This window comes from Acomys minous (genome assembly GCF_964271855.1).
Source record: "Acomys minous genome assembly, chromosome: 11".
Classification (NCBI taxonomy): Eukaryota; Metazoa; Chordata; class Mammalia; order Rodentia; family Muridae; genus Acomys; species Acomys minous.
The window spans coordinates 63,750,812-64,039,169 of NC_140492.1; the positions used below are offsets into that span (position 1 = coordinate 63,750,812).

Here is a 288,358-nt window from a genome sequence, read left to right on the forward strand (position 1 = left end):
TTCAAGTTACCTTCAGAGAGTGTTGAGGTTAGCAAGACAGTGGGGTGGGCTATAAATTGCTTCTTAGATACATAGACGTATTTTATTTTCTAACACGAAATTGTCTAATAAGTGAGTCTCTTGAGCACAAGTTGCCTTCCGTTAAATGCTATTTAATCTTTGTGTTTCATACTTTATTTTGAATAATATACCACATTTTACTTTTATAGTCATAGTCACCCCTGGAGGAGCTGCCCTTTCTTTCACATGGATACCTTTACACACATTTTGGCCATGAGAAGTAGTGCCTTCTATATATTCCTTTTGCCTCCTTTCACATGTAAAGTTATGGGAAAGGGAGAAGAAATTGACTGTCTCTTTTTGCTACATTCCTAGGAACTAAAAAGTGTGCACAATGGCCACTGATTTTAATACACAGTTTCCTTGGATACTTAAGCTAGGCACATATATTTTTAAAGCTTCATTGTTACTAAATGTGCCCATTCACAGACTATCTCTGCACAGTTCCAACAATTTTACCTGGAGTAATAAACAAAAATGAAATATTAATTAGATTTTCTCTAATTTAACATCCCTGGCTTACACATTTTTCTGTGATTAGTACTTCCTTCCAGCCTTTGCTTACAGAAGACATAATTTAAAGACTTGAAGTTGCAGTACAGAAGTAATTTTACACACTGCATAATAGGAAGCATTTTTCAGTGTGCCTCAAAGTCATTATAGTGTAAAATGGCTGCTTGCTCATCGGGCTCTTGTGCTCAAACTCAAGCCAAATGGCCTTGCCTGCTATACTGTCTACATTGGCTACAATTTGAGGCTTTAGAAACTCTGTGTGTGTGTGGTTTCATGTCTGCAAATGTAAACCCTTATCTGTGTATCTGCAAGTGTAAACCCATAGCTATATGTAAACCCGTATTAGTAACCTCAAACATCACAAACTCTTAAGTATAGTCCTGCGTTTAAGACTCCAGGGGCTGTCTTCCTAAGGTCCTTTTGCTGCTCTTTTTCATACACTCTTCCTCTTTCTTTAACTTTCCATTGAGCTTCTGCTTACCACATACTTCAGCTTTCTCCTGTACATTCAGTGTGCACAGTATGCATTCCCTCTGCTTCATTACAAGAGAAATGGAGGAAACCCTTCAAGACTAGGGCCAACGAGATGACTCAGCCAGTAACAGTGATAGTGCGCAGGCCTTAAGAACTAAGTTTCACCCCCCAGATCCTCAAGATAAGGAAGGAACAAATGCCCATAACTTCTATTCATATTCTCATGAATGTACACGTGTTCACCCACTCTGTCTCACACAAAACACAATAAAATTTGAAAAGGTCATAGCTGATTCTTCTTTGTGTCCATATTACAGAAAAAATACAGGTCAATATAATAAATGAAGTGAGTGTTGTATATATTATTTATATGCTTTATCAAGGTATTTCAAAATTCAGTGGCTTAAAATAGCACAAATGTGTCATTTTACAGATCTGTAGATTACAAGATTGATCAGATCTCACTGGGGTAAAGTCAAGATGTCAATGAAGACAAGCTCCCTTCTCAAAGTTCTGAGGGAGAAACCATCTTCTTATCTGTGTTCCTTCATTCTCCGTCTTGTTCTCACTCAGACTTGCCTGGGAAGGTGATTGAATTTGAAAGTCCTACCTAGATAATATAAAGAAAAGATACTTGCTCATCTCAAAGCCTTCAGTCATAGCATAAGGTTGCTTTTGTTGAGTAATATGCATATTAAGAAACTCTGAATACCTGGTGTATTCTACTTATGTCAAGGATTCATACAGTCTTGAAAAGTAGTCTAACAATGATTGGGAGAATCTTTTGCTGATGTCCATAAGGAAATGCTACTAAGGAAAGATAGACATCTGGAGCTACCATAATAGCTGTTTTTGAGGACACTTTTTTTTATAAAAGATTTATTTATTTATCATTATGTATACAGTGCTCTGACTGTATGTACACCTGTACACCAGGAGATGGCATCAGATCACATTATAGATGGTTGTGAGCCACCATGTAGTTGCTGAGAACTGAACTCAGGACCTTTGGAAGAGCAGTCAATGTTCTTAACCTCTGAGCTACCTCTCCAGCCACCAAGAACACTTTTTTTTTATTGTAAAGAATTGTGGTTCAGTTCATAGCACACATATGGTGGCTGACAACCTTCCATAAACTCCAATTGGGGATTAACACCCTTTTTTCACATCCAAGGATGCCAGGTGTATACATTATTTACAAGCACACATATAAGCAAACTATTCATTTGCATAAAATAACATACATATGTATATATGTATATATTGCATGTTTGTGTTTGAGACAGAGTCTCATTATATAGTCCTGGATGTTCTAGAACTCAGCATATAGACAAGAAAACTTGAATTCACAAAGATCCTTCTGCCTCTGTCTCCTGAGTGATGGAATTAAAGGCTTGAGCTACCACATCTGGCCCTAAAATAAATATATGTTAAAGGACAGAAGTCTGCCTAGAGCCTTAAATATAATAATGCAGGAGCTTCAGTCTTGTTTCACTGTACAGGACATTTTTTTTTATTTAATTGAAACCATTTCCCTTTTTGCAGAAGAAAAGAATTTACTTAGGACAAAAAAAAAATGCTTAGGAGAAATCTACTCAGAATTAATCAGATGGGACAAACATTTAAGCTGTAAGCTTCCAGCAGCTTTTGGCCAGCAGGCTGAGGATTGGTCACTCTATGTAATCCTTATTTTCTAAATGAAACTCCGTGTTCTGTGACCAACATGTCCAGTTCTCTCCTCCCAGTCTTGTCACCACCATTCTACTGTACAGTCACAGCTATTCAAATCTTTTTTTCTACAGTCCAAAGCAGTGAAGTGAGGAAATTAAAGAGTGAAATTTAAATGTGCTTATCACACGCAAACATTAGATGAGGGGATTAGTCTGTTGAATGTTTTTTCTTCTCAAATCATACCCTGAGAAAGAGATCATGAATACCTTCCATATAATAATCACCACTTCTTTCCTCTAAACAAATCTCATCTTTCAATAATATATGCATGTCTCAAAATATCACATGATACCCTTTACACGTATGATTATTTGTCAGTTAAAATATTATTAAATAAACGGTCACAATGGTTTGTGGCTATAACATGAGCACATGGAAAAGAGGGGTAAAAGGATGGAGAGTCTGAGGCCACCCTTTGTTATATAATGCATTCAAGGGCAAGCCACCTTAAATATAGAACCTTTATCTCTCTCTCTCTCTCTCACACACACACACACACACACATGCACATACACACACCAAAATGGCATAAATATTAAATTACAAAACATTAAAAGATAAATAAATAAATTTTGGACAGAAAATGAAAGAACCAAATTTTAAATCCCTATTTTCAAAAAATTCTATTCCCTCTGGTATTCTTTTTTCACCCTAATGGCGACCTGCCCCACAGAAGCCCTGTAAACAAACATTGAAGAAAATCGAGGTATTGACCCTCTACACATATGTAGCAGATGTGCAACTTGGTCATCATGTGGGTCCCCTATCAATAGAAGTATGGGCTGTCCCTGCCTCTGTTGCTTTCCTTTGGATCCCTGTCCTTTAGCTGGGTTGCCTTGTCTGTCCTCAGTGGGAAAAGATGTGCTTAGTTCTGCTGCTAGTAAGGATGGCAGGGTGGGTTGGTGTGTCTTGGAGGCCACTCCTTCTCTGAGAAGAAAGAGAGGGGGTAAGGGGAGGGCATGAGGGCGGGGCTGGAAGGAGAGGGCGGGACTGGAAGGGCTGGGACAGGCTGTATAATGATTAAATGAATGAAAAAATTAATGTTGCAGACTAATGTAAAATAAACAGGGAAAAAAAAAGAAGCTTTGCCTGAGCCAAGTGTTTGAGGGAAATATCCAGAGGAGAGCAATTCTCAAATTAAACGTCCCTGCTAAGGAACTCTAATAGATCTGTAGCCCTGTAGTTTGTATAGTTTCATATCTCTCTGGCACAGCCTTACCTCTTGTGAAGAGGCATTATCAAATAACACAATGGGAATACAAGACTCATGTCATGTAGAGAAACGTGTTCAAGATCTCAAACTTAATTCCTTTGACGGTATTACTCTTCTTTTTCTAATAACTGCTTGTTGGTTGAATTTCCCTGCAGACATAAACAAACACCTACTCAGCCTAAGTAGGGCACTGATGACAGACCAAAGAAATGAAGTTACCCAAGTCTAGTGTACGTAGCCTGTAAATTCCTTGGGGTCATTCAGGAATGTTGTGGAGGGATTATATACAGAAGCATGGATGACCCAAAGGCAGCTGGGATGCCCACCTCAGAATTGATAAGAACTCACAAAAGCTGCCATCCCTGGAGCTTTCTGCGTGACTTGGCTGGTCTGTGAGTCTTCTCTCCCCAGAAGTCATTACTCTTCATATAACCTTGGAAATGTTCACTTTGAATTTTGTATTTTTCAGGAACTCCCTGAGACTTGTGAATTTTCTACTTCCTGTGCGTCATTACTTCATTTTCTTCCTGAATCTTAATGAGTCTTTTTATAGAAAGAAGGAAAATTGTCACACAATGTTGCTATACAGAAACGTCTTCAAGTAACAACAAATGTAAGGTATTCACAAATTTATCTAGAGACTATAAGAAAGACAAAGAATGAGTACAACTGGCTTTTATTTTTTAGACAGTATATATACAGCCTAGACTGCCATTAAATTGCTATGTAGGCAAGGCTGATCTTGAACTGAACTTCTAGCCTCCATGCAAAAAATGCTATCCCTGGTGTAACTTTTGGCTAGTCCATCTGCCCACCTATACTACCCTAATTATTTACTAACACAATTCTCATGACCACCATCCATATAATATCTACAACTCTTTCCTCTAGCCAGTGTTCTCCTTTACAAACTCATATTTGTTAGACACAATCACTCCCAAGAAATTTTTCATGATATACCTTGCTCCTAGCAAGGGCTATAGCTCTTTCTAGGTACTTCCGCTTTGCTAAGTTCACATAAGCATCTCATTTGGAAGTAATGGAGGATTCTGTGTTTTAAACTTAGAACTTTGCTTATGCTTGGCATAGCTCTATCACAGGGTTGCACAGGTTCAAAACATTAGCTTCTCTTTGATACTTTCATGTTTGCTACATGTACCAGCTCTTTCACTAGATTCTGCCATTCTCTCATTACTCTCAGTTGCTATTATGTCAACCAACTCACAATGTCTGCCAGTCTCATTGAGTATTTTTCTTATGGCCCTGGAGATTTCACTGCTACACAGTGCTCTATAATTATTCCTTTAGACCTTTCTGCACTTTACTGAATAGAACAGGAAATTATCAAAGCAACTATGGCTTGTACTTTAACTGTTCTATAGAAATTTTAATAAAAATTTTATCTTGCACTTTGCTCATTCATTTTTTCTAAGAACCAGGCACACATTTATGGAAGACCTCTTTGCTCTAACAATTAAAACCGTTCTTGGTCAAACAGCTCCAACTTATAACACCACACACACACACACACACACACACACACACACACACACACACACACATCTCCCTTCTCTTTTCTTCTTTTCTCTTCAGAATTTTCTTTCAGACTTTTCAATCTCCCAGGGTTCCTGAAAAGCTTCCCTGCTCATGCTGCAGACATGAAATGACCTGAAATATAGCATGACATTGAACAATCAATGGATGAAAGAAAGAATTTGTTTAGTCCCAACTGGCAGAAGATTTTCTTTGAATCAAATTTAATGCTTTAGGATTAATTTCATTTTCTCTACAGACACAATTACATTTCTGGGACCTGCAATGAATATTCATACAACCCCAGCAGTGTTAATACCATGGGCTTTCTTCTGTTCAATTTTGTAAACAGCACATGAAGTCTTAAGTCTATGAACTGTGGAAATGTTGGAAATTATTATAACATTCATATGAAGAAAAAGATGGAAGAAAATAGAGGAAACAGAAAATTCCTCGTGGTCATACGATATAACTTCTATTTTTTGACATTATTTACAACAGCTGTGACTCCATTTTACATTACTTTTACAGAATATCTGAAAATATATCCCTTATAAAGAAGGGGCTCTTGGGTGGGCAAGATGGTTCAGTGGGTAAAAGTTTTTGAGTTTTATACTTGCCACCCACAATAGAAAGACAGAACTGGTTCCTAAGAGTTGTCCTCTGACCTCCGTATGTGTGCCATTGTATGGATGCACATGCACCACACACATATCATAGGCAACACGCACGCACACACACACACACACACACTCATAATAATGTAAATAAAAAGAGTAGTAACAGCTTGAGTCCACTGAGAGCTAAGATCACATGGTCAGGTTTACACAGTACAAACAGTCCTTCTCACATAAGCTAACAAAGGATTCCCAGAACAGTCTTAATTCTTTCCAAGAGCAGCACCCACAATGGTCTAATTAGAAGTAGCCTCAGCATTTAGAAGGTCCTACAAGAAATTAGCATCATGACATGAAGACCAAAATTCTAAAACATGAATCCTTGGAAGACAGAGTATATTTGATGAATCAAGAATATGAATTATGTGTTTACTTCTTAAACTTAGGTTGATTTCAAGAATCTCCCTCCTAAAGAATGAAGAAAAAAGAAAAAGAAGATAAAGAAATTGTAATTTGGATGGAAAGCCTTACTTTTGATTTTATGTTCTGCCTGCCATTTTTAATAAAGTTATTTTTGAAGTTCATATGGAATTTGTCTATCCTAAATGATATCCACACCCCCAGATTGAGAAACACGAGCCCATGATAACGTAGAGTAGTCATCTCCATATATTTCCCCATCCAGTTTTTGGACAGACAAGAAAGACCAGGTTTTTGCTTCGTTTTTTGTTTGTTTGTTTTCTTTTTTTTTTTGGCTTTTTTTGCTACCACGAGGCAGCTGTTGACGAAGAAGTACATCTTTATCAGGTCCTGACTTCCCCACCGTCACCATTGTCTGCTTCCTGGAGCCATACTGTCTGCCAAGATCCAAAACACCAGGTCCAAGATAGTCCTGTTATAATTCTAAGTATGGACATTTCTCAGCTGGTCATGAGTATGCTTATGTAAATACAAGGCCACATCCCATGCTCTTCATTTTAAAAAGATGATCCCCCAAAACAGATTCACAATACAAGTCTGATCGAAATACCATGTAAATGAAAGGTGTTGCTTTCTGACAGTCTCATGACTGGTTCTCAGATATGCCGTGTGATAACTGCCTCCGTTCTGCCTCCTTAGTGGGTTTCACTCTGAGTGGGTGGTGTGTACTAAGCCAGCAATCAATCGTGTGCAGGTTAATAAATAGTATTAAAGAAAAAACTACAACTCTTCCTAAATAAGGAGGTTAACCAAACGGAGGCTGCACAATATATGTATCCCAATGTCTAGAAGGAACAAAAGAATAATTTGCTGAAAACAAAAACTATAAATATAGCCTTAAATGGTAAACTGAATCACCATAGAGATAAAGGGTTCTGGTTTTTTTTTCCTCTCCTTCATATCACACAAAATTAGAGTAGGTTCACAGAGCAATGAAATTGATCATCTGTTAGGCTCTTCCAATCCTCTTTAGAAGGTAGAAATATAAATCTAAAATTGCAATCCATATGCCATACTTCTAAGGAGAAAGGACATTCTGTCCTGTAGCATTTAGTCATAAACCTTTTTCTAAGCCTGTAGTTGAGTCTCCTCTGTTGGAAGAAATTTTCTCAATTATCTAGACCACCTAAAGCTTATAGAGCATCAAACTGTTCTTGCCTCTTGTTTCTTTTATTCTACAAAAGAATTTTCCCCAGCAGCTAGGAAGCATTTGGGTTCACTGCAGATTTTTATCCTGCAATGATTTTTTTTTATATATATAACTATAAACATTGAATCTCAGATGGCTTGGATTGAGCATGATACTGATTTTAAGATTGTGAGGGATTAAGTGAATTTCCAAACTGCAAGTCACAGAAGGAAGAGGCTGGAAGATTATATCGAGCCTTAAGTGCTTTAACTGTGGACTCGTTCAAGAAAAAAAAAATGGCTGCCATAGCACCAAGCTGTAAAGAATCCCTGACAATCTTAGACTTAAAAAAAATGGAAACAGAAAATTGCTTGGCTTTATTTTAAATGTCACTCCTCCATAGGTGAAGTTTTTCTTTCTTTCTTTCTTTTTTTTTCATTTAAGCAATTGGAAGATGAAACAATCTGCGTCAAGGTAAGCTAGCTATGGGAAGTTTAATCAAATTGACGGCATTCTTGTGAGATATTGGTGGAGTATCAGCTACTTCACGTGGAGGCAATGATCAGAAGAAAGGCTCTTCATCATCAAAAGCAGTGGGATATGTGGGGAAGTGTTCTGGTCTGAGAGTCAAAATACGTCATTTGAGTGCAAGCTTCATCGACTAGCTCTGAAATACTCTGCCAGGGAGCGATAGCCATAGGGCTCCGTTTCCTTATCGGTAGTGGCGACCTCAGCACCTCACTTCAAGAGTCCTTGGTTTCTCAAGAAGGTACTAAATACTTCAATCCCAGTGTCCTTTGCTGTATCATTGGGCTAAGTTTTCATGCTCAAATAATTTCAGAAGGCAAGAAAACAAATGCAACAGAGAATGTAAATGAGGAAGAAATTGAAAACCATGAAAAGCTGGTCAAAATTAAGATATTTGTTTTAGCATTGTATATTTTTCAAAAAATCATATATTAAAAAGATTTTGTCTATTTCCTTCGTTCCTTTCTCTTATCCTTTCTTTCTTTCCTTCCTTCCTAGTTCTAACCAAGACATAAAGTTAGGACTTGCCTATTTTGTTGTTTGAGTAGTTTTCTGTTTCCTATTTCTTCACTCATGTGGAAATCTTATCTCTTAGAAACAGATGTGGAATTTTCTGTTCAGGATTTGGGTCAATCATCTTAAGTCCCTCAAAAGGATGCAGTGTGACCAGTGATAAAAATGAGAAGCCAGCAGTGTGCACTTGTGGTTGGCAGTCAGCACAATTTCTTTCTTCTTTGTAGCAGTGTCACCATAATGTCATCTTAGAATATAGTTGTATTTACTTTCTGAGGAAAAGAAAACTCTGAGCAATTCATTAGTAGCTTCACACACTCCTGTTGCTTTTCTTTATCAGAGTACTTCAGTGTTGTACTTACCTGAGGGAGATTCTTTACAGCTGAAAATTCAGTACCTTTTGAAAGAATTTCTGTCATTAATACTGTTTGGGAAGACACCTCCCCGACACGTCTTTAGCTATACAAAGTTCTTCCCTACAATCCCTCCAACTCTCCTAATGAAACTGATTTTCTCCCTATTCACTGCATCACACTTTACTTTCAAAATTCTGGTCATGCTGGTCCTACAGCTGGGCATCCTTCTCCTGACAGACACACAGTAAAATGTTTGTCACATTGTGCCATCTGTTCAAAGCAGTCAACACTTGATGAAGGCTTCTGTGATGTTTGGGAAAGCTTAAATGTCTGTAGCCTCTCAGATTTTTATCAACCAATAATTCCTGTATCTTTCAGAGTACTACTCGCCTTTAATCTTCTGTATCTTCTGTTGTTGTCCTTTCGTATAAAGGCACCTACAAGCCAAGATGTGATCATCTTGATATCATAATTCCAAAAGGTTAAAAGGTAGTAAGTGATGTTAATAAAAATGAATAGGCAACATTATTATATTTAGGTAATAATCAGTTATCTCAGTTTTTATCAAACTACTGGTAAAACCAGGACCCTATTGTATTAGTAACTGAACCTCGTCATCTTATTTTGATTAAAATACAGTATATACATGTAGGAAATTGATGATTTATGTATAATTGGTATATCCTAAACATTAGAAAGCACATTGTTATTAAATTAGGTTTATTGTTGAGATATTAGGATGCCTACTTACACTATAATATACTCATTCAAAGTATAATGTTTTAAAATAGGTAAGAATAATATGATTTGATATGACCAGTTAAATTTTTGGACAAGCAAAAATGCATTGATTTAAAAGAAGACTAAAAGATGAACTCATGGATACTTACACACATTCACAATACATTCATGATTTTAAAGGATACATATTTTAGGAAAACCCACAATGCTTTAATGTGGCACCCAAGGTGTTCTTTGTAAGTTGTAAGCAAAGTACTCGTTCCCCGTGGAGTTATTCTTCTCTAATATACTTCAACCAACTCAAGGAAGGAAAGTAAGAAGTATAAACGCAGGAAATGAGGACTTAGATGATATTTTCAAATGATACGATTATATTTCTTGAAAGCACAAGCGATTGCCTGAGAACCTGTCAGAATCACAGGTTCAATGGTGTAGCGGGGAATCAAATTCTAAATCAGAAATCAAAGGACCTAAGTGTACAAAAAAAAAAAAGAGTACAGGATAAAGTGGGGAAATACAGCTCTAACAACATTCAAGGAAAGGCACAATTATTAAGAAAAACTGTTAAGTTTATCTGTAGCAAAGTAAGCTTCTTATATAGTGAAAAATTTAAAGCAGTACTTGTCTCAAAAACAAGACAAGAGAACAAGCTAAAACGTCTGTTAATCTTGCATTAAAAACAAACAACATGAGAATCTTTTCAACTTTCACTCACTTTACTTATAATGTAACTTGATGTTTGTGGTGGTGTGACTAAAGATAATCCCTATAGGCGCATAGCGAGTGGCACTATTGGGAGTTATGGCCTTATTGGTGGAAGTATGCCATTGAGGGTGTGCTCTGAGGGCTCAAAAGCCCAATCGAGGCCTAGAGTGACGTTCTCTTCCCTCCTGTCTATGGGTCCAGATGTAGAACTCTCAGCTCTTCTCCAGGGCCATGCCTGCCTGCGTGTCACCATGCTTCCTGCCGTGATGATAATGGACTAAACCTCTGAACTGTTAGCCAGCCCCAATTAAATGTTTTTCTTCATAAAAAGTTGCTGTGGTCGTGGTGTTTCTTCACAGCAATGAAACCCTAACTAAGACAATATAAAGCAGATATTAGTTATATAGTACAGGATAACCATCCTATAATTCACAGGTCCAAAGAAGTTAAGTAACAGAGAGGGTCCCAGGGAGGAGGAAATACAATAGATAGAGGAAGTGGGAAGAGGAAATACATTAGACAGAGGAAGTAGGAAGAGGAAATACATTAGACAGAGGAAGTGTTTGAAGAGAAGGAATGGGATAGGAAAGGGAGTGCTGAAGGAAATGAGGATGAGGATGGAGAGCTGATGGGGGCAGGAAGGCGGGAGGGTGTGACTTGGGGGAGAGGAAGGAAGGGGATACGATTGGGATGTAAGATGTACAAATTAATTTTAAAAAGAAAAATAACTAATAACGCTCTGTTGTTTATGGGTATACGATAATGGTATTCTGTTTTTGATGTTTTGTGGACTTTATTGTGTATTGGAAATAGAAAGTTAATTATAAAATTCATAAATAAAGCTAAGCAAGAATACTCTCAAAATGAAAAACAATGAAGCAAATTATATCCTCTGAAAGATAACCTGTTTAAGACACCTCACAGTTTTTAGTGTCTTATCGGCTTCGATATTGGACAGACTGATGAACCAATGAACCACACAGAGGGAATGCCAAACAATTAAGTAAATGATCTAATTTTTAAAATATGTTTTGTATTGAAAGTAGATTTTTTTCTCTCATATAATATATCTGCACTCCTCCTAGTTCCTCCAAACTTCCTTTCTCATGCAGATCCCCACCCATCCTCCAATTCCTCTTCAAAAAAGAGCAGGTCTCAGAGAGACTACAGCCAAACAGGACAAAACAAAACACAGTAAGACAGGATGAAAGGCTTCTTCTTGAAGCTGGCAAGGCAACCCAGTAGGAGAAAAGGAGTCTCAAGAGCAATACTTTAAGTCTGCTGAGAAACGATGATATAGTAATAAAGAGGGCTGGTGCTATTGACTGAGTGCCAAAAAGCATAGTACATACATATTTCATAATTTCGCCAGAGAAAATTCTAAATAGATTAAAGATTTAGAGGCATCCATTTTAATATAACCATGAGTGAATCAGAAATAATCACAGGAAAAGCATTTTCTTGCTTCACAACAGGAAAACTTTTCTATTACTTCAATCCATAAGACACAAAAATTGTGACCTATTAAATACAACTACATATGATGGCAGGCATCTACCTGAAATTTAAAATCATTGGTGCAGTGAAAAGGTAAAAGCATCAACAAACACACACATCGAAAGACAATTTGGCAACTATTCTTCCCATAGAGCCTCCAAGGTAGAACAGAAGCTACCAGAACTAATTAGAAGATGCTAATACAAACAAACAAAAATGGGCATTAAGGAGAGAGAGAGAGAGAGAGAGAGAGAGAGAGAGAGAGAGAGAGAGGGAGGGAGGGAGGGAGGGAGGGAGAGAGAGAGAGAGAGAGAGAGAGAGAGAGAGAGAGAGAGAGAGAGAGAGAGAGTCCTATACTCATACGCTCCATGACCCAAAGGAATCACTATCTGACAAACTGTTCATACAATCTTTTGCAAGTCCCATCAGTAGCATTGACCCTCTTCCACATGACGGCATCTGAGGACATTAACCAGATTGCCACTGCAGGGGAGCTTTGCCTTTCCCTGCCACTGGGACTGCAACACTGTCAAATGAAACCTGTGCTGAGCATCTTTGTGCCTCACTGGTAAGTCTCAGTTCCATCTCCCTCTGGTACATGAACCTGAACTTCATAAAACCTGCATCAAAAGCCTGATAGCTCCACCAATGGCTTGTTTGCGTGATAGAAGATAACGTCTTGCCCTTGCCAAGCTAGGAGCATTTCTGATACTCCGTTCATAATCATCACTGATTGACTCCAAGACTGAACCTCATGTAGTACTCAGTGGATCCAAACCCAGACATGTTAGAGTATCAGCAACTACCATCTATGCATCAAAGATGAGTATGGTGGTTTGAATAGGCATGGCCCCCGTAGACTCATGTGTTTGAATGCTTGGACCACAGGGAGTGGCACTATAAGGAGGTGTGGCCTGTTGGAGTAGGTTTGACCTTGTTGGAGGAAGTATGTCACTGTGGAGACGGGGTTTGAGGTTGCATATGCTCAAGATATTTCCCTTTTGATGCCTGTGTATCAAGATGTAGAATTCTCAGCTCCTTCTCCATCACCATATCTACCTGTATACTGCCATATTTCTTATCATTACCATAATAGATTAAACCTCTGAAATATGAGACAGCCTACTAAATGTTTTTCTTTATAAGAGTTATCATTGTCACGGTGTCTTTTCACATCAATACAAACTCTAAACAGAAAGACATACCCAGACCAAAAGGCACAACCAGCAACCTATTCAAATGTCCACATCCCATCACAAAAACAAGTAAAGTGAAAATTCAAGATGATATGTTTCTTCCAATAATTGATATTGTACTCCTACAGTAATGTACCCCCCAAAAGCAAAATGACATGCATGATAATGAACCCAAAATGATAATTAAAAATACATTTAAGGAACTCAAACAAGATGTGAATAAAGGCAGTAATGAGGACTGAGAAAACACAAACAGTTGAATGAAATAAGGAAAACAACTCAGGATATGAGAATAAAATTCAATAAAGAGATAGACATTTTTCAGAGAACCCAAACCAAAATAAAATGTGAAACTAAATATTGAGCAAATATAATAAAAAAACTCAGTGCGTAGTCTCACCAGCAGAATGCATGAGGAGGAAAGAGAATATCATAACTTGAAGGAACGGAAAAGAAATTAGATCATATGGTGAAAGAAAATCATAAATATAAACACTCATAAGCAGAACATGCATGAATACTATAAAAAGACCAAACATCTGAATTATACACATAGAAGGAGAAGAAATGCAGGACAAAGTAAAAAAAAAATCTCAAAATTCCATAGAAAAAATTTGCCAAGTAGAAGGAAAGAGATGCCTATCCAGCTCCAAGAGGCATCAGGACACCAAATTGCTGAGACCAGAAAATGAAGTCTCCTCATCGTGTAACGAGCAAAGCATTAAATGTGTGAAAGGATATTGAAAAGCTGCAGTAAAGAAATACCAAGTCACATGTTGGGTGTGGTGGCATATGCCTTTAATCTCAGCACTTGGAAGGGAGAGGCAGGTGGATTGCTATGAGGTTGAGGCCAACCTGGACTTCAAATAGAGTCCAGGACAGCCAAGGCTACACAGAGAAACCCTGTCTTGAAAAAGAAAGAAAAAAAAAAGTAAAGAAAGAAAGAAATACTAAGTCACATATGGAGCCATGCTTGTCAGAATCACCACTGGATTTTTAGGAGAGATTTTAAAGATTATATAGGCTTGGTTGATACACTACAGTCCTGAAAGGCCAAACAAGGCAGCCCAGGCTATTCTACACAACATAGCTCTCTAACATAATTGTAGAAGCAAAAAAATTCCATGATAAAATCAGGAATGCATAATTTATGTCAACTAAGTCAGTTACCAATTACCATGAAGAATATATACGACTGAAAAACAAAGAGTAAGCATATAAAAGAGTTACAATGAAAGAAATAGCAATATCACATCAGTAGTTAAACAAAGGAGATGTTAGAAAATATCATAAAAGTAATCAATACACATATTTCACCAAGAACTTTGAATACCAATCAGTTCAAGTACCCTATCAACAAAAATTAAGATTAGCAGACTGGGGATCTTCCATTTTTCAGCCTCTAAGAAACATAGCTCTATACAAAAGAGAACATCACTGTCTTCCAGGAAAAGGATGGGCAAAGTTGCTCGAAGAAATTCTAATATTGAACAAAAGAATATTTAAGCACTTCATACAGGTCAATGTGTTTATGTTACAATCCTAAACAGGTATGCTCCAAACTTGGATGCACCTGACTTCATAAAGCAAAAGCTAATATAATAAAAAAAAACAACCACTTTCGTGGGACATGCCCCTTGGGCTAGCAGATATAAGTGAGTATATACCATTTGAGTCTTTCTACTTCTGGGTTAACTCACTCATTATGATCATTTCTAGCTCAATCCATTAATCCACAAATTTCGGGAATTCCTTGTTTTTAATAGCTGAATAGTATTCCATAGTGTATATGTACCACAGTTTCTTTATCCATTCTTCTACTGATGGACACTTAGGCTGTTTCCATGTTCTAGCTATTATGAATAAGGCTGCTATGAACATAGGAAACTGAGACAGAGGGGAGGACATTCTAGTGGGACTCTAGATGAGAGAAGCATGGGAGAATGGCAAAATAGAAGGATCCAGAGGGTCCTAGAAGCCTACAAGTAGAACATTATGATAGGCAGATTTGGGCCCAGGGGTCCCGCTCAAACTAAGGCACCAGCAAAGGACAATACAGGCGGTAAACCTTAAACCCCTACCCAGATCTAGCCAATGGGCAGAACACTCTCAACAGTAGAGTGGAGAGTGGGATATTACTTTCTCAGATACTCTGGTGCCTCAACTTTGACCATGTCCCCTGGAGGGGGAGACCTGGTGGCACTCAGAGGAAGGACAGCAGGTTACCAAGAAGAGACTTGATACCCTATGAACATATACAGGGGGAGGTAATCCCCCTCAGGAACAGTCATAGGGGAGAGGAACAAGGGGAAAATGGGAGGGAGGGAAGAATGGGAGGATACAAGGGATGGGATAACCATTGAGATGTAACAAGAATAAATTAATAAAGTAAAAAAAATAAATAAATAAAAAATAAAAAAATAAAAAAACAACCACAATAACAACAACAAAAACAAAGTGGCCCCAACATATTAAAGAAGGTGACTTCAGTTCCCCATTTTAACCAAAGTCAGACTATCCAGACCAAAATCAAAGAGAGAAATAATAGAGTTAAAACGTTTCCTAATAAAATAGACTTAGGAGATACCTACACAAATTATGATCCAAATGCTAGAAATTGCACATCTTTCTCAGTGGCCCATGGAACTTTTACAAAAATAGGCTACATATTGGGACTCAGAGCATGTTTCAACAATATAAGGACATTAAAATACTCACTGCATTTTATCTAAAACCAAATGGAATAAAGCTAGGTATCAACAACAAGAGAAAACGCATACAGGTATAGAGGTTGCACAGTACACTTTTGAATAATGAATGGCTTATTAAGGAAATAAAAGAGAAAAAATAAAATATGCCCAGAATTGAGTCAGAGTTAAAATATATAAAATACTAAAAATCTATGCGATACAATGAAATTTGTCTTTAAGAGACAAGTTTGTAACTCTAAGTGTCCACTGACAATAATCAGAAAGAACTAAAATAAACAATTTAAGTATATGTTTTAAGGCCTTGGAAAACAAGAGCAAACAATACCCAAAACAGAAGAAAGAAATAATCAAAATCAGAGCAGAAATGAATGAAATAAAAATGAGATAAACAGTACAAAGAATTGAACAGTTGGTTCTCTGAGAAGATTAACAAGATAGTCAAATGTTTAGCCAAATAATCAGAAGAGACGGGAGGCCCAAATTAACAAAATGATATAAGAAGAGAGAAGCAGCAGACATTATAATAAACACCAATGAAGTCCAGATTGCAAGAATATACTTCAATAAGACAAAATTTGAAAGACTAGAAGAAAAATATGACAAGAAACAAATGTATATGATCCACCAAGGTTATGTCAAATGTGATTTTAACAATTAAACAGATGAGACCAATTGTAAGCAATGAGATTGAATCAGGCAATTAAAATACCCCTACCCCCTAAAATGAGAAAGGTATGACTGCATAATTTTTCCAGACTTTTAAAGAAAAATTAGAACATGCCTCTCAAATGAGTCATGAAATAGAAGAACAGGAAAGAACAATTCCAAATGATTTTATAAGCCAGCAATACAATAATACAACGATATGTATTCCAGATAAACAGACAATGAAATAATTAAATTATAGACCAGTCTCCTTGATGCACATGTATTCAAAAATTCTCAATAAAATACTTATAAACTGACTTCAATAACACATCAAAAGATCCACCAAGATTAAAATAGATCCATCCTAGACATGTAGATATGTTTCAAAATATGGAAATCAATAAATCTAATTTGACACACAAATAAAATTAAGGACAGAAAATGCACATGATCATCTCAGTAGGTACAGAAAAGGGCTTTGGCAAAATCAAACATCGGTTTATGATAAAATTCCTAGAGAAAGTAGAGGTGCAGGGAGCCTATCTTAGCATATTAAAGACAATATACAACAAACCTACAACCAGCATCATGCTAACTAGAGAAAAGGTCAAAGCATGTCCACTAAAATCAGAAACTGTCCACTGCTATTCAACACAGTATTTGAAGTCTTCCCTACAATAATAAAACAAAAAGAGATAAAGTGTATAGGAATAAGAAATAAAGATATGCAAATATCCTTATATAGAGAGAGTATGATTCTATACGTAAAAGGACTCCACCAAAAACCTTCTGCCAATTATATATGCTTTCAACAAAGTGGCCAGCTACAGAATTTACACACAAAGAACTTAGCCTTTCTGTATGACAATGAGGTAAGCATACTTAAAAATAAATGAAGGAAGGAGCCGCACTCTCAACAGCATCAAAACCAAATCTTGGAATAAACCCTACTAAGGTAGTGAAAGATCTCTGCAGTGAAAACCTCGCTCTGGATTAAGAAACTGAACAAGGCACTAGAAGAAGGAAAGACTTCACACTCGTGGCTTGCTAAGATTGATAATGTGAATATGGTCATCCCACCAAAAGCAATATACAGATTCACTGCAGTCATGATGAAATCCTAACAAGATTCCTTAAAACAACTGAAAAGATGATCAGAGAAGTCACACAGAATATCAAATATGCCAGATAGCAAAAAAACAACCCTGAACAAAATAACAGTGGAAGGCGTTAACATTTCTGATTTCAACTTACACTAGAGAGCCATTATAGGTAAAAAGAGTTAAGTTGATCAAGGAAGAAGAATTGAGGATTCTTACATAAGCCCAGATGCATACAATAACCTGATAAAGACCAAAAAAATGATGCTCTGGAGAAAAGACAGCATCTTCAATGGTACTGGATGAACAGGAAACAAGAAAAAGAAAATAGGGAGGCAGAGGCAGGCGGATCGCTGTGAGTTCGAGGCCAGCCTGGTCTACAAAGCGAGTCTAGGACAGCCAAGGCTACACAGAGAAACCTTGTCTCAAAAAAACCAAAAAAAAAAAAAAAAAAAGAAAAAGAAAATAGATACTTGTCATACACCTTGCACAAAATTCAGCTTCAGATGGATGGAAGACCACACCAACATAAGACTTGATACTGTGAGTCAGTTAAAGGAAAAAATAAAGAGAGTTCTTCAACCAGAACACAAGTAAGGACTTTGTAATATGATTCTGGTAGCATAGCATTTAAAGTGAAAAATCAACATGAAGCTTCTGTACAACAAAGAGCACCACTGATTAAAGTGAAAAGGCAGGACACAAAGCATAAAAGGAAAAGATTGTTTTTTTTTTCAGCTGTACACCTGACAGAAAAGTGTCCACCAAATACACAGAACTAAAAATATTGAAAAAATGGACAGAAAACAATCTCAACCCCCCCCAAACCCCAATCAACCCAATTAAAATTTATAGGGTACCAAACACAGACTTCCCAAGAAGCAATACAAATGCCTAGAAGATATTTTTAAATTCTTCAATAGCCTCAACTATCAGAGAAATGCAAATTAAAACTACTTTGGGATTTCATCTTACCTTAGTCAGAGGGGCAAAGTTCAGCAAAACAATAACAAAAGCAGGTATGGATGTGGAAAAGTACAACCTATGTAATGGTTGGGGCATTTCAAACTGCTGCAACTGTGAAAAGTACTGTGGACTTTCCTTAAAATCTACAAATGGAGCCACCATTTGTTCTAGCCCTACCACTCCTGGGAAGACACACAAATGATTCTACATCCTACTACAATGAAACTTGTTCATCTATGGTCATTGCTTTCCTATCTCAATAGGTACATAATGGCAACAACTTAGATGTTTATCAACTATCTATGATGAATAGATAATGGAAATATAATGCATATGGACAAGGATATTTTATTCGTCTCTAGAGAAAAAATGAAATTTTCAGTTAAATGGATGGGCCTAGAGTCATTCTGAGTGGGGTGACCCAGACCCAGAAAAACAAGTGACATATGTTTTCTCTAGTATGTGAATACTACCTGTGAATCCTTAGATATTTATGTTTAAGCTGGATAACCCATGAAAGTAAAAAACAAAAAAACAAAAAAACTCAGGACCATGGAGAATTTAAAAGGATAGGTGATAGAAAGCATGGAGTGTGAAAGAAGAAAGGGGAACATTGGATTAGGAAAGGATCCATTGGGATGTAGGATGGAAAAGCAAGAGATGTGAGAAGGGACTTGGAGCACTGAAGACTTTTATGAACACCTACTGTGGAGGCTGGGAGGTGGGGCAGTGTAGGTAACAATGCATCACTCAGATGTTACAGATGTTACAGGCTATATATTTTTTTTAAATCCCAGTTCAAAACATGGGTTATTGCTCTTCAAGATTTTTGTAAGTGGATCCTACAGATCCCCCAGGCCACTGATCTCTTGGTTATCCTCCAGAACTTGGTAGTAAAAGACTGTTTATACAGTCTCCACAAAGTCTATGACATGGAAAATTCAAGTAAGTATTAACCCAGAAGCTTTACCCCTCCGGGCTTCGTTTCATATTGCCAGAAGGTCCTATGCATTCTCCTGGGGCATAAAAGTACCCTTCACCCTTCCCCGACGATGAACCATGTGAAATACAACAACCTATGGCCTGGCAATATACCCTCACTGATGAACTAGTGGCACCAGTATTATAAGAGTAACCAGCTTCCTTATTGGAGAAGAACCTACTGCTATCACTGTACTTAATGGACCTAGCATAATGTTAAACTGCCAACTAGATACTCATATATATATATATGAATATATATGAATATATATACACCCATAGACTGGTACAACTCTCAACCCTCATTAGAGATGCTCCTTTTTACAGTAGGTGATAATTAATACAAAGACTCCCAACTGGCCAGAGTGCAGAGGGTGAACTACTTATCTTCACCCTAGGAGCACTCCTACTAGCTCAGTGGTTGCCAAGATGTGGATCACGACCCCTTAGGTAATGGAATTACCCTTTAACAGGGATCACCTAAGACCATGGGAGAACACAGACTTTTGCATTACATTTCATAACAGTGACAAAATTAAAGTTCTGAAGTAGTAACAAACAGAATTTTATGCTTGGTGGTCACCACAACATGAGGAACTATGTTAAATGGTTGCAGCATTGAGAAGGTTGAGAACACCTTTCTTAGGTGCTTGAATTTATAAATTTCTCTCGCTACGCAGCAGGGTAGATAACATCTTGATAGAATCTACATGTCTTCTCCAAGTTGCCTTTCCCCACAGCCTCCAGTGATCATGAAAAGATCTTTAAGCATGAGCTTCCTATAATCTGTATAAATGAATCAGCTTCTGTGGTAATAGATCAGAAATGGGTTTACAGCCACCTTCTCCTGAGTGTAACTCAATGTCTGGGCTGTGGAATTGTGAAGGGCATCATAGAAAGAAAGCGTCTCATACTGAGGCTCGCACAGGAACAGCTCAACTCTGGCTGGGTTCAAACAAGATGTGACCAGCCTTCATGATCACTTTGGCTCTCTCCTAACGAAAATCTTCTCATCAATTAAGTCAGGATGAGAGAGATTGCAGCTTCAGTGTGCCCAGAACATTTGTACCCATGATAAAGCCTCGATATCCTGAGTGAGCGCTATGCAGAAGATATGAATCACCCACTGCTGGGCAACCCCAAGACTTAACCCCAGATCAGTAACAGGGGAAGGATGAGAGACTTTGAAATCTTGCATTTCTAGAAGCAAAGCCTCTGACAATGAGCTGGGGAACAGGGGCCAGTTTGCAGATGTGGTCTATGTGAATTCTCACTGAGTTGAGCAGACAGAGGTAGAGAGTGATCCTGGTTCAAATATCACATAGGCTAGCCTTTCTCCTGAATTTACTAAGACTTTCTTGTAAAGTTTTTTTTTTTTTTTTTTTACAAAATGTTCTCTGCCTCTAGGATTTGTTTCCAGAGCTTTAGGTGATTGCTTTTTATGATTTTCAACAGCCTCACTAGGAAGCAGATCAACAAAATCTCTGAAAATGTTACCATTGCCAGAAAGCTAATCATCTGGGCATTTGTTCTTAATAAGAAAATAAGAATGACAAACTGAGCCGAAATAGCAGTTTTAATGTAGTAAATCCTCAGGATCTAATTGCGTTTACATATACTGTTGATGAGCCTGGGAAGAATCAGGCCATTCCGCATGCTTCGGGTTGAAGATAAATTTATATGACACTTAGAGAAGGCGTAACTGAAAATATAAATTATGAAGGCATTTACCCTTTTACCTGCACTTCTACTTCTTGCCTTTAGCTATATCTGTGTATATATATATATATATATATATATATATATTTCATTATCTCCAAGAACAAATATTGGAAATAATGGAATACAAGAAGCTAAGTAGAGCATGAAGTGCGGTAGCCGGTGATATGAAAAGCGCTAAGAAACATACTCAGTTTAAAAGGCATATATGAACTCTTATTTTAAAAAGAGGATATGAAGAGGTGTTCTTTCATGCCTTTCTGAATATAAAGACGAAACTCTATGAAGATACAGAAGAAATAAACATAATTGATCAACCTGGGGAAAGAGGCTTACTCTAGGACACATGAGATGTTCTTGTTTTGTGTGTATGTCGTCCTAGAGATTGAAGAAATCCTGGAGTTTTCTTTCTTTTTTTTTTTTTTAATTTAATTTTTTTTATCCTGGAGTTTTCTAGCCAAATACTCTACCCTATGAGTCCATGTGACATAACTAAGACAGCATTGTGATGAAGACTCTGTGTCCCAAAACAAGGCTGAAACTGTCCTCTTGCCACTTATACACAGCTCCTTTTAACATTGGGAAATCCCATAGCGCCTCACATTATGTTTTATGCTTTTTTAAATAATGTCATGAGGAAAACAGGGGCACTCAGTCCCTTTCCCCCACGGAGACTCAGTTACTTAGAACACTTGGCCTTCTTGGCAGTCACCTCCACGCTGGAGGACGGCTTGGACCCACCACGTGCCAGTGGCCCTTCACAAGAATTTTAAAGAAACAGACTCCACAAAGACACAGTCTCCACTATTTTCCTAGTACCCACTTTACTGTTTTTCTCCTTTTAGCCATCCAGGAACTTCTCTGTTCATCTCTCTACCTTGACAGTAGTACAGTCACCATAGCCTCATTTACAGCATCAGCAACTGAAAAATACCAGGCTGCTCTCAACACGATAAAAGCAATGTCCATGTTATTGATTGTGAAATATAAAAGCCACAGTGGACATGAGCTTATGATGGTAAATTTAATAAGCTTTGTACAAATACTTTAGAGACTTTGGTTGGGCTTCCTTTTCAAAGTATCTGAAATGGATATATTTTTTCTCAACTTCTGATTCTTGAATATTCCTTCCCATCCATCACCAACTCTTGAGCTTCAAAATTACGTGCAACTTCACCAGTGGGCTTGGGGATATGATCCAAGTGTGGGCTATCAGAGCACCCCGCTTCTATAACCACAATGGTAGGATTCACAAAAGGCATGTGACTCAATCTAGGCCAGTGGGAAGGACATACGTGACATTGCTGGCACTATATGTAAGGAAAACCTTATTTTCTGTGGCTTATTAACCTGAATAAAGGTGAATCAAGTGTTTCCAGTAGGTAACTTTGTTCCCACCCCCAAACGTGTCTAAAGGAGAAACTAACAGTAAACTCGGTATAAGGAAAATTCTTTCACAGTGTGTAAGGACTGCATTCAGATATATTGAATATTTCATCCCATGATTTTCAAAATTCTATGAAGAAAAACATACCATTCCCCTTATTGATCATAATTTAAGCTATATTTAGAATTCTGGCAGAGAAAGGTTTTCTAATTATGAAATAGTGGAATTGTTCTTAGCTCTAATGTCATTTTATGTATGTGATGCTGTTTACTGTATCAGGCTAATCTCTATTAAAATGCATAGAGGCAGCTAGTCAACATGCAACACCATGGAACATTTAGTGATTTTTGTTTTTGTTTTTGTTTTTTCCTAGACTGGGTTTCTCTGTGTAGCGTTGGCTATCCTGGACTTGCTTTGTAGATCAGGCTGGCCTTAAACTCACATAGTTCTGTCTGCTTCTGCCTCCCAGATGCTTGGATTACAGGCGTGTGCCACCATGCCCAGCTCACTAGGGATTTTTAGCCAAACAGACCACTAAGAAAAAGAATGCAGATTAAAGGTAGCAATCTTTACAACCCTTACAAGTCACAATGGCATCGGCTACATGATGGGTACAATTTTTCAGGTGCACAGTATATGCAATCCCAATTTTTAAATAAAAAATCAAAATTTGAAAAGTCATGATTTATCCAAACATACAAATAAACAGGAGAGCTGGAATAAACACAGGCATCCCAATTTACACTTGTGATTCTTTATGACAAGTGGCTTTGATCAAGACAAATAAGATCTAACAGGTAAGTTGAAACAATAAATTGTTACTTCCCATTTTTCTGATTTCAGATATCATGTGATCTCCTTTCTTATATCTATGGCCTTTTAATTCTTTCTGGTATCCTTTTCTTCTATCATCTCTGTCCAAAAAAACTTGATAGCCATCTTGTCAATATAAAGATTGAATTATCTCATCAACTTAGAAAATACTTTCCAAAAAGCCATGTTTACAAAATTTAAAGAGACAAATCACTTTTATTCACGAGAGAAAAAAATGAATAACACTTATAAGCCTGTGGGATCCTATAACAAAACGTATTCTGCTCAACACAGAAAGACTGTGAGCTCAATGGTGGATGAAGATGAAATAAATGTTCAAGAGATATAAGGCTCATTCCCATATCAACAGAAGAGATAGCTAAGGGGGCTACGGGGAGAGCATTTATTTATCAAGATTTAGAATGCCAAATCACAACAAACCGTACAGTACAGAAGGTGAGAGCTCTGCTTTGAACATCGGTGGCTCAAAATATATTAGAGGAGGGTGTAGAATAAAAACAACAATGAGATCAAGGACTGTCCTTGCAGGCCTCACTGTCACCTCCTGAGACATGCTTATCACACTTACATGGAATGTGGGATTTGAGAACATTGGACATTGCTCTTTCCAAGTCTAGAAGCCCTGTCCACTAGGATTGCCTGAAAATGGTTGCTATGGCACGATTATTTTCAAGTGTTGCTCTCTTAGGAGCAAGTGTTGGTAACAAGCTGCTCTGTCCTAAGTTTAGGCCATATTATCTGAAAACAATGTTTCATCTTACAGCACTCTGATAACGGGGGATGACTCTACACCTACGTGAACACATGAAAGACACCAGCACCCTTCCTGGAAGCAGGAAAGTTCAATTGTGTTAATTTATCAGAGTAGACAATACATGCAGTAAACTTCAAACCCCTACCCAGATCTACCCAATGGACAGGACATTCTTCACAGTTGAGTGGAGAGTGGGGACTGACTTTCACAGGAACTCTGGTGCCCCATATTTGACCACGTCCCCTGGATGGGGAGGCCTGGTGGTACTCAGAGGAGGGATAGCAGGCTACCAAGAAGAGACTTGATACCCTATGAGCATATACAGGGGGAGGAGGTGCCCCTCAGTCACAGTCATAGGGGAGGGAAGTAGGGGGAAAGTGGGAGGGAGGGAGGAATGGAAGGATACAAGGGATGGGATAACAATTGAGATGTAATATGAATAAATTAATAAACTATATTAAAATACAAAAAAATATTTTATCAGAGTAAATGTAGAGATGCACGAATATGTTAAAACTGTGTCAGAAAACCCAGGCCCAGACACTATTGAAACACAATAGACAGAGAAAAGGGTGCAACTCCCTCGCCTGGACACCTAACAGTGCAGTGACAACTGTTCTACCAACCCATCATCTGATCTCCTGGTTGTAAGTTGAAGGACCAACAGTCTGAGCTCTCCTGTTTGTCCTCACTATCTATGCAACCTACTTGAATCACCATCTGCCCATCCTCCTGTTTTCCCGTCTGGATCTGATGTCTCTCTGCCTGTCTGTTTGTCTGGAAGTGGTCCTGCCCTTGAATTCCACAGCTGCACTCAATTTCACAGTTCAGTTTCACTTTGTAGCCCACAACAGCTGCTGCTGTGCCTCTCCAGAGACCACCATCTAGTTTGTCACAGCCCCCAGACACTTTTGCATTTTTGTCCTTTCAACTCCCCCAGCCCTCACCCCTGAGCTCTAGGAAACGCATTCCCTCTTTAACCTCTGGGAACTCAACTACATGATATGCAGTGTGTAATCTGAGAGTTCATGTTGGGAATAAATATTGAAATAGAAGACCCCCTGTTTTCCTCAGGGCTATAAAGAAAAGCAGAAATATGTGGCAAATGGCTGACAATGCCTTATGAATGTATTTTCAGTCAATAAAGTCTGATATTTTGAAAAGGGAAAAAAAAGTGACCATGTTTCTGACCTAGCCCACTTATGATATATAGTTGTCTAAGGCTGTTATAGTCTAGGACTGTCTATGTTACATGAATCTATCTCAGCTGTAAGGAACTGAAAGATAAACGTGGATTCTACACTTATGGTTAAGGACACACAACCACCTTGAGATAAATCTATCAGATAAAGAAAGGAAGGATGTTAAAGGTTCCTGGCACCTTCTGAGTCTACACATGTCTACAATGAACACTAGAAAAATATGAAGATTGTAATGTGAATATTATTAGGAAAGATTCTTCTGATGGGAGACGGGACAGAGAAGTGTAAAATGAGTTATTGTATTAATCATAGACCAGACTGCAAAGTCAGGCTTCTTGTTTCCCACTGTCTTAATCTCTTACAAAAGGCTCAAGTATCCCTTAGCTCTCTATACCATGCATAGCAGTAGAAAGTGAGCAGTGGGCTTATTGCACTAGCTTTTCATGGTGCGACATAAGCAAATACGTATTTGTCCCACGTAGGACGCACATGAAAGAGCCATATAACTATCCAGCTAAAGTGTACATTGGTAAACCAGTTAATTTATTGTTGTTACTCACAGAGAATGGATAAGGAGTTACTCACAGGAACATGGGTAGCACCAAAAGCTAGCTGCATTGTCGCAAAATCACACTCCATCATAGATGGGAGCTGTACAGAAGATGCGGCATGGAACTTCACTTTCATTTAACCTTCCACTTCCTAAACATTCTAGCCTTTATTGCAGCTGGACTGGTGACAGAAAGGAGTAGTGGCTGGCATTTTAGGTGAGGGCACTGGGATTCTTTATTCCCTCTTCCTACTGAAGAATATTAGCACCTCCACTACCACTAGCACAAAGTCATCACTGTATTGTTCTGCACTATCAGTTACCATAGCTACAGATACAAAGTCATCTCTACTTCCCAATGATGATGAGATGATATTATACCTGGAGGGGAAAAGTCACAGGGCATCAATCCTCTTCTTCTCTCTAACTCAGAAATTCTTTCTACCCCTTTGTCTATTGCAATGTTGCCTAAGGCTTGGAAGGGAACATGTGCAAGATTAGTTTCTGAGTCCTGGAGATGTCAAGCTGAGGCAAATTCATGTAAGGAGTAGTTTAGCCACCTGGGACTCCACTTGGCTGGAGCTATACTCACATCTCTCTTCTAACAATGCAGTTGGCAGCCTAGAACCATTACTTGCTTATAATAGGCACATATACCCCTCTCTGAACTACGGACCCAGCATCCTGCGAGCACTTAAGATTCCCACCCGCATCAAGCTACACAAACACCTCTGTCAGAACAAAGAAATATTTCTTCTCCCCTTAACAGCCGTCAGACTTAAATGCACATGATATCCCATTGCATACCACTTCAGTCAGGGAACAAAAGCAATGATCTGGCATAAATTGATTTAGGGTGCATATTTAAGAGGAAAACTCTGTCCTCAAAGTAAACTCTTAGGGGAAAACAACTATTTACCATCTTGTGCTTATGCATAATTGGGTACAAACTACTAAAACAAGATGTATGAATAGGGACATATGTAGCACACAGAGAGTTGCTAAACTCCACCGATCAGGATATAGAGCCACCCACGCAATGCGCTTTGTACTCACTCACCTTCTTTTCTTGAACCCCATAAACAGAAGCTCCAAACAATAACTCACTCTCATGTGTGGGGCCCTTCTGTTAAGGTGGAAGTCTGGCATTTCCAGATAGCCTGTGAGCTACAAGATGATGTGCTCCCTTTCTCAGCTGGGTTTCCTCTCCACCTGATCTGGGGAACCCCAGCTGCTCTAAGGAGAGTCAAATAGCCCTCAAGGAAATCATAGGCCCAGCACTTTCCTGATAAGAAACCCATTCAATGTGTACCTGGGGATTCCTGAAAACACCCACCCTATGCTCAAGAGATGTCTTAGTGGCTTACCTTTCAACCAATGACCTTTAACCATAGCTGGAGTTCTTCCATAGGATAATTGAGCAATGCTTTCCCCCTCTTATGATATGGCTGTGTTGTTACATATAAATGAAGTATCTCTGGCCCCCCTAGCCACATCAGACCTAAAATAACCACCCTCATAATGCCTCCACTGCCCAAGGTTTATAAGTCCCTGTTTCACACAAAATAAACGGACCAGCATTTTCTTTTTCATTAGAGATCATCTGATGCCTGTCATTTATTCTGGAGAAGGAAAGGTTCCCCTTCTCCCAGAAGAATTCATGGCTGGACCGCTGGGGCTTGGCTACTGGTCAGTAAGTCACATGCTGTTGGCTGCCATGAGCTTCTGCCATTCACTGGCATGTCGACACAAATTGCTACCACCATCTTTCTATGGATGCTCCACCCACTGCAGTGCCCATCTTCAGGGGTACACATTGCCTGACATTTTTCTGGTGTAGCATGCAGGGTTCACACTTGATGATAATTCTCCACCAGCAAACTGTAAGGCACACCTTCTGGTACCATTAAAGTCTACCACCAAGGATGAAACTTCCAATTCAGTTGCAGCATAAATTCTCGGTGTGCTTTTTAAACCAATGAGGGCAGCGTTTTTAGCAATAGAGTCATAGCCTTGAAATTCTGACAGCAGAGTTAAATGCAGGGGCACTAAGCATTGAGGGGTCTAGCTAACCAACAGCTCATAGAGAGACAGTCACTTTCAGCACTGGGACATTCATTCAACAATCTTGTCTTTCCTTACCCATTTAAGACACTTTATTTTAAATCCCTTAGCTTCTGTTTTTCTAACGCAAGACACTTGGAACTTAGTGCTTGCCTTGGTTTGCTTTCTGTTGCTATGATATAATATTGACCAAAACCAATTGAAGAGAAAGGGGTTTATTGGGCTAACATACCATTGTCAGTCCTCAAAGGAAGCCAAAGTTAGAGCCTAAGACACAAACCTGGAGGCAGTAACTGAAGTAGAAGCCATGAAAGAGTGTCTCTCATTAGTTTAATTCCTGATTCTGCTCACCAAGTTTCCTTAAACAACCCAGGACTACTGCCCAGAAGTGATGCTTGTCCAGGAAGAGGAAAGCAACCCTGCATCAATTAGCAATCAAGAAAATGGCCCTAAAACATGCTCATAAGCCAATCTTATTAAATCAATCAGACAATTGAGATTTCCTCTTCCCAGGTGACAACCAATAGCCATCACCATGCTATATAACCCATGTGGTAAAACATTCCTCGTATGAGGTGGAAAGGAACCAGGAAGATTCACTGCTGTCCATTCCAAATAAGTAGAAACAGGACTCCAGAGACACTAGTTAGAAGTTAAAAGGGAAAAAAATCTTAGTGATGTTTAATATAGCATGAAAATGTCCTCCCACTTGTATTATTTCCTCAAAAGATGATTTTGAATAGAGCAGTAGACATGAGAGGCATTTCATTTTATTTTTAACTTAGATATATATTATCTATAATCATCTCCCATGATGCATTTTCCTCCTTACCCTAGGACACTGCTATGCTCCTCCCCCAAACCTTCCACCCCTAATAGGGGCAGTAAGGCTGTTTCATGGCCTCACTTGTTCTGCTGTAGCTTGCACCCAGGCCAGCTATTTGTATCATGTAGGTTCTAAACCAGCAAGGAAATTGTAGCCACTACCCTGCCTCTTCTTTTTTTTTAAAGATTTATTTATTTATTATGTATATAAATCTCATTATAGATGGTTGTGAGCCAATATGAGGTTGCTGGGAATTGAACTCATGACCTTTAGAAGAGCAGTCAGTGCTCTTAACCTCTGAGCCATCTCTCCAGCCCCCCTGCCTCTTCTTAAACATTGACATTTGAAGGCATCTCTGACTGAGAAGATATTCTCTACTTGCAGTGTACATTTTTAGGAGAGAGTTTATCCCTACAGTTTCCTCTAGAGTAGTAACTACACTCATAGTGTTCTAGAATTAATATTAATATGCCTTCTTCATAAGAAATAACTCTGTTCTTTAATATAGCTCACTTTCAGCTCTGGCTAATTCTTAATTCTTGGAGAAAAGCCAGCCACGAATATAAGATTTTGATAATGTATGGACACTTTAGGCTTATGCATTCCTTAAACACTGTCATCCTTGAATATTTCTCAGGTCCCATCCCCAGGTTACACTTTGAACAATTTAAACAAAGGCAAGAGACTGTAAGAGTCTTGGACAGATGGGAGATGTGTACAGCCATGACATCACCAGATAACTTCTTAAGCACACCAGTTTTGTTCTTTTCTGACAGTTCTCACCCAGGTCCAGCTTGCCCACCTGACAGAATTATAGCTTTCCTAAGAAGAGCATAAGGGACTTAATGGAAGATTAGGATTTAATAGTATTTGTGACCATGTTGCCCCTTTAAGATGTCCGTTAGATTCTTGTTCTTTGATATGAGGAGGAGCCTCATGGCCAGTTTTAAGTCAGAATCTTTTTTCGTTTGTTGTTGAGAGTGCAGTTTAATTGGAGGTCAATCTTGGTGAGCAAACATTAGTGTCCTAGAATCCTAAGTTCCAACATCTATAACAGAGCTCATTAACAAACTAGTTATCTTTGGTCTCTTCTGGATTCAGTGCTCCCTTAGCTAAATTCTACATTGTGTGACTTAATATCTTCTAAGCAAACCGTTTAGCAAGTCCTTTATAACAATTATATCACAGATAGATGATCGCATTCCTGTCTTTCCATAATGTCTGAAGGCTCTTAATACAAATAAATTTACAAAGAACAGCTACTGTATTGACAGCAATTTTCCAAGTGTCTTAATAACTAGCTAAGTCAAACAGGAAACATGGGTTCATTTAGTCAAATCTCAAGTATAATGTTAGATCTCAGATCACCCACAGTCCACAATCACACAAAAGTATGCACACAGACACACAGACACAAACACGCACACACACACATACACAGAGAGAGACAGACAGACAGACAGACAGATAGACAGACAGAGGAGAGAGAAAGAATTAAAGAGGCACAAGCAGAGTTCAAGGAGTTCCAAAAATGCCTGAGAGGCAGAAACAGGATGCTTATAGCAATGTAAGAAAGCCTTGTGAGGATCACATAATGAACTCTGTGAAGGTAAGCTAAAGGGTGTGATGTAGAGTTAAGTCACAAAGTCTAGAGTTTTTAGATGAAACTTGGTGATGAGTCAAGGTAAAGAAACAGTGTGCTAGCTCATGGAAGCCTTAGAGATGAATGGTCTCACTGGGTCTAGATAGATGAATGAGCAGACACATGGACAGCAGGTCCCAACAAATGATGCTGGTGTAAGGATATGTAGTGAGCAAGCTATACTAATGGTGAGGATTGGACTGAGATGAAGCCCTGAATACAGTTGAGAATTCTCTCCCTGGTGCTCTTTAGACATATATAACAGCTGATCAAATGACAACTTGGTGGTGACTAAAGCCATCACTTTGATAGATGTCCTTTATTTAAGTTAAAGTGTTGCACCCTTTTCTCCATCCAGTGTCTTAGAGATTTTCTTGGGTCTTGTTTTCTTGGTATTATTTTAATACTTCCCTGGTATTATACAGTCCCAATTTACTTTGATAAGTTTATAAAATGGTATCTTGTCTAATTTAACAAATAGCTCATTTATTGGTTTGTGCCTCAAGGAGGGATTTCAGAGATATGTTTGCATTGCCCCCCTCAATACAAAATCATTCTATCTCTAGTAATCTTGATTTGAGTTGCGCTCAAAATGAATTTAAATTCTGCTTTCAAAATGGAGTCTTTCAGGGCAAGGCTTAGTTTAAAAAAAAATCATTGTTTTAAATAATGTGGAGGAACTTCAAGAAGAACACTGCAAGATCTCAGCAATTCCCTAAGATCATGTGCAACTGTGGGGCCAGGAGAATGAAGCAAGAGGAAGTCTTGTCTGGAATGCAATGTGAAGTTCCTGTAATACTGCCTTCCTCCATCTCCTAGGGAGTGTCAATAGCTCCATTACCATTATGTAGAAGTAGCTATTACTGTATTGTTCTGTTCAATTAGTTGCCATGGTTTCGAGGCCAGGGTAATTTCTACTCCAAAATAGTGATGATCATTTTATACCTGGAGGGAAAAATCTGTGCTTCTACAGGACTAATAATGATCTTAAAAACTCTCAAGTAGTTTTATAAAGATGATAGTAATAATCTAAGTTGCCACATCATGGTCTCATACGTCACACAAATATGAGTATTGTCTTGAGCACACTATGCTAAAAACAATACGCTTGCCAAATATGCCCGTGTCTTTTTACAACGGTGTAATTCATTATTGAATTAGGTTAAATTCACAGGTATAGCATTTTTAAAGGTAGAGAATTGCCTGGTAATCCTGCTTCTCCTGGTAAGGACCAAGGTGAACAGTTTTTTCTGTTCTAATCATAATTTTTAATGTTAATGCTCATGTCACCTGTCAAACATCGCACAGTAAATAGATCTATCTATAAGTAGGTGTGTGTGTGTGTGTGTGTGTGTGTGTGTGTGTGTGTGTGTGTGTGTGTGTGTGTGTTATAGAATGGATACAAAAGGTTAAAGTTTCAAGAAGTTTCAGGAGTAGGCTGGTAGAAATACAAGCAGAGGCTGTATGGATAAGTGTCATGAGAGCAATGTGTCAGAAACAGGTGCATACTTTTGTAGCTTTCCACAATATCAGATTTTATAACAATAAATTCACAAGTTATAGACGATTTCACTTGGGACAACTTCCCAAGTGATGTTACCATCTACCTAGGCAATATGGCTGATAGGAATTTAAGGTCTTTTATTACAATCTGAGTTACTAGGATTACTTCCTATTTTACATTTTGCACATCACACAGTAAAATTTTCTAATATGAACGTGTAATGTGTGGTTCTCTGAGCCATGATAGCGGGAGTTGATAGTGACATCTCGTTTAGGGCAGAGAGTTCCAAGGTCTCTTACTTTATGCATAATATATGGCTGTGTGTCTCTATTTTTCTTCTCATTTGCTCTAGGAAAAAGCTTCTCTGATGATGGCTGAGCAAGGCACTAAAACATGAGTATAGCAGAATGTCATTGGGTGTTATTTTATTGCTATGTTTTTTTGTTTATTGTCTGTTTTGTTTTGTTTTGTTTTGTTTTAGATCAGAAATATTTGGTTTTTCAATTTTACTCTCGATCCTTGGGTTGCCTGGAACAGGTTCTTAGTCACCCAAGCAGATTCAAGTATGAGTTCCATCTCTTGGAGTTGGCCTCAGGTCAAATCAGGTATTTGAGTACTCTATGTTGGTTTGATTACTCTTGATTTGGTTGGTTACTCTAACAAGCTTTGAACCACAATTGTACTAGCATTTCTTACAGGAAGGACACCATTGTAAATCAAAGAGATTGCGGCCAGGTTGGTATTTATGTTTCTCCTTTGATAGCATTTGCAGTACTTTCCTGTACCAAAACCAGCAGAATGTAGGGGTGAGGGCTCTCAGGATCTATGTGGACATCAACTCAATTTTTCCATGTTCGATGAGAGGTGTTGGTGCTGTCTTCATCAATGGGGCTTCGCAGTCAATTTGTAGAGAGCAACCTACAGTCTCGGTAATAGTCTGGGTTGCTTGGAGATTCCCATGAGACCTCTTTGGCCGACAGCTGAATTGGATATAACCCAATCCCTGTCCTGGAAGCTTCATGTAGTTTAAGAGCCAGAGGAAATGGATGATATCATTTTAAAAAGATTCTCTAACTCAACATAATTGAAGCACAGAAGACAGTTCAGGGACCAAGGCAGCATGCACAAAGCCTGCATGGGTTTGCACCAGATGGGATCCTAGATCTGAAAGGAGAAGTAGACACATGGTGTTACCCCTAACCCAGAGGTTGCATATGAAAATTTAGTTTTCTTTAGGGGAGACTCACTGGAGAAAAAGACTGCTTTTAAGGGTAGGCAGCATGCCCAAGAATAGATGGCCAACAGACAATGAACTCATTTGAATCTTTGGAGGTTCCTTGTCTCATAATGTTGTGTCAGGGCTTTTCCTTCTTGCTTTAAAATATATTTTTTCTCTCTCTTTTTACCTTACAGGTCCTTTGGGTATATAACATGGCTTCCAGTTTAGTGTTTTAATGAGATTCCTGAATGTGCAAATGAATTGGTCTTTGTTTCTTTTGATTCTTGGACTTTTTTTGCTTCTATTTGTTTGCTCGGTTCTCGGGTGTTAATTTGTGCTTTATCTTATTACATTTTTAAAATTATTATCCCTTAGAGTCCTGACTGTTTTCTTATAAGAGAAAAAAAAAGGGGAGGGTGAATCTGGATATGAGGGAGGTGGGGAGGAACTAGGAGGAGTAAGGAGAGGGAAAACTGTAATCAGTATTTATATGGGAGGGAAAAACTCTTTCCAATACAAGGAACAAAATAAATGTGTAATATAAATTAATACTGAATATAAATTAAAGAGGCAAAAAAAAAACCCCACCAAATTAAAGAGGCTACAGAAGTGTTGAAGACCTTTCAGAAGTAGGCTAGAAGAATTGTACTGATTAAGATAATGAACCCAAGCCAGTTACAGGGAAGAAGCGGTGCTGTAGAGATCAGGGTTGGAAATGACGATATAGTCAGCTGCAAAGAGAAATGGGAAGAAGGAAGGGTTTCCTCTTTGCCCATTTGGCCTAAGGCTCCCTGGCAAGTCCATCCCTTCAAACGTATTAGTGCCTGTTTCTTTGGCATTCTGACGCATACTGAAGACCAGCTGAGATATCAAAACTCGGGTATTAAATGACTATTGGATCCCTGGACTTTCTGTCAAGAGACAGCCACTGATGGGCTAGCCAAAACATCCCATGCAGACCACTAAGAGAAACCATATATGATATATATATATATATATATATATATATATATATATATATATATATATATATTATTTACCTCATAATCACATACACATAATATATATTATCATATATATTTATATAATCAATTACGTTTCTCTAAAAACCTGTAGCTTATCCATATGCCCAGGAATGGTATAGCTAGGTCATGTGGTAGTTCTATTTTTAGTTTTTGAAAAAATACCCAACTGACTTTCAGAGTAGGTTCACCAGTCTACACTGCCATCAGTTGTGGTTAAGAGTACCTCTTTCCTCACATCTTTGCCCACGTTTGTCGTCAACTGATCTCTCTCTCTCTTTTTTTTTTTTTTTAAATTTTTTGGGGTTTTCTTATTTTAATATATTTTAGTAACTTATTCATGTTACATCTCAATTGTGATCCCATCCCTTCTATCCTCCCATTCCTCCCTCCCTCCTGCTTTCCCCCTACTCCCCTCTCCTATGCCTGTGACTGAGGAGGACCTCTTCCCCCTCTATATGCTCATAGGGTATCAAGTCTCTTTTTGGCAGCCTGCTAGCCTTCCTCTGAGTGCCACCGGGCCTCCCCACCCAGGGGACATGATCAAATATGGGGCACCAGAGTTCGTGTGAAAGTCAGACCCCACTCTCCACTCAACTGTGGAGAATGTGTCCATTGATTTCTTGATGACAATCGTTCTTACTAGGGTAAGTTGGAATGCCAAATTTGTAGGCTTCATTTACATTCTCTCTGAAAGCTACTGTCTCAGTTACTTTTCCGTTGCTGTAACAAGACACCTTATAAACTAAAATGTTTGTTGAGACTTACATTTCCAGAAAGTGAGAGTCCATTATCATCATAATGAGGAATTTAGCAGTAAGTGGGCACCTCATAGGAGCAGTAGCTGAAAGCCTATATTCTCATCCACAGGCAGCGGAGGGGGGGTGGGAGGGGGCAGGGGAGGCTTGGCATCAGCTTTTGAAACCTCAAAGCCTGGCCCCAGGTACCAACCTCCTCTAACAAGGCTACCCTTCAGAATCCTTCCCAAACAGTTCCACCAACTGGGTGCCAAGTATTCAAATATATGAGCTTATGGGCCATTATCATTCAAAAAACACCAGCTGGTAACAATGGATTCTTTAAAAAATGTTTATTAGCTATTCATATATTTTCTTTTGAGCATTCTTTATTCAGAGATGTGTGGCCCATTTTTTTTTGACAGAAGGAATATTTTATTCTAGCATTTGTAAATAACTTACAAGGGAATAAGCACTCACAGGCTCCATTTAAGTATGCATGCATTCAGATCTGGCAACTATTCTCTGAGGCAATCAAGAGGGATCAGTTTTGTTCTGCAATTCTTAAAACCTAAACCATAACTATATATTTTCTCTACTCCCTGCCCTGTCCCTGACTCCACCTTTATCCCCTTTTCCTCCTTCTCAAATTCACTGCCTCTTTTAATTGAATTAACATTGCTTTAAACACAAATGAAAAGATATAAAAATACAACTTGATGAGACTATTTAGTGTTGTCTGTGTGTATATGATTTCCAGAATGACCACTTAGCGTTGTATAATTAATTATGGGCTCACGCTGAAGAAGACTACTTCTCCTCTCTCCACAGTCACTACTTGGGAGCCCACAAAGTTTCCTCTTTGTGCGTTAGCATATCTATTGGTTTTATCATTGGTCAGGTCCTAATTTAGTAGCCGTATTGTTGAGGTATCAAGGTGAAGCTTCAATGTCATTTCTGGGAGACACAATCTGGAAGGGGACTGTCTGGTCCTTTGGAGACTACAGTCTTTCTGACCATCTTCTGTGATGTTCCCTTAGCCATAGCACTGTATTATAAATGTTAGCATCAACTGGGGCTGGGAACCATGTGGTCAGTTTTCTCTGCATTTTTACTTGTTGTGGACTTCTGTAATGTTCCTTATCTGTTGTAAAGGGATGCTTTTTTTTTAATGAGGTATGAGAGCTACACTAATCTGTGATATTTAGCATAAAGTTAGAAATTATTCTGATTTAGGAAAGTAGTAGCAGTAGGCTCTCCTCTAAAATCCATGATCTCACCAGGTAGTTGTTTAGGTTTGCAATACCAGAGATAAGTGAACCTTAAATTCAGTTTGACAGCTATTGGTTACGGCTGAGATATGAGTCCCATTATTGTACCTTTAGGGGATATCCTGCCATGCTGGTAATCATTTGAATTATTTGTTAGTGGGTTTTTTGATGTTCTTGTTATTGATTTTTATTTTTGTAGTCTATATATAAATCCTCTGCCAGATATAGAGCTTGTAAAGAAATTTACCCCATTCTCTATGGTGCCTCTTCACTTGACTTGCTGTTTCTGTTACTATATAGAAAATATTTAGTTTGATAATGCCCCATTTGTCAAATGAAGAAAAAGTCAAAGCAATCTCATTAAAATCAAGATGACAGGATGCCAACTATCTCTACTTATGCATAATATAGGCTTCTATGTCTTAGAAACAGCAGTGACACAAAAAGGAAATAAAAGGGTTAAATACAGAGGAAATTAAGCTGCCCCTAGAGGCATTAGAGATGTGGCTGCTGTGTCACATGTGCATCAGTAGGTGGCAGAGAGGAGCTAGGCTAAGTCTGCGCTCAATGTTCTGACCTATGAACATCTGAATATTAGTAGCCAAACATTCTCTGACAAAAGCAAGCCTGAGGCGACCACTAGTCTGGTGCCATTCAGGCCTAGACAGGCTCCCAGAATGGGGAGCAAGCCGGAGTCTGGAAGATTCCTGAGACTACAGGTCCCAGGCCAGAGTGAGCCCAAGACAAATGATCCCTGCAAAGGGCCACTTGGGAGGGCTGGATGAGAAGCAAGCCTGAGATGACCAGCAAAATGACCCAGTGAAACCCAGCCAGGGAGCTAGCCTGAGATGACCAACAGTTCAGAGCCACGCATGCTTGAAGGGACAGACCATGCCCAAGATGACCCTTGCTTAGTATCATAATGCACAAGTGAGGCATAGCATTCATTGGATCAATCCTGAGATGATTGCAGACACTCAGAAAGCCCAAACACCACTAAGAGGAACAAGTAAGTGATGGAGAAATGGAAGAGAAAGAGAAACAGAAGGATGTGAGCACAAAGAAGAGAGGCAGAACTGAAGACTCAAGGGTAGTAAGGAAAAGCCTTGTGTGAGTAGCCAGTGATACCAACCTGGGACCATGGTGGGTATTCTGGCCTGTGCTGCTACACAGGACCACATCTGGATTCATGGCCCTGCAGCAGCAGGGGTCTCTTACCACCAAAGGCCAAGCAGACATCACTGGTCTGGTCGGCTACCTGAGGACTAGTTTATATCTGAGGGCTGTGCAGAACTGGCCTTACCCCGCACTTGGATATCCTGGCCCTGGAGGCATAAGAATAGAAGAGCTTACCTGTCGCATGTGGCCGTATTAGGAGGTGTGGCCATACCGGAGGAGGTACAGCCTTGTTAGAGGAAGTGTGTCACTGTGGAGATGGGGCTTTAAGGTTGCATATATATGCTCAAGTCTGGCCATATATATGCCTGGTGGCCTTCAGATCAAGATGTAGAACTCTCAGTTCCTTCTCCAGCATCATGTCTGCCTACATGCTGCCATGCTTCCCACTAAGACAATGATGAATTAAACCTCTGAAACTGTAAGCCAGCCCCAGTTAAATGTTTTGGTTATAAGAGTGTCTCTTCACAACAATGGAAACCCATAACTAAGACAAATTGGATCAAAGACATCAATATAGAATATGAAAGTCTGAAACTGCTAGAAGAGAAAGTAAGCAGTGCACTATAAGACACAGGCATGGGTAAGGTGTTTCAAGAAGATATCTTCTTATTTTATCTATTAATTTATTTGGGTTTTTTAATTTTTTATTTTTAATTTATTCACTTTATATCCCAATTGTAGCCCCCTCCCTTGTCTTCTTCCAGTCCTACTCTTCCCCCTGATGCCTCCTTCCTTCCTCCCCCCGGTCCTCAGAAAGGGGGAGCCCTCCTCCCCTATCAACTGACCACATCCTATCAAGTCTCTTCTGGACTGCCTGCATCCTCTTCCTCTGGGCCCTAGAAAGGCCACCAGCTAGGGGAAGTGATCAACAAGTGGGCACCAGAGTCTATATCAGAGGCATCCCCTACTCCCCATACTATGGGACCCATAAGGAGACCGTGCTGCCTATCGACTACATCTGAACAGGGTGTCTAGGGACTCACTATGTGTGGTCCTTGGTTGGTGCATCAGTCTCTGCAGCATTCCCTCACTGCCAGCCCAGATTTGTTGTTGGCTCCATTGGTCTCCTTGTGGAGCTCCTGTCCCCTCCAGGCCCTTCTATCCCCCAACTCTTCCATAAGACTCCCTGAGCTCACCCCCCAAGTTTGGCTGCGAGTCTCAGCATCTGTTTAGATCCCCCACTGGGTGGTGTCTTTCAGAGCACCTCTATGGTAGGCTCCTGCCCTGTTCCATCTCTATAACCACTTCCAGGCATAAGAAAGAACCCCGTGGACCGGGAGGAGGTGCGCTGAAGTTCCGCATGGAAAGAAGCGGCCCAGTTGAACAGCATAAGCAAGTGTTTTAGGATTAAAGATGGTAAAGAGCCCAGATAGAAATGATTAAAGCAGTTAGCGTGGGCTGGGGCTAGGAGGTGATGCAAGCAGCTTAGGGGGTTACATTTGCCCTGACCCAGGTAAAATAATGCTTATTCTAAAATACAATAGGTATCTGTGTCTTTTGTTGGTTATGATAGTGGGTTAAAAACATACCACCACAATATCATAGGCTATTAAATAGCAAACATTATTAACTATTTTTTTATTTATTACAACAGGGGAGCATGTTAGGAGGGGAACGAGCGCTGGGAGAGCTGGGTAAGAGATGGTGAGAGGTCTGGGAGAGAGAAGGAAACCAACGTCTGGGAGGCATCTCTGGAACAAGTTGGAGACCTGTGACAGGATAGGCTCCCGGGAGCATATTGGGGTGACTCTAGCTGAGTGACGTGCAGACTGAAGTGGGCATCTCATAACTTGGTCTTGGATTCTGATGGTTAATATCAAAGTCTGACATTTCTGTTTCTCAGCGAGGTTCTCCCTTATCCTGATCTGGGGATCTAGATTCCCCCTAAGGAATGTCACATAGCCCTCAGGGAAAATTACAGGCCCAACCCTTTCCTGATAGAACCTGTTCAGCAAGAACCTGGGGATTCCTGGAAATGCCTTACCCTATGCTAAGGAGATCCTAGCCTTCAACAAATGACCTTTAATTATACCTTAAAGTTCTTCCTCCACCCATAGGATAATTAAGTACTGGGTTCTCTTTCTTATGATAGCACCTCATACTACTGCATGTGAATACAGTACCGTGTGTAAATCAAGTATTCTGCCATACCTAGCCCCAGTGAATCAGACACATTCACCCTCAAACCCCTCTCCACTGGCCAAGCTTTATAAATCCCTGATTCATGAAAATAAAGGTTGGTTGGCTTGCCCTGCCACACCATTCCTCCACCAGAGCTGTCCGAGACTCCATTTCTTCTGGGGAAGAATCACTGCTGGACACCAGGTGCTTCATCACCACTGCTAGCTCAGTGCTGATTTCCGGCAAAGCACCCACAGGGGTTGCCTTTTGGCTGGTTTGGCGTGTCTGCCCACATCCTCTGTCATGCTTACCATGGCAGCTTAATAAAGAGCTATAGCACTTTCGGGATCATCATGGGCTTGTGGAGCTCCCGAGTCTTCACTGCCATCTGATACCCTGGAAAACTCTTTCCATACCCTGGCTTAGTGCATGAGCCATGCCCTAGGCCTTCCTGAGAGAAACGGGACCTTTGATCTTCAGGTCAATTTGTTCCTATCCAGAGACAAGGAGCATCTGGACCTATTGCCAATGGTGGAGCCTAGGCCACCCACCAGATGCTGAACAACAGCAATGCAGAGCTTCCAGTGAATGGAGGGAGACTCCAACCTACCCACAAAACATTTGACCCAAAATTTACCCCAACTACAAGATGTGCAAGGATAAAGATGGAGCAGAAATTGAGGGAATAAATATTATTTTTTTAGATAAAAATAAAATTGTTAAAGTATTCTTTCCTCAGATGCTATAAACCATAAGCTAACTGGGTAAGAGGTGATGTCTAAACTGTGGATAATCAAAGTACCTTTGCCATATTATCATGTAGATTTGCTTATATTATAAATAGACTGAAAATGGATTAGTCTTTCTTTCTACTCAACTATCATGTTATTAAATAGATGAACAAACTCTCTGAATAAGTCCTTTTTTTTTTTATCTGTTCCTGTTATGCACTGAAATGGAAAAAGATCAATTTTTTGAATCCAAGATAGAAAATTTCTAGATTATTCTTCTCTGATACACTGGGGCACTAAGTTCTGCAAGCCAATTTTAAAAAGATTATTTATGGGACTCAGTTTCTGAATAAAGAAATGTTCAAATATCTGTCACAGTAATATAAAATAAGTAGAAAAATCTCATTCCACCCAACATTTTATTGAAAAAATATTTTTTGTTATGCACGCCATTGAAATTTAATGCATAATCGGATATCAGTGTGCTAATAAAACATTAGAAATTTTCAGAAATATCAGCATTGCATCAGGCTGTTTCTTTCAAAAGGGAATATCTTTGGGTCATTATTTGGTTGCCTTATTTTTTTCCCCCACCACTGTCTGTCAATAAACAACTGCATCTCCTCTGGCTCTTATCATCTCTCTCCAGTCTCCTATAAGGGCTTATCTGCTATCAGGTATGAGCATAATCCTTCAAACTGTGCCCTAAATCCTACTCTCCTCAGCAACTTTACAGCATCCTTTCTGTCAGTGTCTGCAATGGCCTCTACTACTTTAATTTTGTTCACATATAAATAGGTTGAAATCTTCTCTCTCTCTCTCTCTCTCTCTCTCTCTCTCTCTCTCTCTCTCTCTCTCTCTCCTCTATTATCTTTCAAAACTCGAACTTTCAGAATCTTCCAGTCATTTTCTCTGCGATTAAATTCTTATGAGAGCCCTTCCTATTTCCCTTCACACTCTGCCATCACCTAAGAGCCATGAGCTTTTTATACTTCTCTCTCCAGGGCAATTTTTCTCACTATCTAGTAACTCCACTATTTCTGATATCAGTCTTGTGGTTTCTTTCTGGGATAGGTAGAAATCTAGGAAAACTTCTATAGAAAATATCTCCTGAACGGTGTTCAAAATACAACTTGGCATATTTCTCTGCCTGTTTTTGGACGCTTCTCAACCTCACACTGTGATTTCGTTCATCTAGCCTTAGAAAATGGTGTGCTTTCAGGGTTCTGCCCTTCTGGCTCTGTTCTGCTTATTGGATTAGATCTGCAGATGACACTATCTAGTCAGATTATTTCAGTTAAAGTGATGCCAATAAGGCACAGATTTACTTTGCACTTTATATGGCTCTACTGATACTTTCTTTGCAGAAGGAATTTGGAAAATGACACTTCAGGGCTGTGTATGCCCTGTATAGTCCTTAGTGCTTTTCCATCGGTAAAAACCAAAGGCGTATCTCCATCCTCTTCTGTCAGTGTAATTATTCCACTGTCCACAGTCTAATGCAGAACACAGAATTTGATGTAGGTCTTTCTTTCCTCCTTACTCTTCACAGTTTCACCAAGTGCTGAGGCTTCTGTCCACTGAAATCTCTCAGTTCTGTTGGACAGGCTCTCACCTGTACAGTCCTAACACTTTGTGACTTCCCATTTGCTTCTTTTTCCTTTATTTTTTATTTTTTTTATTTTTTCCTTTATTAATTTATTCTTGTTACATCTCAATGGTTATCCCATCCTTTGTATCCTCCCATTCTTCCCTCCCTCCCATTTTCCCCTTATTCCCCTCCCCTACGACTGTTCCTGAGGGGGATTACATCCCCCTGTGTATGCTCATAGGGTATCAAGTCTCTTCTTGGTAACCTGCTGTCCTTCCTCTGAGTGGAGAGTGGGATATTACTTTCCCATTTGCTTTTTTAAAAAATATATTTTATTAATTTATTCTTATTACATCTCAATGGTTATCCCATCCCTTGTATCCTCCCATTCCCCCCTCCTTCCCATTTTCCCCTTACTACCCTCCCCTATGACTGTGACTGAGGGGGACCTCCTCTGCCTGTATATGCTACCAAGAAGAGACTTGATTCCTGTTTGCTTTGAGTACTCAACTCCGTTCCCTGCCCCCGGCTTTCTCACAATTAATACATCCCCCGAAACACCATCAGAGCGAACTTTCTAAAATGCACTTCTATCTCCCCTGCTTCAAAATAGCTAATTGGTTTCTTACAGTCTCCAAAATCAAATAGCTCGCCTTGAGCATGGCCTTCCCCGCCAGTGCAGCACTGCGAGTCTCAGCAGCCTCCTGTCTCACCACAGTAGGCCTGCAGACTATGCTTCCTTCAGACTGAACGCACTCAACATACGCTGACATTTCAGCCATACTGAGAACCCACACTCTTCTAAACATTTGCACCTCTGCACACCGCTCTCACTTGACTCATCCTGGAGCATGCCCATGTACAGACTGAGCCCATTCTCCCGCTGTGCAAAGCTCACTGAGCCAACCTTAGCGGCTGGATCCTGGTATGTAGCTATGGTTGTCGCTTTGTTTGCCTGTGTTTTCTCTAGGCAGATACATTCATTGTTCCCTATGGTTACGGAAAGTGTCGTCCTCACCTCCCCATTGCCTACCGAGAACGTTGGCACATACCACCTACTTCATTGGCCCTGGATGAAATAATCCAAGCTCTGCTTACTAATACTCCTTTGTGTTGATCCTGTGATCAAAAATGCAAATGTTCCTACTTAAATTCGTAAGTGTTTAATTTTACACAAGTCTACTAGTTAATTTCCTCATGGCATGACAAAAATACCAGACAACATCTGCTAAAGCAGCAGAGAAGATGGCTTAATGGGTATAAGGCTCGCTGTGCAAGCATGAGGAGCTAGTTTAAACCCCCAGGTCTTACATAAAGCGTAGAGCATAGAGCCAGTCACTGGGATGAATGCAGACAGGATGGCTACAGCTAGCTGCTGGCAGCCTAGTTCCAGGTTCAGCAAGAGATCCTGCCTCAAGGGAATAAAATGGATTGTGAGAGAGCAAGATAGCAGGTGACCTCTTTGGAAATTCATGTTTAGAAATGGATACATGTACTCGCACACACAAATTAGCGGGCGCATGCACACACACACACATGCATGTGTGCAGCACATTATTCACGGAAGGGACACTTACAGTTTGAGGGGACACAGTCCATCAGGTCATGGTAGCAGGTAGCAGTTAGTCACATTTCATTTGAAAGCACAAAGCACATATCAATGTTGGTGTTCAGTTCGCTTTCTCCTTTACATGAAGTCCTAGGCTCCCACATGGAGAATGATGCCGTCTATATTTAGGGTGGGTCTTCCAAGCCTAATTAGCTCAGTCTAGAAAGTCACCCACAGATGTGCCCCAGAGGTCACTTAGGTGACTGTATATCCTATCAAGTTGGCAATCCAAATTAATCATTTCAGTAACAGTATAAGACAAAGATAAATCAGGATTTCCCCCTTGTTGTAAATACTAACATTTTCTTTTATGGTTTTATAGGCTTGCTTCATAATTTTGCATATTCAAGTTCATATACACAAAAGTTTCAGGTTGTATAAAAATATAAAATGTTGTTTTATCAATTGTGAATTATTAAAATGCTTTCGTGAGTATGAAAGATTGTTATAATTAGGCACATATATCTGTAACATTATATATGAAAGGATGTTTCTGTTTATATTTGAGGAATTACAGTTTTTTGGTAAATACTGTTCTTTGGGGACCAGGTTTATAGATTACAAGTAGAATGCATGGTTAGGCTGTACCAGGCACTTAGTTCAATCCTCACTACCAAAATGAATAACAAAAAAGAGAGATAATTACATAGACACATGCGTAGATGATAAATGAAGTTATTTTAAACAGAAACATCATATATAAATACCATTAAAACATTATTTTTGATAATCAAATGCATCTAAGAGGATAAAGTGTATTTAAAATGCACAGTTCAATCTTTTCATATTATGAAAGAAGAAACTTATCTTTGAAAAATAATGTGAGTTAAATTATATGTCATAAATGGAAACATCAAAAGATTTGGAACTTTAAAAGTTAAGTATATGTCATCCTTTTATTGTAAATGATAGGTTTAATTTTCAACTTTGTGGCCTCCGGGGCCTTTTCATGGGATTTTTAAACCCCATTTAGATTTTGAAGGTAACAGTCAAGACTAATGATTTCCTGTGGCACCCTCACTCATGGTTAGGCTCTCACGGGAAAGTGCCATGGGTACCTTGGGGGCAGTCCTGGAGACCCCCCTCCTCCCCCAGCCCTCCCCTGCCCCCCCCCACTCTCACATTAACCTCCTGACACATGCGATACCTGGAATATAACCTAGGTAGAGAAGCAGCCTACAGTGAGTTGAGGCCAGTCGAACCTTAGGTATTCTCAGGTGTCCTAAAGCAATGGCTCACAGGAAAAAAAAAAGGTGCTCAGAGAAACAGTTTTTTGTTTTTTGTTTTGTTTTGTTTTTTGACTTACCACTATTGAACTCTTTATGCCCAGGACCATAACCTACTGAATCTAGGTCAAAAGCTGTAAAGCAGCTGACCAAGCTGTGTCTATCGCTATCATAAGATTACTTCCACTTTTTCTGCGCTCCTGTTCTACAGACTGTATTAATTCAGCTTCTCTGGGAAGATTAATTTTACATTTTGCTTTTTATTTTTTTTATTTTTTATTTTTTGTTTTTATTTTGTTTTGTTTGAGACAGGGTTTGTGTGTGTGTGTGTGTGTGTGTGTGTGTGTGTGTGTGTGTGTGTGTGTGTGTGTGTATGTGTAGCAAGAGCCTTGACTGTCCTCGACTCACTTTGTAGACCTGGCTGGCCTTGAACTCACAAAGATCTGCCTGCCTCTGCCTCCTGAGTGCTGGGATTAAAGGTGTGCACCACCATGCCCAGCTGTTTTTGAAAAATTTTTCATGAGATAATAAACAATGGGCAAAAAATAAGACATTTTGTATACATTTTCCTGGCCCAGGCCTTCAAATACTTCTCTTCTTTGCCTCTCTGAAATATTAGGTATCCTAGGACATTTTGAGATTCATATTTTGAAGTGATCTTGTGTTATAAGAATTCTTATTCATTGAGAAACTATCAATAACTTCTACAACTTAGTTAATGTTAAATTCACAAAATGTGTCCATATAGATGCTGTATGATACCGACGATCAAACAAATGCACGTACTTTTTGTAGTGGTAGGTTACAGGATGTTAATTTTCATATTCACACATCTATCAGTTGCAAATCCTTAAATTAACCCTGTGTCTTTGAGCACCAAGTTACTTTCCACTCCTTAGTTCTGCAATGATGATAAGCATGTGAGAAGATGAAGAATATGACTCAGTTTTGCTTCAAATAAGTTACTCGCAGTACGTCCGCTTATATCAACTTACATTCTCAGCTGTCTTCATTTATCAGGATATGCACTTATTTCAAGAAAAGAATATCCATATTTGAGTGTTTAAAAGAAAGAAACCATGGTCGTGGGAAGAGCGGGGAACTGTCTCTGATGTGAACTTTGGTGCCTCCTGATGTGATCACCTCCCCTTGGTGGGAAGGCCTGGTGGCACACAGAGGAAAGGGATGCAGGCTATCCAGGATGTGACCTGGTAGGCTGTGGTCATATGGTGGGGGAGGAGGTCTAGGGGAGGGGAGTAGGGAGGAAGAGGGAGGGAGGATGGGAAAGGGAAGATACAAGCAAGGGGATAACATTCAGGATGTAATCTGAATAAGTTATAATAAATTAAATGTTTTAAGCTAAAAAAGGAAAAGAAAAGGAAAAGGAGGGTTGGAAAGGAGATGATGGTAGAAAAGACAGGGGAAAAAAATCTTAAAAGGTACACTTTTGAAAAATTTACCAAGTTCTAAAGTAAAATTCTCTGAACGTAGTATGCACGGTTTTCAGAGACTCGTGTAAGGCTGTCACCCACAGCAGTATCTTCGAAGGAACTTACCCCCCAGAAGTGAAAGATTATTGATGTAGAAAACATAATCAAGGAAAAAAGACATAGAAAAATGAAAAGGGAAGATTTTCGAGGAGTAACAGAATCCGGGAAGAGGTTGCGAACCTTCAGAAAATCTGAGTCTTGAAAGAGATGTTGGATTTCTTTAGGAGGAGGAAAAGAAGCAAAGGTGTTTCATGCCCAGAGGAAATGCAGGGCAATGACCCAGGGAGGAGGGGAAGAGCAGATCTGTCCCCACCAGCTAAGGGCTGGGAGAGCAGGAACGGGAAATGAGGGCCACTGAGCAGACACCATAAGGCAAAACCCCTAAAGTACAGAGCAATCTCTGGGACCTGTAGTTTTAAACAGGAGAAACTTGAGCTCCACTGCTAACTTCCTCTCTCTGTCTCTCTGTCTCTCCCCTCTCTCTCTCTCTCTCTCTCTCTCTCTCTCTCTCTCTCTCTCTCTCCTCTCTCTGTCTCTCTCCCTCTCTGTGTGTCTGTGTCTGTCTCTCTCTTTCTCTTTCTCTCTCTCTCTCTCTCTCTCTCTCTCTCTCTCTCTCTCTCTCTCTCTCTCTCTCTTCTCGCCCTTAGCTCTTACCTACCAAGGACAGATTACAGTCACACTTTGCTACATAAGGTTACACTAAATGAATCTGTGTATATTTCTGCCTTTACTGTCATAAACTATCTGATAATTCCTCTGTTGAAGAATTAAAAACATTTTCTTCCAGGTACATAGAAAGAGGATACCTCAAAGATTATTATGCAGACATGCAGGCAAAAATAATGTTTGTTTTTAAAAATCTAGTGCATGTTATAATTATAGTATTTAAACAATTTTTTGAGATCTTATTCATTTTTATTTTATGTGAATGGTGTCCTGTCTGTAAATATGTCTATGTACCACATGCATGCAGTGTCTGGAGTCGGAAGAAGACAGTAGGAGTTACCGATGGTGAGCTACCACAAGGATGATGGTCATCAAACTCAAGTCTTCCGAAAGTGTAGAAAGTGCTCTTAACTGCTGAGCCATCCTGCCAGCCCGCAATTACAATTAGGGCGGTGTGCCACTTCAGCCCACTGTTTTCCTTTTGGGTACTTTCTCCTCATCCTTACGCTTCAAACATTCTGCATTCACGCACGTCAGGAAAACCGGGTTCGTAGTCATGTGGGCAGCGATCAAGTGCAGTTATACCTTCTACGGAGAAGCAGTTATAAATAAGCACAAGAAAAATTTAAAATTTGTACTTCAAATTGTAAACCTTAACTTAAAATATTTTCTAACCAAGCAGAGAGACAGAAACTAATGAATTTACAGAACACAAATGCAGTCTCCATTAAAAAGGATGATGATGATGATGATGATGATGATGATAGGAATAAAAAAATTGACAAATTATATAGCATAATTATTTATATAGAAAGTCCAGCAGTGATGACACCATATAAGTGCAAAATACAGTGAAAATTACTCTTTGTATTTGAACTACTATGACTATGCGAGTTATTACTTTATCTTTCTTCGACATTTTGTTCACTCTGAGATGATGGGATTGATAACAGGCTACTTTCCAGATTCCTGTGTCACATGACTAAGTGAAATTTTTTAATAGGCAGAATTAGAAGGAACTGTAGGAAAACAGTAAGAGAATGAAAATGATGTTTGTCTTGCCTTGCCTTCTTCCTTCGAGCTACTTTGTTGGTGACCCTTCCTTCCTTCCTTCTGCATTTCTCAAGGCAGCCACGGAAGGTCCCTTGTCAGCTTTCACCCTTTCTTCCAGGCTAGCCTGTTACTATTATTCTAATCCACTGGTGTTCCATTTCTGCTCTTTCATCTCACCAGCCTCTGTATAACAATATACCAAAGCAATCCACTGTATTTTAAATAAGTATGGTTTCCCTTTTCCCAACTGGGTTCTGGCTGACACTGCATGATTTTCAAACGAATGGCATTCATCCAGTCTTTGCCATCTCCTCTGATGACTGTAAATTGGCCATGATGGGAAGACTCGGGAAAAGCTAATGACAGTGCCCGGCTCTCTGGAGCCAAAAAATGGTACAGACACAAATATGTGCTGAACCCAGCGTGCTAAGGATGTATTCCCTGAAGTCACTCAAGGCAAAGACGACTTCACATCAGTCACTCAGAGGAGAGGAGACCAATATGATAAAATAGCTTTCAGCTCAAAACTAGGACAAAAGCAGGGTGTCAGAGAGGTAAGGAGTGATTTTTATTTTCTTCACTTTGAAAACTTCAACATTATTTTATGCTTTTCAACTTTGAAAATTGCCTTGTTCACAAAAGTTTTATGGGTAGTTTAGGGATTTTATTTTTAAAAAGAAAATACAGGATACACCAGGAGTTTCTGAGCTCAGCCGTCTTATACAACAACAACCAATCTATGATTACTTAAAAAGTCACTTCAGAAATGTTAGTTCCTTTAGTTGCTCTTTTTAGTGAAGAAGCACAGGAAAATAGCACCATCAGACCAACAAAGCTTTGGGAATAAAGACAATGCTCTTTCAAGTGTTCAATACTATAGTTTCAGGGGAAAAAAAAAGAATGACTCCTTAAATTAATTTTAGAATGAATAAATAAATAGACCTAATCGGTCACCCATTAAAGTCCATCTGAGACAGAGTTTTATACCTTCATGCATCTTGAGCAATACTTCAAGGATTCCAAGTTCTGTTCCCTGAAAACCAAGAACATGTGACCTGTCGGCAAACCAAGACCCAGTGACCTCTTGAAAACAGATACACACAAAGTCCACAAATGCAAGGGATAACCAGAGCATTCCTACATATTTTCAAATATTTACACAGATGTAAGAAGAGTTGACTCTATAACTATATCTAAAGACAGACTACCCGTTACACTCATGTTCTCCCTACTAATACTGTTTTAACTTTTTGAATATACAAGTTTCATGGTTTTGGGAACTTATATGAATATGAATTTCATCTCATCTGGGATGATCAACATAACACTCTGATTTAACCAATGAGAAAGCTGACACCCACGGGAAGTGAGACCTTAGGCATGATCACACATTACAGCAGTATTGTAAAAAGGATGGATCCAGATATACTCAACAAAAATCTCTGAAAGGTGGTCCCCCATGCTCCCAAGAAAAAAAAAGGATAGTCAGGGACACCCCCATGACATATTTTCCTTTAAAATAGTTTTAAAGGAAGGGGAATTTCTTACTAAGAATTTATTCCAGAGATGTCAGAGGAAAAATTGTTTCCGGTAGATCCAAGCAAAGTTTTATCCTACATTCACAGGGAAATGAAGCCAAATTATTGAGTGTATACCTCCCTAAGGACCTAAAGTTTTCCTTTCAAAGAAAGAAGCTCAGGAATAAAATCTCTCACATAAATTATAACTATGCCTGGGTTATTCAAATATTATATAGTATATTGTTATATACAATATGTACTGTGTTGAAGAGATTTCCTAAATTAAAAGGCAATATAAACTCTTTGATCATCACTACAGAACCGTAGCATTTTCAAAACCCCAGGAGAGTCTGGGGAGAATTAAGAGTACCTCTCTGCATCAATAACACCAGCGTCTCAGTTCATCAGAGCATGTTCTGTGCTGTTCATAAGTATCAGGGGCTTGTCCTCACACTTTGGAAGCTGAGAAGTCTAAAGTCAAGGTGGCTCCTGGCGAACTGAATATTCAGTGAGCACTTCCTGCCTTGTCCGTAGATGACTTGACACTAGATACAAGCACAAAAGGGGCTCTCTGGGGCTTCTTAGAGGGGTGCTAAGTCCCACTGATAAGAGAAAAGACCTCATGACCTGATCTTCTAGATAGCATCACATTACTTAACATTAGGCATTAGAGTCCGACATACAAATAAGGGGTGGAGGAGCTCCACCAGGAGGAATCAGTACCACACAGGAGTGTATCAGAAAAGGGAGACCTTCAGTACATGGAGTCACATACTCCCGGGATGGCATCCAGAAATCGACATTGAACAAATCGCTTCATGTAATTCTGGCATGTGCCAACGCCTCACAACCTCTGCGCTAATGAATGGCAGAATTCAATATAAGGTCTGATATGGATGTTGTAAATAGACTCAACCACTTGTAACCCTGCAGTTTGTAAACTATGTAATCTTGAATAAGATACTTGTCGGAAGTAAAAAAAAATACTCAAAGAAATGAATGCAATCATATTTTTTTCTGTATTATTTTAGAATATTTAACAGTCAAGAGCCTCTGCTTTGATGCAGAAAACTCAGCTCAGATCTACCCTAACGAAAGAAGAAGATCAAACACTATTTCACAAGGAAGCTACTAGTGAAATAAACTCCCACACACATCCAATTCACCTTGAGAGATCCCTAGCCATAAAGGTTTAAAAAGCACAGAGCTGCCTAAAAGACTCCACACGGAGAAAACCATTCTGTAAGAATGTGAAACATGTTTAATACATTGAAAGGCAGAACTCAAGCCTCATTTATATTGCATCACTGCCTTGGAGACAGAATGTGCAAGATTTCGGGCCATAAATAATTTACATAGCCACCCATGGATCCTCTTAAGTATCACGTTGTCCTCTTGAATCAGCCGAAACCTGTGAAATCTTGCCAAAGCCATGGCCACAAGCAAAATGATGTTCTTTGGTGATTCCCTAGGGCAAGCAGTAGGATTGCAGGGATTCCAGAATGGATGTCATTTCTGAAGAGCGGGGATTTTCTCATGGAGTCTGGAGTGCCCCCAAATAGCTCCTTGTGTCTTCCCCCATGGATTATATAACAGATGGCATGTAGCCAAAAGAGACTTGCTATTCTAGAATTCCATATACATGGTTACGAGTGGTTGTCTTGAGCCTGTAGGTTTGGCTTAGTGTTTCTTCTCAGCAGAGTGGAAGGAAGGGCATAACTCAATATTTTGAAGGAGGGAACTCTAATGTGCCTCTTCCAGTACAGTTCTTGTGTCTCCAAACTGTAAACAACCCCCTCATTTGAAATGTCTACCCGAAGTTGATTCATGGTGCTGACAGAACTTAGGCCATTAGGATCAGGCAGATGCCATTAGCCAGCATCCTTTTGGACTTCACCGATGACTATGAAGATATCAAGAATTCACAAATAAGTTCTAATGATGTTGACCCTGTTAGAAATGGAGTTAAACCTGTAACTATAAACTATTTTATACTCATATCCAAAGAGTCTCAATATTTGAATCTCTAAAAAGTTACCCTCAAGCAAACTTATTCTAGGAGAAAAAGACAAAGGAGGTGTGTGTGTGTATGTGTGTGTGTGTGTGTGTGTGTGTGTGTGTGTGTGTGTGTGTGTGTGAATGTGTATTGTGCTGTTATTAGTCTTACAATAAATATAGTTTCCTAGATGAACTTGGGAAACTGGTCCTATGTAAAGAAGCATATGACTTAATATCTCTTTCAGTCTCAAGATCTTGGTACTAGTGGTAAATACTATAAAATAAAAGCACAAACAATTAAAAATAAGTGCTCAGAAGCCACTAAGCTTGGGAAAGTCAGATCCTTAAAAAAAAATCTCCATTTTCCCTGCATGGGATCCAGATAAGTTTCTCCTCAAAAGGGATGCAACAGATTATTTATGCAACCTAACACGCATATGATGCAATCCTCACTCCAATGTGAGTGTTGGCACACTATTGGAGTAATCAGGTCATGAAGGTAACTAACATAAATGGACACATAAATTAAATTAATGCTCTTACAGTGTGGACCTCAGGGAGCTCTCATCTCCCATGTTGTGAAGTTTGTTAGCCATATGCAACCCAGGGAGCCCTCACTGGGTCTGGGTCATGTCAGCACCGTGATCTTGTATTTTCAGCCTCCATCATCTGAATGAACACATATCCCTGTTATCTGTGAGCCAGTCAAGACCACCATGCTTTGCTATGATATCCCAAACTGACCAGGACAACACGGAAACCCCCTCAGCATACAAAAGACCTTCCTTTAGTAAGGTCCAAATGTCTTCTAGGGACCCCAGAATCTGCTAAGCCACATTCTCCTGTAGGCTATTGACTTTTGGTCAAAGTTTGCATGACCTGGCAGTTATTGCCTTAATAAATGTCTTTGAGAACAACAGTTTTTATAAAACTGAAAAAGTATGTATTTGATACAGCAATTCAAAAATACATTTATAAAATAAAACTGTTTCTTTGTTCCATGTTTTTCTGATATTCACTTATGCATATATGCATAAGTGCATCTTTATGCATATATAGTTATACATATCCCTAATACTATAGGTGTTTATTTGTGTAAATGGTGTGCTATACAACACAAACACACATACAAATTTTCATTTTATTTGTTTTTTTAAATCAATATTTAATAATCATTTTTGATAGCATTTCCACTTTCTCTACTTGCTCTTTGGGTTAATTGCTTTGTTTCTTTCTCATTAAAAAGTCAAATAATAATCACAAAAACATTTCATACCAATCCTCTTGCCAGCACTTTTGTGAACATTCTTTCCTGCTCCTGAGACACCTTAGAGGACATTGTCTCTATGGGATTCCTTCCTTCAGACCAGGTCACATATTCTCAAGGATACTTGGACACCTCCTTATGGCCTCAGATTCCTAATGTTGGAGTTCCTTGCGTTGGACGTTGGAACACATCTTTCTTTGGAGTCGTTACCTAATGCTTATGTTCACCAAGGAACTATGCCCACACTGATGCCTCCCAATCTCTCACTCTAAGCCTCAATATTTCCCAAATTTCAAGTGTTTTATCTAATTGTCTACACTCGGTCTTCCCTTCCAGGACTCAGTTCTCTCAAACGCTCATGTCTGATGTCCAGCTGTTTTCTGTCCCGTTTTTGTTGTTTTCATTACAGCAGCATTAGAGTAAGGTGTTCTTTCACTGTTATTAGATAAAATTGTCCTCAAGGTCTATTAAATGACTGAATGTTAGGTTAACAGAATGGATTCCACATCTTTCAAAGTGCACGTGAAAATTAGATCAGTTGCTCTCAGTGTGTTCCAGAGTAGTTCATGATCGTACACTCTAGTTTTCAGTTCCCTCTTTGGTACACTCACAGATGATGCATACTGCATCTTTCAGACCATAAGATGCACTTACCCTGCAAAAGTGGGCGGCGACGGCGGGGGGCGGGGGAGGGGAAGATTAGGGTGTGTCTTATGGTTCAATTGCTGTTTTTACTGTTTTTCTTGTTTTACCTCTCTAAAGCCTGGGTACGTCTTATGGTCCCAAAAAAATATGGTCATTGATTTTAAACCCAGTTATACGTGCATTAGGATACTACCACATCTCACGTGGCAAATAGAAACTGCCTACGTGCCCTATGTAGCCAGGAGGCGGGTAGGGTGAGGGCAGATTTCTGGTCTCCAGCCTGTCATTCGTGTAGATATCTGAGTTTAGAGTGATTCATCTATAAAATGAGGGGAATGAACTAGATATTTTCCTTTAGTATATTCCCTAGGACAGTCGCAACACACACAGACACACACACACACAGACACACACACACACACACACACACACATACACACACACACACACACACACACACACACACACACCTTCCTTTGTGAGACAATTAGAACATTTCAGTGGGATTCATGAGAATTAGGAGTGTGAGACATTGTTTCATTTGGCAGTGTAAGTTTATAGCCCTGGACCCCCTCCAGGGTGGGAACCCTCTCTACAATCCCAGCTCTCCTACTTTTCCTTGGCCTTGCTACTTAGCTATATCTAGGAACATACTCAAAGCTTACAAGTTCTCTGTGGGGTTAACCACCTGGAGAGAACAACAGCTTGCACCTGTTTTCTTCTCATGGTCTGGTTTCAGCCTCTCCTTGTGCGTTTGCACTTGCTAAATATTCTCTGCTCCCTCCAAGTCTACTTGGAGATGCTCAGGCCCCATTGATTTCTTTCATCTATTCTGGGATTCTGTATTCATCTCTTCATTGACTCTGGTTAGAAAAGTAATCCTATAAGGCCAGGATGGAAATCCCTATAAATGTGTGATCAAGTTTCTTTATAGGAAAAAAAAAAAACCTGAAATGCCTAATTAAATTTCTCAACCCTCATATCAGATGTCTGTCACCCTAACCTGCTCTAGCAAGAATTCTGTCAGATAAACTTAGTTCATCAAAATCCGCCTTATGGTGGATTGCCCCCGTCCCCACCCCCACACACTGTGCCTTAGCTATCAGTTTCCAGTTTGTGTTAGGTCTGTGTTGGACCTGGTTCTCTTCCCAAGACAAACTCCGCTTTTAGCACTCATACGCTGTGTCACTAGCCTCCCTTATTGGTCTCCACATGCTCTTTTGGCCTTTATTCTTTCTTCTGTTATTTATTTATTTACTTACTTATTTATGTATTTATTATTAAATTTGTTTATTTTTAATTTATTCATTTTATATCCTGATTGTAGCCCCGTCTTATCCTGGCCCCACATTCCCTCTCTTTTTCCCCCTCCTCCTCCCCTAGTCCTCAGAAAGGAGGAGCCCTCCTTGCCCACCATCTTACCCCAGGCTATCAAGTCTCATCAGGACTGTCTGCATCTTCTTCCTCTGTGGTCTGGGAAGGCTGCCTTGACAGGAGGAACTGATCAACACGTGGGCACCAGAGTCCATGTCAGAAGTAGCCCCTACTCCCCATATTATGGGACTTACATGGAGACTGTGTTGCCTATTGACTACATCTGAGCAAGGGGTGTAGGTCCTCACAATGCATAGCCCCTGGTTGGTGCATCAGTCTCTGCAGGTCCCCCTGGGAGGAGGATGGTTGGCTCTGCTGTTCTCCTTGTGGAGCTCTTGTCCCCTTCAGGTCCTTCTATCCCCCAACTTTTCCATAAGACTCCTTTCTTTTCCCGCTTTTTTGTGCAAATTTATCCTAAAAATAACTTTATCACCTTTTCTTCCCTTGGTCCCAAGGGTGTGCCCTTGCTCAGCCTCTGAGGGTGTACATCACAAGGGCCATGCTGAAAGTGGGGTCTCATTCTAAAGACATAGGGAAGAGAGGAGCTGATTCATGTTGACTATTCTTATAATTTGGCATCTTATCATTAGCTTAAAAAAATAAAAGAAAAAAAAAGGCAAGCTACATAAGAAGCCTATGTAATCAGCAAGAATCTTAGGAAATTACTTTTTCTAGGAGCCAATAAAAGTTATTTTAAAACAAGATGGTATTTTTAATCTCCCAAATGACTAAAAATAATAATACCCAGGGTTCCTCAGGATAAATGTGTCTTTCAATGTATACACTACTTACTCTATTGTATTTATGTGACTTAGCTGTTTTTGTTTGGTTGGTTTGGTTTGGCATTTTTTTTTAGTTTTTAGTTTTTTGTTTGTGTGTGTCTAAAACAAAACAACAGTGAGTGTATGGAACTTGGTGACTATGGAGGCCAAAAGAGGGCATCATAGCCCATGGAACTGAATTTACAAGCAGTTGTGAGCCCCCTGCTGTAAGCGCTGGGAGCCAAATCTTGTCCTCTGCAAGACAAGCAAGTGTTTGTAAGAGGCTGAGTCATCTCTTCAGCCCTTTGTAAACTTGCATAATTGTTAGTGTTCATCTCTTCAGGGCATTTTCCTAAGAAAAAAACATTTAAGAATGTACATGGGTAGTTAGCTTTAGGAATTATTTAGTCATAAAAGTATTTCCATTAGAAAAACAAAAGGAAGAGTTATCAAATGAAAGTGATTTAGTATCCATTGCTTATAAAACATTTCTTCACTGATGTGTTAAAGGTATATGGGTAGATAACTTGTCAAGCCACTTAGTTTGTCTACTTTTAGTAGTTACAAAAAAATGTATGTGTCAATGTAGATGAAACCTATTGATTAAAGTTTGTAAATGAGTAAAAGAGTTTTTTTTCCATCTTCTATTTTTCTATGCCAACAACAACCAAGCAAAAACAAAAATAAAAGAAACAACTGACTATCTAAAGGTTATTACCTGGAGTCTTAATTTCCAAGCAATATGGAACAAAGAAAGAATTTTCAAATATAATACATGTGTTCTTTTTGTTTAACAAAAATGCAGTCATTTGACTAAATTAAAGGTAGATAAGCAAAAAGAAAAGTATGTTAAAATTACCCATGAAAGCCACTGACAAGGAATAACCACCCCCGCCATTCACATGCTGGTCATCTGTAATGGATTTCTATTCCAGATAGATATGTGTATATGGTTTACATCATTTGAGTCATGGTATGCCTGTTATTTCAGATGTTTATTTTATTAAAATATAAGTCATGAAGTGCCATATGTTTTCTCTTATATATGAAAAATACCTGAAAATAGAGACTGGGAAGTATGTGGGGAGGAAGAGAGAATAGAGGAAAACAGTTAGATTTTATCAGTGCACACTGTACACATGATGCAAAAAGATCACATGTGCAAGTTACATGTGTTAATTAAAACAGTCATACTGGGTATAGTAGCTCACATCTGTGGTCCCAGCACTCAGGAGGCTGAGGAGGGAAGATTGCAATTAGGGGTCCACCTAGGCCTGATAAGGAGCACCTGTTGCAAAAACAAAACAAAACAAAATTAGTCATAAACATATTTCATGCAGATTGCTATATTATAATGAATACAAATATGTTAAGGACAGTCAATGTGAAAATCTAATACAAACTTAAAATCCTTTTCATTTACATTTTTGAAAGCTAAACTCACAACATAGCTGTATGTAACACAGAGAAATCTTAAAATTCTTTTACCCAAGCTCCTCAACTTCCCAGACTCTATGGTATATGTCCTCATTCCCATCCATGATTTCTGGTTGGTCCTTTTCGTGACATTAACAACAGCATGCTTAAAGCAATACCTGGGCAATTTTATCAAATGGGCTATCACTGAACACACACATACTGATGGAACAGGCTATCTATACATATATGTGTGTATATGTATTTAGACACGTGTCTAAATACATATACACACATATATATGCATAGATGTATATATGTATTTAGATATGTGTGTGTGTCTAAATGTATATGTATGTCTAAATATATATATGTCTAAATGTAACCTGATAAAAATATATATATTGTGTGTGTACAAACACACATGCGCACACACACACTCACATACAAATGTGCATGAAATAAAGAAAAAGAGGCTAAGAATTTCAAAGAGAATGGGGAGCGGTTAGAGGAAGAGAGAAAAGGGAGAAATGTAATTATATTATAATCTCAAAATTATAAAAGTTCCTTCTTCCTCCTAGTTCTTGAGGCAGGGTGGGAAGCCTAAGATTAAGTAAGGCACTGGCATCTGGCAGCGAGCCTCTTGATGTATCACGACACAGAAGAAGGTGGAATGAGACACAGACGAAAGGAATGACTTGCCCTTTCAGCATTGAATTGAGTACAAAATATTTAAGCTATTTCTCCCTCTTCCTGAGCCTGTGTGACGGGAAATGCTCGCTCACAAATTGATGGCCTCTTCTTCTTCAAGTACGTGCAAAACCTACTGTGTCCATTTGTCATTGCTCATTGTACACATGTTTAGAGTTGACAGCTTGGGATTGGACAACAAGTGAGAGGCTCATTCCTGGAGAAGACAGATTCTTCCTCCTACAGCAGCCTATGATTGCCTGTAGCTCTTCTTCTGTAGGTGAGACCTTGTAAAAATCTCCCACCCTCACATTGGTATGTCATCTGGTATTGCCATTATGCAGGCCTTGTTTGGCACCGTATTTTTGAGACATCATGGATATAGATTTCCTGCCATGTCTAGACTACACAGCCTCACCAAAGGCATCTATGAATTGCCTTTGAAAAACGCACATACTCTGGTTCCTCACCTTTGACCATGTCCCCTGGAGGGGGAGACCTGGTGGCACTCAGAGGAAGGACAGCAGGTTACCAAGAAGAGACTTGATACCCTATGAGCATATACAGGGGGAGGTAATCCCCCTCAGGAACAGTCATAGGGGAGGGGAATAAGGGGAAAATGGGAGGGAGGGAAGAATGGGAGGATACAAGGGATGGGATAACCATAGAGATGTAACAAGAATAAATTAATAAAGGTGAAAAAAATGAAAAAAAAAAGAAAAGAAAAACGCATTCTTCCTATGTATATCTGACTACAGAAGCTTGGTAACTTGCAATGCAGTTTACTGGGCTCATAATTCTGGAGACTGTTAAGCTTATAATATGGAGGCTAACCCTGTTACATCACAGCATGGTGGAACAGCTGAAGGTCAAGTGTGCTTCCAGCATAGGGTGTTGGAAAAATGGAACAGAGAACATGCAAGACATAACTGTAGGGTTGATTTATTACAAAGTTTTCGCAAGAACAAATCCACCCCTCCAAGAAGGACATGAAACCAGTTTAATTTCCTAATTGCTGTTTAATAGTGCCACTTCTTGGTGCCATCTCTGTGGCAATCAAATTTAAAGTGATCAGAAGAGATAAAGCATATTCTAACTATAGCACCACTCATGAAGGCACAGTCCTAATTGTCCATTCACCTCTCAAGATCCACCTGGCATATGGCAATCAAATTTCAATAAACATGGTAGGAAGTACAAACCTTCAAAGTACAGCATGCCTTTTTATGTCTCCCATAGATCTGCAATACCTTCAGTGAATCCCAGTAGCTCCACACGCCTTAACTTTTTCCAACATCAATTTAACCCTTGGCATTGAATAATCAATGTGTTTCCAAAATACAATAGGGCTTCCCACTGCAAAGGGAGCAGTCGGAAAGAAGCGAGGAGTAACAGGTCCCAAATATGTCTAAATCAACAATAACACTGAAGTGTTTTAGACGGTCAGCCTTGAGAATCATCTTAAAGTCCATATCCTCAAGTTTAGACACATTGAGCATGAGGATTGGGCTCATGCCCAAGGCTTTGCTGGTCAGACTTTGCAACTGCTCTCATTTGGTGGGGTTAGATGCTTGCAGTTCTCCTTTCCTGGCAATATACCATGTGTCACTGCAGTTCTGGGGTCCTAACGGTTGTTGTTCCTCCAGGGTGTCACTAGCAGATGTTGTGTCTGGCAGCTGCACATCTGCTGTACTAGTCTGATTGATGCTAAGGATCTCTGTAGCATCTTTGAAATGGATGGATGAAACCAGAGGTCTGCAGTGGTGTACTCTGCCGATGCACTGAACTAGAAGCATAAGGAAATGACACAAGTTTACAGTGTGGGGCCACCAAAGTGCCCCTATCCCTACATCCTATAGTGGGAACTAAATAGTCCTTAAATTTGCATCATCGGGCCTGCTCTTAATTATGGCAAAATTCACTTATACAAGAGACATGGGAGGGTTTCCTGGCCATCTACCTGTTTACAGAGGACATTTTAAGACCGAGTTTATATTAAACTACTTAGTTTTCAGATGAAGATAATCTTTCTATTTCTTATTTCTTCATTTAACCTCCAAAAAAATCTTTTTAAGACTTTCACAACCCCTTACTAGTATGCATCAAGTTGAGACAGACCCTGAATAGAAGCTACAGAAGACTGGACTTTATCCACGGTCTATATGGTGTTGCAGGCCATTTTAAGATGTGTTTGTGAGGTAAGGTCATCACCTACTTAGGTGCCTCCAAGCTTCTGTCCTGGGGAAAACAAAGTCAGTGAAATGGAAAGATGATATGTGATGTATTACTCTACAATTTCATAAGACCTAAAGAACACACCTTAATGAAATTCCCGTCAGTTAAACTTAAAGGCCTTACTTGGGAACTCTGTGTACCAATTACTCCAGTGTACACATGTAGTTTCTGGGGACTGATTAAAATTCAAAAGCTGCACCCGTGGGTTAAAGACAGGTGGATTCTGCATTTTAACGTGGTGCCTGGGGCATCTATACCTATTCTAAGAACACACTTTGAAGAACAAGGACTTTGAAGCCTCTTATTGATTATCACCGGCTAATATATTTTTATTTGAAAATGATGGTGTGGCAGCAGTTTAAAAAGAGGACAGTGCAAATCAAAGAAGAAGAAGAAGAAGAAGAAGAAGAAGAAGAAGAAGAAGAAGAAGAAGAAGAAGAAGAAGAAGAAGAAAGAAAGAAAGAAAGAAAAGAATTCAAGGCCTGTCTTAGCTCTTAATGAGGTCGATGACCTGGCCAGAGCCTGTGACATTGGGGCCTCACTGTCCCCAATGTGTCCTTTTTAATAAAACAATGACTTCGTGTTCCAGGCTCTGAAGTACTCTTTTAGTAAATACTGTTTTAATTTTGCTATTAATGAATAATAATTTTACAGTTGCTCTAATTACAGTAAATGTATTTACTTAAAAGGTTAACTGTTCTGTTGAGAACATACTGCAGTAACTATTTGATTATAAAGAAAATGGAAAATTAAATTATCTTTCTGAGAAAGTGACCTCTTCTCTTTACATAGTCACATACTTAATGAAACAGCCAGTGGAGAAAGTGACCAAAGAACGTAATCACTGAAGCAGAGGGTTATAATGTGCCTTCTCCTACAAATGGTTTTTCATTTCATCACAAGGACTTGGCTTTTAATTAACTAACAGGAAGCAAGGGAGATGCATGTGTAGTCTCTGTTGTGGTCAACAGAGTAATAGATTTTCCCAAGAAATAACTGGAGTATAACTGAATAGACGAAAGGCACAATTAAAACTGAATGCCTTGATAACCAGTAAGTAGTATACTATGAAGGGTAGACTTTAAAGAGGAGAAAAGGAAAGGTGTGGGGGTGTAAGAAGCAGCCCACAGATGTCATTTGTCTTCACAGAGCCTTTTGAGAGTGAGTTCGCTCATTTTCTGGGTCTCTGGGATCAGCTCTATTCAGAGGCATCCAGGGGTCACCTTTCCCCAGCTTCCTGAGCCCTGTTGTTGTTGTTGTTGTTGTTGTTGTTGTTTGATCACCTTCTCTGGCAGATGTGATGTGATTCTTCTTGCCATCCTCTTCATCCCATTCAGATGCTTGGTGCACAGGCTCTCACCTCAGAAGTATTGCTGCCCCTAGGACTCACTGCTGGCAGAGGGCACCCACCTCAGTAGGGCAGGGCCCTGTCACCTCCTGATAGCCAGGGATTCCACTGCGGATGCAGCTGTTCCCCTCTCCCGTCTGCCCTGGTGTCACCACCGACCAGCCTACATCTGCAGAAGCTCTTTCTTGTGACATCATAACTGCCAGGCGTGCCAACTAAAATAGAGCAAGAGAGTAGAGAGAAAGAGAAAGACCTGCTGTTTACCAGGAAGCCGCTTTCTTCATGCGTAGGTGGCTTTTGGTGTTCATCATGATGTCATCTGACTAATAGGTTGGTTTTTCTGTCCCACTCCCCCCTTCCCTCACACACCATGAGCACACTGCCCATTTTTAGTTGGTCTTATTTACCTTGACTGTCACTGATGGTTTTTTTTTCTTTCCCATAATTATTTCTCTTCTTTAGCAAAAAGGACTTGTCTACTTCAAAGTCACTAGAAATATTTCATATTTCCATTAGTAGATCCTTCAATTTCCACACATGTATCAGCACACACAGACTTCTTTTCATTGGCTAATCCATTTGGTTTTTCCCCCTTGCATTTTACCTACTTAACTACCATCTTAATTCTGTAATAGGAATAGAGTTTAATTAATTAAAAACTTAATTCTGTAAAGGCTGTTAATCAATGTCGGTTTTCGATCAGTGTAGGTTTTCAATCAGTGAAGGTTGTCAATAGTGTAGGTTGTCAATCAGTGTAAGTTGTTAATCAGAGTAGGTTGTCAGTCAGTGTAGGTTGTCAATCAATGTATGTTGTCAATCAGTGTAAGTTGTCAGTGCATGAGCTGTGTGTGACCCACTAGGCTTGCAGTAACTCAGAACCTGTTTGTAGCTGACATGCCAATAGGGACTACTTAAAGGAGGAAATCAGAAGCACAGAGGCCCTGGGCTGTCTTCAAATATCTCCAAAATCTTCAAAATGCCTAAAGAGCTGTCATGGAGAAAATAAAACAAATAGAAAGTAAATTTGCTGCAGTGAACAAGAAAGACCCATGTCTTGTAGGTGTGCCTACGCTATCTTCTGTTCCACCTCTGTCCTGCCCCCTTACACAGAATACAAAAAGCAAAAAGCAGGGCAGAGTATCTTTCTTGAACAGTGGTGAGTTTTCCATCCTGGGGTATGCTTAAAGGAGGTGAGATAGATCTCCATTCATAAATGTCAGTCATGCTTAAGGGATGGTCAAGCCAGGGAGTTTAACAAGGAAACAGAAGGGGGTGCTCCAGGCTCCTGCTAGGTCCTATCCTATGGCTTTGGCCATCACTCAACGTACCTTCTCAGTCTCACTGCACCCAATCTAGGCTCTAGAGTAAGCACATTCTGATGTGCATTCGCAAATGCATGAGTGGTTTTCTGTATCTTTGTTTTGGTTGTAGTAACTATCAATTATTAAATAATTTCCTTAAAAACGTCACTATAGATTTTTGGACTAGATTGTATTTTTTACCCCAATTTTACATATAAGGAAATGGTGTGATGGTTAATTGTCATTATCAACCTGACTAAATTTATAATCACAATGGAATCATACCTCTGAGTGTTAACTATGAGAGTATTTATCAAACAAAGTTTAGCTCAGAAGGGAAAAGGACCTTGAATATGAGCTGAACCACCCTGTGAGCTAAGGTCTTCAGATGAATAAGAGAGAGAAAGGAGGATGAGAAGCAGGTAGGCAAGACATGGCCAGTTGCCTCACATTCTGCCATCATTATCTTTCTAACCAAGTGAACTAAACTTTCACACTGTAAGCCCAACAAACTCCATTCTCCTTAGGTTGTTTCTGTCCTTTATTTCATCACATCAGTAAGAAAGGTAACTAAGACCTTGTATTTCAGGGTTTACATGTAATTTGGTTGACTCAATTCTAATCTCACTCTGTCTGTTTCCCACATTTCACAGTTCATGACTTGATAGCAATTAAAATCTATTCACCTGAAAGTTTCCTTAAATTCTTTAACTGTCCCTTTTCACTGCCCAGTAGTAGGCCTAGAAATTTATAGAGATTGCCTCAGTCAGGGTTTACCTGAAAGATCATCGTCAAGAAACCATTGCTTTCCCTAGATCCATGCTCCTATATTAAGGCTGCAAAGTTCCCTGATGGAGCCTCCTTCCCTGTCTGTCTCAGAGCTTAAGCTTATAGCAATAGTACTTTTAGCAACCTTGGGTGATATGAACCCTCGTCTTGGTTGCCTTTCTCCTCTGTAGTTATTATTTCACTACTTTCAAGCTTGTTCCACATCTCAAGTACCTATTTTTGGACCATAATATTTCATTCCTTAGACTAAGTCCTTTACTTCCTGATAGATACATTCATATTATCATTATAGTTTCCTGTCCTCTGGCAATATTACTTCCTTTCCCCAAGTCACTTCCCATGGTGCTTCTCCTTGGTTTCCTCCCTCACATCTGGCCCCGCACCTCCTTGATGCTCCATTCCACCTCAACCTCAGTGATGGGTCACTCTCATCCATTTATTTCTACTTGTGCATATGGGTTGCTGATGCAGCTGCTAAAACCAAGCAGCCATGAAGATTGATGCAACCATAAAGGCATGGAATCTGATCACAGCTGCTCTCTAGATTCACAGCACTCAGCAGTTCCTACTTTAGGCACTCTATCATTTCCCTCAGCCATTTTTCTAAACTGTCACCATTTCCCACAAGCTCCTTAGTGCCGCCATCTTGGTTTAGGCTATAACTTACCCTCTGATGTCACATCCCTCAATCTCCCATAATGTCCCCCTTCATTCTCAGTACAGAAAATGTTTTCTGCCTAGCAGAAGCCTCAAGGGGATGCATATACTGCTTTCTTCCACTGCCACATAGCATAGGACTTGTCTCACATCCACATGCAGCTTACTCTTTCTTCATATACACAGGCATCTATGTCCCTGTTATCATATAGGCCTGTAGTTTTTGTTACCAGGAACTTTGTTCTATTGTTAACACAGTTTTCATGCTCTCCAAGCTTTTCCCTTTCTTATTGGTCATTCCAAACACTGATTAAACATGTGCAATTGTAAACATGTGTTAATATGTCCACTCAAAATCTCTCCCAATGTAACTATAACTATATCTAATTACTGAACAGAGCTTGGGACAAAATACAGTGAGGCTTTTAACTGTGTTTCAGTGGATCAGTGGCGGATGCTTTAATTAGTTTCTATTATACTGATTAATGTTCTCAAGTTATTTTTATCATAAGTATTTGATGCTTTTGTAGGTAAACTAGCACTTTGAAAACATAGGATTTTTTTTTCCTATAATTGTTTTTCCAGCAAAATCAGTTTATTGGCTAAAGGATAAGGCTGTCTTGCCATCTCTGAGTGCCCTCTGCTGGCAATCTTAACAAATAACACATGAACAGACCTTACAGCCCAAAACATTGTCACCCTAGGTCCTCCTGGTGTTGCACACCTAATGCCAGCATTTAGGAGGTACAGACAAGAGGATCAAAACTATACAGCAAGCCCTATCTACATACAGGGCTTGAAGACAGCCTGAGGTTATACATCAATAGTATACTATTGATATATATATATAACGATTTTATATATATATATATATATATATATATATATATATATATTCATTCTCATACCTCAGGATGGCTTCAAGCTAGGTATGTAGATAAGGCTTGCCATATACTTTTGATATTCTTGACTGTACCTCAAAAAATATATATATATATATACACACACACACATATATATGTAACTATTGACTGCAGTATCTTGGATACCACTTTTGCATACTAGGAAAGCTAACCCTGAAGGAGGAAGTTTCCAGTTTAGTCCCACATAAAACCTTTCAAGCCTTTCAGAAATAGGATTCTGCTTTTGAAGGCCAGTGAGAAAACCAAGGACAATGGCAACAGCAGTCTCTTGTACCCTGCTAACCAATGGCTTGAAGAGAGGGTCTCTCTGCCTAGCACTAAAGTTTTTGTTTGATGATGAATGGCTCTTGGTATGCTTACAAGGGCGTCTAGGGTTTCATAAAGGGGAGGGAGGTTGTTGGATTGACCACAGCAGAGTGGTGGGTAACTGTCTGCTTTCATGGGCAACCTATACAAGTAGCTTTGGCTAGGAGAAAACAGCATTTTCCCATTCTGTCCATTTTTCATGGTGTGATTGCATTTTTACCTTCAGAATCGGTTCCTCTGCTTCTCTAGTCTTTTATTTTATATGTGTGTTTATATGAACTTGTATAAAACATAACATATATGTATATATACATATATGTATACATGTGTGTTAGTCATATGAAACTTTTACAAATTTGACTTTCATCATATCTATATTGTATATTCCAAATATTTCTTATAAAGTATCAGCTGGGTGGACGTTAGCCCTCAGATAGTCTTGTCTCTTTTAATAGGAATGTTGAACCCCACAATATTTAGAATATCTCCTCAAAACTATGATTACATCCATTGTCTAAACCCTGGCTCTGCCTTTGGCGCATGTCTCAATGTGTTCCTTCCAGATGGCTGTGGGACAGTAATGGTGCAGGACAATGGAAGAAGGGTGGAGGAGAGCGTCAGCGCTGGATAGATCCCTCAGATGAGGAGTGCAGGAGTTGGCTCCCTTCCTCCTCCCACCCTGGTGCCATAAAGTCAGCTGCCCCACCATCGACCCTAGTAAAAGTTGACTTTGATAGTTATCACGCTTCCCTCTTTGTTTGACCTCACAAGGTCTTCCCTCTTCTGGATCTGAGCCCCTGAGCATGGGCTTGAAGTATCTTCCAACACCCCTGTCCTGGCCAATTGTACATCACCACATAAACCTTGTCCCCTAGATCCTGGCCACCTCCCCAATAAACAAACCAGTTAGTGCTCTGTAGCTGTTCCTAGGAGTGTGTTCTTTGCCTGCCCACTCACTGCTCAGACCAAGATCCTGCCTGCACGCACCTGTTCTGATCAGCTTCAGGCCCTCTCCTCTAGCCTGGTACACAGTGAGGTGACAACTGGAACCCATCACGGATGTGACATCATGTCCAGTATGAGCAGGGGGAAGGTGAGTGCCCCACTCCCACCCCCAAGCCTCCTGACTCTTGAGGGCTCAATGTTCCTATTAAAAGAGACAAGACTCTGGATGCTAAAGAGAGCCGCCCAAGCTTCAAGCTAACTCTGCGCCTACTCCTGCTGGCAGTAAATTTCATGACTCTGCCATGATCCCAGAATTCCAGTCATTCTTAGTAAATATTCACCCCACAGGAGGTAAATCGCTTAACTGATAAACCTATCAATTTACAGATTTCAAAGAGCTCAGGTAAGCAGTAGTCACACCCCTCCTACAAAGTCAGACGACCACTTTGAACACGCCCCCAGGATTGCTGAGACATCTGACTCTACTTTCTCAAATGCAAGGCCCTTTTCCTGGACAAGCACCTCCAGCATGTCAGGCAAAACCAAGGCCAGGATGATATAACATGGAGGTATGAGGAATTTTTTGGTCAGGAAGTCTTTTCAATAGGAGCTCAACAAGCTGCTCAGCCAGCAGATTTTTATGACCAGACACGCCTCTTTGCACTTTAGGCCTGTGGTAGAATCCCCCCTCCCCTCTGCCTCACAAGACCTCATCTCCTCTTGGTTTTTACTTAAAACTAAAACGAGCGTAGAAAGAAAAATTCCCAACTCCATAGCTAGAGACCTCCTTCTTAAAAAACATCATTTGGGAAGGTATGACTTCTGAATATAGGCTTGCCTGTCAACATCTCAAAGATGAACGGATTTTGGCCACTCAGGATATCTAGACAAAATCACGTCAGGCTGCTCTCATAGCTCACACCTTCACAGTCATGATAAGTACAGAACGGGCTTGCTTTAGGTGTGGCAGAAATGGACACTGGAAAGAGAAGTGCCCTAAAAGGGCTCCCTCCACTAAAAATATCATCACCATCAAAACCATCTGTCCCCAAAGCTGCAAGTGCTTCCACTGGAAAAAAAATCATCTCTCCAATTATTTTAAAGATAACAAACAACTCATGCCTTTAAACTTAAAAGAGGACAGCCTTCAGCCCTGACAGTAAGAGGGAAAACTGCTCCCATAGAGACTTTATAGGTACCTAGCATCTAAGAAGGCTCACACCTAAAACTCATCATAAAAGTAGATGACAAGGTGGGGCGGGGCAGGGCGGGGCAGGGCAGGTCCGTGATGGAGTCGGTTGAGTGATCTCCGGCGTGTTAGCAGATAGACTGAAAATCAAGAAAGATGTCTAAGCAACAACCAACTCAGTTTATAAATCCAGAAACTCCTGGCTATGTTGGATTTTCAAATCTTCCCAATCAAGTTCACCGAAAATCAGTGAAAAGGGGAGTTCACACTGATGGTTGTTGGTGAATCTGGTCTAGGAAAATCAACTCTCATAAACAGCTTATTCTTGACTGATCTCTACCTGGAAAGGATTATACCTGGAGCTGCAGAGAAAATTGAAAGAACTGTCCAGATTGAGGCTTCAACTGTTGAGATTGAAGAGTGGGACGTCAAGCTTCGGCTTACAGTAGTGGACACACCTGGCTATGGGGATGCCATCAACTGCAGGGATTGTTTCAAGACAATTATCTCCTACATTGATGAGCAGTTTGAACGCTATTTACATGATGAGAGTGGACTGAACAGACGGCACATCATTGATAACAGGGTACATTGTTGCTTCTACTTCATCTCACCTTTGGGACATGGACTGAAGCCCTTGGATGTTGCATTTATGAAAGCAATACACAATAAGGTGAATATTGTGCCTGTCATCACGAAAGCTGACACTCTAACTCTGAAGGAGCGTGAGCGGCCAAAGAAAAGGATTTTGGATGAAATTGAAGAGCATAACATCAAAATCTATCACTTACCTGATGCAGAATCAGATGAGGATGAAGACTTTAATGAGCAGACTAGACTCCTTAAGGCCAGTATCCCATTCTCTGTGGTTGGCTCCAATCAGTTGATTGAAGCCAAAGGCAAGAAGGTCAGAGGTCGACTCTACCCATGGGGTGTTGTGGAGGTGGAGAACCCAGAGCACAATGACTTCTTGAAGCTGAGAACAATGCTTATCACCCACATGCAGGACCTACAGGAAGTAACCCAAGACCTTCACTATGAAAACTTCCATTCTGAGAGGCTGAAGAGAGGTGGCAGGAAAGTGGAGAATGAGGACATGAATAAAGACCAGATCTTGCTTGAAAAGGAGGCTGAGCTCCGCTGCATGCAGGAGATGATTGCAAGGATGCAAGCGCAGATGCAGATGCAGGGTGGTGACAGTGACAGCAGGACACTCGGGCACCATGTGTGAGGTGGCATTTTATATTAGAAACACTCTTAGATTAAAAAGAAGTCTCCCTAATAAGTGCTACAGCATCAAGTTTCTTCACACCTGTGAAAGTGTGTCCATCCACATTTGAGATCTACGTCTGAGGATTTCAGTTTTCTTGCTTTTTTTTTTTTTTTTTTTTTTGGTTTTGATGTTTTACTTTAATTTTTTAATTTTTCTTAGTCTTTTGGTATGAAGTACTTTTAACATTTATATTTCATTGCTATATTTTATGTTTTATAAGGTAATCCCTGATTTTCTTCCTCCTTAACCACAAGTGTTAGAATTTATTTCTAAGACTCAGTCAACATGTATACTCTTACTAGTGAATTTCTTTGATTTAGCTGGCCTGACTAATCATTGACAAGTACTGATTTATATCAAGATACTTTTATTTGCTCAGAATGTTCCTGTGCGATGGACATGGTGTACATGTGACAGAGGTGGCTGTTCATACTTGGAGGCAGGATATATGCTGATTAGAATGAAGTCACATTGTTTATTTGTGCAGACCACCTAAAACTAATTGTGCTGCTGCAGTTAATACAGTTAATCCATCTGCACATTTACCTGTTAACCAGGAAGAACAGAGGGGAGTTACCTAATGAGATACACGTTTATACTTAGCTCTTAAAAAAACAAGATTTCAGGGTTGAATTTTAAGAGCTCTGGATTCTAGTGCCAGATAGTTTTCAACCCTCTTTGGAGAACTCACTACACAGACTTTATACTGTGGATTCTGACTATGCTGTGCTGTGGAGAGAACCAAAGCAGCTCTGAGCTCCAGCTTCATATTGTAACACGACTCTTTATACAGTAAGAGTCAATAAACTTTTTACTCAACAACAACAACAACAACAAAAAAGTAGATGACAAGCCATTCAAATGCCTTGTTGATACCAGGGCAGACAAGACAATTTTGAGACAACAAGAGATCTTGTAAGTTTGGCAATTAACCCCTAGGCCCAACTTCTAGGCATGGAGGGGGGCGGGGGCAGATCCCATGCATTTATTACTAAGCAGACCTACAAATGGGAAGACCTTGTTGGAGCTAGTGGTGTATTATGCGTTCTAATAGCCAACATCAACACCAGTCTTCTGGGGAGAGATGTTCTTCAAGCCTATAATATCTTAGATATTTTAGAAGTGGTGCTTGCCAGTCAATCAGAAACAAATTGCATCAGGATAGGTGATTATACCCAAAAAGAAAACTACCCCCCCAAAAAAAACATTTAAAACTCTCCAAACCAGCCCCAATCCTAGGGGCCACTGTTAAATTTAATACTCCCTGCCTTAACTGGCATTCTGACAAGCCTGTCTGGATTGAACAATGGCCTCTATCAAGGGAGAGACTTGAAATCCTCACACAATTAATAAAAGAGCAGTTTCCATTCCAATGTATTTGACCCTCTCAAAATCCAGAGAACACCCCGTGTTTGCTCTAACAAAGAGCTGGGGGGTGTCGGGAGGGGGAGATGGAGACAACCACAAGACTTAAGGGCAACTTATAAAGCCATTCAAGCTGTGGTTCTCCACAAACATGGCTGCCCCACATCTCAGCCATCCTGGCCAACACCTCTCTAATAACAATAGACATTAAACAATGTTATTTTTCTATTCTCCACCCTCAAGACTGTGAATGCTTTGTGCTTTCAACAATCCCCTGCCCCCCATTAACAACTTTGAGCCAACAACCTCAAGATATGAATGGACAGTTCTTCTCCAGGGACTGGATATAACAGTCCCACTACCTGCCATGAGACTGTGGCTCCAGCATAAACATCTTACTTGGACAAAGGAGTCAATATTTACCATTACAGGGATGACATCCTGGCATGGGGAAATTCCTCCCCCTCCCCCTCTCAAATGCAGGCTAAGTTAATACCTTCCCTAGCCTTCCTAGGATTCAGGAGAATACAGCTTCTTCCACCCATTACCTTCAAGGGAATGGAAATTTCCTTCACCTCAATATGCCCTCTTAAATGCATCCTTCCCCCCTCCCCGACTTCACTCTTGCCTTCTTCCAGAGCTTTTTGTATAATCTTAATTGGCTTTAACCCTGGCTTCTTCTCCCCACAAGCACCCTATAGCCCCTCTTTGACCCCTTAAAAGGAAATAAAAGCCCCTTCTTCCCATGAATGCTCACCCCTGAGGTAATCCAAGCTCTAAATTCCATCAATATGTCCCTAAAAAAACATGGCACTTGCTACATATGACTGACAATGCCACTGAAGCTTCTTACCTTCAATTCCTCCACTGTATTGGACCCTGGGAGTACTGAGATGGCTACACACCCCAGTGGCCAGTGCACCTAGAATTCTAACTGAGGTGGATGCATGTGCTATTATGACTAGAAAGGGCAGGGATAGAGCCCTACAAACCTTAGGAAACGAATCTCATCTCCTTGTCACCCTTTTCTCTCTCCAATGGATACTCAGAAATCACTCCTGCTTTGCTATTAGCCTAATAGGATTCCCAGGACAAATTGATAACCATTACTATAATGAAGAATGGCTTTCAGCTATCTCTCTATTGCAGTGGCTGTCGCCTGTCCCATGACTCTTTGCAAAGAAGCCAGTCACTGGGGATTTCTCAACATTTACTGATGAAGGAAAGAGGGGGTCTGTGGCAATAATAAACTACTCCCCATTATTCAATTCAGAGTTTCCTCCACCACTACCCCCAATATATGGGACTGTATGTTATCAATTTAACCCTTAAAAATGTCAATGGGCACTTTAATTATTTTTCTTCAGACAGTGTATATGCTGTTAATTTGTTTCCCTGGTTATCAAGATCCTTTGCGAAGATAAAGGCCAATCCACTTTCCCCTCTGCTTGTCTGTGTCGTCATGTTCTTACAGGAAGACCCATTCCCATTCCCTTCTACATCCGGCCTGTCAGATCTCTCAGTCCCCTGCCAGGCCTGGTATCTGAGGAAAACGCCTTGATGATCAGACTGCCTCTATAGGAGCAGATCAGTTCCTTCCAAGCGCGCGCGTGCGCACGCGCGCGCGCGCGCACACACACACACACACACACACACACACACACACACACACACACACAAAAAAAGGCTTCACACCCATTTCCCCCCACATCTCTCTTGCTCAGCTTTAGAGGATAATAAAAACATCCTCCTCTTGTGCATCCCTTATTACGACCTCAGCTTTACAAACTACTGGAGCTAAGCCCTGAGGCCTCAAATCCAATGCCCTTTTGAATGATGCCGGACCAAGACTGAGAGCTCTCTACATCCCAGCTTCATTTCCACTACCCACCAGCCCTTTCCTCTGCTTCCCTTACCATAATGCAGTTGACTGCGTCCTGAAGGCTACAGTGCATCCAATATACAGCCGACCTCCCTCCCCAAGCCTCCTCCCCCAACTTCCCTCAATGATTCCTCTACACTTCCCTCTCCAGGTTGCTATTGGCAGCTGTTCCCATGAACACCTCACTTCATGAACCCCGTGGGCCCTTACCCCACACAAAAGTTACAAAACCTTTCTCCTTTTAATGTATCCTTCCCCCTTTGCCTCACAGGGCCCTCTTCAAGGTACCATCCTACATGTTCCCAGAAATCACTATCATCAAGTTGATCTGTGTTAACCCCGCCCTTCTCTGGTGCAATAACAAGATTACCAGTTCCTGCATTCATCTCCCTTTTCAAGGTTTCTGCAACTTCATAATGACTGTTCCCCGGGTTTATCTCTATGAGCCCGAAGAACTTGTTTTACAGCTGGGAGGGGACTGAAAGAAAAGGGAGGTCTTCATCCCTCGGCTCATCAGACTGGGTGCCACGAGAACCACTGGAGCAGCCCTTGTCCAGACACACCATCTGGCCGGCGACTTCCAGGACAAGCTTGACCAGGCCATGGCTTCCATCATGGACAGTCTCAAGTCCCTTCAGCTACAGAACACCTTCCTCTCAGGAGTTGCCTTATATAGAACAGGAGAGCTCTGGCCACACTGGCTGCCGAACAGGTCCGACCTGCGTTGTGCTCGGGGAGGAATCTTGCTTCTATGTCAGTGAATTTGGACAGGTGGGACAAAACACACAAATGCTCCGAGATCTATGGTGAGCTCTCTGGCCACACTACCCACCCAACTCCCTGACCCCATGGCACTCAAACCCTCTGGTAGCTTTGTTTCTTCCCGTCCTCAGCCTTATGCTGGCTATTAGGACCCTCCTTCTCCTGCCACCGTTTCATCGTGTTTCTAAAGCAACAAGTAAGCAACATTGCCAAAGTCACTGCCAACCAGGTTCTGGTTCAATTCTAAATCATTCCCGACATAGATGTTGACTATGACGATTCTGCTCCTTAATAAAACAAATGAGAAGACTTACGCAACCACAACAGCCCAGGAATGTGGAGGAAAGTTCAAGGAGAGCTTCAACCCCCAGACACATCAGAAGAGCATGCCAAGGGTTGGCTCTCTTCCCATTCCAACCTCGCCCCACCAGCAACCCTTGACAGTTACCAGGCTTCACTCCTTGTTTGACCTTATAAGGTACACACACACACACACACACACACACACACACACACACACACACACACACACACAGCCCCTGAGTATGCAGATAAAGTAACTTCCAGCACCCCTGCCCTGGTTATGCAGACCTTGCCCAAGAAACCCTGGCCACCTACCCACAGGCATAAATATTCCCTTCCCTCCCCCAGTAAATGAACCAATCCTCAGACGCTGTTGCCAGGCATGTAGTTTTTGCCCATGTACTCACTGCACCAACCAGGGTGCTGCCTGCACCTACACATGCTGGCCAAGCTTCGATGTCTCCAGTGCGGCCCAGTGTGCAAAGAGCCTAGGATACCCTGAGGGGAGAGGCAGAAATGGGGTGGCAGAAGATGGGCAAGAGAATTCTCTGGATAGACATTCCTGACCTAACCTTTTTAACTTTTTCTTGTGTACATCTCATGAAAGACTGAAAACAGTAGTAGAGCTCAGCCTGAGGTAGAAAGGGAATTGTTGGGAAATCGTAGCTCTGCTACTGTTTTCTGCAAACAAGGCCCTGTCAATGTATTGGCTCAATGGTCATATCTCCCAGGAGTGTAACCCTCTCAGTAGGCTGGATTTCAGGGACCTATAATTGCGGTGGTTGGGACATTGGCAGATGAAGCTGCCTCTATCCTGGCAGCTTTCTTGGGCCACGGAGGGTTGGCTTGGAGGAAGTCTTTGGCTTCTGTTGGCTCTTTATGCCTACCTGAAAGATGTGAATCGGCTTCATATACTTTTCCCCTGGAAGTGTGCTGCTCACTAGAAGATTGTAACCAGATTTTTGGTTACTTTGTATTTGCTCATGTTTTCTTTGTCTCTATAGTTAATTATAATTATGCAAAACTACATGTCAGAGCATAGTAGTACTTTGGATTCTTTCAAGATGCCTAAGAAACATTCTCTTCCTCCTGAAAATGTGTTCGTAGATAAGCAATATAAAAACACTCCTGGAAACTTGTTACTCCTGAGAAATCTGGGATCCAACCCTGGGTCTTCTGATACACATCTCAGATTTCACCAACTAATTAGTTGCTTAAGGAGGAAAAAGCTTCAGAAATATTAATACCTTGGTACAATTTTCATCATTTATGTACCATCTTCATATACTTTAATTTCACTTGCATTTTAAATGTACAAAGTGTGGTTACTTTAAAAGTCAGTATTTAGCCAGGCATAATGGCACATACCTATAATCCCAGCACTCAGCGAGGCAGATGCAGGTGGATCTCTATGAGTTCAGGACAGCCTGGTCTACAAAGCAAGCCCAGGACACCTGAGTCTACACAAAGAAACTCCATCTTGAAAAAACAAAACAAACAAACAAACAAAAAACCAAACAAAATTCAAAATAGCTAGTATTCATTTGTCATTATGAACAAATATATACTGTTGAATTATATTTACTTAAACACATTTCTGTCCTTTTATTCAAGACTTTTCTGTAGCCTGAAGCACTCACCTAAGCACACTTATGTTAATATGGTTTTTGCATTGAGGTTTTATCTGGAAAAGTGTACTTCTCTTTCACTTAAAAATATTCTTCAGGATCATTTTCAAATACACTTGAATGTACAAATGCATACCATGTACAGTATCCTAAGCAAGCAGAAGAGGGCATCAGGTCTCCAGGCACTGGAGCTATACAAGATTATGAGCCACCCTATGCATGTTCACACTGATCCTCTGGAAGAGCAGCGTAGCTCCTGAACAGCATTCCCACGCCCTGGGATGCAGCCACTGTCCATAGGTTATGATCTAAGCTTGACATCATGATTTCACCTAAAATATTAACACTCAATTCTTTTTTTTTAACACTCAATTCTTAATATCATCAACTATTAAGCATTTTTTTATATGTCTCCAATTGTCACAGAGTTTTCCTTTCAATTGGCTTGTAACTAAAACACCAGTAATATTTACCTCCTTTCTCTATTTATATTCAGTTTCGAGGTGTTTTTGTCATTTGTTTTGTAAAGTCTTCTGAAATTTTTAGGGTGCAAATTTATGTTGCTATTTAAAATGTTTTTCAGGGACCAGAAAAAGATGCCTCAATGGGTAATGCATATGCTGAAAAACATGAGTATCTAAGTTCAGATCCGAGCACCCATGTGAAAGGTAGAGGTAGATTTAGAGACGGGAGGATGGAGAGGAAGCGACAGGAGGATGGCAGAGGATTGCTATTTTAGCCTAATTGGTGAGCTCTAGGTTCACTGAAACTGCTTCAACACATAAGGTGGAGAGTGATGTAAGAAGGCAACCAAAGACAACCTCCAAAGTGTGCAAAGTGTGTCCAACTCCTACACACATCTTTTTTTTTTTTTAAGCACCTTTACTCCCTAAACATTAGGACATCAATTTTGACACTTAGGGATCATTTCTAATGGTATAACCTTTATGTTGAAAAATAGAATGTCTAGTTCACCATCATTTTATGCAAACATATTTCTGAAAATTATCATAGTCTCCTAACACCTCCATTTAGGAACTAGTTAATTAAAATACCTCCATCAAGGGCAATTAACCTTTATCATTTATTCATTATTCTGAGGCATATATTATATTTTTAAAATCAGGATAATTATTCAATGATCTACATTATTTACAAGTTTTCAAAACAGTGAGTTGGTCTACAGGCCATGCTATAGGGGATTAGTAAATATTATAGGGACTCAGCCTATATGTGTGTGCATGGGGGGCGTGTGCAGTGTGGGTGTGCACATGCTATGTGAGCGTGTGGAGGCAAGGACCAAGCTCAGATGCTAATCTTCATTTTCCACCTAGTTTGGACACTTTCTTTTTCTTTCCTATTGAAAAACAAAATATTTTGATCATTTTTCCCTCCCCAATTCCTTCAGGATACTCTCTACCTCTCTAAGGCACCCAAATCTGTTTTTTCTCCCTTTAAAAGACAACAAACAAAAGAAAGACTCGCCCATACACATGTACACAAAAGTTGTTTCTTGCATTATATGGGAACTAACACAGAGACCCACAGCTGTACAATGTGGAGAGAGGGGGGGCGGGCTGGGGCACTTACTCCCAAATGGTATGTCTTTATCCGACCTTTCCACTCTACACCCAGGCATCAATGAAGAAGGGATGGAAAGATTGTTAGAGCCAGAGGAGATGGATGACTACAAGGAAACAGTATCTTCATACACAACGGAAGTTGATGTATAGATGGACTTAGACTGTGGCAACACATATTAGGTCTGCACAGATGGGGTTCCAGCACTGAGCATGGAAAGTGGATATGCGCTCCACTCCTAATCAAGGAGCTATATGCACTTGATACCCACTTGCAGAGGAAAAGTTAATTTCCTCCACTAGGATCTTATGAGTTTGTTATACACATCAGAGCAGGCCCCATGCCTGGGAGTAGGTGGCCAACAGCAAACTAACTCAATGATATTTATGGAGACATTTTGTCTCACTTTTCTTAGTTATGGATTCCCCCACCCCCACCCCCACCCCAACTTACTGGTCTTTTGGTTCTGTGGTGTTGTTTCTGGTTAGGTGAGGATATTTTGTGTACATGTGGGAGTAAGTGCCCCAGCCCTCCCCTCTCTCCACATTGTACAGCTGTGGGTCTCTGTGTTAGTTCCCATATAATGCAAGAAACAACTTTTCTGATGATGGCTGAGTGACACTGATTTCTAGGTATAGTAGAATGTCATTAGGAGTCATTGTATTTGTTGCCATGCTCCTTTGGTAGAACAGTAGTGTTTGGTTTTCTCTCAGCATGTAGCCTATCTAGTCTCAGATTCTTGAGCACTTTAGCAGTGCCAGTAACGGGTTGCAGTGCACGAAATGAGACTTTAAAAAAAAACCTATCAAAGAGTGGTTGTTTACTACCGTAGCATTTGGGCAACTATTGCACCCGTGTATCTTAGAGGTAGGTCACTGTTGTAGGTCGGTAGGTTTTCTAGCTGGAATGATGGTTGCCTCTCTGGTAGCACGCAGAGTCCCTTATAGTAGCATGAATGCTAGACAAGAGAGGTGAAGCTTCTAGTTAGGCACCGTTTTGACTTCTCCATGTTTGGTGAGATCTCTATGTGCAAGACAGGCACTCCTCTCTGTTGCCTACACCAAGATGGGTCACCTGAAGGCTTGCAGCTATCCTCTCTTCGTCTCCCATTGCCAGGCAGGAGATACTGGGATTATAAAGACTTGAACTCCTGCTTCCTACTTTCCCACTGGCTCTTGGGATCAGAACTGAAGTTCCCAGGCTTGCCAGGCAAGTGCAGTAACTACTGGCTATCGTCCGCAGACAATCTCCCTAGTTGTTTTTGAGATGTATAATATTTTTTTAGGTTCATCTTGTATGTTTAAAACCCAAGTGACCAGCTAGCTTATGGTGAAGGCTTGTTGCCTTTTTGAAGGGAGTATTATATAAAAACCACACTACAACCATTAATAGTAGTTATTTCTACTGAATGATTTACTGTTTCTCGGCATTATTGGTGAAGTGATACTGTGAATATACCTTGAAATATTTGCGTATATGGAGAGAAAGAATTGGCAGGGATGACAGATATACAAAAACATAGGCAGAGAAATTGGGAGGCTATAAATTCATAGACATGGGGGATGAGGTTAAATAAGTATGGGGGAAAGACTCATATACTTACATGGGCACAGGTACAGAAATGGGGGATGATGTAGTTACATAGATATAGATATGTAAGAGAAGTGGTGCATAACACATAGATGCAGACGGTGAAATACAGGGGTGAGATATACATAAGTACATAGACATAGGCAGAAAAACAAGGCAATAAAAATTAAAGATACATGCAGAAAAATTTAGGACCAATACATAGGTACCTAGATATGGAGAGTTGAAATAGTTTACTATATATGAAGCTTATTGATTATTTGTAAAAAAAATTGCCTCATTATTTAGAATACTTCTAACAGAATTTTCAAAATAAAAATATTCTGTATGTAGCTACTATACCTCCCTACACATTTTTCTTTCTCTATAGCTAACTTTAAATTTCCATTACTCACTTTTCTTACTATAAGTAATTATATGTCTATAATAGTATCAACCATCTCAGCTTTCATAACAATTCCATTTATTGTTCCTGTATGCTCTGCAGATCATTCTGTAGATAAGATATTCCTCATTAGTTTCAATGGCTAAAGAGTATTTGATGTTATATTAATTCCCTAGGGATTTTTATGTAAAATAATACAATAAATTTTCAGTCATGAATACATGAAATAACACATATAAGAGAAATTAATAAGAATGCCAGCAGCAGGACAGTTATGAGTTTTGGTCATCAGATAGAAAAAAAACATGCGTCTGGCAAAATTAGCAGCACAACTCTAGAAACTACCAAATGAGATGGAGCCCCTTAATTGGTATTAAATGGCCAACCCTGAGCAGTATCTTTAGAAGCAACACTGAACAAATTCAGAAGGTGTACATTTCTACACTACACCTCTTCTGTTTTGCTTGCATGTCAAAGCACGAGACCCAGATACAATGTGGAGAGGAAGTAATTGCTATGTCTGTCCCATGAAGGTGAAAGCATTTTAAATTTTCTTTTGTTGATTTTTGGAGACAGGGTTTCTTTGTGTAGCTCTGATTGTCCTGGACTCACTTTGTACACCCGGCTGGCCTCAAATTCCCAGAGATTCCCCCCTGAGTGCTAGGATTGCAGCACCAGGCTTCAAAATCTTAACGCTTGTTTGGACATTGAGTTCTCCAAATGTCTCAGGTATGGGGCAAGACTACACACAAAATAGAGATTATTTTATCATTTACATTTTGGACTCCTTGTTGAAAATTTCACTTTACAGCATGTTATACGGCTTAACCAAAAGGTATGGAAGTGATACAACTCTACAGTATTTCTAAAAGTTCTATTGGTGCTACTTTATCAAAGAGAGAAAAAAAATTCTGGTGTCATGTTCTTAGTCATTGATTAAAGAAAGCATGAGCATCTCTGACTTACTAAATGGATGAGTTTAAGATGAGATAGGAGTGTTTGCCTTCTTATACACCCCAAAATCACTCCCCAAGGGATGGCAATGCCCACAGTTAATTGGACTGTCCCACAACAATCATCAATCAAGAAAATGCCCAGTCATTGACCTACTTACAAGATAATATGATGGGGAAATTTCCTCAGTTGATGTCCCTCTTCTTAGATGACCATAGTAATTTGTGTCAAATTGGCAAAAAGTTAACCAATACAATTTCCAATATATTTACTGGAGAAGAAATTGCCCTCCAGAGAATCTGCTTCAGGAGTATTTAACAGTACACTCAGTTGTAATTGAAAATAGCATTGTATTTTTAAAGAGATTTACTTCTGCAGAATGTGTATACATAAGTAAGATCAAAGAACAATTCTTGTAAAGATAAAATATTAAGTAGGTGCTAATGATTCCACTTCCTCAAAAGTCACTTAGGTATCTGCCAGACAGTGAGTTGTAGTGATACAGGTTAGTCATGAGGGCAAATGTGTGAACTACAGCCTACACTTCTGTCTCACCTCTCACAAAATATATCAATTCTGTCAACAAACATCACACAAAAATAGGGGTACTTTTATGATTTACATTTTGGAGTATTTGTTGAAAATTTCACTGTATAGTGTAATAGTATTATGTTACACAAGTTCAACCAAAGAACATTAAAGTGATATTTTACTAGTTTTTATAGTAAATTACTAGTATTATAGTACTTTTATAAAAAGTAATCTATATCTCTGCCTATCTATCTATCTATCTATCTATCTATCTATCTATCTATCTGTCGTAACTTTTTCAGCCTTCAGGCTTTGGGTGCAGTAACAAAAACAGGAGGCCATCACTGACTTAATAAACACATTACTTTATTAAGAGAAGACAAGATAGGTATTTTACCTCAAACCATCCATGAAAACAAAGCACACAGACTTACTCATACAATACTTTGGTTTAAAAATTATAACACCAATGTTAGACCTGATGTTCAGGTGTAAAATACAAACCAGGGAAACACAAGCTTGCATAGATGAACTGATGTGGGTGTGCGAGTGGCGTTGAAGGAAGGCCTGAGCACTGGACAGTGCCTCAATGTTAACCAACGACGTCAGCCTCCCCGACACGAGTAACCAGCACCGTGTTTCTCATCTTTCTCAACAAGGTCACGGACAAGAGCAACCTGAGCTGTACAAAGATGAGTTGAAATACTGTTTCCTGAAGATAATTCAGATGGGAGCATACACGCCCACCAGCACCACCATCAGTCACCTTAAGGCGTTCACACAGTGTTCCTCACAGTTTTATTCAATCTCTAGATAGGCATGCGGTTTGAGGTGGTCTCTCCTTGGACAAGAGACAATATTCGATTGAGGTTCTGTTCAGCTCTATGGAATATGTATTTCACAGCTCCTTCCCTCGGGGTGTGGTACTTGACTATAAACTGACCAGCACTTGGGACCCTAGCTCATCTGTTTTTATAAGCGTTATCTGTGCCACTGTACCTAAAGGGCTCTTATCAAATGAAGTGTGTGGTTCCTGAATAGCTTAACTAAAGAAAGTACCTTTCTGAATTATAAAACAAATGACAGTTATCATCTCAAATTTCCTGAGAAACTTGATTTATGTCACAAAGTCTTGTACTTTCCAATCCAGCACCTTTCAAATGTCTCACAGGGACAGAGTGTTCTTAGCAAACACTCGGCATTAGAGACTTGTCATGTTGGAATGCCAGTGTTATATGCCATTTCCCTATTTTACTTCCTAATATTTACATTATTTCATGAAATAAATATGTAGATGCTCTTTAGAAGATACATGAAAAATACAGCTATCCTTGAGAAAGGACATTTACCTTTTAGTTACAGCAAAAACTACAGCCTGTGCTGATTTAGAGAAAATTCACTTAGAAGTACAGAACTTGTAATACCCCAACAATCTCAGCAATTACAGCCTGAATCCTGTGGAGCAGAGCACATTGACACTACGTGACTCATCACAGCGTGGATTCTCAATGTCCACTCTTCACTGTCTGCAATCCTTGCTGATTTGTTACTCAGACCCTTTTGATTTTTTCCTCTTCTTTGTATTTGAACCTCGCCAATAATGATCAAAGTGATACAATTACGTAATTAATTCTGCCCTGATCTAAAAATGCTGACACCAGCATACCTTAAAAAGAGAAAAAACACTTTCCATTTTACTTAAAACACACAAAGGCATATTAAAACAATGATGAACATGTTAGTAGCAGTGCTGGGATTTGTAAGGGAAAGAAGGCGGCTGACAGTGGTGGCCACTTCCGTGAATCAGCGGGACTGCTTGTATGACTGTGCTTGTCTAAGCAGGGACTACAAAAGCTGCTCTTCTATCTTCTCAACCACACCCAAGTGTTTCCTGCTTAATTCTATTTTAAAAATAATAAACTACAGCACTCTTCACATCAGCATTTCAAGTAAATATCTCCATTTTTCCTTTTTGGTTTTCTCCTCTATTTGTTAATGGCAAATAAGCATTTCAATGCATAAAGGTTAGCTGTTAATATTCTTAGAAATAATCTGAGTATTGTCACTGAACCATAGAACCCTTAGAATGTCTTTTGCAGTCACCATGAAAACAAAACAAACAACAACAACAACAAACCCAGGAAGCTCTCGACTGTTCAGAAAGTTATGGTTGCATGTGAGTATTCCAGGCAGGAAATTCTCCCCTGGCCGTGCTGCTGGCCATGCCTCTGCCACTCAGGGAACTACTAAGACACGCCTATTAATATCACAAGTCACCAGAGTACAGTGGGAGAAGTTCAACGCTCCAGATGATGATAAGGTTTGAGGTTTTTCTATGGATTGCATGCCAATGGAGAGCTGACAAGACTTCATGTACACTAAACACAATAGTCTCAGCTGAACTCAAACTAACTTAAGGCAAAACTGATCTTCACAGACATTGCTGACATAAATTGCAGAGTTCATTAGAAAAGTGACTATTAATAATGTTTTCCTAGCTCATTCTCGCCCTCTTGGAGACTCTACACTTAAATTTGAGTATTTCTGATGAGTCAAGCAACAAAAGCCTTTGGTTCTTCCCTTTAACTATCTTATGTATCATCATGATAAAAACCAACCAAACAAAAACTTCTCCCACATATTTGGATAATACTGCTTGATGCAGCATTAACAGGACACCCACAGTCGGTCTCTCTCTGCCTGTATTGACTTATCACATGGTAGGAAGAGATAAGTATCCTGTCACCCCACCAGTCAGATACACAGGACCAACTGCTGGTGAGAGGCCTGTGACTCTCTGAGTCACTTCTCTGACTGTGAGCCAGGAAAAGACACAGGGTAGCTCCAGAGTCACTTTTCTGCTATGAGCAGTGTGCAACAGACACATTACACACCTGAAAATCTTTTTTTTTTCTTCTGAAAGAACAGGTTTTGAAGTTTTTAGAGATTGCTTTTTAAAGCCTGCTACAAAAGCATGGCAGAGCACACACAGTGAACCCAAGGCCAGTCCTCCTTCTACAAATGCTGTCCTCCCAAAATGGAAGAGACATTCACTTCGAGCTCTCTCCTATCTCTGTCCTTCGAGTTATTTCTACATGGGCCGCATCCCTTCATTAGGCGGATAGTCTCAGCCAATCAGACATTACCTTTTAAAAGCATCAAAGAAGAACATCTCCATATTTCCCAAAGTGAGTTTTATACAAAGGCATTACTCATTAAAATCAAGGCTGTAAAATGTTAACCACTTAAGTGGTAAACAGAATGCACCAAACTACAGTAGGTTGTTTTTTGTTTGTTTGTTTTTCAATTTGGCACAAACAAATTTAGAGAAGCTATGACTATTAAGGAGTACAAGGGAACACAGATTACATATTTTAGAATGGCTACCTAGGTCCATGCAACCAATGTCTCGAGGGAAAGCTTTTCATTGGGTACATATCTATACACATCTCTCTTTCTAATTTAGATGTTTCTCAAAGACCAGAAATCTACAGTTTGATCATTGCTGTTTCGGTTTTGAGTCCATTATTACATTGCAATTTATCATGAAATCACTTGACCCCATAGCATTTCAATGGCATGCGAAATCACTTCCAAAAGTTTTCAATATACTTTGAGAAAAAAAAAAAAGAAGCAATTTTTCTATTCTTCCAACAAAGCAATTATGGCTAATGGTAGCTTGAATGTTGGAATTAATTTTCTTTCACATTATCATGTTTAATCTGACTTAAATCTAGTCTCTTTCCTAGGCAATAGTTGAAAACATTTTAGGAAAGGAAAGGAAAGGAGAGAGCATCATGTGAGTTAGTCTTATGATGCAGCTCCTTTACACATTGTGCTCATCAGTAACACTGGTAGTAACAGGTCATGGCCTGCAGAGAGAACAAATTTAGAAACAAATAGGTTCTCAAGGCTAGAAGAATTAGTCTATATGTAGGCAGCAGAACATAATACAGTGTGGACTAACAGTTAAACTGCATGTGCTTCAGCAACAGGAGGAACAAATACATGCTTTAATTTTTATATAAAAATGAATAATTAAAGAGCAGAAACCACAGTGAAGAGTGGCAGTTCATTAAGAGCAGTAGTTGCTTCTGTCATCTCAAAGATATATTATTTGAGTGATAGAAAAATTTGAGAACATTAATTTATAATTAAGAACATTTTTCTCTCTTCTTAGTCATAAGTAAATAATTACTGATACTCTTAAAAACTGTTCACTTTATAAAAAATAAAACAAACAAAATATCTTAAAATTCTACTCTTTAAAAAAAGTAAAAAGTAACACATTTTCCAATACTGATATTAAGTTGGCTCTCACACAGGCAGTATTGCCCTTGGCCATTCACTGCGACAGTACGACTCCAGCATTCTGGTTAAGTCGCTTGGCATTTTAAAAGTAAAACATGTCCATTTTACAATAATAAATATGATTAAATGAAGTCCATGAAAAGCAAAAGAAATGCAATTTTTAAAGTAAAATTGATCATTTCATGAGACAGAAAAATAAACATTTATGAAACAAAAGTATGACAAAAGATGTTGTCTGCTTCCCCTAATTATCAAATAAAAATGCAACTGTATTTTTTCCTTTAAAATTACTATTTTAAAATACCTTTAAAAAACATGAAGCAAAATCACAGGGCAGGTAAAGAAAGATATAGCATTATCATATGCCAGTAAAACTAAGCTTTGATACTGGGACCATTGTAGACTCAAAGCTAGGCTTTTTATCCCTCACCTTCCCGTATGTATTCCATGGCCGACACAAGGCCTGGGATCCCCTCTCCTCCACTTTCCCAAGAGCCTTAGCCAGCAGCTTCCTGTCTGCCCACAGCTTCACTCTTAGACACTTTCCACTACAATTTCTATCATACATGACTTTACGAAAGAAAAGATTGTTCTCAAGATCAGAGATCAAAAGCTGTTGGGAACAGCCTCTCAGATCCCCACTAAGGTTAAGACAATCTGGAAAAACAAGGCAAATGGAAGGCAGGCAGTCTCTAAATTATTTCTCTCAGCAACTTATTTTCTTCTTTAGTAATAAACAGCATATTGAAAAGACAAAAACCATCAGATACATACAATGAAAAGAACAGCAAATCAAGCTGGGGAAATGCTGATCATATGTAGATACAGCTTGGCTGCCACGTATATTAATTAAGTGGTTTGGGCAAATAAACACTGTTATAAATTAGCAATTGCACAGAGGAGTTTAAAGGGCTTGTGGGAAGGAATACAACGACCATCAACATAGATGCATACACCTGGATAAATGACTCACTTCATCAACTTCAGCTCCATGTTGAATTAGTCTAATTATTACAGGAGCATAAAACATCACTGTGAGCTTGCTAACAAAACCTGCTTCATCCTGGGAGCAAGACGCTTGATCTACACAGCCAGTAAGACTGACAGCATGAACTCTTGTGGAAATTGCTCTATTTTCTTTGGCTCCATAATTAAATTAGGAAATCAAGGCTATGAAAGGCTATCCTTTTCTTTAATCTTCAGGTAACCCTTCATGGACCTGAGTGAAGGTATAAGACAATTAAGGTTTTTACAAATAAATATTAGCACATGATGTGTTGCCAAAGGGTTTCAGAAAGATTTAGTCCTGAGGAATTAGCAGTACAGGCCCAAAGAAGGAGAGTTATATGGGCATCCAGAGCCTCTACCAACCCATGTATTCAGAATAAGAGACTTCCACTGCTCTGGGTATTTCTCCCTATATTTTATTGTTGTGAATTTACTTTTTCTGAAGGGGATGAAAACCAAAGGCTGAATGAATCCTTCAAAATACCACACTAATAAACAGTAAAGCAGCTTTTTCATGTATTTCCTATACTCCACTGCATCCAAATGTTATGTTTTACCCGATAACGAGTCTCTGTATACTTTTAATTGCTAAATAAACTCTAATCCCTGGTTGCCAATATCCTGTAATTAGCTATCAAGGATCACTTCCTAGAGTTCCTATTACACCCCAGGAAATATATTCAGAGAAGAGGTGGCCAATATTCAGAAGCTACATTTTCTTACACTGCCCAAGTGACCAGAATAACAAAAACATCTGAAATGAAGTGAAAATTTTTATAGTTAAGGAAAACATTGGAAAGTAACTCCCAAGAATGGCACACAGAATGAGAACAGCCAACGTGGAATGCATTTTGAATCCTTCAGTAATATGTGCTACAGCAAGTCCATTTTCAAGATGGATTCCTTTTGTTTTGTTTTGTTTTTGCTTTACTGCTTATTATGGAAGCCTGGGGAAAAGAGAAAAAAGAAAAACAATTAAAATCCAGGTAACGGACACTTGATTCAGAAAAGAGAATATAAAGCTAACTATCTTTGCAGTTTTAATTTTGTCATGGATTTTTCACCTTTTTTTTTTTTTTGATGGTGCAAAAGTGCAAAATAAATACTTGGCAATCAAAGCGTAGACTCCAATATGAAGCTCCACATCTTCTGAATGGCTTTCTCACTCTATACTGTTTCACTGAGATTCACACACCTTGGATCTGGCTAATTTTGCTGTGTAATGTTTTTGTCCTTTGCAAGTTCTTTATAATGAAGCTTTAATAGATTAAAAAAATATGAAAAATTTGAAGTTCACTGTCTCACTGTCCAAGATTTATCTTCCTTTCTATGCATCCCCAAGTGGCTCCTCCTTGCATTTCTTAAAATCTTTTGCCTAAAAATTCTCATTACGGAATCAATATGTCATTTTAATACATTGCAGGAAATGTATGCCGAGGACAGAAACATCTTGTCCCCAAATGATACACACCCATCTTGAGAAGAAACAGACCCACATGCAACTTCCCGTCATATCAGAGATGCTGAAAGTGTGAGGAAGTAAAAAAGAAAGATAAAAATGTCACCTAAGAAGAAGTTCAATCAAATATTCAGACCTATTGTTCGTGACTTGCTCGCAGTCATCTTTCATTTACTCCCTGTACCTCCCAGGGTCTGTCTATGGACTGCATGGTGACCTGGCCCTGCCAGCGCTGCTCCCTCTCCTTCTGGAGTGCTGCCACTGCAGGAGGGCAACATCACACACCTTCATTCACAAGCTTACTTAACAGAACTGACAATTCTGGACTACTTATTTTACTACCACTATTTTGTAGCTAGAGAAGTTTAAAAAAGGACATCTTTATTACACCGAATACCTTTGACAAACATGTGAGTGTGTGTATGTTTGTGTGTCTGTATACACTGGAAAAGCAAATTCATCCAACTATCTTTCCACTCTGAAATTATCAATCCACTATTGTTCTCCATTTCTTTCCTTGATTTTTTTACTATATCTTTCATCTGTGAGAAGCCGTGTAGTATGTACGTATATACACTGTAAATCAAATTCCTGCCTTCAGGGATGGCTGTATACCATCCAACATGCTTGAAGTAAAACTGCATTTAGGTTTTCACACTTTTCTTTGAAGCATGTGCATAGACTGTCTCTAATTTCTCACTCCTAATCAGTACGACTATAGAATGGCAGCTGAGGCAGCCCTAGGTTGCAAGGTCTACATTTGAAATGCTCGAAAAATCTGAAACAGAAGAATTTGTCAGCACTGCAAACTTCCCCCTTCAGATTTCAGTAGTTTAAACTGTACACATAAAGCAGTCCAATCTAAGGAGGGGCTGCCATTCCCTCCAGGGATGTAACGAAAGAACAAAGGCCTCTCCCTGCAGGAACGTGAAAATACAAAGAAAACCTTGTATTAACTATAGAGCAATTTACTTTTGCCTTCTTGTGTTTTAATAACTACTGAGGAGAGGATAGCTTGTTTTCTACTCCCATAAGAAGAGAATATTTCATTTCCTGTTGTCACATGAGGCTTACAGAGGATGTTCCTTACCTTTGTGTGAGGACTCTGACTTTGAGAAATGCCGTGTGGCACTATGCTGCTGGTTTGTAAAATGGATGGGATCCAGCTCCTCAGGGCCCATCACCATAGGTGGCGGTGGCCTGCAGGGAGATGACAGAATGTCAGGAATCTGAAGATTTTCCCACAGTTCCATCTCTTACTGAGCAACATGGCAAAAGCTTCTCTGTAGAATGTGAGTGCCATAGTGCCTCAGAATTCTCAGTTCAGCTCCTGGACAGCTACATGTCCTTGAATAAATTATTTTTATCTTACTGATCTTGATGCTTATAATTCTCTAAACATGTCCCCAATAGTATGTGTGAGGCATTGTGATATAGAACGAAATGTGATGAGAATGGCCTGTCATTAATATATTTCATTTTGCCAGGTTTTCCCAAGGAAAGAAAGAAGTGAATAAATTAATAAAACTGCTAAATAAAGAAGAAAACAGGAAGCCAGAAAGGGCAGAAGCTACCAAGAACAGGCAATGGTAGCTGCCTTATCCACTAGGTGGCAAAGTCCATCTTCAAACACATGGAACTTTCTGTGCAAGCCACCTACAAGGCTTTCTGTCAAAGAGAAAGAAAACTTTTTAATTCTAAATATCTTATTTATTTATTAAACTAGTTATTTATTAAATTATTTATAATAGACTTTTGCAAATACTTGCCATTGATGGAAATGAAAAGAATAACCAGTTTAATTCTTTGTTTGATTTTCTAAAGGTACAGTCAAATTTTGCATTTTAACAAGGAACCAGATAAGGCTATTATATATCAAATATATAACAGCATTAGAAGAGGTTTCATATAATCATGAGGTATAAGTATGTTGAATACTAAAAGTTTATAGTCAGTTTGGTACAAATTGACTGTATAATCTACAAATCAAACAATCATTGAATTTCTCCACTTATCCATAGCAGAAATCTCTTCCTGGGTCCCTGGAAAGGTCAAAAAGAAATGGCAATCTGTCTGTATAGTGAGAACTCTACCCATGTCAAAGCACTTACAACATAAGTCTGCATGGTAGCATGGTCAGATGAGGTGAATGGCTAACCCAAGTGTATATACTTGAGACATCACAAGCACAGAGACAACATGGTTGTTAACAGGAACACTGCTCTGACCAACACAGAGCTATATACATGTATCAGTAGGGAAAGCAGTGCCTGCACATATGAAATAGGTGTCTTTATATTTCCAAAGGGAAGCAGTAAGTCAAAATCTGTATTTTGAGGAGCCTAAACCTAAATAGATCATCACGATATAAGAACTAAGGCCTGGTAGGGATTATCCTTGTATCTCAAACACATGTCATTTGGAAATAATTTTTAATTTTAATTATTTTACATTTTTGTTTTTGCTATATACATAAAAACACTTTAAGCACAGTGAGCATGGTAATAGTTTTACCCCAAATTATGTGCTTACAAATATTAACTGTCTCTGTTTGTTTTTCAATGCTGACTGACATTCCTAACACCTTAGAAAGTTAACATAAGACTTATATCTGGACACTAGCCCAAGGGTCATGTCCCATGAAAATCTTTATTTAGCAGGAAAGTGGGATAGAGGGGAGGACTTCCTACTGGGACTCTAGATGAGAGAAGTATGAGAGAATAGGGAAATAGAAGGATCCAGGGACTTCTAGAAACCAACAAGAAGAATATTATGATGGGCAGATCTGGGCCCAGGGGTTCTGCTCAAACTATGGCACCAGCCAAGGACAATACGTGTAGTAAACATCAAACCCCTACCCAGATCTAGCCAATGGACAGGGCATTCTCCACCACGGAGTGGAGAGTGGGGTATGACTTTCACACGAACTCTGGTGCCCCATATTTGACCACGTCCCCTGGATGAGGAGGCCTGGTGGCACTCAGAGGAAGGATAGCAGGCTACCAAGAAGAGACCTGATACCCTATGAGCGTATACAGGGGGAGGAGGTCCCCTCAGTCACAGGCATAGGAGAGGAGAGTAGGGGGAAAGCGGGAGGGAGGGAGGAATGGGAGGATACAAGGGATGGGATAACTATTGAGATGTAATATGAATGAATTAATAAAACAAAAGTTAAAAAAAGACTTGTTAGGAAAAGGGTGCGTGGGTGGGGCTGGGAGGAGAGGAGGGAGGGGGCTATGATCAGGATGTAATAAATGAATAAATTTAATTTAAAAATAGAAAAAAAGAAGAATTTGTTAGGAAAAACTGATACAAGACAAGTAACTTTAGGACTTAGCTTCACAAGGTGGGTAAGGAAGGAAGAGAGCCGAGTCCAAGCAAAGGGTATGTTTATCCCTGGCAGGGACCCCTAATCTGAAGACAAAATCACTGGACAGCTTTGCAGGGACAAGCAATTCACTCCAAGTTGCCCTCACTTCTCTTGCTATGTTGTTCTGTTCAGCTGTTTTCAAATATTACGTATTTTATTTTTAATTGAAAAACTAATTAGTTCTCTTTCATTCTTTCAGCTCCCGACATGCCACTCATGGTCACCTTTTCTTTTATTTGTTACATACGTATGCAACACATGTATGTATATGCACAAACACACACACATACATACATGCCCACACTTGTGTGCAAACATATATAAAATACAACCTGCTGGGTCACTTGTGTTTTCTGTGTGTATGGTTTCAGCTGAGCCCTCTGCATTGACAGCCAACAAGGGCCTCATCCCTGGCAGAGGTCAGTTCTCCTCCCGGCAGTCAATAGTTGCCTGCAGTTCTTTTCATGGATGGAACCCAGCAAAATACTCCCTTCGCACATTAACATATCCATTGGTGTTACTATTGTTCAGATCTCGTTTATGCAGCCATTTTTAGAGCAGACCGCTTCCCAGCAGACATCCGTGGACATACCTAGACATACTGTTTCCTATACAATCGCGTTGGCAATGGAGATGGCGGTTTCAAAGTTAGTGCTATTTATGGTTAAAGATGGGAAACCTCTTAAAAATCAAGAGTTTATTCTGTAGCTTTGTGTTAAGATTAACTACTCCTTCTCTTCTCATGAAAAAAAGAAAGAGAACTAATTATTTTTTCAATTAAAAATAAAATATATAATATTTGAAAACAGCTGAACAGAACAACATAGCAAGAGAAGTGAGGGCAACTTGGAGTGAATTGCTTGTCCCTGCAAAGCTGTCCAGTGATTTTGTCTTCAGATTAGGGGTCACTTCAAAAATCTTCTTCTGGTTGTCTGCACCCCAGCCAGGCTAAGTGGCTCCTTAAGGCTTTTCATACCCAGTGTTTTTACCCATGTCACTTAACAAAATCACCATAGTGATCTGGGTAAATACCCATCAGACTATAAACTTTGTAACAGCAAAAAAATGTTCTTTAAGAGACGGTGCTTATCTTAGCTCTGTCTAAGTATTAGGATGATCAAAAGATGATTAAATGCAAATAAATATAATTGGAATTCATGTGAATGTGATAGAAAGTGAAGGAGACTTGTAAGTTTCAGACTTTTTATGGTAAAAACTAAAATAGCAACTGACATTTTCAATATAAAATCCTGGAGTTGAAGCTGTGTTTTGTTTTTCTTTTCTTAGAAGTGGCTTAGAGCCAGGCCCCTGGCCTCAGACTCACTGGGTTAAAGCGTCCACATGCACACCCTCTCACGTTCTGACTTGCAGTTTACCCACACACTTGACTGTCTCTTAATTGTCACAAGGAGGAAGAAACGTAAGACACAAGAAACAGAACTTTAGCAATGCATACTCTAAGCGCTACAGGGCCTGCCTTTTGTTTTTTCTCTTCTTTTTCGTGCTGATGCCCCTGCTAAGCTGAAGCATCACGTGGAGTGACTGTGGAAACCCGTGTTCTGCTGTTCTTTATACCAGCTCTACGCATCTAGTCACTCAGCCTTTCCATCATGGTTAAATATGAAAGAGGAAACACATTGTGCAACTCACAAATCTGTTAAATATGTGAGCTTTTAAACTATGAAATGTTACATAATGTCCTTACTCATTTGTTTTCTCATATACACAATATTTTAGCAAATAATACTTAGAAAAAATGATCCTTTCAGCATAAAGAAGACATCCATTTCTATGTCTGGGCCACTCTGCACTTATTCCTAACAGACTTTATGAAAAAACATTTGACTGCTCACTTTCAATATGATGCCTAGGAGTTTTCAGAGGACCTATATATATTCTGTGAACTTGTTTTTAATATTAACAAACCTAAGAAACAGCCATCCCAAAGTGCTGTTTTATCTCCTGTCAAAGATATTAGTGTTCAAAAGAGGCAAAAGACTTTGCAGGCTGACCAAAAACACCCCTACAAATGATGTGAACTCACTTGACTAAATAAAACCCAGGTATTTTCCTTGCAGGAACAGACTGTCTCTTCCTTTGCTTGGGTACTGTAGGAATGTGTGGAATTACAAATGGAAACATTCTATATGTGCTTAGCAGAAGCTAAAGAGGAACACAATTTACATACATCATGTTACATTGTTCTCAGAGCAATACAAACCCAGTGTTGAAAAACTGACATACATACACATACACCCGCATGTACGTATGTATGTATGTATGTATGTATGTATGTATGTATGTATGTATTATGTATGTATATGTCGTATGTGCATGTGCTCAAACTTGTGTTGTGCACATGTGTTATGTGTAGGCTTGATGCTAATGCTGCCTACCTTCCTCAATCGCTTTCTACCTTTTTGAGGCAGTGCCTCACTGAACCCAGAGCCTGTCGGTGTCAGGTAGTCTAGCTACCCAGCTTGCACTGAGGATGTCATTTTTGCCTCCAAGTGCAAAGATTACAAGTTCCCACCAAGCATGACCAGTTTTGCATGAGTTTGGGGGTCAGAGCTCTAGCTCTCGCTCATACCTGCGAGGCAGGCCATGCCAAAATGCAGTGATTTTAATACAAGTTAAGTAAGAATTAAAAGCCAAGGTCAATTAATTCAGAGATTTTGAAATACTACATTTAGGGTATTTTCTTTCCTTCCTTTTTCAGTCTTCGCTTGGGACCTGGTTTCGTGTATCCTAGCCTCAAACACACTGCATAAACAAGAGCGGCTTTGGCTTCCTGTTCATCCTCCACTTCCCTACTGCTAGGAGCAACACACATGCAGCACCATGCCCAGTTTATCCAGTGTTGGGATCAAACCCAGGGTTTCTCTCACGCCAGGTAACAGTTCTACAAATTGAGCTATAGCCCTAGCCTCTATTTATTCAATTAAACTAATTGTAATAGATACATAAAAACATAAAAGTAGAATCTATTTATGAGGTAGTATAGTTCAATACACATGCACGCTAACATTAAAATCTGATTAAACATATCTATCTCCCCTTTTATTATTTCTTTTTATTGTATTTTAGTTTTGCGCATATGGGTATTTTCCTTGCATGTATGCCTGTGGAACACATGTGTGGTGCCTCTGGAGGAGGCCAGGAGTGTTGGGTCCCCTGGGACTAGAGTTACACAATGGTCAGGCTGCCATATGGGTGCTGGGCTCAAACGGCACTGCTCTAAGCAGCCAGTGCTCTTTAGGGCTGAGCCAGTCTTCCAGTCCCATCATTTCTTCTTTCAAAGGTGTATTTATTTTTATCTATGTGTATGAGTGTTTGCCTATAAGTATGTATGCAGTGAGAATTGTATAATTTTAGTTTCTTTAAAAAACACAGAAATGTTGTAAGAATATGTTTTAATTCCAGGTGTGGGGATATGGGACTGCTTCATGGGAGCTGACTATGATTTGCCTCATGTACTGTTTTGCCAGGTACAGAAAGTTTCTGTGAGACATTTGGAATTCTGGGAACTTTTCAGAGGATATACAAATGCTAGGACCCTGAGAGGCAAGATGGCTATTTTTTTGGCTAGATGGTGGTTGGATGCTCTTAGTTGCCATTGGTTGCAGTTGTTAAGTAGTCATGTGCAAAGAAACAGCAAGAAACTAGATCTCCTGACAGTGAAGATCAAATTCTCCCCAAGGAAGTAGCTGCCCCTAACCAGCAGGAAGCAGCCTAATGGTAACTTTGCCCCTTTCCCGTCTATCTAGTGTTGGGGGCTAATAAGGGCGGAGGAGGGTAGAAGGAAAGGAACGTAGCTGACACGCCAGCTGCACTTGCATACTCGGTACCTACAGAGGCCAGGACAGAGCATCAGGTCACGGGGACCTGAAGGTTTGGATGGTAGGGAGCTACCACGTAGATGGTGAGGAACTGAAGCCAGGTCCCCTGTGAAACTCTCAGTACACTTTAATGTAGGGGCTTGAAATGTATAGACCATGTGTATAGCTCCCTCCTGCTAAACACCAAAGCTTCCTGTTCCTATTTAACTACAGATTAATTTCCATGACTCGAACTTCCCCCTATTCTTCTACCCTGTTTTCTCCATGCCATCTTTCTGCATCTAAGGTTTCTCCTCATGTTTTAATTAAACAGTCTACAAAGTCCATATAAACTAATAAAGAAAGAAGAACTTTCTTCTCTAAACTTAACTGTTGATTAATCAAGGTGAAAAGATAGAAGTTCCTCCACGCTACGACTAGGTGAGTCAGGAAGAGCACTGAACACAGTGAGCTACTTGCTACAGTGAGACTGAATCTGGAACAAAGAAACTGACTGCATACCCACAGAGGCAGACAGGCAGACAGGCAGGGAGACAGACAGACAGACAGACAGACAGACAGACACACACACACACACACACACACACACACACACACACACACACACACACAAATGTTCTTATACAGTGAGTTGTAGTCTCATCTCCAACAAGAGTTTGAAATATAAAATTTTAATTTAGAAAATTGTTGATCTCATCTGTCTAGCTGAGGGCACAAACTCCTTAAATGTACAGTCTTAACAAAATAAAACTGTCTCCCTTTATATCCCAATGCCTATTATAAATATTCCTTACATGATTTATACAATCCAATGTAGGACTCTGTATAGGGTTTGAGAAAAACCCTGTGACACTTGAAACTAACTCACAATTTGCAGATTTTTGGCTCTCCACTGAAAGGTCAGTCTTCTCAGACAACTGACAAGTCCTTCCTAACGCAAGGCTAACTTCCTCATTCTCCTTTTCAGGTGTCATCTTACCTTGATGGCCTGTCAATCTTGGAACGCTGTGTTTCATCACTCTCTTTTGACTTTGAATGTGTTGATCTTGATTTTGACTGTGGACAGAAAAACAAAAGGAAAGAAGTTTAGAAAACATCTATAACCTAACAAGCTTTCCCTTAGGAATTTCTGGCTATATTTGGACGAATAGCATAAAGTATTTTTATATATAGCCATTCAAGTCAAAAACTTATAGACACAATGGACTCGTGCAATCTGCCTGGGTAACCAGATGAGTGGGTGCACATGCAAAAAAGCCCAGACAAAGCTCTTTTTTGAGAAGCAATCTCTCTCTCTCTCTCTCTCTCTCTCTCTCTCTCTCTCTCTCTCTCTCTCTCTCTCTCTCTCTCTCTCTCTCTCTGACACACACACACACACACACACACACACCATGATCCCCACAGACATGCACAGCCACAGTTAGTAATGAACTGCACAGCTGAGCAGAGCTAGAAGACACAGTCAGTGGAATCTGAATATGAGCTCTTAAGCTCTTCTCTGTACATCTGACTTAGGGCGAAGGTTTTCCAGGCAGCCACCAAAGTACATTTCAAGTCAAGTTTTCTAAGAAAGGATTTATACCAGTAGCAGTTACACAACCTGGAAACTGCAAAAGGCAGGATACTTGCTGGCAAGATGGCTACTGTTCTCCAATTTAGAATTGATAAAAGGAAACTACCTTTTCTTGGTTAACAAATCTGAGGTTCTGTGGCTTTTATGTGACAGAAACATTTGGGGATGCTTAACTAAAATGAAACATGTTAGACTCCATCTTGAATTACTAAAAAATGGGTGGGCTAAAGAGATATAACTAACATGGAAATAATTCCATTTGTTTTAAGAATGAAACTTAGTAAGTAAGCAGAAAGAAAAGGTTGACATTACCAGTACAGTTTCAAGGTATTCTGCCATGCAATAATTACTGAAACTATGAGGCAGGAGCAGAGACCTAGAAGAGGAATTTGTAGGGAACAGTGCAGAGAGAGCACAGATTCTAGGCCGCATGCTCCCAAGCTACTACACACTGGGCTCCCCAAAGCCTTACTCCATCAATTCTCCTTTGCCTCGTGTGCTCTTCTACACAGCTTGGCTTTCCATTTGTTTGTTGTCTGTCAGCGTTCTTACTCTAGCAACCCTCCTACCTCTGCCTTGTTAGCACATCCTCCCATCATGCACCAACACAACGGGGCATCTTCCCTCTCTGTCAGGAAAGGATACCTTGGTGTTTCCACACTGGTCTGAGTGGTACCTTGCACTCAAATACTGACTGTCAAATTTAACTTACAACCAGTGCATACAATTATGTTAGTTCATAGTAGAGTAATGATGTGCAACTACTTCTGATTAATGAAGATCCTGCTTAAACATTCTTGTAATAAGACAGAAGCAATGGTTGCTAAGGATGTGCATTTACTTGTCAGTCTGATATCTGTCAACACCCTAAAGAAAGCTGTATGGAGGGGAAGAGGAAAAATGCAGAGAAAGCGCACTGGGACAGCAGAGCAAATGCAGCTCACCACGGCAGGCTCAAAAGCTGGTGAAATTACGACATTTTTGCAATATAAGTAATAAATATAGATCCCTGAACCTGTGTCTCACTCTGAAAATGATGAAAATGGGCTTTGCAATCTTAGCAGTAGGAATTCAATGTTTTTCACTGTGAAACAAGCATGATACATTAGTCATGTATGTAATGCAAGTATTTTAGATTTTCTAAATAAAAATTTCAAAGTGCATCCTAATAGCAGAGGCTTGCTTTCATCTCTCATTTTATTGTTCATTTAAAAGCAAAGCAAAACCAAAAAGGCCACACACTACCTTGCACTCAGGGTCATGCTTCCTTTTGTCCAAAGATGACTTTTCTCGCTCTTTGGCTTTCTTGTAAGCTTTTTTTTCTTCAGCCATCAGAAGTCGAGCAATTTCCTAAGCAAGACATAGGCAACATCATTGCAGTAATTACAGCCTTGAGGTTGCTTCTCACAATCTAGAGGAATCTCATTAATATGGACTGACCTCATCCTGGGCAACCTGAGCTGCTCTCACGTCCACATGAGTAGCCTGTGAATCAGAAACACAACAAATAACTGGAATCTGTGCTGTCCAGTTAAAACAGCTCATACAAAATAACCTGGAATTTGAAACTGGATGGGGATGAATGCCTGAAGCTGATGGTCAGTGGGTACCCTTGCACCAGGCGCAGCGGAAGGGATCTGCAGCTGATGGTCAGTGGGTACCCTTGCACCAGGCGCAGCGGAAGGGATCTGCAGCTGATGGTCAGTGGGTACCCTTGCACCAGGCGCAGCGGAAGGGATCTGAAGGCCTCTCAACAATATTTTTAGAAACCAGCCAAAACTTATTAATGCAGAAATCAAGGCATGGAGTTCTGTTGCTAATGCTTATCAATGTATACAGCGAGATGTAAAATGCCTTCTTACTCAATAAGATACATTCCTCTAGGCTATGCCTCAAATTGCAGATAGGGCCAAACCCTACAAAGACTATTTTTCCAAAGCATACAAAGTCAAAATGGTTTAATTTACAAATCAGCCACAGGAAAAGATTAATAACTTCAATATTCAAAGACATCACTTTTAATAACACTGTACTCAAAGGATTATTTTTAATCACAGATTACCAAAACTACAGAAAGTAAAGCATGGCTAAGGGACTACATTCTGCTCTACTTCCACTGTCTTGAGTTTCCCCAGCCCTAGAAAGGGCACCAGTGTTGGAGCCAGAATGCCAGCAATGGAGCGCTATAATGTTCAGTAGATAACTGAATGATGATTCAGCTTGCTCACACAGCCTTACTCCTTTCCTTTGCTTGAACTTTTACCTTAAATGTACTCACCAAAAGTTCTTCCTCTTGCAGTTTTCGGGCAATTTCAGCATCATACCATTCCTGGTCCCTATGGCTCCCTCGTGCTGCAGTAGAAACAGCTTCTTTTATTCCTCTTGGTTTTATTCCTAGAAAAAACTCAATTCAATGAGGAAACTGGGGCTGCTTTCTGAAAAGATGAAAATACTAGGAAAAAGTCATTCTCCCTTAATAGTTAATACTGTAAATTGTAAATTGTAGTGTGGGGTGCATGTGAAATTAATTTTTCCTGGGAATCAAATAGTAACACACACAATTCAAACATTTGAACCACATTACTTTCCCAAATAGGCCTGTAGAAACATTTCTCATATAGTTTCTTCAACATCTGAAAGTCATGCAAGAAACTAGAAAAAAAGCAAGTCTTCAAATAGGAACTGAGAAGAGGAAAAACAAAGCCACTGAAATGAAAAGAATTCATGAAAAAGAAGGTTCCAGAATGAGAGTTTTAATGTAGCTAAGACAACAAAGCGAAAAGCTTCCTCTCAGTTCCTGTAGTCTACATTCACCTGCAAAGCAGACAGGGCCATCTACAAGTGAGGTGAGAATGTGTCAAAAAGGCCCCTGACTCTCCTCTGTCTGATACACAAGACCATTTGTTCTAGATCTTTCCTACAGCTTCGACTCATCTGTTAATGACATTACAAAATTTTAGGGAAAAAAATAACATAGAGGAAATATCAAAGAATGCAATGACCTTAGAATTGTGTTCCTCTAGAGAAAAAGCAACAATGAGATCTGGCTGAGATTAGCTTTGTTACTTTGCAATGGTATACAAGTATACACCCTTCTATCAGTCTCAATAAGGCAAAAGTTAATGTCATTTCACAATTACGGATACTTCCCTTTGCATATCTTTGTAAGTTACAGTCATCAGGATGAATATATTGTCCTAAGAATTATGGAATCCACATGGATTAGGTATCTAGTATAACTATCAGTAAATGAACATCAAATGGAGACCTGATTTATTCTGATGAACTAGCTCTCTGCACTACTGCTTAGAGACCTACAGAATATAGCATTTAAAGATTTTTTTTTTTTACTACTTTTAAGATTTATTGACAATAAGACAAGTTAACTCTTGGCAACACCCAGCCCACCTCAAAGAAGATGATGAGCATTAAAGAACCTCCTTATGGAGATGGCTTCAGATGTGGCAAACTAGACACTGGGTGAAATGTCCTTGTTTCAGCCACTGATAGAATTCTGCCTAAATATGGGCAGGCTTGGATGCAGGCAGAGTCGATGGCCAAACTCTGCCAAGACAGGGCAAGCAAGTCCTCAATAGTTCCTGCCTCACAAATATATCTGTCAGATATACTGACCCAGAAGGCTGAAGGTGATGCTCCAACATTATAGAGTTTTGGGTGACTGTTCAGGCAGCAAATTGTCTCTGTCATTTTATTTCTCTTTGGAAGCTGCTAACCTGCACTTCCCGCTTACTCAGGTAATTAGTTTTACTCCTCAAGTCTCTGATGGGGTTGAAGACCAGATAATTTAGTTTCACAATTAAGCTTAATTTTTTAGGGGTTAAGATGTTTTTTGGTCTAGATAGATGTTTTAAGTTGATAGAGATGAGATATGATAGCAATTGATTTACATTCAGCACTTTAGACTCACCAAGATAGGAAAGACGTTTTCTTCAAGGTTGCCAAATACTAATAGCCAGAACACTGTGAATGTAACATTCATATAATTCCTGGTTGTTTTGTGGTTCTTCTTGCTGTATGTAATTTATAATGTAAATTGTGATAATATAAATGTATATATAAAATAAAGAATTAATTTAAAAAAAGAATGTTAAGAAAGCTCGTCTTTGGCATACTCAGATAATCAAGTTTACTCCTTCTCAAGTCTCTGAGGGAGTTGAAGACCAGGTAGCTTATTTTTACAATGAAGCTTAATTGTTTAGAGGTTAAGATGTTTTTAGGTCTAGATAGGTGTTTTAAGTTGATAGTGAAAATATATAATGGTGATTGATTTACATTCAGAAATTTAGATGCACCAAGATAGGAAAGATGTCTTCTCAAGGCTGTCAAATACAAATAGCCAGAACACAAAGAATGTAACATTTATATAATTCCTGATTGTGTCATGGTTCTTCTTGCCATAGGTAATCTATTGTATATATGTATAATAATATAAATGTATATGTACACAAATAAAATAATTAATCATAAAAAAAGAAAGCTTGTCTTTCTTAACTCACACATTCTAGGACTTGACTGCTCAGATCACAAATCACCTCTGGTTGGTACTGAGTCCTAGGTTGATGTGGCCTGGTTTACAAGGATATTCTCAAGAATAGACCAAATGCAGTTGAGAGGATATACTTGTCTGAACTATGAGTTTCATGGCCATATTTAGAAAGGCAGATTTTAGAGTAAACAACTAAACTTAAGTAGGGAGCATGAACTGGGTAAAGTAAGTGAATCGATAATTGTTGCATCACACTCCAATCTATAGAAAAGAGACAAGTGCAGTGAACAGCCTAAAGTCTTGCTGAGGATCACTGATTATGCCTCCAAATTTCTACCAGGTAAAATGTTACAGGCTGATACACTCAAGACATTCAATACTTCCCACTAGTGGGTTCTTCTATTCTACACAATGAAATTAACTATGGAAATATTTCACTTTAAATCTAACAAAGATGTATTAAGCTGACAGGATGAGAAGATCATAGTTACTACCTGTTTCAAAGAAGTACAATTCCATTAGTAGAAGTCTGAATTTAAAGTAGTAGCTCTCTAGGCTTAACTACATAGGATCCATTCAGATCCTTGCACATCAGTGACATTTGCAATTCTCACTTCATGGAAACTGTTACAGCCTAAGACAATGGATTTCTGCATAGGCAGGACTGCCTTCCCAACTATGTGGTCCTGTAGGCCTGAAGCAATGAGAAACTTGTAAGTATACATTGTATTGGAAAGTTGGATTATGAAAAGAGAGATAAGGGTACAACTTGGCACACTAAATAGAATCTGGAAACTCCTTTTAAATAGATGAGGCACATCTCAGTTGTTTCCTTTTCTTTCTCCATCCCCCTCCTCCTCCCTGTGTGTGTGTGTGTGTGTGTGTGTGTGTGTGTGTGTGTGTGTGTATGTGTGTGTTGCTGCAGCTGACATGCTAGGCAAGAGCTCTACCCTGAGCAACACCTCCAGTTTCTATATAGTTAGCCTGTTTCTTATCTTTTCTGGTTAACACCCTGCAGTCGGTGAGTACAAAGACTTCCCGAAAGAACACAAATAAACTATTCTCTTTAAATAAAATTTGATGCAGTGGAAAGCTCTCTAGACACGGTCTTACTATGTAGCCCTGGCTGTCCTACAACTCACTATGTAGGTCAGGATGGCCTTCCAATCATAAAGAACCTCCCTTTTCTGTTTCCTGAGTGCTGAGAATAGAGGTATACACCACTACCTCCAAACAAATAGAAACTAAAATACTTGCATTGAGGATAAATTTATACTAAGTATGAATTAAAACAAAATGTAACTGATGGTTTTTTTGTTTCTGCGTATGTATGCATATTTTGTAAGAAGCCATTTGACATTTAGGACATGTCATAGTGTATGTGAGCCATAATACTGTACAATAACAAGTACAGTATTCAAGGTCCTGTAAAGTGAGACATTAACTTGTATAACCATAAACTATCACAGATATATAGCACAATGGGTTGATCTCAAAGTTAGACCCAGTTTAACTGCTCTATAAAAAGTCAACCAACCGTCACTTTAACAATTTCATGTTCAGCTGATTTCTTGCACCACTATTCTGCAAATGTTCTTGGACTCTGTTGTCATCCTGCTAGCTTACTCATCATTAACTGAAATAGAATCTGGCATATACCACATCTTTAAGAATGGCAACTGTTTTCCATAGTAAGAGCTGATACCAGTACCCAATAATTATTTCTTAATGTAATCTCTTAACCACGCCAAGAAAGTTCAAAATCAAACACCAACAGGAACTGGGAATGCTAACGGTCTAAAGCAGGCTGAGTATAAAATGACAAGCACTATGCAGTTCACACAGTAGTAGCTGTAGTAGCTGTAGTCACACTGGGTTCTAAACCCTTGTGTTACCAGAGCAAACGTTCACTTACAGCTGCAGTGCTACAGACTCTAATCTGGTGTTTAGTTTCTGGTCTCCAAATCTGTTTACACACCCTGGCACATGACTAAATGCTCTAAAGGCTATGTGGCCTTTTGAGCACATTCCTCTCAGGTTCACAGAAGCTGAACACAGAGGTCAATGGAGTCACCAATTCTCCTCCCTTACCCCCATGAGACCCAGCATGTTTAATCTAGCTATAGTGTAACTTCCTCCTGTGGCTACTTAATCAAGTCCACCTTGCTCTGCTCTATTCTCCCAGGTCCTTGTTCATGTCTTCCTAACATGCTACATCAAATATGAAAGTGTTTATGTACCCATCTTTAAATATTAATCTGCCTCTGAAGCTTAGACCCTGGCATAAGGCTCAAAGCAATAATATGTGTGGTATTCATTATAGCTTGCTAAACTAAAATTAAATTTTCCTTCTAAGTCCTTTTAATGTGAGACATGATAAACTAAAATTTAATTTTCCTTATAGCCAAATCCTTTTTAATATGAGATATAACAAGAAAGCCAACAAAGTCAGAATGAATCTTCAGCCTAGAAACCAGTTGTGTAATCACAATCAAAGTCTGACTGGACCACAGCAGGTCAGTCCTCCTTGACACTTGTGTTACAATAGCCTTTCCATCTCTATACAACTTAGCAAATGTTGACTGAAACCAGGATGACGTATATCATGTCTATTAGCAATATACCTGTCTTGGTGCCACAAGGAAAACCCTCCCCCAGTATGTCCCAGACAACACAGAATGCCTCTACTGTGTCCATGTTGAACTATAGGGCTGAGTGTTGGGGATGCCCAAATCTTAAGAGTTATTTCCTATATACAACCAATTTCTTCTTTTTTTAACTTTACTTTTTGCATGGATATATATGGTATAAAAGTATGCATGTGCAGTGTGTGCTGTGTCAATGTATGTATGTATAAATTACCCCTGCAGTCATCTGGTGTTTTTCTTGCTCCCTCTCAATTTTCCACACTGAAGCTAGGTCTCCTGCTGAGTTCAGAGCTAGCCATGTCTGGCTGGGGCCCTAGGTTTGTCTCCTGAGTAGCTGCTGAGGGTGCCTGACTTTGTTATGGGTTCCTGCCGGTGTAGTGAGTCAGCCACTGAGCCTGCCCAGCCCTCACCCTCCTTGTCTCGTTACAGGAATTGAGAACTTGTGCATCTTGGCCTTTAAAACAACAACTGCAGAGTTAAGAATGGCATATTCAAATATAAAAATAACTTAAAACAATTATTTTTAGGCTTCGATTATGTAAGCACCACTAATAGGGTTAAAATATTCCAAATCAACCCACAAATTCCAGTTTTAGAAAATGCCCTGTCCTAGCTATCTCGTACCTTAGATATCCCTGATAACAATGCTCTGAATATCCACCCATTGAAAGTGCTCTAAAAAGACTGCCTGTCTGATGCCTCACTCACAGGTGAGAAAGGTGACGTCTAGAGAATAAAGTACTTCTAGTCCCACTGGCAGCTCAATTGCAAGCAGTTCTTCTTGTTTAAGTGAAACCAACTATCCAAGAGGTTTCCAAATGTAGAATGGGAGGAACTGACGGAGGGTTGTGGCAAGCAATGCCGAGCATCGGGGATGGATGCCTGCGCGTGCAACCTGGTCCGGCAGAAGCCTCCAAGAACAGAGGACACACTTACAGGAGAATAGAACAGACAGTTCCTTCTTCCTACAGACCTAAGATCAGTCAGATGCCGCCTGCAGTATCTGACTCAAGGAGTTTGAACTGGATAGAGACAAAGGTTGCTTAAGATGCTTATTAAACTGACTGGATTTACGTATGGGTTTTCCAACAGGGCAATCCATTACCTGCATGGTGGTGGTGGTGCAGTTCTTCGTCCTCTGAGAAGGGAGGAGTCTTGGGCCTATGTCTCCTTTCTCTGTGATCACCTTGCCCAAGGTCCCTCCCATACACCACTTCCTTATAGGGAAGCCCTGTTTTCTGTGAAGACTTGGGTGAACATCGGCCATGGTGTCGGGACTGTTTTTCCCGATTCCGAGTTTGAGGGCTACCGTTAGCCTCCCAGTGGTTAGAAGAGTCAGTGTTCAGATATACCTCCCCGCTGATCTTCGGGAGTGGAGATTTCAAGAGCCTGTCTTGACCAGCCTGCTTTCTTTCATGCTGTTCAACAGCAGTCTGAGCACCATTCCTCCGTCTGCCCCAGCTGGAGGAAGGCAGGGATCTCTCTGACGTACAGTGATCTTCCAGCTCTTCCAAGCTCTCTAGTCGATGCCTCGGCGTCTCCTTCTTCTGCTTAACAGTCCTCCCATCATTTTGGAGACTACAAAGCCTTGAGCGTGCAGAACCCAATTCCCTGGCCCTCCTTGACCTTGGCTGGTCTGAGTGGAGGTAGAGGGTATAAGATTAAAAATGGATGACTTAATGAGAGTATAAATTCACTACACGAGGAGTTGGGAGCCAATACTAACACATTTTTAGGTGGATTAAGTTGCTTTGAAACTTCACAAATTGAGATGTGGAGATGAATACTGACCAGAATGGTCCATGCATGCACAGCCAAAAGGTAAAACGCAAACTCTGAGTGAAATCATTTGTATCTGAAAGAATCTGTCCATGATTAGGAAGAGCTTAACATGTTCATATTTGCCAATAACTAAATGATGGACAACAAGCAGAAGGTGCTACTTTAAAAGCCAATTTGAAGCTGGAATAGGTGCTAACAATTATAAAGTTTTATAAAACAGTGATTTTTTTAAAGAGGATGAGATTTTAGTCGTAGATTTCCAAGCATTCTCACTGAAGTGATAGTAAACACATAGCACAACACTCCTGACTTCCGCTTAATTCAAAGTGATTCACAGATCTCCCTTCATGTGTCCCAAGGAAGCATGCCCGGATACTTTGAGCAAAGTCCAGGTTCTAGTTCAGTGCAGAGGGACAATGGAGGAGAATGTTAAGGAATAAATGACTTGTTATACTGAGGTAATTCTATTTGCTATTTTAGTTTAATCTTGCCAAGGAAACTTCTAAAAAAGAATTCCAGATGGAATACATTAACAGGGGTCATCTTCTAAATATATTTCAAAAACATCCATAGGCTTCTATGTATAAAAGTAAAGTATAAGCTATAAATACAAGCTCCCTCATTTAAAAAAAAAACACCCACATACATAGGTACTTTTATAGGATCTTATCAGGCCCAAGTAAAAAAATGAGAAAGCAAATTAATAAGCACTTTGCAAGGCCATAGTAATTGTAACATTTCTAAAGCATTTTACTACACTTTAGAAATAGTAAAAACAAATTCTTATTCCATGAAAAAATGCTCAGATAACTATGCTGTTCCTTGCTACCATAAAGCATTGGCTGAGTAGCAGAGTCAGGTGCTTGACTCTAATATAAAAAAGTATGTAAAAATACTGTACATATATAAAGAAGGAAAATATGCATTAAAGTCAGCACTTACAAAAGAGCTTCCACTCAAGTGTGGGCTCAGTGGCTCATGCCTATAATCCCAGCACTCTGGGAGGCAGAGGCAGGTGGATCTCTGTGAGTTCAAGGTCAGCCTGGTCAACAAAGTGAGTCTAGGACAACCAAGTCTACACAGAGAAACTCTGCCTCAAAAATACAAAAACCAAAACCAAAACAAAAGAGCTTCCACTCAGCTACCTCTGTTTCCTTTACATTTCCTACAGAAAAAGAGATTTCCTTCAAAGTTGGTCTATAATAAAATCTGTTCTCTTCAATAGATGTTTATAAAAGGACTTTCTCTATAGTTAATTACAGTCAAATTTATACTTGAAATAAAAATAAAAATGAAATGTAGCAGTTTCTATAATAAAAGCATCTGCTCTTTTAACTGTCATTAATTCTGTCCACAGCAGGTGATTGGCTACTGCAAAGACCAATGTAACCCTGACCACTATTAAGTGACATCCATATTCAGAGAGGTGGCTTACAGTGTGTAGAGCAGAGTGTGCATGGAGCTGCGTGAATGCAGTCCATCATTAAGCTCAGAGCAAACACACAGGCTTTTGTTTGGACATGAATTTATGAGACTACAATTTTAAAAAATTCCTCCTAAACAGTTAATTGATGGTTGTCTTATTTTCTGTACTTTACCTATGATGGCATCTTTAAATCTGGAGTAGGAGAGGCCACAGTGGGGAAATTCTACTTGAATCTTTCCCAACCCCTTTGGGTTGCAGAAAGAGACTTGGATGTTCTTCTTCTTCTTCTTTTGTCTTTGGTTTTTTGAGACAGGGTTTCTCTGTGTAGCCTTGGCTGTCCTGGACTCTCTTTGTAAACCAGGCTGGTCTCATACTCAGAGTGATTCACCTGCCTCTGCCTCCCAAGTGCTGGGATTAAAGGTGTGCACCACCATCCTTTGGCAAGACTTGGGTGTTCTTAAGACCAAGTTATTTGGCAAATATAATAAATGCCTTCAGTGGCAATCTGTGTGTGCTGTGTATGACACACATACATATACAAATGTGTCTACATTTTAAGTGTGTGCTCCATGTTTGTCATTCAAAGTAAGATTCCATTTAAACAAAATGCATAGATATGAAACCTTAAATAAACTTTAAAGTTTACAAGTCATTTACCAAAATCACATTATCTGATCTTGTGAAAATCTATGTGAGGAACATATTTTTATAATTTCATTTTATAGATAATAAAAATGCTATAGGGAAGTCAGAGTCAATAACTTTGTTAAACAACAAGTTGTCTAAGAAACTGAAATGGTAGTCTTCAAAAGTTATTCATGGATTAAGAAAGAATCAGAAATACGAACATGATACAAGGCAAATGGCTTTGAAGAAAAACATGGATTCACAGATGAATAATTTGTGCTATTTTCTATAAACATTTCACAAGTATTTTGGGTAATTTCAAATGCAAAATCTATAATTGATCATTTTTAAATTTATTAAAGCTTATGTACAGAAAAGCTAAAAAGACAAGCATATTGATACACTATGATTATTATATAATTAAGGCAAAAATCAAATAAAAAAAAAGATAAAGAAACAGAATTTAAGAACTGATCACGTGTGTTGGGAAAGAATCCTGGCTCCTTTGTAAGACAAGATGAATAGCACACACCCTACGGAATCCATCTCGGTCTAACTCAAAGGCATTTAATGTGAACTGTGTAGTCAACAACACACATTACAGACAAGGCAGAAGAAATACCAGTGCCTATACAAGCTCAGAGTAGCCAACATTTCCTCTTCCTTAATAGTCTCTCAATACCTTGAAACAAGCATTTATTCCACTCTCTACAAGTTTATAAAAGTTATAAAATTATAAAATATAATTTTAGGTACTCCTGGGAAAAATACCATGAAACGTTTAAATTGTCTCCTATCATAAAGGTTCATCAGGGCACCAGTACTGTAATCCAAACACATGGGCTTGAGTGTCAGCTCCAGTCAGTATTAGTGTTTTAATACACATACTTAAAATGGGAATTTCAGCTATCCTAATGTCTTTCAGACTTAAAACCTTAAAATCAAGGGGCTGGAGAGATGGTTCGAGTGGTGAAGAACACTGGCTGCTTCTCCAGAGGACCTGGGATTGCTTGCCAGCACCCACTCGGTGGCAACTCCAGTTCCAGGGGCTCTGACACTGCCTTTAGGCTTCCACAGGCACACGCAGTGCACATCACCCATGAAAGCCAAATGCACATAAGTATGAAAAATGAGTTATTTCTATTATAGTGGGCATGCTTCAAGAGCAAATTTTAAAAGTAAAAAATAAGGCCCACCACCACCAAATTCTACGTTTCTAAGATTTCATTTGACACCAAAGAATAATAACTCTCTGCTCGCTCCCACTATATAATACATTGGTAAGACTTTTTCTTTGTTCATGTAAGATATAATATATAATTTCAGAAGAAAAATATTATAATGAGGATCTCTATTAAAATAGTTGAGCTTGCAGAGGAAGAAGTCAAGCTCTTTCCAATACAGGCCACAGAACTGACTGCTAAGCATTGCAGTCATGTTAATGAGGGAAAAGAGACTCAAATTACAATAATGTATACATACAAACACACAACACACACACACACACACACACACACACACACACATACAAACATGGTATATAAGAGTTTCTATATATTCCCTCTGCTCATTAAATGCAAAGGCACACTTACTTTTATGTACAGAATTTTTTAAAAACAGCTGGTAACTGGTTTTCAAGGCCCTCCAGGATCACTGATGTGAAAATTTTTACTGTCTAAGCTGTCTTTACTTTTGTTCACTGGTATCTCCAGAAGCACAGACTTCATCAAACCTCAAAAATCAGTAACACATGAAACTAGAAGAAATTTCCTTCATTTAACACATTTCTGAAAGAGCTGAACTAAGTTTCCTGCTTGCAAATGTTCTGTTCCCAACACACTTTTGAGATAACGAGCACTACACCATCACCACCACCACCACACTGAAAAGCAGGCAGTAGACACATGGACTCTGGAGGGACTTCCTCCCTCACAGGTGACTCTTCACGGCAACAAGGGACACAAGGGACAGAGCAATCACCTAGATCATGAGCACACAGGGAACTTCAGTTTGCTACTGCAGAGCATCAGGAAGGAAGCAAGGGTGAAGAAGGCTCTTTTACCAAGTGGCTGATGCAGGACACACCTTCTTTACTTAAACAACACTAACTCAGGCGTCTTTGAAGAAAACGTTAGGTCCAGAGGCACACCGCCATTTTCCATGCCACATATTTTGTACTTAGAAAGTCGTACAGCACTACAGTGGCTTCAGCACACAAGAGTGCATGTGTAACAAGGCCATATTCAAGTTTTAAGACAAAAGATGACTGTCGTGTAAATGTGAGATATAATCATTCATTAAGATAAACCAGACGATAAATTTAAAAATCAAATAGAATGCTGCCACATATCTAAACCCACCCAGAGCCTGAGGCTAAGAGACATGTCGGGATCCCTCAGCTGACTTTATGACCAAATGAAAAGGGAGTTTTGTAGCTGAGGCTAAGGACAGGGTAGATCATGCTTCAGGCACTGGCTGTTACCTCCACCTTCATAATAGTAGCTATCTCCAAAAGTGCTGCCCCCAGCAAACTCTGGAGTGTGTTTCTTCCTCTTTTTCTCTTCTTGTAGCTCCTTTTCTTGCAAAAGACGTGCTATGTCCTACAAAAACAAAGAGGGGGAGAAAACTATATCACCAAAGAATAAACAAGGTTAAAGAATGGAATTAGCCGTCCTCTTGTCAGCCCTCTTCCGCTGTCTAAGGCTCTTCAGCCCTCCATGTGGTCATCAAATGTCATTCAAATGGCAACATGACTGCTCAGCAAGAGGGACACATAGTCCAGAAAAGCAAGCTGGACTTAATTTTTTTTCCTAATTAAAACATAGAGTTAGGGAAATCTATGAAAAGAGTCAAAGTAGTTTTGTCTAAAGCTAATTCTAATGTAATTTTTAAAATATGTATTTCAAAGTCTTTCATCTAAATAGATGACTTGGATTGGCAAAGAAATAGCAAGCTATAAAACTTAGTAAACCGGCTTTCTATTTAATTATAAAAATAATTATGTGGTGATCCTGAGTTAGCTTTTCACAGAATACTACTGTGTTAACAGAAAAAGAGAAGATAAACCTCTGCCTGGTACCCAAAGGCCCCACTCTGAGCAGCTGCTATGGATTTTAATTCTCTTGCCAAATATTACTGTCCTCTTATGACTGCAAAGGTTCATACAAACAACCGCAGTAGCATGAGGACTATTCCCCAAACAATACAATCCTTACAGAGACACCAAAGTAAGAATTCTACTTAACCTTAAAGGGCTTTAAGCTTAAAACAGGGAATGGAATTTCAACAGGCAAAGTACAGCACAGCACACAAACAAGGTCATTAGGGTTTTCATTGGTACCAGGAATGGCCAAAAGCTTAAAGAACACACAATAGAAAATACTGCAGCAAATGGTGGGCTAGAGGATGGTGGGTGGACATTGGTCAGCTTTACAAGACTATATTCATGAATGATAAAAATATCTCTGTTATAGTCCTTCCTAATTTTATTTCCTGGCATGAGCATCGGCTTTTCTTTTTTTTTTTTTTAATGTATGTGAAGGAATGAATTATTTCCAATTGTTTTACAGTTTCATACTATATTCTTTTGGACACATTCAGAACATATCAGAAAGAAGAAAAGTAGTTTTTGCTTTAAATGTGCACCATTAAGATCTGAATACCTTGTTTATCGTGTATTATAAAGAAATATCTCAAATTACTCGTATTTTTGCGATCACTTGTATGATGAGTTTTCTTGCCTTAGTTATCAGAGCCTCCAAACAAATCTTAATAAAGCACTCACTCCAAACACGTACTGTAGTTAATGCTTGAAAATGCACATTAAAGGCTGAGGGTTTATCACAAGCACACCCAAGGCTCTGCAATCAATCACCAGCATTGCTCCAAATGATTGACTGACTGACTGAATGAATGAATGAATAAATAAATAAATGCATCTTAATATTTTTAAAACTGAATAAAGAAACCTGTTAAGTTTCTACAACCCAAGAGTTTTCAGTTGTTTTATGACAGTTGTTTTATTAAATTAAAAACTATGAACCTTATAGAATTCATGTTTTATGAACTAAAATGGGTAAACACATCCTCAAGAAATATTAACCCTAAACTCAAGCCCAGTTTTCAGGTAGATTTACTTTGGGCAAATCTGTAGAAATAACTCATTTATAGAAGACCACAAGGTAAGTGTATTATTTACAATGTGTGTCTGCCTTTTTCTAGTGTCACTCATATGAAGGACATGTTTTCACATCTCTAGAATGAATGTCTCTCCTAGTAGTTTCTTCTTCCATCCTCCCCCAACCTGGGGAGTATCTCTGGGACAAGCTGGAAACCTGGTACAATGCAAACTCCCAGGAATCTAGGAGGATGACCCCACCTGAGACTCCTAGCAATGGGGATATGGATCCTTAACCGGCCATCTCCTGTAACCAGGGCGGACTTTCAATGCAGGGACTGGGACACCTGCCCAGCCACAAAATCTTTGACCTACAATTTGTCCTACCTAAAGATGTGCCGGGGTAGAGATGGTGCAGAAATTGTGGGAATGGCCAAACAATGACTGGTTCAGTTTGAAAGCCATGCAATGAGAGGGAGCACATTTCTGACACTGCCTGGAGGACAAGCAACCAGGTTCTGGAAAGCCCAGAGACCTAGGATAGAAAATGATTCCTCATAATATTCTGCTATTTTCATAGATTGGTGCCTTGCCCAAATGTCAAAGAGACTTCACTCAGTAACTGCTAGACACAGCTGCAGAGACTCACAGCCAAACATTTGGCAGACTTAGGGATCCTGGAGAAGGGGGTGATTGTAGGGCCAGAGGGGTCAAGGTCCCCACAAAAAAACCCCACAGAATCAACTAACTTGGACTTACAGAGGCTCACAGAGCCTGAAAGGACAACCAGGGAACATGCACAGGCCTGACCTAGACCCTCTACATATGTGTTACAGTTGTGTAGCTTGATCTTCTTGTAGGACTCCTAACAGTGGAAGCTGGGGTTTTCTCTAACCCTGTTGCCTGCTTTCAGGACCGATTCTGCCAACTGGGTTGCCTAGTCCAGCCTCAGTATGAGGGGCGGTGCCTAGTCTTACTGCAAGTTGATTTGCCATGGTTGGTTGAAATCCATGGAGGACTGCCTTTTTCCAATAGAAATGGAGAAGTGGATGGGGGCGGGGGAGGATGATGGGGGCTAAGAGGGGAATATGGAGGGGAAACTGCAGTCTGGATATAAGAAAAAGAGAGAAGGGGGAACAAATGTACACACACACACACACACACACACACACACACACACACACACAAACACACACACACATAAACACACACACACACACACACACACACATACACACACACACACACACACACACACACACACACACACAAACACACACACACACAAACACACACATAAACACACACACACACACACATACACACACACACACACACACACACACACACACACACACACACACACACGAGGTTGGCAAAAGCACAGGAGAACAATGCAGGGCCTGGCAGCTCAGTGCTCTAGGATAGGCCTCAGGTCTTGCCCAGGGAGAACACGCCACTAAACAAAGCCCTTTAGGGTACCTTTTTACCCCACAGGGTCATATCAGGATTAGTTTTCACCTCTGTCCTCCAAACATTATGAGTTTTCAAAGAAAGAAAATTTTTAACTTGAAAATGAGAAAGATACCTAAAAATATGATCTTTAAATGACTGTCAGTAATGGGGGGAAATTAGATTGCTAGTCTACTTTATTAGTTAGTGTTTAATATATGAATTTCTAATTTAGGAGGGGCCTCAGAGCAGGTATAATACCAAGGATTAGCCTACAAAGCCAGGAAAACGAGAAAGGGCTGTAGGTGTAAAAGCAGCAGCATCACTATGATAAGAAGGAAGAGGGTTTTCTCAGTGGAAGCCTCCCTCTCTCTGCCTTACTGCTACACATGGATACAAGTAGTTTACAGTTCAAAACACAGCAAAAACTGTGCTACCACGATCCACTGCTACTTCAGTTGGCCTCACAATAACAAGCTTATATAAATAAACTTTGTGGAGTGTTACTGCTGAGAGGCTATGAATAAGTACAGCTCACACTGGATTCATCTTGACTATGAACTAGTTACTAAGTTCCTCTCTGAGCAGTTCACAGTACAGACGGCTTCAAGCTGCTAAGCCAGAACCAGAACCCTGTGTGACAGAGTTGGCTACACTAATATTTACATAAGAAAAAAGAACTTTCCTAAAATAGCTGCACAGCACATATATCTGGACCACGTTTTAAATGTATAAAATGTATTACGCCTGTGCAGGCGTGCATGCGCGCGCGCACACACACACACGGAGAGATACACAAACATGCATGTCATAACATACACATTTATAAGAATGGCTATTAAGTCAACTAAATATACATTATTTGGATTAATTTTTAAAGACTAATACATACTTATATTATGAACAAAGAGATATACTCCAAAATAGAATCCACCCACACGTCTTCATCTCTAACTCTACTAGTGTAGTAAAATCTATGGCTATGAGCCTCTCCAATGGGGCATCTAGAGGAAATTTTAACTAGTGTAGTTAAAACACATAAAAGAATTTTGTTTGTTTTTAAATAGAAAAGAAATAGGAGGACTGTGGGGAGGGAGAGTGGGGAGAAGAGGAGGAGGAAGGGCAGGAGGAAGTATAGGGAGTTAGGGGAATGGAGACTGGAAGAGGCTCCTAGTGCGAAGCAGGCAGCCTCCCTGCCCCTGCTTTCTACATGTCTCCCTGTGCAGCGGTCCTACTTACATATGCTGTTTGTTTATATATCCAATAGCAACTATCACAAACACTGTAATAGATGAAAATATTTGCTCCCTACACAAAGCTGCATACATCTATAATGTCTCATGAACAATCATATTTTAAAAAATATCTCTGACCCAAGAGGAAAGAGGCTTTGGTTTCTGGGAGGGTAGAGAGGTTGGAGGCCGAGGGATACACTACATAGGAGGTTAGACACAGAAGCGCAAAGAGGAGTTTGCCATAGCTACACTCCTGAAAATGTACCTCACAGACTCAGAGCCCACAGGAAGAGCAGAGGGAGGAGGAGGAGGAGGAGGAGGAGGAGGAGGAGGGGATAAAACAGGAGCGCTCATTAGTAACCTGGAGGGCTTTGCCAAATCAGGCCAGAGACCTGGGCCCCTGTTCTGCTTCTGAAAACCACTGATCTGTCCTTTAGCTGTGAAAATGTAGCATCAGTCATCCACTGCTGGTCATGCAGCAGCCACTAAAGTCACACTTTGTCATGAACAAAGAGTTCCTGCACAGCAGCCTTCCTGATCTAAGGCATGAGTCTGAGCAGACAGAAAGTTTGAACAAAGTCTCTATGAGCCAGTCATAAAGGGCTAGTTGCTAAACTCCCCCAGACAGTGTTTCTCAGTTCACTTTTTGATTCTTCTAGGAAAAGGGGACAGATAGGTCAAAACAGAGTGGAGGGCAAGCAAGTAGGAGGCCTGAAAAGAAGACCTTTAAACTACACCATTTTGGAACATACTTAAGTTATTAAATCTTACCCCTAATTTTGCATGAATACTCTAGAAATCCATATTGTTATAAGGGACAGAAGTGAAAAAAATCTTCCCCCTAATTTTGCATGAATACTCTAGAAATCCATATTGTTATAAGGGACAGAAGTGAAAAACAAAAAACAAAAAACAAAAACCAGCCAAAACACACAGGAAAGCAATTATCAATTTCATAGGCACTAGAGGTCTCTTACACACCATCTCACTGAAACCCTATCACACACAGCCTCTCAGTTGCAGATGTATATGCAAAGGTGAAAAATCAAACAGTTACAAGCTAAAACCTAAATTGTAGGCCTGATCATACCAACTGTAAAACACACACTTATATACTGTGCCCTAATACATATAAATCAGAACCAACAGTACAAACATTTCTACATCTTACTATAACTTGGAACAAGTCACCTTTTAAGACTTACTTTCTTATTCTCCAAAATGGAATTAATTGCTACCTTGCTTGCTTGAACCCACACCTAAAACTAAGTGTTAAGTTTCTCCTTCTAGCCTGTGTTTTCCTGAATTGAGGTAAGGTCAGAGAATACAAGTAGCATTTATAAGCAGTCAGTCCATCTGTCTATTTACAAACAGAAGCTTCCTGTCTATTAAGTACAATTACTTCTTTCAGCCCGCTTTATCCAAAAGGAAAGCATTTACTATATAGAGGCATGACATCCTCCAGTAATAGAAGGTCTCCTGTGAAACTAAAACAAGGGGCGTCAGAAGCCAACCCTAATTCTTATTTGCGGCTATAACTTTCAGGGAAATCATGATTTATTTCTTTAACAAACAGCTAACTGCACTCATATCTCACACTCATTTTGGTCACTGGATAAGACTTCAGGAGCAAAGGTATACAGAGATAATACTTACTAAGGACTCGAACTTATCTAAGAGTGACACCTGCCACTGAGTGTACAACACTCTCCCCTATATGAATATAAGCATCACCCCCTGTAGCTATGGAAGGTATTTCTGGATAAATAACAAATCAGACTGTCAGCCTGCCACTAATGTTAATTAATGGTTTTCTTCGGTGCTATAAATTAATACAATGAACACCAGCAGTCGTAGATGTGAAAGACAGTACTGCAAATAAACAACACAACAGCAAACATCTCAAATTCATGTTCTCACAATCCAAGCACTCTTGCAAAGTGTATTCATTTCAGCTTTAAAAACAAACCTTAAATAGGACGAAGGAATCAAAGCATTAGGCCAGCATGTAAGGACAGTGAGACTAACACTGGCTCCTGAGACCTCACAAGAACTAATTCCTTACTCCACTCCAGCAGAGACGTTTAGCAAGCTGAAGAATGCTCCTAGCAATCCACTTACTCCCAGCCTCGGAACACGGCCCAAATTCAGACCTCTGTGGATATAATTGTCTAAGGTCACATAGACTAAGACAGGGTCTTCAACCAATCACGAGTTTCTTCTGTATGACAATGAAGGCAGAGGCTGATGTGGGCAGCTGGGGCACAGCTCGGAAGAGAAGCTGACAACTCCTGGCCTTAACTTCCTGCCTCTGAGAATATGTTCTTCTCCTGTGATACTATCATGCCGGGGATAACGTCTTTCTGTGCTGCTAGAGAACTAACTCACCAGTTATGTCAAGACTTCCCTAGGACACAATGTAGTGAGAATTTTGGACTTTTGGTTTCTTTAAAAAACATAGAAGTATTCTAAGAGTATGTTTTTGTTTTAATCCCAAATGTGGATATGGGGCTGCTTCAGACTGTCTACAGCAGCTGACTATTATTTGCCTCATGCTCGAGTAAGGGTGTGGTTTTGCCAGGTGCAGATAGTTTCTGTGATTACGGGACACTTGGAATTCTGGGGACTTTTCAGAGACTATATAAAGGCTAGCCCCCTACTCCCCACCCAGAGGTGTGCAGGGGGTTGGGACTATTGGTTGCAGTTTGTGAAGTCATCTTTAGTAAAGAAGAAACAAGTTAGATATACTGATGGCAAAGAACAAACTTGCCCCAAGGAGCTCGACAACCAGAGCCAGCAGGAAGTAGTCTAAAGGTAATGATGCCCCTCCCCGCTTTCAGACCCCTGACTTTATCCAGGAATCTCTTTCCTTTTTTCTCTATCCTCTTTTTCTCTCATATCTAGTGTTAGGGAATCAAAAAGATGCAAAAAAGGTGGAAGGAAGTAGAACCCATGAATTAACAATAGTCCAGTTCCAATACAAGTCATAAGACAAAATAACCAGTGGTCCACAGAAATAGCACCCAGGCTCGACCAGTGGTCCAGATGAGGAGTCCTGCTGCTGCCATATAGAAAGGACTAAGCCTCTTCCATGGCCGTGTGAGCATAACAAAGTAATACCTCATCCTTCTTCTCCTGAATGCGTCGTCTCTCAGCCTCTATTGTCAGCTTCTCCTGAATTTCTTGAGCAATTTCACAATCGTGCTGTTCACTATAAAACAAAGATAAAGGTGTTATAAACCATGAACAGAAAGGAATATTCTTCTTAAACAGTACTGAATACTCACTGTAAGCTGTTACATATTTTAACTCAACCTGCATGATAGTGACAAAAATAATCAATGTCCAACTGAACAGAAAAAAATTGGATTACAGAGTGACTGTATAGGAAAACTGGCATCTCCTTCAGCCACTGTAGCGAGAGCTACATTACTTCAGCCAACTGAGGCCACTCTACAAGAAGACACGGGGTCTACTAGAACGCTGCAGAAGCTGTATAACACAGGAGATCAATACCACCAATATTCAAATACAGAGAACACAGAAAAAGAATGTAAGCAAGTTCATGTTCATGAAAACACCAGCAATTTTGTGATCAGAAGTAGTAGTATGGTTTTAAAAGTGTTCTGTAAATAAAACATGATCTGTATTACTTTTAAATTTAGAAATGAACACTAAAAGATATATTAAACTTTAAGAGGATGAAGGAGCTTGCATTCCTTAACCATGGTTCCCAGTGGAAGCTTCTTGGGAAATGCCAGTTCTCTCCATGCTTTAGATATTAGAAACAGTGCTGCTAGTACAGCTTCTTGTTTTTAGTTTGCTGTTTATTTGTTTGAGTTTGCTATTAATACATAAAACAGAATTTAAGTGACACCTACTATGGACCAGCACAGTGCTCAACACAGAGGAAACAAAATAAGGAAGTCTTTCACACGTTCTAATGGAAGAAACGAGGGCACCTGTTTTGATAAGAGAAAAAGAACCTTTAACCTAGCACCTTTAAGGTGCACTTGTTTGTTTTATGTGTATGTGTTGCATGCCTACATGTGTGCAAAAGCACCACATACATTCCTGATATCCAAGGAGGCCAGAAGATGATGTCAGATCCCTGAAACTGAGTCTCACATGGGGGTGTATACCCTGTGTTCAGGATCAGCATTTTACATTAGAAAGTATTGTCAGGAGAACCCTAACTTCTCTGGAGCAACTGAAACCCAAATATTCTATTCTAACAAACTGGAGGCGATAAAAATCATTTTCATTTTTATCACAAAGTTGTGGCTGAACAGTTTTAGAAATTGGTAAGTGTATCTAAAAGTAGGTATATGTCTATACATACTGATGTGTATACACATACAGGGTAGCAAAAGGCAAACAACAGAATATAAGGTCATAGTAAATCTTGTTTTAAGACACAGTAGGAAGGAAACAATGCCAAATGAAAAGTCTACAGACCTGAGTTTGGTCAGTCAGGAGCTATGACTTCTCATGCCACTGAATAAGTTATAAATACTGGTTCAAACTTAATGACTTCACGTTACAGGTCAAGTAAGTTAGGATCTTACCCATTAAAACAAGGAGATAAATGTAAACAAGGTAACAGTGACCAGGGAGACAGCAGAAGCACAATGTAGAAAGCACACCGACATTTCAAAGGCCACAAGTATAGGAGCTGCGGAAGTGGAGTTTAGGCTGGGCTTTCAGGATTTCAAAGCCCACTTGGCTAAATACAGGGACCATGAAGAAGGCGGACTACTTGAGAAAGAGCAGCCAATACTGGTCAGCCTGGCTCCATAGTAGCTAAAGGTCCCGATCTGAGTGAAAGGTCCTGTTAATTAAAATTCTTGGCAGCTAGCGAAGGCTACCATTCCTAGCTTCCTAGAAGCCCGGGCCTCGGCTTCCAAGGAAGAAATTCCACATTTCTCACATTTGGCACTTACATCCCATCACTCTACAGCTCAGTGTTGTCTAGAACATTGTGCTTCTTGAAAAGCAGGGAAATCAAAGAGCGGCAGAGCAGCAAACATAGCTAAGAAAAACTAAAGAACTCATTTAGCACATAAAGAATTGGTGTCTATTATTTCAATGCTTTCTCCAAACAAACTTACAGTCAGAAGACAAGAGACTATTTTCTTCAAGACATGGGTACAAAGACTAAATTGAAAGAGACAAACCAATCAGTTCAAAGTCATAGAGCTAACAGAGTGCCTACCATGACTAACATTTCCCAATGCATATTTTAACAATGAAGACATTTTTCAAAGAAAATCCTTGAACAACCACCATACAGTTTGTAATCCCAGACAGAAAAGAAACTGAGACAGGAGGGCCCCTCCCTGCCCTCACCGCTGGCCCCACAGGCATGCCCCATGTCAGTGCCATTCCCCAGATCTCACAGGTCTTTGTGGCGCCTCTGGAGCTGAGCTTGGGCTTTGAGGTCTTCCTCTTGGAGCTGCTTAGCCACCTGGAGATCATGCTGGACCAGACGGCTCCGCTGAATGTTTGATGCCAAGTGATGCTCAACTGGATAGAATAGTTAAAAGAGGAGTTACAGTGGGCTGACTGGCTAATACAGAGCTCATAGTTAATTTAAGAAGAGCCCTTGCCACTAAAATGCTCTATACATTTATTACTCCATTCTATGCTCTTAACAGTAGATGAAAGCACTACAGCAACCTCGAATAAAAAGAATACCAAAAAGAGTAAGTCATTTGCTTGGGGTCTCCTGATATAAAAACAGCAGTGCCAAGGATGTTTATACAGACACTCTAAGCTGGCCACTGTTCTTTCTAACTTAGACTGACATTCCAAGAACTCAGAAAGCATGTATTCCTAAATTGTTATCTAACTGGCTTTTACTTTGCACTAAAACACTAAGTAAGTACTCAGAAAAATCCACAACGGGGGTTGATATTATACCTTAGTTGGCAAAGTGCATGCCTATCATGCAGGCAGCCTGGGACCATCCTCAGCACAGCATCACCGAGTGTGATGTTGCACGCCTGTGATGCCAGCACTTAGAACAGAGAGGTGGGAGGATAAGACTTCTAAAATCATCCTAGGCTATTCAGGGGGTTTCAGAGACGCCTGGGCTACATGAGACCCTATCTTAAACAACAAGCAAATCCACAATGTGACTTAACGTAGAAACTAATACTGCCTATGAAAAATGTTCCTATCTGTATTCCATGGGGAAGCCTCTGACAAACTACAGACAGACTTAGAACCACTGCCTCCCTCCTAAGGAAGGGAGAAGGAAAGTCTGTCCTTTTGTCCCAGACAGTGAGCCCTCTTCTTATCCCTCACTTTCACTTCAAAACAAGCAGAATTCACCACTCAGCCTTGTCATTTGTCTAGACCTACCCTTCAGGGTAGAGTAAGGTATACTTAGTGACTTTCTCCTTACCTCACAGGAAGAAACCAGGCTCAAGCTGCCACTGAAGAGAAAGCTGCAGGCTCATGAATCAGAACTGTTACTTACTTTCTTGTTCCTGCAGGCTGTGAGCCAGGGTGTGGTCCTCCAGGACAGCAAAATCTCTACACACTGTAGATGAGGAACAGCAGAATGGAGAACTAATTAGCATGAGTGCACTTTAACATAAAAATAAAAATTTTGTGTACATCAGAACAATTTCAACTGTTTTTGTTTATTAGTTTAAATACTTTGCAATGCATACACGTCTAATAAAGTATGAATTTATCATTCATAAAATCCCTTAATGTTGGGGCTGGAGAACTAAGAACAATCCCTGGCCTTGCAAAGGGTCTTGGTTTGGATCCCAGCAACCCGTGTGACAGCTTCCAACAGTGGATTCATCATACTCTTCCGGCCTCAACAGGCACCAGGCACCCATGTATTGCACGTAGTGCAGAAAACACTCATATACATAAACAAAAATAAATAAAATATTAAATAAAAACTCATGGTGCCTCGAATGCCAGGCAAGTATGTCAGAAAGCAATGATTAGCTCTCCTTCCTCCCTTGCCTGAGGTAAAAATATTAAGCACAGCCTTAGAGCCCACAGCTCTACAAATTCCCATCCATCTCCCTAAGGTGCCATTAAAACAACCAGAGTCTACAATGCTTTGCACATTGCTAAGGCAAAGCTGGCTGCTTGCAGAGTTTGAAGAGTTACCCCACCTTACTAGACCTCAACCTAGGTAGTTCAGGGATCCTCTATTCCTCTGTGGGGCAGAGGAACCTTAGTTCCTGTGGTAGGAGCAGAACTCTACTCTGGGAATAGTCACCTTCCTTAATAACTGCACACATAACTTAGAACAGAGTCTCTGGTTCTCTGTACAGCTGTAGCCACCCCAGTAGTATGTAGTCCAAAGGCAACGGGAATCCCTGAGAGCAGGCGTCCACCTCTAGTTTAGAAGCTGTGGATCACGTCGATAGATGTAGGGCAGTCGGAGATATCAAGATAATTTTGAAATGGTTTTACGTCCAAAAAGTATGTCAAACTGAATATATTCTGTTTATTCCACTGTCAAATTTAAACCAGCAATTCCAAAGGAAATCTCTGCTCTCCTCATCAAGTCTAGTACTGGAAAATTCTAACACGCTGAGGCCTCTTTAGCTCAAAGAATGAAAGTGCTTTCAAAGCATGCTACTTAATGTCTTCATTTAACACACGAGAAACCCAAATGGCATATGGCGTGGCCACATTGTGACGATATGTGGTCACTGATGGCAAAGACTGGGATGAACGTCAATGTTAGTCACTAGGAACTCATTCCTTCCTGGACAATGACAGCCCTTAAGGCCAATAAACTGTAGAAGAAAAGACTGTAAAAAAAAACAAAAAAACAAAAAACAACTTTTATATTAACCAACCTGGAGTTTCTAAAACCTTTCAACTAGTTAAAATAGAATTTTAAATGGCTGACCAATGTGTGCTTTCAACTTACAACAAGTGTTCACAATATACTGCCAATAACGAATGAACCCGGATGCACTGCCTTATTAACTGAAGCACCTTTACTGTGGTATCAGTGGGAACATTTACCCTCACATAATAGGTCAACTTTTTACATTGCTCTTATGAGTAATATATCTGAAGAGAGCATTTGGAAAAGCAAAGAATAGGTACAGGAAGAATGGCTAGCTACTGAGGAAAGACTGAAAGTTCAGGCCATCATGGGCTACACAGTGAGACTCATATAAAAACAGTAATAATGACTGATGGAAAGCAAGAGTCTGTAGTACGTAGTACACAGGACTATGCTTTAGAAAAACTATTTTTCAGTAATACAGATACAAATATAAATAAAATATGTGCATCTAAATTTTATATACCAGCTTCTTGATTTCTATATTTCTTAAACTTTTTGTAATATATTTCTTATACTTTCCATTCATATTCTATGAATATAATTTTTGTTTTTTTGAGACAGGGTTTCTCTGTGTAGCCTTGGCTATCCTGGATTCACTTTGTAGGCCAGGTTGGCCTCGAACTCACAGAGATCTGCCTGCCTCTGTCTCCCGAGTGCTGGGATTACAGATGTGCACCACCATGTCCAGTTCGTAAATATAATTTTTAAGTCTACTTATTTCATCAACAGTATATACACAAATAAAGATATGCTTAGACATATAATAGTTCTAAGGATTACCACTCACCTGAACACTGTTTCTTTTAAATGATTTTTAAAATATCAACATGGCTGGATTGAAGTATATTCCATTATTGAGAACTGGCATCAATCTTTGAACTAAAGAGGATTAATTGGCATCTATAAAGTCTGATTAGGGCCTTGTATGGGAAAGATGATCTAGGAAATGTGCTGTGCACACACAAACAGGTGTGCTGTCAAACAAGGGGACTGATGTACAACTCCAAACTTCACTGTGTTTCCTAAAAACTTTCAGACACATAACCTCATTTTGACAGCAATTTTATTATCTGATGTACAACTCTTGTGCAACCACCACCCTTTTATTCAAGGCCTCCCTCTGAGGTCACTGCAACACTACTCCAGTGTGAACTGAAACAGTTCCAGATCCAGGCAGCTTGGTAAATCAGTAACCGCCAGGTCATGTTCAAGAAATGTATGAGACCTTTAACCCTTCTCTGCCTATTCCACGTGAAGTAAGCAATATTAACAGTCTGATCGCTTTAAGGCACATCCAAGATAAAGTCCTGGAAACTGAACTACAGCTTCCAGCTCTCACACTTTTCTTCACTGCATGTCCAAGTTCACTCACCAGGCATTTCCAGTGAGTTGCAAAATCTTAAGGGCAAGGACCACCTCCACACTTTTCTACATAATGTAGGCACACAGAAAGACTGAAGGATGCTCATCAAATGGGAAAGGTTGACAGTTCTGGGAAAGACAGCTGGCTGGAAGGCACTCCATGTGATCCAGATAATAAGAATCAGCATTCCAAAGATGGAAGAGGAAGAGCTTCCAACACTCAAGCAGGCAGTGAGTGCTACAACAGCTGAAATGCATGGGAATAACAAAGGCAACACAGCAAAAGGAAGCCAAGCCAAACAGCTCTGCACCAGAGTTCCCCAGCACAGCAAGGAAATAAGAGCCCCATCCAAACCATAAGCCAGGAAGACCTGGTGGAGAGACCAGACTCAGAAGCATGAAATGGTAGAATTGTATGTACTGTCCTTTTCATGAAAATACTATTACAGCAAATGAAACAGTCACTGATTCCTCGGAGAGAGGGGCTGCGCATTGTGCTAGCTCTCATTCACTCCATGAGGACATTCCAAACACAGTCTGTATTGAGAATGTGTGGCAGGTAGCCTCAACAAGGACTTCCCGAAATTTGTGGATAAATGGATTGAGCTAGAAATGATCATAATGAGTGAGTTAACCCAGAAGCAGAAAGACTCAAATGGTATATACTCACTTATATCTGCATATTAGCCCAAGGGGCATGTCCCACGAAAGCCTTCACTTACCAGGAAACTGAGACAGAGGAGAGGACATTCTAGTGGGATTCTAGATGAGAGAATCATGGGAGAAAGACAAAGTAGAAGGACCCAGAGGGTCCTAGAAGCCTACAAGTAGAACATTATGATAGGCAGATTTGGGCACAGGGGTCCCGCTCAAACTAAGGCACCAGCCAAGGACAATACAGGCGGTAAACCTTAAACCCCTACCCAGATCTAGCCAATGGACGGAACACTCTCCACAGTAGAGTGGAGAGTGGGATATTACTTTCTCACATACTCTGGTGCCTCACCTTTGACCATGTCCCCTGGAGGGGGAGACCTGATGGCACTCAGAGGAAGGACAGCAGGTTACCAAGAGGAGACTTGATACCCTATGAACATATAGAGGGGGAGGTAATCCCCCTCAGGAACAGTCATAGGGGAGGGGAGTAAGGGGAAAATGGGAGGGAGGGAAGAATGGGAGGATACAAGGGAGGGGATAACCATTGAGATGTAACAAGAATAAATTAATAAAAAAAAATTAAAAAAAAAAAGACTAGTGTGCTATTTTACCTACTCACTTAATTTATGAAGAATCTGAAACAAAAAGAAGAGTTTGTGCAAGATCGCCCAGATCTTGCAATATAATACAAATGCAATACAAATAAAATCTACATAATAGTAAAAATAAAACTTACATAAGTTTGTCTGATTTTTCTGAAGCAACAAAGGTAAAATATTAACAGCAGTTTCATTCTTATCAGAAAAGAAAATTAAACACTTGGAAAACTGTTTATTAGCATAAAATTTACAAGTAAATTCATGTTAGAATATAAAAAGCACAAATTTATAGGAAGGAAGCATAATATGCATGAGTTTAAGCATGTGCACAGATGCACATTCGTGCACACACACATCATACCTGCCACATACACACATACACACCTCACAAACATACAACACTACACCACACACTCACACACACCTGAAACATGCATGCACACAGGAATGCACACACTACACCTGAATCCCCCATCACACACATACACATTCACATGCACACACATACATACACATACACAGAAAAACACACACACTATACCACCCCCAACACCCCCACACACACAGATATACACACACAACACAAGGCTAAGCACAGAGGAGACGTTTTAAGAAGTGAAACAATCTACCTCATCCCAACATTTTTATTCTTATGAAATTTATCAAAGTAAATTTCTGAGTCATTGGTTTTTTTTTTTTAATTCCCCAAATTCAAAGCTAAGTGTAAAACCAGTAACTTAAACCACGTAGTTGGCAAGTAGGACTGTAGCTAACCACAGACACAGCAGATTACAGGCCCCAGTTCTGAAAATGCTGAGATGATACAAGCTGTCAAATCAGAAGTACCACTTTAATATCGCAAGCCATCTACTTCATTATCAAGACCACAGGGTAACTGGATAAGATACGCAAAGAGAAAACACTGAGTCAGGAATTTCCATCTGACAGGGAAAATGACTGGGCTCAGAGCAACAAAAACTCTGGAAAAGCAGTAGGGGTGGTGGCGGCAGGACTGTCACTCATACTGGCAACACTTTTTCAAAGAGATGACTTTCCATAAGTAAGTCATGTTGGCCTTCTGAGTTTAGAAAACACAACTCCACGAACTTCCTTAGTTGTAGAAATGAGCTTTCTAGATTGGAATGACTTTGAAGCTTAAGTCTTTTGGCAGTAGTAACTAACCAGAAACTACCCTGAGCAAGTCTTTTGGCAGTAGTAACAAACCAGAAACTACCCTGAGCAAGTTACACTTCAGAGCCTGTCTATTCTCTGAGAAAGCAGACGCACATGCTCATAGAAATACAGAGACTCCAGTAAAAACAGCATCTGCTTTCTCCTCAAGGAACACTCACAGTTTGAGATGAGTTCAATCAGAGGATCATGAAACTGATGGCTGAGTACTGCCCTCCTGCATCCTACCCAGTAGTCACAAGGGCTCCATCAACACTGCAAGTTATGTATATTCTCCATGGCCCAACACTGGGAAGACATGTTAAGGAAGAGCTTGTTTGAAGACCAGAAGCTGGAGGCTCTATTGAAGTATTATTTACCTATAACCTATGGACACACTGTACTAGTCCCATGAACCTATTTCAGCCCAAGTTAATATGATCAGGGTTTTAAAACTGAGGTCTGAGTCCTATGAACAAGTTTCCAGTGCTGAACAGTCATACGGGACTGGTGGCTACTATTTTGTAGGGTGCAGCATAATTTCACTATCAAAGACGCTTTATTGGGTAACAGTGTTCTAGATAATTAGGTCTCAAAAGATGGGACAGTGCTGATTTTGATAAACGGATCACTCAGGAATTCAGGAATAAATTATGCTCCACAACATTAAATGCCTAAAATCAATACTACATGTGAATACACAGGTGTATGCAAGAATGCAGGAGGTGTGTGTACATGTGTGTGTCTCCAGGTACATGTGGAAGCGCCTCTTTTAATCAACAGTTATAAATCACTTTACAATTGCAAATCACAGATGTTGAGCACATTATTGCGCCTGTGTTAGCCACCAATTAGCTTCACATGCTTGTGTCCTAAGAGCTCTTGTCCCTGAGCTCTACAGCTGATGGTAGTTTTGGTAACTTCAGAAGGACAAACAGGAAAAAGCCACTTGAGGGAAGCACTGTGCAGACACTAGCACACAGCTAAAGTAAACAGGGTCCAAACAGGAAAAGGAGCCCTCATTCCCCATGGTTCATGGGGTGCACTCAGTAAGGCTCTATCAGTCTTCAAGCAAGACATGCCCAAGGACCTTGCAATCAGATCAGCAAATAGTGTATTCATGAATTTCAACATGATCTGAAAATTGAACTGAGCACAACTGAAAAGGCATTCTCCTAAATGTTACTGTTGTCCCCTACAGATAATTAAATTTCATGTGGTTGACCTACTTTATAACAATCCAGGAATATTTGAACTTAAAATAACTAAATTTTTCTAGCATAAGAATTACTAAATAGAAGCACCTCTCCTTTAAAGTGTTCGGCTTATTTTCAAATGAACAAAATGTCCTAATTATCTTTATAAAAAGATGGAGCTCTTTCATACATTTCTGTAGTATACTATATGACACTGGTTCTGTGAGATACTCAATGAATACACACTGCACAGAGAAGCAGAAAGGGGTAGCCATGAATATTCTGATAACAGGTAAGTGTAAGCATCCGTTTACTCATCTGTACTATGAGAAAGTAACCATTGGGAAGTACTTAAGCAGTACAAATCATAATTTTAAAGCTGTTCACCTTATTCTGATAGATGGTCACATGGTCTAGAAAACAAGACCATTGTTAGCCACAAGGCATCCTCAAAAGAGTATAGGATATTATATAAGCAGCAACATACAAACGTTTTTCAAAGCAGTTTTCCTCTAAAATTATCCAAATAATATGAGTCTATTTATTCTACTTTGAATTCATGTAGCCCAAAAGAAACTCCACCCATCTGTTTCACTCTCTGAGTAGCACTTTCCCCTGGCACTTTTATGGCCACATATGGTTTGGCAGCTAGTGCTCTGTTTGCCTAGAAAGAAAAGCCACTCGTCTCCTTAAGCCTCAATAGAATAAACCTAGCGGTGCTCATTAAAACCCAAAAGATCATATCCAGCCCAGCTAACAGGGGTGGGGATGGGGGATGGGGCCCTATGGGTTTGGGGCTCTGTATAACAAGAGAATTCCATTAAGAACTGGTTCCTGTAGATTTGTTTACCCTGACTCAGAGTACACTTTCACTTCTCTTCTGGAAGTACATACTTGGTTGTCATGTTTTCCCCTATTATCATTAATAAATTTATTTTATTAAAAATAGATAACCAACACTAACAACTTCCAACTCGATTGCAGATATAGATCATAAGAAAATTAGACAAAGGGAAATATTTCTGAAAATGTTTCCCCCAAATTGTAAAAGTCATAATTTCCTTCTGACAGCTCTATCAGAATCTACACAAGTTTCCAGCAGCCTCACAATATGTAAAATAAAAATTACATAAGGAACAAATGAGCACATCTTGAGAGTCCCACATTTAGTCTGACATATCATCATATCTCAGAAACGGGTCAGGGGCATGGACAGGAAATGTAGGGAGATGATTCTCCAAGATCACGGGCACCTTCCTAGAACCCACTTGGTCTCATAAGTTAGGGTCCACACAGAGCAGACAGACCTACTTTCCTAGTGTCAGACGAGAAGACTAAAATCAGATTGCCATACTCTAGAAATAAAGTCTACCTACAGATTCTGCAGTAATTACAAAAAAGAAACCAATCTTTACTTCCCAGTGCAACCACAAGACTACAATACAAAAAATTGGGAATGCACAAGGCTCTTTATGCGATAATGTATTGAGTGAGGTATTGTTTTCTTATTTTTGTTCTTGTTTTGTTTTACTTTTTGAGGAAGAAAAGCTTCTTGGCTTTATTGGTATTCAAATAATGTATAATAAATATTTAAATTTTTATTTATTTGTATATATGTGGATGTATTGCCTGAATGTAATCTGTATACACCACATGTGTGCTGTGTCTATATAGGCAATTAAGGGCTTTGGATCTCCTGGGACTGAAATTAGAGACAGTTGTGAGCTCCCATATGGGTGCAAAGAGTACCTAGTGTTCTTAACTGCTAAGCCATCTCTCCAACCCCACATGTGGACTCTTTATAGCTCTGTATACTCAACAAAGGCTGGAAACAAATATAACTATGAGAGGAGAGAAGCAAAAAAATCACATAGATGTGTTTATTACCAGTTAAACATTATGTTTTGTATCCATGTATCAAAATACCAGGAGTTAAACGTGTACAAGTATTTATCTTTATATCCACAAAATATATTTTATTTTGAAAAATGGGGGCAAGTGTTTCATTAAAATAAAATAAATTATGCCATAGGAAAGGCAAGGAAATATGTGCCATTTAACAAGATTTAATTCAGTAAAGCCTATTATTAGTATTGGCATAATCAAATTTAATAACTTCTAATTAGCTATTTTCTATTAAGTGTCTCTTCTAGACAGTCTTACTAACTCACTGTGACTTAGATCTAAGCCTCCACCCTGAGTTGCAGTCACGATGGGCCTTTAATAATCTGCATAAATGCTCTTAACTGCTGAGCTCTCTCCAGCTCCACACATGAGTGTTAGCTAGTTCTTTATTTTCAATAAAAGCTGGACACTCACTTATTACTTTGAGGAGAGAGAAGCAGAAATCAGAGACAATGAAGAGCTAACTGCATTTCTATATCTCTTTGTAACTAACATCCAACAGAAAGACAATAATATATTTCCAAAAGAGAGTAAGTGTGAGTTCAGGGGACACCAGAATGTCCAGAATGTTTGATTAGTTTCACCATTCCAAATTTTCAGCTGACTACCTAAGATTAACAGGGCAATGCCACATTCTCTGTGAAGACTACATACTTGTAGAAGGAGAGTCATCAAAGCAGCACAACTGATGTGCATTGGAATGGTATGCTGAGAAGTGCACATGCAAAATCCAAGCAACACATTAAAAAGTACAAGACAACTTTGAATGACTAAAACTAGGCAATTTTCTTAATTTGTGTACTTTGAGTCATTTACTGCAGAAACTCTAACAAATCTATATACCTTTTTGGTATCTTTACTGTAGGGAAAATGCCATTACTTAACAAACATGCAGAAATACAATGGCCTTACTTATACTGTAGGTACATCTGCTCCAAGAAAACATTCAAAGTTCTAGTCTAAGCTCTGTGAGCTGATCAACAGTGAATTCTGACAGGTTCTTCTGACTTAAGAGCCTCATATTCTGCTCTGTAGAGGGAAGTCTATATAATCCCCATGAACTCATTCAAGAGACAGAGTTGCATGAAACAGAGTTTATGCGATATGGTTACATAAATCTGTCCCACTGCAGCCTAATGAAGGTTACTCCTATATGGCTAACCAGATGTGCTAACAACTTGTCTCACAGCAAACAACTGCTTTCCTCACTGCTGCAAGGAAGCTATTTTTAGTAAGCGAAACAACAAATATTTGCTTTTATTCATCAATGATCCCTAAATTAACCTTTTGTTCAACCTAGTGCCCTACAAAAGAGTAAGCTTTTTCTCTTACAGCCTGCAGTCCTCACAAAGCCCTTATTATCAGGGTAAAGGGAAACCATGGTCTTTCCTGGGCCAGATGCTCAGAGTTACATTATGGGTGTCTTGGTTAGGGTTTCTATTGCCGTGATAAACACCATAACCAGAAAGCAAGTGAGGAGGAAGGAGTTTATCTTTTCTAACCTCCCTGGTCACATTCCATCACTGAGGGAAGTCAGGGCAGGAACCAGAGGCAGGAACATGTGGGCAGAACCACTGCCTAGAGGAGTGCTACTGACTGACTAGCTACTAAGGGCGTGTTCAGCATGCCATCTCATACACCCAGAATCCCTGGCCCTGGGATGGTACCACCCGCAATGGGTTGGCCCTTCCTCCCACATCAGTCACTAATTAGGATTACACACAGTATCAAGCTGCCTTCTACATACTTACCTTTATATCCATAGGCTAGTACAGTTCTCAGCCCTGATTAAAGAAGCTACTTTTTGTAGTGGGTGGCAGATAATAAAAAGACTCAAAACTGGTCAAAATACAAAGAATAAATAATCTTTGGAGTGCTCAGCAATAAATGTGACATCTATGTCACAACAACGTTCCCAAGGCTAGGGAACAGTGCTCAAGATGAAAACAAGAGAAGACGCAGATGGTGAGGAGGACTGCTGGAAATCGGTGTCGTCTGGACAGGTACTGCACAGATGACCTCACAGCATCTTTGGTTGCCTGTGTAAGATCTGCACAGGATCAAGCCAGTCACTATTCCAGCATTGATGGGGAAGGAGCTCGTGATGCCCTGTTCCAGCTCAGGAGTATTGCTGTGTAGGCCGCCGAGGGATGAAGAGTCTGTTTTCTTCAATGGTATCCCTCACATTGGCTGCTCATACTCCACTGGATATCCATCCATCCCTGCGTGTACATGTGTGCAGTGCTAACTGGACTGTTATTAAAATGGGAACTAGAGAGAGGGCTATCAGTTAAGAGATTTTGCAGAGCACCCAAGTTCAAGTCCTAGCACCACATCAGGAGGCTCATAGTCACCTGTAATCCAGCTCCAGAAAACCTGAGGCCTCTAACTTCCATGGATCCTGCACTCATGTGCACATAACCACACACAGGCACATACATATGTGCAGAATCAAAAACAATAAATAAAAATTAATTCTTTTAAAAGAAACAGGCTTAGAAAGAAGAAGAAAGAAGGAAAATGAGGAGGAAGGTATGAAGTCGGGAGGGCTGTAATGAGGAAGAGGGCCTGAGGAGAGCTGCAGGGAGAGAGGGAATGTGATCAAAATATACTGTGTTCATATGAGAAATTCTCAAAGATATATTTGTAGCATTTCTGTTTTAAAGGACTGTTAATTTTTCCTTTGCTACTTACACTAAATGAGATCGTTCTCAAGTAAGTACAAATTCAATATAACTAAAGCGAACAACTCCCAGCTACTCTGGATCGTTCTTTTTCTCCCTCTTTTCATCATAGACCAGTACAAATTTACAACCTGCACATAATTTTTGTTTCCTATTCAAAACTTTCAGGACTATTTGCAATTTTCTCCCTTTACTTCTAAAGACACTTAATTGATCTGTTTAGCTTAAATGTTGGGTTTTTTTTTAATATCCTTAATCTAAAAATAAAACTAAAGGAGAAAATAGTTCATATAAGAATTCCAAGTTCAATGCAGCACAATCCAAAAAGCTATTTCTGAGACTGCATATCAATTACTGGATAATACACACATTTTACCAGGAACTCACAAACCTAAAATTAATGTTTAAGCAGATGAGAATATTTTTTTGGATGAACCCAAATAACAAACTCCTTTAGCTATTTGAAATATGAGACTATTCCTTAGGAAAAGACCATGATTTAATCCTCAGTACCACCACTCTGCTAGTGAATTTATGAAAAGGCTCCTAGTTCTTATCCTAGTTAACAACAGTTCATCCTACCAGGGAAACACAGAGTTCTGCAGTACTAACTGCTGTACAAAACCATAAAAACTAGTGAGAACAGGCAGCCCGCAGACCAGCAGAGCAGCAGAGAATGAGGCAGGCTGCTCAAGGAGTAAGTATGTCAAAGGGCGCTCGTGAGACACATGGGAAAGAGGCACCTCAGAACTACAGAGAACCACTTTTGAGCTAGGCTAAGTATGCCAGGGGTTATGACTGGAGAAAGACCACATCTGCACAGTGAGGACAAAGGCCAGGCAGAGGGCTACCATTAGGTCTCACTGAAACAATGCCAGCGTCATTACACAGCAAGCTGGACAGCAGTATCACCTACGGGATGTCAGCTGTACGCACACATGTGTAGTTCTAGCGTAATGCTCACAGAAAGCTCAGGTATCTGGCCCAGTGAACACTCCTGATGAAAAGATAAGAACATGAGAAGCAAAGGATAGGACTAGCTGCCCTGAGTTGCTAGGGCAGTGGCTCGCAGCATTCCTAATGCTGTGACACTGGAATACAGCTCCCCGACCATACAATTATTTTGTTGCTACTGCACAACTGCAATTTTCCTACTGCTATGAATCATAATGTGAATACCTGTGTCTTCTCCTGCTCTCAGGTGACCCCTGTGAAGGGGCCATTCAATCCCCAAACGAGCTGTGACCCACAGTTGAGAACCACAATGCTAGAGTAATAGGTAAAGAAGAGAGAAAACTAGGTCCTACAGACTTACGCACAACGTAGTTTCATTTACAAAGAACAAAGAAGCTTCTCAACTGCATTGAAATTTTACCCCATGAACACATGTCAAATTGAATGTATGTTAAGCTGAAACACATATTGCAAAGTAATTCTTGGGGAGGTTCAGTTATTGGGAAGGTGTACAGTAGAAATGCATACAGCAAAGGAGTAGATCTTAAGAAATGCGCACATTTCTTAGCACCCCTGTCTTGAAAAATCGGTTCAACATCTGTTCCATACATTTTTAAGGGATCCACAGGGAAACCCACGGAGAGCAAGCAGAAGGCTAAGACAAGGAGAATCTTCATGAAATTACTACTGAACTCATGAAGCCTCAATTATCCCTACTGCATTTATAGTGTACACCTTATGATTCACTTACTAATTGTGAATTTAAACAAGTGAAGACTCTCACCACAGCCTTGGGAGGCAGAGAGACTTCAGGTTTTACCAGCCAATGAAGCTGTACATTTACACAGGCAGAGAGTTTCTAAAAAGGATTCCACGGAGTTATCCTATCTTTGGTCTTTCAGCAATCCCCCTTGCTGTTAATAACTTTCAAATACCAATTCTATGGAGCTTTAATGGAGAAACAAAGGTGGGGGGCACCTTCTTGACCACGTGAGGGAAAAGGAGGTCATCACAAGCGGTCTGGAGAGTGTGGGAACGGGCAGCATGAGCAGGCCCAGCCTCAAGGGCAAAGGATGGAGGATAGAATATCCCAGCAGCCTGGGACCAAACAGCAGCCACAAGTCTTTAAGTCACTAATTAAAAGTAGTATCTTTGGTGTAGGAAGGTACTCTACAGAAGCATAAAGACCAACCCAGGCACAAAACCTTTGACCTATAATCTGTTCTACCTGCAAATTAGGCTAAGGCAATGTTGGCACCCAACTTGTGGGAGTATCCAACCAATGCCTGATTTGACTTAAGGCCTATTCCATGAGAAGGAACTCATATCTGGCACTGCTAGAGTTAACAAGAGCCCCAAAACCTACAGTTAAACCAACACTACTGGTCTAAAACAGCAAAAACAAACAAACAAACAAACAAACAAACAAAAAACCTATTAATAAAATTACTTCTATTAATAGTCTGCTATATTCATAGATTAGTACCTTAGATGAAAGCTTCCTCTGGCAGCAGATATAAACAGATGCAGAGACCCACAGCCACACATTATGCAGAGAGAGACCTTGGCACACATAACTTTAACTGGGATGCGCCATCAAATCCCTCCCCTCAGAGCTCACAGAGTACCTTTGGAAGAGAAGGCAGAAAGACTGTAAGAGCCAGAAAGAAATGGAGGATACCAGGAGAGCAAGGCCCTCCAAATCAACTAGCAAGGCACATATGAACCCAGACACTGAAGCAGCAAGCAAAAGGCTACACCATGGGTCTGGACCAGGACATCTGTTCAAACAGTAGAGCTTCTAGCTCATTTTCATTAGACTCCAGATTTTGAGGAGGAGAGGATGCCTGATTTCTTGCTCCTGCTCTTGGGACTCTTTTCCTCTTGTTGGGTTGCCATGTCCATCTTCAATATAATGGTCTTGGTTTTATCTAATTACATTTTATTTTCTTATATTTGGTTGTTTAGAAGTCTGGATCTGGACTGGATCTGAGGGGAGGAGAGGCAGGGCAGAACTGGGAGGAGTAGAGTGAAGGGAAACTACAATCAGGATAAAAAGAAAAAAAAATGAGTTGCATATCCAGTAGAACCCAGCTTAGAATGATGAAGCCAGACACAGACATCTGGGAGAACAACAGAAGCAGACTTCAACTTAGACTCCAGCGATCATTTACTGAACAAGGCAGGTTTTGTAGGCAGAGACAGATTGTGACCTACAAATAAAGGCTTTTTAAAAGAGCTGCTAGCCCAGATGTGGGAACAAACCAGCACTGCAGATGGGAATAAAGAGGACGTTACTTAAGTACTTACTACATCTTTCTCTGGTTTCCAATGTCCTCAAAATCAGAGAGTGTGATTCTTAAAGTAATCTGTGAGCTCCTCTCCAGTCAGGAAACAAACTAATTATGCTGTTGGTAGGTACAGAGACAGAAAAGAAGGAAGCACAGATATATGTCATTGACACTTTTACTACAGTAAATTGAAGGTGTGTGTGTGTGTGTGCATGTGTGTGTGCATGTGTATACATATATATGTATAGACATATATATGTATTAATCTAAAAAAGCTGGAGGAAATTAACCCCATCTTGAAGACTCATTACAAAATATAAAGCAAAAATGTCCAGTGGTGACCCTGGTTATCTGTCATTAAGGCACTTCCTCAGGATTGCAAATGGCCGTGAGATACAAGGCTTTCAAAGTTTGGTGGAACTGTCTAGGTGCACCTCAGGCATAGTCGCTGAAGAGCTACTTCTTTATGCAAATGCACATTGACTTTTTAAAGATAGTCAATTATTTAAACAATAAGCATAAAGAAGGAAGGAAGGAAGGAAAGCAGAGAAGAGAAGAGAAGAGAAGAGAAGAGAAGAGAAGAGAAGAGAAGAAGCAAAGTTATTTTAAAAGTTGGGTCTCTTGGGATTAGGACTTCAGTTCAGTGGTAGAATGGTTGCCTGGCATGTGTTAAGCCTGGGTTTGATGTCAAAGTAAAGTTATAATAGTATTCATACTGCTGACTGAAATACAAAAAAGTTATCTCAGGCAGATTTGATTGAACTAAGTTTAAAAGATTTGTTTGTTGTTCATAAAGCAGCAGACAGCAGCACTGCACTGTGGCAGCCTCCACCTCTGCCACAACTGTTCCCACAATACATTCCTTCTTGACACTGTAGTTTCACAGCTTTTGTAAATCACATATTTTGAACCATTAAAACCTCAAGAAGTTTCCTTAGCTCACCTGCCAAAATAACATACATATGGTCTCTGCAAAAACCTTAAAAACTCAAGCGTCCTTGAATGGAGGCTGCCACAACAGTCCCATCTGCATTTTCCAAATGCTCAATGCATACATGGTCTTGTGTACCATGTGTCTTGAAGAGAAATTGCTGGAAAAAAAAGGTGAATACAGGTATCTAATAAAGCTACACCAAATGCTGTGATATGAAACTAAGATTTAAAACTGGCATCATTTGTAACTTATGTCTCAAAAAATGTACATTGAGAATTGTTCAAGTTCAATAAGAAGTCTAATTATGAAAGCAGGCAAAGTTTTTAAGCAGACTCTACAACTGTTTGCAACTATATACTAAGAAGACTATTTTACTGTACAGAAATCATAACTCAGTGAACTCTACTGAAAAGGGAATGAAAAGGAAAAGAAGAGGCAGTAATATGTAACAAGGACGAGGTAAACTGTCAAATTTTCATGATACTACCATTACCAACTACCTTGTGCACACACCCACGTGTGTGTGTCTGTGTGTTCGCGCACGTATGTATGTGTGCATGTGTGGTTTAAGTGACATGGGATCTGTTTTGAAAAATAGTATCTGAGCATTCCTTATTTCAAACACCTAAATAATCTCTGGGGTCCTCCTGAAGAGAAAACCAATTATCCTTTGTAGGACTGATCTAAGATCTAGCTGTCCAAATTGCCTATTTATGAAGCAAGGACATCTTGAAGTGTGTCACCAGTCTAAATTCTTCTCCAGTGACACTAACAGTGATTACCTCTCAAAGGACTTTTGGTCACAGAAGTAAAATTCATTTATCTAGAAAATGCTTAGAGGAAGTAAGCAAAGACCAGGAACAATGGTTTCCCTTGAGTTTACTTCTCTAAACAGTTTATATCCTTAAATATTAACACTTTCATGAAGGCTGAGTACACAAGAAAAGACAAGGGTGGGTTTTTTTTTCAAACAGAAAAACACCAAGGCAGGAGGGTGACTTTTAATAATTTACACAATTTATTTGCTCAAACAGGAGAGCTAAAAAGAAAAATAGTTAAAAAAATAAAGCCTATAAAGTATCACAGCATTATCCGCAAAATAACTCTTCAGAAATATCCCTGAAGGAGTCTGGTCACTTCTAATTCATTACACTGTTTTAAACATATAGCACTACATGAAGCACTTCATAAGTTATATTCATAACCTATATCCACACAACAATTCAAATGAAAGAAAGCAATGGGAAGAAAGGGTGAGCAGAGGTCAGCAAAGAAGGGAAGGGACTGAGCTGGCAGCAAATCCCACTAATAACGTCACGTGTTCAGGATGACCACTCATTCCCCACTTCTGGTGCCCAGATTTTCATAATTTAATGAATTGTCTTGCCAGGATATGTGGGTTTTAGTGCTTTCCACTCTATCCTTTTAAAAGTGACAATGAGTTTTATGTTTTCTAAATAAAAATTGTACTCTCTGTACCTGCACAATTGTTGGTTGGTTGGGTGGTTGGTTGGTTGGTTTCTTTGTGTGTGTGTTTTTGTTTGTGTTGTCTTTTATTTTATATAAACAACATATCCATTTGAGTAAAAAAAAATGCACTTACTCATTCAAGAAACTATTACATGCCTGCATACTGCAATGAAGTGACAAGCTTTTACCTCCTTAGGCAGGAAGTATTTTTAGACCACATATAAATGTAAACATGCATGAGTTTGTTTCTAAGGAAGGGTCTCACTATGTAGCTCAAGTGTATAACCCCCCTGCTTGTTGAGGTTGCAGGCACGGCACGGGCAGCTAAATCTGGGGGGTGGGGTGGGGGTTTCTTTACAACATTGTGCATTGTAAAATGCAGACAAGATCACAGCCATGTAGCCCAGGGCACTTTTATTATGGAACAACCCTATTACCTTATATGGCAAGGAGCAAATTATTTTTTTAAATCTGTATATGGAGGGTAGAGAAAGCTCAGGGCTTAAGAGCATGGAGTGCGCATCCAGAGTCCCTCTATTCAATTCCTAGAACCCATATGGAAGCATATAATCATATGTAATGGCAGTTCCAGGGGTTCCAACACCCTGTCATCTGCTCTCCAGGCACCAAGCACCCACACAGTGCAGACATGCATGCAGACTAATCACCCAAACACAAAAAATTTTAAAAATACACATATATTTTTTTAAAAATCTGTCCATAAAGCTCCCAAATTGTGCCACACTGTTTTATACTTAAAATAATGCCTTTAGCATAATTTTATTCTAGTATCATTTTCAAAGACATAATGTAAAGCAAGGATTTTCTCAGGTATGTTTTACATGTGAACTCTACTTACAAGATACATATTTACAGAAATGTGTATATATGTATGCATATATGTATAAGTGTTTGTGTGTTTATAAACTCAATAGTGGCATTATTGGTTAATGATACACGTAATTAAAAGGAACTATGTCTGAGAAGGAGTCTGAAACAGTTATGTTGTAAACAGAATTTGTAAAGCAGACAGGGAACATCTAAAATATGTATAGTCATGGAGTTATTCACTCATTCACACATGTAAATGCTTCTTAAATAACTGCTGGCTCCATTAAAGCCATGAATCTAGATGAGGAGACTAAAGCAAGATAAATAAAATAGTTCAAAGAAACCTAAGCATGGTCTCATTAAGAACAGCACAATCTGCTGTGGAACTAGGAAGGAAAGGCAAACTTATCCTGGAGCCTGACAAATGCTGATTCCACATCAGCTGCACAGAGGACAGGCCTAACTGCTGAACTAACTCCCCATGCCAGGAGCTATCTTATCTTCTTCCTGAAGTTCTGGGGTTACACCAATAATTTAATACATAAAGGGTCGATTTGTAAACAGGGTCTGTACTCTAAAAAAGAAGCCACTCCCAGGTGCACTGATTTTAGACACTAAGCTACACACATGCACACAGTGGTGGGGGGGGGGGGTTAGCACGGACTTAGCTGATGAGGAGCCTTGCCATGAGAACAATACGAACACAAAACAGAACAAAACAAGATTTGGAGAACTACTGAATGGAAAGAAAGAGAGAAGACTGACAGTGAAGATGCCTACTCCATTACAAAAGTATCCTGATGTCCCAAAGATATTTAGATTAGGCAATATGGGTATACTGACATTTAACTGACTAAACTCTTTTCACTTGTATAAACTCAGATTTCTTTGTCTCCTAGTTTGTTATTTTTGAAAGTACACACACTTCTTAATTGTGTGTTTTATAAAGAGTCTTTACTATGAAGCTCTAACTGACATACAAATCAAAGAGGAAAGCATTACATGTTAATCTAGGAAAGGAGATTTTTGAAATGGTCCTGACGTCTGTTTTTGATGCATCAAAGATCAAAGTGACCTACCCTCTCTTAAAGAAAGAGCAGTGGGAAGGGACGAACGCCTACAATCTTCTTGGTCTCTGAGAACCCATCCATAATGTCAAATGTAACTGTACATAAACCTACCAAGGCTTAAACAAAAAAGTAAAGTGGAAAACACAAGTGGTGATGGCTTTTTAAAAAAGAGTTTGTTAAAATATGGTAGCCAAAATATTAAGCAAGATGCTACTAAGTTGCTTGCACTAGTCAGAGGGTTTCAGGACTGCTCGGTGTCAGGGCATGCTCTGCTCTTTCATGGGCATCTTCCAGTTCTCTTTAATTAGGGGGGATGATATCGTTAGGTGGTAACTGGGCCATAATTAAGAATTATATGAAAGACAGATGCAGGTCGTTAGACTTGAATACTTCCCAGATGAAAATCTCAGCACTGTGGAGGTGCTCCTAGTAAACCCATCATGTTTTTTGATGATCCTAGAGCCAGGAGCTTGTAAGGGCAATAATCCCAACAGCCTCTGCCCTTCTTCAAAGCGAACAGGTTATCAAACCCTAATCTAGCAAAGACACACAGAAGAGCCACACTAAACCTCTATGTCTCGTCATCATAGTCTCCAGAATGAAACCCAATTTGGATGTATTAAAAAAGTCTCAGTGGGTGGGAGTGGAAAAAAAAAAAACCCGGCAGGTTTAGATGGAAAGTGTAGAACTCCTCGAAAAGTAAGATCCTGGTGCGAAATTAGGCCTGTCTTGGTACCTCATGGTTTCAAAGCAGACACAAACAAGTTCTTTCCAGATCACTGACACAAGATGGAGGGGCTGGGGGGGAAGGCAGAGCACTGGGCACTGAAGCTTTGCCAGCGAGGTTTTGTTTGAACTCCATTCTCTGCAACGTCCACAGCAATGAGAGTCCTGGCAAGGGATCCATGTTTGCTTCAACAGAAAGCCAGCGCACTTGCACACAAAACCCATATCTAAAAGCCAGACACAAGCTCTAGGCCAGGTGGTCTCATGGTGAAGAACCACTCTCACCTTCCCCCATGGCTCACCTCCTTATTAATGAGGCTCAGTGAACTAAAAAGTGTAACAGCCACAGTCAAGCTGGGTACAGAAACGATGGAAACACACTAACAACCAAAAGGCACTAATTAGCAATGAAGGAGTAGATCCAAACCTACTACAATTTGAATATAAAAACCTCTGACTCTAGCCACTGTGCTCCGTGGAAACTCTAAGGCAGAGGCTGCCCAGCAGACACTGTCTTGGGATTTCTAGATTGGCCAGAACAAGAGCATGAGTCACATTTAAGTTAGCAATGAGACTTGAAGTCCCAAGAAAACAAAATTCCTTATTTTCCGCTTTCACGCCCCACGGACAAGGGTTGGCCACAGACCCCAGGTGAAGCGATTGAGACCCACAACAAAGGCCACTGCAGAACTTGTGGCTTTACCATAGGACAGTTCAACGTTCTAGACTTTGCAATAATTAAGTCTGGAACTTCAGTGCTTCCTGAGACAGGAAAGCCAAAGAGTGACGCTATGATGAGCCAGCAACTGAAATAATAATAATAATAATAATAATAATAATAATAATAATAATAATAATAATAATAATAATAAGTAAAAGCTAGGCCCCAGGGGTACGTGGTAAAGGCTATTTGAAGTAAGCTAGGCCCGGACAGTACTAGTCATCCTCATTTTCCTGTACTTGAACGTTGGGAGCTATGAAATAAACAGGGTCACCGCTCCAGTCTGGTCTTTTATTTAAAAAAGGGGGGGGAGGGATGGGGCGTGCTTATAGGGGCTTGGGGTCCATCCATTTAAAGCAATGCCAAGCCTACATTTTTAAACCTTTTGGAAACTGAGAAAAGAGCCGGCCAGACACTAGGCTAGGAGAAGGGAGAAGGAGAGAGAGGAGGGAGAGAAGGAAGGAAGGAGGGAGCTGGGGAGAGAGAAAAAGGAGGGAGAAGACAGGGGCAGAAAGAGCAGAGGAAGGAGAGAGGGGGTCAGGTTTCAAAACAAAGGCTCCAATCCGAACGCCTCCCCCTGGCCCCGGGCAGCCTGGCTGGGCTGTGATTTCTATATTCAGAGTCCTCCGGGCAGGGCAGGGCAGGGCAGGCCGCGCGACCACGGCCGAGGGCCTCCCGCAGCCCGGGGCAGGCCGGGCAGGCTCGCCCCGCGCCCCGCGCCCCAGAACCCGCGAGGCCTGGCCTACCTTCCTTCACGCCCGGCAGCTTGGACTGATCCACACTCACGTCGGCCATGGTGGCTGCTCGGCCTCGGGCGCAAGGAGACCTCGGCGCACGCCCACCCCGTGGGCCGGCCGCAGCCACCCCGCGCGCCCCGGCCCGGTCGACGCCGAATTCCCCCGGGCCGGAAATGCACCGGAGTCCCGTACGGAGGGAGAGAGGAGACAGAAAGGCGGCGGCGGCGGCGGTGGCGGCGGCGGTGGGGGGCGGGAGCTGCTGGGCTGCACAACACAGCTAGGCGCGCGAGCCAGACGGCCTCCGCCTCCTTCTCGCTTTTGTGCCTGCCGCGCCCAGCTCCGGGGGAGGCAGCTGTGTCCTGAAGGCCGGGCCCCAAGACTGCACCTGCCAGATATATATGAATATATATGCTTTATATTCAAACCTTTTTTTAAAAAGGAACCAGAATACAAGAGACTTTGGATTAAATTCTGGGCCTCTCTGGAAAAAGAATGTTCACAACTAGCTAGGAGAAATGTGTCAGTCAATCAACAAAAAACTATAAATGTCTGCCGAATCTGATGTTCAGTATCGGGGTGGGGAAGTTGGGACACAGACTTGTACCAGACCTCACACTGTTCCGACATGCCACAAGTCGGTCTTTATTTCTGACATTTGTGTTTTCCCTGAGATAGACGATCTTTCCAGCCTCATCTCATGGATATAACGTTCACTCTCCTTTAGGAATTGTGTCTTCCTCCTAAGGGAAACACTCCTGACCTAAACTAGTGTCATCACTGACGTTATCTTTCAGTCCATTAGTCCACAAACCGTGCATATTTATCAAAGAATGGGTGTGAGATCAGAACAGGTGGAGCAAAGCACTTCCCTGCTCTTGCTACAATAAAGGGCAGAGTAGCCAATTAGCATTCTGTTTCCTGAGTGGGAGGTCACTCTCACTAGCAGACAATGAAACTAAACTGAAAATTAGCAACGATAAGAGAAAGTGAAGAGGCACTCTCGGATGGAAACACAGTAGCAAAACACAGTTCCTCCGTCTGTCCCCAGGATTGCTGACCTCTCTGAACCTCACTCCAACACCTTGCCAAAGTTCACTGTGACTGTGTCGCTTCAGTCACTGGCCTAAGCTGGCTTTCTATCTCAGCTCAGAATGCTAGTGTGACAGGTCAGGAGGAAGTGGTATGGTTTTAACCTGACAGTGAAATTGGTTAGCAAAACTTGAGGTGAAAATTAGAGGAAAAATTAGCTGCTGTCCACAGGCCAAACCCAGCCCACTGATTTCGAGTGATTATTTTATATTTGTTTAAAGATACTTTAAATAAATACCAAAAAAAAAAAATCTGACTTTTTTTTTAACCCTTTAAGTCCATAGTCTGAAGTATTATCAAAGCCTTTATAAGAAAAGTTTGCACATGCCTATACTAGAGCATTCCATAAACTAAGTATGTTTGGGGTGTGTTTAATTGTCCTGCAGTTATAGAGAACATGTTTAATGACAGTATTTTTTTCTTCTCTTTCCTTATCCCTAAATTGTTTCCACTTCTCTACCCAGTTGTACCCTGGGAGACTGATGTCCTTAGATGCATCATTTGGGGGCTCCTGATTTGTGCTCCCTGTTGAGTTTTTACCAGGGGGAAGTAATAAAAATCAGAAGGAAGAGGGAAGTGGCCGTCTATCACATTCGTCTTCCCACACGCTAACCCTAACAATGACAAGCCAGAGGACAACCTGGAAGGCTCTAGTCTTCCCTCCCAGAGGTTCCCAGGGACCAGAGGCAAATGTCTTCACCTTTGAGCCATCTCACAGGCCCACAGACATTTACTTAAAATTCACCAGTCAGGACCAGAAAGTCGTTTTAGGGTTTTTTGTTTGTTTGTTTGTTTGTTTGTTTTTGTTTTTTGTTTTTTGTTTTTTTAAAGTACCTGTTGCTCTAGTAGGGAGTCTGGGTTAAATTCCCAGCGCCCACATGGTGCCGCAAAGTTGTCTCTAACTCCAGTTTCAGGAGACCTGATGCCTCCTTCTGGCTTCAGTGAGCATTAAGCATTTATGTGGTACATGTGCACACAATGAAAACAAATCTTTTAAACAATCGCTAGCTAACGCTCCACTTTGTGCCTGGCTCTTGAAAATCACCAGTGTTTTTAAATGGTATTTTGGAGATTTTTGTTGTGCTTGTTCAACCTTTTTGACTTTAAAAACAAAGGTATTTGTGCGTTCGTTTATTCCGATGTAGGCAGGCTCTACTGTAAGCAATTACAGATAAATTAGGACCTTATAGTTTTGAAGTATGACCTCTGTAAGTAAATTTAACTTGTTCTGAATTATTGAAAGTTCTCTTTTTGTTTGTTTGTTTGTGTTTGGTTGGTTGGTTGCCTGGTGTGGTTTGGTTTGGCTTTAGTTTTTTGAGACAGGATTTTTCTGTGTAGCCCTGGCTGGAACTCCTGCTGTAGACCAGATTGGCTGCAAACTCAAAGATCAGCCTGCCTCTGCCTCCAGAGTTACCAACACCTGGCTTAAAATTCTTGGCTATTGTCATCATTTGTCATGTGAAGTGTAGGGAGGTCAAGGCATTCATAATGCCTTTCCATTCCTGTACCTATGAGTATAAGATGAGGCCAATAGAAGCCAATAATGCTATGGCCTCTGGTCTCTTAGTTTGGCTTGAAGATGTATGTAGTTCGTGGAGTATTTACTCTTATTAAGTGTGATTTAGGGAGGATAAATGGTAGCATTTATCTTCCAGTCCTTTGGCTGGGCAGCAGGGATAGGCCTGGACCCCACAAAGAACCTATTAGGTCCTCAGTGTTAAGTCATGAGTAAGAAAAAAAAAAACTGAGCTGCTGTTGTTTTTAATAGTACATTAGTAAAGTGAAGGTCATGGCTGCCCCCATATGAGGTTCAGATGTGCTATAAGAGGGGAGAGTCAGGATGCACTTGAAGACGGGTAAGCAGATTTTGAGTAAGTCAAATTAATAATGAAAGATTTGATATTGAAAGGACTTATAACCATCTAACACAGACTCTGTTTAGTATGAGAAAGAGTAAGCCCAGTTTGCCATTGAAAGACAGAGAGAGACCAAAGCTGTGGAGCAAACTTAGGAATCTCATTAGGCTGGTAATGGAGGGTGCACCATGGATGCCTCAATCTAAACAATGACTCCAGCAGCCAATAGAAAAACAGCAGGCCTGGCACAGAGAAATGGTTTTACCCATTAGGGAAAGGGGCAGAAAGTCGCAAGTGGGCCTGTTACGCAATGGAGGAATAAAAAGGAGGATTGTTTTTTGGTTTTGCGGGGGAAGGGTGTTTTTTCTTTTGTTTTTAGAAGTCCCCATGGAGCAGCACAGACCCAAGAGAAAAGATAGGTCAGGACTTATCCAGTTAGTGTGTGCCAGTTGCCTGGTGAGATAGGAGATGAGGCAGGATGGGAGGGTGTCTTCTGTGGCCTGAGATTCATAATGGATTTGAGGATGGCCTTGTAGATGGAGCCTGAGGGTGAGGGTGACAGATTTAATCAGCACAGAGCCTGGCGACCTTCTGTTTTATGGCTTCAAGCTGGCATGGGTCTCTAACGGTCACATTTCCTTCCAATGCCGCTCAGGGCTCCGGTGGACCGGCTTCCAACTGTGGCTAGTTGCCTCCGTCGTGCCAATATCCCTGTAAATAGTCTCTTAGTTGTGACCTCGTCAGTTAAATCGTGTTCATTGTACCGTGTTTCCTGCCTAGAAGCTGACTAATTCGCTGAGATATTCAAACGGCCGCGGGGTTTGCTTCCTTTAAAAACACCCACGTTTCTGGCCAGAAGAGCAATAGAAACAAACAAAACAAAAAAGTTGAAGTTGTGTCTGTTCTTTAAAGAATCACCTGCCTTTAAGAGAGAAAGTAAAAAAAAGGAACTAGATTCCCCATCCAGTTTCTAGGGTAGAAGATTTGAAAACCCCATGCATGTCTGGGCTTGCCTTCAGTGACTCACGCCCACGCTGTAGCTGCCCTAAATCTGAACAATTCAAGCTCAGGGTTAGACGACCTTTAGCAAAGGACCGAAAGCAACATGGGGGCTGGCCCATTTTTTAAAAAAGACTTGAGTAAGGAGTGATTGTGTGGATAATCCCTATAACCACGTATTTTCAAATTCTAAAATGTCAGCTCTGCAGTTTAAATAATAGTCCTATGAGAAGGCCTAAGTTGGGGCAGATCCTAAAAAATTCCTCCAGGGCCCAGTCATGACTTAAATGCCAGGCTAAAACATAAAAACTTTTATTTATGAAGTCATATGAGTACCATTAATTACTTTTTTTTGAAAGATAGGATAGATTTTTAGCTAGAAGGTTAACAGATGTGGTGGCATATGTCTGCAATATTAGATACAGGAGGTTGATGCAGCAGGTTGTGTGTTTGGAACCAGCCTGGCTAGCAGTACCCACCTCAGCAAAAAGAATCAGGCAAGAGTAATTTTATATTAATAAAAAACATACCTGTTGGAATGTGTAGAATTTGGCTATAAGTTTTGAGGAGTGAGAAGTGTTGGTAAAATGACTTCCACATCTTACAAGTTGGGGACCCTCGTAGATGTCCCCAGTCTCTACGTTATACTGAAGTTGTTATCATGAAGTTCCACAAATTCATATATGCTCAACAAATTATCTGTAGACTGCACAAGTGACAAATTTCTCATAAAGTAAGTTTTACATATTTACATGAACACAAGAAAAGTTCAAATGATAAATGTAAATTTGCAATTCTTACCAAAATCATAAGATTTTTTTTTGTGTGTGTACTTTTCACAAAAGTGTTTTTAGAAATTGTTTGTGGAGGGAGATCATAATTTTAAAAAACGTTTACATGGAAAACAATTTGAATCTATTATAGTTTGAGGCACACACCTAGGGCTTTTGTGAGAAGGAGGCCTCTACAATGAATGCTCTGGAGGCAGTCTAAGAGCCTGAAACCAGGAGTGGTAAAATAAAGAGTTTCTAGAAAATCACCTGCCTGCCAGGGGAAAATAAAAAGAAAGTCCACTCCAAAAATCACACAGTATATCCTTACAAAATATCTCTGTAATGCCCAACATTGAACTAAAATGTATTAGATGTGAAAGAAACATACATAAAAGAAAAACACAAAAAGCAACACAAAATGAATCGGTGAGTACAGAGACTGAGATGGCCCAAATTCTGGATTTTGTAGGCAAGGATATAAATAGATTTTTTAAAGCAAGTATTACAAATATATTGTAGGCCTGCAGCAAAATATATGGCCTTGGCGAGTCGTCAATTGGGGAAACCTCAATACAGAAGTAAAACTATATAAAAATACATGAACAGCTGTCTAAAATGAATGTAAAAAGTAAAGTTTATGATAATGAAAGCAAATATCAAGTGACATCAATGACACTGAATTTTCATGATGGAAGTGTTGAAGATTTGCATAGGAGGAAAAAGCAGGGCACAGTTCTTTCTGGGTCAAGTATAAAACCTGACAGATTCAATGAAAATTGCAACCATGGTACATATAGATCATGAAGTAAAGGAAAAGCTTTTGAACAAAATATTAGCAAATCAAATCAGGAAGTGTCTGTATGGGGTGAAATATAAGTAGCAGTTGAGCCTGGGGTGATGGCACATACCTGCAGTCCCAGCTTGTGTAAGGAGGACCATTACTGGGAATGTGTATCAGATTCCTGCTGTTATCCACATTTTTATACTGAACCCTTCAAAACAGTAATTTTTATTGTATATATGCTATGGTTGTCTAAATTCCAACTATAAGAAATCTAAAAAAACAATACTGTAAGTATTCAAATTTGATATTGTTCTTCACACATTATATTTCTACTCTAATATGAGGTATTGTACATATACAACTCAATTCATACATGGTTGCTATTGTAGGCTGTTTAGGATAATTAAGTAATATAAGTCAATTGTTGATTAATTCATAATCATGTCAAATATAAGAATATACATGCTATGTTTAACAGATATGATTCTATATGTAAATATGATAAAATTGTTAGATAAGTTCTTCAAAAACCTACAAAATATGACATTAAAAATTTTTTTTATTAATTTAAGGATTCTTTGACAATAAGACAGGTTAACTCCTGACAGCACCCAGTCTCCATAAAAAAGATGATAAACATTAAAGGACCGCCTTGTAAAGATGACTTTGAGTGTGACAAAAATGTCCTCTTTTCTCCCACAGACAGTGTTCTGCCTAAAAGTGGACAAACAGACAGAGCTGAGGGCCAGACTCTGCCAGAACAGGGTAAGCAAGTCTTCAATGGTTCCTGCTTCACAAATATGTCTGTCAGATACATTGGACCAAAAGGCCAAAGATGGTGCTTCAACATTATATAGTTTTGGGTGTCTCTTCAGACAGTAAACTGTCTCTGTCATTTTTTTCATTTTGGAAGCTGCTAACCTGCACTTTCCTTTTACTCAGGTAGTTAAATTTATTCCTTCTCAAGAGTCTGATAGGGTTAAAGACCAGATAGCTAATTTTAAAATTAAGCTTAGTTGTTTAAAAATTAAAAAGATACTTTTAAATCTAGATAGATACTTTTAGGTTGATAGATTTGAGCTTTAATAGATGTTGATTTAAGCTCAAATATTTAAATTTACCAAAATAAAATAGATAATATTTTCTACAAGGTTGCCAAATACATTTAGATTAAAAATTATGTATGTAAGTCTTACTGATTGGTTTTTATAATTTTTCATAATTGTACTTACTGTATATTTTTTAAATGGTCTTTTTTATTTAGACAGAAAAGGGGAGGTGTTGGGGGATGGTCTGATGTATTTTGATGCTAATTACTGCTTGCTGTCTGTCTGACCCACCTTTTGCTTAATAAAAAACCATCCTTCCAGGGCAGGATAAAGGCAATAGATGGGGCTAGGAGAGAGAGTGAGGAATTCTGGGAAGAAGAAGGAGTGCCAAGAGGAGAAAAGAGAGAGACCTGAAGGGAAGAGAGGAAGGCCGCCATGGGTTAGATGGAGGAGAAGCACATGGCCAGAGTAGCTGGAGAATTTGGCACAGATAAAGAACAATAACAAGTATTTGGGATTATGGATAAAACGTAGCTTGATAAAAGGTATTAAAAAACATATGGCATAGGATTGAGACAGGGATCCCATGCCTGCCCCACTATAAGAAGTAGTTTAGAGGACTGATATCTGCCCTGCCCCAGGTTAACTAGGGCACCGCTTATTGTTTTTAAAATTAACTGTATTATTTGTAGGCCCGGCTAGCAATCAATCAAGGCACAGACACTTGTTATATTTTAAGATAGCCTTAGCTAGTCTGCCTACATTTCATGAATGTTGACCGAAAATGTGGTATCTCTTTGTTTATTTTCACAGAAAGAACAATAGAACACAACTGTGGTGGTTTGAAGGAAAGTGGCTCCCCTAAGCCTATAGAGAGCAGCACTATTGCAAGGTATGGCTTTGTTGGAGAAAGTGTGCCATTGGGGGAGGACTTTGATGTCTCAGATGCTCAAGTCAGGACCAGCATCAGTCTCTCTTGTTGCTGCCTGCAGATCCAGATGTAGGACTCTCATCTCCTCTCCAGTACCATGCCTGCCTGCATGCCGCCATGCTTCCTGCCATGACAAGAGTGGACGAAGCCTCTGAAACTGTAAGCCAGTCCCAAGGAAGTATTTTCCTTTATAAGAATTCCTGTGGTCATGGTGTCTCTTCACAGTGATAAAAACCCTAGGTCAAGTCAAAGACCCCAGAGACATACAGAATATGACATTTAAAAATGTTTTTATTACTTTAAAGATTCATTGACAATGAGACAGGTTAACTCCTGGCTACACCCAGCCTACCTCAAAAAAGATGATGAGCATCAAAGAACCTCCTTATGGAGATGGCTTCAAATGTGGCAAACTAGCTACTGGGGAAAAAGTCCTCATTTCTACCACAGACAGAATTCTGCCTGAAAAAAAGGGCAAGCTTGGATGCAGGCAGAGTCAATGGCCAAGACAGGGTAAGCAAGTCCATAATAGTTCCTGCCTCACAAATATGTCTGTCAGATATGTTGGGCCAGAAGGCTGAAGAAGATGCTCCAATGTTATAGAAAGTTTTGGATGACTCTTCAGGTAGCAAACTGTCACCGTCATCTTTTCACTTGGAAAGCTACTAACTTGCACTCCCGGCATACTCAGATAATCAAGTTTACTCAGATAATCAAGTTAACTCCTTCTCAAGTCTCTGAGGGAGCTGAAGACCAGGTAGCTTAGTTTTACAATGAAGCTTAATTATTTAGGAATTAAGATGCTTTTAGGTCTAGATAGGTGACCTAAGTTGATAATATCAATATATGATGGAGATTGATTTACATTCAGAAATTTAGATGCACCAAGATAGGAAAGATGTCTTCTTCAAGGCTGTCAAATACAAACAGTCAAAACACTAAGAATGTAACATTTATATAATTCCTGATTGTATCATGGTTCTTCTTGCCATAGGTACTCTATTGTATAAGTGTGTAATAATATAAACGTAATGTATAAAAATAAAATAATTTTAAAAACCCTAAGGCAATAATAGTCATCAATATCTTAGCCTTCATTCACAAAAGGTAATAAGAAGACAGCCAGGTAATATCCAGGTGATAGCTGCGTGTTTGACAGTAGGTGATACAAGAGAGGAGCCTCAAGCTTAGGTACCCTGAATCTTTACTAATGGGCAGTACCTTCCTTTGGCTTGGTGAGGCATATTGTCATTTTTACTCGAAGCTAGACATAGACCTATTGTTTCTCTGAGAAAGAAAGCACCCCTGCCTTTCAAGGTTGACTATTATTCAATCATCCTTGAAGATATGTTCTGGAACAAAGGAGGGCCCATGCCTCTGCTCACAAGATAAGTGAGGTCCTTGGCCCCTGACAGGTGCCTCCAATAGTGGACACACTATCATTATGAGAGCATGAGAGACAGACTCTCGTACTTTGGTATGCTATTATCAAATGAGTGGTCTCATTAGGAACAAATACAGTTGGCTTTTACATTGACTTTATTATCTCTTCCGTTCTCTTTTGTAACATAATCCTAAGGTATCTTGACCATATTGATTTTTTCCATGTTTTGTGAAATACACTAAAGGCTGTTCTATAGACATAGGCATTCTGATTGAACTTATATCAGTTTTGTGTTGATACAACAGAGTGATTGACACCCAGAGTTATGGTGGATGGGTAGACTGATAGAAAGCTCCCAGTGCCTCTCCCTACCACAAAAGATTCTGGAGTCATTCCTTTCAGCACAAATTTACCTATCAACATCCATCAACTGACTGCACTTTCACATGAAACACCCTCACACAGAGTTGCCTTTTCCCATCCATTCCTCATATTTTTTCTTTGTCTTATGTTCCTTTGTGACCTGCAATAAAGCATCAGTATGGAATTTTGCCTCCATTTGGAACAGTTTTTCTGTTCCAAAAATTCAGGCTAAGGTGGGAAGACCCAGAACGTGGAGGGCATATTAAAACACAATTGAGTACAGCTGCATTAAATCCAGATCATGGGAAACCTTCAGTGTAGACCTACGGATTAGGAACATGCTTTGTTCAAAAAAAAAAAATGTGTAGTTCTGCAGTCACACAGAGTGGCAAGGCTCTGCATCAATAAAACCGGCTGAGGCATTCGTTAGCTAATTAAACTGAGGAGCTGATGTTGCTGGTTCTCTCTCTTCACACAGTCCTTATGAACCTTTCATTTAATTACATGATTCTGGCCAGTAGCCCCTCTGTCCTATCAGAGTGGTTGATAAAGGTCAGAGGTGAGTCAAGGCTTCTGCAGGGAATTAATGAGAAGCCCCTTGGCAGCCACAAGCAGGGAAATTGTCCCTTCTCACTTTCCCACTCTTTCACAGAGGACTGTCTAGCATTCGAGTAGCATAAGGACCCCAACCTGAGCCCTTTGTACACTGTCATTAACTAATTAATGAGAACAGTACATTAGGCAGCTTTTGAAACCAATATGGAATCTATTTTGTATTTTATGCTTTTATGTATTTTTCTGGGGTAAAACAAGAAGAGATATAAACAGATAATAATTTCCTTCTCTGTAACCTCAGGCTGCTCAGTGGTTATATTTTCTGGGTTGAATATTCTTAAGAATCATTAGATTTTTTTTTTCTTTTTAGGCACTGTATTCTTAGACATTACTGCCCACACCCCTGTGTTCATTCTCCTGCTCAGAGGGAATAGCTGTCTCAGGTTGTAAGGGATGCATGATAGAGTAGGAAGTGTCTCACGCTAAAGCTGCTGCAGGCCAAAGGGTTGATTCTGGGGATTTCATATCCAAGCTAGGAACCTTCAGTATAGACACAATGGAGGGCAGATATATGTCATCTTATGGTGTCAGGGGATACACTCGGCCATGGGGCGGGGAAGACACAGCCGCCACGGTTCTGCATACAGTGGCATGACTGTGCAGTGGCTGCCTCGTTACATCTTGGCAGAAGCAGGACAAAGAACTAGGGGTGGGGCACGCTATGATCATCAAGAGCCTAACGACGGTTTACAATCATGCAGGAAAGGAAAATGTTTGCTTCTCCAACTGGGACACCTGGGTATGTCACAGAAATCTTTACCCATATTGACAATATCTTATTAGGGATTTGACAATGATGTGGGGAGTAGGAGTTGGGGAGCAGAAGGCAAGAGCTAGGCATAGCAATGGTAATTAGGTGGGGGTCAGGTTGTTCTGTGTGGCCCCGTGTTTCCAGACATTGTAGAGTGGTCTAAGTTCTCAGCATGAGCTAATCTCATGGAAAGCTGACTCTTTTGTTAGCAACAACAGGTAGAGAGGGGCAAACTGACTCAATAAAGATAAGGGCTGAGTCCTTAAGGGACAGGGAAAGTTTCCAAAGAACCCATTTGACCCTGGGAAGATCTGAGCCATGGCAGCCAGCAAAACTGATTATTTCCACACCTCCTGCCTTTCAGGGAATCCATTTCTCTCAATTCCCAACTGTGAGCAAAGCTCTTTGTAGTGCCAATAAGTCTGGATTCATTCTATTATAGAAGTTAATGGACTTAGGATCGGCTGAGCTGAGAATTCATAGGGAGTCAGGAACTACAAATTATACAAGCCAAGGTAAAAACTCCATGGTTATGGACTACAACTAATAGTTTGTATTAGAGAAAGAAATCTCATTGGCATATTGGCAATTTCTTCTTACTGCATGGTTATGTAAACAGGTGCTGTGGACATATATTAAAAATTTTAGTTAATTAAACTAACCTGAATTGTTCAACATACAACTTCATCTATTGCTAAAGTTATCAGTATTAGTGATACTGACAAATGTTGTGGCACAAGAGAAATGGCACCCATGGAGCATCATAGATTTCTTTTTTTCTAATTTTATTTTATTAATTTATTCTTATTATATCTCAATGGTTATCCCATCCCTTGTATCCTCCCATTCCTCCCTCCCTCCCATTTTCCCCTAACTCCTCTCCCCTATGACTGTGACTGAGGGGGACTTCCTCCCCCTTTATATGTTCATAGGGTATCAAGTCTCTTCTTGGTAGCCTGCTATCCTTCCTCTGAGTGATTTTGACTATAAAATAGCCACCCTGTATGAAACATTTGTCTGAAGCTGCTCTTTTGAACTTCCTGTAGAAATTTAAGTCTCCAGATAGAAAGAAATAAAATTCTTCCTCTAGTTTGATAAAGGAGTACATGAATTCCTGGAGTTGGTTGGCCACTGAGAAAGGGATATGGTTCACCTAGAGAAGAAATATAATGGAAATTAGTCAAAGAGAGACAGACGTCACATCAATACCATGTGCCAGTGTTCAATACATGCTACATCGTTATGTATATTTCTCCTCTAGTCCCCACACAAGCTGAAAGAAGTATAGTGCAGGAAAAAATAAATAAGCAGTTAGGACCTTTATTTTCCCACAAGCAAGAATTTAGCAGGGCACAGAGATTGGCTGAAATGCTAATAGAATACAGTGGGAGGCAGAGGTTGACTGAAATACCAAGAGAATGCCAAAGGTCAACAAGCAAATGTCATGATGCAAGTATATAAAAGATGAAGCAACTAATTCTGCCTTAAAGGGAAAACCAAGCAATCTTTTAAATTGGAATGTATGACCATGGACTTCTGGTTTAAAAATAATCACTTTCCCAGGTACAATGAGCAAAGAATGAGGAGGTTCGAGTAAAAAACAAAAACAAAAACAAAAACAAAAACAAAACAAATTGTGTGAACACAGACTCTTGAAAATATTCTCTTACCTGCTCTGCACAGTAAGGTGAGATTGGAACCAGCTATCAGGGCAAGAGAAAAGGAAAAGCTGACATTATTGTTAAGGAAGAAAAAAAAAAAGCCTGCAGAGAGCAGGACCTAAGAGAGGAGAAGGAAAGGGGTCGAGGGCAGACTTGTTACACAATGGGTCAGACGCTATGATGGGACAAAGCCTTTAGACTAATCAATAGGCCAAAACCAAATGTCACAGAGAAGGCGGCTCTTTCACTGGTGGTATTTTTATAGAAAAGGCTTATACTACACATCTCTGGCAGTTTAGACCCTACTTCTGTGGGAGGCTGGCCATCTTCCTTTGTGGCAATGCTCAACAAAGTTTTCCCTCTGAGGTATCAATGCTACTGCTAAGCAAAACAAGCTCACTTATAGCTCATTCCCATGTATGTATGCCTATCCTCTACACCTCTCTGTTTCTGTCTCTGTCTCTGTCCCTGTCTCTGTCTCTGTCTCTCTCTGTCTCTCTCTGTCTCTGTCTCTCTCTCTCTGTCTCTGTCTCTCTGTCTCTGTCTCTGTCTCTGTCACTGTCTCTGTCTCTGTCACTGTCTCTGTCTCTCTCTCTCTGTCTCTCTCTCTCTCTCCCTCCCTCTCTCTCTCTCCCCCCACACACATCTGTATATCTATCTATCTATCTATCTATCTATCTATCTATCTATCTATCCATCTATCTATCTAGCCATCCATCCATCCATCCATCCATCCATCCATCCATCTATATGAAGACATCTGTATTTCTGTAGTGGACACACAGTCGTCAGTCACATCAGGCTACGCTCCATCTCATTCACTCAATGTCATCTGTATTCTCCATGCAGGAGGCCAACAGACATACATATTACCCTTTTCTTTTTTGACTATGCATTCGAATGCATCAGATCTGCACTGCTTTGAAAACATCCGCCCTTCTGCTTTCCTCAGAATAGTCCCACTGTGTGTGTGGAATAACTGGAGACCTATTCTTTCTTCCAACGGTCGAGGTTTGAGCACTGTGCAAACAGAACCACAAATCCATTCACTTAATTATTACCTATCTCTAGGGGACAGATGGGTCCAACAGTCCTGGTTGTTAAGACAGATTGTTATACATTAGATTTAGTTATAAACTAGGCAATGCAGATGACACTTCAATTCTTAAAAATGCAATGGAGAAAGACACTGCGGAAAAACCCAAACCATACCCAGATACTTGATTTAGAGTTGGGATACGAGGGTTTCAGAAAAAGCTCACAGTTGAGTGACAGTTGAGTGACAGGTTGTGAGTGGGTAATGAACTTAGTCTGGAGGAAACAGTGAGAAATGTGGCTGAGGCAGGACCACTTTCCCTGAAGCTTAAAATGTGCAGTTCGGAGAGGAAGAGAAAAGGGAAGAGAGAGACAGACAGCAAGGCAGGGGGCTTCCGCACAGGTGCAAAGTTACTGTGGCAGAGAGACGCTTGGAAATTTCGAAGAGGACGTCTGTGGTTGACTTACAGCAAAGGAAGATAGACACAGACCATAAAACGAGGAGATAGGAGAAGTGGGTGAGAACTGTTAAGCAGGACTTCCCACACCATGTTGGACGAGATTCATATTAGCAAGGAAAAACAATGCAGAAAGGTCTTTAAGTAAGAATACTACGGACAATAATTTACATTTCTCAAAGATTATTCCATTGATTTTGAGGATGTATCGATTGGCCGCGCAGTTGGCAGGAGGAGACTTGTTTCTGAGAGTGTTGCGGTTGTACAAACGTACAACTAGTGGTTCTAAAGAGAAACCAGAAGGGCGTCGAGAGATTCTCGAAGTTAGAAGGCATAAATGAAAATGCTGTGATATTAGAAAAGGAGAAGCAATGGGAAACCTGATGTTCTTTAATGGTGAGTGTCAATAACGGCCATTTCAGCTAGTAAGACAGTTACAAAACAGGAAGAGAACCGTACAGGTGAGGATGAGGCTCGGTTTGGGCATAACTGAGACTTGAGAAAGCCAGGTATCAAAGCATCTTGGGATATGTATTTTATTATTCAAAAGGCAGGTAAAAAAAGAACGATGAACTCTGCCCTGTGGTACAAATTAAAAGCCCTCTCTCCAGGACTGGTTTGAAGAGTGGCATCAAAAGGATATAGAGTCAAAGCCGGAGGAGCTTGAGGTTTTCAAGGCCAGAGAAGAAGGAAGTGAGAAACAGTGACTAACAACATGGGAGTTTTCGTTAGTTAAGAATGAACTCAGCAGCCAGGCCTGCTGGCACATGGCTGTAATCCCAGCACACGAGCAGGCAGAGGCTGGCGGATCTCTGTGAGTTCTCAGAGTTCTGTAGATCTCTGGTCTACACAGAGAGACTCTTATTTGAAACAAACAAACAAACAAACAAACAAACAAACTCAACAGGAGAGATGAGGAAGGCATCCATGGAAGGGAGAGGCTGTGTTTGTTGGATTTAGCAACAGCAAAGGCTTTGAAAGGACTGCTTCAGGGAAGAAACAGGAAGATGAGGTTGACATAGACTGAAGGGTGTGTGTGTGTGTGTGTGTGTGTGTGTGTGTGTGTGTGTATGTGTGTGTGTGTGTGTGTGTGTGTGTGTGTGAAATTGTAGGCAGAAATTTTGCCCTCTTTAAAAACACAGAAGAGGGTAGAATCTGTCTCCACCTGTTACATGAGACCAGCATTAACTTGATAACCAAGCTGGAAGGTGAACTAATGTAGAAATCCTCAATAACATGCCAGCAATATTATAAAATCCTGATATCCTTCTATACTGAAAACACAAAAGTAGGAATTGAAGGGAACTCCCTCAATATGAAAACAGTATCTACAAGGAAATAACAACAACAAATTCAAACAAACAAACAGAAACGGTGAAAAGCTAGAGCACCAGAGGAGGCCCTTTCTGAACATTTCTTCAACACTACGCTGAAAGTTCTAGCAAGGTGATTAGATCCTGACACTGTGGTGCCCTCTCACTGGAAATGAGATCCCTTGAAGCAGCCATTCATCCCCATCTCTGTGTTTGACCTAACACCTTGTGTCATATAGGTTCATTTTATTGAAATTCACTAACAGGCCACTAGTTTGCACAAAACCAGAGACTAAGATAATCATCAGATAGCACTGGACCTCAATGGCACAGATGTTTCTGCTTTGTTCTTACCTACCTACCTGATGTTTCCATCAATATACGATCTGCTGAGCCAATTCCACAGCTCAGGCTGTTCATTTTAATAGAGTTTTTCGGTTTTCAGAGTTAGGTAATATTATGCCTCCTTTGTCCTTTTTGCTCAGGACCACTTTTGTTATTTGGTGAGCTTTGAATTTCTAGATAAGTTTCCTTCTTTCTATCTTTTCTTTCTTCCTTCCTTCCTTCCTTCCTTCCTTCCTTCCTTCTTTCCTTCCTTCCTCATTTTCTTCCTTTTCCCTTCAGCCCCATTTGCAATCTACAAAGTGTGTGTGTGTGTGTGTGTGTGTTTGAAGTTCAAGTCCATATACCATGCAAGCTCTCTTAATGATCTGCCTGTAGAGTTCTGTATTTTTTCATTGGTCTTTGTTTCCTATTTATAGAAAAAATGTCAGTGGAGCTTTGAGAGGCTTTACTGAATCTGTATACTGCTTTGGGGGGGGTATGTAAATAGTAATATGGCAATTTAAATAATATTAATACTCCCAAACCATGAACTCACAGGTTTTCTTTATTAACTTCAATCAATATTTTATAGTTTTATATATTTACAGGCCTTTTGCTTCCTTAGTTAAAACTACCCAAGCATTTTTATTTTGGGGATGCTGCCGTATAAGACTATTTTTCTTTTCTTCACTGCTATTGTGTTGTGTTTAGCTTCTCTCATCTTTTTCCTCTCTTGTCTTCCCTGTGAGTAGGAAGTTTTCCCTTGTGGTATGCTTTGAATATTTGGCTTTTGAACTTTCATGTATATGGTACAGAGGCTTAGTAGTTATGACCAGGGCCACCTGCCACCTCTTACAGTTACCACAGGATATTTTAAGATGCTAAGAACTTAACCTCGCACTTTCACACACATCCCCCTTTTATTTTGAGACAGTCTCTCTATGTCTCCGTAGCCCTGGTTGGTCTGGAACTTGCTGTGTCAATGAGGCTGGGCTGGATCTAGCTCACAGAGATTCCCTGCCGGGGCCTCCTGGGTGCTGGGAGTGAAGGCATGAGTCACCACACCCGATCACAGTTTATATTCTTGGTGTTCCCTTTAACTACTTCTTAGAAATTATCGTAAATAAGTTTTTCTCTATGCCTTTGTGTTGAAGCTGTGAGGGACTGCCATGCTGCTTTCCAGCTTTATAATGAGCGTCATACTTTTACTCCTGGTTTCCTTTCATTGTAATGAATTCCTTTTATGGTTTCTTGTAAAGCACATCTGATGGTCACAAACCTACTCAGGCTTCCAGCATCTGGGAAAGAGTTTTCCTCTCTGTTTGTACGATGTAGCTTGAGACTTATTTTTCTTTACTTTGTCAATATCTTGTAAACACGACAGGAGAAAAAATTTGTGAGTTTCCAATATGCTTTCTAAAACAAAAAAAAAATTGTGTGACAATAAGCGGAAGAAAATCCATCTGTTTATAAATGAATCATCATAGTCAAAATTAGTTTGCAACTTTCAAGAATATACTTGTAGGCTGTGCTGTATTGCAGTGGTGGAGTGGCTGGCTACTTACTTAGCCCTGGGTTTTAGCTCCAGCAACACACACACACACACACACACACACACACACACACACATACACACACGCACATACACGCACACACACACACATGCACACACGCACACCTACATGTACACATTCACACACTCATATGTGTTCACACATACATGTTCACACATACATACATGCATGTCATGCACACATGTACATACACAATACACATATGCGTATATACATGCAGGCATCAACAAGAAGGAAAAATAACAAAAATCATCTTGAGGATCATGATTCTCATGAATTTTACATTAAAGATTAGAATAATTTTTATACTTAAATTTAAATGTAAATAATAAAATAAAAGCAAATCTCACTTACCCTTATATTTAAATTTTTTACCTATGGCTGGCAGTTGTGGCACATGTCTGTAATCCTATCATTTAGAAAGAGAGGCAGGTGAATCTCTGTGAGCTCCAGGCCAGGCTGGCTTACACCCCAAGTTTCAGGCCAGCAGAGCAACATAGTGAGACCTAGTCAGAAAAAGTTGTTTTGTTTTACTTAGTTTTCAGATAAAATTACATACATGTATATTCCAAAGTTTTTTTTAAGAGTCATGAGCTGAATATATCTTTAAAACCATTTAAAAATTTCCCTTTTTTATTTAAGTAATTTATTCAGATTATGTCTCAATTATTATCCCCTCACTTGTATTTTCCCATTCTGCCCTCCCTCTCTCTTTCACCCTATTCCCCTCCCCTTGGTCTGTGACAGAAGGGGACCTCCTCCCCCACCATATGATCACAGCCTATCAGGTCTCATCCTGGTAGCCTGTTTATCCTTTCTCTGAGTGTCACCAGGCCTCCCATGAAAGTTACTCGGAGCTTTTATTTTTCAAGTATTGGTGAAATTTTATAACTTTATTTTATATCTTATTATTTACTTTTCTTTTAGCATTTTCCTTGGAATTACAGTATTTTAAAGCCATATCTGTATAACCCTTAACACTAGTTGACACTGACAATTATTTTTTATATTTATATGATTTTAAAAATAGACTTTTAAAAGGGTTCTAATAACCTGTAAGTAAATTATGAGAGATGTAAGGTTTATTCAAATAGTAATTTTGAAACACAGTGGTAATGGAGTAGGCAGTTTGTAACCATCCACACAGTTGGGGACAATCGTTCCTTTTTAAATGTTATTTTCAATTACCTGGAAATACAGTTACTTGTTCACACATCAAGCAGGTTCTTGCTTATTTTCTCTTCAGTTCACTGAAATGCAAACAGTGGCAGACACCCAAGCACACAATGGTAACAAAAGGGAAAGGGGACTGTGAGATGTGATGCACACAGTCCAAAGGGTGAAACAACGTCACAACTCAGAGTCAGATGAATGAACAAAGACGTTAAGGTCTTGGAGTGGGTGGTATATCGAAATGAGCAGGGGGAAATGGATAGAGAACAAAGGAAGCCAGCCAGCCAGGAATGTGTCAGCAAAGCTCTGAGTCAGAGAGACTAAGGGGTGGGTCCAAGAGTTAGAACTGGAAAAATAAACCCATGAAAAAACAAGCATGGGTATCAAAATGAGTAGTTCAGACATACTCAAGAAAATATCAAAGGAACTGGGTAGCAGAGGATTCAATGTCTAGCCCCATTTAATCTTGTGTGTTCTTTGCAGGCCTGGAACAGACTTGGCTCTAGATCCGAGGCACCCTTAGTCCCATAGGAGAGGCAAATGCAAGTCTGAGGTCATTACAGCATCCCTAGGGCCATTAAATGGGAATTCAGGCTATAATGAAACACTCTGACTTAAAATAAAACCATCTCAATTAGGGCAAGTATTAAAGAGAGTAATTGATGGGACATTTGCCAGCTTTGAATTAATTAAATTGAGCCTTGATTTAAGAAAGTGCTGTGTGTAGCAAAATGAATCCATCTTTCTCTAGGGCAGCAATGCATTTCAAATCGGAGCTCCTTCCAACTTCCATCCTTTTGGTTGGTTAAGATGCAATGTGATGATGGTTATATTACTATTGAAAATATAGTCACCTGGCTCTAAGTTAGTCAGATTGGTGCCACTTTTACCAGCTTTCAATGTTCTCAACCTCACCATTATTAGGATTTCAGGACAATTAATCATATAACAAGGGGGGAAAATGTATGAACGCCTAACATATACATTCAATATTTTGAACAATTGCTTAGGGCTTAGGCAAGTGGTGGATCACATGACCATGCATAAGAATGCCTGCTTTTAGTGAAATGGGCAGATACAAGATATATCGATTTGCTTCCTTCCTGCCATTGACCTGTAGCCAGTCTGTCACTTCTCCAGACAGTGAATCATGTTGACAGAATGCGTTACCTTTTATAAATGTCTTCCTTATCTAGGAGACTCATACTTGAAGCACCCTCGCCTTTTAAAAGCAGGCTCTGCTGCACTCCACAGCCATTGAGATATCTGTCGTGACTTGAAACTTTGGTTTCTCTGTTGGCACAGGAGATTTTTAGGATGAAGGTCTTCTCAACCGCTCTCTGCTTTGGACTCCTGGCTTTGTTGTCTGGGATGAACCTTTTACAATCTGTGCACGGATGGCCACATCTGATCTCAGGTATGTTCGCATGAATTTAAAGCCGTATGGGTGGCTGCACAATCCTTCTCTTTCTGTGTGTTCCACTTATCTTTCTGCCGTTGCTGAAATATCTTGGTAAGGCAGCAATGTCAGTCACTGAAGCCCCCTTAAGTATTCGTTCTTCTGAGTTGAGTGTGCTCTGTGAAGCTTTACTTCTCTGGCAATTTGTGCTAAATTTTCCCAATGGAGTGTCACATTGACTTGACTTCAGCTGTATTTGTTCTAGTCACAGGAATTTATTTTACACTTGTACTATATGGTCAGGGATTTGAAAGGTGTAACAAGCTTTAGACTCCGCCACATTCCAGAAATGCCTTGGGGAAAGGCAACGGCTTCTGTTAGGAGATGACTAGCTCGGTGCTCATGAAAGGAACATCTCGGAGGAGGCAGAAAATAACAGTGTGCTTGCGGAGCCGAGAGGATCTCAAGCCCGGTGGGTTGGAGGTGGCTGCAAACGCTGGGATTAGTTGTTCGCTGAGTTTATCTCTGTCACCAGATTTATAGTATGTACACTAAGGAAATCATTTAACGGTGCCGTCTGTAAGACTATACCATTATAAAGCTAGTGAAAGTGAATTTATGTGCATATTCCATTGTAAGCAAATCTTTGAAGTTTACTGCACGTATTATCCTTGGCTGGTGCCGTACATTGAGCAGGACCTCTGGGCCCAGATCTGCCCATCATAATGTTCTACTTGTAGGTTTCTAGGACCCTCTGGATCCAGCTAAGGACAATACATGCAGTAAACTTCGAACACATACCCAGATCTAGCCAATGGACAGGATATTCTCCACAGTTGAGTGGAGAGTGGGGTATGACTTTCACAAGAAATCTGGTGCCCCATATTTGACCACGTCCCCTGGATGGGGAGGTCTGGTGGCACTCAAAGGAAGGATAGCAGGCTACCAAGAAGAGACTTGATACCCTATGAGCATATACAGGGGGAGGAGGTCCCCCTCAGTCACAGTCATAGGGGAGGGGAGTAAGGGGAAAATGGAAGGGAGGGAGGAATGGGAGGATACAAGGGAAGGGATAACAATTGAGATGTAATATGAATAAATTAATAAAATATATTTTAAAAAAGAAAATATTTGAAAACGTTACTGCAATGCATACAGGTAACCATTTCTCTGTGACCTGGTAAACCTACATGTGGTGTTGATTTATTAGGCAAGTAAGTTACTTTCCAAGACTTTTGTACATTTCCTTGTTTTAAAATTAGTGACTTAAAATACTGTTTTTAAAACAGTATCTCTTCTGGACTGGAAATTGCAGAGTTTTCTTTTGTTTTATCTAATCTACATCCTGGTCAGGAAGGAGCTAGATTTTTATCATAAACAACTGGAAGTCGGAGGGAATTTAATAAATATTCTGTGACATTAAGGTCAGAAAAGGGATCAAGTTTCTCCCATTTGGATCTGATTTACCTTTGCCGGACTTTGTTGCCCCCTCATGTAGTTTTAAAAGCCAATGGAACGTAACTAGTTATGTTTTGGTTGTAGAAAGGAAATTTATAAAAGCTTGCTTTACTAATGAAGATTTTCCTGTTGGGAGGTGAGCACCACCAGAAAAGCAAACTCAAAGGTGGGACTTACACACTGTGTGTTTCATTGATGGCAACTCACATTTTGTTGATTCCGTCCAAATGACTGACGTTATAGGTCTCTCTATTGCTCACTCTGCAAAATAAGATTTCTGGTGGTTCTGGCATAGCACAGGCATGTGAGGGAGAATGTGGTGACTTTACAACAGCCATATGTGTTACTGGCCATGGTATCTCTGGCTCCATGCACCTGTGAAATATAAAGAAACACATAGGACGCTAGAACATTGGTAAGATTCATAAATCACACCTCTAATCTAGGGTTCCACAGAGAGACTTGCCTTGCGTGGATTTCTAGCAGCACAGTGCAAATGCTTCTCTCTGAGACGCTCCTTGATCTCAGAATCACTGAGCATCTCTGAAAGTGATGAACCTTTACGTACAGTTATTTTCTGTTCTAAATATTTCAAGAATAGAATGAGCTTTCCCCTTTGTACATTAAATATCCATTACAACTAGCACCATGCTGCTAGCTTTTATTCGTGCGACAATATTAAAGCGTGCCTCGGCAGAAAGTATAAAGCCAGGAAACAGTGGACGAGAGAAGCAAGACAGGAAAACATAACGGAGAAGGCTTTGGAGGACTTAGCTTGTTATATTACTCTCTGAGACGTTTCTAGGTTTCTTTGCAGCAGAATTTCTTGTTTCTGTTTATTAGAAGCTTCACGTGTTGTTGTGAGCAAGTAGAGGGCTGCTTGTTAGAGCTGAGCCCCTGAGTGGTCATAGACCTGTGTTTTCTGTGCCTTTTGTCTACCCAGCACTCTCTCCTGCTCCCTCGAGCAGTTTGTCTTCCTTTGGGACAGAGTCATCTCCATTCAGGTAGTACGTAACTATGTTATTAGTCAATGGTAACCCTGTTCATTGATTAACATGGAAGTGCGTCAAAGGAACAGCATCTTGTTTTTATTGTTTTTTTTGTTTTTTGTTTTTCTCTTAAGGATATAGCTACACTTTATAAGGTAAAAATGGAGACAAAGCAGAAACATGATAATTTTCATTTTTTCCAGCTATCATGTTAATTTCTTTCTTTCTTTTTTTCTTTCTTTCCTTCCTTCCTTCCTTCCTTCCTTCCTTCTTTTCTTTTTGGATTTACTAAAAACATTTATTACAAGAAAATGCCAGAGCTTTGTGACTGTAAATCACCACTGAATTGACAGGCTTGTTTGAGGCTGTATAGGGAGGGCAGTTGCTCACAGCACTGGGGACCTGACAGCCCACTAAGGGGTTCGCTCCTTCTAGGGGGGGACTCTTTGGCAGATTCCAATTGAGGCAGACAGGTAGCTGTTAGATGAAGTCTACCTCCATGTTTCCTGGAGCCGTTCCTCCATTCCTCCCATTACTACTGTGTTTTTTTATGGCAAAGTTCTGGCAGGTGCTGGGTTCTTTGCTGTCCTGTGGCTGTTGGTGACACGGGGCCCGTACCAGCCTTTCTAGAACTGGGTGTCCTGGCCCCCATGTTGCAAAAAAGATGTTATAGATGCCTGGAGGGTAGTCAGAGAAGGTGGGAGAGACCTCCTTCCATGTGGCATCGTTGCACTGTGACTCAATGGTCACAGGAGGAGGCTCAAAGAAGGCTGAGATGATAGAGTCAGCAGAGACCAGCTGTGCACGGAGGTGATAGATGGCACCACAGTCTGCTCTGGGGGAAAACCAGTCCTTAACCACAAGGTCAGGCTGAAAGGTGTCGAGCAACTCCTCCCAGTAGCCCTCGGCTTTGAGGTCTGCCATCTGGGACTTGAAGTACACGCCATAAGGTGTGCAGGTGTACATGCAAGCAGAATACTTTATAAATAATAAATAAATCTTTTTTTTAAAAGGGGGTGGCTCAGAGGTTAAGAGCACTGTCTTCTCTTCCGAAGGTCCTGAGTTCAATTCCCAGCAACCACATGGTGGCTCACAACCATCTATAATGTGATCTGAGGCCCTCTTCATGTCTGCAGGTGTACATGTAGGCAGAACACTGTATATATAATGAATAAATCAATCTTAAAAAAAAAAGAGGTGACAAAAGACTTCCTGACACAAGGGATCAGATAATCTTGTGCCATGGTCTCCTGGGAGCATCTCTATCTTCCACTTACCTCTCCAGGTTGGAGTCTATCCACCATGATCTCATGTTCTTCTCAGCACACGGGTGCCCAAGGAGGTTCCCTCTGCAGGCTGCGTAGGAAATAGAAGTTCTTCCAGTCTACCAAGAGCTCGTCCCAGTCTTTGGTAATGATGCCTTCATGAAGGTTCTTGCGCTTCAATAACATCACCACATCGATGAGGTCTCTCCAGAGGCTGCAGACTAGGAGGCAGTTAGACAGCAGCTGTCCAGTGAATAGTTCCAGAAGAATGTTCTCTGGCAGCTTGTTGGTGTTGCTATGGTGGCAATGGGGAGCTAAGCTCCCAGGTGGACCAGCAGCCCTTCCCGTCAGGACAAAGATGAGCTCGGGGTCCTAGGGGCCCCCACCATGCTGCTGTAGCCAGTGCTCTCATCTTAACGTTTTTAGATATGATGTTTAAAAAAATCTTCCCAAACTCCCTTTTTCGAAAGATTCCTGTAAATGGAAATTGGTTTAAGCAGGAAAGAGTTTCTGAAAGCAAACATCATGCTGGTGGAATCATTGGAAAGAAAACTGGTGAAAGCAATCTGTATTGATTTGGAGAATGTTCTGCTTACAAACAAGGAATGCAATGCAAAACATAGATTCCCACCCAAGGAGCAAGAGAGAGGCAGGGTAATCGTTTTTTTAATTTTTATTAATTTATTCTTGTTATATCTTAATGGTTATCCCATCCCTTGTATCCTCCCATTCTTCCCTCCCTCCCATTTTCTCCTTAGTCCCCTCCCCTATGACCCTATGACTGTTCCTGAGGGGGATTTCCTCCCCCTGTATATGCTCATAGGGTATCAAGTCTCTTCTTGGTAACCTGCTCTCCTTCCTCTGAGTGCCACCAGGCCTCTCCCTCCAGGGGACATGGTCAAATATGAGGCACCAGAGTTCGTCGTCCCTGAGGGTAATCTTTTTTTAAAAAGATTTATCGGAGTGCAGGAGAGAAAGAGAGAGAGAGAGAGAGAGAGAGAGAGAGAGAGAGAGAGAGAGAGAGAGAGAGAAAGGCAGACAGAGAGAGACAGACAGAGAGACAGAGACAGAGAGAACATGTGTTTGTTTATGAGTGGAATCCAGAAGTCAGCATTAGATCCCTCAGAGCTGGAGTTACAGCCTGAATGCTGAGAACTGAACATGGGTCTTCTGCAAGAGCAGCAAGGACTCTTGACCATTGAACTTTCTAGCCTCCAAGATCTTAATTCTGAGTTACATGTGAGGAATCATGGAACAAGATTCACTTTGCCCTAAAATATCATATTCCAACGTGGCAATAGTTTCAGGAACTTTTTTTCTAATATACTTCTTACAATGTTTTTAAAATTTGTATTACACAAAATATTTATTCATTTCTCTCTCTCTCTCTCTCTCTCTCTCTCTCTCTCTCTCTCTCTCTCTCTCTCTCTCTCCCCCCCCCCCCGGTGTGTGTGTGTGTGTGTGTGTGTGTGTGTGTGTGTGTGTGTGTAAGGAAATAATTTAGTCAGGTTCTAAGCCAATTCTCTTGGCTGAAACTATAATACTAAACTTTACTTTCATAATTGAGGTCAGCCCAGATAACACGTCTACTGCATACCACCCTCATTAACCTACTTCCTGCCCACACACTAACAGCGAGAGTGAGGAGGAGATGGGGAGGGGAAATGGACTGTGGTGTAAGATATAAGAAACAACTTTTGCTTTTTTAGGCCTTCATTTAAGTTCATTGTATTATACTAATTGCTATTCTAAAGGCATCATTGTTAATGAAAAAGGTTTTGAATCCTCATATTTCACAGCTTGAATGAAATATATTCTCCCAATTTATGCTCTAGAATATAAACATTTATAATGCTGAGGCATGTGGAGAAGGAAGCCCTAAATGCCTTTAGGGTAAATCAAGGACAATGGAAAGAAATAGACAATTAAGTAGACAGCACGCTAGCTCTTTCTCAGGGTCTTTAAAGTGAACCCTATGACACAGATGGTCTCACAGTGAAATGTAATGTACCAAATAAAATCACAGAATGAAGTGTTATGCTTCTCTCTTAAAAACCAACTTCCAGTCTTTTTATGTCCAAAGCGATTCAATTGCAGATGATTAAAAAAAAAAATGAACCCACCAAAACGAAAGTAAAATTATTCTTCAATGCCACCGCCTTTCGGATATATCTCTGTCCCCCTGACTCTCAGGATGATGGTACGTGTCCACCAGGATTTAGAACGCCCTCTTCTTTTGAGCGCTCACTTCTCCATCCCTCTGATGTTGGTGACTCTACATATGAAGAGTTGCTTGCAAGTCCCAGTGACTTAGAAGCACATTTGGTGACTCATTAAACATGTTGACATTTGATTATTACAGGGCATGAGTTGTTTCCAGCTAAAGAAGTTACATCTCACAAGAAGCTACTGGTGCCTCTGCCAAATCGAAACCCTGGTTTCCAGAGACCCTCCCACACTGGTGAGTCAAGAGCAGAGCATACCCTGTCTGCTGAGAACAACAGGCTCACAGGCTCACAGAAAACTCTCTGATCCTCTGGCTCTTACAGTCTTTCTGCCCCCTCTTACACAGTTCCCCTGAATCTTCAGAGTGGCCTTGTTTTGTACACAAAAACCATTGGCATTGGGCTCCACAACTCTGCAATTTGATTGGTTGTGGTTTTCTGGGCATGGTCTCCGCCTGCCGCAAATAGAAATTTGCTTGTTGAGGCGTGAGGACTACACTTATCTTTGGGTGTAAGGACAAATATTTAGAATGTGGCTAGCCATTATGCCAGATTAGTAAAGTGAGAATCTGTAGGTTCTCCTCCCAGACCCATGACTTCACTAGACCCTATGTGCTATCGAGAAGCCTTAAATAAAAGTCATGGAGATATTTAAAATATTAAAAACACATTTTACCTCACATGAGAATTCTAACGTGTTGGTAGCTGCTGTGGTAAAGAGCACTTATGCTAACTCATATTACTCTTCCACATTTGAGACTCTCCCTGGTCCAGTTAGTATTTTCAGCACCAAGTGCTTCAAGAGTATGCTGTTGCTAGGTTACCACTAGGAATTTCATCAACTAGCTGCGGTTTTGTGTTGTGTCCCTTTACGTTGTGAGATGGAGGTCGAGACTACAAGTTGAACATCTTGGCTGCATCAACTGGTCTCGATGGTCCTTTGAGCAAGAAAATATGATCCCATAAATTGTCAAGATTCTGTCATAAATAATGTGAGGATAACCCAAGAGAAAATGTTACAACTGGCAGAGTGGTTCCTTCTCAGGCATCATCTGACACATTTTAAAAAGTGTTTATTATTTTTTGGACATGATATTAGTTTTAAAAAGTACGTTAGGAGTGGAGATGTGTCTCAGTGTCAGAGCTTGTGCTTAGCACACCCGAGTCCATGGCTTGATTGTTTTCAGAACTGTAAAACAAACATAAGCACAAAACCCTCATTTTGATTAGTGCTTTTAAAAAGTAGGACTATACAAACATTGCATAATTAAAAGATATTTTCATTTGAAAAATAAGTAATATTATAAAATAGTGAAAAATTCAAACCCAAATAATAAAACTAAGAGATCTAATATTTTTTAAATTTTTTCTTCTTGCTTTGGATTTTTTGAAGAATTTTTATTCACTCTCTTTCTCCATTTTATAGTGCTTCATGATCATTTTCTTAGGTCTATAAAATATTATGGTTTATTTATAAATAATACTTCATGATAGAACAATAGTATACTAAAAAATCCCTCTGTGCTGACTGGTGGGCACAAGTGCTTTTAGTGATGTAGGTTATTACAATTCAGAATCATAAACATTAGAAATACATTTAGTGTTTGGTGTTAGGAGTGGAAAGGCAGCCTCAAATCAGATGAGAAAGATCTTTGCCTTCCACTAAAAGCATAAATGCATATCCTGAAGTGAAGGAAATGCTACCCATGGTATGTTTTTCACTTGATAATGTCTCTTACAGGTATAGATCTGCCCAGCAGACTGGAAGAGCATAGACAGGTGAGAGTGCAAAATGGTTCAATGCTCAATTTAAAGAACTATTCTTAGATAAATCTTTGACACCTTATTTTTCCAGACAAATAAATATTACAATGTGAAAATTCTATTTCTACTAGAGAAAGAATAAAGTAATCCTCCAAGAAACAGAACACAAATTATAGTGAGACAACATCACACACACACACACACACACACACACACACACACACACACACACACGCTGTACAGCAATATGATGATACCAGCAACCCAACCATGGGACATTGTGATAGCTAAAATTCCCCAAGTTTGTTATCTGTAATATCGGATATTTTAGGCTGGTGTCTTCTGAAGTTATAGTTTGTAAATAATGGAATTTTATTTCCTGCTGGTAGACGTTGCATGGTTTCAGAAAGTTGAGCATGTGAGAACACAGCCCCTTGGCTTCAAGCAGCTGTCCGCAGAGACCGAAGTCCCACCATCTGACACGGAGCCCCATCTTTTTCAGCTTGATTCCTCTCCACTCCTTAATATCTCAGAAAAGGCATTTTAATGTCTGAATTATACAACCACTGAACTCCGTCCACTTAACTTGGTGATGTTCCATTATTATGCACACCGTTTGGCCATCTGGAAACAAAATTAGGGCTACCATTCTCTTCTGAGGAGTAAGAGCATGAGATACGCAATATAGAGGCCAACCCTACATTTATGGATTTGGTTTGTAGGGGTTAGGTGTTTGAAAGGCTTGTTAAATATATTAAGGTTGGGTTGAATGCTGGGTGAAAACTATAGGGCCCTGAAATACTTCTTTTTCTTCTAGAAAGGAGAAAGATCCCTGGAAGTCCAAGCAATGACAGAGTTCTCTGGAGTTTATTAGAGGGGACTAATCTTATGAGAGGCATAATGTTAAGTCTAGACGTGTGATTTAGTTACAGTTCTATTGCTGTGTAATGATACCGTGGCCAAGACAAGTTATTGAAGGAAGCATTTAATTGGCACTTGCTTTCAGTTTAAGAGTGTGAGTCCATGACCATCATGTCAGGGAACGGAACATGACAACAGGCGGGCAGGAGGCATGAAGTTGGGGCAGTAGCTGAGAGCTCAAAGCTGATCCCTAAATAACAGGCAGACAGGGAGTGAGACTGGGCCAGAAAAGGGCTTTTGAAACCTCAAAGTTTCCCCATTCTCCCATGCTTCTCTCACCTAGAGTCCCAATAGGATGTCCTCCCCTCTGTCCCACTTTCCTGATAAGTGAAGAAATAGAAGGATCCACAGGGTCCTAGAAACCTACAAGAAGAACATTATGACAGGTGGATCTGGGCACAGGGGTCCTGTTCAAACTATGGCACCAGCCAAGGACAATACATGCAGTAAACTTCAAACCCCTACCCAGATCTAGCCAATGGACAGGACATTCTCCACAGTTGAGTGGAGAGTGGGGACTGACTTTCACACGAACTGTGATGCCCCATATTTGACCATGTCCCCTGGATGGGGAGGCCTGGTGGCACTCAAAGGAAGGATAGCAGGCTACCAAGAAGAGACTTGATATCCTATGAGCATATACAGGGGGAGGAGGTCCCCCTCAGTCACAGTCATAGGGGAGGGGTGTAAGGGGAAAATGGGAGGGAGGGAGGAATGGGAGGATAAAAGAGATGGGATAACAATTTAGATGTAATATGAATAAATTAATAAAAATTTAAAAAAAGAAACCTCAAAGTTTACCCCTGAGCTACACCTTCTCAAACAAAGCCACACCCCCAGTCCTTCCTAAACAATGAGCAGCTGGGAGCCAAACATTCCAAAGTCTGAGCCTATGCGGGCCATTCTTATTTACATGGCCTCAACCTCTTTCTTTTTAATGTCCAATTAACTTTTATAATTATTCCAGACAATCTCCGAATACCAGTCTTTGGGGTTTTTTTGCTTGTTTGTTTTATTTTGTATTTATTTTTGTTTAATTTTTTCTTGTACCTTTTTTTTTTCTTTTCTCCCCCTTTCTAAATCTCTCTCTCTTTTGCTTCTTTCTTCCTTTCTTCCCTTCTTCCTTCCTTTCTTTCTTAATTCTCAGTGTCTTCCTGTTCTTTTATTTCTCATAGCTAAAGAAACTGAAAGGACGGTTTAAGGAAGCAAAGACTGCTCAGCTGTCTAGTGCTGTACAAGATCTGTCTTCTTCCCACCCTAATAAACGAGGTAAGCTTCTATTTTAGTTGTAAAATTGACTTCCAAAAACTGCTTTGGTAAATATCTCTGTGAATAAAGTGATAATATTGACATTTTTTCAGCCTTCTGGTTCTGCTAAAGACCATGGATCATGTTTTAAAGAAGGGTCTAATGATAGAGTTCTCAGTACAAATGCACCCGATCCTGTAATAGCAGCAACAGTGTGTACGTAGTCACACTTTTCAGGTGTAAATGAAAGAAGTCCTTAGTGATTAAAACTCTCATCTATGCTTCCAGTGTTGGCTTATAAAGCCAGGAGCCATGCGTGGTGCGCATGCCTTTAATGCCAGCACTCAGCAGACAGAAGCAGGTGGATGGCTGTGAGTTTGAGGCCAGCCTGGTCTGCAAAGTGAGTCTACGGCATCCAAAGCTACACAGAGAAACCCTGTCTCGAAAAAACAAAACCAAAACCAAACAAACCAAAAAAGATTAAAGCCAGGAGGATGAAAGTAGAAATAACCAAGTGTTAAAACAAGTTAATTTTTTCTTTGCATTAAATAGAAGTCCCATTGCTACAATACTTACTTGAACAAAGATTATGCAAACATGTAATCTTAGGAAAATTATTCTTTTAATCATTAGATTTCCATAGCTTTCCCAGGGTTTCCTTCCTTATTTCTTGGTTCTTATTTTTATGTGTTTCTCCAGTTCATTTGTGATGTGAATTTAAGGTGTATTTGACTTTTCTTATGCCCAACACAATTCATCTATAACTTCAATAAAATCATGTAGTTATAATACCACTAAAGAGAAAGAAGATGAGACAGTATTAAGAACTTAACACATACCTACCATTTTTATATCTGGGTATTTCAAAATACAGTGGTTAAGCAGCCATGCTCTGGAGATAGGTGGCTTTATTTGAAATATTAACTTGAATAATTTCTTTCTGTATGACATCAGGCAATACATTTGTGACTAATTGGATTTTTGCCCCAATATTCATATACATTTTTATGGATTGTTAGAACTAAATTATTTAATTTAGCATGCTACACGACATATGATAACTACTCTGTGAGCTTAAGTTAAGATGCATTCCTATAACTGTCCCATAATTGCTATTCTTTATTATTGCAATGGCTATCTTACGTATGAGAAAACCATATCTTATAGGGATTAGATTTATGTGCCCAACTAGTAATAAATGTAAGGGAGAAAGTAGTACGAGGTAAAGCAGAGAAAGGATGGGAGAGAAAGGAACCTTGGCTTTACTGAGGGCTGGTGGCTGCTGCTTGGCAGTACGGAAACCAATGGGAGAGTCTAAGATAATCAGTGATGAATTGACAAGGGCCAGAACCATTCTTGGTGCCATACACTGCACATGCTCCTCCAAAAGAGGAGCAGAGAGGGAAGCAGAGAGCAGGACGGAGGCTCCTCAGTGGAGGTAACTGGGATGAGGTTGGCAGAAGCAAATTACAAATAGATTTAACTATGGATATGTGTTGAACGGAATGTCAACAGTGATTTTTTTTGTGTGTGGGGTTACATCTGAGGTGTAAAAAGAATGCCAGGTATATAACAATTCTATGGCTATCTTTCTGAAAAAGTAGGAAATAAGGCTAATTTCTATTTTGTGGCTAGCGTTACCGTCTCGTCAGCAAGAACGACGCTGCACACACAAACAGGATCCTTCTGCAGTAAAGCTTTACTGCCTCTTGAGAGGAAGAGCATAAGCTTACAACACGAAAAATGGAGACAGAAAGACCAAACAGCAGAAACCCCTCCCTTATATAGGAAACTGTCCTCCGCTTAGGACGTGTCAGTCCCTGATTGGCTGTTGCTCATCGGGCGAGATGATGCCACGGGAGAGGCAGAGCACAACGAATGGAAAATCCCTTCGCACATGCGCAGATTAGTTGTTTGTCAGCATGGGACACAGGGTGTCAGCGCCATCTTGTAATGGTGAATGTGGGCGCGGCTTCCCACATCTCCCCCTTTTTTTTTTATTAAGAAGCAATAAGACACCCAATAGGGAGAGTGGAGACAGAGGTCAAATCCCCAAACAAAATATCAGGCCTGTATACACAACTCTCCCCTAAGCTCTTCACCCGGAGAGGTCATAGCCTGGCCCTGTGCCGTTTTTTCTGGGGGAAGGACACTGGGACACGCAACCTTCATGCAAGATGACATGCCTCCCTAGAATTAGCTCATATATGCCGCAGAGCCATTCTACTGCAATGTTTCGCTATGCAACTCTCCAGGGCTGCTGAAGCTTATTCACTCTACCTCGTGCAATGAGATGAGACTCTGAGGGTGCAAGAGCTGAGCAGCCAGCGACTTATTGCTTAAGCATGGTTAACCATATATCAGGGGAGGTCCCAGACTCTAAAGCAGCAAGTGCTTGGGTGATAACCACCTTGTCTCTTTTTGTTTGAGCCCTGAGTCTACAGACCAACCATAGGGTCAACACTAATCCACAGCAGATTACAGCTCCAAACAATCCAACCCCAACCCATTCTTTAAAGAAGGAGAAGGCTGAGGATATCCATGACGAGAATCCCTCAGTAAGTGACAGATCCAGCCATGTGGAATTGACTTGAATGATAGCAGTCCGCAATAAGGTCTGTTCAAACTCCGCTGTCCAATTCTGTAAAATAAACTGAGAGAGACTCTTTGACAGATTAGCTGCTATAGTGAAATTTTTATATTGAACCGAGGTAACACATAATCCAGGGAATTTTTGTTCACAGCCCAGTTGGGCCAGTTAAAACCATTTGTCGGCGCCGGACCGTCCAGCAGAAATAAGAAGCCAACAACCAGACTTCTTCTCAAGATCTTTACTCAGGATTAAGCTCAGTGGGAATGGCCCCGAAGAAGGGAAGGGCCAAGCTTAAGTACAACTCAAGGGCCAATCAGCTCATGTCAGGTGTCACCTCCTCATAGGTCCGCGTCAGAGCAGGACTGCGTGTCATCAGATCACCAGTTACCCTTGCACAGCCTTTTGTCACATAAGGACTTGTTTATCTTAGAGAGCGCTCGCCGTCGGGATGGCGGAAACCTGTGCCTTGTTAAGGCACAGCACATCGTAGCTCTCCACAGTCCCCCCTGTTTTATTTTGTAAGAGCAGGACGAAACGGGTGAGAGTAGAGGTCTGATCTCCAGAGGGCACTGATGTATGACCGTCCATAACCTAGGTTATTCACCTTGATCATGTGCGGAACCCGCCCTGAAGTTTGGCCACTGATGTACAACAGAACTCAGCTAGGGGCTCGGCCCCAGCCTAGCTCTAGACCCGACCGACACCTTTTTCTGGAGGTGGGATTTTGGGTGTCAGCCCACATGCAATCAGACGTGCTCTCCAGGAAGCCATTAACTGCAAACAATGTACCTCCTGTGCAGTGCTTTGCCTTGCACCCCGAACGTGACGAGGATCAGGACTTAAAGGCCGCCAGCCAAGCCTGAGGGGACTGTCCAGCCTCAATAGCATAGAAGGCTTGTGCAATTAGGGCACGGTCTCTGTTTCGGGATATGACCAAGCGCCGAAGGAACACAAGGCAGAGGAAGCTGATAATCAGAAGGGCCATAGCTAAAGCCCCGATACCTGCCCACTCCTTAAGATGATGCATAGCTTGTTGAATCCAAGAGGCAAGGCCTTCAGCGGTGGATACATCCACGCATGTAACAATGGCGGCAGTGCGCAGATCTCTTCAAACTCTGCGGACCAGTTCCCCTGGAGATAAGCTGAAAGACTCTTAGACAAATTAGCAGCACGTGTAAAATTGTTATATGGCACAGATGTAATGCATAACCCTGACATTTCCATTTGCATCCGAGCCGAATCACCTGTTAGAAGTTTCAAAAAAGTCAGATGTATTCCAGCTGAAAGTAGTATTACCAAATGCTCCTCCATTAATCATGGCCATTGGTGTTGGCATCCTCAAACACTGGGAAGGTGGCACGAGCCTGTTTCCAAACCTCTGGGTACAGAGAATGACAGTTCCCCTGTGGTGCTGATAAAGGTGAAGTGTCCGCATAAGGCGGCGGTGTCAGTTCCGAGGCACGCCAAGATGGCGGATTATCGCGTTTGGGCGTGGCCTCTTCCGCCTTTTTCCTCCTCCTACCCTCCTCGTGCTGTTTCTGCGCGAGCGACTCCATTTTTAGCATGAGTCTCTCAAGTCTTTAGTTTTCAGCAGCCCTTTCTGAGCCGCCCTGATCAGACATGACGAAGAGTTTTCCACTTTTAAAGGGTCTCCGAACGTCGCCCGCTTTACCGCGGACTGAAAAACTTGTCTCAACAACCTGTTCAGTATCTCCAAAATCTCCAAAAATGCGCCCTGCCGCTTCTGTCATTCTGGCCACAAAATCGGAGAACGACTCCTCAGGGCCTTGAATAATCTTTGTGAGGCGCCTATTACCTTCCCCTTTTTTAGAGAGTGCTTTCTAGGCCTTAATTGCAGTCTGTGAAATCTGAGCATAAGCTCCCCAATGGTAATTTACCTGATTTGCAGTAAATTGACCTTGACCTGTTAACAAATCAAAGGTCCAATCCCTCTGTTCAGGGGTAAGTGCAAGGGCATTGGCCCGAACCTGTGTTTGAGCGGCCTCGAACCACAGGGCTCTCCATTCCATATATTGGCCCATATCTGGAAGTGCGGCCTTGGCCACCATCTGCCAATCAGAAGGAGTTAGGGCACCAGTGCCAATTCTTTCTAACATTACCAGGGTGAAATTTGCATTAACCCCATATTTGCGAACAGATTCAGCCAAGTCCTTTATTAGATTGAACTCCACTGGAGCATGGACTCGACCCCCGTTCTCTGTTTCAAACACAGAAAAAAAATTATGTAATTTTTTACGAATCTTTTCCGGCCAGAAGGAAAATCCAGACTGCAGTTCGTAGGGTGGAGGAGCAGTGGGTACCACCCTGCGAGATAAATTGAGGGAGGGTTTTTTATACCCTCTCGTTCGTCTAGGTGGTATCTCTCTTCCTAATACCTGACTGCCTCTTCCTCTAATTCGGCTTCTTCCTCCGAATCAGGAGTCTCATTGTCAGAGGTATTAAAGCTTGTAGAGCTATCAATATTCAATGCCTCAAGAGCTTTTAAAGGATAAAACCTTTGCGATATTTTTCTCGGCGGTGAACTAGGTCCTGAGGGGGGTTGCACTCCTTTTACAGGAGGGTCCTGAGCTTTTTTCTTTTTACGGGCATTCTTTTTCCCACCCGCTTTTTCCTTTTTACGGGCATTCTTCTTCCCGCCCGCACCCAGCCTCTCACTACGTTCGGTTTCTGACATGTTATCCTGAACTTCTAGGGTGACCTGTCCTTCATTTACTGCCCTCTTAACAATTACGGCAGCAAATATTACAGCTAGAATCAGCCCAAGAATTTCAGAAATATGCATACCTCTCCGAACTTACCAACCCTGCAATTCTGAATCCTCCCTGTAGTCAGGGGCTCTCTGAAGGTGCTGACGATGGTGTAGTCTTCCCGGGTTTCGGCACCATATGTGGCTAGCGTTGTTACCGTCTCGTCAGCAAGAACGACGCTGCACACACAAACAGGATCCTTCTGCAGTAAAGCTTTACTGCCTCTTGAGAGGAAGAGCATAAGCTTACAACACGAAAAACGGAGACAGAGAGACCAAACAGCAGAAACCCCTCCCTTATATAGGAAACTGTCCTCCGCTTAGGACGTGTCAGTCCCTGATTGGCTGTTGCTCATCGGGCGAGATGATGCCACGGGAGAGGCAGAGCACAACGAATGGAAAATCCCTTCGCACATGCGCAGATTAGTTGTTTGTCAGCATGGGACAAAGGGTGTCAGCGCCATCTTGTAATGGCGTATGTGGGCGCGGCTTCCCACACTATTTGTCCAGCCTTATAGCTCCTCTTTCCATTTAAGGAGGAGAAGGCATGTTGAAGAGGAGACATGTTGAAGAGCAGTAGGCATTAGGATTGGCTGGCTTTCCGTCAGGGCAGTTGAGACTGTGCTGTGGAGCTAATGTTAATCCACGTCTCAGAGACGGAGTGGAGCAGTGTTCAATGTTTATAGCACGGTACCTTCATGTTTTGCCACTATCTCACGTAGAGCTGTTTTAACTGCTTCTGGGCAGATAAGGAATCCAGAAGGGCCTTAAGGAAGCTAAGCTTATGAACTGCTTCAGTTTCAAAGTTATGCCTGCTCCTCCTACTGGGACAGGCTGCCACCAACATACTGACAAATCAACATGGTGACTGTCAGGAAGTCTCCGTATAATCTAGTTAGCACTCCACTTGATCCTTTGATCTTAAAAAAAAAAAAAAAGAATCGTATAGACTATTCTCATCCCATTCCTGAAAGGAGTGCAGAACCTCAGCTTCAGTGGGCGGAAGTATAAATGATGAGACGTCGGGAGCCACGTTTTTCACCCGCACCCAATCACAATAACTGGGAGAGGAAGCGGGGATAAGCGCAACCACTGACCACCGTTACGAAGGAGAACAGAAGACAGGGACATCTGCAGTGATATTCTGAATAGTCCTGAAGTGTTGCTGGCCAGCTCATAAGGGCGCGTCCTACACTGAGGATGGAGAGTGGGTTCGCCTAGGAATTGGCGGTTTCTAGGATTTCACCATTGATTAGATTGTTACTCCTCTTCCACCTTTCCAGTGACTGTTGATTTTTTTTCTTTCTTTCTTTCTTTTCTTTTCTTTCCTTTTTTTTTTTTTTGACTGTTGCTTTTCCATTCTTAACTATGGACATGTGTCTTTCTTAGGAAAATATTTTCTTGTGAATTGCAAGCCTCTCCGAAGCCTCCTCAAACTTGTGCCTTACAGTGGGAGGTTCAAGATTTATTTTGTCTTAAACTACCAGACACAGTTTTCATTGTAAGGGTCAAGGTTTCTTTTTCAAGGAAAAAAATAAAACAAACAAACAAATAAAGGAAAGGAAACAAGTAAAGCTTATCAATTATTTATAAGCACAAACATTTCCTTGAACAATTTTAATTATTTTTTTTATTCTCATCTATAACTTATATCAACTTTGTTGAAAGCTGATGAAATATTCCTTAAACTCTGTGTTCTTAGTTTGATTTCCCCCTGAGCTCTTTTCTCTAACTGTTACATACTGCAATTGAAAAAATCTGTTTACTTCACCTAAAATGATCATCTTCAGTGTCATCTGTTTATGTGGAAATGATAGAATTTTCCCATTTTTGGCTAAGTACAATTCTGTATTCTCTCTTTGCCGCCTTTCTTCTATCCCATCCCCTTCATCATTAAAAGTGATGTGTACGTGTTTGAGTCTCTCTGTGTCTTGCAGTGTACAGTCCACAGTTTAGAAGAGGGTATCATGTCCCTCAGATCTGAGTTTACACATAGTTGTAAGCTGCCCAATGTAGACACATCCACTCTTTTGGAGCATCGCTTTTAATTGCTAAGGCATCTCCACTCCCTGACTTGTAATTCTTTTGAGGAAGCCCCATAATGAGTTCCATAGGAAACAGACTTTACAGTCCTACCAGCCTGGAATAAAAATCCCTCTCTACATTTTTTTTTTGTATTGGTTGATATTTTGTTTTCTTGTTCGTACCAGTCCTGACTAGGTAGAACTTGGTAAGGAACATGCACAATTTCTCTGTAGTGATTTCCAATTTCCTGTAATATCATAAGTATCTCCAACACAAAATGCTTATTTTAAAAAGTTGCAATGAAACATTCAGTTGGTAGTGTTTGGCACCCACACAGTTAGCTTTGGAGTTACGTTATGTGGGACACAGTGTCCAGTGTCCTCAGGGTGAAAAAAGTAAAGGAGGGGAATAGGCTTTTTCCTCCTAGAACGTATTGCGTGACCCTGATTTTAATAGAAGAGTTTGCATGCAGTTGAGAATATCAAGGAACCTAAGGGATAGTTGGAGAACACTGTCTGCACTGATATTTTGCCTTCTTGTGCCGTGAATAGCAAAGGTGTGTTGGTAGTGACTTCTTTGTTGAATATGTGAACTTCAAGTTTAGGAACTCAGCTGAGATGGAAAGTGTAAATTTGACATTTATCAACAACTTCACATCTGGAAATTTGATGAGACCATCCATGGGGTGATACTAGATACAGGGGGCAGCTGTTTAATGACTCCGTCCAGTTAAAAGCAGATGTTGTGAAAACGAGCGAGAATAAGTAACAAGGTTTGATCAGAAGCAGATATCAAGGAAAGAAGAACAAAACTCATGGAAGCCAAGTACAAACAAGTTTCAAGAATCTTCACTGCATCTGAAATATGACAGCACCAGTAAGTTGAAAGTTGAGACCTGCTGGGTGAATCCAGGAGGAAAAGGACATCAATAGTGAGCCAAATTTTTATTGAAAGAGATATGATTAAACAGCAGTCAAGAGAAGCTCAGGCTCCAAGGCTCCTCAGTTTCTCAGGGTTTAGGGGTGACACTTCCCTGGGAGCTGCATTGGCTGGAGAAGGAGTGGGGTTCAGGCTCCAAGGCTCCTCAGTCCATCAGGATTTAGGACAAGCTTCCCCTGGGAGCTTCATTGTCTCTGTGGGGAAGGCCTCCTCTCAGAGCTGTGAGGATCCTGGGCTCCGGTGCCTTAGGATACCCTTGACACACTGTTCCACCTCAGGGCTCGGCTACCTTCCCAGCTCTCAGAGCTGTGAACACTTTTCCACCCATGTACCAGAAGGCAGGTTACCCACCCACACCCACACAGCAACAGTGCGTACATGATCCATGTGTGTACATGATTACGAGTGCATGTGTCCGTTTGTGTAGAGGCCAGAAAACAGTGTCTCTCAGTGGAGTGTGAGGTTTCCAGTTAGGCTCTGCCAGCTGGCAAGTCAGTCATACACAGAGTTCTGCCTGAATAGACAGCTCTTTTGAATAACACTGTTCTGAGGTAGCACTTGTCATTAGCTAGACTGATTAAAGTGTTAGGTATAGGTTTTTGTTGTTTTGTTTTAAAGCAGAAATATGATAGCATGCTCCTATGTAGTAGTGAACAAGAAATATTGTGATGATGACTATACGAAGTAGATGGCAAGACTAGTTCATGGAACAATACGCACTCCTCATGAAGTCAGTACTAATGGCACGTCTAAAAAGCAGTGACTATGAACAAGCATGTATGAAGGTGAAGTGGACCTCTGAATCCAGCTGAAGACAGTAAGAGTTCTCATTCACTGAAATAACTTTCTTTGTACATTTAATATAGTCAGCAGATAGCTGCTATAAGCAAACCTGCTCAATACTGACCATAAATGTGCATTAGACAGACATCAAAGGACAGCATCAGTTAAGCTGGCTGGGATTTAACTTCATGGAACTGACAGATGGGAGCGACTGACTATATTAGTAGTACCACTCATGGTAGTCTGAAAATATTTCTCCAAACTATATTCCACTACAAAATTGACTGATGTGATGTAAGTCTTGGCTCCTTGTTGAGCTTTATTTTTGTGCCAGACAGAGATATCCAAAGATATTTAAAGGAACATACTGCACGATGATGATGATGATGATGATGATGATGATGATGATGATGACGACTTTTCCATAACACGCTGTTGAGGGAGGACTGGATTGAAGGACCACGTTCTTGTTCACAGCTCAGATCTGAAAATAGATTCCCACCTTGACAGGAGCTGAACGCAGTTTCTCAGAAGGTGGGCTACGGTTCTTCCTACAGAAGACTTGGCATGACTCACTGATGCGTCTGAAGATCAAAATGGTGATGAGTTGTCTGAAGGAGTGTAATGTGATCAGAGTGTTAGGGCCAAATGTAAGGAAGGCTAGTCTATCCAAGTGTCATTTGGTAGTTTAGAAGTTGATCGTTAAGCTGCCTTTTCTTTCCTCAATAAATAGAGGATCATGTAGGTCGCGCCTTTTACTTAAACTACCTGCTCCTTGGCATCTCAGTTATATAAAATATGAAATGGAAGTGTGAGTCTCCAAAGTCAGCCCCTGTCGTTCTGGGATTGTATTATGTGCATCACAATGCAAAAGAGTGTACCCCAAAGAACTTGCATAGAGGGACCATTCTCTAAATTAACACTGTCCATCCTGGTAGCCACTGGCCTCAAGGTGCTATCATGAAGGTGACACTTGGCTAGCTAGTAGAGTGAAGAATTACTAATTTGTTTGATTAAAGCCCACAGAGAGTTAGTAACTGCCATATCGAACATATATTTTTTAATGGTCTCTGTCTCTTACTTGAGCACATAGAATATTTTAAATGGAAGATTTCAAAACTCCTTCTAATAATTTGCTTTGTTTTCTTTTTTTAGCTTGCTTTTGGAAATACTGTGTCTGAGTCTTCTCTGAATATACAAAAGGAAGGAACACCAGAAAAGATATGTGTATATTGCTTAACGTTTACATTTGTTTCAAGTGTTAAGAAACTGGCCCTTATTCTGCACATCACTTTTCTCACCTTGATAACCTGCTGCTACCTGGGTTATGTCTTGATTAATTATCGTGTGGGAAAGATTGACAGCTGATGCACTCTTGAACGGAAGTGACCGTCAAAATGGCTTTAAAACTGAGACGGGGAGCTTTGATTTATTGTCCACTTCCTAGAAGTCCATTCTCTCTCTCAATGTTTTGTCGTTGGCTGTCAATAAAAATACTTTAAAGAGCATTTTAGAGTGTGGAAATAAGTTATATTGTCTCCATTCTTGTGTAAAATATGCATCACGTTTCCTTCACACTTTTATAATTGTGTTTGCTCTGTATGGATTAGGCCAGTTGCCACCGAGGATGCTAAGAATGAATAAATCACTAAGGAACAGAGATATGTAGTTTACCTAATTAGAGAAGAAAGTAATACCGGATTTCTCAGAAATAGTATGTGAAGAAAATATTAATAAAATGCATTGCTTCGGGGTTTCTTATTTCTCATATTTACCTCATCTAGAGCACCAGGGACTCTGACACTCAGCATGCCTAGATCAGGTGAGACTCTGTGTGCTCAGAAGCAAAACTCCCAGAATGCACTGCCGTTCCCTTGTTAGATTTTAATTTCCCATTGCTACAGTGTTTTGTTTATTTTATTTTTTTTCTCTTACAGATGAACAAGCCTGTTTAATTAATTCAAGCCTCAGAGTTTAACCTTAATTTTGTCTGACGTCCATTCTGGTGCAGAGGCATTCTGAAAATAACTTTAGAATTAAGAAATATTGATGATTACACTATTATGTGGTCCACATACATTCTTTATTTTTTCTAATATTGATAGGTGCATTTTTATCTAGTTACTATGATTGTGTGGTGTTTATGATGAAAGTATTTCATAAAGTAGGATGGTAGTATTTATTAAACTAAAAAGGAGCAAAGCCCTGTAAAAAGGCTGAGAGCACAGGGACAATGAAGGCGACTTAGAGCCTAGTAGCGGAAATATAATAAACAGAGACCCAAATGAGTCAAAGGACAAAGAAAATTACAATGATTACAATGCCTGTAGCGAGCATAGAGGAACTCAGTTGAATGTGCAGCACAATCTTAGAGGTCCTCTAGAAAAGGTGGCGTTCGCGCTGACCTTCAATGCTGAGAAGGTCATGCAAACTGATTGAAGAAAGGAGCAGTTCCTCCAGGTGTCAGAGAAAAAGGGAAGTGAACACATGCCAAGGCCAAGGTAGGAAGAACTCGGCGTCCTTGCGAAAGGAAAGGAGTCAGTGTGCTTGTGTTCCATGAGCAAAGCCCGTGAAAGTGCATCAAGTCATGTTTGTGGGTCATAGCCCATTATGCAAAGACCATGTGCTGGTATTTTATTCTAAACAAACAAAACAAAACAAAACAAAATGATCAAATAAACAACATTTCCTCTGACGGACAGAAACCAGAACAAGATCTGCACATGCTTCAAGTCTGTGAGGCATAACTTCTCACTCTGGAACCACATAGGATGCCACTTTCCTTCATCTGTCACCAAGGGCAAGCATGGTGCACAGATGGTGCCCATCTGACCACAAGGCTCTTATTCTACCCACATCTTCCCTGGAATAAACTTGGTTTCCTTCCAGAGAACAAATTTAAACATCGATTAACTAAATATACAGATGGAGGATTTACGTATAAATGATGTTGCCTACTTAAAATCTAAAAGATGTGGAAACAGAGATAAGAGATTGGATTAAACCTAGATTTAACATTAAACAAAATGATGAAAATAAAGCAGCCAGCTTACCCACATGCTTGTAGTGCTTGGATGCCCTTCCCCGGGAGCCAAGCAAATACACATGAATAAACATGAGGTGACAAGAAGTGAAGATGCTCCTACGTATGTGCAAGGGTTGGGAGTACAATCTCAAAACTTCTGCTTTCCTCGTCTCACATTTATTTACTTCGGAAGAGTTGGATAATATTCCAGTACATTGAAACGGAGGCATCAAACGGAATGCCTCATTTTAGAAAATTCAATGTTTAATAATGTAAGAAATTTAATTCCCCCAGTGATATGGAGATTAAAGGTACATAATTTGGTGAATTTTGTGTAGTATAAATTTTTAGATATTGTGACCTACATTACAGCCTCCTCACATGCAATGCTGGTTATGTCATTAACAGTAAGACTCAGAAATGTACATTTACACAGTCATTTGTTCTGTGTGGCTCTATTTAGAAACAAAGAGCTAAAGGGCAATGCGTATCTCTAAATCACAACTTTTTAAATTGGTGGCTTCCTGGGGAAATATAGCTAAATCTACTGATATATTTTATGTATTCATTACATATAACAACATATATCTTTAAAAATAGAGCCAACTATACATTCCAGAGGGGCCTGTAGAGTCTGAAGCACCAACCAAGGATCATACATGGGCTGGACCTAGGTCCTCTATGTAGATGTGGCCAATAACAGCTCATATGGGTCTGCTAGTAATGGGAGGGGAGGCTGTCTCTGACATGGGCTCTGTTGCTTGCTTTTCAGTCGCTTCACCGTGATGGGACTCCCTTGCCAGGCCAAAGGGGAAGAGGACAAACTCAGTCCTAAAGTGACTTGATGAGCTGGGATGTGTGGATAGGGGACCTCCCTTTTCTCAGGAATAGAAGATGGTGATGGTGGGGAGAGGGGGGATGGGGAAGGAAGGATGGGACTGGGGGGGGGAGGGGGAGGGGGCTACAACCCGGATGTAAAGTGAAATAAATAAATTCACAAAAAATTACATTTAAAAGTAAAACAAATGAGACAGGACATCACATTATTAACATAACTGATATTTTCATTTATAGTTAAGAAGACCCTATTTCAAACATAATATTGCTATTTATTTTTCTACTCTTTCCAATGTGGTAGTAAAAGCTAAGATATATGAAGTTTTAAGTTGAGAAGGTGTTTCTCCCCCCCCCCCCCTTTTTCTTCATTGACGCTTCTGTTATGAAACAGGTGCACTCTCTACACAGAATGGAGCACAGAGCCATATGTGGTGATCTCCTTAAATTGGAAATGATTGTACAATTGTCCACGCCCCCCTCCTTGTTTCTTTCTCCTTTTGAGACAGAGGTCTTAGGTTGCCTAGCCTCATCTCAAAGCTTCTACTTAGCTGAGGGTGGCCTTGAATTCCTGATCTCCCTGCTCTTACTTCTAAGATCTGGGATGACAGGTCTGAACCACCGTACCAATTAGAAAATGTGTCTGTTTCATTCTAAGCAGGCATGGTGCCATTGTTTTGTATTCTTTGCTCTCACAGACTATTTCTTAATCAAAATAACGCAGAAAATCAGTTTGTTAAAATCAAATTCAAGCTTTTAATAGGAGATGTTTTCGGCCACTGCTGGTCTTAATACCCTCCCCCCTTTTTTCAAAGCACAAAGCTCTGTTTGGTTGGATTGGTAGCTTATAAACGTCTACTGGAGAGAAAGTTTCTAACATGGGAAACACTTGTACAGTTCACCCCCAGGCTGAGAAAAGTAAATAAGAGAGAGTAGCTTCTTTTCAGATAAATCTTTTAAATTCAGAGTTCTGGAGAATATTGCACATGGGCCAATTAACTTTTAGTTATTAGTTAACTTTTAGTTATTAGTTCCTAATAAAAAGCTTAACTTTTAGTTATTAGTTCCTAAAAACCACTGTTACTCAACTATCTCAAAATTTATTTCACTTTGCTACAGCCTTCTTGCACAGTGGAAGCAAACGCTCATTTACTGCCTGTTTTCTAAGCTTGGAGCTGAAATATTTCAACAATTTGACTAACTTCACAAAAAGTAAATTGCCCTACATAAATCACTATGTGTTCTGCACAGGTGCTTATTTCTTTACCTCATCAGATCGTTAAACACTAGGTTACTAGAACGCACACTGGGTGACTGAATGGTGAAAACATTAATGGCAAGAGAATGAATGATGCTTGACTGTTGTTTTTTAAAAGTAGGTTTAGGGGCCATGTTACAATTTAGGAATCATTAAAAAAATGTCTTCAAAGGTATTCATGCGGTGAAAAGATGTGCAAGACTTAACTAAATCCATAGCAACACTGTGACATGATGAACTGAGGTTCAAGCTTCGGGAAGGACTGCAGAGGGTCAGTTCTGTAATGGTTTAACCAGGGGGAGTAGTGAAGACCTTCACCGAAGTGTCTTCTCTAGTTCTGTGCCGTCTCATGCAAGTAAGTTCCATCTGCAAAGGCGAAAGTTGATGCCGTTAGAATTGTTCCTGCACTCTGTAGATCAGATGGAAATCCACAGCTTCAACAGTGAAGATGTCAGTCACCTGGCACCATAGTCATCTTTTGGTTACACTGCACATTCTACACCACAATGCAAAGTAATAATCTCGAATAAACTACGAGTTTAAAGACCATTTGTGATGTATATGCTGAGAGCTAATGCTTGAGTTTTATCTACTAATTGCCAGTTCTTTCTTCAGTAACCAACTTTACCCTATATGTTGTCATGAAAAGCAAAAGAAAGATGAGCAAAGTTGACTACAGCGTGGCTAATAATAAGTGCACAATGGCCACTGCGCATTTTGCTCCTGAGAATAACAGTGTAACTCGTGCTACCATTTACATGTGAGGTTCCTCTGTATTTCAGGGTTCCGCTAAGTTAAACGAACGATGATGACCACATCATGCTAAGAGGAAATTGTCAATGTAAAACAATGCTATGTGCTTCACATAATTAAAGGGAAGGTTTTTTTTGTTTTTGTTTTTGTTTTTTTGTTTGTTTTTTTTGTTTTGTTTTTGTTTTGTGTGTGTGTGTGTGTGTGTGCTAAGAGAGCAGCAGCTGCAGCAGCAGCCGGGGCGGCAGTTTATTATTTTATTATTCTCTCCAGAGTTCCAAAGAGCCTTCTTATAGGCAGCAAATCAGGAATCCTCCTCCCAGGTGAAATCCCTCAAGAGGTAATCGCACAGGTGCTAGCAAGTGACCCCCATCAACAGCTCTGTCTCTAATGTCATGAAGCAGGCAATCCCGACTTCAAGACTGAAGTTTCTAATTGCACCTAGAAAAGCTCCAAAACTGGAGACAGCATGCCTATTAAATGTGAGTTGCTTACGCCAATGCTTCTACAGTCTCCCAGTGTTAGTACAACGTAGTACTGCTTGGAAAAAAGCGTGTCCATACCAGATTATATTCCTCTCCAAAATAAGGCAAAGAAGAAATGGGCGTTTTCTCTGGACGTTTGTTAGTTTCTAGCAACCGAATGTGCACTTGACCTTCAATCAAGCTGCACTTTTCTTAGACTAGGGAGCAGTTTCACTTTTCGTGTGAAAACGCAAAGTGAAACTCAGAAGGTAAAAACCCACAGGCAGACCTCCTGCTAGGGAAAGCACTTCAGCTGCACAGAAGTGAAACAGAGATGGCAAGAGCGTTCTTTCTCTGTGGCTTGCCAGTCACATGACTGGTTAGGGCTGGCGGTACAGCTTAAGGGTATCACACTTGTATAGAGTGTGAAAAACCTTAGGCTTGGTCCCTAGCACCACCTGATTGACCCGAAGTGACCAGGGAGGCTCACGACCAACACCAATAGCCTGGAACCAAGAAAACGTGGTGGGTCACAAAAAGAACACTGGCCTGGAGGGGAAAACACCTCATCTCTCCATCTTGCACTGCACAAGATTTGTACAACATTGATTGCATCACTCTCCAGTGGCAGCTTAAATGTCTTAACGGTTTGGGTTAAACAAGACTTTATGTTTTCTAATCTTTAATTATTTAATTATTAGTGTGAACATTGTTTAACCACAGTCAAATTTTTTATCTTGCAAATGCCATGCTGTACAACTTGGACCCACCATTTAATTCAAAGGGATATTGCGACAGTAAGGAACATTTATTAGAAATAACAGAAATTTGAAAGAAAAGGATATACTATTGTATAGGCTTTGTTATCTATTCAAATCACAAGCCTTCCCATGAGGAAATAAATATCTGAGAATTATTGGTGATGATGGTGGGAGTTGACAAATACATAAGGATGAACGCAGGTGACTGATGGAAAAGAGAGAAAAATGTGTCATGTCAAGATTTATTCCAAGCCTTCTCTTGTGATATAATTATTATTAGGTTCAGCTAGTAAGGACCACACTTGTAAAGACACTCTGAAGTTGGTTAAGTGTATGCTAGTGCATAAACTTGGGCATCTCTATCATGATATTGGGCGTGGAAACAGCAGTACTACCTTCTTTCTGTGCAGTATTCTACTGTGTCAGAGTTTATATGAAAATGAGTTTCCGGTATTGGGTCTCATGTATAGTTTTGGGGAAATTCAGAACATTTAAAGTACGTGACAATGAAGGGGGCAAAATAATACAGAAATCAGTGAGCATTATAATAATGCTTAGGGTCACCTTAATGGATCAGGAAGTTGGAAGATGTGCCTTGGATTTCAGGACGTTCTTGGCTTTTAATAGGTTTTAGCTAATTGCTGTTCATATATAAGTGCAGCAGTTGTTAGCAGACCCAAGGAGTGATCACATTTAGTCTGTTTCTATGAGGGAAAGAGCTCTGTGTAAGATTTGGAGGTGGTGCTATTCAAAAGGCAGCGTTCCTCTCGACAGACAGTGCCTGTCCTGTTTGGATGGGGACTCTGTGCCTGCAGAGAATCAATATCTAAAAACTGACGGGCATTCACACTTCTTTTAATTAAGTCATCATAAAATATTGACTCACATTATAACTTCAGAATATTTGAAGGGAAAGAAAAACTACTATAATCTAAGATATGAAAGGATCATATCTATGTTATGAATGAAGCGGTCTTGTTAGGGTGTCCGTTTCCTTTCTAAATGAACCCTAAATTACGTAACATGAATGTATTGATTGACTAAAGACATATTGACAAATGTGTATATATAATGTAAAAGGGGGGCACTTGCAAGTAAGGATGACTCTATTCATCGGGAATGAGATGACCTCTAGCACCTACCCACAGGCTGCTGGTTGGAACTGTGCTCATGAGACTCCATCAACCTCTGGAGCTGGAAATCCGGTTTCTACCAATCCGGTCCATGGGGATGCCAAACCGCTTTTTTGAATGTTCAACTACTTTCCTGTAACAAACCATAGAGGATATTTTAAGCTGACATCCAAGTTATCAACCATTGCTTTTGGGTTTGTTTTTGTTGTTGTTGTTTGTTTTGTTTTGTTTTGTTTTGTTTTTTGCTTTAAAGCAGAACTGGGCTTCTCTTCAGGACTGGGAACAAAGCATGATAGTTACTATTTACCAATTACCCTTCTCATCTCTGTCCATTTGTCTAGAAAATTAAGGTTTGAGAAGCTGATTCAAATCTGTTAGCTCCCATGAAAACCCAGGTCTTAGCATATGAAACTGTGAATGGCCAACTTGATAAATCCCTCTCCCCTGACGATTTCCTTTTCTTGTTGCTCTTATGCCTCTAAATGGATCCTATGAGGAAGGGTAATGACTCGAGAAAGGAATATGTACAGATGGTAAAACTGGCCTGGAGGAAGCCTTCGTCTCACGCCTTCACCGAGCCATCTAGTACAAATGCCTTGTGTGTGATGTATGTCTGTGTAGGTGTTGTCTATGTCAACTATTGGTTGAAGAAATGAACTATAATGATACAAATTTCCTGCTTGATGACTTTTGTCTTAATTAGTTTTCTATTGCTGTGGTAAAAACAGGACCATGGCCAGGGCAAGTTGTAGAAGGAAGGGTTTCCTTGGGATTAGGGCTCCAGAAGGACTTCAGTACCATCACAGCAGGGAAGTGGGGGAGTGAGCAGACATGTCAGTTGGAGCAGAGAGCCCAGGGAGCTTACAACTTGAACCTCTAGCACCAAGATTACCAGGACTAACATAAATAGACTCTGAATTCAACCCTTATTTTCTTTCTCTCTTTTTTTTGTAAGTATAATTTGGTTTATTTTGCATTTCTTTTTTAAAAAAATATATTTTATTAATTTATTCATATTACATCTCAATGGTTATCCCATCCCTTGTATCCTCCTATTCCTTCCTCCCTCCCATTTTCCTTTCTCCCCTCCTCTATGACTGTGACTGAGGGCGACCTCCTCCCCCTGTATATGCTCATAGGGTATCAAGTCTCTTCTTGGTAGCCTGCTCTCCTTCCTCTGAGTGCCACCAGGCCTCCCCTTCCTGGAGACGTGGTCAAATATGGGGCACCAAGGTTCATATGAAAGTCAGTCCCCACTCTCCACTCAACTGAGGAGAATGTCCTGTCCTTTGGCTAGATCTGGTATTTTCTTGTGTCAATCAGAATAATGCCTTCCCACCAGTGTCCGCATTGCAAAAACAAGAATCATAATATGTCATTTTGTACAGCCAAAATGAGTTTTAAATATACTTAGAGACTGGAAGATTATGCGGGGTTATCTGAGTGGACCTGATGCCTTTTCAAATAGTTCCTAAAAGTACTGCAGCAAGTGGTATGCATCCAACACCAGACACTGAGAGCAGTCTGAAGGGGACCACAATTAGCAGTGACGACATGAAGACAGAGGAGTCAGGAGTGAAGAAATTCTGTGGCCCCTTGAAGTGTTAGCAAAGAAAATGGAACCCCAGCTTCAAGCATAAAGAGTTATATTCTGCCAGCCATTCAAATAACATCTGGAACAGACAGCTGGAAGATGACAGCCTTCTGACACTTTCACATCATCCGTTTCCACGTGGAAGACAAGGCAAGAGAGTGCAGGAACACACAAAGAGGGGTGTTTATACACCACCCATTTGCCAGAAATCAGCCACATCTCCACTTAACAAAAGAAGAGGCAGGGAAAGTTAGGCTGAAATGTTGACTGTGCATGACTAACAAAATAATTAGATAGTAGTTGATTGTAATTTATTATGGTATCAACAAAACAAATCCATTTCTGTGTATGATTTAGGGTTTATGTCTAAGTGCTATTGGACTAGTATATATGTGTGCTATTAAATTGATGTGATTCCCCCCACTCTTTCTTTAAATTGATTCCTTTATTAACTGTCCATCATTAAAACTCCAGGACATGTGGAGGCAGAAGCCAATATTGAACAGAAGAGAATGCTCAGGGTGACAAACAGAAAAGGAAGTAAAGAAGCAAATCCTCCCAGGTTTAGAAAGGGGGAAGGAAATGGCAGCTGAGCAGTAAATGTCATGTTTACTGTCCCCAAAGCCACTATGAGTTCACATGCTGAAAAAAAAGAAAGAAAGAAAGAAAATCATCCCTGTAGTTAAAAAAATTAAGTGCACTATTCTTATACAGTATATAAATTACAACAGAACATTTTTTGCTTATTATAATTGTTTTCCAAAACTAAGCTCAAATAACAGTAAATAACAGTTGTCTTGCTTTGCTGTAGGTAATGGTTTCCTGACTCAACACATGAACAGAGACGGTGCGTGTAGAGAAAGCAAAATAATTAACTACCCTCTGTCCAAGCCCTACAACTATTCTACCCTCTGGCTGTTCCCAGGTCTGATATGTGTTCAGACCCAGAAAGTAGGACATAATCTTTATTAATTCTTTCTTTCTTTCTTTCTTTCTTTCTTTCTTTCTTTCTTTCTTTCTTTCTTTTTTTTCTTTTTCTTTTTTTTTTTTTTACTGTTTCTAGCAACCTCTACAATTCTGTTATACTAAACAGCTGTTCATTTTCTGATAAAATTCCAATAATGCCTGGTATTCCTATCTCTTGGAATTTGTTCACTCACGCAACACACTTATTTGTTAGGTACTATTAGGAGGTATTTTTGTTTTATCTCTCAAAGTGCCCAGTTCACGTTGAGAGCAGCGACAGTGGTGACACCCACAGAGACATTTACACAGATCTTCGGCTGCTGCTCTCACTAGTCCAGCTAAATAATTTCCAGACCATTTGAGCTACTTTGGAGCAGAGGACCGAGCTCAGTGGGCAGAGGCAGGTATCGTATGGCTTTGATCTAGCTTCTTAATTACTTTGATTCATCTTATCAAATGTGGGACCCACCGCCAAAGCTGACAGATGTTGAGAAATAATTGATTATAGGCTTGCCCGTGTAAATCTGCACAGCATAGAAACAAATGAGCACATGTGAAAAACCAATTATACTCAGAAAGTCTATGGAAGTCAAAATAACTCATGAAGTCTAGGAGTTTTAGAGCAATTTAGAAACTGGAAAGCTGGGAGTTCACTTTACACTTCTACTGATATCAAACTGATATCAAACAAAGCAACAGATACACTGGCAGCAATCCATGGTGTGTACAGAAGGAAAGTTAGACAGTGGAAGATCATGGAGGAAAGCTGGACTAGTCCCTCTTGTGACAAAATGATGGAATGACATGGCTAGATTAGATGCAGGAGGAAGAATCTGCCCTTTTCATTGAAAAAAAATAAATCCTGTTAGAAGTTTAAAGGGATGGCTCATCTGTCACAAGCACAGTGTTTCGATGGTTTATTTTCAACATGACTTTTATATTTGCAGTAAGATATACTCACTACGTTTTCATCTTATTTAATGAGTTCTTTCTCATAATAAGAGATTCAGCTTATTGAGTTTCCTGCAAATTTTATTGAAGCTTTGACTAGAGTTGCATTGACTCTATGGTGTACGGTGATGTGTAGAAAACTAAAATCTTTATAAACGTTAGTTGCTACCTCCAGATGAATTATCACCTAGGCAACTTTGATATTTTCAGATGAAGTGTTATAGTATGCATAATGTTCATGCATAATTTGTTGATATAAATGATAACACCTAAGAATATGTATTGTAGGAGCTTTATACATACATGTATATATGTAAATACATATCCACACACATATCTGTCTTTTATTTGGTTAAAAAAGATTCTTTGTAGGTTTAATTTGTTGATGACTTTACTCATGTATGAAATTTGATTTTTGTGGAATGAATTCTCTCTCTGTTGTGTTTATATAGTTTATTTCTTTACAGTTACCTCCTTTAGCTTTTTTTGTAAAGTAAATCACCTTTTAAGAGCAAACCAACGTGATAATAGTGTATCATTTTACACCCCTTACTGAACTCACTTAGCTATTTTCGAAGGAAGGTCACTAATGAGACTGTCATGTTAAGTGTTTTTCCTGTTCATTCCTTATAGGGTTTAATATTTGGGCAGCGTTCCTTAAATGGGATGAGAATTATACCCTCTTTTCAGAGGAGGGAGGCAATCCCTTTGGCTTTTATCATGTTTTTTTAAGGCTCCTTTGCAGACGAGCAGTTCATGAATTTCGTGTGTAAATGTTGGTTCATATGTGTATGACACCTTTTGGTTGCCTTGTTTGTGGTTTTGAGTCTCAAGCAAAGGAACTTGGAAGTAGGGTATAGGTTTGGTTCCCCAATGACAACACTCTAGGCTTGTCACTGCATTTTAAGGACACAATAAAATGCTAGGTTCCTTTGGGAAAGGCCATCCGTTAACTAACACCGAGAACTACCTAGACTGAGGATATGGTAATCGTTTTTTTTTGTTTGTTTGTTTGTCTGATCATTTTTTTCCAATAGGCCCGCAATTTAGCAAAACAAGAAAATGTATTATCCTCAGTCATAGACCTAGAGGAGGGGAATGGGGGAAACCAGGAAGGAGGGAGGAACGGGAGGATACAAGGGATGGGATAACAATTGAGTTATAATCTGAATAAATTAGTTTTTAAAAAAAAAACAAGACTGAAGCATCCAGGCTCTAGTTTAGGCCCCAATAATTCCCTCGCCATGTAGTCTCTTACCCTGGACAGAGAACTCCCACAGCCAGTGTGGAAAGGACATCATGCAACATCCTGCAAACCACTGTGCCTTCTGCCTTTCTTAGCTGGACCACTAGCTACTTCTGCTAGGTAGCTAGCTTCCATTTTCTCCAAGAGCCCCATAAAAAGTCCACATGTCAAAGGTCCAAAAACTCCTGCCAAGAAGCTGAGAGAAACAGGGACACTCTAGCCATAGGAGTGGGCCATTTCAGAAGTAGATACTCTGGCCTCCGGGAACCACAGACGACTGCAGTCCTTGTAGAGAGGTTGAGCCAAGCACATGTGTGGATATTTACATCATATATTTCTATTATCCCTAAAAGTAGTTCTGAAGAGAAAAGGCGTTATATGCTAACTCACTACTTAATTCAACTCAGATGAAATGTTCTTCATCACCCTAACATTGGGGGATTGGAACTTGAAAGGTTAGCTGTCTATTTTAACTTTAAACATGAGTTGTGGGCATTTCCTTTTATACTATTCAGGTCATTGCTGGCATCCTTTTTAGTCTGCCCTCACTTGTCATACCATTCATTTCAAGCTGGTTAGTTACATTTCAATGTGACCCTCACTCTTTCTGGATTCTCCACATCAGTGATTAGAATGGCAGAGGGCAAGGGTGGTTGACCATCCACTTCTGCATGCTCCCTAAGTTGTTCATAGACCCCACCCCCGAATTGGACGTGCCTACTAGTCTCCTGAGTCTTGTAGTATTAGCCAATGAACTGCTAGGCAGAAAGGGTCGCAAACTGAGAAGCCCAAGACTTTAGTTCTCATATTTCTGTGCATTAAAAGGAAAACAAACATGCCTAGATATTTCTCTGAAGAAAAGCAGAGCAGTGCACCAGCAAATCAAAGGCCTCCATGCATTAGGTAGATTTGCACTGAAAGGACTTTCTATTCTATAAAGACGAGAAGGAAATAGATGAGGTGAGCATGTATGTCTCTCCTGCCCAAATGAGCAAGCAGCTAAAGGCTATTCTTTCCCTGGGAAGGAGAGACTAAGGGAGGGGACAAGGTGCCAGTCATTTTCTAATAGAAGCATTTTCTTAAGCTGTGGGGAAACAGGTGAGTTTAGATCATAAACGGAAACACTACTTTAGAGAGAAAGGTTATATCTGACTGAGAATTATACATCAAAGGTAGTAGTTTAGCTTACACAGATTCTGTTATATCTGTGATGATGGTGCTGACCTTGTAGTGTTGTCTTTTAAAATATTTCCTCCAGGGAATGAGCTATGTGAACAAAGAAGCAGTCAGACAGAAACCCCAAGCACTGAATTGAATATGGAGACTTAAGCAACCAAAATAACCCAGTCCTAATTCACTCAGAACACACTATAGCTTTGCAGTGATCCGTACTGGTTTGACTCATGACAGACCTCCTTGAGGATTTAATGAAACAACTAAAATTTTTTAAAATTTTTTTATTTGTTTACTTTGTAGTTTTTTAGCTCTTATATTTATTCCTTACATACAGTACATCCTGACTGCAGTCCCATCTAGCACATAGATTTACAGATTTACAGTAAAATGCAGCACAGAAATTTGTTTGGAGGGACAAAGAACATTACAGGTTCTCTATTAACTCCGAATTATAATTTTGAAAGAAAGTTTTCTACCTTCATATGTAAGCTAGGCAAGGTTGATGAGCATGCGGTGCTGAGCCAAGGTGAGAAGAGACTGCCAATAAAAAGCAAGCTCTGGCAGTGGAGGGGGGGGGCAAGATCATTATGCTCAATGGCTTTCCCCAGTGTATTGCCAGGCCTTTTAACAAGGAGCACAGGGACCTGTAAAAGGAGCACGGCCCTCTGGATCCTTTCCTGTGTTCTGACATCGTCAGAAATGGAGCCCATCTGAATTAGCCCCTCCAGGCATCACCAAATGGAAGCTGGAGAAAACTAACACAGATTGTGAGGTGACTCAGCTGGCCCAGGTCTGTCACGTTGCTTCACAGAGAATCAGAAAAGATGGAATATGTTAGGGCATTTATCTTTGTCTTTGGGACTTCCATTGAAAAGGACAATCACATCATTACGTTGAATCTGACATAACGATTCTCCACTTCAGCCTAGACCTCCAACTGGTGTAGGGCAAGAGACCACTTACCATTGGTATGGAATGCTGAGAATTTACGTAATATACAGTCAAAGTTAACTTCCTTATTCACAGCCTTTGGTAAGCACATTATTTCCATAGAGTTTTAATTTCTATGCAGGAAATAGTTTTAAATGGAATGCCATTGGACTTGAATTTAAATGATGATGTGTGATTTATAACTAGGTAATGTCAGAGAAATAATTTTATCTGTCTGAAAATTATTCAATAAAACGAGTATCATCATATCTCTTTCCTTTGTCAGGCAGCATCTTAGAATGCTATTCTTTATTTTCATATCTGCCTTTGATCCTCCCGAAACTGAGGAAAAACTGAAAATAGAATAGGTAGCAAATATTTCCTCCTATACACTCAAGTGAGGTAACGGGTTATGGAATACTTAGGAGGATGTTGCTACAACTGATTGTTTCTAACCTTAAACCTCAGAAGCAGTATTGTTGAATGGGTCAGGCGGAATTTCCTGGGATCAGGTTACAAGAGGGAGAACAGAAGCGCTTTTTGTCTTCCTTTCCAGAGAAGAAGGACTTTGTGAAAACCACTGAGCCTGTCTGATGGTAGACCAGACGGGAGAGTGTCTTCCAGATCTAAGGGCGAAAAACTGTTGAGAGCTGGCTCCATGCTTTGAGGAAGGCGCTACACACGAAACCACTTGACTAAGTGACCAAAATCCAGGATGTGGGGCATGTGGTTAGAGTTGGCTTGGGTTAAGTATGACAGGGACACTCCTGAGGGCATTTTGCCATCTGTGATGGGGGATGCTGGTGGTGCTGCCTACTGGGGAATCCAGGAAGAGAGGACAAAGATGAAAAATATCGCTGACTTTCTAGATGGAAAGCCCTGCTCGGGGCAAGGCTGCTTGTGACTGTTCAAGTGGATGCTTGGTGACAGCTGCAGAAACTTCCCCTTTTAAGGGGATTTAAGAAGGCCACGTGCTGAAAAGCTAGGTTTTGGTAGTGCGTGTCAGTCTTGCTTCACTTCTCATTTGCTTGGAAGAGAGAAAAAGGCAGAGAGGGAGGGGACAGGATACAAGGAAAAGATCACAGCCCCTTCCCAGTTAAACTGCCCTGCTAGAGTGGGCTGAAGCCGGATAAAGGAAAGCTTTTTTTTTTATAAGACTGGAGGTTGGGTAAAGATATATAAATGGGTATTTTAATTCATCTTTTTAATTTTGAAAGAGACAAAGATGAAAAGAAACATGCTTATTATGCACATACGACCAGCGGCCTCAGAGTACCTGCCTTTGACATCAGGCAGGTGACCCGATGCAGAGTGACCTGAATACCTGTTGGGTGACTGAAAGTCTTCTTTTCTGGTTATGTCCCATGGAGCTTCTATCCCAAATTTATAAGAATGATGCTCTAGAACAAAGCGTTTACTGATCGAGCTCTGTAGAATGTGTGTGATTGACTTCAGTGTCTTTCACCTTCTCCAAACTTGTCTGTCTTTTCTCATTTAACTTTCAGCCCAAAGAGGCCGAACTATTTGGATTATATAAATGCTCCTGTGTCTTGGTTTTATGTTGTGTCAAGCGATAGGAGGCCTCAGGTAAAAAGAGGGGAGGAAGAACAAGAGAGACCTTGGAATTGTTTTTTTTTTTTCTGTCCTGAAACTCCCTTGTGAAGATTTTCAGTGAGTTGTGCTGTTCTTGAATGAAAGCCCCTGGACTGTAAGTTCCTAATTTTGCTCTGTGTTGGGGACGGGTTATATGGCCAATGTTCTTCCATCTTGTCAGAGCCTAGGTTCCTATTTCTCCAGCAGTCTGTCATTTACCAGAAACCAGCTGACCCTGTTGTGGTTCGGCAGTTAGACACCTGTTGTGGTTTATTGTGGGAGATGGTCATTCTAAGACCCCCGAGCTCATAGTAAGAGCTACTCCTTTCTGGCTATACACTAGCTTTTCCTGTAAGACTACTGGTTAAATCAGATTAAAGGCCAGCTGCCTGCGAGAAGCAGCTCCGGGAACTTTCTCCTGACTAACCAGATCTTTTACAACTCCCCTTTCTCTCTGGAATTTCTCCATCTTCTGTGATTATATCAGCTGTAAAGGTAGACACCTGCTGGAGCATTCCAGAGTTAGGTATCCATAGCAACCCTTGCTTACGCAAATACCCATGCCTGAGTGCCTATAAAAAAAACTCTGTGAAAATTTTCAGTAAACGGGGCTTGATCAGAATCCAGACTTGCCCTCATTTCTTTGTGTCTCCTGTCCCCCCACTTGTTTGCCCCCTCCACAGGCACCCATTGAAGCCCCCGCCAGCTGGGACAGCTCTGATTTGCAGAAACCTCTTTCAGTGTGTGCTTAGACCAGGCCCTTGGGCTACTGTGTGTTCACTATCATTTGTCTATATTTAGTGTTTGTATAATAGCCTTCTGGTGACATAGCTTCTTCAAAAATTTCTATTTCTGAAATGTCACCTATTTCTTGCTTGGATACAGAGGGATACAATAATATCACTTGCTTTGCTGACCTTATATTAATGGGATGATATGAATACTACTTGTAAAAATGTTCAAATATAGAATAGTGTTATTGCATTTGGAGATATAATCCATATTGTGTGATGTCATTCTTCAGAAAAATCCTAGGTCAACCATCAGTATCAGTTGCATTAAAGGATTATTCTATTTACTGAAGTTGTGATCATGCCTGCTTCATTTTATTTATACAAATGGGATGGACAGTCATTAACTTCAGATATTAAATACTTGGGCTGAAATGAAAAAAATATTTAAATTCAAAATGTAGCTGAATTTACTGTAAAAGTTAAGTTAATTTCCCCAAGCACCTGGAAATAAATTTGTTGTCATATTTTGGTGAAAAAAATATGTCAAATAGCAGGAAACCAGGACTAGATCCCTCTTTACTTCACAGACTCTGACACAGAACCCTGCTCTGGTTAATTCTCTCCTCAGTGACTTTGTGTCTTTCTGGGTTTCCTCAGTTGTTCCTCTATCCTGATTTCATCTCAGTCGACCTTCCCAAAAAATGGTTTTTTCTTCCTAAATATTGCATCACAGGTATACAATAATGCATGTACACTCATGACTCTGTCCTTTAAAACCAGGGATATGCACTCATATAAAGCCAATCTACAAATGAGGACAGGAATGGCCTTTTCAGGTTTATTAGCCTGTAACAGAAACATGGCCTTTTCTTCAATTATCAGTCAAAGAACAAGTCATGATGTATTAAAAGCTCAGAACTATGTTTTATTTTATTCAAACATTGAGTTTGAATAAAAATGTGCTCAAACTCCAGGTTTATAAAAATGCTTTCTGAACTAGTTGTGACTTACTCCCTTTAGTTTTCTCTCTGTCTGGGATTCAAACCAGTTACTATTTGCTTTAAGATCAAAAGAAGAATTCCTGTGGCCTTCCCATGAGAATGAATGATGCAGGCAAACCTTAGAGGGAAGGTCTTTGACTTGTAATTCTAAAGCGTAAAGCATCAAGTTTCAAATTAAATATAAATCATTTAAGACTTTAAGTTAGAACAAATCTTAGATTCCTCAAACACGAAGGCCAGTCGTTGTGTGACCTAATGCCTTCTCTTTTGCATGGCCAAAGACTTGGAGGTGAGGGGAAGCCAAGGCAAAGGGGAAAAGATTAAGACCTCCTCCCCACCTAGCCTCCCAAGGTGATCAATATACCAGAGTTCACACTGGATGCTCTCTCCACAGCCTGGCTCCAGGAATCTCGACTGATATCACACTGCTTTCACAGTGCAGAACCTAAGACCAACAGTATAAATTGCTGTAACATACACCTTCCCAGTGTGTGGCTGTAGTTCTCCCTGAATCTTGTTTTTTTTCTCCCTCCCTTTTTTCTTATTACTTGTGTGGAGCCTGCACTGTCCTGTGCCATTATCTCCAGAACTTATCCCTAAAGGTTTGAGCCACCACTTACACTGGCTTTTATTTTCCTTAAGAGAATAAGAATAATGTGTCATTTAATTTCTTTCTTGGAAAAATTTTTTTCTTGAATTTACAATCTCCTTTAGCTTCACATATATGGTGGTGGTATTACAAGTGCGCACTATCAAAAAAAGTAATGTTCTTAATTCCCTTAATCTGTCAAAAACATTACTTAGCTATCTTTGTCAAAATTTGTTGTTATTAAAGCTCTACTTGCAAATACATAATTATTTTAGGCAAATGTCCAGAAATTGTATCTTCAAGTATTATTTTTGTTCTTCCTTTTGTTCCCATAAAATCCTTGTCAGATGGAATGATATGTTTAATTTCCAATTCTATTCTTCATATCTTTTTGATATGAGTCGTTTCCTCAGCTCATCATAGGACAAATCTGATTTACTATTGGTTTCATCATTTTATTGAAAATTATATAATATTTCCTAACTCGCCAAGGTAAAATAGTACAATGGATGTTTCTATCATGTCATCATTTTTCTAATCATAAAGTAGGCCCGGTTCTCACATTACCTCTTACAGGTCCTCACTTTAAACAACGACGTTGTTAAGTCAGGACTTCCTAGACGCATTCAAGCAATGCACGAGTCTCCTAAGTCTATGTACTGTTAACATCCCTTTTTCTTTCATTACTTTTCCCTACACAAATTTTTGTAATTTGTTTATTAAAAAACCCAAGCTATTTACTTTTTATTTTCCCACAGTCTGGGTTTTGTGCTTGCTTGCTTCCCCATAGTGTCTCTCTAAAGGACTTTTGCCTTCACGGTTACTAAAATTGATATCTAGAGTTAAAGACAAATTGATTTCTGTTTCTCTTTCTTTTTTATTTCTTCTGTTTTTCAGCAATGTTATCTTCCTGGTAGTAATAGGTTCTTTCATGAAGGACCAAATGGTAACCCTTCTTCTCTAGTGACAGCATCAGTTAGTCACAGAATTAGAATTTGTTAGCCACAGTATTCCATAAAAGAAGCTTTACTTCCTCATGTATCAACCCATCATTCCTTAATTGTTTCAGATATTAGAAAGTAGATAGAAAATTTCATATCTATTAGTAATAGAGTCCATATAAGAAAGACACTCTTAACACTCTCTTCACTTAGAAGGTCTTATCCTGTAAGCTCGAAAATGGCATTATTTAAAGGGAGCAAACTGTTTAAAACACCATTCTTCACTTGTGAACGTAAACATTTAACATGGGGGAGCTTGTGTTTCAACTGTAGATCAGATTATTAGTCTGTAGGAGTGTCTCCAAATGTGTGCCTGGGGTCCTTACCCAGGCCTCTGCACCAGAGAGCTCTTTTGTATACCTCAGGTATAACAAGATCTTTTTTTAAAGATTTATTTATTTATTACATACAGTGTTCTGCCTGCATGTGTGCCTGCAGGCCAGGAGAGGGCATCAGATCTCATTATAGATGGTTGTGAGCCACCATATGGTTGCTGAGAATTGAACTCAGGACCTCTGGAAGAGCAGATGGCGCTCTGAACCATTGAGCCATCTCTCCAGCCCCTTGGTATAACAAGATCTTGAAGTCAGTTCAGCACTTCTCAGTCTCTGAGGAGCCTCACGTGTTACTTTAGGTGAGAAGTGACATTGTGTGGTGGCAGTTTTGGCCTCAGATTGCTTGTTAAAGATTGCTGGTTTTTTTTTTTTTTGATGAATTTTCAATATACACAAATTGAATCAAAAGCTTTTGCAGTTTAGAGTAATATAAAGATTTCATAAGCTATTTAAAATCTTGTGATATCTGGAGGTTAAATTTCATTTGACAGGTTCACCTAATGACTTTATCTCATTTCTCTTCCTTCTGGGAACCTCAGTTCTTATTAGCATCAGGGACTACAGAACAAGATTACTAAATAAATGTTTATACACTCTATTCTATAATATATGATCAATATTGTGGGAATGGAAATATCAATATTACCAGCTATAATATAATTCCTGAAGAAAGTTTTAAGGTTTATTTTATTTCATTATTTTTTTTAGGGCTAGATAGTAAACCAGAACTTTGTGCATCTAAATATGCACCCTTACCACTGATATTACTTTTTCCCTATCTATTTCCCCAGAGGTGTGCAGTAAAATTATTTCTTGTTCTTCTTGGTGCAAATATTTTTTGGCTAGTTAACTATACTGTCAACTAAAATATATAATTTTATTTTTTTCGGTTCACGAACTAGCTATTATCTAGAAGTATTTTAAATTACACAAGTAAATTAAATATTTAGACAGAATTTCATGATTTAATATTTAATCTTTTACTTCTTACCATTTTTGGTTTCCTCCTAGATGAACATTGCTAAATATTTTCAACTTTAATTATTAATTGATTAATTAATTAATATTTTTGTTATGGGTGTTTTGCCTGCATATTTGCCTACATATCTCATGCATGCCTGGGGCCCACAGAGCATACAAGTGGACATCAGACCTGCTACGACTGGAGTAAGAGGTGGTTGTAAACTGTTTTGTGGTGCTGGAAATCAAGCCCAGGTCCTCTTCAAGAGCAGCAAGTATTCTTAACCACAGAATCATTTGTCCAGTCCTTAATTGATTTTTATTACATAATTTGTATTTGCTTGTTCCTTTTCACTGCACTTCTAAATCGTTTTATTTCTAATTGTGTCCCTTAAACACAGAGCAGGATTGGGCATTCCTGTCTCAGTCACTCTGAGAAGACTGAGACTTGATCATGTTATTTCCAGTGGTGGAGAATGGCACAGCCCTTGACATGCCAGCTGTTTGCTCTGCCATATGCCATATCCTAATCCCATGAAAACACTCAGATATTAGTAGACAAGCTATCTCCATTTTCTTTCAGGCATATGATTGATTTTAATAATATTTTAGCAGTTGTGGCTATAGGCTTTTATATTATGGGGTGCCTTCATCATGTTTCCATTTTTCTCTCATTTTTCTGGTGCTTGTGTACTAATGTTTTTATATAATTTTGAGTTTCTCACTTTTAAGCTAGTATCTATTATTCTTTAGGACAAAAGACATTAAATTTAATATTTAATTTTCTTCTTTTTGATCACCAAGCATCTACTTGTAAAATATTTTTATTCCCATTTCATGATCAAAAAAGAACATAATTTCATTAAGAATTCTGTCTTCTATCATCATTACTCCATGAATGTTTGCTAATTATGCTGCATAAGTAATGTCAGGTCATATACTATAATGCAATTTTGTCTTTCTGTTTTCAATTACAGGTTAGAGAAACTCCAGTCTCTAATTTCTTCCCCAGTAGAACTCTGAGAATCTTTCAGGATAGGGAGAAATTGCTTTCTCCATCCTTATTACTAATATAGTCATGGAATCAGCAGGGAGCAAATCATGAAACTCTGAGGAACCCAAGGAGTCCTTAGGAGAAGACATGTAGAGGCTGGACAAACATGGGGTGCTATTCCAGAAACCCTTTCAGTATTGGCTGAGCAGTAGGCAGTGGGTGATACTTCAGATAACTTTCTTCACACAGATGATCATCATCAAGGGACAAAGAAGAAGGTGAACTGGCGATAAAACAGTGGGTATAGTACCGAGGAAGAGGTGAAGAACGGCCAGAGAAAGAACCAATGTGAAAACAAATAACTTAAGTTAGCATCAGAGAAGCTTTTGTGTGTGTGTGTGTGTGTGTGTGTGTGTGTGTGTGTGTGTGTGTGTGTGTGATTTATGTGACATAAAAGTAGGGCTTAGAGGACAGTAAAAATATGGAAGGTCACTATAAGATGTGGCATGAAGGGACTCTTATGCCACTGTAAGATGAAATGTACATCAAGAGGAAGAAATACTGAGGATAGAGAATGAATTATGTGTAGAACAATGCTTGAATGCTATTGAGAGTAACTCAATGATTCTTCAGTCTTTGATTAAGGGAGAGCATCAAGGAATATGGTCTAATTTGTTATAATGATTATAGCTACAAAACACTTACACTTGATTATATCATCTGATTTTATACATATTAGTACTTATATCTATTTTAGAGAGAAATAAATAGAGAGAGGATTATGGATGATTTGTATGAGGTACATGTCCAGAAAAGAAAAGAAATTGGGTTTAAACACTTTCATTTCAAAAACATATTTGGAGCATTCTTTGGTACGTCTCACTGTAGGAGATGAATTAATTCATATTATTTTGTGAAGCTCTGTGTTAGGAATAACTTGAAAACAATGTTCTGGGTATGCTTATTAAATGTCAACCTCAAGTGACTGATGTACCTAATCACAGACACATTGCCCTTTACCTGCCACAAACAATAATGCATAAGGTAACTTTTTCTCCCCTGAGACAAGCTTTCTCTGTGTAGCCCTGGTTGTCCTAGACTCACTTTGTAGACCAGACTGGCCTTGAACTCACGAAGATTCACTTGTCTCTGCCTTCCAAGTGCTGCAATTAAAGGTGTACACCACCACCACCTGGCAAGTAACTTATTTTTTTTAAACTACATTCAAGTAGGTCTTCCTTAGGAAGCACAGTAAGATATTCAAGCACACCACTATAGTCCTTCGGCTTCCAAAGTATTTCCATCCCAATTCATCACTTGACCCACAAGTTGACCAGTGCACCCAGTTTCTGTTCATGTTCATGTTTTCCGTGATACTTTAAGTGTGGGATCCTGTTGCAGAACCTAGAATGAAACAGCCAGACAGTGGGGTAATATTCCTTGTCCACTCACCTCTGTTTCCCTTTGTGCTCTACAGACCCAGCAGAGAGTCTGTCAAGGGGAGACCCAAAGCCAGAGAAGCTCCTCTTCTTCTTGGTCTCGAATACATCGTTCTCCAAAGACACCAGTTCATCAAGGAGCAGGAGCTTAGCTGCAAGCTCAGTGGCTGACTTCTCTTCCCTGACTGTGGGTGGTGATGGCAAGCCTGTCGCTCCAAACTCAGGGGCCTGCATGGCAGAGAAATACGGGCTCGTTCACTGAGGCCGTGAGAAGTGAGTACGCGCGAAATTGGCATTGAGCCCTTTCCAGCAGTAGATGCCATGCCCGTTGCTCATTTTATGATGTCTTGGGGTTATATTTTAGAAAGAAAACTAGAATTCCAGGGACTGAAACATACAGAGGTAGAATACACCCAAGAGAAAAATGACAAAGCAATTCCATAGCTTGTTTCTAAAATTTAACCTATTTACTGATTAATCTTCGAGGTTTAGCACCAAAGAGAGCTGCACCCTTCCTTGTTCACCATGGCACTTTCCCTGCATCTCTTTTCATCATTGCACTCACCACACCTCAGTAGAAGTCACATATGTTAAAAACACATCCATACTTCTTATTAAAGCATGAACAACATGAGAATCATGACTAGCTGACTGAGCTTTTCTTATTTTCTATTCAATGTCTAGCCCAATATTTTGCTCACGATAAGGAAATCTGAATTTGTTTTCTGAAAGAACCGTTCTAAATGTCATGCTATTTCACTTTCAGGGTGATTTGTTCATCATCTGTGCAAGCCACTAACATCCCGCTGTATCCCAATTTCTGTGTTAGATTTCAGGGATGTAAAACGAAACAAAATATTGTTTCTGTGCCCAAGGAAACCAATATCTCAGTCCATGTGATTTGTTAACAAATTATAAACAACGTGTAAAGCTACCCCAAGACTAGCACCATTATAGGAAAATTTGATTTGTTTATCTGCCACCTATGGCTTTTCTTTGTACTTCATGCAGGTCATTCATGAACTAGTGTCTAGTATGGGAAGTCTCTTTTCCCTTCCAAAGCCCAGTAACAGAATTTTGGAAACCACTCTTGTTAAAAACCACAGGCTCCTCTGTAGTCAAGGAATACACGCGTTTCTAGGTACCTGATGCTATATTCTCCAGGAGGAGATGTGAGCTCCAGAATTTCTAACCTTCTCCTTTGGAGTCATGTGCAAGGTGGAGTACAACAGGGATTAGAAGAGGAATGATGCCACCTCACGATAAAGACTCCCCCAAAAGCAGAAGCAGGACAAACAACTTCAAAGGGCAACAGTCTTCTATTATTGACCAAAGTGAGACAGCTTGGGGAGTTCTGTTCCTCTGAGGGGTAAGCATCATTACATTGCAGCTAGCACTGAAAACTCCACATTCATTTTAATAGGTTCTTACTGTACATAGTCGCTTTGATGTTTATTTCCCTTTGAGTTATCCAAAACACAGAGGAATGGAGTAACTCAACTCCTTATGTGACAACTGGTAAACTTTACCTTGTGTGGTCTTGAACAAAGGACTGACTATCAGTCAAAGGGCCAGCCAGGCTCCCCTTATGCTAGTACTTAACCTCTTTCGGTACTACAGACCTTCCTGAAGGAAGTTGTATGACAATGTGTTTATTGCTGAGGCACAACGCTGGCTCCTGAAGATATAGTACTAGTCATGAGTATTTCAAATTGGCTGGGCTGGATTTTCCCTGCAGTCATTTCCATGAGGGCAAGAGGAGTGGTCTCGCAGAGGGACCATTGTTTTTTATATAAAACCAGTAATGCCATTATCGTGTAAATGCATGCCTTTATTTGCATGAAGGTTCTTCTATAAATGATCTGTATTTTTGGAGGTACAAGCAGGCAGTTCAGCCCTTTGAGCTCATTTGGTAAGATGGCTGTTAGACATCCTACACTGCCCATAGTAACATTAGGCCCAATGCAAAGCTTCTCTGCAGTGGCTTTTCCTGTCTGCTTTTGCTGTTACAGAGGCAAGGCAGAGCTTCAGAAGCAGATGACAGTTTCAACAACAGAAAAGACAGGAGCAGGCAGCAGAGTGGTGGCAGAGACAGTGACAGCAGAGGTACAAACTAGCTGTGACAACGACCACAACAAAATAGACAGCTGGAATGTTCTCCACTACCAAGGGTCAAAGGCAGACACAAAATAAATGGAGGAAGTAAAGAGGAGGTAAGAAATATCAGGGACTTGAATCTGGAGGCCAGATGATTCTCAGTAGCCAGAAAAGTAAAACTTTAGTTACTGGAATCATTGCAGAGATGTTTGGCAGGTCTTAAGGACCAAAGACCTTCGGAACTTTAGGACCAGGAACTGTATCACTTCTTGCTATTAAGGCCTGGGGAATCTGAACATCCTACAGCTACACCAGGGCTTTAACGTTTGCCACTTTAGGGAAAACATCCTACACCTGTGGCCCGCAGGAAGGTTGGTCCATTAGTCTCTCACCATTACCCTGGCTATCTGGCTCCAGTATCCTTGGCTACTGTCTGAAGGCAAAGGTCCTAACCTACCAAGCACTGGAAAAGCTTCTCGTTGGGAGAACAAAAGACTACAGTCAGAAAAAAATGGGAACTAAAACATCTGGAAAGCGTTTTTTTTTTTCCTTCCACCTAACACAATATAAAAACCAGAATTTTGTTTCCTACTGTAATAAAATGGTTGGCCCAAAACACGTAAAATTCAGCATGCAACCAACTTTTCATTTTATGTAATAACACCTCATGTTGATACAATGATAGGAGTAAAATATTTATGGTGATAAGAGATTAATTTTTTGTTGTTGTTTGAGGAATACAAATCTTATTAACTTTTTAAAACGTCTAAAGTCAGTTTCTCTGAATTCCCTGAACTCAGTACTTATCATCACTTATATATTTGAGGCTTGAAACTTTGAATGTCATTGGCAATGAGAATAAGGTTACCGAAAAATGTTTATTTTCTTGATTTTGTGTTTGAAGATAATGTCAGCTGTGTCTTCTGACTATGACAGAAAAAAGCTTATGTCTGTTAAAATGTAAACATGGTCTGTGTGTGTGTGAATGTAAGGGCCAGAAGCTGAAATCAAGTATTTTCATCTATCTTAAATTTTTAAGATAGGGCCTCTAGCTGAATCTGGAGCTCACTGACAAGGCTAGACAGGGTAGCTAATCAGCTCCAGAAATTCTGTCTTCATACGCCCAGCACTGGAATCAGAGGTGCCTGTTGCTGCAGTCAACTTGCCTACAGGTGCTGGGGATGTGAATTTAGGTCCTTACTTGGCTAGCATCTCATTGGCTGAGCCATCTCCTTCTCCCTTTCGTGTGACATCCTAAGTTGGTTTTCATTACCTCTGTTGCTAAGTCCACGGAGAACGCCTTTCCTGAGCCCCAAAGCATCACAATCATAACCAGCATGAAGTGTGCACTCGCCAATCTCCAGTCCAGCATCTAGGCTCAAGTACATCAGGGTTGATTCTGATTAGTTTGAAATACAAATACAGAAAACAGAATCTAAGGAAAAGCTTCTTAGGAATAAATCCATTCACTTCTGTGGTCTACAGTGCATATTTACCAACCTAAATAATGCCTAATAAAATTTTGTTTTATTTAAATTATGTAAAAATGTATTACAACATTCTGCAATAAATTATATAAAGGGTTTATTTATAAGGAAACATAAATTGTATTTATATGGCGATAACAATAATTTAATTAAATCTAGCCTAATATCTAATAAATCAATATCATATAACTTTATTACTGGGGTGGTAGAAACATTACAAGTTCATGTTGACAAAATGTGAGAGAAAAAAGGACAGGTCTCTGAAATAGAGTCATGGTACACCTGAAAGCATTTAAATTAAAAATCTTGAGAACACTACACATTCAGTAAGAGACCATCTTTATGTTTTTGTGTGGGATCAGGATTCCTTAAGCAAGATTCAAAAGGTAAATATGTTATTTTAAACGTGTTAAAATGTAATATTCTGAAATTAGAAAATTCTGTATGGTGCAATTCAACAAAAATCAAAATAGCACAATTAAAAGGCAAATTGTTACATAGATGACATTTTCAACATTCATAAATAAGAAAAAAGGCTACTAACTGAAACACATAATTAAATCTGATAAGTAAAGTTTAAAAACAATTGAATAAATAAAATAGGCCTAAGCTATTGATGGATATTTTTGTCGAAAAGAGGGAACACAATGGGAATTAAATACCCCACAAATGCCACTGAATTGTACACACATCACATCCACGAAAGAAAATCTTCACTGCAAATGTTACAGTAGTTTTTTTGGAGAAAAGTTTGAAAAAGTTTTGGTAGAGCTGGAATTAGATATAGTTGTTTGATGAAAACTGGGAAATATAGAGAAAGGTTGAAATAGTCACCTTCTAACAAGTGTACCTTTATTTTGCTTCTAGGTTTATATCCCTGAGAAAGGTCCACATGCTTGGATGTAGCTATTGGAAAGTTCATAACCTCAGTAGTTTTAATAGCAAAAATTAAGAATCAATTGCGTGTTCTATCCAAGAGAAGATGACTGGATTAAATGAGAGACATTCAAGCTATAATCTTAAATTATATTACTCAGATTTATATTTACTATTAAAATGAATGAATTTAGTGTTTATCTATAGATGTGGACTTCCAAGAATTCTTTTGGGTGAGTATGGAAATGTAAAATATATAAATTGCATAAAACTATATAATACAAACTATTACATAAATTGATATGTACATATTCAAAGTAATTCCATATGTGCGGTTACATTTTCTATCTGTCTTTCTATGTATCTAGCTGTATCTACCAATCATCTATCTGTCTACATCAATCAATTATCTATATTGCTGTCTATCTATCTGTCTATCATCTATAGCATGCACGTGCGTGTGTGTACAGAACTTGATTATAAATTATGGTTGTCTTTGTATAAGAAAGAAATAAGAAGGAGTAAAATGCATAAGATTTGGAAGAAACCTAAGGAAGTTAGTTTTAGGGCATGAACACACAAGTATAATACACTTGCTAATTCTAAGCAGTAAACATGAAACCATCATTTACAAATCTCAGAGTTTATACATTAAAGACCCCATGTTGCTAATTATAAGTTATCACCTAATTCCATTAGATTTGCTGCCAGGGGGAGTTATATGACCATCTTAAAATCCTGCACAATGAAGGAAGAGGCACTGCCCACTGAGGAAGAGCACAGGCCTGGGTGTTAATTTCCTCATTAAACTATCTCTTAGAACACTTTCTGGGACAAAGAGAAAGAGACTTTGGATGGTGAGGAAATGGTTTCCAGTCTCATTTTGCCGTAGTATTGCTGTTACCTTAGACAAGGGTTATTTAACTCACCTGAGCTTCAGTTTTCTTACATATGATGTGAGAAGTAATTCCCTCATCAAACGAGCTCAAAGAGGGTGGAATCAATTCACCACAATGTTTTTAAATCTCAAATCCTGTTTATTATTTGCACATGAGGAAACATCGATGTGCCATTACTCAATATTGCTTTAGTAACTGCATATGTGTTAATATGTCCCGAGTTTGTACTTCCTCATTATTGTTGTGAAACTGGACTGTAGATCTTAGTAATTTCTGTTATATGCTATATCATGGACACGTATTTTGTATAGACAGAGGCACATCTCTATTATGCGTGTTACTTAAGTTTTAAAATAAATAAAATTATCTTCATCATGTTTACAGTGCTTGTTTTTTTTTTATCAAATTCAATAATAATCTATCTTAAACTACTTGTTCATTATACCGTTAATTATTCTTTTTTGGGGGTCTTGTGACTAATGCAAGTCACCAGCTCCTTGTCTGTGTCCTACCATTTCCTGGAAAGGAACAGTAAATTTTGTGTTTTTCTGTTTGCTAAGTTAGTATTGAATTGAGGTTTTCAGTGAGTATTGGAAAATGATAAATGAGATTATATCTCCAAATACAAAATCATACATCTTGAGAGAATACAGTAGCGATCATTTGATTAAAATACCAGCCAAAACTGTATTAGCTTTTCCTTCAGAAAACCAGCTACTTCTTTGTTTATATTTTTCTCCAGATTTTGCTTATTTTTCTTTTGCTTTCATCTATACAAGAAAGGTATTTAAAAAGTATAGCTGTATTTAAAAATATCCTCACATGCTGCCTACTTAAAAAAGTAACATGCCCATTTAATCAAAGGTAAATTACAATTGTGATATTTACCTTCCTTAGTTTTTATTATGCTAAAAATAGTTTTCAAAGTGCCAAATTGCTCTCTTTTACAAGTCATTCCATGTGGATTTTCTTTTTTAACTATTTTTAGAAACATCTTACCAACCAAAGTTCCCTCCATGCCCACAGGATTATAAATGTAACAGAATGGTGGTGTTTGCAATATTGATGATTACATCTGACACATGTATTTTGGACGTGGGGTGTATATAGAAAAACAGTTTTAATGTATCCTTTAACAGATAACCACATCCTGATCATTTGGATAGGGAGGTGTAAAAATAAACGCTGATTTTAAACACGTGTATTTAATGTATTAAAGTCATGCTTGTATCCAGTACAGCGACAGGCTGAGTTCCTAAATAAGGCGCTTTGTACACTGATATAAATGAACACTCTGGCACCTGTCAAACAAGAGACATTTGATTAAATCATTGAAACCTGATCACTACAAAATTAGAAACAGAGAAAATTAAAGGGAGGAAAGGAAAAACCATTTTTAACTTCATTTCTCTATTTTGTTGATAGTAAATAAATACAGCCCATGGTTTAAAAATCTCTTAGACCTATGTGCTCTCCAGATCACAGAAGGAACCCTCAAAGAATGTTATTTGACTGTTTGAATTCACCAAAGTAGAAGTGTTTGCACATTTAAAAACCCTAACACATTAAGCTTTTTCTTTCTTTCTTTTTTTTTTTTAAGGCATGTAGCCCAGCATAAACTGGGTTCATAATTCTTCTGCTTCAGCCTCCCTAGTGCCAGGATTGTGGGTTATTCCAGCCTAGATTCCTTATTTTAAGTCAGTAGCTATTGAGTTGTGTTTCTTGGAGTACAAGCGAATTCCCAAAAAAAGGCACGGATTATTCCTTCTAAGATTTTTGTACGTATTTTATTTTTAAATCATTGGACCACTATATTTTATATGCTATATCTTAGAATGCCTATATACCATTTACCATAATAAAATTGATATTATGTATTAAATACTCCATATTTAATGCTATGTATTATAATTGCATTATTTAATACAGCGCAGTAAATAAATATTTTACTTTTTGAAATATCTGAAGCTGTGGTTTAGACCTTCCACATGTGACAACTTTTTATATCTGGAAAGGACACTCCAGCGCAAGGCTGGAGCAGTGGAGCAGAGACCTGTGTTGAGAGGGAGGAAACTGTGGACGTTCAGCAGTGTAGACCTCGCCTTAATTTTGTTTGACCCCAAAACGAGACAATTGACTGTGGAGAAAGGTGTTTCCATTTTTATGAGTCAGTAAACACAGTAATAAGAAAGTTGGTGGGGAGAAGCATCAAAACAAGGAGGTTGCCAAGCCAGACGTGGTGGCGCATGCCTTTAATCCCAGCATTCGGGAGACAGAGGCAGGCAGATTGCTGTGAGTTCGAGGCCAGCCTGGTCTACAAAGTGAGTCCAGGACAGCCAAGGCTACACAGAGAAACCCTGTCAAGAAAAACAAAAACAAACAAAACAAAAACAAAAACAAACAAAACAAAAACAAACAAATAACAACAAAAGAAGGAGGCCATCTTCAGGCTTTAATGAGTTGTTATAATAAAACATTCTATAAACTAGTATGGCAAAGGGGGAAGCCAAAGGAGACATGTCTGATCCGATGCACTTCTGAACAAATGACACCCTTAACATATCAGTGTTGGAGGCTAGTGTTGAAACAGTCTTCAAGTGACTTAAGCTCTTTTCAGTTTGAAGCCTTCCAAGTTATGGTAAGTCACTTAACTTTTGGATAGTTGACCCAAACATTAGAAACTCACAATAGTACTAATTTTGTAGGTAAACTTTCGCAGCATATGGAATTTTTAAAATTCACTCTAATATCTAGATTGGAAACATTTAACCCGTAGACCACCCAAGCCCTGTTTTCAACAAAAATGAATTCAAGCGGAATAAGATCAATTAAAGATGGAGAATGTTGTAACTGTTTCAATTTGCACCTCTTCTTAACCTCTTCCCACTGTGACAGAGTACAAAGCATTTGCCAGGCTCAACATTGTGCCAGTAAGTACTAGCTCTGACCCCACGTGGTGGCCAGTTGTGCCTGCCAACTCCCCAGCCTCAGTTTGCAGATATTCCTCAGGCAAAATGCTGTGAGTGAATGCTATCCTAATGAAACCGTAAAGTCAATGTAACGTTCTTTGTCTTTCTTTTTCCTTCCCCCATGCCCCTGACATGCAAGCCTTCTTGATTGTTGAGAAGAATCACAAAGCCCAAGGCTCAACATAACAGCAGATGCTGGACTTATGGACACCAGACTTCATGGTGGCTCTGCTTCTACCTAACCATGTGGCTTTGGGCAAATCTCCCCCTCTCCGTATCAAGTGAAATGGGGTTTAGCTAACTGACCTCTGATGTTTACTCGCTCTTATGAAACCACTGAGTGAGGATGGCTTTTTTTGTTTCTGATAGAAGCACAAATACTATGAGTAATGATTATAGTTGGTGCAAGTGTAAGTGATGACCACCTCTACTGGTCCTTACAACAGCTGGGACTGTACGAGACTCATGGTTGTGGTGCATACTCTCCTCTGTGATTTTAAGAATTTCTAGCTGAAAAGTTCGTCTAATTATGATGGTAAGACACTACATATAGTCTAAGTCACTAATTAATTAACTTTAGAGGGCTGACAATCGAACCTAGGACCTGATGCAGAATAAGAATTCATTCTACCACTGAGCTTTTCCCCAGCAGATGTGATTCTGTTTTTAAAACGGATTTTAAGTTTAGGAAAAAAGTTTTCCATTAAGTTGGGCATTCTATCAAGTGCAAGACTCAATACAATTTTGTAGTTTCAAATGTAAAAAAGGGTTGATGAGACATAGTTAATATATTTATCTCAAAATGTTTACTTATTGGAGCTGGGGGTGTAAGTCAGCTGGTGGCATGTGTGCCTAGCACACATGAAGTTCTGTGTTCAATGCTCAGCACAACATACACTGGCCATGTTTCTTTGTACCTGTAATCCCAATCTGGAATGTGTGAGACACTATATCAATAAACATACAAACACAAAAATGTTTCTTTGTGAATTTACTTATATTTCTCTTTTTGGATCATATATAGATCTTTCTCCTCATCCAGTCACAGCTTGGAAAACAAAAAGCTAGAAGGAGTTCCAGGTTGAGTGCACTATAGTGACAGCCACTCTGATGGGTTCAGAGAGGAAAAGACAGAATGATGCTTTGTGTGGTGGGCAGTACAGCTACAGCCTCACTGTTGGGTCCAGAGAGGAAAGAATAGCATGATGACTCATTTATTTATAGAGGTATAATTTCAGAACCATGTAGTTTTTGAAGTGTTACTGAGCAAACCCATATATTTAGAAAACAGTCTATAAAGATAAAATAATCACTCTAGAATAATATCCCTTAGTGGATATAGATTTAATTGTTGCAATAATTAAGAGAGTTTCTATTAGAAATTTTGAGGTCTTTGAGTATCTATCAGTAACCAACCCCTTTACCCGTGTTGTACATGTACTTTTCACACAATAGTATTCCAAAAACTTACTAATGAATTAATAGACAGCTTGGAAGAAAAATCCAGTAAGATGTTCGCCAACACCAGAAAGTTGATTCTGTGATGCCAAGGGAAAACTCAGGATTAACTTTGAAAGACAGGGATGAGCAGAGTCTCCTATATGCTCCTCTCAACCTTGTGACCTTGAGCCAGACTCACCCTCTGTCCAATGAAATCACTTTGTTAAGGCATATTTTTTAAGTAATTTATTTATTTTATTATTTTACTAACAATAAGAACTCAAAATAGGCTTAAGGTTGTCATGTAAGAGTACCAACTATTTGTGTATTTACTGTACCTAGTAGAATATATAAGGTTAAAATTTTTTCCATAAATGACTTATTATGTCATTTTTTTCTTGTTTTATTTCGGGTAATACTTTTGCAAAAGGAACTCCGAAATGGTCCATAGGAACGTTTTGTAAAGTGTAACATAATGAGAAAAGATTTCAGATTATAAATTGTCATTGTTGAGCTAAAGGCACATCTTTGAAGCCAAGGTCTTCTAGAAAATGAAAAAAAGTTGTGTGTAGGATGTGGCCATTCATAGGCATGGTCTGTGACTAAGGGATATAGCCATTCGTAGGCATGATCTGTGAGATGTGCATTAACAACTCCGGGATGTCATATAGCTTGTCATTATCTGGGGATTCTTAGCTTGAGTATCAAAACCGAATGGGCCTCTAAGGTTACTCCTTACTTTCTTTGGTAAGTGCGACTGCATGATTGCAATGCTTTCTCTGAGCCTCAATCACCTGGAGTGCCTACTTTATTGGAATTGTGATTTCACACCCTTTCGTGGGTTTGGCATCACATATAAACTAATTGGGTATCATTGGGTCACATGGTACTTGAGAAATGGAAATGCCTTTAGGTTTCTCATAAGCTCAAACAAAGGATTTAACGTCAAGGAGGATCAATCGAACCCCAAGCAGCTGAACCCCTTTACCTGCCCTCACTAGCACATGCATGCATCCTCTATCTCCTTCTCAGAGAACATTCGAGGAGCAGCCATGCTCCTGAATGGTTAAGTTAGAGTTCTTGTGAATTTAATTTCTAACAGATTGTGTGATACATATTTTTAATTAATTTATTCAGATTACAACTCAATTGTTATCCCATCACTTGTATCCCTTCATTCCTCCCTCCCTCCCACTTTCACCCTAATTCCCCTCCCTTAGGTTTATGACCGAGGGGGACCTCCTCCCCCGCTATATGGTTATAGACTATCAAATCTCATATCTGTACCCTTCTTATTCTTTCTCTGAGTGCCACCAGGCCTCCCCACCAAAGGGAAGTGGTCACTTATGGGGCACCAGAGTTCATGTCCGAGCCGGTCCCCACTCTCCACACAACTGTAGAGAATGTCCTGTCCATTGGCTACACCTGAGTAGTGTTGATGTTTACTGCTTGTATTGTCTTCGGTTGGGGCAGTAGTTTGAGCAAACCTCCCGGCCCCAGATCCACCCATCATGATGTTCTTCTTGTAGGTTTCTAGGACCTTCTGGATCTTTCTGTTTCCCCATTCTCCTACATTTCTCTCACCTAGAGTCCGCATAGGATGTCCTCAGAACCATGCCAGTCTCCTGGTAAGTGAAGGCTTCCATAAGACATGCTTTTTGGGCTGGTGTCCAATTATAAATGAGCATATACCATGTGAGGCTTTTCTGCTTTCTGGGTTAACTCACTCATTATGATCATTTCTAGTTCCATCCATTGTGTGACACATATTTTTACTTTATGTCATGGATGTGGTTCTGAAAAATTCCAATGGGACTGAACGTGAACAATGTACTGTGTTATTTGAAACTTACAACACTGGATCTAGTCTCCCTCACACTCATTGCTCAGCTGACAGGAGGAGCTTTTCCAGATTGTGTAAGCCAGCCGAGGAAGAGCCTCAATCTTTAGACAATTTCATGCTCTTTCAAGTATAAACTAGTTGTATAATAGCAAAACAGTTTTCCATCTCCAAAACCAATTTCAACCAAGGGGAGGCCTTTATGGAAGTGTTTTTAAATGACTTTCCCTGAGTGGTGCAAGTCAGGGGGAATGATAATTTGCTGGTATATGTGTGTCAACCTGTTTTTAATTTGACACCATTTTCATCTATCTATTTTTTGTTGGTCTCCAATTTTGCAACAGTAAGACTTGTATTAAATGCCTGTGGAACTGAAAAAAAATTCTCAACCATAATCTTTAAAAATAAAGATGAAGCTTAAACTCTAACTGTAAAGAGTGATTGTGTTAACGCCACCAACAAAAATTGAAATCTGTTGACAAAGTTTGGCTGTGTTTATAAGGTCCTCAAGGGCAGGGGCTGTATCATATTTAGCAATCCATGTTTGTACATTGCAAAATGCCTGGCAGTCAACACTGTATATTTAATAAAGCAGCCTTATTTAGCAAAGAATGAATACACAGTAGATGTTAATAACTAAGTTTAAGTGATCTCGAGCTAAGTCATATCAATATTCTAAGCTAGGCTAAGGAAAAAGGAAGACAAGTTTTTACACTAACAATGAAGTCTGATCAAAGCCATGCTAGAGTCCAATCACATTCTCTTCATCTCTGTGGAAGTGATGCACAGCACAGCCCCAGTGGTCACCCCTCTGGATAGCTTATGACATCCTATTAAATACTAACTGTCTTTCTTTTTCTTTTTTTCTTTTACACATTTTTACTTGAAAAATAAAATAATTCATATTACATCTCATTTGCTATCCCATCCCATGCATCCTCCCATTCCTCCCTCCCTCCCGCTTTCACCCCATTCCCCTTCCCTATGACTGTGACTGAGGGGGACCTCCTCCCCCTGAATATGATGCTAGGGTATCAAGTCTCTTCTTGGTAGTCTGCTATCCTTCCTCCGAGTGCCATCGGGCCTCCCCATCAAGGGGATATGGCCAAATATGGGGCACCAGAGTTCATGTGAAAGTCAGACCTCACTCTCCACTTAACAGTGGAGAATGTTCTGTCCCCTGACTAGATCTGGGTAGGGGTTTGATGCTGACTGCACGTATGGTCCTTGGTTGGTGCCTTAGATCGAGCAGAACCCCTGGGCCCAGATCTGCCCATTACAATGTCCTTCTTGTAGGTTTCTAGGACCCTCTGGATCCACCTATTTCCCTATCTCCTATATTTTTCTCACCAAGAGTCCCAGTAGGATGTCCTCCCCTCTATCCCACTTTCCTGGTAAGTGAAGACTTTCATGGGACATGTCCCTTGGGCAGGTGTCCAGATATAAGTGAGTATATACCATTTGAGTCTCTCTGGGTTAGCTCACTCATTATGATCATTTCTAGTTCAATCCATTTGTCCACAAATTTTGGAAATTCAGAATTAAACAGAATTCTCAACAGACAAATACTAACTCTCAGTTAGACCTCTTCACAGCTAAACCGTGGTCTAAAACAAGGCAACCTACAAGTAGAAAAACTTTATAGAATGTGATTGTTCTGATACTCACTGTTGAGATGAAATAGAAGCTTTGACATGGTGGATAGGGAAAAAGCTGACAAAGTGTCACAGTAAGGTGCCAGTTTGATGCATAAGGAATATAGCTTAAAAAGGTCTTCAGAGGGTCAAGTTGGAAACATGAGGTTAAATATTGGACATAAGCATCAGGATGAAATAGACTATTATTCTTCCATTCTTTATCCTCACTTCTACTTATATAACATTTAATATTAATCTTATATTTAAGTGACATAAAATTAGCCAACATAATAAATGAAAAGTATTCTCTACAATGTAAATAAAAGGGACCACAAGATGCATTCACTAATCATATTTTGTATGCTAGGAATGAGGGATTTAGAAATGGGCACTTGCCCATCCCAACTTGCCTTTATGAGCTGCCTACAGTTTTCTCCTCACAAGTGCAGATTGTGTCTGCAATATTTAGATAATCCTTAAAGAACTTTTGCATAGTGCAATTAATTAAAAGCATTGATAATTTCAAAATTATCTTGTATCCTTTTGTAATTGCAATGGTCACATTAGATCAGTGTAGCATGCATTATAATTCCTTTGTTTGAAGTTGATGAACTGAGAGGAGCTGAGTTTCCATGGAGCTGTGATCTCCTAACTCCTAGTGTTGCTCCTTCACCTCCTATTAGAACAAAGGAAGGGTAACACCCTCAGCGTACACATCATGGGATCTGAGGTCCAGCAGCACAGAACTATGATCTCCTAACTCCTAGTGTTGCTCCGTCACCTCCCACTAGAACAAGGGAAGGGTAACACCTTCAGCGTACACATCATGGGATCTGAGGTCCAGCAGGACATGTTACTTTGTCTCACTATTCTTCTTTGCTGTTTTCATTAGGGAAGAGACTCACTCTATTGCTTTGCTGTGAAGACTAGAAACTCCGCATATGAACTCACCAGCTATAGCAGTTACTCAATTTATAATAGTTTGATCATCCTTTAATAATGTGGTAACTTTTTAAAACACTCATCACTACAGAGTTTTATGAAAACTATAATCCTTGGACTTGAAATATAAGGAACAAAATTAGTCCCTAGACTCTAGAAACATGGTTTGGTGACTGAAATGACGATACAATGATGAATATAATATTGGGTGTTGAAAGAAAGAGAATTAGCATTAGAACTAGACAGAAAAATCTCCCATGGATGAGCTCACTAACTGGTTATCCAGTAAAGAGTGTTCAGCCCTGGAATCATATGCACACAAACAACAATAATGAACTCAGAAGACTATATATTTACATCTCTCTCTGTCTCTCTCTTTCTGTCTCTGTCTCTCTCTGTCTCTGTCTCTCTCTGTCTCTGTCTATCTGTCTGTCTGTCTTTCTTCTCTCTCTCTCTCTCTCTCTCTCTCTCTCTCTCTCTCTCTCTCTCTCTCTCTCTCTCTCTCTCTGTGTGTGTGTGTGTGTGTGTGTGTAACAACCATTATCAAAGAAGACTAAGCCATCAACTTAAGAGGGAGGCTGAGGGTATATGGGAGTGTGTAGTGGTAAGGAAAGAAAGGTGGGAAGGGATATAATTGTATTTTAGTTAAAATATATTAAATAAAAAGGAAGAGTGAAACCAGAATCACTGTTTCCAAGTAGCAGTTGGAGTAACAACTGGTGCATCACCAGCACTTTCAGTTGTACTCTTTCCATCAAAATACTAGCATTCAGTCCTAGGTATTCAATTCTCCTGCGTAGAAAACAAAGGGAAGATACCTCATTTGTACACAGAGTATAATTACCCTTCAAGCTCTAACCACATTAGACAAGGTGAATGATAATATTACATGCTTTTAAAAGTACAGTTATCATATGGTTAGGTCCTTGAGTTTCATAGGAATGTAAGATTTTTTAGAAAAGGAGAGGGCAATGTTATACATCCTCTAATTCAACCATCAATAACTGGGAAAATAAGTATTGGAGAGAAAGAAATGAACTTGATCAAGGGAGAGGAGGTGTGTAATGCCTGTGTTGGAAGGGAAAGGGGTGGCAGGGCTCTGGTGGTGCAGAGAAGGGAGGGGATTCTAAGACTCAGCTGTAATGCCTGGGCTGATGGGATGTCTGGGAGAAAGAAAGGACAAAACTGAGCAAAACCCAGCTCAAGCCAGACAATGAGCAGCTGTGGACAAGCAACACTGATCTCTGTTCCAGAGTGCAGCCCTGGGTTAATCTGGAGAAGTGTGTGTGTGTGTGTGTGTGTGTGTGTGTGTGTGTGTGTGTGTGTGTGTGTGTGGTGGGGGAATGGGGGTATAACGTGAAAATTGACTTCCATTGCAGCCACTGTCCACATTAAATGTAGCCAGGCACAGGAGAGGGCTTTTACTCCCCAGTGGCATCTCTACACACTTCCTTTTAATTATGAAAAGCCTCAGAGAATCTGAACACTTCAGGTAGTTGCTGGCTGGGATGGGGGCTATAAGTTTAGTTTCCAGAATCTAAGGCTTGAGTTCCTTTGGCTGCCCCACTGAATCCAAATGAGACTTGACCAGAGGGTAGGGACGCTGCAGGTGAAATAGTGACAAGTTAAATTCGATCACACCTAAAGATGAGCTTCAAGATTTTATGGTACTGACTTTTACTCTCTAAGGTGGACAAAGTGGCTGATAAAGGAGCTTCCGGGTCATTGTGCCATTGCACATTCTTGGCACGTGTATTTCTTCTGCCTCTTCAATAACAAAATATTGCCAAGTCCCAGTTTATGCTTAAGGCTTACTAGAAGTACATAGGAAGACAGGACAGAACTAGGAAAATACTTTTGATTTATTTTCTTTTGAGACAAACTCAACTGATCTAAGTTGATCAAACAAATATTAAAATCATTGAAAATATTTGAGTAAGATAGAAATAAGTGATACCCCAGAAGATCCTGTATTTAGTCTCAAAAAGTGTCTTTTCTTTCATGGTCCATTTTATAAGAATCTTTTAAAACCCCGTGAAATAAAAAGTAAAAAGCGAATGCCAACCTTAAATCCTTTAACTGCTTTACAGAAGCTTTAGAGCAATTAAATTCTAGAGGATACCTGAACCCTCTGCAGAGGCTTTCCACACAGAAAGCTCCTAAAGGCTTTGAAGAATTGTTCCAAAGTAAAGAGAAAGTACAAAACGCACTGTTAATTTGGAGGTAGAACATTATAGATAATTCTGTTAATTTATTAATCATATGAACATTTAAATTGCTATAATCTATTTCTAGAAGAAACATAGTAATCACATACCTAAAAATAAGTTTATCTCCACACCTACCTAATCTACCCATGTAATTCAGAGCAAGAATATTTTATACTGTTAGAGCTGATTTTATTGAACACATGTATAATGTATAATCCTTATACATTAATTATCAAAACCTGAAGCACAGCTTTTAATTTTCTCTCAAAGATAGCACAAAAGTACATATTAGATTCTAAGAATTAATTCAATTGGTAAGTAGCAGGAACAACTCAAATTCTGAACAGTAAACAGAAGTCTACTTAACTTTGTTGCTATTATTGTATTTAATTTTATAATAAGCTAAATGGGGTGCTTTATGATTGACAGATACAGAATTACATTTTAGGGCTATTCTTAAGCTCTTACTTTGATAGAAATAGAGATGAAAGGAAAACCTCATCTATCCCAATTATTTAAACTTGACCATTTCTGCATTAAAACACTTCTTGATACTGAGCATCTGTGATGGAAGAGAAATAAAACCATGAACATTTCTCCTGAGTTCTTTTTTTCTTGGCTTTGAAAAAAATGAACAAACCACAAATCAATATAATAAATAGAGAGCATTAACAATTATTTCCCCATAATTTGTTTTTTTTACAAAATATGCTAGATTTTCCACTACTAGTACTAAAGAGGAAAATTTATCAAAAGCCTCTTCTAATTTTAGCAACATGAAGGCATACATAAAATAGCTAAGAAGGATGTGAAAATAAACGCAATAGTTAAGAAAAACCCTAACCTGAGATTTTTTTTTTGAAAATCAGTTTTCATATTTAGCTTACCTTGTGAGAAGTCAGAGTTCCTAACTTTAGTCCCGTCTGCAGTTTATCCCAACCTTAGCCCTGATGTGAGTTTCTTTCCGTGTTTTTATAGTCTCAGTTCTGCTTCACTTACTCCAAGCCCTGTCGTTGCTGTCTCTTACATCAGTTCTACGGATTTTCCACGGAACATTTCACCAGCACACATTCTCACACTCTCTCTCTCTTCTCTCTCCTTCCCGCCCTCCTCATTGGTCCCTCCCTTTTTTCCAATCTCTCCCCTTCGCTCTCACTCCACCCTCTCTCCCTCTCCCCATTTCTTCTTCTTTCCACGTTTGTTCTATCTGTTGCTTTGATTGTGGCACTTGAATAGCAACAGTACCTTAACCCTGCAAAACTTAAACACAAACTTAGCTTTGCGTTCAACTTCAGAAACACCACTCTTCCAGAGGTTTCAACCCAGCTCTGAGTATTAAAAATTGTACTTTGGGGGCTAAGATGTTTTTAGGTGTAGATGGATGTTTTAATTTGACTGAGATGAGATATGATAGATATTGATTCTCATTCAGATTTTGAGTATCACCAAGATAGGAAAGATGTTTTCTATATGGTTGCCAAATACAATTAGCCAACACACCATGAATGTAACATTCATATAATCCCTGATTGTTTCATGGTTCTTCTTGCTGTATGTATTTTTTAAAATTTATGTGTAATAATATAAATGTATATACCAACAAAATAAAATAAAATATTCTGAAGAAATAAAATTGTATTTGGGAAATTAAATTTACAAAAATTTGTGAAAGTCACCAGAACATTTCACAGCAAGATTTCTTAAAAAGATTACATTCAGGAACAAGCTGATTTACTGGTGCAGTTTGGGACCCTTCCATTAGGTGATCATATACAGAAATAATGGGTAGTTTGAGCTTCAGGTGCACTGTGCTGTGCCAGTGACACAGACTGGCACGTAATTGACATGGTTATACTAGGAAACCAGTCTCTAACAGACCTATAAATACTACACTGTGAGATGTAGCTATAAATGCAGAGGTCATAGACACTCTTATCTTGCTCTTGCAGTCTTTCATTTTAATTTCACCTCAATCAAAATCTTCCCTGTTTTTCCTGAAGATTTTCTTCATCTTCATCTCCTAGAAATCACATTTTCCTGCATATGTACATTATCTTTAAAATTATTGACTTATAAGCACATTCTATGTTATTAGATTATCATTGACTTGTTTGATTCCCTGTGGGTCTCCATTTATTGGATACAGTAACTGAGGGTAGAATAGTTCACTGGCTTATCAGGGACATACAACTAAGGGCACTGCCTGAGCTAGATTACGAATTCAGATCTTATTTCCACATCCAGTTCTTTGCCCACGATTGCACTCTGTCTATTTTAAAAGAGACCAAAGAGAATAGAAACCAGATTATGTTTTTTGCACAAATAGAAATAAAAATTGTTCTTTTTGTTTTTGCTTACAAGCCATTTAAAATACTATTCTAGCATAGGAAACATTGCATGGTTAATTTGGAGTTACACGGGTGAACCAACCAGAGTACACTGAAATGGTGGGACAGTAAAATGCTTCATTTTTAAGAAGGGCTTCCAGGGATAACATCAGTCTCAACAAGCCTGAAATCTGAGCAGTTGGCAGCAGTGGTTCACAAGTCAAGATAAAAATACAACCTAACTGTGGAACCTTGTTTAGACATTACCACCATAAAACAATTATGCTAACCCTGAATCCACATGATGGAAAAATCTCACGATAGCTTTAACGGACGCATTAGGATGCTACCACAGCTGAGATCTCTGATGTCCACTGCCTCAGCATTCTGACAAGTGATGCTACAGCTGATTTATTCCAGACCTGTCCCTGTTACACAGTCCAAAGATTCCAGCCTATTTGTGGATTTTGTTGACCTAATGCAAAAGTTTGACTTAACTGTTCTTCAGCAGAAAAAAAAATAGTAACAGTTTATTCCAGGAACACAGTCATGGTACATTTAAGTCATTTGTACAGGCTTCTGTACATTGCACAATTCTGTGGGACTTCTTTTTGGGGGGTACACTTTACATTATCTTATCAAAAAGAGGGGAGAAAGAACACACAAAGATATATAAAGATGAAGAAAATAGGCACCCCATGACAGATGGCGGCTAATTAAGACAAGGAAAATAAAATATTAATCTAAGTGTTTCAGGGAGTAGATTCTTATTTCATTCAAATAGCAACCTTGCTAGGGAGGTATTACTCACAGGTAACAGCTAACAAACAAACAGCAAAACTACTGCACATCTAAAAGCAGAGCCAAGTCTTCATTGCTTGAAAGTGATGAGACCAAGCACTGGGCATTACTGCTTTTATCAGTTGGGATTCTGGTAGTTCAAGGCACATTCCAACTGAGCAAATGAAGAAAAATGTTACGTGAGCAGAGTGTACATGCTAGAAGAAATGGTTGAGAAGCGATCCAGTGAAGGACATGCAGCCTTCATCCTGAAGGCTAAACGACTATGCTATTGGGTATTGGGAACCCAAAGCAGAAGAACCCAGGTAGGAAGAGTTGGCTGTGACCTTCCATTTAAAAAAAGCCTTAAAAAGTCATATTAAGTGCATCACTATTTTACAATAGACAGTTTGTGAACTCAGTGAGTGATGGAGAAATACAGTGCGGAACGTACACTACATGCAATAGTATTTAGACATGAAGAAGGATGAAGTTATATTGTTGCAGGAAAATGTGTTGGAACTGGTAACCATGGTTTTAAGTGAAATAAGCCAGACTCAAACACCCATTGCCTATTCCCTTTCAATTGTGTGGAGGGTAGAAATATTACGTGCTAGTAGAGGGGGAGATATTAAGGAAGGGGAAAGGGGTTGAAAAGAGAGAGGGAAAATGGGGAAACAAAAGGAAAATTGAATGACCAAAGTACATTATACTAATGTGTACAAATGACACAACAAATATAATTAATATGCCCCAATTAAAAGAAAAAATTCTGTTAAATATAAATTAATGTCAAGGGTAGGTCATCTTGCTAGTGTTTATAAAGCCTTTAAACGATTACCAGGAGTACAAAAACAAAATAAGACAAGATTCAAATATCATTTTTTAAACAACAACAACAACAACAAAAATGCCAAAGCCAGTGAAGAACAGTCTTCTGGGAAGAAAACCTACAAAATAATCCTGAAGATTCCATCCTACTTCCTGGTTACTTTTCCTGACCCCACTTCCCTTCTTTGTTGACATCCCATTGGAAAGAAGAAACATGGAGAAAGGAGGTAGAAGACAACTGTCTAACTCCTCTCCCTGTCCCCGAGACACAGGAAGGGTCCTCTGCAAAGACCAGCAGGGTTACAATTGGCATCTTTATGTGTCTTACTACACAATTCGTCCTGTTTGGACAAGTGAGGTTCACTGAAGTATATGTAGTTTATATACACAAATCTCACTCTTTAAGGCTCACAGGGAGATTGGTAAAAGACACAGTCCATTTCTACTTCTCATCAAAATCCCCTGGTGCTCCTTTTCAGTCAACCTCTACCTCCATCTCCACTCCTGGACCCCACTGACCTGACTGTTGTCCTGACAGCATGCCTTTCCTGGAGGCTATAGACATACCACACACGACATGTGTGTCTGGTGCCTGGATCCTTCCATGTAGAATAATAACAATAATACTTTTAGGGATTTACCCATGTTGCTATGTATTTCTGTTTTCCCTTTATTCCTGAGATGGATTTCTTCTTCATCTGCATGGTTAATTTTACCTTTGCTTCCAGAGACAAGCTCCACTTGATCATTTTGTTGTTTATTGTGCGTGCTTGCTTTTTTTTTTTTTAACTCTTAAGGCAATTATTATTCACAAGGGACTTAGGCAGGTTCATTACTTTTCAATTATGCATTTCAAAGTTTGATGTCATTGTCATGTTTATCTTAATAATGACTGGGGAAAGGTAAAATCTCACCTATTATTTAAAAAACTTGAGGATATTTGTGTTATTTCTTCAGTATTTGTAAAATCAAGAAGAAAATAATTATGAAATTCCATAGATATTTCATCTAAACCATTTCCTTCTTTGAGAGAAATTTTTACTAAGTTTCTAATTCTTTAATTTAGGATAATCACTTGTATATCGTTTCCTACAAACCTCTCACAGTTTTGTCATTGATATCCATCAATTCCTTAACCGTTAAGTTAATGTTACTCAGACAATTACTCCTTTTTCTTTTGTTATCTGTAGGACTATTTTAATGTCAGCCTTTTCTTCTTAAACATAACATTTTATGCACTCTTATGTCTTGATCAGTCAATCTGGAATTGTGTTCATTTTATTTGTTTGGCTTGTTAGTCTCAAGTGTCACTACGTTTTCCCTCTTATTTCATAATTTAAGTAGCTGGTATCTGCTTTATGTCATTACTTTCTTTTTCCATATAGATTTACTTTGTATGCTATTTTTAACTTTTTTAAGGTGGGTGCTGAAAATGGTGATTATGTTTCTTCTTTTCTTAAACAAACATTACAAATTCTCTTCAAAACAACATCACTATAGTGGTAGTCTATACATTTTGATATACTTTACAACTGTTAAGTCCTTTGAGATAAATTTGACAAAAAGTATAGGTTACTTAAATATCTCATTTATTTCTTAAAAATTGGTGATAATTTTATTATTTATTATATATGTATTTAGCTATTTCTGTTATCAGCAAGAATATTTTCTATTATTTAACTCTCTTAAAATTTTAAACATTTTATAGCTATTTTTGAGGTACTTCCTACAGATTTAAAAAACAGTGTTTGGTAGTTATTATTGAATAAAGAGTTATACAAATCTAAATTTAGTTGACCAGTTACGGTCTAACTTATACTTTAATGACTTTTTTTTTTTACTTAATTCCTGAAATTACTAAAAAAAGAACCGATAATCTACATAAACATTATAGTAAATTCTATTTCTTTTTCACCTCTGTTTGCTTTTGATTTACATATTTTTAAGCATTTTAAAAGATCTGGCACATTTCCTTTTATTGTGGTGAAATATCTTTTGTTGCTGTTGTCAATTTTTTCCTTATTAATGTACTTTATTTTTTACATATACATTTATATTATTACACATATATATAATAGACTACCTGCAGCAAGAAGAACCACCAAACAATTAGGGGTTATATAAATGTTGCATTCATAGTGTTTTGACTCATTGACAACCTTTCCTATCTTGGTGTGTCTAAAATTCTGACTATAAATCAATATTTTCATATCTCATCTCTATCAATGTAAAACATCTATCTAGACCTAAAACCATATTAACCCCTAAACAGCTAAGCTTAATTGTAAATCCAAGCTATCTGGCCTTCAACCTTATCAAAGACTTGAGAAGGACTAAAATTAATTACCTGAATAGATGAGAAGTGCAGGTAAGCAGCTTCTAAAATGAGAAAATAGAGACAGTTTGCTGCCTGATCAGGCACCTAAAACTCTCTATAATATTGTAGCATCATCTTCAGCCTTCTGGCCCAGTATATCTGAGAGATATATTTGTGAGGCAGGAAGTACTGAGGAATTGCTTAGAGTTTGGCTGTTGACTCAGCCTGCATCCAAGCTTGGCCATTTTTAGGCAGAATTCTGTCTGTGGCCGAAATGAGGACATTTTGCCGAGTAGTCGATTTGCCACATTTGAAGCCATCTTTATAAGGAGGTTCATTGATGCTCATCCTCCTCTTTGAGGTAGGCTGGGTGTTGGCAGGAGTTAACTGTTAACCTGCTTTATTGTCAATTTTTAAAATTATAAAAACATCTTTAAATGCCCTAATCCACAGGTCTCTGAGGTGTGAAATATCTCTTTTTAATCGCTGAGAAAAATTGAATTCAGTCTTTTGAGATTTAGTTTGTCTGAAGTTAATTTGTTCATTATGGCTTTGCATGCTTGCGTGCGTGCGTGTGTGTTTGTGTGTGTGTGTGTGCATGCGCACGTGCTAGCAGTTATGTATGAAGAAATGCCATCTATTTCCTTTACATAGAGTGTCTCACATTGGCCTTGAGCTCATCTCTGTCCAGTGGGCCCCAGGAAGTCTTCTGTCTCTACGTCCGCAGTGCTGGGACTGTAACTGCACCACCATGAATTCCTGGGATCACGCTCAGATCATCATTCCTGTGAGGTAAGCACTTCAGTTGGCTAAACTAACTGCCTCATCTTTTCTTTTTATTATTGTCAGCATGTTACAACGGTCTTTCTTATTTATTTTATTTTTAATTAATTCAGGTAATATTTAGAAAAAAAAGGATGTGCATAGGAATGACAGATTTGATTCATGTTTATTTCCCCAATTTGACAATAACTCTTCAACCACATTGTCTTATCAATTAGTCATTAGGGGCACTATAGTAGATTTGGCTTTTTAACCACTATATAGAAAATTGGTTTCTTTTTATCTCATCTGCTTTATGTTCCTTTTGCTTCCATTCTGCCTTGCTTTGGATCATTTTTTGTATCTGTTTTACTTTTAAAAAACATTTCATTTTTAATTATGTGTATATTTGTGTGGCTTTGGGCATATGAAGAGAGATGCCTGAGGGGCCAGAAGATGGAGTCAAATCCCCTGGAACTGGTGTTACAGGCAGTGGGAAGCTGTCTGCCAACTGATGAGAGACAAACCCGGACTCTCTGCAAGAGCAATATGTGTTCTTAAGCACAGATCCTCCTCTAAGCTCGTATTATACTTTACTGCATTTCTATAAGTGCCCCCCAAATCATAGCTCCTTCCTCCACTTGCATTCTAACAGTCTTCGCATGGTATATATTTATTATCTCTCATGTACCCTTTATAGTAATGTTATGTGTTCTAATTATACATATCTGGCTTCAAATTATCATTATTTTAAAATATTTTATTTAGTGTATGTGCATGTGTGTGTGTGTGAGTGTGTGTGTGTGTGTGTGTGTGTGTGTGTGTGTGTGTGTGTGTGTGTACATCCATGACTGTGAGTGCCTACATAGGCCAGAAGGGAGCATGAGATCCTCTGGACCTGGAGTTACAGGTGATTGTGAGTGCTGGGAATCAAACCAAATCTCCGCTGCAAGAGCAGCAAGTACTCTTCACCACTCCTCCATGTCTCCAGCCTCTCACAACTATGCCTGTCGCTAACAGAGCTACTTGTAGTGATACACACAATGCTTAGTAGTTTACATTTGTAACAACATTTGTCACAATTACCGATGGTCTCATGTATACATGGTACTTACATTTCACGTACATGGCACATACGTTTCAAAATAGGACCGCTGTCCTTTCATCTAAGTAGCCTGGGGATTTTATTCTTTCAGTGTTTTCAGGTTAGTTCTCTCAGTCATTTTGATTGTGTGGTACTGCATAGGAACACTGTGGTAGTTTGTATGGGATGCACTTGGCTGTAGTGATTTTAATGTTCTTCATGGGTTTCTCTTGGTCTCTATCTTACACTTATTGTTGGAAATAGTTCTGCACATTGTATGTTGATCACGTTCAGCCTGCCGTTCTTTCTTGTCCCTCTCCATCTACTGAACTCACTTTCATTTGCAAGCACTCCTCCCGTGCTGACTTTTATTCTGATCCACTGAGTTTAATCACAGGTGCTTGTCTGAGTGGGGATGAAGGACGATTTGCTGGTGTTTACATCACTTGCCAGCGGCTACACACCTAAGGAAAATGTCCATCTCACCCTGACAAACTATGAGCTTTGAATAGCTCTGGGAGGAGGAGGAGTGGACCCTCGTCAGCCCCTCACACTTCCATCATGGGTGCTTTGATGGGCCCAGTCTAAAGCTGGTCTTGTGAAATCACCATAGCCACTGAGATTTTAATTGCCCTGGCCTTATCATATCAACGGAAACTGCTTCACAGTACTCCTCTCCACCCCGTAACTCTTACATCTTTTTTCCTGCTCTTTCTTGTACAATGTTCCCTAGACACCAGAAGATATAGATGTTTTATTTGCAGCTTAGCACTCAACCGTGATTTATCCTCAACACTTTGTTCACTTATGAGTCTCCACATGTCCACTACCCACTGCAACGGGGGGGGGGCGGGGGGGCTTCTCTGATCAAGGCTGAGGGAAGCACTAGCCCATAAGGAATATGCACAAATATTTAGAGGGCATTAGAATGTTATCATGCTGTTTAGTAAGTTAACTATTGTAGAATCCTATCTAGGGCTTGTGGGATGCCTAGCAATGGGTTATTGTCTAGGTTTGCCACACTGGACATTAGTTACCTCATAGAGGGCAGGCCTTGGGAACAAGCAGAGCATTGTTGGTTACCCTACAACTGTCATATTATTGTGCCAGTGAACATGTCTTGCATGGAAGGTTGATACTGAGAAATGTAATAGCTACACCTAGGTAAGATTGTTGGTGACTTTTCTTCCTCAGGAGTCTGTATAGCATGGTCAAAACTATGAGTGCTAGTCAACAGGGTGGGTAGCTCTAGTTCAGTTTCAGTTTGACTTCTCTGTGTCATATGATCAAACGACGTAGTATCTTGAGGAATAGCAGCATACTGTGTAGTTCTGGCTGGCAACAGAGAACAATGGCTGTTGTTGTTGTTGTGATGGTGGTGGTGGTGGTTGTTTTTAGAATCTCTGAAAGCTCCTTGGCTAATATAGAGGTATTTTTGGAATTTTTTTTTACTATCATCTTGAATATTTTCTTCATCTTTTACTTTGGTTTTATCTATCCTAGATACAATACTTCTTGGAGAATCTGGGAGTTTAACATACTTTCTCTATTTCAGTTTGATGCTTTTTTCTTGGTTTAGCTTAACATATATGCATTGCCTTGTCTTCTGAGTCCAGTGTTTGCCTGTGTTTATTTTTGCATGCTATATACCTCTAGAATAACCGTGGTGTTCCTTACATCTATGGCTTTCAGCAATTCTTTACTCTTCAGCAGCCTATACATTTAGTTTATTTTTTATTTTATTTTAGGTCATAATTTTAATAGTTTCTTAACTTCTTCAGTGGAGGGCAGAGTACAGTTATAATGCTTTTCCTTAAATGCCTACCCAAGGGGAAACGCCTTCTGTGCATTCTTGAAAAGAAAAAAAACAATGATTTGAAATGTAATATTTCTTGTTAGTGACACCTCTAATCCAGTAAGTTTGTTATTTGTATATATTATATAAATATTTGATAAATATTTATATTTTATGATTTTGTAGAAATAATTGTCTTACAGCTTTCTGTTTGCTAAGTGGAAACACAAATCTTCCTAATAATATTTTCATACTTTTTTTGTAGTGGAAAGCATTATTATAACATCCTTATACTTTTTATCTAGTTTTTTCATCCCCATTATCCTAATTTTAGAAATAAGAAATAAATTCAAGACCATTTATGTGGAAATAAGCCCCATAGTGTGTGTCTTTTATTTGACATACACCTTGTACACCACCTGTTTCACTGTATAAATCATTCATATAAAACAGGGTTCTGAAGTGAGACAAGCCTCCTCATGTCTCTCCAGGTATGCATCCTCCAGTAAAGGTCAGGGGCTGTGTTTCAATTTCACCCTGATGCCCAAGGCCAAGGGACCAGTTTCTGACTCTGCAGCATCATGCAACTTCTCAGATCCTGCTCACTTTGTGCTGATGTTCTAAAGTTATTTTTAAAAATATTTTTGAGATTATAATATATACATCATTGTCCCCTTCCCGTTTCTCTTTTAAACCCTCCTATGTATCTCCTCTTTACTCTTTATTAAGTTCATAACCTCTTTTTAAAGAAATAAATATGTATGTAAATATATTTCTAGATAAATAACCACAACCTGCTCTTTTCGTATAATGATCATTTATGTCCTTCATGTCTGAGCACATTGAGTTTATGGGCATACAGTAACAGGGGCTTTCCCAGCAGACACTATATTTAACCAAAGAATATTTTCTTTCATCTTTATTTTTATAGAGATGGAGCTTCAGTTAGCCTTAGTGGGCTTATTTTGGGACTGTTTTTACAACCTCACTCTCTGCTGACTCTAATGGAATACCCGTGCCATCTGATACCTCCACCCTTTCCCCACATGTTTGTGCTTACTAGTTATAGTTACAAGAACTACAACATTTTATTACTGATTTCAAGTTTAAGGTTACAGACAATCTGGGGATGTCATAAGCCTTTCTCCCCCTCATACATATACACATGCACCTGCACAATATGCATAGATGCACATACACATACATATATATATATATATATATGTATACAACATGCATAAATATGTGCTCACACAAACACACACAGAAAAGTGTACACACACATCTGGACATGTATGTACATACATGCACATACGTATGAACATGGGCATATCCATATATGTGTACACACATACACACATATGTGCAGACTCACATACCTATGAGCACACACAAACAAGTATATACACAAAGATTCAGAAATTCATACATATATGTACATACCTAAACACAGAGAAGTTAGCTGCTTACGGTAGGGGCATTAAATTAACAACAACAATAACAACAACAACCTTTCAGCATACAACATCAAAACTTAAATATCTTTTTGTTCTTTAAATAGTTTGATCTCTTGGTAATACACTATATTTAGATTAATATTTTTAAAATTAAAATGGAATTACATAATTTCCTCTTCTTTTAGTTTGCCTTCTTTTGTTCTGATGAAACACTGACTAAAAGCTACTTGAGGAGGAAAGGGTTTATTTCAGTTTATAGTTTACAGTTTCTCATGGAGGAAACTCAGGGCAGGAACCCGGAGGCAGGAAATCAGGGCAGGAACCCGGAGGCAGGAAGTCAGGGAAGGAACCCGGAGGCAGGAAGTCAGGGCAGGAACCCGGAGGCAGGAACTGAAGCCGAGTCCCTGGAGGAACACTGCTTATTAGCTTTCTTTCCATGGCTTACTCAGACTACATTTATCCAAGACAGGACTAAGTGCCAAAGAGTGGAGCTACCTACAGTGGATTGGGCTCTTCTACATCAATTATTCACCAAGAGGAAACATCACACATTTACCTATAAGCCTGGTGGAAGACATTTTCTCAGTTGAGATTCCTTCTTGCAGGTAGGTCTAGCTGGGCTAGTGTCAAGTTGACAAAAATCATAATTACAATTCATTTTCTTTTCTTCTCTCCTATCATTCCTATGTCCCTCCCATCTAATTCCTCCATATCCCCTATTTTGTCTCTAATTCATGATATAGTTTTCTTTTTAAAAACGTTAACAAATAGATTTTTAATTGAAAAGTAACATTGCAGTACTTTCCCATTCGCTTTTCTCCTTCCAGCCCATGTACCTTTTCTTCCATCCTCTACTCTCAAACTCATAGCTTCTATTTCTTTGATAATTGTCACACACATACACACACACACAACTATAAGCTGCTATATACATTTTTGTTGTCTGGATAACAAAGAAAAAAGGCTCATTCCTGAAAAAGACTATTTCTCTGTGTTTCACCAGTCATTCTTTGCCTGTAGTTCTTTGTTTAGGAGTGTGTTGTCATGTCTATTGTTCTGGTCTTGTAATTACAAACATTTCTAGGAGTGACTGTTTCACTCCAGACTTACCAGTATTGTGACTCTTAACGTCTTTCCACCCCCTCTCTCATGATGACTGTTGGCCCATAGATGCAGGAGCTGAGATGTGTATATAGTAATTGGGGCAGGTCTTCTGATGACCCGTTGGTGTCTGTGTTGTGCCCCATTCTGTTCTTTTGTGATGCCCTCCACTTGATGTGAAGAGAGTCTTCTGTGGTGAGGGCTTGTAGCTGCAGTAATCTATTAGTATAAGAATAAGATTTTCAACGTAGTAAGGACTGATGATGCTCTATCAAAGTGGTGGTAGCAGATTCTTTTCTAAAGTCTATGACCTCACTGACCCCAGGAGTTTGACTATTGTTCACATTATCAGGCAGGATTCCCCTCCTCTTGAGTGGGCCTTGTATCCAATTAGACAATTGTTCATGAACACCAACAGGAGAGTGTCACTTGTGGAACCTTTACAAACATGTTGCCACACTGGTCATTGTTGTGGCTCATAGGTGTTATAGCTGTGTAGAACCCATAAGTGCTTCTCTCCCTTGGTGTTTCGTGAAGCATTTTCTGGTACCATGGAGGTCAGACCGTAGGATGGAGGCTCTAGAGTTGGGCCAAACTCCAATCATTGACTCCTGTGTCATCAATGTCTTTAGCAATAGGAACTTACCTTCAAACTCTAAAAGTCATCCAAAGGCAACATTAATAGTCGTATTGATTCGAGCTCAGTTAGACATCCCTGACCAGCCACTTATAAAAGACTCTTGTTATGCCTGGAACTGGGAGTTTTGTTAGTCTGTGGTTCTTGTAGAATTGTCAAGCACTTAAAGGAAGTATCTAATTTCCTTTAAGAAATGTGTGTACATATGCTTATCCATATTATATATAACTTTAGTAACTATAAAATAATATGATTCCTTCAAGCTCAGGCAACCCTGGTCTTATTTTTTTTCTTCTCCATCCTTCATTTTATTGGCCTTTCTTTTTCTTCCTCTTCCTCAGCTGGAGTCGCTCCCCATTTTCCTGTTTTCCATTTCATGTTACTTGTATCCTACTCTTCCTCCCCCAAAGTCAGGACCCAAGCTTAAAGAATAGGCCAGATGACTTAATAGTAAAATCCTATAAGACTTTCAAAGAAGAGCTATAACAAACTCTTTTGAAACTCTTCAAAATGGAAAATAAATTGTTGGAGGTTGGTCTGATTGATGTATTTTGATGCTAATTAATAAAAAGCCATCCCACCTGGGCAGGGCAAAGGAGATAGGTGTGGCCAAGGTTCCTGGGCTTAGAGAGACAGAGGATCCTGAGAAGACGGAGAAGAGGGTTCCCAGAGAGGAGGAGAGGAAGGCCGTCACGGGACAGATGGGAAGAGAAGCACATGCAGGTGTGGATGGAGATTTGACCCAGATGAAGAACATTAGAAAGTATTTGGGATTATGGATGGAAGACAGCTTGATAGAAATTATTAGAAGCAGATGTCGTGGGATTGGGGCAGGTAGCCCACTATGGGAAGTAGTTTAGAAGATTAATGTTTTCCCTGCCTCAGGTTAACTAGGGCTATTTTAAAATATAACAAGTGTCAGTGTCTTGATTGATTGCTAGTGGGAATACTGAAGTAATAAACAATTATTAGGTCATACTGATAATACCTAAATTACAAACAACAAATTAATAGCGGTTTTACTAAAGTAATAATAATTATAGGCCTGATAACAAACAATTATTAGGCCCTAATGATTAATATTAAAAACAACAAGATAGAGACAGAAGGATAATTTCAAAACTCACTGAACTTTTACCTATACACAAAACTGAGTAAAGACATATAAAAACAAAACAAAACCACAAGCCAAGCAACACTTTAGCCTGATATCACTGATGGACATCAGTGCAAAAATTTTCAATAAAATACTAAGAGACCAAATGCAAGTATATATGAATAAGACTGTCCATCATGATCAAGTTAGATTCATGCCTAAAATGCAGGTTTGGTCCAACATATATAAGTCAATAAGTATAATAAGTCATATAAAGGATTTAAAGATAAATATCACATGCTCATCTCAAGAGATGCAGAAAATCTTTCACAAAATCTAATATGATTTCATGATAGAAGTCCTAGATAAAGAAGGAAACATAACTTATCATAAAAAGACAATCAATATTATCTTAAATGGAGAAAAACTTGCAGCAATCTCATTAAAATTAATAATAAGATAGGGGTTTTCAGTATCCCCATTCCTTTACACTATAGTGCTGGGGGCACTAGTTGAACCAATAAGACAGAAGGTGGAGATTAAACAGAAACAAATAGGCAAAGAAAAGTCAAATTATTCCTATTTGCAGAAGATATGATAATATACATGAGATACCTCAAACAATTCCACCAGAAACCTTCTAGAAATAATCAACCATTTCAGCAAAGTGTCAGGGTACAAAAACAACCAAAAATATTAGCTTTTCTACACACTACTGTCAAATAACTGAGAAAAATATCATGGGCACATCAAATTATTATAAAATATCATGGAATAAATATAATTGAGGATGTAAAAGACTTCCGCAGTGAAAGCTTCAAATCTCCAAAAGAAGATATCGATAAAGAACCTGGAAAATGGAGAAACAGCTCATATTCATGCATTCGAAGAATTCATATTTTGAAAATGACCATTCTACCAAAAGCAATTTATATATTCAATGCATTTGCCACCAAAATATCCTTGGCATTTTCAAAGAAATAGAAAAACATCCTAAAATTTAAATGGGAACAGAGAAGACACTGGGTAGCCATCCTGAGCAAAAAGAATCCTGTAGGGATTGCTGTTTCAGATTGCAAGATACACTATAGAGCTATAGCAATAAGCACACAGGACAGTACTGGCACAAATAGACTTCTGAAAGTCTCTGGCTCACCTGAGATAAACTCTCACCGGTATGTCTGCCAGGTTACTCAAATCCCAACCTTCCAAAGAGAAGAAAGTAACCCTCTAATCAAATGTCATCTTTTGTCAGAAATCTAATAATATGAAGTTGGCGATGTGCTATTAATGTAAGATTATGAACTGACCATGTACTACATTGCCAAATGAAGGACACACAAGTGAAGCAAAGCTCTCCCAATATATTCCATGATCCTCCCTGCCTCCACCATTCCCTTTTAGAGATCACTACATTGTCAATATCTCCCCCTTTTTTCATATTTGTGAAGTGGTCACAAAACTATGCTCTATTAATGGGAAAATTCTATTCTTTACATAAGACAGAAAAACAAAGTTCAAAACGATGAAGATTGAAGTTTATGTAGTATGTGGTTAAGGTAATGTATAATCAGATATTTTAAAAGCATTCATCTAATCCAGTCTTTGTCTATTAAGCATTTACAACATGTGTCGGGATTTTTGAGTCCAGGGAGAAAGCTCAGTTGATAAAGTGTTAGCCATGAGATCATGAAGCAGAGGTAGGAGACTTTGCTTCTATGTAAGCAGCAGGCTTCTGGTCTTTGTATTAAGGAGATGGAGGCAGGTGGACTCTGAGGGCTTCCTAGTCAGCAGAGTAAGTTTCAGCCCAGTGAACAAGATAGTTGATTGAAAGACAATTCCATAAAAGCCACTTTAAAGGGGACACATTACTGCACTTGCCAGTAACCAACAGGGCAACAGCTGATGACAAAGGGGTCATGGAGAAAGCTTCCCTGAAGCCTAAGAGGGACCGTGGTAGATCAATGTACCCCATGCTTCTGCATGAGCTGTTATGTATACATGTGCCAGCACATGGCACACTCACATACCTGCAACACACACACACACACACACACACACACACACACACACACACACACACACGGCAGCAGGAACAGACAAACAGAAACAAAACTTGGAAAATAAGAACAGTACTTGAGGAAGGATGCCCAGAGACAGTTGACCTCTGGTTTATATATGCATGTGCATATATATGCACATGTGACATGTAGACACATGCAGCCATAGATACATAAGCCTGTACATGGCACATGAATGAATAAAGATTCTGACTTCATTAAGCAGTTGAATTCCAAGAAAAAAAACTAACTTCCTGATTTATTTTTGTTTCAAGATCTTTTAGTATAATATTACCATGTAGTCATGATACATTGAAGCCTAGTCACAAACAATGACATCATGAAAATTGCGAGCAAATAGATGGAACTAGAAAAGAGCATCCTGAGTGACCTAACACAGGCCTGGAAAAGACAAACATGTAGGTATATATGTCCTCACTTCTAAGTGGATAATAACTGTAAAGGATAACCATGTGGCCGTTCACAGACCCAGAGAACCTAAGTAACAAGGAGGGCTCAAAGAGGGGGAGGGGGACACATGAATCTCACCATGAAGGAGAAAAAATAGACATTGTGAGTGGACAGAGGGAGAGGCCTGGATGAGGATGGGGGACAGAAGGCATTGGGTGGGAAGGACAGAGGGAGAGAGTGCTGGGCAAGACAACAGGACTTGGGGTGCGGACATCTCTGAGATGAGCTAGAAACCTAGTGTAATGGAAACTCCTAGGAATCTACAAGTGCAACGAACACTCCAAACACTGCTGGATATGGAGCCTAAACCCTATCCAGGCAAGATTTTCAGTGGAAAGATTGGGACACCAACCCAGCCACAAAACTTTCGACCTACAATTTTTTTTCTGCCTACAAGATGGTCTGGGTAAAGAATTTGTGGAAGAGGCCAAGCAATGATTGGTCCAGCTTGAGACCCATGCCATGAGAGGGAGCTCATATCTGACACTTCCTGGAGGGCCAGGGCCCAGAGACTAAATAGCCCACAGACTTACTCTAGACCCAAACACAACATGCAAAAACTAGTCAATGAAATGATGCTTAATGATATTCTGCTACACTCATAGACTGGAGTCTAGCTCAGCTGTTATCAGAGAGGCTTCACCCAGAAACTGATGGAAGAGATGCAAAGACACACAGCCAAACGTTAGGTGGAGCTTAAGGAATTCTGCAGAAGAGCGGGAGGAAGGATTGTAGGAGTCAGAGGGGTCAAGGGCATCACAAGGGAAGCCATAGTTCACTGAATGAAAAAAATTACTTTCTCAGTTTCACTATCTGTTCTAAATAACTTCCTCAGCACCTATTCCTGTGACCTGTAGAGTGATTTCTGCATTAAGGTAGAAAAAACATATGATGTGTTCAGAAGCCATCCTCCAACGTTTGTTAAATATCTCCTCAATTTTAGCCACTCTTTTCTAGTGAGAACAAGTTATCCACAACTTAACCTCTGTTTTTCTGATTATTTTAAAGAACCTCTCAGTTAGAGTGGAAAAAAAAAAAGCTAGGGGAAAATTCAGAGAAAGTTAAAATAGTCTTAGCTTTGTAATTACTGTGCTAAATATATTAGCTTCAGCTTGAAAATAGACTGTTGGCTTATTGTCACAACAATCTTAATATAACACAGGATAAACATCCATAGTAAGCAATCTCCTTTACAAATCAGTTCTTGTCACATTTCAGTTATTTTTGGAAGGATTACTATAATAGTTAAGTTTTCCCAAATACCTTACTTTATCATATGTGCCTGCACGTGCACGCGCGTGTGCAAGCGCGCGCACGCGCGCGCGCGCGCGCACACACACACACACACACACACACACACAGACAACCATGCCTTTGGATTAATTTCCAATAAAAAGTAGTCATTAGTCATCCATATTTATTCTGCAGCATTATAATGACTCTGAGTCCTTCTGAAATATCTCTACAGTGGAGAGTGTTTAACTCTTAAATGCAGAGAAGTGTATGCTTAACCATCCAGAAGTAGCTAAATGCTAAAATAAGGATTAACTGTAATGAAACAAAACCACTCAGTTGGTGGAGGTTCTGGGAGAAAGTTCTCAAGAGCTTCATAAAATATCACAGAGAACAACTTCTGCATTGTATAATCTATAAATAATCTTCTGTATAAGCCAGAAGATGAGATAAACAGACAGATTCAACTTTGAACAAACCATTGCAACAAAAATGTGAAGGATTTTATGATGACAAAAATCCTTGCTTGTTTGAAGTTCATTAATGTCTCTGGGGTGAGGGTAGGTGAGGTAAGATCCAGGAAGTATTGCTACTTATTTTATGAATCACCTTTATCCTACTACATTGATTCCATAACTATACTCAACAATGGAGGAGGAGAAAACATGACGTGCCACTTGACTGGGTGCATTCTCAGGGAGAGGGAGGAAACTAACTAAATCATTATATCAAGCATAGTTAATGCTGTCAGTTGGCAGGATAGAAGGAAATCATAGCTGGCTCAGTACAGGGGACTCGAACACAGTGACACAATAAAAAGAAACCTGGGTTCAGACTTGAAGAATATAAAAAAAAATACCATGTGTTCCCAGAAGAAACTGTGTATTATAAAGTAAGACCCACATCAGGCCCAGGAAATAAAATAATTGAGGATATAACATTGGAAATGGAAAAAAACAAAAACTATACTTTTTCTTAACAAGTGGAAGATTTTTAAAAAATGACATATGTTTAAGATAAAATTGTTTGTATGTCTCCTACGATCTCTAAGTTTAGCTTTCCCACTCAAGTCTATCATTGGAGCATTGGACTGTAAATCTGGGGCTTTCTAATGGACAGATGAACAGTGAAGGGTTAGGCGCAACCTGCTTGTCTTCATTAAGCTCTTTGCTGAGCCCCATTCTGAAGTAATAAAAATAAGAGAAATGAGAGCTGCACATAGTCAGAAAACTAAAAACTTCAGCAAATAGAAAAGGCATTTGCTCACTGGCCTAGGGACACTGAGGATGGCCTCTCCTCGCATTACTGACATGTCAGGACTTTTAACAGATGTTATTAAGGTACCACAGTAACGCAGGGATACGTGTAAGCTGAGAGCATAATCACCGAGGACAGGCCTGGCGATTCGGCTGTGTTGAAATCATCGATGGCCCTCTAGTTTGTCACATGACCTAATGGCTGCCTCTGTTGTATGGTTTTAAGATCTCAGCTCTTGATGATTCCTTTTTTTTTTCTTTTCACAAAGAGGATAGTGATTTGTAAACCGACATTTCATGTCCTAAACCACTGAGTTTTTAAAAATTAGTTTCCATGAACTAGAAGTGGTTCCAAAGGAAGCCTTGGCTCAAGTCGCTTCCGTTTGGGGACTTTGACTGGCAGGATACACATTCCAAGAAAGATGATGATTTCTGAATTATTCTATTTTTGCTTTGATATTCTCCCTGTAACTGTACAATTTTCTCCAGGCTGCTTCCCAGGATCTTCCTACTGTTTGTCCTTGGGGTATGTTACCATTGGCAACAGCAATTCTGGCCCTTGCTATTCTATCAGCCACCAACTCTTAGTGAGAGGCTGGAAAACTTTACAAATGTCATAGTTTAGGGAAATATACCATACATTATTTAAGGCCTCTTTAGTGTTCTGTACCACTGTAACAGTTAAAAAGCTAATGAGAATAAAGAAAAGCAATTATTTAATATAACGATAATGCAAGCCAAAATGAGTAGCCTTTGATAGCGTGGCCATATTAGATTTTTCAGTTCACTCATTTTTGTTCAATTTATAATGACTGTCATGATGGTGGTGATGATGATGATGTTGGTGTGTGTGTGTGTGTGTGTGTGTGTGTGTGTGTGTGTGTGTGTGTGTGTAAGCATGCCATTGTGCTCATGTGTAAGCTAGCTGACAGCATTCTGGAGCTGTTCTCTTTTTCTCCTATGGTTCCAGGGATCAAATTCAGGCCCTCAGCCAATTGTCAACAAGTACTTTTACCTGATAAACCATCCCATTCTGGTTCAAACCTTTGACTTTTTCATTCACTTCATTTCTATGCATTCATGAAATTTAAAAATTTATTGTGGCTGGGTGTGGTGGCACACAGTCTTTATTTCCCAGAACTTGGGAGGAAGAGGCTGGTAGATCTTAGTGAGTTCAAGGCCATCCTGGTCTAGAGAGCAAGTCTAGGATAGCCAGGTCTACACAGAGAAACCCTTTCTCAAACAAAACAAAACAGAAAACAAAAACAACAACAATAAAGCCCCAAAAAACTTTTTTTGTACTAGTTACCATGTTAACTGTTTAGAGATGATTATAAAGTTAGAATAAGAATTTGTTATTGAAAAGTTCTGTCTAAAGAGACAAATGCCTGAAAAGATGCTTAAAAAAAAAAAAACAGGGGCAGACATACTAGATGAGTTCATAAGATGCAATGCCAAGTCTCCCTTTCCCTGAGGTGGGAAGCAAACATAAATTTTATGTTTTAGGGATTCACTGTTCTTTGCATTACCAGTTATCTAATGTCTAACTAAGCCTGGGCATGCCTATGATTTCACAACACAGAATGTATATAGCATTTCTTCACATGATAGATGGAAAGCTTTGGGAAAAAGAATTCCCAGTGTCACACAAGATGGATGGATCAGTGAAAGTGGGATATCATAGTTGTCTGTACCTTTGCTGGGGTGGGGGTTGGGACAGTGTCTTGCTGGTTAGTGTAACAATGAGTAGTCTGGAACTCACCATGTAAATGGTGTCATCCCAGAACTTTGTGAGGTCATAGGCCTCTGTCGATCATCCCTCTTTTTGTAGACACTTGTGTGTGTCTCCCCAGGAAGGAAAATGTAAAAAGAAAGATCTGTATTTGGATATCTCTATTTGAGGTATTTATGATACACAGCACATAGATAATTCATGGGAAAAGTAAGCTCAGGAGGAAGAAATCAATTCTAGAAACTTCGTCAGAGTGAAAGCAGTGATGAGTGTAATACCTTAGCATTTACAGGCCATTTACAGCGGTGCTTGCACCGTGTCATCTTCTGCATCAGAAACCAGCATAGTGAGCATGGATAGTAGGAGTCCTGGCTGCTGCAATCTCAGCAGCAATGTTTATTTACTTACAGGAAGTAAGGATGGGGGTGACAAATAATTCATCATAACAGAGAAATTATAATAATTATGAGCATTTTATGTTGTATGTATCCTGCTGGCCATTCCGCCATGACTGAATAACATAAAGATAAAGATACTGAGACCTCTTAATATTTCAAAGCTTAGGTCTCAGTTGGGCAGACTCTCACCTTGCTCATCTAAGTTAACTCAACCACTTAGCCCCATCCAAGCCACAAGACTAGCTGTGCCTTCCAGGCCCATAGTCATGTTTTTCCTCCACTGTCTACTGGAGAAAAGACTTCTATCTTTCTCCTTCATAAAGATCCCCTCTCTCTCCCACGAAGTCCCACCTTCCATTTCTCTCTCTACCCAGTTATAGGCTGTCAGCCTTTTATTATCCAATGAGGGATAATTTGGAAGGCAAGGTTTACACAATGTCATCTTGGATAGGTGCAGATTTGCTCATAAAGCAACAAGGATCCATGGAGGGACAAGACATTAACATTTGAATACATAGTAAGTTTTAGATTACCTCAACAGTATTACAAGTCTTTGTGAACACTGGGAACTAGGTGGGTAGGATTTAAAGGAACCTAGAAATGTTTAGAAAGATGAAAATAGAACAGAGAGCCTCATTGACCCCTTGTGATATTAGCACCATCACCTTTTCCCACTTAAAATTTATTTCAAGTGATTTTTTTCTAGAATCTAGAAGATAGAAACCATATTTACAGTTCACGTTCAATATTTTAAAAATAATCTCTTCCAACCAACTTGGCTCTGTAAGAAGCAGAAAGTGGGTGTCTCAAAAAAAATTAATCCTCTCTCAGAAAAAAAAGACCTGAATTTCAGTTCAAACCATTAAGACATTCATAAAAGGTATTTATGTATTCTCAATAAATTTTTTTTCTCTACAATATTTACTACATCAACTTGCTGGAATTTGAATCTGCTATGTACTCTTTGCCAGCTTTATGAAACTTGGGTTGGAACAAGTGAATTGTGCTGGACAGTGGAGTGAGTGTGAACCTTCATCTATAGAGGGCACAGGAGTGAACATGCAGAGCGTGGAGGAGTAAAGCAGACTCTTTCCTTCTGCACGCTCTTTACTTATCAATAAGCAAACCAACCTAAACATAAATCCTTACAGCCAAAATTTGTCTTGCTTACAAGAAGTGTAGGGTTAGGATAGAGCAGAGACTGAGGAAACGGTAAACCAATGGCTGGCCCAGTTTGAGACATAAGCCATGGGAGAAAGCCAACCCCTGTCATTATTAATGCTACTCTGTAGTGCTTGCAGAAGGGATCCTGCCATAACTGTCTTCTGAGAGGCTTTATTCAGCAGCTGGAAATGAGGAAGGCTGGTTAAATAAGTCTTGCCAACTCCATGATAGGCTTCAGTTTCTTGTTAGCTTGGAGCAGGCCTGAGCCTTCATTCCTCAGAAAAGAGCTTAGAATTTACTGGGAATACCACAGATATCGGGAAGCCAATCGGGGACAGCCTAGCCACCTGGCCTGAAGAAGATAAGGTTTCTCAAGGTTAGTATACTGCCTGTCTAGAAATCTCTTGTCTTATGATTAACTTATGGCCGCTGACTAAGGTTTTCCACACTTATTTCAGTTTGAATGCTCCTATCTTATTAAAGGTCACCAACCCCCTCCTTTGGAATTCCCCTGAATGCCTTTAAAAAGAGCCTGAGAGCTCACCTTGACGTCACCATTTTGTCTAAATGGTGATGTCTGCATGCTGGACTTCTGCAGAAATAAAGGCTCCTTGCTTTGCATATGGCTTTAGACGTCTGGTGGTGCTTGGGGATCTAACAGTCTGGGCACAACAGAAACAAATGCAGAGACTCACAGCCAAACAATAGGCTGAGCTTGGGAAGTTCTGTGGAAGAGTGTGAGGAAGGATAGAAGGAGCTGGAAGGCTCAAGGACACCACATGAAGACCTACAGAGTAAACCAACTTGGGTCCATGGGGGCTCACAAGACTGAACCACCAACCAAAAAGCATGCATGGGTTGGACCTAGGCTCCCTACGCATATGTAGCATGTGTGCAGCTTGGTTAATATGTGGGTCTCCTAGCACTGAAAGTAAAGGCTGTCTGACTGCATTCTCTGCCTCTGGATTCCTTTCTCTTAGCTGGGCTGCTTTGTCAGGCCACAGAGAGAGGATGGGCTTAGTCCCACTGTGACTTGAGGTGCTAGGGTAGATTGGTACCCCTTTGGGGCTTCTCATTCTCTGAGAAGGAGAAAGGAAATGGGAGAGGTGTGTGAGGATGAGACTGGGAGGAGAAGAGAGATAGGACTGGGATCAGACTGTAAATTGATGAAAGAAAGGAAGGAAGGAAAGAAAATTCAGCTTTATCCTCAAGCAACACTTTCCCAGAAGTCACCAGGAAATGACACTTAAAAAGCAAAGTCCTCTCTATCCTCTGAGGTGCAGGACATTTGCTCAGACAAAGCTAGGCTGATCGTTGGGGTCTTGGCCAGGGCTACAGTTGCGGTTCCAGCAGTGCCTTGTCATCCTGTGACAGGAAGATCTGAGCTTCAGCTTGGGTCCTCTGCTAATCTGCACCATGTATGTTGCCTTCCGCAAGCTGTAGTAGCTGCTTCTCTCACATGTCATCTCTAGAGCATGTCCGTGCCATCTTTCATTTTGTTTAGTGGTTATTTCTTCATATTATCTTTTCTTTGTGTTAGTGAGGGCCTTGGTTCTGATCTTCTGATTGCACTCATATGTATATATATATTCTAACATACGTAATCCAAAAAATAAATAAATTTGGCATCACAAATAATAAAAAATAGTTTCTTACATTTTTGTATAATATAAATTTATTTCACTTTAATTTAATTTCGTGGAAGCTTAATGTATGAAATTATGTATTGATGCAAAATAATAAAATTTGTTTACTAGGTTTGGAAAGCCTTTTTTTTAATGAAGACTCAGAGAGTAAATATGTTTGGAGACATTTATACTCTGCCTTAAAAACAAATGAGACAGGTAACATATTATTTTAGATAGTTGAACCAAAATAGAAAGGTAGATTAAAAGGCTCCAATCTCCCATTTAAGAGCATATTAAGGATATAAGGAAATAGAGCATAAAGACAGATGCTGGTGCATAGGAACAAGTGGGCTGGGAGGTATGTTATAACATCTACTGCTTTGGCTCACTATCACATCCTTTAAATATTTGTTTAATATTAATTTAGTGGAGGCACTGGACAGCTGGTGCTATATTCAGTCTCACCACTTTAATTGCACTATATTTAAAAGAAAGAGACAGATACTTCACTTGTCAAGGTCAAGTGCCTTGTATTGGCCAGGCCCTGTGTTAAAGAAAGCTGTCCTTTATCCAACTCCAACTGAGGACTACAGTTTGTATGCATGGATACAAATATAAAATACGTATATGTGTGTGTACATTCTCATGATTCTGCCATATTTTTTCACATTTTTGTAAAAACACATTAGGCATATACAAACACACATTTTATATATTTATTTTATATGGGTTTTGTGAGATAATCTTTTACCCTTCAATATAGCCAACTCTATTTCTAGTAATATTTTTGCTATTATGATTTCTCTGATACTCAGAATTTAAAAATTCACTTTATTGGTTGCATTCTCTTTATTTCAACTTTAGATTCTGCCTTGCTGTGTTTTGATGATTCCGATATTTTTGTAAATAGCATATTTTAATATCATAATATTTTCTTTAGAACACTTAGTTCAGTTGTAATCATTCATATTTAAAATGACCATGTTTTATTTATACCTCTTCTGTCTTTATTGATATTTTGTATCAATCTTAAAAATCTAGGAAATTTTGAGTGCAATTTTCATATTTTCATCTACTAGTGAGTGTCACATATTTCAATTACCTCCACATACAGATGTATATCTAAGCATATATATGTGAATTCATTTATATAACGGTAATATAATGTGAAAATTATAAAGTAGACTTACCTATACACCTAATATACACATATGTACTTGGCAAAAAAATTTTATTGGCAATAATTATTTAGATTCATATTGATATTTTCTTTTACTATTTATTAAAATGAAACCAAGCAAAGGTTTATAATCGTGCCTTTGGGTTGCTTGCATTCGTATTTCAAGATATGTGTTATGCTTCTTCTTCAGATGTTTGAAAAACTCAAATCCCTCCTTATTCTGTAACTTTGAGATTCAAACAGATTGCTCTTGTGTCCTTTTACTGAATTGTTTATTTTTAAAAAACACAATAATGATAAGACATATATATATATATATATATATATATATATATCATACTTAACTCAAAGCAGGAAAGAAAAATCAAGTCCCATGTATGCATTTGTCCGTCCATTTCTTTGCATGCCTGGAAACAATATTTGCTCTTGTTTCTATGAGGATTTGCACAATCCTCTCTTTGATGTGGGTTAATTACTAATTTTTGCCATTGACATGCATACCTATACACAAGTATGCATCATGTGCATATATATGAATATATAATAATTTTATGACCCACATAAAATCAATGCCCTGCTTTTTATTCTATACAAATTGAAATCTTTGATGTATTTATATATATTTTTGAAAAATACATATCTTGGAAAAAAGAAGCTTGGAGACACCCCCTCCATCCAAGAAAGTCTGTTCTAAACAGGGGTAGTAAGTGAAATAACTCTTTGGAAAGAAATTGGAGTCCCCAGCATGAAGTGAACATCTGTGTTTAAAGCCTTGGAACACTAAACAAGCAGCAGTGGAGATCAGTCTGCACGGGCAGATCATGGGTACAAAACTTCCTGGTCTTTGAGAAGAAAGAATCTTTACCATCTAGCATACTTGTATTATTTTGTCAAATGTAATATATACTAAAAGGCATTCTAAGTCCACAAATCTAATAGCCACTGTATGGTTTGTTTTACTGGAAACTTTTACTTTATGATTTAAAAGTTTCTATGTCATTACATTTTTTTGCATTTATTTTTCAGTGTACTTTGTTTTTTATAATTAAAAAAAAATCTCGATGAAATTTGAGATTATAGAACTCCTGCTTACTTGGATAGTTCCTAAACTAAAGAGACTTTGGCATGTAGAGAAGATTTAAACACTTTTTTTGAATGGATAAATAATCTCATTATATATTTATAAGCATAATCATAAAAAGATAAATAAAAAGAAATCAGCTCATATAAGGAAACAACCAACCCGTATGGAGGAATCTCAAAATGAGTAAGGGAAAAGTAAAAGAAAGGGGAAGGACAGAGGGAAAGGGTGAAAGACAGACAGACAGACAGAGGAGACAGAGAGGAGGGACAAACACATCCACCCCTGTTTCTCTCTCCTCTCTCTCTCTCTCTCTCTCTCTCTCTCTCTCTCTCTCTCTCTCTGACACACACACACACTCACAGATACACACAAAGAAATAGGGGGAATCAATAGCAGCTTGTAAACTTATCTGAAGAGTAATCAGATATGTACAATTCAATCTTTATATTTTCCACAGTAAACCACAACAAATCACAATAAAACTACTTAAGTAGGAATACATGGAGAGTTGTGCATATTTTTTGTATATGTGATTTGAGTTTGATTCCACTTTGCATGTCTGCTGTTTCCATTGTGACATTTGACACTGGACTATAGTGAAAATCAAGTTCCCCAAAGACTCCATTATATTAGCTTTGTATTTATTTTTCTATTATAAATCACATATTTAATTGAAAAAGAAAACTTGCTAAACCTCAACATTTGCAGGGAGTGTATCTCAGCAGCCAAAGAATGGAGAAGTTGAGAGTAAATCCCCAAGTGCCTTTTTTATGCGCAGTGCCTTATTAATCTCATACCCTAGTGATTATACACAGCATGTGCATGGTACGAAGAAATGTTACTGCTTTGTGCCGAAGATTTCAGAGCTAAGCATAAATTAGAAATTTCAAAGCCCATATTAATGACTTTGTGGGCCTCGGTAGAAATATTCAGAATAATCTACGGAGATCCTATTAAAACTCCGATGAAAGACCCAGAGTAGCAGATGTGAGCGTTAGCAAGGAGAAGCTTGAATTATTAAACAAGTTGATAACATATGTACATATAGGTCTATCCTGTACAGAATATAGAGAGATATACACATTTATTTATATATATATCAAATCATAACCTTAACTTAAAATTTATCTGGATGTTCTTTCGTTTTGTTTCTTTAATTTTTGATATAGTATAACTCCACTATATCTCCCCTCCCTTTCCTCCTTGCAAGCCCCCCCATATTCCCTTCCTTGTTTTCTTTCAGATTCATGTCATTTTAAATAACTGTTGCTATATGCATATACACATATGCACACACACATCCCCAATATATATATAACCCCAAATATAACCTGCTAATTATGTATAATGTTACTGATATATATGTTTTTGAGGCTGACCATTTGGTATTGGATAACCAGTTGTGTGGCTCTTCCCTGGGGAAGACTGCTTCTCCCACTCTCAACATTCCATAGTCTCCTGTAGTTCTTCTGTAGAGGTGAGGCCTTGGAACAGTTGAGAACTTTAATGAGTTCAAACACTTTACATCTGAGAGCTTTGATGAGGTCAAGCATTGCCAGAGGATATTATGAGAGAAGACTGGTCCTGGATATACTTTTTAAAGCCATGTGTGGATTAGAAAGATGGTTCAATGACAGAGAGAGAGAGCACTTGCTCTTGCAGAGGTACTGAGTTAGATCCCCCATATCCACATGCTGCTAGCAACTACCTACTTTTCCAGGTCCAAAGGATTCAATACCTTCCTCTGACCTCTGTCGTCACCAGGCATGCACACGATGCATAGACATACATGCAAACAAAACACTCATACTCATAAAAATAAAGCTAATAAGTCTTTAAATTTACAAAGAAAGAATCATGTAGACAGATAATTATAGCTCTATTGGTGACAAGAGGCTGACATATTACTGTAAAGGAAATCAGATTTACTGACTATTTTTAACCAGAGGAAATTGCTAGACCAGTAAGCTGTTTATCATGATCATACGACTTCATAGAAAGTAAATTGGAAAAGCAACAATATAATAAGCATAGAGCTGGCATTTATGATCCACTGGAAATGTTACTGTGATGAAACATTTATGGTTCTAAGTGAATTCTCTTAAAAATGAGAAGTAATGAAAAGATACCATTGCAGATCATCTTCTTGTGACCTGACGCCAAAGGTCAATTCATTAGCGACAATATTCTTTACTGGGTTGGAAAAATGAATTACTGACTTCCCCTCCTACTTGCCTTGTGGTCTGGTAAGAACATGTTGATGAGATCAAATTTAATCACCTAAGTGGGACCAGGGAAACATTTTAAGCCACCTGACAGGAACATACCAAAGGCATGTATCTCAAAATAAATGACTCAAGATGAAAAAGCCATTTTTGCAAAGTGGAGTTGGATTCTGTCTTTTATACTCAATAACATATTTTGGGTTTTGCCTAATCCTTAATTCCAAACATATGCACTTAATGGCATGATAAAAAAGAGATAATGTAACAGCTGGCAGCTAATGGGTTGATTACACAACAACACAAAAGATACTCTCTAGGTGTTGATTTGGGTTCATTTCTGGGGAACTAAATCTATATTTGTTTCACTGCAAATCGTTTGGTCAGAAAATTGCTGAACACCATCTCACTCACTCATCACTTATGCTTTATTGTCCTGAGCTGAATCACAGACCCAACCAAGTCCCTAACCCAGAGGAAAGAAAAACATGACCTGTAGCCTTGAGCCCTATGTCTGAGAATATAGCCTGCCATTTTTCTTCTTATTTCACGTGATGTTAGGTGTACAAAGAGTAGCTATTGGAATCATGGGTCAAGTCAAGCTTGGAATTAGTACATGATAAATAGTTATCTACCTACCTACAGTGATTTCCAGAGGCCATATTTTCACAGTTGGTGAGTAAGCCTTTGTGTTAGGCATTTTTTGTTTGTCAGTCCAGAGCCTCCTTCCACTTTTATTTTTTCTGCACATGTTACTCAGAGTGGAAGACCTTGTAAGGCACCACCACTGTATCCATCAGGTACCTTTTAACTATTCCAGACACTTCCAGGGAGTCTGGAGAACAGGAGGGAAATCATGATAGTTCCATATTTCATCCTCATTATGGTTTAAATGTAGACAGTAACCCTCTAAAATGAAGATCATATGTCAAGTTACCTCCTCATTATCCTTCTAAAATTACACTCTATTTCACTCTCAGAGGACCACAGGCCCCTTCCAACCCACCTCTGCTCATGCCCCCGGGACTAAATCCTGCCCCACCTCAACCAGTTGTCATGGACACTCATACTCTTGTTAAGGAAAATCCTCCATCCTCTTGTCCTCTAAAATCCCTGCTTCTGGGCTAGTCTTCTTGGGATGAACTCTACAGTCTGTAGCTGCTACTCCATTGGCTGTATTGACTTGGAGATGCCCTGTAGGACCTGTTCTGAGGTGAAACTGTTGGAAGGTGGCTGTGCACAGGTGTTCTTTTGAGTACAGCTTTTGTGAGTATAAATAGTCAGTTGTGATTAGGAAGGGCTGGTAGGAAGATAGTATATGATGGAAAGTGCAGTGACTAGCTGCATGGTATAGTTCCCAGGTAATTGATGGGCTGGTCATGAACACTGTGCTCAATTGAGTTTGGCAAATTTCTGTGGGCATATTACCATCCTACGATGCTGTAGGTACAATGTCTGCTTGCTGTTGCGCATAGGCTGGTAAGCAGACTGAGTGCCACATGTACACTGAACTGCCTCAGGGGCTTAGGTGGCAGTGACTGTGTGAGTCTAGGCATACAGGCTGCCTGTATGCCTTGGGGAAGCTGAAGTAGTTTAACAATTGCGAGGCTATCCATAAGAACTCACTTGTGCAGTTGTCCCGTAGGTCGCAGTAGTTTGGGGCACTCACACATGGATTAGAAGAACTTTTGGGAGTTCCTGACTCCAGAAGAGATTGCAGGCAGTGCTGGAACCCAGGAACTGGCACACAGAGGGCACAGGGTGACCTCACGCCACTGGTAGTTCCCAATGGCTGCTGTCTCTGGAACTACATGTCAGCAACAGGCATGTGGAAGTCAAAACACTGACCTCACCTCTGTTGGTAGACCCCAGTGACTGTTGTCTCTAGAACTGCAGGCAGATTTGAAACCTGGGAACTGGTGTGTGAAGGTCAGGGAACAGACCTTAGTGTGGCTGGTAGTTTCCAATAGCTTCCATCTCTGAGGTTTCAAATTTTAAGAGTGTAGTTAAGAGCTCATTATTATAATATTAGTGATATCCTTTTTATTATATCAAGCCACAAAATTACAAAAATATTTTATTTTTGTCAGTATCAAACAGTGTGTAAATTACTGTCTGGATTTACTATTAAATTATGATTCATCATATTTCTTAAGCCTATAATGATTATCATCTATCTATCTATCTACCTATCTATTTATATCCAACACATATGATTTATAATCTTTTAGCTTTCTCATATCCTTACAGCTTTAGTGTGATAGAGGAAGTCAATGTTCCATATCATACCGTGTTCCCCTCCCTTTGGAGAGCATACTCATATCATTTATATATTTTTTCTTTAGAACTAGTAAAATGCATAAATTAATTATTTTTGTTATTAATCTGTTTGGTTTTATACATTAACTCATACCTCCTCTACCTGTTTTTCTTCTCTTTTAAAGATATTTATTTTATTTTTTGCAGATCTCAACATAGTTTAAGTTTTGCTAACACTTCTTGTTTTTGTTATTACCAGTGTTTTTCTTTTTCCTGATCTCTCCTGGTTTATCTTTTCTTATCTACCGTTCAATCATGTTTATTCATTTCTTAAATGTACCATTTGAAATTTCTTTGGGGATAATTTACATTGTCCTTCACTATAATGAGTTGAATAATTTATGTTTGGGAATTAAATTTTTCCAGAAGGTCCATACTTCTTTCTGATTATATTGCTTTATTTAGCGATCTTATCATGTAGTTAAAATCTAATCATGAAAGCCATGAACTATGCTTTCTGCTTACTTTGATTTCTGGGTGTTAATTTCCAGAATTATTATTGCTCAGTGGTTTGGCAAAGGAATTGGGATGGGAAGAATAAGTTGTGGAAGGTAATTACAACTTTCAGACCATAACTTCATACAGCAATGACACATAAAATGTGCTCTAAATGGCTTTAGTCTCAGTTTCTCTGTATGAGTAGATCATATTGGTAAAGGCCATCCTAGCTCAAATGCTTAAACACTAATCATAGTGTTCTGTCTTGTTTGCCTAATAGTTAATTTCTCCTCCCAAGTCATTTAGTTCCAAAGGACAAATATGATTCAAGCAGAAAGTGACATGCCTATATAGTCTTAATTGCGACTGACTGAAAATAGGAACTCAGACAGAATTTCTGATTCTCTATATGCCACTGATGCTTATGATTAAAAATCATTCCAGCTGAAATAATTTTGATTTATATGATGCAAGACTCACAGACTTAATTGAATCAGTAAATTGCTTGATAGAGAAATTGACATTTTTCTTGGAATTCTCTTATGATTTAGGTCAATTATCATAACATTTGACAAAAATCCTTCTTTATAGTGTGTGTCTTATAGCAAGAGTCATTCTCTGGCATTAGTAAAGATAAATGTGTCTGCTTATAGTGCAGAACAAAATTGCTTATTTTATTTCTTAGGAATTCTTTGAAGTATGACAAATCAAGAGAACATTTTTATATAAGTGGTTTCAGTGAAATAAAGATACAGAGGGAAGACCTGCTCCTTCCCACACCAGAGACTTGTCCTGGGTCTCCAGCAAATACCCCTCCCATATTTCCAGGTACAATTTACTCCACCCCATCGGCCCACATGCCAAGCTTGTGACATCTGGCTTCCTGAGGCCACCAGATGAAAGGCTTCTTGACCACCCACTGAATTTTCTGAGGTCTCCAGGCCATGACCAGGAGCCAGAGCTTACAGAAGGCATGGCAAGCAGATGTGGGGAACCTACCCAGAAGGTATGGAGAAGAGGGCCAGCAAGGCTTGCCTTGTAATTTGTGCATTGGTTTTGTGTGAAGACAATAGAAGACTCTTAAAGGAGACTAGGGGTTAAAAAAAAACAACAACAACCGAAAAGACAAACAAAACAAAAACAAAAAAAACTTCAACCCTATATGCTAATTGCACAAAACACGGTTTTTAAAAAATATGCATTTGTGTGAGTGTGTGTGTGTGTGTGTGTGTGTGTGTGTGTAAGAGAAGGGGCTTTATGCATACCATGTACAAACATGAGCCTGTGGAGACCAGATGAGGTTGTGGGATCTCCAGAACCTGGAGTTCCAGTTGCTGTATGTGTGCTTGGCACTGAACCTCCATACTCTGCCAGAATGCTAAGCTCTCTTAAACACAGAGCTATCCCTCCAGTTACAAAACTGGCATAATCAACTCTATAACAACCCGATCCTCTCCTGAACAGTGTGCACATCTTCACTAAAGAAAGAAAGGTCTGTTGAACAAAAAGATTCCACGAACACCTCTCTTCCCTGTGCTGGGATTAAGGGCGACTTGAGTTTGCACAAATCTTGTGCATGATGCCAAAACTGCTGTGCATCATATGTGCAGTTTGCCTATTGTGTCCAGAAGACACTGTTTCCTTGGCATCATCCACAGCACCTGGCTCTAACACTCTTTCCATCCCATCTCACAGGAATGGCTATCCCTGAATCTGAGGAAGTTGGGATGTGATACAGATGTCCCATTTAAGGCTAAAATTCCATAGTCTCTAATTGTCTGCACCCTGGCCAGTGTGGGTCTCAGCCTTAATCACTGTCTGCTGCAAACAGAAACTTCTGTGATGATGGTTGAGTGACACATTAGCCCACTGATGATTGGTCAATAGTCAATTTAATACTTTTCCACTTAGCATAATCTTCAGTTTCTTTTGAGAGTGTTTTAGAGTTTCCACTGTAGAGTCCTTTCACTTGTAGACCAGATTTATTTAAAGGTAGTTTTTATTGGGAATTATATTATTTCCATAATTTCTTCCCCAGCCTGTTCGTTATTGTTTTTTTTTATGAAAGATAGTGAGTTTTGTGTTAATTTTGTTTCCCTGCAACATTGGTATCTTCTCTATGACTTTCCTGGTAACATATGTAATATCTCTACTATATAAAACCATATCCATTAACAAATAAGATATATTGACTTCTTCCTTTCCTAGATGTATCTTATTTCCTACATTTATTTACTTTTTTCTGCAGTTAAAATTTTCATTACTATAACAAGTAAGATGAGAAAGTAAGGCAGGCTTATTTCTGATTTCAGTGAAAACGCTTTTTTCTCCATTTAGTATAGTGTATTCAGCATTTCTACTTTGTGAGCTTTTTTATTCCCCACCCTTTTAGCTACCTAACATTAGCTGTAAGAGGAAGGGTTGCATCATTATCATTAGACTACTTCCTGCTGATTAGGAGACGTGAGCTCCCTGGGGGCAAGTTTTATCATCAGTGTCAGGATATCGAGTTTCTGCTTCCTGTTTCCTGGCCAGTCTGCCCAGACAAGATGGCAAGCTTCCGGTTCAGTGAGAAATGGTCACACAAAGTAAAGTGGTGAAAGATAGAGCTAGAGGATATTGATATTTGCCGCTACAATTAACTTCTCTTTTTGTCAAAGTATCAAAGATGAAAATAAATTATGGATAAAGCTATGCATCAGAAACAAGTCGTCTAAGGGGACATAGATTATCAGGATGAGATCGGATAGGCTGTGGTGATACAATGGGAGAGGAGCGCCCCACTGTCAGAGGCCTAGGGGAGGGGGATGAGGCAAGAGAGGGAGGGAGGACAGGAACAGGAAGATATGAGCGAGGGGATAGTAATCAGGATGTAATGTGAATAAATTATAATAAATTTAAAAAGTGAAAAAAATGTGAAGGAAAAGGTTAAGTTCAGACCAGCTCACAGCCAAGGAGCCAGAGCACATGACTCTGAGATAGTGTCAGGCTTGTTATTTTTATAAAAATTTAATTGGTTGTCAGGCATGGTTACTTCTTAAGCATTTTGAAGCCTTTTCAAAGCCTGAGTAAAATGTTTCAGTAGATAATAAATGGAAAAAGACACTATGGGGGCGAAGGTAACTAAAATTAGTCTTACACATGTGTGAAGCTGGGAAAGAATAAAAAAAGAACAAAAATTTAAAAAGAACCATTCTTCTGATGCACAGTAGATTCCATGTTCCTGTCGTCAAACTAAACATTAAATACTTCTCCTACCTCTATGAAGAGACCATCATTTCAGTATGAATGAAATCCATCCTTTGATGATGAATTATGTAATTAGTATATGTTGAATTATATATAATGTGGTAAATAATTGATTATGCTTATTACTTCCTACATTCCCTTTTTATTTGAACATTACATTGAAATTTTACTCATCATTTGTTTTGAAAAGTGTGTGTGTGTGTGTGTGTGTGTGTGTGTGTGTGTGTGTGTGTGTCCACTAGAATCTGGTGAAATGAATTCTTTAAAGTAAAGCAAAACAAAACAAAAACCTGAAAACCAGTCCTCCTGTTGTTCTCCTCGCAGCATCCTCTCCATTCCCAGATATCACTGTGGAAACAAATTTGAATTCAAGTCAAAGTGGATAATTTGTGAGAAGACAACTTAACAAGTTTGAATGATCATTGCTTTGACTATACAGTGCGCTAAAGCTCACACCACCTCATACACCACTCCTCATAACATTTTAAACTCCCATGGAAAATAATACTCCAATCTGATAAAGCAAAAAACTCCCTAAGGCAACCATTTTCTTCCAAGGTTTTTAGTGTCACTTCTCCTTTGAATGGAATAGACATACCATGTTGAAGACCTTTTTGGTTAGATTTGAGAAAATTCTTCAGACGGTTACTTGATTCCTTTTTAAAAATATTTTTTCTGTTTGCATTTGATATCATTGTTTTAACACTTTAATTGTACCAGCCCTCAGCTGATTCCTTGATGTGGAATAATCAAGCACTCTCTCCTAGTTATCTTTTGTTCAAGCATCATTTCTTAGGCTTAATCTTCTTTAAGTGAAAACAATATTAAGTTCCTTTTAATAATTTAAATCCCAGAACTAGAGATTAGAATGCTCCTGTGGTTGATGTTAACTATGTATGTATAGGTAGAATCACTCTCATCTGTGATGAAGATGAAAGTCCTGCATAGATGCCTGGCCTTTGTGTTGAGTTCTGCAGTAAATATCTGTATCATCACATTAAACACTTTCCCTGTTGAGGACCATATTGTCATACATGAAAAGTAGAACATGGATGACACAGTATTTGAACCACTTCTTACTCTTAATTATTTGGATCTATATAGGCTTAGGGTTCAGATAGATTGTGTAACCCAAGAAGAAAATAAAAACTTTGCCATTTTCCTCTGAAACTCAGTGGTCACAGGTTTCATATTATGTGTACAAGATTTCAAGTTAGCGGTCAATTGCCTGGAACATTTAGCACACTGTTTTAGCTATCAAAATGGCATGATGAGATTTTCCTGGAATAATATCTACCTAAATAAATTTCCATAGAACTCATGGAAGTCTGATCTGATGTGTATAAATTATTAGACAGACCTAAGTATTTAAGAGTCCAAGTTATTTTTACAAGTTGAGATGACATTCAAAAGTGTGCCACACTCTCTAGCCAGTCAGCTCAATGAGGATTTGCTCAAACACAATTTTTATTAACCCCTTTGATTCATCATTTAGACAACCAAAAACATTTCCATACTAAGTGGAATATATGATGTGGAAAGCCAATTTAGCAATCCTTTACTAGGTTCAGATAATTAAAATGTCCAAGTTAAACGGCTTCAGTTTAAAATTGTTTCTTGGGTAGACATATTCTTTTGGCACTCAGAATCATGTCAAATAAACTGACAAGGAAACCAGGCAAAAGGTTGCTGCAGATATACCCGTAGTCTAAAACATTCTAGATTACTGAAGAGCAATAACAGAGAGATGCCTCTGCTGTTTAAAAAATAATAGCTGTATTTTTGGAAACTCAAACAGGCTCTGTGTTTTGTGTCTGCTATGAAAATTTCAAAGTACCCTGAAGGGTTCAGGATGCTGTGAGTATTATACCAGATACCTTTCTAGTTCTTAAGTGGAGGATAGGGTGATAATAAGGTGAAGTAAGCTTAGAATAACATAATTAGTGGCCTTCTTTCCAGGAAAAATTTTAGATTGTGTTGTCCTAAGTTTCAAACAGAGGTAAAGAAGGTTGTAAAAGTGCCTTTTTTGTGACCTCTAGCTTCGTGGGGCTATATAATTGAGGATATTTTAAAATCTTGGTTTTTAGAACTAATTCCTCTATTTTTCAAGACTTGAATCCCGTCTTCTTCCAAAAAGCTTATTGTGGGGGTTAATGATGTCACGTGATTCCTCTACTTACCCCATCTACCCTTTCTTTTTATCCCCAACTCCCCCTTATGTCTGTCCCACCTTCCTCTCAAATGCATGATCTTGTGTTTTATAAATACTACTTTCATATATACACTGTGTGTGTGTGTGTGTGTGTGTGTGTGTGTGTGTGTGTGTGTGCGTGTGTGTGTGTATTTTCAGTAATATGGCCAAGTTTGGGGGGGAGGGCAACAAAGTGCAGTGGCAACAGCACATATTGCTTCAGGAGTCTCTTGAACTCCCCTGCCTGACGATCTGAGTAGATTTAACTGTGCTAGGCGCTGGGGATTCTGTTAGATAGTTTATGGCTGTAGGGTGGGAGGAGTGTCATATTTCTGTCTGATGGAACATTTTATATATGCATACATATATGTGTATATAAATAAGCCTGTAAAATAATATTTCCCTATGGCTTTCCAAGAGTCATTTATTTCTCCTTTCCCCCTCTCTTTCTTTATCACCCTCTCACTTCCCAATTAAAATGCCCCCTCATTTCTTCCCCTTTTCCCAATTATAGCAGCTGAATCTCACTCCTCCTCCCACGCAGAGTTCAGTCAATGTTATGAAAATTGTATGATCTCATAAAGAATATTTAAACAGTGGCACTGGTTTAAACACATGTTGACTGGGGCTGAGGAGATGGGTGAGTTGTTGAGTGCTGTCTGCTTTTACACAGGACCTAAATCCAGTTCCCAGGACCCACACCAGCTGACTCACAGCCATCTGTAAAAACAAATCGAGTGGACACAATTCCTTAAGGCCTGTGAGGGCACCTGTATACACAAGCACCCCATACACATAATTAAAAATACAAATAAATATCAGAGGACAGGTTTATCTGTGATGATGATGAAGGAGATTCATTTAATGGGCCGGTAGGTGTAAAACTGAGAAAGGCCTCCCACTGTAGCACTCTATAATAGGACATGTGCAGTAAAAGAAATTTGATATGCAGTTGAGACATGGAAAATGTGCAAGGTGTATGCTGCTAGAAAAAAAGACTGGAGCAAGCTGCAACCTACACAATTCCTAAGCCGTGAGAGGAAACCTAATCCCCAATGCTATCAAGTTAGAATACTGGACCTTGGACAACCATTAGTTTACAAGGGCAGTGGTCTCTAGTGTTGTCCCAGTGTCCTTATAAGTTGAGATCCTGGGGAGGTGTCTAACTAATTCCACCTTATGTGGACATAGCAAGAAGGTACCCTCTACACAGAAATAGTCCTTACCAGACACCAGTATGCTGGCCTGTGATTTGGCTTCTGAAGCCCTAATGACCATGAAAAACAATTAAGGGACTTAACAGTCACTTGTCATTGATATCTCTCAACATCAATGGTCTCAATTCTCCAATAGAAAGACACAGACTAACTAAATAGATGCAAAAACAAGATCCAACATTATTCTGTCTTCAAGAAACACATCTCACCCACAATGACAGACATTACTTCAGGGTAAAAGGTTGGAAAAAATATTCCAAGCAAAGGGTCATAAGAAACAAGCTGGTGTAGCCATTTTAATATCTAATAAAATAGACTTTCAGTCAAAATTAACAAAAAGGGATGAGGAAGGACACTTCATACTCATCAAAGGTAAAATCAACCAAAGGACATTACAATTCTGAACATCTATGCTCCAAATACAAGGGCACCCATATCTGTAAAAAGAACTATTAACAAAGCTTAAACCACACATCAATCTCCACACATTAATTGTGGGAAACTTCAACACTCCACTTTTACTGAAGGATAGGTCATTGAAACAGAAACTAAGCCGAGAAATAAGATCATTAACCAATGCCATGAATCAAATGGATCTAACAGATATTTACAGAAATTTTCACCCAAACACAAAGGATTATACTCCTTCTTTGCTTGTGGGAATGCAAACTTATACAACCACTTTGGAAAACAATCTGGTGCTATCTCATAAAACTGGGAATAAGGCTTCCTCAAGACCCAGCTATTCCATTCCTTGGAATATACCCAGAAAATGCTCCAACACCCAACAAGGACATATGCTCAATCATGTTCATAGCAACCTTATTCATAATAGCCAGAACCTGGAAACAGCCTATATGCCTCTCAGTTGAAGAATGGATAAAGAAACTGTGGTACATTTACACTATGGAATACTACTTAGCTATTAAAAACAAGGAAATCCCAAAATTTATGGACAAATGGATGGAACTAGAAATGATCATACTGAGTGAGTTAACCCAGAAGCAGAAAGACTCACATGGTATATACTCACTTATAATTGTGCACTAGCCCAGAAGGCATGTCCCATGAAAATCTTCACTTACCACGAGATTGGGATAGATGTGAGGACATCCTACTGGGACTCTGAGTAATATAGGAGATGGGGAAATAGAAGATTCCAGACGGTGGTAGAAACCTACAAGAAGAACATTGTGATGAGTGGATCAGGGCCCAAGGGCATCTGCTCAAACAATTGTACTAACCAAGGACAATACAAGTAGTCAACATAGAACCCATACTCTGGTTTACCCAATGGAAAGGACATTCTCCTCGTTTTATGTGGATAGGGGGCACTAACTCTGACATGAACTCTGGTGTCCCATGTTTGACCACCTCCCCTTGATGGGGAGGCCTCTTGCAACTCAGAGAAAGAATAGATGGGCTACAAAGATGAGACTTGATAGCCTATGACCATATAGTGGGTGAGGAGGTTCTTCTGGTCCTAGACCAAGGGGAGAGAAATAGGGTGAAAGTGGGAGGGAGGGATACAAGTGATGGGATAACAATTGAGTTGTAATCTGAATAAATTAATTAAATAATAAAAAAATACATTAAATTAATTAGTGCTACTCCCTCCTATATCTTTGGACCCACTAAGGAACCATTCATGTAGGGAATAGATTGTGACCATCAGTGCATGGTTCTTACATTCCTAGGAATTTGAACACATAGTTCCTTTCTTTCTTTTTTATTAAATTTATTTATTTATTTGTTTGTTTATTTTTTTATTTTACATCTGGAATGCAGCCCACTCTCCTACCTTTCCTACCCTCTCCTCTCCCTTTCCTCCCTCCCATTCTCCTCAGAAAAATGAGAGCTCTCTCCACTGGTACCAACCCACCTAAGCACATCTAGTCTCATCTCACCTGAACTCAGTGCATCCTCTTCCACCAATGCCTGACAAGTCAGCCTTGTGTTACTCAGATATCATACATGCTGGGCACTGCCATCTTGGACTCTGTGGAATGGGTAGTTTCTTAAATATCCATTGTGTGTTTATATTATCAGTACATTAGATAGTCAGACACTTCAGAAATTGTCTGTAATTACTATTAGTACAGTCTTATACATATCTGGATCTCTAGCCATCAAACAAGCTGTGTGGCTTTGCTGAACATTTTAATCTATGCAACACACATTCCCAGTTGTTAGATGAGATTATTGTTAGAGGAGGATGTAGTTTAGGGTTGATGATGCCATGGGACAGATGAGCATACATAGGAGTGTTAGTGACAGCAGTAAAGAAACTGAAAGGGTAAAATCAGAAAGTGGCCTCCATGTTATCTCCTGAAAAATCAGAATATATGAACACACTGCTTATAGAACAGTGAAAATATCTCCATGTGATTATGAGGCTCCAGATGAGAAAACATTCAACCCTGTTTCATTTGGATTTCAAGATGCAAATAGTTCACTTGTATTTTGATGATTTAATTCTTTGCCTAGCTTAGGTTAAGTAATGAAACCCAAGAAAGACAAGTCTCATTGAGCTTTGTTTATCCTTGAAACACATACTTTTTGTGCTTTGCAAAAAGAAAGATATTGAACCATGGTTTTGTTTTGGTTTTGTAAGATGGTATTGCTAACACTGCCATGTGTACATCTGGATCCAATTTGTAATGGAACCACTTAAAACCCATGCACACACTGAAAGCTGTGGTTTTGTCACAAAAATTATATAAATATATAAACACATGAAGAGCTGGCTGGTTTTTTTTAAATGTTAGTTTTATTTCTACACATTTACATAAAATAAGCAGCAAGTAGGGAACATTAACGACATTGTTTTACTTTAGAAAGTGAGGATCCTTGAAAACATCTGAGGTACATGAACTTCTTATGAAATCTAGTAGGATTTCCATTGCACTAATTTTTCCCATTGCCTTACAAGTATCCCCCAGCTCCAGCTAGCTCTCCCTACACACTTTCCCTCCATCTCCCCTGCCACCTTACACCTTCCTTTCCTGTTCTCATCCACCCTCAGTCTATCCACAAAATCTATTATATTTCCCCTTCCCAGGGAGGTCCATGAGTGCTACTCTCCCCCCAGTCCGCCTGTTTAAGGAACCTCTTGGGTCTGTGGATTATAGCTTGATTATCATTTACTTAATAGCTAATATCCGCTTATAAGTGAATACATACCAGATTTGTCTTTGGGGGTATGGGTTACTTCACTCAGAATTTTTTCTAGCTCCATTCATTTGCTTACAAATTTCATGATGTCATTTGTTTAACAGCTGAATAATACTCCATTGTATAAATAAATGTATGACTATTTTTTTAAAAATTTATTTTTTGGCTGAAAGACATCTGGGTTGTTTCCAGTTTCTGGCTATTATGAAAGCCACAATGAACATACAGAACTCAAGCAGGTAACTGCACAGAGCTCTCACCCCTACATTCTAGGTTCTTTGTTTCTGGAAGGTATTCTGCTGTGGAAAGAGAATACCTAAATACCCACAAGATCCTCTACCAAAACATGCCCTGCCTGCAAGATGTGCTGAGGATATGGAAGCGCAGAACTCATGGGGCTAACCAATGCCAGGTTTACCTTGAGGCTGAAGCCATGAAAGAGGGGGTTCAAGTCCTATACTGGCTGAACAGCCACAAGCTGGAGACTAGATAGTACAGAGACCGAGGGTAGAACCAAACACAACTGGAAAAAAAAAAGAAAAAAGAAAAAAAAAGAAGTCAATGAAGTGATTCAGAATGATATTCTATTATACTCATAAATCAATACCTTGTCCAGTTGTCAGAAAGGATTCCTCCAGCAACAGATGGAAGAGGGTTCAAAGACCTTCACCAGACATTATGCCAAAAGAGAGTCTAAATTGGAGGTCTCTATTCTCAAAGCCTTGGAAACCCTGTCCAAGCCATGGGGGAATGACTGTAGGGGTCAGATGATATGGATGACCCCAGAAGGACATGGAACACTGAGTCAACTAAGCTGAGTTCATATAGGCTAATAGAGAGTGAAGCAGCAAGCACAGACCTGCATAGGTCTGCATCAGGTCCTCTGTGCATATGTTATGGCTGTTAGCTTGATCGTTTTTTTTTTTTTTTGTGGGCGGCTCCTAACAGCGGCAGGAGATGTGTGTGTGTGTGCGTGTGCATGTGTGTGTGCACGTGTGCGTGTGCGTGTGCGTGTGCGTGTGCGTGTGCGTGTGCGTGTGTGTGTGTGTGTGACTATTTTGTCCACTCTTGGGACTCTTCCTCCTGTTGAGTTGCCTTGTCTATCCTTGATTTCAGGGCTTTGCCTTGTCTTGCTGTAACCAGTTTTGTTGTGCTTGGTTGTTGACTCTTGGAGGCCTGCTCTTTTCTGAAGGGAAAATGAGGATATTGCAGTAGTCCAAGTTAGGTGCAGACATGCCTCAATAAAGATGAAGATATGTCATCAAATTACCATATATCTTAAAGCATTTACTGCTAAAATTGGGTGCAACCAGAGTGGTGGTCCAGCTCAGAATTGTGGAGAGTGAATGACTTAGGAATGAGTGAAACAAGGAAATTTGAAACAAACCACAGGTTTCTAGCTTTAAAAAAATTGAAAGAATAAAATACTGTAGGCATCCATTTCATTAAATTTTATATTTTAAACGTTTGAACTTCTTTTGATCTGTATTTAGAGCAGTGGCTCTCCACCTTCCTAATGCTGTGATGCTTTAACATAGTTCTTCATGCTGTGCTGACCCAAACTATAAAATTATTTTCTTACTTCATAACTGTAATGAATCATAATGTAAATATCTGTGTTTTCTGATAGTCTCAGGCAACCCTGTAAAAGGGTCTTTTGACACCCACAGGTTTTGACATGACCCACAGGTTGAGAACCACTTACAGCATATAAATATATACTATTCTATAAATCTATATATTTTATAAATAAATACATATAAAAGTATATATAACTCAAGCTACTTTTATGAAAAATAATTCACAAGCTAAATGATATGAAGATCATTGGCTTATAGGACTGAAAGCAACAACTCATTAGTAGGCTCGTAAATCTTTTGTTGATTTTGGCTCTGCCTGCCTTTCTCTTCTCATTTTCTGTTATGCTTAGTTTCCCCTGATACCAATACTGAGAATTAGAAAGTGGGAAAGATTTGTTGGGCAGTGACACTTATAAAAGGAAAAGAGGAGAAGCAAGAAATGAGCAGGACACAGACTTGCCACCGCCTCTGCCAGCCCAGCAGGAGCTGGAGGAGCCAGTGTTGGCCAGAAATGACTCAGCTTCGGCAGTGCTGCCTTGCAAATTCCCTGGCCAGGCACCTTGAGGAAGCATGGCTTCTGCTCAAAAGCAAACTGCATCCTACGTGAACAAACACAACCCAAGTAGCTGAAAGTGGTTACATCTTGGAATCTTCAGGGGTGACCTGAGAGATAGATGTGTCTGTTGTCTTCATGATAGGGCCAGCTACCACAAACAGATGCCTCAGAAATTTTGTCCAATGTCTTTTAGCCAAAAGACCTGAACTGCTGGGCTTTTTCTATTTTGAGACAGAGTTTCTCTGTTTTGCCTTGGCTGTTCTGGACTTCCTTTGTAGACCAGGCCAGCCTTGAACTCGAAGAGAAACTCCTGCCTCTGCCTCCCAGACACTGGGATTAGAGGTGCGAGCCACTGTGCCTGGCAAAACCTGAACAACTTCTTCTTCTCCTTCTTCTTCTTTTTCTTCTTCTTCTCCAAGATTTTATTTATTATGTATACACTGTTCTGCCTGTGTGTACACCTGCTCGCCAGAAGAGGGCATCAGACCTCACAAGACCTGAACATTTTTTTTAATTTATAATTTTAATTTTATTAATTTATTCACATTACAACTCAATTGTTATCTCATAACTTGTATCCTCCCATTCCTCCATCTCTCCTGCTTTCACCCTATTCCCCTCCCCTAGATCTATGACCAAGGGGGACCTCCTCCCCCACTATATGGTCATAGGCTATCAAGTCTCATCTTTGTAGCCTGCTTATTCTTTCTTTGAGTGCCACCAGGCCTCCCCACCAAGGGGAGGTAGTCAAATATGGAGCACCAGAATTTATGTCAAAGTCAGTCCCTGCTCTCCACATAACTGTGGAGAATGTCCTGTCCATTGGGTAGATCAGAGTAGAGGTTTGATGTTTAATATTGTGTTTTCATTGGTTAGTGCAATAATTTGAGCAGACCCCCCTGGGCCCCGATCCACTCATCATGATGTTCTTCTTGTAGGTTTCTAGGACCTTCTGGGTCCTTCTATTTCCCCATCTCCTATATTTCTCTTACCTAGAGCCTCAGAAGGATGCCCTCACATCTATCCCAATCTCCTCTTAAGTGAAGACTTTCATGTGATGTGACTTTTGGGCTATTTCCCAATTATAAGTAAGTATATACTATGTCAGTCTTTCTGCTTCTGGGATAACTCACTTATTATGATCATTTCTAGACCCATTTAGTTGTGCACAAATTTCGGGAATTCCTTGTTTTTAATAGCTGAGTAGTATTTCATAGTGTAAATGTACCACAGTTTCTTTATCCATTCTTCAACTGAGGGACATTTAGGCTGTTTCCAGGTTCTGGCTATTATGAATAAGGCTGCTATGAACATGGTTGAGCATATGCCCTCGTTGTGTGGCAGAGCATTTTCTGGGTATATAAAGAACTCAAGAAATTAAACACTGCCAAACCAAATAACCCAATTGAGAAATGGGGCTCAGAAATAAACAGAGAATTCTCAACAGAGGAATATCGAATGGCTGAGAAACACTTAAAGAAATGCTCAATGTCTTTAGTCATCAGAGAATTGCAAATCAAAATGACTCTGAGATTCCATCTTAACCCATCAGAATGCTAAGATCAAAAATTCAAGTGATACCACATGCCGGTGAGGATGTGGAGAAAGAGGAACACTCCTACATTGCTGGTGGGGATGCAAAGTTCTACAACCACTTTGGAAATCTATCTGGCGCTTTCTCAGAAAACTGGGAATAGGGCTTCCTCAAGATCTGAACTTCTAACAGCACAATTTAATCATGAAACTGGAGCTAGTACTCAAACTTCAACTGTTTCTTGGCTGTATGATATTGAGCTAATTACTAAACTTCTCTATACATTAACAGATGACTGTTAGAGCTTTCTCAACTGTATATTAGAAGTAATGAGAATCTAATAAGTCATTGTCATGGGAAAATAAAATGTTGATGCATTAACAATTATTTAAAAGATTCTGGAATAATGGACCCGAGACTCAGAGTCCATTCTCAGCATCCTTTGGATGGCTAATACCACCTATAACTCCAGTTCTAGGGAAACTAACTACTTTTTTTTTGGTCCCTGCAGAAGCCAGGCATGTACATAGTGCACATTACACACAAAATTCCCATACTCATAAAATAAATCTCTAAAACAAAAAAGTATGTTTAAAATATAATAGCTACTGAGGGAAATATTAATTACTCTAATGTCATATAATCAATGATGTTTACAATTAGAATATTTTCAATTTTTTGCATTAAACAAAAAATTTTATCCAAAAATTTCAATAAAACACATTGATTGGCATATACAATTTTACAATATACCATAATCTTTGTGAGGGAATAAACTTAGTATTTTATACATCTACTGCTTGCAGGAACGTGGGGAGGTTGGGAGAGAGGAAAATATAAGAAAGATTCTGATTAGTTAAGTTTAGGTGTTGCCAAATGCACCTAGACTCTGGTAATTTAAAACAATAGTAAGGTGAATAATCTATAAGTTTGGAACACATCTTGGGGCTCGCGTCCAGTTTGCATGACATCAGCTGGGTCAGCTGTTGTCAGTCTCACTTAGTCACATGTATATAAATTGAAGGGTTGAAGGTCAGCTCACCCAGAACTGGACCAATGTCTTGGATCCGCATGTGAACCTTTCTGAGAGCTGACTGGACTTCCTTGGATGTGACAGCCTAAAACTCAGACAGAAACCATGCTCCCTTTTATGGCCTAGCCTCACAAGTTGCATCATATCACATATTCTATAACTCTAGTCTTTGTACTGTAGTAGTTATCAACCTTTTTATGCCTCAGGGGGACAAGTTTCAAGTTGCACTACAAGAGCTGCATATAAGCTGAAGCATCTTTAGAGTCAGTTCTGGAAATCTCACACCAATAACTTTGGTGTGGTAATAGTGTTGGTATTTTCCTGCTGTTCATGCAATAACATGAAAGCAAAGCATATAAATATAATTATAAGTAAGTAAATATGTGATGATATAATTAGCAGAATAGTGTAACAGGGGTTTGAAGATTAAAAGAAAAAAATCTCTGACATAAAAATATCCTTACTTCTCTCTCTTGATCACATGAATCTGATTTGAAGGTTACATATAGTATGTATGCACCCTATCTGTGTACAGAGTGTTTGGCTGTGTGAAAACAAATAAAGAACAAAAGCATCCACTACTTGTACTCAGTACCATAATGCTCCTAGTTTTGGAGCACTGATTACGCTTCTAAGTCCCACTGCAAATCTTCAACTTTTAGTGTAACCAGGTATATGAGACAAAACAATCAGTATGGGATCCTGTTTCTAATAGTGGCTTCCTGCAAGTCACTACCTTGTCAATTACCTCATTTGCTTCCTGCTATCACTTGCTTGTTAAACACTTGCGTTTTATGGCTGAATGTTTTTGGATGATTCTTACAGACTCCTCATTTCGGAAAGAAGCAATTAATTTAGTTAGGAAATTGCAGAGATGGCATTCTATTAAAAAGAAAAGTATCTATTATATATGTACATGATATATAATATCTGTATATATGTGTATATACATGTATATATATATATATATATGTTAGATTATACATGTCTCTGTGTGTGTGTGTGTCTGTGTCTGTGTGTGTATTGAGCAGGTAGCCAAACTGTCTGGGGTTCTCTCTGTATTTTACTACTTATAAGCCATAAGCCTCCTAGACATACATATATATATATATATATATATATATATATATAAATTGTATATAAATATACAAATATATATATATATCTTCAGTTTTAGTAATTGCAAAGAAGAAGGGTGATCAGAACCTCCTCATATGGTGTGATAATTAATTGGCATCTGTAATGTCCCTAGAGCCTGACTGGATCACAGTGAACAAGTGTGACTTTTGCCACCACACGTTATCTCTGGCCACTCTCCAGACTTTTCCATGGGAAGCGTCTCAATTTTGTATTTTCAATTTAACTTTGAGGAATAATCCTAACTCACAGTCCTCCAGCTTCTTGATGAATATTCTTAATTCTTTCAAAAGTACTTGTGAATTTATACACTATCTTTGATCATAGTCACCTCCCTTATTACTTATCACTTAATAACATGTACTTGTGCCCATAAAAGGCTGCTAATTGATGGGGAAGTCGTTACCCTGAGACGTTAGTTTTCAAATCTCCTCATGGGGAAACTTGAGGACATGGTTTTTTCCTCTATGGTACCAAATTGTGACCAACATGGGAGAAATAATTCCTAGATTTTCCATATTTTGCTGTTTTTGATGGATTTCCCTTTTGCTTTTTGCAGAAGGGTGAGTTTGCAAACCCTGGCTGTGGTCAGACTTCCTTTGCTTTGTTTAATGGAGTGTTAAACCCAGTCTGAGTTACACACTTTGGAAAAAGATAAATTCTCCACACAAACGTAAAACAAATACAAAAATCCTGTAGTCTGTCTCTCTTTTTGGTAAGGAAAATTGTTAACCCATTTGTAGTGCATTTTTAATCGGCCTGTGTTGAATGTCCCCTCTGAACTGCTCTTCGGGATGGGGGTTGCGGGGATGAAAGAGCATTAGGAAAGTCTTCCTTTTGAAAGAGTTGATTTAGTGAGGGAGGTTTGGAAATTCACACATCTCAGCCTGTATCCGTGGAAATAAGGGACAGCTGGGGTCGAACAGACATTCTAACATTTCCGCTTGGTGCAAAAATGGAATAAGGAGTTATGCACCACATCTATAGAATGCACTTAAATACAGCCGTGTGATTTGATGCACCTCTGAAACAGCCTCATTTATGTGTTGCTGTTATTGTATAAGTATAATTATCTTTAAATTTGTGTCCAGGAGCAAATGAAATAGATACTTGACAGCCTAGTTCAATCCCCATAATACATATAGTAGGAGAGAGCCAACTCCTATAAGTTGTCCTGTGACCTCCGCGTGTGGGCATGTGCACACACACATGTGAGTGTATGCACATCTACACACACACACACACACACACACACACACACACACACACACACACACGGGGAGAGAGAGAGAGAGAGACTGAGAGAGAGAGAGAGAGAGACTGAGAGAGAGAGAGAGAGAGAGAGAGAGAGAGAGAGAGAAGAGAGAGACATAGACAGAGGCAGAGACACATAGAAACAAAAAGAGAGACAGAGACAGAGAAAGAGACAGAAACAGAGACAGAGGGACAGAGAAACACACACACACACACACACTATATATATATATATATATATATATATATATATATATGTATATATATATACAGTTTAAATTAAAAATTCTTGGGGGGTAGCCTTTGACATGAACTCTGGTGGCCGTGATATGATCACTTCCCCTTGGCGGCGTGGACTTTCAGGCACACAGAGGAAGGGAATGCAAGCTATCCTGATGAGACCTGATAGACAGGCTGTGGTCAGATGGTGGGGGAACACCCCTCCTCCATCAGAGGTCTAGGGGAGAAGAATAAGGCAGAAGAATGAGGGAGGTTGGGAACCAGAAGACAGGAGCAGAAGCAAGGGGGTAACAATCAGGATATAATGTGAATAAACTATAATAAATAAAAAATTTCACAAAAATTTAAATATTCTTCAGATGGTCAACACACTCCAAAATCTGAACCTTTACTTTCATTTTTTCTCTCAGCATAGATGAACACATCTACATAATTTTTTTTTGAGACAGGGTTTCTCTGTGTAGCCTTGACTGTGTTGGACTCACTTTTGTAGACCATCCTGGCCTCCAACTCACAGTGATTCTCCTGCCTCTAAGTGTGTGCCACCAGCACACACTGCAGACACCTCTTTCTTAATCCAGTAGCATAATTGTAGCTCATTCTGAGAGACTTTTCTTGTGTTCTCAATTAAAGTTTCTATCTTATGTATTATCCTCTTTTGTTAACAATAACTATACTTACCCAAATATATATTTATTTAACTTTCTGTTGAAGGCATGCCAAGAAACTCCAGATGGAATAATTCAACCAGGTAAGACAATTTTCTTATCCTGTATATGCATCCAGATCTTTTTTCATCTTACACTATTTATTCTTTATTTGATTCACAGTATCAGTTTAGCAAGACAGATTGATCCTGCTGTATTCTCTACTTATATAGCTTCTTTTTTTTCTTTATTCTGTCTTTTTCCTCTCTCAAAAAACAGAGACTGGCCTTACATACAGGGTCTCTGTAGCTCACCCTTCTGAGTAATGAGAATATTTACCTTATCAAAAAATATAAATATATCTCCCTCATTTCAATCTACATTTAACCAAAGCACTATCATCTCTCCTTTTTCTTGTATCTACAGTCTCCTCTACTCCTTCTACTATATTTTCTGTCAAACCAAAGCTAATAACTATTCTTAGTATTTTTCTTTCTTTTCTTTCCATTCACACCCACAAAATGACTAACAGGCAGCACTATCACTGTTGTTTTCCTCTGTAAAATAACCAGAGCTTAAGAGTTGCTTGTTCTGTAGTTGATAAATACTCTCTTTTAATAGTGGGTTTAAACATGGATTATGGCTGGTGTTTCTAGCAGTATTCTACTCTGTGATGACTGGACAAAGAGCCCAGAGCCTTAAATAGTAGTCTAATAGAAAAAAAACAACACCCGACCTCCTGAATAAGAAAGGCTCCTTTAAGGAAATTCAGCCAAGTATGTAACTCTTGATGTACAGGTCAACACTAGTAACATAACAAGGCAAGATGACATATCCACTCCAGATGTTAACAGCATTGCAGTAATGGCTTAAATGAGACTGACGTAGATGAGATTCTAGAGTCCCGATCAATATGGATAATTTCAAATATGTACTAAGAAATCACGGGATTTCACACAGCTCATTGGCCTTGGCACTATGCACCATTACCCATTGAGTGAGCTCAAGGTTGGCATTTTTACACACACACACACACACACACACACACACACACACACACACAAGGACATACCTAAGAACATACTAAATCTGTGCATCTGGATCAACCAGTGAGTGAATCTTATTTCAATAAGAAGATATGCTTTGGAAGTTGACTATGGGAAAATTTTGTGACACAACTAAAGCCAGCACAGGAAACGTGACATCTAAGGAAGCTTATCAACAACACCGACACCTCACAAGATCAGACCTGCTTGTATTGCTCCTCTTGGCCTTAGGCTTCTCCTAATTGTCATGGAACAGAATTGTTTTTATTGACAAATGCCCTTATGTGAAGAGTTCAGAGATGAGAGAAATATAGTAATTTAGCTCCAGCTGACTGCACTGGATGAGAGCAGAATGTGTTTGTAACTATAATTAATACGATAAAGCAATAATCCAGCTATTTACATGTCAATGTTAATGACAGCTTATACAGAAGCAGACGTTCTGAGGCTATGGCCTGTACTTTCAAAGGAGGAGAAAGAGATAAAACAAAAGAATACCAGAACCAGATTGACTGGGGGTCTGTGTGAACACTGCTCACACACATATCTGACTATGGACAAAGCTCGGACATACTTGTTCTCTTTAATATGGGGACAGCAAATTAAATTTCCTTGACGTGTTACAATTCCTTTTTAAAATTACTATAATAATTTATCATATGTGCATGTGAGCACATGTGCTACAGCACATGGTGAGGCCAACGAGCAACCCTCCAGGGTCTTTTCTCTCTTGCCACCATGTGGGACTTGGAGATCAACATTAGGCCATCAGACTTGGCATTAAGCACACTTACAGAGCTACCTTATCTGCTCTGTTATAACTAATTTAACATGCACTGCTGTCCATGGAGAAAACCAGCTACATAAAATGACTAGTATGAACAATACAATTGAAAATTAGACTATGATAAACTTTATGAATTGTTCTTGATCTATTAATTATATGCTTCAGATTAACATATACTGTGTCAATTTGCCAGTAATCTCAGGTGGTTCCTTTTAAGTGTGGTTATTCGTTCATGGCTGATATTTTTCTTTAGTGATAGAAAAGAATTTCTGAGTAATATAACTTTCCTGAAATCAATACAATATAAAATATATTTTTGGTGAATTTGCAGCATGCTGACAGAATACTTCCCAACCTTCATTCAGTTGCCATGTTTCCTTAGTTTCCATTAATTTGAAATATTTCCTAAGCTTGTATTATACTAGTGATCCACTGAGCCTGACACATCTTGCTTGCCCAAGAGCATGTGTACATGAAGCTTCTAAAACTTAATACGTGTTTCAATTCCTAAAAGAAAAAAAGTTATGTTTTTAAATTCTTAACAAAAACTATAAAGAACATTACCTCAGAGATGACTGTCTTAAATTATCTCAAGTTTCTGTGGGTCAGAAATCATGTCATGTCAATGTTATGAGCCTCAGGGTTTCTCACAGGCTGTGGTCAAGTTTTTCATCTAAAGAACAGGCTTTGGAAGGAAAGACACACCAGTTTCGTTGATGTGTTTACTGGCAGTGTTTGAGTGATGGTGCATAGAAAGCCTCAGACTCGTGTGTGCTTCTTGGCAGAGGGCACTCTCTGTTCTTTGCCATGTGCAGGACTCAGAGATCAGTGTCTAGCATCCTTCAGGGAAACTAAGAGGACAGAAGAGAGCCTGAAAAATAGGAGTTACTTTATTTTCATACCCTAATCCTGAGAATTCCATCTCACAGTTTTGCAAAATTCTTTTTATTAAAACAAACCACCACAATCAGCTCATCCACCAAATGTAAAATTGGGGAGGAACCAGTCCCCTTATGGTCTACCTGCCTGTGCTTAGTTCCTGGGACACTTTGAAAAAATGCAAACCAGCTGCTTTAGTGCTTCTCCCATTTGTAACATTCCGATCATCTTCTTAGGATCGGGATTTAGGTCTTCCAGCTTGGGCAGTCTACATAAGGATGCTTCTTTTTTTTAAAGATTTATTTATTTTATTTATTGCATATGAGTGTTTTATCTGCAGAAGAGGGCATCAGATTACATTATAGATGGTTGTGAGCCACCATGTGGTTGCTGGGAATTGAACTCAGGACCTCTGGAAGAGCAGGCAGCGCTCTTAACCACTGAGCCATCTCTCCAGCCCCATAAGGATGTTTCTGTATGCAGTGACCTTATCAGGCAACACAACATATCATCATGCTTTGTTTGTCACTGGTGTCTCAGACTTTTATCATTTTAAGCAGGCTATCTCTGCCATTTTCTCCCACAGAAATCTCCACAGAGACCTGACTGATTCTGTTTGTGAAAGTAAATGATTTGTGTGGAGATACTATATAAATATTAATTTCTCTTGGAAACTTCAACCCAACGATTTACCATTTGATATGAGCTGTTCTTTCCTGAAATGCAAAGGTTGATGTTTCTACCCACTAAAAGTAAGATTATGCAAGCCATTTAGGCTGTTTGACCTTTGGTCTACTTGGCAGCAAGGGTTACTTGGTCTTTATCTCAAATCTATTTCTTCTGCAAATGGCTGTATTCTGAGGAGAGGGGTCAATAAGTGTGAAGCTGCTAAATATCACAAGGAAAGGACATTCATTTTCCACTCTGTGCCATTTCCAACATTTGGTTTGTTGTTGTTGCTGTTGTTTGTTTTTTGTTTTTGTTTGTTTTTGTTGTTGTTGTTTTTGTCAAAGCCCTACCTGTTTTGGGTGACAGGATGATCACTATTGGACCTACCTGTTCTAGCTTTGAGGTCTCTTTGGCTTAGCAGTCAGCCGTGTTATTTTTCATTTGCTGATACAGAATTTTGTAGGCTTAATCTTTCTTGGAGTTGAATCATGTCCTGGCAGAAAAAAAGAGTCCTCCATAGTTGAGACATTGGGGGCCCTCCCTTAGGGTACCATCTCTTAATTCTTCATCTGTTTTAATCGTAACAAGCCATGGATAATTTTTCCATTGTTGTTGCTATTGTAGTTTATCTAAGTTTCTTCATAGTGTCTCATCCTCCTTATAAACACTGTAAATCCAGTTCAGAGCAGCTGGAGCTTTAAACTTGGCTCAGGTTCACCTATGATGTCCATGGGAGTACATCTGCATCAATCATTGATTTCCAAAGAGTGCCAAAGCGCTATCTGCAGGAACCATGATACAATGAGAAGCCCAGGAATCTGTTATTGCTGTCTCTTAGAGAATCTACAGTGTTCCAAGAGACTGCAAGAGAGTCTCAGTGGTAAGGAGACTCAGATTTTGGCATTGCTTTTCTTTTATGTACAAACTACATATGTTTCCATCCCATCACCTTCCACAGAGCCCTGTGTGCATGGCATGATTTGCATTCTGTTACTATCTAGGATACACAATTTGAAACACACACACACACACACACACACACACACACACACACATCATATATTCACTCACAATTTGAAGAAGCCTATCATTGCTTCTGATTCACTTATAAGAAGTATGATCTTTTTTACTTGAAACATGTGCACCATGACATCCAAACTTTAAAGCCAGAGAAGAGGTTAAGAGCCCTCACTGGCCTTCCAGAAGACCTGAGTTCAGTTCCCAGACTGACTTCTGGAGGCTTAGAACACCCTATGAGTTCAGGTCCAGAGGATTGAACACCTTCTTCTGGCCTCTGCTATTGGACACACACACACACACACACACACACACACACACACACACACACACACACACATACACACAAAGAGGGACATACACAAACACACATACTTAATATTAAATATTTTAAAAACGTAATAAAGCCAGGTGAGACCCATCAGGACACAGGAGGTTGGAAAAAGTTTAGTAGTTTTAGACAGGTAAAACTTATTTCATTCACTCTAGGTGAAAGCTTTTCCTCTCTGATCTCAGAAAGTATTTATATAAAATTGACTCAAAACAAGCATTTTGCCAGAAATGGTTGCACAATGGATTGCATCACTGCTTGCTCTGAGATCCCTGGGTCTCCAGTGCCAATCACATTTAGTCCCTGAACATCCATATCACCACCATATTGTTTAACCTTTGGTCAGTCCCTACAGCCTTCTATCTCCTCTATTCTACCCATGTCTTGTTAGGGTGGGCCTATAAGGATGCTCCTTGGGCCTGTAATCCACAGCAGCAATACAGAGAAAAGCAGCATCCTACTAGCTGGCAGACTACGTCTCCCAGAGTCAAATAAGAAAAACCATAGCACAAGATTAAGATGAAAACTATTGGCTCTGCCAGCACTCTAGTTTCTGCAGTTTGCAGACACTGCATGTTCCCCCAGATTCTTTACGTTCTGTTCTCCAGGTTTTCATTCATTTCAGACTCTCAGCTTCTAGGGAGAGTGTGAGGGTCTTTAGGTTTCCTGAATCCCAGGCCCCGCCAGATCTCTAATATTGGAGGTCTCCCCACACTTCACAACCTCACAGGGCCCAAAGGCCTCTAATGCAAATGGCATGTGGTAATCCATAGTGTGAGCCCCCAGTATACCACCTAACTTTGTGTATATGCTGAGATGGAAGACTCATCTGTAACTGGCAAGCATAGAGCTCTCAATTCAGCCCTTTGGTTTCTTTGATCATTTCCTACTTCTATAAAAATAACATCAGTGGACAGCTGATCAGCTGCCATTGTCCACGTGTCCTGGGACTCCACAAGTAACTAACAGTATTCCAGACTTTGAAAGGTGGGGTATTCCCTTCATTGTAGAGACTTGGCTCAGTGGGGTCTGCCTCCTGGTGGCTATTTCTGGAGCCATCACATATATTTCACTGGTACCATGACTTGCTGACTCACTGCTATTAGCTTATTGTTTCTCACTGGTTCCCCCTTGGTATAGACAAACCAGGCCCTTCAACTTCAGAGTCATTCACTATGCACCCCCATGATTCCAGAGCAGTTCCCAGGCTCCCCGCTATCAATTCCCAACATGTAAGAGAACTAGTGATTAGCATGATATTATCAATATAACAGCACTTTCCAAGGTGCCAAGTTCCAAGAAACCAAGCCATGACAAGTGATGGGGCTATGTCAGTAGTCCAAGGGAAAAATAATGAATACACATTGTCCAATTTCTCAGGAAAAATGTTTTTACTTCTCCTGGGAAATTAAATAGAGAAGAATGTATTGACCAAGTCACAACATAGCGGTACCTACACAAAGTCAGAATCAACTAGAACATCAGCTCTATGGTGGATGGCACATCTACATGCAGGGGTTTGGTCTCTTCTCTCAGCTCTGGATAATCCACAGGAATTCTTCATGTGTGATCTGTGTTTCCCTCAAGCTCTGTACGGATCTTATAGGAGCTATGTGCAATCTCCATTATGCCAGCCATTTCTAAATGCAGAATAGTCCAGTTGACTTCTTCATTGCCCCACATGCCACTGGCATATGAGAACCACCATTCTTGGGGTTGTCAGTACCTTTAGGGGGAGATATGTGTTCCTATTCCATTGGGGTTCTAGTCCTCAACATCTAAGCTTACTGGTGATTGCTTGAAGGTTTTCCAGTCCTTGCAAATTGTGACCATCCAGGATATACCTAATCACTGGACAAATGTTTATCTGAGGTCTGTGTAAGAGAAGAATGGGCTACATTTACAGAGCCACACATGTCCACAGCACATGCCATATCCCTGGCAGCATGCTTAGCAGAAGTATAGTGCTACAAACTCAACATTCTGGGGATATTGTTCCAAGTGTAGGATATAATGGCCTTGAAACACCTGAGTCGTCTCCCCAAACACACATGCAGCAACAGCACCCACCAAGAGCAACCCTGAGTACATAGGAGGATCCATACAGTATCCACTTCAGCCATACATGATTCCTCTGATGTTCCTCACAGGGATATGCGATCAGTTGCCTCATCATTCTAGCCAAAGGTTTGTTTTATTTATTTATTTATTTATTTATTTTTTGTCTTTTGAAGGATCATCACTGCAGGTCACAGCAACAGACGAGGAGCTCCTCATAATCTGCCCGGTCTTCAGTGGAAATACCTTCGTTACAGGTTCACTTCAAATCATTTCTCCTTCTGTGGTTCCCTATTTGAATGTGATGGCTTCTCACCCCAGATGCTGCTCCCCCTTGCCAACTTTTAACACAGTAAAGAGCAGGGAGGTTTCTTTCCTACCTGTTGTTCACGCCTTTCCAGGCCAGAAAACCATTTTTAGTTATGCAGGATTCCCAACTTTTCCCCCTTTCTGCCATAGAGCTGATCTTCCCAATTGCTTCAGATATGTGAGATTTGAGCTCCATAGCCAGAGATGAGGGGTTTGTAGGAACTGGGAGTTTGAAAAAATAATATAATTCTTTATTGACTCTCAGGTAATGGGACTCATTTCTGATATCAACGCCACATTTGCACAAAGTCCTTACACAATGGCATTCTGCAAGAGATGTTTATGTAAAAAAGAAACACCACTGCTTATTTTGTGTCCCCTAGATATCTCATGTCAGCCATATTTAATTGATTTTATGGCTTCCTAGATTCCAGTGTTAGCCACTCTTGGCCCATCCTGCATATCCACATTGTTGCAATTTTATCTCAACTGTGATTGGACATTACAAGCTTCAGTTGATTTTATGTACCCTCCCTGTAGTTGATTAAATTGTCTCACTGTGTTCCTCGGGCCATTTTAGAAATCAAAGCTTGAAGCACACAATTGCTTCTGTGAACCATCATAGATTTCAAGTTTCATTAGAGGACTATAGCAGAAAAGCAGAAGAGTATAGGCATCACAGACATGTAGATCAATGGAATAGATCTGAAGACCCAGACATAATTCCACACACTAATGGAAGTCTGAGTTTTTAAATAGATTCCAAAAATACACATCAGTGAAAAGACAGCACCATCTTTAACAAATGGTGCTGGTTAAAATGGGATGACTGCTGTAGGATGAAAATAGACTTACATCTATAACCGTGTACAAAACTCAGCTCAAAATGAATCAAGGATATCAATATAAGACCCCTAAGTCAGTCAGGGACCAAAGGGAGGAAATTGGCTTGAACCAGTTTCACAGGAAAAGACTTGATGAATAGGACACCATCACCACAGGTTCTGAGGCCAACAATAAATGGAAACTCATGAAGCTAAAAAGCTTTGGTAAAGCAAAGGACATTATCATTTGGGTATTGTGGCACCCCAAAGACTAAGAAACAAAATCTATACTAATTGTAAATCTGATTTTTAAGGGCTAGTATGTAGAATATATAATAACAAAAGAAGCTGAACATTAAAAAAAATAACCTAAAGTGGTGCGGAAGCAAGCAGAACGTTCTCATAAGACAGATCAGGAATAGCTGAGAAACATTTTTTAAAAATTTAACACCCTTATCCATCAGGAAAATGCAGATTCAAAATATTTTGAGATTTATCTTACCCCAGTCTGAATAGCCAAGACCATCAAAGCAAATGACAGCTCATGTTGACAAGGATGAGTGAGAAAGGACAGACTTGTATTTTGCTGATGGAAGTGAAAACTGGTATTGTCCACCATGGAAACCACTGTGGAGGCTCTGCAGAAAGCTGAGGACGATATAAAAGAAGATCTAGCTATACCATTCTTGAACTTATATTTCAAGAACTCTGCATCTACAAGCATCAGAGCGATATGTTCATTCTTGTTATCTGTGGCTCTATTCAAAATATCGAGAAATTGTAAACAGCCTAGATGCCCATCAGTGGACGAATGGACAATGAAAACGTGGTCCATTTACATCATAGCGTATCACTCAGCTGCCAAGGAAATGAAGTTGTAAAAATTTCAGGTAATGGATGGAGCAAGAAACAAACATCTTAAATGAGGTATCTTGTCTGTGAAGGACAAATATTGTGTATTTTCTCTTATATGTAGATATCATCCTTTAGGCTTTAGATATTCAGTTTGAATAGTCATAGAGGGAAACTAGAAAAAGAGAATTACATGAAGAGGGGTTGGGGCAAGGTAAAGGAGGGAATGTGGGGAGGGACCATAACACTAAAGGCTTTCTGAAAGTCATATGGAAACCTACTACTGTAGAAGCTTCCCAGAACATATATACATATGTATATACACACACACATATACATGGACACACATATATTTATATATACATACACATATATACATACATATATGTGGAATTTAAATAGGGTCACTGTAAAACTGGAGAGAGAATACATCAACTACACATCTTATGCCACAAGTAAAGCCTTCAGTGCCAGGAATGGGCTACGTCTTGTTGAGTCATTGACCCCCTGAAATATCACAAGCTTTGGTTACTTTCCTTAACCATGTGGTAAGTCTTTATTGCTGAAGACATTGCTAATTTGTGCCATCAAATATGAAAAAGTCAAGCTGGTTGCCAAATAACATTTCCACCCCTACTGACTAGTACTCACGGTGATGGTAGGTACCTTCATATACTACCAGAGGAGAAAAGTCAATTATCACCCATCTCCAAACCCTGTGACTTCCAACAGCAACCTGCTTACAAAGTATACAGAAGCAATAGGGGCACAGATATTATACAAGTTGACAAGCATGTTTACTGGATTTAAGGCCACTCCATGAGATGGACTCTATACCTCACACTCTTGAACTTGAGACTAGATAAGTCATGCTCTCCTGGGGAAAATTCACTACTATTATGTTGCTAAAGGAACACAGTAATAAAATGATATCTAATGATATATTGTTATGCTAGTATATCAGTGCATTGTCCAAGCTTCATCAGAGAAGACTCTTCTTACAAATGATGGTAATTATCACAGAGACCCACAAACAGATGGTGTGTAGCTAGTGGAAGACTTCAGAGCACCCAGGGCTAGCTGGGCTGTCTTTACCAATCCCCTACTGTTGAGACTCAGGGATCTATGCACAAGAGGAGGGAAAGAGATTGTAGGTGGATGACTCTGAAGAAACAGCATCTCCCAGAGACAACACAACTGATACACATATGAACTCACAGAGACTGTGAGAGCGTGTCCGAGATCTTCACAGGTTCAAGTCAGACAAAACTCCAGCCTTAAGCAAGGGAAATGGACACAAAGTCCCAGTCTGAATCAAAAGCTATTTGCAACTGATACTGCTGGTAAAGGGATAATCCAATTTTCTTTTGCCTATGGAGTGTCACTGAGTATATAAAACACATTCCAGGACAGGCCCTATACTCAGGCTAACAGAAAACAGACTCCATGTGATTTTGTGTATTTAAAAAATGTTTTGGTTTTGTATCTTTGTCATTTTATAAAGTGTTTGGTTTAGCTATTTTTCTCATTTTTTAAGATAAACATATAGATGATAGAAAGATAGATAGATAGGTAGATAGATAGATAGATAAACAGATAGATAGATAACATGAAGTAGGGTGGTTAGGAAGGCAGGGAGGTTCTGAGAGGACAGGGAGAGGGAAATAATATTATAAAATATATTTATTTAATGCTTTAATAAAATGGCTTAATTTATTTATTCTTTTTGGTAAAATCCATTCATGATTCTGACTTAAATTTTATTGTTGAACTAAATGTATCTATACTTGCAATGAAAGACAAAGAAGAAGGCAAATCATTATAAGCTGGGGTGTTTCCTAAGTCATAATATGCTTCCATTGATATTTGCAACAATTAATTCTTTTTTTAAAATGTGCAGCAAACCATCACTTCTAGTCTCTGGTACAGACCAATTACAATTTGTTTTGTGCAGACTTTTTCATTCAGGAAAATTGAATGGAAATTTCCACCAAGTCCTCATATCGTCCAATTGAGACTTTTATGGTTCTGATTAAAGTATTGTGTATTGTTTCCATGACCCCTCCTGTTAAGATCTGAGTGCCTTCCTCACCAAAGATGGAAAGGAAGGACTGTAGGAGCCAGAGCAGTGTAAGACATCAAAGGAAGACACACAGAGTCAACTAACCTGAGCCCATGGCTGCTGCCCTGTGTCTTCTTTACCCTTGGGGTAGCCACACCCTTTTTTGTACTGGACCAGAAGGAGAGAAGCTTAGCTGAGTGAGTGTGGTGTAGAGTCTCAATTGGCAGTTCTTTTTTTTTTACATGGGGGAGGGGCATTTTTGCTCCTGGGGAGGTGGACAGGGTCTCTGGAGCAAGGTTAGTGTGTCCCTGTATCATTGGCCAAGGCAGGAGTGTTGGACGATGCTTTGTCTTCATAGTCAGGGATGTAGGGTTTCTTTGTGGGGGAACTTAAAAGGTCAGGCAAGGGCTGAAGCCTTTAACTGTCACTCTATTAATTTTTACCAGGGTTATCATGGGAGAGGCAGCATTACGGTGCCAGGTTGAAAGTGGGGAGGTAGCCAACTCCTGCCAGTCTCATGTTTAAGGTAGTCTGGTTGGAAGCTCCTTTGATGAGATTTTTCTTTAATGTTATATTCACTGAGAAAAGAAGATCCATCTCAATTGCAGACCGATATGAAGAAAGCGACCTGAGCACTGACATCCATCACTATCGGCTTCCTGCCATTAGATGCCACATGATCAGCTGTCTTGTGTACCTGCTGCTCTGACTTCTCCAGCTGAGTGGACTGTCCCCCCAAACTATAAGCCAAAATAAACTCTTTCTTCCTAATTGGGAGTAAAAAAGAAAAGAAAAAGAAAAACATTTGAGCACACATATTATGCTGTATTTTACTAGGATGTTTCTTTATATATTTACTTTAATTTTAATATGTGCATGTGTGTAGGTGGGGGGTTATTTGATTGCATGTACCCATGAGTGCAGAGGATCCTGCCTGGACAACTTGACAGGCAGATGTGAGCTGCAAGATGTGGGTAAAGGGAATGGAATGCATGTACACACTGCTCACCACCGAACCATCCCTATAAACATGGAATCATTAGAATGTTAAATGTGTAGAATTAATTGATTGTGTTATTAAATACTTCTCATTAACTTCCAATCTATCTTTTCTTGTTAATTGCTTTAAACTAGCACTGACTATGAGAGGTAAGCTGATTGCCTCACATTTCTCAAATGTGCTTAAATTGCTCATTCTAATCTCTGGGCTTTTCTTTTACATGGGATATTTTGTAAATTGATGGTATGAATAGTATATTTAGCAATGCTATTTACAGAAGTCTTTTCAAATCCTGAAACTCAATGACCAATGTATATATTTTTAAGACACACAAATGACAAGTCTCAGAATAATTGTAGGGGAAGAGAGGGGGAATGAGTCAAATGTAGGTGACATTAAACACAAGTTCAGGTTTCGTTCAGTTGTCCTGGGCCGTCTCACACATGCCAGAGTTTTAATATGCAACAGAGGAGTTTAACATACTGTCTTGTGGGCCTCATGCAGCAGCTTGCTTTCCAAAGTTTAGAGGGCTAAAGATCTCATGCAGACGTCGCTGTCTCAAAACCACACAAATACATGCTGACGTTAGCCTCTACGATTTGACCATAATGTGCATCTTAAAAACCATGAATATTCCATCCAAGGATGATATTAGATAAAACAAGCAGGGGAAGAAAAAGGCAAGTTAGCTTACATTTAAAAAAGTAACCATCACAGTATTCAGATTTGTCCCTCCATTTTCAATATATAACTAAATATTTGGTGAAATAGAAGTGTAGATGGGGCGTGGAAAGCCAGTGTGTTGTTGGCATGTGTTTTTCTGACTGGTGGCTTCACGTTTAGAAAAGCTGCTTTATTTTGCCAAGCACATCACACATAAAAGCCAATGATCATTGTGCTTAGTTCTTTTTTTTTTAATGATTTTTATTACTTCAAAGCATAAAAGCCACAGAAAAGATCAGATCTCTTCCATTTTGTTTTAGGTTCAATAAGTAAGAAGCGTCTAAAAGCCAAGTAATAATATGCAAATTAGATGTTGGATCTCTAGTTATAGATAATAAAACATATCATTATAGATTAATTAATCTGGCCCCAAAAAACCTCTGTGGATTAATTTACTAATGTACATATACATAGTTTTATGAAGTAACATACATTTTAATATAACGTATACGTATGTGAATTCATACATGTAGATATATGGCTTGCGTATAAGAATGAAATGCTCTAAACTTTACGACCCAGGTCTACGGTAAGTAATATGCATTTCAATGGTCATAATAGGTATTATTATTACTGGTGACAGTCCTATGTAAGACCACTTTCTTTACAGTCTTGCATCCACACCACAGTAGCCTCCTCTGGTTTGTTCTGACCTCTCTTTACTACCACAACAGTCTGCTTCTCTCCACTTGATTTCCTAATCAATATTAATGATTCTAACATTTTTCTCACTTTAAGAGTCTTTCCCTAGGCAAAGCATTGCAGTCATTGAAACTATGTTCTCTTTTTCCCTAATAAATGATATTGGACCCAGGGGTCTGTGGCTCCTACTGCAATTTGGCCAGTTCAAGGGAGCTGCAGATATAAACATGAAAGATTGTACAGTACGAAGTATAAAAGAGGATACATTTATTTCTCCATAGTGGAAAAAGGTTTTCTAGATAACCCAATAAATATACTGCAAAGCTACCGAAAGGGAAGGTCATCCAAATAGCCATGAAAGTGCCCAATCAGATAAACATAAATTAAAGTCATGGTAAGACAGCAACCTGCACTAACTGAAAAGATAATAGATCGTATTTCTGGAACAAATAGAGTGCGTACATGCCGCTGGAGGAGTGCATGATGCCAGCTATTTAATAACTCAGCACCATCAACCAACGCCAACTAATGCTCTCAGTGTTCCAAATAGCGTAATGATTTCATTTGTCCGATACAACAGCCTTGATCGTGTTTATTTCCTTACAAAGAACACAAGATAAAGGTACAGACTGAGGTCTCTATGCTTGCCTTTGAAATGTAAGTATCTGGATTGCAGCCTGGTCCATTCTAATTGCAAAAGAAGTGGCTTTCAATTCCCCCACAACATTTGGGGAAGCTTTCAGAACAGAACATGGCCATTTGTCTTCATAATCTGTATTGTTTTCATCAGAACTATGTTGTGTTTTATACAGAAACAAAACTGTGAATCCGTAGCATTTAAAAAATAGTCACTATGCCAACATACTTAGGCTCTATTTTATATAACTATTCTATCAAAATAAAAGTGGTCAAATTAACTTTCTCTTTCTCCTTTCTTTTCTTACTCCCTTCTTTTGTGCTTTTTCTTTTTTAATGATGAATTTCTACATAGATGTGATTATATTTTCATCATTCCTGTTTAATTTCTGCCAATTCTTGTCAATGCCCCAAGCCTTGTCATTCCTTTTTCAATTCATGGCTTTTGCTTTTCTTTTGCGATCCATTTAGTACAACCAGCTGCATCTCTATGACCACTGGATTTGAACTATCTACTGGAACCAGATAGAGTGAGTCATCAGTGGGTACACACCCAAAGCCCAATATTTCTGCTCTCCTTGAATCTATCTGCCGCCAGCACCATGGCAACACTTCTTAGTAGTTGACTATCTTTTTATTACTTAAATCCAGTGCAGGCATCTGCGCTTTTCTATGAGTTCCTGACTGCAATGTCTATGTCTTGCCCACAGATGTTATTTCATATCCTTCTTCTTATTTCCTTACGTTTAAATGTTTTCCTATAACCTTTCCTGCAGTTTTCTTGAGCTTAGACAGGATGGTATAAATCAGTTGTTTAGGGCTCGGCACTTGTCTGCCACTTGTTTTCAGAATGTTTTTGCACCCACAAGTCTCAGCATTCAGCTGTGTTTCCTGGGGGAAAATGCTTCTCTGATTAAAGGCAAGAGTAGCATTTATCTATGGGTATTAAACATAAATATTTAAAAGTAGTTTGATAATAAGTACATTTAGCTACACACTTCTATTCAATTCTATTCGGGGCCTATGCTTTTACCTGCCATGTGTTTTTGTCCAGGTTTCCAGTGCCAGACATTAGTTCCTTCTTGTAGAGCAGGCCTAAAATCCAGTCAAAACATAGCAGGCTGCCTCCTCCATAATGATAGTGCCATTGTTGCGCCTGTGGGCAAATTGGTTTCACAGATAGGTTTCATAGCCAGGTAAGGCAGTGATGCCGTTTCTCTCTAAGCAGGCTGCATAAGACCTATTTAGAACCTGTTGGGAGCAAGCTTTTAGCTTAGTTCCTACAGTCTTCTTATATTGTCTATATTATATGTGCATCCAAAATATATGGTATCTTTGGCAATAAGGAGATACTCCATGCCTGGCATGGGTGTGTTTTCCTCCCCCTCCTCCTCATACTCCTCTTCCTCATCCTCATTCTCTTCCTCCTCATCATCATCGTCCTCCTCGTCGTCATCGTCTTTGTCCCCCTCCCCCTCTCCCCTCCCCCTCCCCCTCTCCCCTCTCCCCTCCCCCTCTCCCCTCCCCCTCCCCTCCTCCTCCTCCTCCTCCTCCTCCTCCTCCTCCTCCTCCTCCTCCTCTTCTTCTTCTTCTTCTTCTTCTTCTTCTTCTTCTTCTTCTGTTTTTTTGAGACAGGATTTCTCTGTGCAACAGCCCTGATGGTCTTAGACTCGCTTTATAGACCAGGCTGGCCTCGAACTCACATAGATCCAGCTCTATCTGCCTCCTGAGTGATGGGATTAAAGATGTGTGTCACCACACCAGGCTGGCGTTTTTCTTTAGTTACTCTTTTACAGGTACCTAGGTAGATGATACAAAATTAGAGATTCAAAGCTAGGTTGCAATATGGCATTTGTATTTCTGATCCTGGGTTACCTCACTCAATATGCATTTTCTCTAGATCCCCTCATTTATATGTATTTTCTCTGCAACTGAATAAATTTCCATTGTGTATATGTATCACATTTTCATACATTGATCAGTTGGTGGAAATCTGGGTTGCTTCCATTTCCTTCCTATTGTGAATAGAGCAACAGTTAACATGAATGAACAAGCATAACTTGGATAAAAATGCCTTTGGGTATATGCCAAAGAGCAGTATAGCTGCTTCTTATGGTGGTTCTATTCTTGATGTGTTTCAGAACCTACACACGATACCAATAGTGATTGTACCAGCTCTTCCTTTTACCAACAGTTCCTCCTCTTTCACCACATGTTCACAAGTACTGGAATTTGATATTGCTCTCTCTCTCTCTCTCCTTTTCTTCTTTCTCCTTCTCCTCCTCCTCTTCTTCTCCCTCCTCTTCTTTAAAATAAGCTCTTGCAAGGTGACCCATGAAGGCCTGCAACTATGTATACCATTGGAGTTCACACTGTGATTCACCTGTCTCAGCTTCTTTCCTGCTGGCATTCTGGATGAACACTACTACCCTGAGTCAGATACCAACTTTAATAGCCAAAGTAACGTCTGTTAAAAAAAAAGATTCAGGTTCGTAATCTTATTCTATGGCACCTAAATTGTATATTAGTTGTAGTAAAATTTGTTTACCATCAGTTCATCCAACCTGTGCTATAGGTAATTGATTCTGGAGAGGTTTATAAGTGAATACATTAATTTTTAAAAGGTTTTGAAAAATAGGGTTGTTATAGTTTCACTAAGTACCACATACTCACTTAGAATATAAATATGAAAACATGAAGATCTTTTTCCCAAGGAAAATTTTTCTTCCCCTGATAAAGATATTTTAAAAGATTTTCAAAATTATTGTCTAAATATTAGGCAGAACTAAATACAAATTAAATTTAAGCCACATAATTGAGAGTACTCAGTTTCTAGGAATGTAGATAATACAGTATCAGTTTTTGGCTAAGTTAGAAACAAAGTCTTGACCACACTGTGGATATAAGTGTCAACTTTAAAAGATCATGTACTTACCAAAAGTATCTGTATCTATGGCTAAATTGACAATAGAAGATTGAAAAACTGATATTATTAGCAAATAAAAAAGTTTAATATTATCATGAAATGCCTTATTATAAGCTTTAATATATTTAATTACTTAAGGACTCAAACCAAAGCAGGTCTAACCAAGATGACTGAAATCACATTAAACTCACTTGTTTTTTTAAAATTTATTTTAAATTAATATATTCAGATTACATCCCAATGGTTATCCCATCACTTTTATCCTCCCATTCTTCCCTCCCTCCCACTTTTGTCATATTCCCCTCCCCTAGGTCTATCACTGAGGGGGATCTCTTCCCCCACTTTATGGACATAGGCTATCAAGTCTCATCTTGATAGCTTGCTTATTCTTTCTTTGAGTGCCACCAGTGATCCCCACCAAGGGGAGGTGGTCAAATATGGGGCACCAGAGTTCATGTCAGAGTTAGTCCCTGCTTTCCACCCAGCTGTGGAGAATGTCCTGTCCATTGGCTAGATCCAAGCAGGGGTTTGGTGTTTATTACTTGTAATGTCCTTGGTTAGTGCAATATAATCTCACTTGTTTTATAGACAAAACATTTTTTCCTCTTACATTTATTAAGTCATACTCTCCTAGCTTGAAGAGGAGGTAGCTACAATGGTTCAATATAATTTGATCAATAGCAGCTCTTCCATTTTCTAGGGGAAATAATATGAGCCCATCATAAATAAAATGATGGACACAGTTGCTGCTCCTTTGCAATTAGTGGGGATGGGCATGGGTGCGGAGCTATTTCCACAGAAATCAAGTTCAGTTTTCAAACCCATATTTATAATTGTGAGAGGAGCCAAGAACAGAAAAATATCTTAAATAGTTATTAGGGTTTTTATGGAAACTGAATAAGTGAATAGTAGCTGGAATGGGAAGCAAACGTAAATTTAGAAAGATAATTTGGCAGTGTCAGGATAACTTCAGATCTTAGAATAACATGCTTAAAACTGAAGGCACCAGCTCTGGAAACAGTGACAAAGCCAATAAAAATGACTTTCCGTTCTGAGGTCTCTTTAGGTTTGATTACTGCTTTTTTTCTATCAAGTTTAGTTAAGGATCTTAGTTTGAAATACTGCTTTACGTTGTTACACAGAAATGATTCCATTTCTTACAGACTCTTTGCTAACCTACTTTTGTCCTTAAAATTGGGCTTAGAGTCTCAAGTTTTCTGCTGGGCAAAGGTGGCACACGCCTTTAATCCCAGCACTCAGAAGGCAGAGGCAGACAGATACATCTCTTAGTTGAGGACAGCCTTGTGTACAAAGTGAGTTCTAGGACAACAGAGAAACCATGTCTTGAAAAACCAAAAGCCAACAACAACAACAACAACAACACACACACACACACACACACACACACACACACACACACACAAAACAAAGTAAAACATAGCAAGACAAAGCAAAAACTAAAACTAACAACCAAACATAAAACTCAATTGTTCTGGCAGTTCTTTCTCAATATTATTTATATCCTTACATTGTATAGCTTCATTTTATCCTATTGATTTAAAATGCATAGCATGTGACAGATACTTCATTTGGTGGTTTGAAGAGATACACTGATCGGATGAAATGGTTGCCCCATGCCATATTCATGGGGAGAGGAGAACATGGAAGAAAATCATGACTTTTTTTTTGTATCTAACTTATTTCCCTCTATGTGATGATCTATTTTACATCAATTTTCATGAAAACTATGATTTGTCTATCTCCATATATGTGCAATGCTACATTGTGTATGTATGAATATTTATTATATGCCCTATATGACAATAACTTATATCTGTATATAGTTGTGTGTATATATATACACAGCTCCACAGTAAATACAGAACTTGTGTTTTTTAAAAGTACATTGACCTTGTTTCTTTAGCATACATACTCAGGAGGTCTATAGATGCATCATTTGGTACTTAAAATTTTGGAACCTTCACTGTGTTTTCTGTGGTATTGTAATAACTTGCATCATTATTCACAATGTATAAGGACTGCTCCATGTCCCTTACCATGATCATTATTACTGTTATTTATTATAATGACAATTTTAACTGGGGTGAAATAGAATATAAATGGAGTTTATAAATAGATTGTTCATTTCCTCATATTTTTGTTGGAAATTTGTACTTCTTTGGGGGTAAAAAATATCCATTTAGATCATTTGATGAGTTATGAGTAGATTATGTCTTCTTTTGCTGTTAATTATTTTAGCTTTCCTATATATTCTGGATGTTAGTCCTCTGTAAGAAAAATAGTAGGCAAAGGCTTTTTTTAAACTATAGAATGACTCATACTCACTTACTTTTGCTGTTTTGAAGCTTTTGAAATGTGTTCTCACATGTCACTTTTTTATTCCTTGAGTTGTTAGAATTTACTACTTCGTAAGTCCTTGCCTGAGCCAATATTATAAAATGCTTGGTTTTGGATTCTATATTCTGTTCCACTGGTGTATAGATGTCTATTTTATGCCAATATCATGATGCTTTTCCTATTATAATTACACAGGGAATAGGAGATACCTCCAGAATGGTGTCTTAGACCAAGGATTCCTTTGGTTAGTCAGAATATTTTGTCTTTACACATAACCTTTAGGAATTTTTCTCTTATTTCTGTGAAGAATTTTGATAGACATTCCACTGAATCTTCTATCCTCTGTGGTGATGTGTTCATTTTAAGAATAATCATATTTATGTGATGACATAGGAAGTCCTTTCATCTTCTAGCTTCTTCAGTTTCCTTCTTTGTGTTTTCTTATTTCATTTGGACATAGTTTATCTTCTTAGTTGAGATTATTCCTAGGTATTTTATTTTGGATGGATGATGTGAATGAGTCCACATTTTAAGTTACAAGGAGTGAGTTTATTCTGAGAGCTGGTGGCAACACAATGTGAGATGCTTAGGGAACAGATGTAAGTTGTAAAAAGAAAGGAACTAAGGTCTCAGAAATAGAGAGGAACTATAATCCTAATAATACCCAGCCTTCAACTTCTTCCAGCTGAGACACCAATCATATAAAGGATGTAAAACTGAACAGTCTAACTGACTGAAAGAAGGTGAAGGAAAACCTAGCCTCAAGTGAAAGAAGAGTCTATCTTTAGCAAGAATACCAGAATCTGTAATCAATAGAGAAATAAAATGCTTAGTATTTAAGGCAGTGGATTTTTAAAATCATATTTATTCAGCACTTGGGAGGCAAAGGCAGGTGGATTGCTATGAGTTCGAGACCAGCCTGGTCTACAAAGGGAGTCTAGGTCAGCGAAGGCTACACGGAAAAATTCTGTCTCAAAAAACCAATAAAATAAAATCAGAATCACTGGCGTATAATTGACAAATATGTTCACATTGTTTTTGAGAAATAATTTTATTATTATTATTTAATGTAATGGCATTATTCTACAACAGTGAGATGATACTCCAATAAAAGTCCCAGTGCTAGTAACCATATACCTTTTTCTTTTCTGAGTTCTTGGTAAATGAAGCATTATAGATCTCCAAGAACCACAGACTATTGACAATAC

At 39.5% G+C, this 288,358-nt stretch overlaps 4 protein-coding genes across 9 annotated transcripts; 2 read left to right on the top strand and 2 right to left on the bottom strand.

Annotated features, from left to right (window-relative positions):
- The first annotated feature begins 67,536 nt into the window (after positions 1-67,536).
- On the top strand, positions 67,537-68,964 carry LOC311608572 (septin-2-like). Its single transcript, XM_084801116.1, is given in 2 exon segments — positions 67,537-67,704; positions 67,706-68,964. Coding segments are annotated over 2 exon segments (1,074 nt in total). The 5' UTR covers positions 67,537-67,609; the 3' UTR covers positions 68,685-68,964.
- An 11,088-nt stretch (positions 68,965-80,052) lies between these two features.
- On the bottom strand, positions 80,053-140,504 carry CCDC50 (coiled-coil domain containing 50). Of its 3 annotated transcripts, XM_084801900.1 has the most exons (13): positions 140,218-140,504; positions 119,546-119,608; positions 118,461-118,587; positions 116,182-116,272; positions 108,740-108,857; positions 103,528-104,058; positions 97,546-97,661; positions 96,708-96,752; positions 96,513-96,617; positions 94,673-94,750; positions 87,576-87,678; positions 86,622-86,746; positions 80,053-85,973 (listed from the first exon to the last, which is right to left on the bottom strand). In XM_084801900.1, exons 1-12 carry the CDS (start codon positions 140,264-140,266, stop codon positions 86,646-86,648), a joined length of 1,527 nt encoding a protein of 508 aa, XP_084658026.1. In that variant the 5' UTR covers positions 140,267-140,504; the 3' UTR covers positions 80,053-85,973; positions 86,622-86,645. The 3 variants fall into 3 exon arrangements, with proteins under 3 accessions (XP_084658026.1, XP_084658027.1, XP_084658028.1); XM_084801901.1 differs by lacking the exon at positions 86,622-86,746 and having other exon boundaries at positions 87,576-87,685; positions 94,674-94,750; positions 140,218-140,502; XM_084801902.1 differs by lacking the exon at positions 86,622-86,746 and having other exon boundaries at positions 140,218-140,500.
- Positions 140,505-147,772: 7,268 nt separating this feature from the next.
- UTS2B (urotensin 2B) lies at positions 147,773-180,224 on the top strand. Its single transcript, XM_084800320.1, has 6 exons — positions 147,773-147,848; positions 159,646-159,757; positions 165,814-165,912; positions 167,418-167,455; positions 169,537-169,630; positions 179,872-180,224. Exons 1-6 carry the CDS (start codon positions 147,807-147,809, stop codon positions 179,895-179,897), a joined length of 411 nt encoding a protein of 136 aa, XP_084656446.1. The 5' UTR covers positions 147,773-147,806; the 3' UTR covers positions 179,898-180,224.
- Positions 180,225-182,802: 2,578 nt separating this feature from the next.
- On the bottom strand, positions 182,803-231,378 carry OSTN (osteocrin). 4 transcript variants are annotated; one of them, XR_014783061.1, is made up of 6 exons: positions 219,735-219,924; positions 205,821-205,919; positions 202,464-202,678; positions 186,951-187,074; positions 183,654-184,199; positions 182,803-183,620 (listed from the first exon to the last, which is right to left on the bottom strand). XR_014783061.1 is itself a non-coding variant. In XM_084801179.1 (6 exons), exons 3-5 carry the CDS (start codon positions 205,917-205,919, stop codon positions 186,990-186,992), a joined length of 399 nt encoding a protein of 132 aa, XP_084657305.1. In that variant the 5' UTR covers positions 230,757-230,820; positions 231,311-231,378; the 3' UTR covers positions 183,625-184,199; positions 186,951-186,989. The 4 variants fall into 4 exon arrangements, 3 of the variants coding, with proteins under 3 accessions (XP_084657305.1, XP_084657304.1, XP_084657306.1); XM_084801179.1 differs by lacking the exons at positions 182,803-183,620; positions 219,735-219,924 and adding exons at positions 230,757-230,820; positions 231,311-231,378 and having other exon boundaries at positions 183,625-184,199; XM_084801178.1 differs by lacking the exon at positions 182,803-183,620 and having other exon boundaries at positions 183,625-184,199.
- Positions 231,379-288,358: the final 56,980 nt, after the last annotated feature.

Excerpts from the sequence above, each read along its gene's own strand:
- CCDC50 (XM_084801900.1), bottom strand. The coding sequence starts at position 140,266 with ATGGCCGACGTGAGTGTGGATCAGTCCAAGCTGCCGGGCGTGAAGGAA. Across the intron at positions 118,588-119,545 it reads CAGCCTGCAGGAACAAGAAA|TTGAGCATCACTTGGCATCA; the intron begins GTAAGTAACAGT and ends TATTCTATCCAG. Across the intron at positions 116,273-118,460 it reads CAGAGGCGCCACAAAGACCT|TGAACAGCACGATTGTGAAA; the intron begins GTGAGATCTGGG and ends TTTGTTTTATAG.
- UTS2B (XM_084800320.1), top strand. The coding sequence starts at position 147,807 with ATGCTTCCTGCCATGACAAGAGTGGACGAAGCCTCTGAAACT. Across the intron at positions 159,758-165,813 it reads ATGGCCACATCTGATCTCAG|GGCATGAGTTGTTTCCAGCT; the intron begins GTATGTTCGCAT and ends TGATTATTACAG. Across the intron at positions 165,913-167,417 it reads CCAGAGACCCTCCCACACTG|GTATAGATCTGCCCAGCAGA; the intron begins GTGAGTCAAGAG and ends TGTCTCTTACAG.
- OSTN (XM_084801179.1), bottom strand. The coding sequence starts at position 205,919 with ATGCTGGACTGGAGATTGGCGAGTGCACACTTCATGCTGGTTATGATT. Across the intron at positions 202,679-205,820 it reads CCGTGGACTTAGCAACAGAG|GCCCCTGAGTTTGGAGCGAC; the intron begins GTAATGAAAACC and ends TCTGCCATGCAG. Across the intron at positions 187,075-202,463 it reads GAGCACAAAGGGAAACAGAG|GAAAGTAGTTGAACATTCAA; the intron begins GTGAGTGGACAA and ends GGTTTGTTACAG.